Source organism: Mastigoproctus giganteus, chromosome 9 (assembly GCF_048544385.1).
Source record: "Mastigoproctus giganteus isolate SK-2022 chromosome 9, ASM4854438v1, whole genome shotgun sequence".
NCBI classification, from domain to species: Eukaryota; Metazoa; Arthropoda; class Arachnida; order Uropygi; family Thelyphonidae; genus Mastigoproctus; species Mastigoproctus giganteus.
In genome coordinates, this window is record NC_143583.1 from 168361435 (window position 1) to 168649792 (window position 288358).

The following is a 288358-nucleotide window of genomic DNA, read 5'->3' on the forward strand; positions in this document are numbered from 1 at the left end:
TCGATCCTTTTCCTAACAATATTCAAAGTATTGCTTCTAAGTTTAATGAAAAAATATACTTTTATTCTGAAATAAAAAAAAAAATTGTTTAAACTATCAATGAAAGTTAAGAGTTTAAGTTGGCACCATCTAGAGAGTGTTTCTGCAAGTTGATTTATTAATTTTTTATTAACTGACTACTATTCTTAGCAAGACAAGCATGTGATTTTGTGTTTTCTTAAGTTCATAACATTCCTTAGAAAGACAAAATAGAATCACAGCAACCAAATATCTTTTTACCCCCAACACAATGCTTTCAAAACAGTTAAGATTTTTTTTTTCTAACGCTCATTGCTTTCAAAAATGCATTTCAAGGCAAGTAACAAGTTCCATGACATGGCATATTTTAAAGTTAAAAACTGGCTCCATCTAGTGTGTGTTTCTGCAAGTTGATTTATTATTATTTTTGCAATCTGTTTAATCTCAAAAATAACACGGTCACTTTATGATCACATGCTGTATCTCACACATATAAAGGAAATAACTCGTTTCCTTTTCTCACAACCAAAACGGCGACTTTGTTTAAAGTTGATTTATTATTATTATTTTTTATTAACTGGATACTATTGTTAGCAAGACAAGCATACGATTTTTTTTTTTTATTAAGTTCATAACATTCCTTAGAAAGACAAAATAGAATCACAGCAACCAAATATATTTTTTTAACGCCAACACAATTCTTTCAAAACAGTAAAGATTTTTTTTTTTTTTCTAGCACTCACTGCTTTTCAAAAACTGCATTTCAGCTTTTAAAATTGAATTTCAAAGCACCAGCCATTCAAACCATACACTTTAATTACACACTTACAACGTATAGGATGTACAAGAGCGAACTTCGAACACAGAAACCAAAAAGACAAACCAAACGCATCCACAATGCGCATTCACAGACCTTCTGCTTCGCAGAAGGATTGTGAATGTTCCTCGGTTGGTTATGCCTACAGTGCCAATGTCACTTACTGCATACGGATTCCAAAATTCGATATCATCGTCAAGCTCCAAACCAACGTCGTTGTTTGCAGCCTGGAACTGGTCAAGGGAGTATGATGATTGTGTAAGGACCCAGCCTTACAATAAATTATAAAGTTTGTTAAATATTGGAAGAATTAATTGTGGCGTATATAGTTAGTTTCAGACAAGTATCATTTGTTAAGAAACACTGAAATTCGAAGGTTAGTCCAAACACACCCAGTTAGTTAAATCTCGGTTGTATGGAAAAATTCCTTAAGCGAGTCAGTAAAAGCAATCATAATGGACCGAAACAAATCCCACTTAAGACAGGAGCATATACACTATAGAAAGGGCACTGAGTGCGGAAGTGGCCCTATTATAGATTTCACGGTTCGACCTCTAGCAGGTGTGGGCGACTAGAAATGGATATGGGGGTGAGGTCACAAAGAAAGCCTGAAACTCTTAGCTGACCGGAACTTACGTTTAAATTCTAGAAATATCCAGTAATTTCCAGTCTATCGGAAGTTCGATCACACTAGGAAAAAGAAAGCACGCCCACGGAAATGAAGGGAGACGAATAGGATCACGAAGGAAAGGATAGGGAAGTCAACGATTGGCCAGGAAGAAAGCGGTGGGAAATTTGAGAGAAAGGAGAGAAGGGAAGAAAAAATTGATACTGATTATTCGGAGAGGAGTTTTTGTGGTGGAAGCAGTCCTGGAGAGATGGAAGCTGTAGTGGGAGAATTGATTATAAGAATTTATTTTGTGAAAGTATAGAGTCGGAAGTATCGTTCCCTTGAAGAAGTTAATGCAGTCTATGGAGGAAGAATGGTGAAACGCCCTAGAAGCAAATTTCTCGTTTGAGCAGTTGAGTGACTAGTCGACCCGAAAGGTATCCCAGTCCTCGGACGCAACGCAGATGGAAGAAGAAAGGAGATAAGATCCGGTATTATCTTCAGCCGTGCCGTACCCGGTAGAGAAACCCAGGATAGATTACTGTGTTCCCCGGATGAGCAACCTTTCGCTTTCCAGTCCTCACCCCGAACAGATAGGAAGAGAGACCGAGCAGGGAGGAATACCAGACCATTGCGTAAGTGTTAGAATAAGTACTGAGAATATAATTTGTAAAAAAAAAGGGGAACTAATTTAATAATGAAAAGGACTCTAGGAGGACGCTATAAGTTTAAGAGAGAATGTCAAAGTACTAAATATATATACATATATATTTGAACGAGTGTAATACTTAAGGAGTGATAATTTAATTTAGTATAGAGATCAGAGTAATGCAATTTAAGAGTAAGTTAATCTGTAGTAGGAAGTAAAAATTTTGTCCTTGAATTATTGTGAATGTTAAATTGCTGTGAGTATGACTTATTTGGGGTAGAAAATGATTAAACTGGTAAACAATTAAATGAGCATCTAGCCCTAATTGTGAAATAGTGGATTAATTGAACGGAAAGGTAACTAAGTAAATTGGTTGGATATTGTTGACTGGTGACATGTTTGCAAGGAAGGATTCTTGAATGAATATATATGTATTTCCTAATAAGTTGGGAAACGAGCACTTATGAAATTATATTTTGTCTGTTCATTGGCTGATGGTGGTTTATTGACTTACATGGACTGTTAAGGAGCAAAGAGACAGATTGTGCGTTGTGAGGGGTAATAAATGCCCGGACCTACTGAAATCTTTGTAGAGCAACATGAAGAGACACAGTGATATATATATATATATATATGTAGATGTATATAAGTATTAGGATTTAGTAGTTCTTTTGATAACAAGGTTGACTGTAAATTACAAGATATATACACATTTAAAAATTAGTAAAATAACAAGTGTCAAACTAAATACTGTATTCTGTTAAAGGTTATTGTAATTTTCTTATATATAATATGACAATAAAAAACAAATTTGTATATTCTACATTCTTGTGTGTGTGTCTGTCACTTCTAAACTCAGCCAGTCCAGTGGAAGAATACCTTAATATATTAGGGGTCCCCGTGAGTCTGGGAATTTTCTGAAATCAATCAAGTCAGGTGTAAAAGTGGGAGGGGTTAAAATAAGGGGATATAAAAAAAATATAACATAATATAATATAATTGTAGGCCTTCTTTGAGGAATAGGATTTTCAGAAAAAAAAAAAATAGCTTTTTACCCACCCCCACAATTGGCGAGCCAGAGCCAGGATAATTCTTCACGACGGAAGGCTGAGTTCAGAACGACAAAAAAAAATATATATATATATATATGTATATGTAATCCAGTTGCTGAAACTGATAGAAAAAAATTCAGCTGGCGAGCCAGAAAGTGAAAAGTGAAAAAAAGTAAGTAGTTAAAGTGGGTACTGAATTAGAATTTGTGTTTTAGAATTAGGTGAATTAAGTTATAGAATAAGAAAGGTATTGACAACAAATAACGAGTTAATTAGATTAAACCCCAACCTCGAAAGATAAGTCATGGCTACAAGGAGAGCGAACAGCAGTAGGGATAGAGAAAGGGAGGAAAATATCAACGGGCAGGAGACATCAGGAGAAACAATTGTTAGTATAGGGAATGATAATAGGGGCCCAATTAAGTTAAGCAAATTTTTAAAAGTATTTAAAGGGGAACCATCAGAAAATGTGGAACATTTTCTGAGAAAACTGAAAATGATTAAGGAAAAGGAAGAATTAACGGAACTAGAAATAGTCATGATGGCGGAATTCAAACTGGAAGGCAGGGCCCAGACTAGGTATTTAGAGGAAACCCAAGGGATGGAAATAGAAACATTAGACAAATTTGAAAAGATATTAAGGAAGTTATTTTCCCCAAAGATCACGTTCCTAGAAGGAATCGGGATATTAAATAATTATAGTCAAAATAATCGCGAAAGCATTGAGGACTATTACAAAAGATTTTTAACAGTAAAATTAACAACAGAAGTATCGGAAAAAGAAAATAGTGCCTTTGACAAAATCCTGATGGGACAGTTTTTGATGGGGGTCAGGGATAAATATAAGCGAGAAATCCTTAGGAGAAAACCCAATTCATTAGCTGAGGCCATGAAACTAGCCACTGATGAGGAAAAGCTAGACCTCCAAGGTCGGGGGGCTATAAGGGGGGAAATAAATGTATTAGCGACAGAAGAAGAGACAAAACGGAAAGGTAATAAAGAAAGGGAAGGCGAAATTAAGTTAGAAGGGCTAGAAAAACAGATAGCGGGAATGGAAATAAAATTAAATAAATTATTAGAGCAATTAAACACAAAAAAGAATGCACTAGATGAAAATAATAGGCAGGGGGGCGAAAGACCACAAACAGGGCAGAGCACAAGAGGCAAGTACAACAACACAGAGGGGTGGAAGGGGGAAGTCAGAGAAGATAGGCGAAACGGACAGAGGAGGTGTTACATATGTGGGGGCAAGGAACATCTCGCTAGATATTGTCCACACAGGAATAGCCAAAGGGGATACCGCGGAGGTAGTAACTACAGCCAGGAGCAAAACCCTGGGAGGAGTGAACAAGCATTACACATAAACACAGCCAAAAGAAAAAACATATCTTTAGGCGCTGTAAGTGATAACGGAAGGGGGAACGACCTGTTATGTGTAAAGGGAAGCTTAGGAGGGGTACCAGGTAAATTTCTTGTAGACACAGGAGCCTCGAGGTCAATATTAATGTGGGATTACCTCATCAGATACTGCAAAGGGTCAAATAAGGGAGATGTGAGATGTTGCCGCGAATTTCTTGTGAAAGGGGTAGGTGCTGAAGAAATTCACACCAACTATATAGTCAGAGACAAGATAAGATTACAGGGATGTGAAAACATGGTGCCCCATTCATATTTAGTGGCAAATAGAGTAAACAGTCGTCGACATGACGCAATACTAGGCACGGACCTACTAAAGAAATTAAGAGCCAAGGTAGATGTGGGAAATGGCAGCATTAACTTTGGTAGTGATACCCAGGTGAGGCCTAAAGTAGACAGAAGGCAAAATGCTGGCAGCAGAGCCCAGTACGAGCCAGAGCGAGGGGAATCTTCAAAGGGAACGAGTGTGAAAGAATTAGAAGGGTATAAGGCAAACACTGTTAATAAAGTTCTGGTTGCACAAGAAGAATTAAGGGAATTGAAGAAGAACAACAAAACTAATAAGAATAATGAGAGAAAGTGTCGAGAAAGTGGAAGGATGTTACACGTGGGAGTTTTGGAAATGACAGAAAGGGTCAATGGAAATTCTGGAAAGAAAACGTCTCGAAGGGAAGAGACACATGAAGATAGCGAACTTTTAAATAAAGCGGAAGAAAGTGGCGGTGAAAAGAATGGGAATGACCACAAACTAAATGGAACAACAGAAATTAAAAGAATCGAAGGATTGGGGAAATGCAGATCTGAAGCTTCCAATAGGGAAAGGGTCCACAAACTGAAGGAGATAAACAGGATACAGCAGATGTATTTAGGAGCAGTATTCGATGAAAATATAGGATGGGAGTAGTTTAATGAAGCTTAATATACGTTAAGTAATGTCATGTATATAATTGTATATAGAAAATTTAGAAGGAGGGATAGATTGTAGTTAATAAGTAGGCCCTGGAAGAAGGCACGTCCGCCTGAGGACCTGTATAAAATTTATATATATGGGATATAAATTTTTAGGGGGAGAGGGATGCAATGTAAGGACCCAGCCTTACAATAAATTATAAAGTTTGTTAAATATTGGAAGAATTAATTGTGGCGTATATAGTTAGTTTCAGACAAGTATCATTTGTTAAGAAACACTGAAATTCGAAGGTTAGTCCAAACACACCCAGTTAGTTAAATCTCGGTTGTATGGAAAAATTCCTTAAGCGAGTCAGTAAAAGCAATCATAATGGACCGAAACAAATCCCACTTAAGACAGGAGCATATACACTATAGAAAGGGCACTGAGTGCGGAAGTGGCCCTATTATAGATTTCACGGTTCGACCTCTAGCAGGTGTGGGCGACTAGAAATGGATATGGGGGTGAGGTCACAAAGAAAGCCTGAAACTCTTAGCTGACCGGAACTTACGTTTAAATTCTAGAAATATCCAGTAATTTCCAGTCTATCGGAAGTTCGATCACACTAGGAAAAAGAAAGCACGCCCACGGAAATGAAGGGAGACGAATAGGATCACGAAGGAAAGGATAGGGAAGTCAACGATTGGCCAGGAAGAAAGCGGTGGGAAATTTGAGAGAAAGGAGAGAAGGGAAGAAAAAATTGATACTGATTATTCGGAGAGGAGTTTTTGTGGTGGAAGCAGTCCTGGAGAGATGGAAGCTGTAGTGGGAGAATTGATTATAAGAATTTATTTTGTGAAAGTATAGAGTCGGAAGTATCGTTCCCTTGAAGAAGTTAATGCAGTCTATGGAGGAAGAATGGTGAAACGCCCTAGAAGCAAATTTCTCGTTTGAGCAGTTGAGTGACTAGTCGACCCGAAAGGTATCCCAGTCCTCGGACGCAACGCAGATGGAAGAAGAAAGGAGATAAGATCCGGTATTATCTTCAGCCGTGCCGTACCCGGTAGAGAAACCCAGGATAGATTACTGTGTTCCCCGGATGAGCAACCTTTCGCTTTCCAGTCCTCACCCCGAACAGATAGGAAGAGAGACCGAGCAGGGAGGAATACCAGACCATTGCGTAAGTGTTAGAATAAGTACTGAGAATATAATTTGTAAAAAAAAAGGGGAACTAATTTAATAATGAAAAGGACTCTAGGAGGACGCTATAAGTTTAAGAGAGAATGTCAAAGTACTAAATATATATACATATATATTTGAACGAGTGTAATACTTAAGGAGTGATAATTTAATTTAGTATAGAGATCAGAGTAATGCAATTTAAGAGTAAGTTAATCTGTAGTAGGAAGTAAAAATTTTGTCCTTGAATTATTGTGAATGTTAAATTGCTGTGAGTATGACTTATTTGGGGTAGAAAATGATTAAACTGGTAAACAATTAAATGAGCATCTAGCCCTAATTGTGAAATAGTGGATTAATTGAACGGAAAGGTAACTAAGTAAATTGGTTGGATATTGTTGACTGGTGACATGTTTGCAAGGAAGGATTCTTGAATGAATATATATGTATTTCCTAATAAGTTGGGAAACGAGCACTTATGAAATTATATTTTGTCTGTTCATTGGCTGATGGTGGTTTATTGACTTACATGGACTGTTAAGGAGCAAAGAGACAGATTGTGCGTTGTGAGGGGTAATAAATGCCCGGACCTACTGAAATCTTTGTAGAGCAACATGAAGAGACACAGTGATATATATATATATATATATGTAGATGTATATAAGTATTAGGATTTAGTAGTTCTTTTGATAACAAGGTTGACTGTAAATTACAAGATATATACACATTTAAAAATTAGTAAAATAACAAGTGTCAAACTAAATACTGTATTCTGTTAAAGGTTATTGTAATTTTCTTATATATAATATGACAATAAAAAACAAATTTGTATATTCTACATTCTTGTGTGTGTGTCTGTCACTTCTAAACTCAGCCAGTCCAGTGGAAGAATACCTTAATATATTAGGGGTCCCCGTGAGTCTGGGAATTTTCTGAAATCAATCAAGTCAGGTGTTAAAGTGGGAGGGGTTAAAATAAGGGGATATAAAAAAATATAACATAATATAATATAATTGTAGGCCTTCTTTGAGGAATAGGATTTTCAGAAAAAATAAAAAATAGCTTTTTACCCACCCCCACAATTGCCCTGAATATGAACTAGACATACATTTCAAAGCAACAGCATAGTACAAGATGTATGATGACTATTTCAACAAGTTGACTTATTATTTTTGGTCTATTTTGAAATATAACGACTTTACATTATAAAGTAACTTACCAAAATTGAAACTTATTGATTAATGGAAAAAAAAATTAACTTATTTTCTAGTATCTAAGGGAAAAAAAAAGAGACAGACAGACATTATTTTGCCAAATACAAATAGTTGATTTTATTGGTTTAACTTTACAGGCTCGAATAGTAGTAAAAAGATTTAAAATACAAAGAAAAATGCTAAACCTAACTACAGTAGCCTGTTTCTGATGTGAACTCGTCACCGCTTCCATCGCTCAACATGAATGGTTCTGTAGTGGCACCTGACGTTGAAAACACACTGTCACTAGCGGCATACGGATTCCAAAAAATTCGATGTTATCTTCAAGCTCCAAGTCCACGTCGTTATTAGCACCCTGGAACTGAACATAATTTTCAATGAAGTATGAGGATTCATCTGACAAGGTTCTAGAAGTAATAGTCGATGACAGATCGCCATAGTAATCAGTGCTTGAAGCTTCAGACATTGAGCTTTCACTGAACGATACCGGTATTGAGCATTTAACACTTGTAAAATTTAAATCAAGATCACTATTAAATTCATCCTCAAAGTCCTCTGTATGTAAAACGTTTTCAATTTCAGAGGAACCGAGAGAGTTGTTCAAGGCAAAACTTACACTAGCCGATGTACAAGATGTGTGATGATATGCCATTTTTAAAGTTTAAATTGAAATTTAAGCATTGCGGTGTTTTGTGTGCATATTTATAACCGCTCACAGTCAACACGTAGTACAGATACACAATATACAGATACACAATGTCGCAATAAAGCAAAGACTTAAACTAAGATAATTTTTTACAACCTATGGAATGTACATGAGTGAACTTCGAACACTGGAACCCCATAGCCAACCAAGCATCAACAGCCTTCTGCGAAACTGAAGGGCTGCGGGAACGTTTTTTCTGATTTGCACAGACCAGTCAAACCTAACGCGTACGCAGGATTAGATACAAACCATCAGTAACGATGACATTGGGTTCGAACCTCAGAAAATAAAAATAGAGAAATACATAGCGCCAGCTAGGATACGAAATAAGAACTTTCGTTTTGTGTGCGTATTTACAGCCGTCCAAGAGTGAGCTTCGAACGATGAAACCACAACGGCCCAAACGCGACCTTCTGCGAAGCAGAAGGTCTGTGAATGCGCATTGTGGATGCGTTTGGTTTGTCTTTTTGGTTTCTGTGTTCGAAGTTCGCTCTTGTACATCCTATACGTTGTAAGTGTGTAATTAAAGTGTATGGTTTGAATGGCTGGTGCTTTGAAATTCAATTTTAAAAGCTGAAATGCAGTTTTTGAAAAGCAGTGAGTGCTAGAAAAAAAAAAAAAAAATCTTTACTGTTTTGAAAGAATTGTGTTGGCGTTAAAAAAAATATATTTGGTTGCTGTGATTCTATTTTGTCTTTCTAAGGAATGTTATGAACTTAATAAAAAAAAAAAATCGTATGCTTGTCTTGCTAACAATAGTATCCAGTTAATAAAAAATAATAAATCAACTTTAAACAAAGTCGCCGTTTTGGTTGTGAGAAAAGGAAACGAGTTATTTCCTTTATATGTGTGAGATACAGCATGTGATCATAAAGTGACCGTGTTATTTTTGAGATTAAACAGATTGCAAAAATAATAATAAATCAACTTGCAGAAACACACACTAGATGGAGCCAGTTTTTAACTTTAAAATATGCCATGTCATGGAACTTGTTACTTGCCTTGAAATGCATTTTTGAAAGCAATGAGCGTTAGAAAAAAAAAATCTTAACTGTTTTGAAAGCATTGTGTTGGGGGTAAAAAGATATTTGGTTGCTGTGATTCTATTTTGTCTTTCTAAGGAATGTTATGAACTTAAGAAAACACAAAATCACATGCTTGTCTTGCTAAGAATAGTAGTCAGTTAATAAAAAATTAATAAATCAACTTGCAGAAACACTCTCTAGATGGTGCCAACTTAAACTCTTAACTTTCATTGATAGTTTAAACAATTTTTTTTTTTATTTCAGAATAAAAGTATATTTTTTCATTAAACTTAGAAGCAATACTTTGAATATTGTTAGGAAAAGGATCGATATGAATTTTAAAAAATAATGTATACAGAAAAATTCAAAGTTGCAGATAGATGGCACTTTTTGTCACTCTACATTTTGAACAAAGTCTAGGGAGCGGTAGTACAGGCACATGTCGTACAAAGGCTTTGGGAGTGGTAGAGCCGACTTGGGGGTGGTATCTCCTCTAGTTATATATAGTCTTTGTACGTCTTGTGTCTAGCTGTGACCAAACGAAGCCTTTGAATTTGAGTTACCTTTTGCTTTAGCATTCTAAATTTGAACAAAGACTTGGGAGCAACACCTGCGCTAACTATATGCGGTTATATAACCTTTGTACAACACGCCTCTACCTGTTCCTGATACGTCACGAGTTTATGAGCCAGTAACAACACGGTTAGAATCTAAACACATGCTGTTATAGCTCTTAGCCACATTTACAGTTTGGAACTTTCTCAGCGTGGTTGTAAATTTTTACACTGTTGTTGTTTTTCCCTAAAATGCCACTGCATGAAATGTTTGACGAAGTAAGAAAACCGAACGTAACTTTCTACAGACGTCTGAGTCACAGTAGTACAGTTCGTGTTTATTGCCACGAATTCGAGCCACATGTGGCGATCGAGACATCTAATACGCACATGTTGTTATCGAGAAGACAATGGAATGAATTCAAAGACAAAATGGACGGTATCTTGCTTTCCTTAAGAGCTAGATCTAAAGATGAAATCCTACTACATGGACTGCGAATCATTACTGATGGTGGTGTTTGTGATTTCTATTGGAAGCAATTCTCGCTAGCTGCAGAAAGACGAATGACTCTACACCTTTCTGAAATAGAATCGATATATACTAGAATCATAGACATAGATTCTTTTCTTGAACGTCTAGAAGACGAAAAACCTGCATTTCTGTTAATGCAAACAGTTATATTGGAGCATCTTGACTGCGTTAGAGAGCGCATAAAGAATGATGTCTTTATCGACTCCCTCGATGTTTCGTTTAACGATGTTTATGCTTATTTTCTTAGAAATGCTGAACCATCTACAACTGTTAAAATTTTTTCTGCTAAGTGTTTGAAAGAAGGTGTAGCTACGGTGTTCAACCCTTATGCTTTGTACAACGCTGTAGTTTCGATGATCGAAGAACTTCAAACTGCTTACACGACGAAATATACGAAGTATCCGTTCTGATCAAAGCAATGTACACATGTAAGTGTTTGTGTTGAATTTTTTTTGTGATTAGTAACTACATCTGTAAAACTTACCAATAAAACATATCTATTTGAAAAAATATTGTCTGTCTTTTTTCTTAGAAAGTAGAAAATAGGTTTTAATTTTCCATTAATCAATAACCTTTTTTAAAAATTGAGAAGTTACTTTTAGGAAAGAGAAAAAAGACATAAAATGATTTCAAATATAGATTAAAAAAAAATCAAAGTTGCAGATAGAATCTGAATATGGCGCCACCATATCACGAAGACGGTAAATAAATAAATATACACATCAATACATTTTACTTTTCAGTTTTTTTTTTTTTTTTTTCCAAGATAGACTCTAATCATCAGAATACAAATTCAACTTGAAGAGGAACCATCACAAATAGTTATAGGTAAAAATATATACATATATATTTAACCATAAAAAAAAAAAAAAAAAAGCACACATAACATTAAACAAAAACACATAAAATGAAAATACTTAATTTCAGATTTTCAACTTACAGAATGACCTGGTAGATGGAGCCACATCTTGCAAAGCCACGGAAATATATTTTAAACGTCAAAGTCATAGCTATTGGAAAAAATATATATTTAAACATCTTAAATAAAATCTTTAATTTCAGATTTTCAACTTTCAGAATGACCTGGTAGATGGCGCCACAGTTTCTTGGTAGTTATGATGTTATGACAGTCTCAGTGCTTTTGGTAAAAAAAAAAAAAGCAACTTAAAGAAAATACTTAATTTCAGCTTTCAGAATGACACGCTAGATGGCGACACAGTTTCTTGGTTGTTACGATGTCGTGACAATCTCCGTTCAAGAAGTATTGTAGCCCCAAGTATCCGTATGTGGGGAAAAAATATATACTGTATTTAAATAAAATCCTTAATTTCAGATTTTTCAACTTTCAGAATGACTCGCTAGATGGCGACACAGTATCTAGGTCTTCCGATGTCGTGGCATTCTCCGTTCAAGAAGTATTGTGGCCCCAAGTATCCGTATGTGGGGAAAAAAAAAATATATATTTAAATAAAATCCTTAATTTCAGCTTTCAGTTTGCTTCCACAGATGGCGCTACATCTTGCAAAGCCACTGAAATATATTTAAACGGCAAAGTCATAGCTACATAGGGAAAAAAAATATATATATTTAAACACCTTAAATAAAATAAAATCTTTGATTTCAGCTTTCAGAATGACTCGCTAGATGGCGACACTGTTTCGTGGGCTTCTGTTGTCGTGGGCATCGTCGTGCTCGAACTTTTGTGACCCCCAAGTACCCGTATGTGAGAAAAAATATATATTTAAATAAAATCTTTAATTTCAGACTTTTCAGCTTTCAGAATGACTCGCTAGATGGCGGCACTGTTTCGTGGGCTTCTATTGTCGTGGCCATCGTCGTGCTCGAACTTTTGTGACCCCCAAAGTACCCGTATGTGAGAAAAAAAATATATATTTAAATAAAATCTTTAATTTCAGACTTTTCAGCTTCCAGAATGACTCGCTAGATGGCGACACTGTTTCGTGGGCTTCTGTTGTCGTGGGCATCGTCGTGCGCTAAGTGGTGTGGCCCCCAGGTACCCGTATGTCTACAGCGTCCACGTTTTTCCCGCCAAATCCTTTGTCTTGGGAAAGAATGTCTACTGCTCTATTTTCTTGTGTGTGCGTGAGCGAGCTCGGGCTTGTGTATGTGTGGGCGTGCGGGCGCAAACCCACAATCCATTGCGAACACGGTAGCTTGAAAACCAACGCGGCAAAAACAGACGATTTCTACGGCATCAACCGACCAGAAAATCGCCGGTAGACTCAGAGCCGTACTCGGTTTATACCCCCAGACCAATCAGCACATCGGTTCATATCCCCCTCCAATCAGAACAAGGCGAAATACAACTTCCTACGTCACATTCACACCACTCTTAACTATAACAGCTACATTTACACATATTCTTACAACTGAAAGGGTAGCTGTGGGGATAAGCACCGGACCACCAGTAGCAACGACATGGGTTTGAGCCTAGGTAAAGCAAAAATAAAATTTATATATTTAATGCCGAAAATAAGTGGCGCCATCTAGCGGGCGAAATAAGAACTAAAATAATTTTTCCTCCGACTCCGCAACTAAGCCTCGGCGCAACACCTAAGCCTAAACCTTGGCTCGCCTCACCGGCACAAGCTCAAAACCGAAACGGCAAAACAAGCGACCGAGGCGGCAGCACGCACGAAAATTGACGCCAAAATTCTTAGAGCCGTACTCGGTTAGAACCCCAACCTTATACTACTGAATTACCATTTATGGTAACGATTGAAAGAGTGAAGTATGTCAAACGCACAACCTGATGGTAGCCAACACATTTTCTCAAAACCATAAACCTACACGTTCACTAAAGTAGAGTATAAAAGTGTGTGAAATTGATATTCGATTATATCTTTGTTAGAGAAAACAGAGGTACACTCATCACAGATCATGAGAAGTAATTTAACTAGTATATAACGGTTATTGGAATACAGTAAGTTGGTATGACGGCTTTATTGATTTGGATCATGAACATCCTCGATATAATCTATTAGTCTTTGCGATCTGAGAACATGATAGTTGTATTTGAGCAGACTGGAGAGAAAACTGTATTTATTGAAAATCTGTCCAATCACGTGAAAGTATAATTACTTGAAGCTTAAAATACTTTGTTCAATATCCTAACAGGATATCTTCAATATGTGGTTGTGTAATTTTCTTCGTTTTCTCAAGGGTAAGAGGAGACTTATTCCTCTTGAAGTGAAACTTCATTAGGCTCGCCCCAAGTAGCTTCATATGGGAGTAACCTGCGTCCGTGGATTGACAAAAATCGCAACGAAAATGCGACACGAAATGATTCATCACCTCCCACTATTGTACCACTCGGTACTAGGCACGGGCAACGCGGCGCCGTACATACCAGCGACGCATGACGCAATCATTATCCCTACAGCGCTGCCACGGTGTAACTCTCACGCGTGTCGCATTTACGTTTTAAATAGCTATATCTCAGCTTCTAGCAGTCCGATTTTAAAAACCAAAATATTTCTTCCGTCATTCTATACCGTATTTCATAAAAAATTTCGACGAAAAATAATTTATAATTCAGCATGCAGAAGACTAATAGCGAGCGTTATAATGAGTATAGAGTATGTATACGTGCACCACACACAAACAAAAAAAAAAAAAATCTGAGTTACCCTGAGAGAGAGAGAGAGAAGGAAGGAAATTACCAAGAAAGAGAAGAATGACTCAGGACCCTGGGTGTGCCAAGCCCATACTCACCAGATGTGAGCCCCCTGGGGTGAATTTTGTATCCAATGTTCTGAAAATCAACCCCAGGGGCTCACATCTGGGGAGTATGGGCTTGGCACATCCAAGGTCCTGAGCTGGATATCATAATTCTTCTCTTTTTTTTTTTTTTTTTTTTTGGTAGTTGTTGGCGCATCGGCTTCTGTGGCCATAATGCACCTCTCAAGGTTTTTGCAGTACTTTGATCCAAGCCCTAGGCGGGAATCGAATCCGCAACCTTTGGGTTGCCAGGCAGGCACTTTACCCACCCGGCTAGCCCGGCCGGCTCTCTCTCAGGGTAACTCGGGAATTCTTTTGGGCTGGTGCAGCATAAGCACCAGGCTTCCTTGCACCATATGGCTAATAATAATAAACACTGTCCAGATATCGACACAGATTGTGGTACTTTTTTTTTTAATTTTAAGTCTTTCTTCTTTACACATGTTCAAAAGCAAAGCCTTGGTGCAGGCTCCCAGAAACACCAAGCACGACAAACCAGACAGCGTCTTTGAACAGAATTAGGACAGTAGATCATAACAGCCAGGCCTCTTGCCACAGATACTGTTAACGTACCCAAACACTTTCCTCTCAGCGGGTCTAATCGTACTGCCGCCAGAAACAGCAAAATTTTCTTGTTCAGCATGAGAAATATACTTTTACTTCCGGTTTAGCTTTGTTCAACGGACAACAATAATTAACAAACACGTGATAACCACGTAGAACTCAATTCGAGTTTTGTCAACTTGTTTTATTAACTTGTAACTAGTTTCTCTGGAGAGGGCTCCTACTTCCAGATTGATAACTTTTGCATGCATCAACACATGACAGTACAATTATATATAAAATAAAATATTAATGAGGCGCTGGTCGCCTGGGATCCTCCGCGGGTGCGCCTATATATCAATCATATTTTTGATTAATAAATAGAAGAAATCAAACTACATATGGGTACTCACGTGCTAAAAATAAAATTTAAATGTAGCTCTCACCTATGAAACCTCGCCTCCAGCTGAGTTTCCTTATGTTTTTCCATTCCATCTGTAGATTTCATACGCAAGGTATTTTTCTCCATAAAAAGAGAAAAGACATCAGCTACATACGCATAACGTGTTTCAATGGGCACTCCAAATGTTTTGCATCTGAGAAGTTCCAAGCATTATCCATTCAAGAAATCAATTATAATTTCAATCCTGGGAATTGGGAATCGTTGGGCAATATGCCTTTCCAGGATTTTATTCTGTAATTAAAAAAAAAGAAAAGAATTGTAAATAAAAACACTAAAACAGAAAAAAATAAAAATACAGTAACTTACCTTAAATTGCAAATTATAGGAAAACTATAAAACCCAGGCTGTTACAGAAAAATCTGTTTACACAGTATGTAACTTAATTGGGTCCCGGATCTATCCGGAAAAATTCATTAATTTGATCAGTAAGTGGATATCGGAAAAGCCTTTTGCTGCTAGACCTTTGGATCTCTCAACAGAATTAAGCTCCATATAACCGACGATTTCGTATTTACTGATTACACGCATACAGTGGCCGGTGTAATACAAATTATGCCCTCGGGAGTAGAACAATTGGTAGAATCAGTCCTCTCCCCCCCCCCACAAAAAAAAAATTGGTTGGAAAGTATCAGAATTCTAATTCCGTCACAACGTGAGGAATTTTTCTGGGTATTTTTTTTACAAAGTGGTTGTGTTAGTTGGTCTGAGGCGAGGGTAGCATGCAATCACAAAACACATGTAATTTTCAAGCAGCATATACGGCACAATATGGCCTAAGTCGCAGATGCGCCTAAAACCCTACAACAAACGGTCCAAATTATTGTCAGTCACGTTGCCAACACATGAGGTCACAAAAAAGGTCGATATTCAAAATACGCAACAATTCAAAACGCTGAAGGCCCTTGCGGGAAGAACAGCGCCTATAATCACCATTCTCCGACACCGGGTGGAAAAGTCAGAATTTGAATCCTGATCCATTTGAACCCGTCAATGACAAGGATTTTAATGGACCTTTTTCAAAATACAGCTGAGTTGGTGTCTAAGGCGAGAGTTTCTCCCATAAATATGCATTTTTCGTCAGCAAACCAACCGATGAGCGATATCACTAGTTAAAATTGCCTAAAAACTAATTAAAATTTAATCAAACGTAAGGTACGTTTGATTAAATTTTAATTCCAGCACATTGGGCATTCCTCACTTCTTTATCCGTTCTGAAATGATATTTTGGTCACTCAAATATTTTGGTCCAAATATCAATCAATGAAGTTTAGTTTCTAGTAACCTTCAAGGAATCGCTTGCTTTTCTTTCTCTTGTTTATTGCAAAGAATTTCTGATTTCTTCCTGTGTTGGCCCAAAAAAAAAAACCTCGTTTTTTCTCCTCCTATTTAACAATGCCCGATTTCCAGCTTTTCGAAAGTCAAAAGTTCACAGCTCTGTGTAATGTAATTCATGCAAGGCTCGTCGAAAGCACATCAAAAAATTTCAAGAAGGATGTAGAGCTGCTGGAACGAGTACAGAGAAAGGCAACAAGATTAGTGAATGGAACAAAGGGTTGCTCTTACGAAGAAAGGCTTAAGTTTTGCAAATTACAGAGCCTGGAGACTAGGCATCGGCGAGGTGATCTGATAGAGGTGTATAAGGCTTTGAATGGCTTGAGCATGCTCAATGCCGATGGGATTCTTCCTCTTGCTCAGAATAATCACCTGAGAGGGCATAAATTCAAATTGAGGAAGGACGGATGTCGGATAGATGTGCGGAAATTTGCCTTTAGCCAGCGGGCAGTTGGTTTGTGGAATAGACTCCCATCGCTTGTTGTTGAAGTTGATAGCCTAAACAAATTTAAGGCTCAGCTGGACAGGTATTTCGAACGAACGGAGGGGTGAAATGGGAGTAGTGGTTGGTTTTTTTTTTTTTTTTTTTTTTTGGCTCATGCTGAATAAGCTTGCTTTCTTGCATCATATGCCTCTACTAATGCTAATGCTAAAATATTAACCTGATATATTAGAAGCGTTGTTTGATAATGGATGTAGTTTCGTAATTAATAATTAGCTTAAATAACGTTACGATTAAGTCAATTCAGATTTCTTACGAGGAACTCAATTTCGAAACTGGTGCAGGTGGAAATGGCTGGCTACTTCCACTATGGCAACAACAACACACACACACACAAAAAGCCAAGTCATATTTTGAGGGCAAGAAGACAGTCGATAGCATTTATTGAAGGTGAGAATTCTGAGTTTTAATAGGGGAGTTAGTCACATTCTAAAAAAAAAATACTCACACTGTAAACGCCGACAAAGTGTGTGGATTTATGAGACAAAAAAAAATGTTCTTGAGATTATTTTCCCCCTCTGTCATCTAGAATGACTCTCCATCTTGCACTCCTTATTTTTGGCACTGTCCTCATGAAATGTACAAATTTGTAGCCTTTATAAACTTTTTGAAGTCCAATACCTATACCTTCCGTACTGATTTGCTGTGCTAAATTACAACAGATACCCTATTTTTAGTTCAGACTATCAACTCTATTGATAGTTGCTAATCAGTAGAGCTCATGAGATGTAATTTTTGCACAAAATTATAAAATACGCAACATTCTTTAGTCAACGTCTCGCATGGCTATGTCATTCCACATTTAACGTACCCTAACTCAAGAACATCGCAAACGTCACTAAAGATGCGAATTAGATATCTGAAGTAGCAGAAAACGTCATAAAAATTCATACCCTGGTGTACAGAGCATGCCAATACTCATACGAAGGATATAATCATTCTTTTATTTATTTATATATATACGTGTGCAATTTACTTACACACATATAAGTGTGTAAAAAAAAATTAAAATTCTGATTTAAATTAAAAATAATTCAGCAGACTCTGTAAACCCTGCGAGATACGAATATAACGAAACCATTCTCAAGTAGTCATACACCTAGAGAAACAATGAAGAGACAAGTGTGTGTGGAGGGGGGGGTGAATAAAGAATTAGGGTGTATCAAAAGAAATACGTACCCGATAATTTAGAACATATTCAATAAAAGGGAAATACAACAAATTTACAAGCTAATTATTAATATATTAATATATTTACACCGGCGCCTCTTGAGCTACCTGAAACTCATTGCCGTGAAATAGCACACTAATGAGACATATAAATTAAAAAAGAGTTTAATTCATTAAAAATAAATTAAATTGCATTAGATTTACACAACAAGCAGCAGTCTCAGGTAGGGGCCATATCACCCTCAGCCTTATAATCAAAATAATGTTTGTTTGTTTGTTTGTTACATGGTGATTAAAACTTAATGATTTCCTGGAACACAGCTTTACCCCTGTCTCCTTTTTAGAAAATCCAAGGCACAGCTATGGTCTAGTTTATTTATTTAACGTCTTTTTTTTTGTATAATTGAGTGGTCGTATAATTGAGATTTCTGTAAATCTAGTTTCGCAGTGTACTTCACTAGCAATAGCTAATGAAGTACACTGCAAAATTCATTTAACACAGTGGTTATCAACCTTTTTTTGTCCCATGCACCCTTTCACCATATGTCAGAATATCATTCTCCCCTTTCCAAGATTGATGTCATTCCCCTCCTTTCCAAGATTGTCTGACTCAAAAGATGCATTCCAAAAAGATAAAAAAGTGAAATATTTATCTTTATTTTTAATTTAATACGTGACATCCAATAAATCCATTCTGACAACCATATGTAAGAATGTCATTCCGCCCCTTCCCAACTGATGTCATTCCCCTCCTTTCCAAGATTGATGTCATTCCCCCTCCTTTCCAAGATTGATGTCATTCCCCTTCCTTTCCAAGGTTGTCCGACTCAAAAGATGCATTCCAAAAAGATAAAAAAATGAAATATTTATCTTTATTTTTAATTTAATATGTGAGATCCAATAAAGTGATCTCCTGTAGATTATATACAATCTGTAGAATTGTAGTTTGCAGAAAGATCAATATTCAAACAGTTTGAGTCTGTCAATCTGTGGTCCCAGTTCCCCCCTCCCCGAAACCCTAAAATTCCCCCCTGGGAGGAAATTTCCCTCTGGTTGAGAACTCCTGATTTAACATATTTTTAAAACTATCATCTGTTTTAGATTCTTTAATTCTTTAAAATACTCGCTTAATTCATGTAACATTTTTATGATTGTACTGAAGTGTTTAAATTTTGCATCGATTTGCCAACATTTGATTTTTGATAATATATATATATAATACCATATTACGAGAGAAAAATTTTTGTATAAGATTTGATTTTTGTTATTAATGATTTAGCTACGTTTCTATAATCATTATCACGGGAATATCTCTATAGATACTGTATAGAGCATCATATATTTTATCACGATTGAATTCAAAGACTTTTACGGCATCAATTAGACATTTTATGATTTCGCGTTTCACAAATAGGTTTAAGTGTCATTGTTGGAAGTTCCGAATGGTTTGAGCAGGCTCAATGCTGACGGGATACTTCCGCTTGCTCAGATTAAGAACCTGAAGGTACACTAATTCAAATTGAGGAAAGACATTTGTAGAATAGATGTGGGGAAGTTTGCCTTTAGTCAGCGGGTAGTTGATTGCTGGAAAAGACTTCCATCTGTTGTTGTGGAAGTTGATAGCTTAAATAAAATTAAAGGCTGAACTAGACAAACATTTGGAGTGACCAGATGGGTGAAAAGGGAAGAGTTTTTTTTGGCTGATATCTTGGCTGAAGCTTTGCTTTTTTTGGCTGAAGCTTGCTTTCTTGCATCATATGCCTCAACTAATGCTAATGTTGACGCTGAAAAGAAAACGTAAATTTCATGGACAATGCTAAAAAAATCGTGCACAATTGCCTATGAAGGTACTGTGACCAGTGTTTCTGGAAATGTTTTGACCATGTAAAAAAAGCTGGAGTCCAGCTGGATCTCGTGTTAATTTATATAGTAAAATTTAGAGTAGACTAGAACTATGTACACATGAACAAAAGTTGATATTTTAAACATCAACTTTTGTAACATTTAAAATTTTTTTTCATATGTGTATGTAAGTTTCATGTTTTCAGGTGATCCTTGAACGTTAGCCTGGTGCAGTGCACGCCTGGCGCTCTCAAGACGGCTCACCCCTGATTTGAAACACATTTGCATAAGGGCTCTGAAGCCTCCCGAACAGAGCCGCTTTTTGGATTGCAAGGCTTTTTTAAATTTTTATCAATTTTTGCATTTCCCCCTAATTTACATTTCCCAAACAGATGGCGCTGCGATCGATAGGTGTCGCTCTTGGCATTTAATTTAATTACAAGGGTGTAGCTTTTAATTATACTCATTAAATTTTTTTATCAATTTTAATTTCTCAACAGATGGCGCTACGATCGACAGGTGTCGTTCTCCAGGTGGCGCTACCAGTATTTCTTTTGATTACAAGAGTATAGCTTTTAATTAAACTCATAAACATTTTCCTTTTTTTAATCAAAATTGATAAATGTTCCTGGTAGATGGCAGCACTTATCTGTCTTTCAACTTGGAAACATGATTGAGAAAAAAAAAATTGAACTTCATATATCTATTTTGTGGTTATATTCTGTGAAGTGAAATCCTAACTTGGAATAATGCAGTATAGACTTGAGTTTGTTCAACTTCTGCAAGATGAAAGCATCTTGCAGAGGCTATTATATTTGAGGTCCCACAAAAATTCCCTCTTTCACTTTTGCAGTACTGATCTTTGGAAATTTCTTATTTAAGTACGTAATGAAATCCTCTCGAAATTCACCTTACTTGTCGTTTCACAGAACTTTTCATTAGGTAAAGTTTAATGCGGAGAGACGAAAGGAAACCATTAAACCCACTAATGGAACATACTGCACACTACGAGTTCCTGCCTCATATATGCTTCCTGGAGGCAAGTCTAATAGCTGTGTGTGTGTGTGGCTCCTAGACAGTTTTGTTATTTTTGTAGGTAATGCACTGCTTGTTTGATGTTTATTCCCTTTGGTAATATCATGTCCTGTTCCTGATTAGGAACAGGACATGATATTACCAAAGGGAATGTCTTTGTGTGTGCACGATGTAAGGCGTGTGAGGATATCAGACGCCAACTTAGCGTTGTTATGGGCCTATATGAGAGCTTGAAGGTCAGGGTGATACCCTCGAAGGATTTAAATTGAAGGGCCCATCAAGCTCTCAGATGCTCACATCAATGCCAGAGCTTGCACTTGAACATCACACAACACAGTGGCAACCCTTAAAGCAGAATGGGCTGGTCCCAAAGGAACTAGTTATTGTCTGTGACTCTATTGTCAGGGAAACGGGGAAAATATTGTGCAAAAAAGGATAGATGGAACAGGACCAGGGTATATAAGTTAGTTAAGTTTTCTGTTTATACTCCGGGACGACCAAACGATCAGAGGAGTTCGCATGATAGATTGAATACAAGAAACAGCACCGTATTCAGCAGTCACGGGCTTGAACCCCGGTACGTGTACTTAGGCACCCGCGCGCCTGACCACTAGGCTACGGGATCTGTCAGGAGCAAAGGCTGATGACGTTGTAGAGCAGATATCATCTTTTAAGGGCACAATAGGTGATATTGTTGTACACGTTGGCACTAATGATATTAAGAATAGGAGACCGGGAATTATTTAACAAGTACAGGTCAATGTTGAAAAAAAGCCGGGAGTTATGGTTGAATTTCAAAGTGTTTGCAATTCTGCCCAGACACGATAGGAGGGAGTATTTGATGAGAGCCTTGCCTATTAATTCGGCCGTGGAGAGATTGTGCAAGGCTCAAGGGGTAGAATTTTTCTGTCTGGTCTGTACTTGTTAACAGGAGAGACTGCTTCTATAGGGATGGGATAAACTTAAATAGAAAGGGTGCAAGAATGTTTTCTGATGCTATCGAGGCAGAGTTAGATGGTTCGGAAAACTGCTAGAGTGGGGGAATAAAGGGACTAATAGATTAACGGTAGCCACTGGCAGAGGTGAAAGTGATTATTGCACCGCTTCTATTGAGATGAGCAGCAGCCTGGAAAACAAGGTGCAGGGGATTCCAGAGACTGCTGGAAGTCACTGCGGAACAAGTAAATACATGGTTTGTGTTAGGGTAGCTAAGAATATAAACAGGTGCATGTATACTTCGTGTACACCAATGCTAGGAGTTTGGTAAATAAATTTAATGAATTTCAGGTGTTGGTCAAAACTTCAAAGGCAGGTATTGTTAACAACAAAGACCTGGTGTCACACAGATATAAGGAATGCAGAACTGGAATTTGGGGAATACAATGTGTACAGAAAGGATAAACAGGACAGGAAGGGAGGAGGGGTTAAGCTATTGCTTAAGAAACACATAAAATCCAAGGAAGTACAACCAGTCGACATGGCTGGACAGTGCAATTTCGAGTCAGTTTGCTGTGACATAAGCACTGGTAAAGCAAAATTGAGAGTAGGAGTGCTTACAGGCCTGATGACTCTTATGAGTACAATAAACAACTGTACAGAGAAATAGAATGGGCTAGTAAATCAGAGTATCTTATAATGGGGGATTTTAATTTCCCCGATAATGACTGGAATTTGTGTGTTGATCACTCACACTAGCAAGGCTTTTGTGGATTTACTGGATGACTATTTTCTACAGCGGCATGTTTGGAAGGCAACTAGAGGGAGTAATACTCTTGATCTGATTATCAGTTGTGATTCTTCATGCATTAAGAATCTGCAGGTAAAGGAACCACTAGGTGGCAGTGTTCACAGTTCATAGTGTGCTGAAGTGGGATTTACTCAAAGAGGCAACTATCATCAGGGGTCAAAGGAAGAGTTTTTGCTTTCTGAAAAGTGACTACGGTGGTTAATCTTGGAAGCTACTAGGCTTTTCATACCAACTAAGAAATATTGTTCAAGGTTTAGGCCTAAATGGATGTCACATGAACTAATTAGACATGTGGTAGAGAAAAAAAAATGCATGGGATACATAAATATTAACAGGTGACACTGAAGCCTATGATAGATATAAGCAGGTCTGTAACCAAGTCACAAAGGAGGTTAGGTAGGCAAAGGTAGTTTACGAAAAATCTCTGGCAAAGGATGCAAAGAAAAACAGCAAAGAGTTCTTTACTTATGTAAACTCTAGAAGGAAGGGGATGAAATAGATTGGTCCACTGGATATCGATGGTTCAACTGTTCATGATCCTGCTCAGGTGGCTAACAAACTAAACGAATATTTTGCATCGACATTTACAGATAACGAGTTATTCAGGGAGGGGAATGCCGGAGGTGTATTAAACTCCGGCAGTAAGCTAGATAATCTTGTAATAACTGAGAGTAAAATGGAGGAGAAATTGTTGAAGATAAACATAAGAAAGGCACCTGGGTTGGATGGAATCTATCCAGTTATACTAAAGGAGGCGACAAAGGAAGTAAGTAAACCCTTAGCCATAATAATGAGAGCTTCCTTAGGGGAGGTACCCATGGACTGGAGATGTACAAATGGGCCACCCCAATCCGCATGGAGAAGTTAGAAGACAGAGAGGCATCTACCATCAACCTCAGTGAGCGATCAGAGAGAAAACTGGAAAACCAATAACTAAAAACAGTTGGCAAACCATAAGATGGAAGCTTGTTTAGAAGACCTTTATGCCAAACACAATCGAAAGCCTTTGAGATGTCAAGAGATCTCAAAGGTAAACAAGGTAATTACAGACCTGGTTTTTTTTTTTTTTATTTATTTATTATGTAAACCCTAAACACGAGAGGTATTAGAACCTACAGTACTTAGTACCGTACTTGGGTTGGAGGTTGAGAAGACGAAAGAAGATATTTGTTGACATTGGACTTGAATTTCTGTAGACTGTAATTTTCAGGAAATACGTATGAAGGAAGGTTGTTCCAGAAAACGGCAGTTGAATGAATGAACGAGGAAGATGAAAAGTTGGTTCTCTGAGTTTGAAGTTGGACGGTAAATGGATGTTGGCTCGTGGGTTACGTGTTCGGACTGTTTTGAAAGAGAGAGCGGGAATTATAGAAGTCAATTCAGAAGAACAGTGCCCATGGAAGTATCTGTAGAAGAGGCATGCAGCAGAAACAGTACGTTTATGAGACAGCGAGTGGAGAGACTCTGTTAGAGATTAATCATTAATTAACCTAACTACCCTCTTCTCAATGGAATCAAGAAGCCGGAGAGAGGTTTTGGAAGCACCACTCCAGATGTGGGAACAATATTCCATGGCAGGTCGGATTTGTGATTTATACAGAGTGAGCAGCTGTTTGGAAGAAAAGTAACACCGACAGCGAAAGAGAAAACCAAGTTTTTTAGATGCAGAGGAAGCAATATTTGTAATGTGCTTGTGCCCAGAGAGATACATTATTTTGCCTAGAAATCGGAGTGTCACTAAAGATAGGCATAGGAGCAGAAGAATCCTTTTTGCGAGATATAAGACAATACTGAGTTTTAGAAGGGTTGAAATCAACTAAGTTGTCATTTCCCCACTGGAGAATTACCTGAAGATCGGCATTTAAGGAATTGGTAGCAGATTTTCGAGAAGTTGAAGCTGATTGGGCAGGGCAAGTTTTCTCAAAATGGAAAGTAGAATGCAATGTGCTTTCATCGGCAAAACTATGGATAAGATTTCCAGTCAATGGAAGAAGGTCATTAATATACAAGAGGAAAAGAATGGGGGAAAGAACTAAATCTTGGGGACACCGGCATTAGTGGAGAAGTTAGAAGACAGAGAGCCATCTACCATCACCCTCAGTGAGCGATCAGAGAGAAAACTGGATAACCAATTACTAAAAACAGTTGACAAACCATAAGATGGAAGCTTGTTTAGAAGACCTTTATGCCAAACACGATCGAAAGCCTTTGAGATGTCTAGAGCAACTACTTGTGTTTCACTGAACCTTTCCATTGATTTAGTCCATAAATGGGTAACATAAGCCAGAATATCACCAGTGGATCGACACTGACGGAATCCATACTGGCGCTCGTTGATCAGACGAAAGGTTTCTAGGTAGTTTAAAAGTTGGCGATTAATTGATTTCTCCATTACTTTAGAAAGAGTAGAAGTAATTGCAATGGGACGATAATTGGATAGGAGGGATTTGTCACCCTTTTTGGGAACTGGCTGGATATGAGCAAATTTTCAAGCAGAAGGAAAAACACCTTTGGAATAAGAAAGTGAAAAAAGGCGGAAAAAATAGGAGTAAGTTCAGGAGCACAGGTTTTGAGAACAAGTGGAGAAATAACATCGGGACCTGGAGCTTTCTTAGGATCAAGATTCGTCAAAATCCTTCTGACATCCTTTTGAGGGAAGGCCACAGGAGGAATTGAATGGAGCTTGTTGGGAATGGTGGGAGGTGTTTTACCAAGATCATTAATACGTGAGTTGGAAGAAAAAATGGGATGCTAGCAGGTCAGCTTCATCCTTGGCTGAAGTGACAACAGAACCATCTAGTTTGGACAGAGGTGGGAGCAGAGATGGGCAAAAGTTGCGGCCAACAGCGTTTATACTAATGTGCAACAACACCACTGTAACCTGGGCAGTCTTCTCCATAAACAGCGACCATTTTTTCGTGGATTGTTTTGGGTGTTTTCCCTTGCAGAAAGAGGAACCGAATCACTGATCTGTGTTCTACTTTACCCATTTTGACAGTTCACTTCATTCAGAGCTGCAAATAAAAATAATGAATTGTCAGATCGAAACCAATATTTGTGCGATTGATATAGAGATTTCAAGATATTAAACAAAACAAAAAAAATTAATCTTTCTATCACAACTACTTCTAGTGAATACAAATCTTTTTTGAACCCCAACCCCTCGTCGTTGGAGTTGAGGTTCAATGTAGGTTGGCTGAAATGGTATTGAATGGTATAATCAGTCTAATCATGTTCATATAATTGCTCTCATCACGAAATCTGAATTTCTAGAGGAAAAAACCGAAAATAGATTTGAACTTAGCATCCTAAGATCTGTCCTAGTCTACATAATTTTTTTTTTTTTTTTTTTTCAATGATATATAATTGTTGACCTGTAATATTTGATTTACGCGTTGGAAGAATGAAAAATTAGGTTAGAACGTAACGCAGCTGTATTTCTTTTTTGAATATGGAGTAATCGCATATTACGATATTATGTTTTCATGCCTGCGGTCCTTGAATGAGATTACCTTATATTTATAGGTGCTTATGGAAAGGCTGCTATTGTTCGTGTTGTTGATAGTCCAACTACAGAATATTTATAGAATACTGCAATTTATTACAGTCCGATTGATAGTAATAATGGAATAAAAATTATTCTCTATCTGGTTTGCCGTTCGAGTGTGAAAATCCATTTCTGGAAGAAAACAAAATTTACGCCTTTGCTGATTTATCCAACTCCGTTACTTATCCAACTGACTAGGCAGCGTTTAAATATGAATGTGTTAAAAGCTGACTCAAAATAGGCGTTAAAGATACAGAAAAAATAATAATAAATAAGCATTAAAAAAGTACAATTAAACAAAAAAAAAACTGACCAAACATCTGGAAACCCAGAAAAAACTGTTCCAAATTGTGATGTTCCAGTTCTGTTTGAATTAGTACATGGTTTCTTTTTCGTTGTTACAAGCAACAGTGGCAATAACAGACTTTAAAAACATAACAAAGCTTCCAGAATTATTTTTCGGGCATTTTTTGTTTGTCGTTCACGGCTTCATTGTTTCCAGAAAATGTTTTGTTAAGGTTATTATATTTATCGTGAATATGAACTTACTTCATGGTGAGGTAACCTTTCATTAAAAATGTGTACTACTTGGAGTACATAGATCAAAGGGATTACTAAGCCATGATCTATATGTTTAGGTCATCTGCGATAACTGTAGGCGTGCTTATTATAATAAACTTATTCGGAGGGTTGAAAGAAAGTTTCGCAGAATACCCCTTTCAGGTGTGTTTTTAGTTGTTCTCCAAAATTTGTATAACAGTCCTATAATTTTTTATATTTTAATGATTGGATAAGCATAGTTTTATGCTTTAAATTAATCAAATTTAAATCTCGTGCAGATATATCTTAATGTTTGTTTGTTGGGTTTTAGGCGCATCAGCAACTTTGGTCATATTGTACCTAAATAGAGCGTGTGTTCTGTGGCCGATTTGCTATTTGCTGGACAAAAAACCCGAGTTTCTGGGAGAAAAAACCACGCGCTACTCTCATTTGAGACCGACTAACTCAGCCACATTGTGAAAATGACCCGTAAAATTCCCTTGCGTCATTGATGTGATTCAAATTCAGGTCTTTTCCACCCTGTGTGAGAAGGACAGTGAAAATACCAACTGTGCTACCAACGAGGGCTTAGACACACAGTCTTTAGTTAAACCGTCAGTCTTTTCAGGTGCCGCACTGACAAGTGTCTATCAACTTAACAATGAGAAGGTAACAACGCTCGAAGTGACTGTATGAGTACTGGCATATATTACAAATAAATTTCAATATATTTCTCGTCTCGAAGAAGGAACTATTTATTTCGTTTGCAACATCGAAGCTATTCATAGCGACAGCCTCACAATGTGACAGACAAAACGTTAAAAGACTTGTTTCCTTTAGAGTAAACGTTCTTTTGCCATAGCTTATTACTATATAAAAATAGCCTCAAGTATTGGTAACAAAACTATTGGAATAAGTTACATAGCCTCGTAGAGGCAGAGTTTATACAAACGTAAAGGAAAAATTACAAAATATTTGGAATAACCAAATAAAATAGAAAACTTTGGAGACATTTCGTTTATTATTATTTTATAAGCTTTTTCTTCTTTGTATCGGTCTGCCGTTTTATAATTTGTTTTCTTATTAGTAATAAGAAATTACTTATTTAATTAAAAATATTTAATTTCTTATTAATGATTTTTTTTTCTGCATAAGCTAATAATTATATGGAAAATGCATATTATTCCCATTCCCACAGAGAAACCATCCAATGTCGCTTTACATTTAGTCAGACTCACTGCTTCTGCGACTTGGGAGACAACTTATTATAGTGTTTGACAATCTGCTGCGCATAGGTGAACTCCATGAGATCCAATCTTCTGTCATGCCGTAAGATTTTACATTTGTGCCACTTGGTTTGGATAGTGAAGTGGTAAAATTAGTGTTAGCAAGCTCACTTAAGGATTTATGTTTCTATAGCGAAGACACGTTTTGGATTAGAACAGCCGACGCTGACCAGAGGTTGGAAGCATATACGATTTGAGAAAATAGATAAACATTTAGGTATTTTACAATAACCTTCATATTTTTAATCTTCATTAGATCTAACTTCCCTATCCAGAAGCTTTTTTAAAATCTCTTATTAAGGTGTTCTGGATTTTGAAGGTTAGTTTGGAGTTTAAAAATAATCCAAGAACCTTAAACTCCGAAAATAACTATATTTAACAGCTGGCCCTGTGCAAGAATTGGAAGAAAAGAGAGAGAGGGTCTTGGCGCTAGTAAGTTGTTGATGTATTGAGTTTTAATTGAATTCAATCTCATGTTGATGAAGATACGATAATTATTAAAGCCTGCGATGGCAGATGAAACTTTTGCTGCCTTTTCGGTTAGCACTGAGCGGGATTTCAGGTTGGAGGATATAGGTCACGTGAAGAGGACGTCATCAGAAAAGGAGAGAAATCCCAGTTGTTATTTAAAAAGGGTATAAAGATGGCAGAAAAGAACAGGACTGATAATGAATCCTTGAGGGTGTCCTATCACGGAATTCTTAGTTAATGCTTGATTCTCAAATTCAAAACGAAATATTCTCTTTGATAAAATGAGCCTAATGAAGAGAACACGGGATCTTTGATTTTCTAGAAAGATTTGTTCAAGTAGAGAAAGGAGGGATTTAGCGAAAACCGAATCGAATGCAAAGGATATGTCCAGGGCAACAGAATAAAATTATCTCCTAGTTTCAACAGATGTTATGGGGTTTAAGCGCTGTATATTGTATATACTGTCTGTAAATTGCGTGTGGTCTATGATCGATTTGCTGTTTATTGGGCTAAAACCCCCAGGTTCCGGAAAGAGGAAAAAACTGTGCTACCCTCTCCTGAGATCAACTAATGCAGCCACCACGTTGTCAAAAAGGCCCATAAAAGTTGCTCGCGTCATTGATCGTATGCTAATTCAGGTCTTTTCCATCAGTTGTGCTAACAGTTAAGGATGCCAAGAATTAGGGAATCTAGATAAGTTACGATAGGCTGTTTTCTCATTTATAATAGCATGTGTTTGTCTTTTACTGAAGATTTGAGCTGAGAAGTAACGAAATAAAATTTTCTACTAATTTGAGCCAAACTGAAGAGACTAAGATCAATCAAAGGTCAGACCGACTTACTCGGCTGTTTTGTTTTGTTTTTTTTTTAGGCACTGGAATCACGGTATATACTTCAGCCAACAAGACTTCTGCGAACATTCTGTTGATCAAGGCTACGAGGATGTCAATGCAATAAGATCTAGTGATTTTGAGGGCATAACTTGGAAATTGTTGCATTGACATTAGAACAGTTAGGTAATAACTGATTTGTTATTTCAATCAGTTCCTAATAAAGATTATTATTAATAATAAAGTTTATTGATCTTAATAAAGGTCGGCTTATTAATAGAATCATTGTCCCATGGCATTTGGTTGGGTTATTGTTGAGTTTTAGGCGTCTCTGCGACTTAGACTACATTGCGTCGTACATATAATGCTGTAAATTGCGTGTGGTCAATTTGCTTGTTTGCTGGACGAAAATCTGAGTTTCAGGGAGGGGAAACTATGCTACCCTCGCCTGAGACCGACTAACTCAGCCACCTTGTGAAAAAGGCTCATAAAAATTCCTCTCATCATTGTTGGGATTCGAACTCAGGTGTTTTTCACTTGGTGTGGGGAGGATCATTCCAACTTTGCTACTCATAAGTGTCCCATAACAGATCCATCACTGCTTGGTGAGAGGAGGAGAATCTGAGGATGTGATTAACCATTACAACGGTTGTAGGGTGTGGAAGATGCTCGCTTTAGCATGGAGAGCAGCTGAAAAGGTTCTTTTTTCTTAGTATTCTTGTCAATGTAGAACAGTGTGTTCTGCTTCAGCTATTGGAAGAGTTTCCTTTTGTCAATGAAGTCACTGAAAAGTGTTGACTAACGGGTTCAATTTGTAATTGCGATGAGAAAATTGTTTTTCCTTAAAATCAGCTGACAGCTGTTTATTCCACCATGGTTTGGAATGATGTGAAATTACACAAATCTTGGGCATTTGCAGTTTGAATAATGAAACTAATCCATTGCAAAAGCTAACTCGTGGCAGTCAGGAGAAGGGAAATTTCCAAAAATACGTTTCAAATAGAAATTTTTCTACTGGAAAAAAATCTTTTTTGGCCCTCTTGGGCGGTCGTTATGGGTAGACACTGAATGACTTGGAGTCTTAATTTGTTTGCAATTTGAGGGAGCAGACTAAACGTAGGTTGTCAGAGTTAAAATGCAATTGCCACGTGTTTCTTTTGCTCAGTTAAAACTCAACCTCAACAGTCATCCATTTTGGCATCTTACGTTTAACGAATTTGACCACTGGTATAAATATATTTGTAGTCTCGACGATAAATTCCCTCAATATTTCCCATTGCATATTTGCATCTGACATCATAATGTTGTCTCTCCAGATAATTGAGCTCAAGAAATATCTCTTGAAATTGTAGCTCTCGCTTTTACCTTTACAATATTCTAACATTGCTGAATAGACAAATAAAGTTTTGTACTTTATTGCTTTTGACAACACCGATATATCCCCTATAGTTACTTAAAAATGCTTTTCCACGTGGCCTTAGAGTTCTGGTGGATTTTGCATCTATTACAGTTTCGCTTTGTTTAGGGTAATTAGTGGTTGCATACAAACGCTCTCAGAGAGGGCACAAGTACAATTTTATCCCATGCCATTAACCTCAGTTGATGGCGTAACGAGTTTCCGGAAAACTAGCAAGTTTTCCTGAATCAGAAAAACAATTGTCATTGTTTATTTGGTATTTGTAAAATATGACAGTTCAGATTCTATTGCAAATAATGATTTCATGCCCAATACCAATCAATTTGGAATAATTTTTAAATAATTAATTCAGAGGCGAAACTATAAATTCTGGCTCACACACCGTATTGTCGGCCACTTCCTTACGTGATCGTCAGCAATCATACCAAAAAATCATCCGATGTGCTCCCAGACTACTAGTTCCCCCTCCTGCGGCAACTGATCTGTTGGTACGTAGCAGTGCCGGACCAAGGTATTTCGGTGTCCCGGGCAGAATGATTTTTCGGCGCCCTTTACTGAGGATATATACTGTATATATTTTTTGTCTCATTGTTCTTCTGGTTTTGGCGCCCGTTAAAGGATGGCGCCCCGGGTAGGAGGCCTGCTAGCCCGTGCGTTAGTTAGTTAGTTAGTTATCTGTTTGGTTTTTAGGAGCATTAGCAACTAAGGCCATATTGCTCCGAGATATGCGGTGGTCATTCCCTGACCTTTCCGCATCCTCCGTATTTGGTGGTGACGGGCTCGAACCCTGGTCTAATCAAGAAGCGTGTGCTACGCACTGCTGCTCCTTCCCACCTGGCTACGGAGGCGCCCTCCCCGTTTCACCATTAAATTAATTATAATAGGTTTGTTCCAACTACTTTAAGATAAATAAGATTAAATACAGGGAAGATGCTTTTTCCTGTCCTCTTTGAAGTTTTTTTTTTTTTTTTTAATATATTAACAGTAAACCTATCATTTTGCAGAAGACAAGCATACAAGAATCAAAGCAGCAACCAAAAGATGACGGGTATGATGAATACATCTTAAGGTCAAATGGTATAATCTTTAAGAAAGGGAATAACACTGATGATCCTCTTTTACTTCTTCGTGTATTGCTGAAGACAATTGAGGAACGTCTTTTAGATATCTCAAATACGATTGAAGATTTTGCTCGAGAACAGCATCATTTCACGTTAACGGAAATATTTGCTATAATTTTCCCTTTAATCATCGGATTTATGAATCTGCGGCTCTTTAGACAGGTATGTATGATATATGATTAAAATTATTTTATTTTACTGCGCATTACCATAGTTTTAGAATTTTTAAAAATTGCTAAAGTAACGAAGATTATTATATGTATTCTGTTTATACTCCTGCAAGACATGAGTCAGAGGAGTTTACAATTAATCATTTTTATAATGAATACATCGCATTTAGTAATTACATGAGTTCTAACCACGGGCAACTGAACTGAGTGTACTTCTGTAATTTGCGCTAACCACTTAGCTATGTTAGATAGATAAAATAAAGACATATACACGCATATATATAAATCATCGAACAAAATAGATTAGTAATGAAATGTCTAAAATAGAAATTAAATGCAAATAATAAAATAATATATATAATTCGTGAAATACAAATTCATGTGGAATTGGAATTAATGGAGTGTGAAATGGAAAACGGTAATAAATATAATTTCTATACAAATTCATGTAGAAGTTCACTTAATGGAATGCTGAAATACCAAGTACTGTATATTATAATACAAATTCACCTAAGCATTGATCTTATGCATTATAATTGCACCTGTATTTGTAATTTATATGCATGCAGCACCATTTTTCATTTGTAGATATGGAAGCTAACCCAACTAGAAGAAAAATTTACCGGAGAATTGTCTGTTATCCATAGAGAATTCATTAAGGTAAGCGACGTTAATATTTTAATGACTTTAATAAGATTATTACTATTGCTATATCGTTGGTGGCACTACTTATATAAATAGAGGTCAACGGAACAAGATAATGAATTAGCATTTTAAGATATTTTGAGATATTTATCATTACTATTTGTAGTCATGAAATGTTAAACTCACTGCTTTGCAGTTGACCAGCTTTTTTACGTTAAGATTTCTGCGAAGATGCACTCATACTGATAAGTTCATTTTTATTTGTTGTCTTCAGCAGTAGCGGCCACTGGTGGTTTCAGCTGGCACTGCCAAAATTAAAATAATAATAATAAAAATAAATTTTTTTTAAAAATTTCTTTCATTTCTTTAAATATATAAAACATATAGAGGGCTGACCAATCGTTTAATTTCAAGTTTATCGTTGCATGGCAGCGACGAAAAGTGTGTGTTTTTTTATCTTTTCATTGGGAATAAACATTAACAAATATGTGGCACAACTGGAGTCCATCTTGCTCTGGCGCATTTATTCAATCCTCGAATGAAATAAGAGAAAAGTTATTAAGAATTCCTATGCCCATTGTTGGGTTATTTCCTATATTATATCTACCCTACCTGGTCTGCCTCCACGAGGTTATAGTGTTGGCAGCGGTGGGTCCCATTTGGGGCCCAACGGTTAAAAGACCAGATGAACAACGGTACAAAACAAACATTACACAACGGTACAAAACATTACACACCATACAATATCCATACACTTTTAAACCTCTGGCCTCTACAGTGTTCTGTATTACACCACAATTTATACTACGCGGAGATTGGGGAACCCCTGGTGCCGTTAGACCCTAAACACACTATACCCTATGAGAGCCAGCTTTAAAGTGGCACAACCAGGTGATACAAAGGTTGGCAGGTAGGTTAACGACAGTAATCAAGGTATGCTACTGCAACAAAATCTAAAAAAAAATTAGCAGATGGGCTGGGAAATGGCAGTTGAAGTTTAACATTTACAATTCTCCGTATTAACGTACAGGTCGGGGGGGGTCTCATTTTAGGACGTAGATCTGCTGGAAAGAGTGCAGGGAAGGGCAACTAGACTGGTGAAGGGAAGAAAAGGAGTGGTCTTATAAAGAAAGGCTTGAGTTCTGCAAATTGTAGCTGCTGGAGACTAGGCAAGTTGATCTGATTGAGGTGTTTAATGGATTGAGCAAGCTCGATGCTGATGGCACTCTTCTTCCTGTTCAGACCACACATGAGGGGACATAAATTCAAATTGAAGAAGGGTGGCGGCAGGACAGATGTGCCAGCGGGTGGCTGATATTTTTGGAAAAACTTCCATCTGTTGTGGAAGTGGGTAGTTTGAATAAATTCGAACTAGATTAATTATTGGAGGGGACGAGCAAGTTATGTGGAAAGGGTTTTTCCCTTTCTTTTTCGGCTGCTGCTTTAGAAGCTTACTTTCTTACATCATTTGCCACTATTACAGTAACACTACTAATAATACACTGAGCTTTTAGTTGTTGACTTATGAATATCATTACGTTATTCTTCACATTTAGCCAATTATAGCATCAATTTCTTTAAAAACAAGATAAACACAAATCAGTAATAAACAACATACATGTAAATATAAAAATGGTATTTTCTTTTATTTCTTTCAGTATGCTATTGGGATAGTGCCATGGTTCAATAATACTTCATAGCCAACTGCCACTGGCCTTCACTTACTTTGCTTCGTAACTCAGAGTTTCGTTTTTTTTTTCTATTTTTAAACAATAGAACAGATGCTTCAATGGCGAATAAATATAGCAGGTGAAAATGTTATTTGAATACTTTCGTAAATGCATAAAGCGCTCATTGGTTTCACCACTTCCGTCTTTCTGCATGTAACAACTTGTCTCCCATAATGCGCAGATATTCATGAAATTTTATATTTGAGTGTTTTAGAAAGATCGAGTAATATTTTTTTATGAAAACCCCAAACACGTGAGGTATTAGAACCTATAGTACTTGGTACCGTGCTTGGGTTGGAGGTTGAGAAGACGAAAGAAGATATTTGTTGACATTAGACTTGAACTTTAGTAGACTGTGATTTCGAGACATTATTAAAGATCGAGGCATTCTCAAGATGGAATAAATATCATTATGTAATTATTTACCTGCTTTTACATAGGTCACTTAGGAAAAGGCCTTTTGCTTTGGGTTACATAATGTATGAGGATTATTGTTGCATTTGAAAGAGCAGGACTAAAATATTTACAAATTATACAAATATTTAAAATATTTACAAAATACTAAACTATTTACAAATATATAAACTATATCGAGTCCCTTCATCAGCTGACATTACAATGGAACATCAAATGATTCCGGGCTTAATAATGTATTAGACAGTGAAGTATATGCACGAGGTTGGTGAACGTTATGGAAACGATGCAATTATTTACTTGCCCATTTGTAATGACGTAATTGCCCCGCCCTCTTCTCCCATTGGATTGAATAAATATCACTAGGAGGAAAACTTTTTTAATGTATAGAGAGATGTTTACTTGTATACATTAAAAAAGTTTTAAAGCAAACTTTTGCTTTTTTTAAAAAAGCAAAAAAAAAAAAAAAACCGCACCAGAACAAGCTTAGTGCAATGTAGACATGTATGGTACCTTGTAGGACGGCACCTGAACGTCAGTTCAACTCCGCCTTTGTACTCTGTGTTGAGTACAGAACTGTAAAAGGCCAGAAATGTATGTAATGTTACGTTTGTGCAGTATGTGTGTTGTGTTGTTTAGCTGTTTCTGGCCTCTTTGTCACCAGGCAGGCGATCAGCTGGAAATCTGCCCAATGTCCGTCTACACCAGGGGGAGGTGGGCCACAACTACACAAGTACTGTGGCGGACCTCGAATAGCTCGTACTGAATGCCCAAAACGAGTTTGGGATCATTCAAAGAGAAAAAAGGAAAGTAATAATAGTAAAATAAAATAAAATGATAATAAACAAATAAAAATAAATAATTAAGATAACAAAATAAAAACATCCAAAATCCACTGGTTGAGATAAAATAGATCGAACTTGAAATAACAAAAAAAAATATTAAAGTTTATAGTGCAGGATGGAACCGTTGCTGATATACGCCAGTATCGGCAACAGTCCATAGTCATTCATTTCGTTAGTCAGTTTGTCATCAAAAAAGAAGGTCAAAGTTAAGATCTGTGCAAAGGACAAGTTATAACACATCGTTCACAGATTTCAGGGTCAAGAGGAGCCGAAGTCAATTAGATGTCTACGGCAATGGAAAGTCTTCGTGACAGGACAACTTTAAATAAATACATTCTGAAATGGTAGAAGTGGTCCAATGTATTAACCTAGCTCCTTGATTGGATCAGTAAGTGCCTTAGACTGGACCAGAAGTTGAATTGTTCTAGAATCATAAAATACGTTTTATATACAATGGAATATATAATACAGTAGCTAACTCTTAGAAAATAGAACATACTTTATTGTTTAATGGGCTTATATTATATACAAAGCAATAGAACATTTTTTGCTCTTTTTAACTCCAGCTCATTCTTTCTGTACTCATTTATATGATATGATATGCATTGGATCATAGCGTACATCTCTTGCTTTTCACAAATAAAGCAATACCAGCTTTCATTATCTTGTTGTTCTTCCGTAGACTCTCAGAGTTCTAGGACCCTGTTGGTAATTAAGTTTTTTCCTTTAGGCTTTCGCTGTTTGATCTGAAGAGATTCCTTGTAAGGGCTGCTTGTCAGTTCAAGAAGATGCTGAGTGTTCCTCTTTTCTTCATTGCAAAAACAGCAGCAGGTGTCGGAGAAATGTCTTCTTTAGGTGTACGCACATCAAATTTAAGCTTCTTGCTGTCCCACTCAAGTGATATAGGCGTAGATATATTTTGTTGAGACTGCAGTGAGAAACTCGTTCCGCTCTCAGAGGCTTGGGGACTTTGAGCATCAGTGTGAAGACAGCTGCATTCTTGGACAGAATGCAGCAATCTAACAGAAGATTATTCTGTTAGATTGCTGAGTACAACAGGTGGAAAGAAATGGTGATCTTGAAATACATTTCTGTCAACTGGCCAAACTCCTGTTTTGGCAAACCCATTCATGGCAACAGCAACAGAAGCAGCCTTGGAGTAAGCGTCTCCAAAAAATTGACACACAGTATTTGAAATTGCGTACCCATCGGTCTTGACGAGCACGAAGCCACTTCTAAGTTTCAAACATCAATAAATTTCCCGATTCATAATACTATTAGTTTACATTGCTGTAAAACGTAAACACATTTTCCTGAATTATACATTTTTTACGAAGTGTCAGTAGTTAATTGACTGACAACAGTTAAAGAGTATCTTTGAAAATATGTTTCGTTCATTGGACCACCTAGTCAACAAACCATTCTAGTCAACAAAGACCATTCTAGTCAACAAAGCGATATATACGCGACTACCAGACCTGAGACCTGGTAGTCGCGCAGGAGTATAAACAAGAATTTTTTTTACAAGCTCCCATTCTTCCACCTCGCCACAAAAAAAATGTTCTTGTTTATAGTACGGCACAATCACCAGGTCAGTGGAGTTTACAATAAATCATCTATACAAATGTTAATTGTATTTAGTAGTCATTGGCTTGAACCCCGCTCCACTCAAAGAGCATGTGCTACTGCATTCTCGCTCCTGACCATTTGGCTACGTCAGGCCTAAAGAAAGAGACGACACTACAAAGAGGCGACGTACAAATTCTGAGCCTACCCTCCGCCAGATTGCCAAACAGCCTCACATGATGGTTAACAGCCACATTAGCAGTCGTCCTCCAGCGATGGCCGACCTGGCAGTATGGTAGTTTCGCTACTGGCAAAGTAACACATTCGATCATGTCCACATCATTACCCGTGGCTTTAGGAATGTTTCGTTCTCTCCATCACCCGACCTTGGTCCTGGTAACTTTTGGTTATGGGGTTATCTCAAAGTCAGGGAGCATCAAGGACATATCCAATAACGTTGTTACTGATTTGATAGAAAACATCACAGGTAAGTCGCAGGGACGGATTCAGACTATTTTTCTAGGGAATGGGAAACGATATGGCAATGAAGCGATATGATATGGACATATTATTATGTTCGACCATATTTTCAATTTATCGCGATTTTTTTACTAGTCTTCATAAAGTATACACATAGCATGAATAGTTACTGGACACCTTAATATCAATTTAATAATAAAAAGGACATAGCAGTTGTTACAATTCAGTCAGGCTCTGAGGGGAAACGATCTCCACCCACTGAACGGCCACTGGCAGGTCGCTAACATTCCCCTCGGCACACTTTAGGCTGCAGTTGACCATGCCCTTCCAGCGTACAAAGTGTAAAGTATTTAGGATCTAACGGCACCAGGGGTTTCCCCCATCTTTGTGCTGTATGCATTGTTTGCGAAACACAGTACTCTGGGGAGGCCAGAGATTTAAAAAGTATACAGGTATTTTTCTGTAGTTTAATGTCGTGGTGCGTTGTATATTCTGACCTTTTAGCTGTTGAGCCCCTAATGGGACCCACCGTTGCCCACACTTTGCCACGAGGAGGCAGAGGCAGGTCAGGTACCCAGTAGATTATATTTTGTACTGTGGCAGGCCCTGCTACCTAGTTTCCGAAGATTTCAGTGGCAAGGGCCAATTGTACAAAAAAAAAAAAAAAAAATTAGGGGTGTACGCTGTCATTTTAGTTAGAGTGGAGTGAGAATGAAGACTAGGGGAGACAGACAAAAATATGAGGACAATAGAGAAGGCAACCCCACATAGATCAGCGGGGACATGCCCAACCAGGGGCACGCCCCAATACAGGTAAAGAAGGTGGCAGGGAGGGTAGGAGGAAGATGTTTCCCTGCCCAAGGGAAGGAGTAAAGGTACAAAGCAAGTGAGTCGGTATGGATAGCCAGAATGGCGCTGGCAGCAAAGTTGCAGATGTCGTGGTCAAATCAAGTAGGTCAAGTCCAGTTGCCGTTCCTGGGACTGTGTGGTCCCATCCAAGATTGTCAGGTTGGTTTTTGGTCATACATGGGAACGTTGTCCCATCCACGAAGTCCATTCTTGTGGCATTGCTGGGTTGTCTAGGCCATTGTGCTACCCATACATTGGTCAGCGTAGAGTTTTGAGTCTGAGTAGTGCAGTGTTAAGTTATGTTTGTTCAATCAACAGCGGGTGTAAGCAGGGCGGTCGTTTTCGGGAGTTACGAGTTTGCCGCTATGAGGGCCCTTCTTCGTGCAAATAGTGCTTGCACAAACTTCTTAAAGGCCTTGTATTCATCCGCCGTGTCCAGTGGGTGCGATTCCATGTTCATGGCAGACATATTATTTTTGTAATGAGAATGCATCTGATGTCTTGGTAGAGATCGCAGTCAAATATCAGATGATGCCAACCTTTTACTTCTCTACAGATACATAGGGGAACCTGGGTGATCCCAAAGTTAAATAATAATAATAATAAAGGTGAGTTAGGCGTTAAATGTACCATGGCCCGTGAGGAGGTACGTCACGTGGAGTCCTGGGTGGAACCAGGTCGAGGAGCTGGGGTAAAACCTGTCAGCTGTCGGGATGAACTTTTTAGTGATGTCCTCCTTCGTTGAGGCCGTTCATCTGGAAGACTTTTTCCAGTTTTCGGTCGTTGTCCAGATCAAGTGTGAAGTCCAGGAGGGTACGCATGGATCCTTTAGATAGGAGGTAGAACATCCCAGTTCTGATTACTTCGAGGTCGAGCGGAAGAGCCTCCAGCAGGACCTGTAGAGCGTAGGTACTTACCATGCGGCAGGTGCAAGTGACAGTAAGTAGAATGATTCTTTGGATTGTGTCCAGAAGGCATATGTTGGCTACATTGGTGGCTTTGTGGAACCAAACTAAAGAGGCGTAAGTTGTAATTCGAATAAGGGTGGCTTTGTAGTAAAGTGACAGGGTTCGTCTGTTGAGACCCCAGTTCCTTCTGCAGAATCTAGCGACCATTGCCGAGTATTTCCGTATCTTATCTCTGATGCACAGATGCATCAGATGTCTTAGATGCGGTCGGAAAGAGAGAGAGATGGGAGGGCAAGATGACCCCCAGGTATTTAATTTGTGTGGCCAATTTAATAGTTTTGCCTTCAATTTTAATCTGCGGTGGCCTGCAGGGATAAAGGGTTCCTTTGAACAGTATTGATGGTCTTGCTCGGTGAGATCCTGAGGAAATGGGTCGCAGTCCAAGTTTGAAACATGTCGAGTGCCCTACTTGCCATTATATCCAGCTGGGCTCGATAGTTCGCCGCCACAGTAACAATGAGGTCATATGAAAAGGCCTGCAATCTCACTTCTCCCAGGTCAGGCGCCAGGAATTCGTCTAGGATGAGGTTACAAAGGAGTGGCCCCAGGACTGAGCCATGAGGGTACCCCCCTAATAACAGCTTTGGTGAGCTTTCTGTAGGGAGCATTTACTTCTATCTTCCTGTTGGATAGGTATGTTTTGATGACATTGAACAGGTTGATTGGCACACGTGCTTTTCTCAGTCTGGCAAGGATGCTTGGCCACCATATGGTGTTGAATGCCCCTGCGAAGTCTAATTGATATGACCAGAAAGTACTTCTTGTCGGAGCTTTTAGCCGCAAGTAGTAATAGGATGGGGTATGAACGACATTTACTGTGCTGGTCCCTAGGAGGAGGTGGGCCACTACAATTTCGATTTGATGGGAAGATGGTGTTTGGAATAAAAATGTTGTTGTTAGTTTGTTTTTTTCTCTGTAGATGGCGTTAGTGGTAATTTTAGAATATAATTTTCAGATTAATTTTGGACCAGGTCTTGATCTGGGGTTGTTGTGTTAGTTGGGTGTTGACGTTTCCTAACGGCTGTGCGGGTCCCCCGTTAGATTCATGTTATGATGTAGTTTTTGAATGTATCGGCCGTGAATTTTTTGTGAATAGTTTTAACGTTAATTATGTGGCATGTGGACATGTGTTGTCTTACACAAGGCAGCCCCTAAATGTTAGTTTATCTCCGCCATGTTGTTTGTGATGATACATAAGACTCTATACAATGGCCAGAAATGAGTGTAGTGTTATGTTTGCATAATTGTGTGTGTGTGTGTGTGTGTGTGTGTGTGTGTGTGTGTGTGTGTGTGTGTGTGTGTGTGTGTGTGTGTGTGTGTGTGTGTGTGTGTGTGTGTGTGTGTGTGTGTGTGTTGTTTAGCTGTTTCTGGCCGCTTTGCTACCAGGAAGCAGCGATAACCAGGAAGGCTGCTTCCCAGTACCCGTCCACGCCACGAGGAGGCGGGCCCAACTATACACGTACTAAACTAAATGTAATATTTCAAACACCCATAGGAATAAACGCAAGTCCATTGCAGAAAGTGTAATAGCCCCATAAGGGGATAGCAAAAAAAAAAAAAAAATAATGGACAAAATATTATTACGTTTCAAAAAATAAAAAATAAAAATATATATAAATAAAGAAAATAATAATAATAAATTAATTAGATAAAATGTTAAAATAATAATTATTATTAAAAAAAAGAAAAAAAGAGAAAGAAAAAAAAAGTAGCTTTGTTGAGTATAGAAGTCAGCTCAGCAATCCACGTCGTCTGTTGAAAACTTGTGTGGAAAATTCCTGTAGAGCTGAGAAGGCATTTTGATTTTCAATAAGATAACTTTCATTTCCAGGAGAGAAATTATGCACTGTACTAGATAATGTTTGTCTTAAATTTTGGTAAACTGGGCAGAAGAATAAGACATGACTCCAGTCTTCAGAGGCGCCGCAGAAACAGGTATCTGTCGTAGATAGATTGAATTGAAGAAGACGAGTGTTCAAAGAACCGTGACCAGTTAGAATGTATGATGTAACAAGGCTTGGGTAGAATCAAAACTGATTACTTTTTGAAGTAGTGAATTTAATATGAGGTATAAAACATCTGGTCACTGCTCCTTTGGTCGAAGAATTCATCTTGCCATCTTTTATGAAGCTCAGTCTAACATTTCACTTTTTCATTCTTTGGATCGGCAGTGGGATCATAGGACAAATCAGAAAAAGTTAGAGGATATCCTTTACGAATATAGTAAACAAAGCCTTTCTACGTAAGATACAGATCCAGAGGTAACAAGCCTGCGATGGCTTGCAAAAATGCAGTTGAAACTGTTCTACAAGTTCTCAGGAGAGCTAGCAAAAGGTCCGTTGGACACTGTCTAGTTTGGTTCTGTGAAACCATATGCTGGCTGCATATGTAACGATTGGAATAAACACTGTATAGTATAGAATTCTGAGGGTTCCCTTTTTTAAACCCCAGTCCTGCCGAGAGATTTTGAATAACATGGCCGTAAAAGTTTTCACTTTTTTTTTGGAAAGATTCTGGATATGTGATAAGAATGACAATTTTTCATCAAAAATAATACCACGATGCTTATGAGTGGTAACAAGTGGCAGAGATACTCCATTAAACTTGACAAACGGAGGTCTATTATTGCCTAGTTTTCCGTTAAATATCATCATCTTGGTTTTAGATGGTGACACTCTTAATTTATTTTTCAGAATCCAATCCAGGAAGTTATCGAGTACAGAGTTAGCCCGTTGTTCCAATTGGGACCTGGAGTTACCATGTACTAAGTGTAAAGTGTGTGTTTAGGGTCAAGCGGCACCAGGGGTTTCCCCCATCTCCGCGTAGTTTACATTGTGGGTGAACCAGTTGACTGGAAAAGCCAGAGATTTAAAAGTGTATGGACTTTGTATATATTTGATGCCTTGTACCGTTGTTCATCTGGTCATTTAGCCGCCAGACCCCTACTGAGGCCCGACGTTGTCCCACTTTAGCCCCGTGGAGGCAGACCAGGTACTCACTAGTATATAGTTCACTCTGGCAGGTCCTGCCACCTAATTTCCTAAGATTTAAGTGGCTAGGACCTTAAAAAAAAAAAAAAAAAAAATCGCGTACGCGTCGCGGGGAGCGCTAGAAGTCCAAAATGTTGGGCAAAATTAATTTAGATTGGTGATTTTAGATTGTGTGGGGCGTGTTCACGTTGCTATCAGATAGAGTGGGGTGAAGGTTGAAGACTGGGGGGCAAATAGACAGAAATATGGAGCCGAAAGGGAAGGCAACTCCAGTTTACAGTGGGGCATGCCCATGCCCCACCAGAGGGAAGAAATAGGGGAGAAGGGTACAGCAAACTGTCCCCTCCCCACCTGCCAGGAAGAGGTGAGACAGTGAGCCAGACAAGAGAGCTGGCTCAGGTTGCCAATGTGGCCTGTGTGTATGGGTGGGAGCAAACCAGACCGCAGGGTCAGGTCCGCACCATCCAGAAAAACTTGAGGCCCAGCAGAGGCGATCCAATGTTGGATTGGCTGAACAGGTTGTGCAAAATGTCACAGTTGGGAGTCATTCATGGGACTGTTGTCCCATCCGGTAGTCAATGTTCTGGGAAGTGGAGTTTTCTCACTTCTCATAAGAGTTCCAGTTTTGTCTTGCATGAAGGATCAAGCAGTCAAACCTGACATCTGGTTGGGGGTCTCTAAGAAGCTTTGTTTGACACATCTATTCGAAGTTTGCAGGCAGAGGAATGGTCAAGCGTCTAGCATACAGGTTCTGGGCAAACTTGGTGAATGCTATATATGAGGCTTCATCTTCCAGTAAGTAGTGTTCCCGGTTTTTGGGATTAAGGCGCACTTGGATGATTAATTCAACACGAAGATCTTCATAAAATTCGCAGTCATACATCTGGTATCCCCAGGTCTCCACAGAGCCACATGCACACATTGGGTTGTTTTCGAGTCCGAGAAGGTGTAATTTGTGTCGGATCGCTCCATGTCCTGTTAGGAGATACGTGCTGTACAATCCAGGGCAAAGCCATACCGGATACTGTGAGTATATTTGTTGTAGATCGGGGAGGAACCTCCGCATGACTTCCCCTTTTGTGGAGGTCGTCCAGCGCTGCTGCCATATCGATCGCAAATAGATCTGGAGTCTTTTCTTCTCCACTGTCCGATTTGCAGTTGAGTCTGTGGTGTGATCCTGGAAGGTAGTTGGATTTCCGCGTCTAAGCTGCTGTAACATGCCTAGGCGAATCACTTCAAAGATCAAGAGGGAGGGTCCCAGTGAGTACTTGCAGCGCATGAGTAGATACAGTGCGGCACGCTCTGGTGAGGGTTAATAAAATCGGTCGGTGAATGATGTTGAGTAGCCGACGATTTACCGCCGTAGAGGCCTTATGGTGCCAGACACCAGAAGCATATGCAATCGCAGGGATGATGGCTGCTTTGTAAAGTATTGCAAGGGTTCTTCTTTTCAGCCCCCAGTCGCGGCGGGTAATCCTGGCAAGCATGGCAGCATAGTTTTTCATTTTCTTCTGGATGTATTTTAAGTGGGGTGTAAATGATAAATTTCGGTCCAGGATCACTCCTAGGTACTTGAGTTCTGTGGCCAACTTGATCGTTCTGTTGTAGATTTTTATCTGCGGTTGTCTGGTAGGAGTTAGATATCCCTTTAGTAGGATAGATTGGGTTTTGGTGGCAGAGATATTAAGGTGATGAGTTTCGGTCCACTCTCTTAGTGTAGAAAGTGCTGAGTTGGCACTTTCCAGTTGTGCAAGCGTTTCCAGTTGTGCTCTTGAATCAGCAGAGAGGATTAGGGAGAGGTCATCTGCGTATGCGAGCGCTTGCACACCCCCCAGTTCCAGGGAGAGGAACTCATCCAGCACGTAGTTCCAAAGGAAGGGGCCCAGTACAGAGCCCTGAGGGCAGCCCCTGTGTACCTGACGTTCAACCTTGCAGTAGGGAGCCTGCACTAGGACCTTCCTATTGTTCAGGTAGCTCTGAATGCATCCATATAGGTTTGATGGCAGGTTGGCAGCTCTTAGTCTTGCGAGGATGCTCTGCCACCAGAGGGCGTCGAACGCCCCTGCAAAGTCCACAGAGATGAGAAGAAGGTACTTTCGTTGGCAGTTTGACGCGGCATTCATGATATATTCTAATGCATCCAGAGTGGATTTCCCCGTTTTGAATCCGAATTGTTTGTCTGTTGTTAAATTTGCTGCGGTGTAATGTACTTCAAGCCTCTGTCTAAGAAGTTGTTCCAGGACTTTGCTGAGTACAGACAGGAGGGATATAGGTCGGTAGGACTCCGGTATATGTTGCTGCTTTGATGGGTTTTTTATGATTAATTTTATGCTGGCTACCTTCCAGTGCGAGGGGAACCAGCCCTGACGAAGACGGTGGTTATATAAGTCTAACAGCAAGTTCGGGACATACTCGGCCACCTTTTTTACCAGTTCTGGTTCAAGCATGTCCAGTCCTGGGGTTCTTTTGTTTTTTATTTTTTGTATGGCAGTTTGTAAATCTTGCAGAGTGAATGGTTGTTCCACTCGGGCCGATTGGTAGGTTTTGTTGGCGTGGCACAGCTGATGCTGTTGAGGTGTGTTGTCCTCTTCGATGGGTTTGAAGGTGGCATTGAGAATGTTGTTGACGGTGTCGTGCCAGTTTTTTGTCATGGTGCCTTGTGGGGTGATGGTGGAGGGCGTGACCTGTCCTCTTGGTAACTTGTTTGTGGTTATTCTATATATGATGCTCCATGGGTCTGTATTGCCGACTGTGGAAACCAGATGCTCCCAGGACAGTTTCTTCCGCTGCCTGATCATCGCAGTGTAGTTATTCCTGGCCTCCCTGTATTGTTGTCTGAGGGGTTCAACCTCAGGAGGAGGCCAGGACCGTCTGGCTCTTTGGAAGGCACGACTTTTCCTGTTCATATCTCTCCTAAGTAGGTCAAGTTCCTGCGACCACCACGGCACAGCGCCTGGCCGGGGGGCCCTTCTCCGGATCGACTGGTCCGCTGCTTGTAGGATGGCATTAGCATGTACTAAGATAGAGAGATGTATTGTGGGTCTTAATTAGAAGTTGTATTCTGTGATGTTTATTTTAGAGTGGTTATGTTATGGAGAGGGCCGCCGCCGACGCCCCACGTCTGCGTCGCAGACGCGGCATCTTGTTTGTTTGCGGGATGAAAAACTATTTTTTTGTTTGAAAACGTTCGGTCGTACCTGAAAGATAAAAATTCCTTGCTGTTTCCATCTGTTGTTGAGATCTGAAAATAAAATTATCTGCATTCTTAAAGTTTTTCTTTCAAAGGTTGACCTGTTCTTGAAAAGCTGAAACTGTGTGTTATTCAAGCGCCAGTGAATATTTTCTTTACAAAGTTCCTCTGTGGTGAAAGTGAAGACTGTTTGTATCTTGGAAACTTAATCCAAACAATTTAAAAATGTTGGTAGATGACACGTACAAAATCCTTACTTCTGGAGTCCTAATGTTCCTCTAGCGGATCTGACGTCCGTTTGTGTTCATTTTTCGGAAAACTATTTCTCAGTGACTCCAGTTAGTTTTTCCTTAAGATTGTAATTTTGCCGTTTTAGTTGTTAGCAGAAAGAATTAATGTGAAAATTCCCAACGTTAAGTTGGGAATAACGACGTTTTAGCTGTCACAACAACAATAAAAGTGTATATTAAGCGACATCAAGTGTGTTTGCTTAAAGGAGTTTAAGTGAAAATTATCAACGTTAAGGTTGACATTTTAGGTTATTTTCGATGTTACCTCGAAAATAAAACTGTATATTTTAGCATTATCAAGTGCACTTTTTGATTCGTCTTAAATTTCCAAAAAACAAACCAAAACACACATTACGCTTAACCATTTAGTTTTGTCAAGCAATTAAAGTGTGTATGCAAAACCAACATACGCTTCTTAAGTGACCAACAAATAATATTGTTTTTTTCTCAAAAACTTAAAATTACCGATATTAATGTTGACATCTGCTTCTTACTGGCCAGAAAGAAGCAGATCAGCAGTTTAGAAATTAAAAAATATATATTACTTTTCTCTCAGTCAGCAAATAACTGTTTTTTTTTCTAAGTTTCCAAAGTTTGAAAAAAAACCAGATTAAGTTTATTTGTCAAACTCTTTAAACCCAGTTAAATTAGTTATCCTCTTTAGTTGTTAATTTTAAAGTTCTTATCGTTAAAAAGGAACACAGATACTGATAAAATTTACAAAAAAGGATAACTTATTGTTCATACAAATATTATTTTACAAGATAGTAAACAGAATGTAAATGTTACGTTAATATAGTTACTCACCGTTTTTTTCTTGAAAACACTTTACAAGCTAGCAGTAAGCATACAAAAATTATTTGCCAAGCTAGCAAACAGAATGAAAATCCACGTAACTATATTTTTTTAAAATATAGTTAAAATATAGTTATTTTAAAATATAATATACTATATTCTTAGAAGAATGTACATTTTCTGTCCTTTTCACAGTTGAAAGGAAACAGCTCAAATTATCTCGCCGCGAAGTCCTGTCGTTATCTTGCTGGCGGGTTTAGCCATTAGCTGTTCCTGTTGCGTACGTAGAGTAAGCATTTTCTCTAAAGTTGTTCCGTCCGGGAGGGTTGGATCGAGCGGGGGGCCCTCGGGTTGTTTGGCCCCTTCCTCCGAGCAATTTGGCTGGGCACAACTATTGTCCCCGGGATCCTTAGATTCAGTCGCACTTCTTGTCTCCCGGTCACTCTTGAGAACTATAATCTTGTTGCGCCTTTTACACACGTGCTCTGGCTTACCATCATCAGTGTTGTTAGGCGTTACATCAGTGGCCTCAGCAACCTGTTTTTGCTGAGCGAAGTTGTTAAGGAACACAATTTCGGGACTTGCCATTTCCCGGATAATCAAGGAATTTCCGGATTATCGAGGTTAAACGGTGCGGCTAGGAGGAGGTTTCCAAATGGAGTTGTTTGGCACTAACCACAAATCTGTAATACAATTTGGAGCTGAATAGTCCTTCAGCAAAGTTTTGGGCTGACCCCACAAGTCACTTGGGAGAAATGCCCAAGTGAAGAAATGCCCCTGGGAGAACGGGACTATTTTCTTCCAATGTTTTCTGTGGCGAGGAACACAGTGGTGATACTTATTTTATTGTTAGAACAGCAGAAACGAAGTTGTTCTACCGCTATGCAAAGTTTATGGAGGGGGGGGAGAAACAAGAATACATGATTAAGTTCAATAAATAGCACTTTCAGGTCGCAAAATAGTTGGGGGCACTCTTCCAGCTCGGGGGGGGGGCACACATAGGGGAACCCTCCTCAGTCAATAGAAACCTTGCACGTGGCTCAAAGGATTATAACTTCAGCCTCTTCAGTGACCTGTCTGTGGCGGTGTGGTGGCGTGACTCATCAACAAAACCTCCAAATAAGTAACGTACAAGATCTCGAATAAATCTCCCAAATAAAATAAAAAATCGCACCACTGATGAAACTTTAACTTTGAAGACATATTAACGGAGTTAATGAAGGTAGCCATATTGGCGATCCCTGCAGATAAGTGACTTCAAGTTTGTTAGGCCTAACAATAATTAATTGAGGAAAGTAGAGAAATATACTTATCTCTGAATGTACCTTCGATACTAAGCGGACATAGGGGAAACCCTGGATACCGCCAGTAACATACAAAATTACTTTGTACCTTCGATACTGTCTGCGCGGTAGCACAGTGGTATCACCGTCCTTCCCACACCGGGTGGAAAAGGCCCGGGTTCGAATTCCGTCGATGACGCGAGGAACTTCAATGGGCTTTTTTCACTCCGTGGCTGAGTTAGTCGGTCTCAGGCGTAGATAGCAAGGTTTTTTCCCCAAGAAACTGGGATTTTTCGTCCAGCAAACAGACAAATCGACCATAGAACACACGCAATATTAACAGACATAAGACACAGCACGGCAGATGAATTTAATTATTCGAGTGGCCTAAATATAATACTAAAATACTGTACCTTCGATACTGCGCGCTGTTTAACTAAGACTTATGAACATTATTCGCAAACCGCGTATTTCACTGAAAAAGCAAAATTTCAAACAACAGCAAAATTCACCACGAATTGATAACAGCGCTTCCGAAGCGACTTCCCTTTTCCAGTGTACAGTGAACAAAAAATGACCATCATATTGAACATCTCGATTTTCATACCTAGCCGTTCCTTGAAATAAAACTATACTTGATGAACATAGCGCCGATTGTCTCCTGGTAACAATTTTTGGAAGTAATTTTTTTTTTTTTTTTTTCACTTTTCTTCTTCACATGCTTTGGATTGTGTCCATTCTAAATTTAATCTTTCCACCATTAACTGTTTACACCTATATTTAGTTGAAGTGATGCACTGTAGTTATAATCACCCCTATGTGTGACTCTGATCCCTGAATTCATGTTTCTTTCAAAAACATCCAATCTTAATGGGAACGGTTTTGTTATGATATTTTCAAAATAACACATATTTGTAGTATGTGTGTTGACACCACTCGTGTAATTGTTTCTTACTGTCTTTTAGGAAATCACCTACCTAGATCAACGAATGTTTAGAAACGAAAAATGCCTATTGCATAATATGGAATTGCTGCATATGGATGTAAGTATTGCATGTTCTAGATGTCACAAGTAAATTTCACATTATCAAGATTAAAATTCATATCAAGATTAAAATGTTTGTTACTATTAATGCACAGTACAATACAAGAAACAGATTCAAGAAAGACCCGAAGCCAGAGGCGGACTGGCCATAAGACTTAATCAGGAAACCCCTGTGGGCCGGGAGCCGGAGGCCGATGTGATTTTCAATGTTACACTCTGACCTCCGATACATTATAGTTGTTGACTAAAAAATTAAAACTAAATGCACAAAAATCATAATAAGAAAGTAGATTATTAAGTAAATCAAAATAAGAGTAGATAATTACTCTAGTTATTTGTAATCCCCCCCCCAGAATACACTGCCTCACAATATGGCAGTAAACACTAGTAATGAGACCGCTACAATTTTTCCAGTTTAAGAATTTTTAACAGTCCGCCTCTGCCCGAAGTTAATGTTTACATACGCATACATATTCGAAACGAATTCCGAATTAATTTACCAAAAATAAATAAAAATATACTGTATAAAAAAACAAGTAGAAAAACTCATATGTATGATATACACTACCCTCCAGAAAAGTATCTGGAAGAGTCGATTTCACATTGACGTCCCTACCACTCACTTCAGTACCGTGTCACTATGACACAATTCACACTTCTGGGTAGGCTTTCCACGAACGTTAGACTGCAGCGAGTATAGCCACTGCTCTCTGAACAAATATGGGCCTGTACTAAGAGTCTGCCACATTGTAGGAAGTAAGGAATTGTCCAAAATATTAAAGGTAGACTCAGCTTCACGGTTCCCCTCACAATTACCAAAAGTTCTAGGCCGTATATGAGAACCACCACATCATAGCCCCACCATCTTTGAATTTCGTTATTAGCACGATGCGCTCCAAGTAGCAGAAATTCTCCAGGAATCCTTCACACCCAGATCCTTCCATCTGAACGGTAGGATGCATCGAATTTCTTCATTCCATAGAATCCATTCACACTGTTCCACACATGTGTACAGACCGATTACGACGTTCGTAGCACCGTGCAAGGCGTGACCGCTGATTGCAGTTGATGTTTGGCTGATGTGCCGTCACTCTTCCATGAAAACCGAGGCTCTATAATGCGTGTTCATGCGCAACTCACCTGTTGTTGATGCACGCCTTAAACTGGAGCCTGACTGGCAAGGCATCTGCTATAGGAGACCTAATTGAGGTCTATAAGGGGAAAGTAAAATGAATGAAGGCGAATTTCCACTGTTATGAATGACGCTAGAATTGAAGGTCATCAAATCAGATTACAGATTACTTGCTTAAGGCTTTTCTGGAGATTCAAAGGTGAGCTGGATATTTGCTATGTAGTCTCCCAATATTCACTCCCCATGTAGTTGCCTACGTGGGGAGTGAAACTCGTAAGGTTTTTTATTTTCTTTTCAATTTTTTATATTTGTTTTTTATTTATTTTTATTTTCATTTAAGTATTAATTTTTTGGGCTAGTGCAAAATCCTGTGCCTTCCTTGTACTGTCTGGCTAATACAGATTCTTTTTGAAGGTAGAGGTGAATCAAACGAAAACGAGAGAACTATTATTTATTATTTTTTAAACCAATAACTGATATTTATTTTTCAAAAAAGTCTTCCCCATAGTTTAGGCACTTACCCAGCCATACACCAACTTTTTTTATATCCTGCATGTCTGTCTTTTGGTTGCCGTTGGCGTTATTGTCTAGTGCCTTCCTTCACATCGTCCTTGTGGACTCGATGTCCTGTCCGATTATTTTTCCATCTTTCAAAACAATGAAAATTGCTAGCAATATTCATACAAGCACAAGCCCTTGCTGTAAGAAGGATGCATACCATCCAGAAACTACGCTTGTTTTTCTCTGATCGTAGTTTCTTGTCATACTGTGTTGTGCCACGCGTAAACACACACTGTCGCGTAATAGCACAAATGTGGTCTTACACAAATCTACCATCGGTCAAACGGTCCGTTCGGTCTTGTTCTTAATGGCGCGTCCAGGGCTGGATTTACATATAAGCTAAACAAGCTACAGCTTAGGGCTTCACATTACACGGGGCCTCGCTCCATCTTAAAATATCATCTTTTTGGGGTCCGTAGTCTAACGAAGAACCCTTATAATGTCACTCGGTTGTCTATCTGTCACAGCATTGTATCTCTGGTGGAATGACTCAACCTATTGACTTGAAATTTTGCATGGGTTTGTACATCATGTGGGCCAACATAACGCCATATTGATCGTTGTTGACCAAAATTTGTCTGAGAAATGGGGGGTAAATGTGGCGGGAAAATGTTGTCGACAACCTATAGCTATACACCGTTGGAAAGAGCTCAACGAGTAAGTTTAAAATATAATTTTAAAATATTTTTAAAATAAAAAATGGCGGCGCCAGACAGAAAAATGTAATTTTCGTGTCCCCCTCTATTTCTGTCGCTAATGGAACTAAATATTTAAAAATCACATTAGCTATGCGTTATTCTATGCTTATTAAGGGAAACTATTCCGATTGAAATCTATCATTTACTTTTTGTGTTAAAATAAAATAAAACAATTTTTATTGCATTTCGATAGCGTGCTTCTTTGTAATAAGTAACTCTACTTTTGGTGACAATAAGGTTGCTAAATAGTTAGTTAATAATTCTATAAAGATCATTTATAAATTTTGCGATGAGAAGTATTTTTTAACAATTTTCAAAGCTGGAGTTGTCCTGGCAAGGAGTTACTCAGAGAACCAGCGGTTAAGGCGGCGATGGTGGGGAGGCGCCTGCGGAGTTTTCCACGGCTCTCACCTGCCAGTCGCTTCTTCCCCAAGACTTTAATTGCTTTTCCAGGAAGGAGTCGGAGTCGCTTCTCCTACCCTTGTCATTCACAACAACTGAAAAGACTCAAATAGAAAACGTTTTCGTTAGTTCCTCAGTTTTTGGCCAAGCCGGCGTAGTAGAAACTTTTTTTCAGTTATCATAAAGCTCTCTATTTGAGATACTACACTAACGATCATTCGTGACAACGGATCCTTCATCTTGAGTGCCCGGCACTCAATTGTTGGCCGATTTATTTAATATTGGCACAGGTGAACTGTAAAAGAGAAAGGGCCTCATACATGTTATAGTTTAGGGTCACAAGTTTAAATCCGGCCCTGGGCGCGTCGTAGATCAGTCTGAGGATTGCTGCGTACTTTTATGAGGTGACTATTTAATATCTGCAAATGCGTTTCATTTGCAGATATTATAAAATTTGCAGATATCTTCCCAGTGCTTTCAAAAATCTTGAGTTTCTTTGGCCGTGATGATGACTGATGTTTTTTTTTTTTTTTTTTTTTTGTATGCGGCGTCGCTTGCGGTCTTGTTTAAAGTTCCTTTTTTATGTCTCATCATTCACAGTCACTATGCGATTCAAGATTATTTACTTTATCTTCATATCGCATTAGGTGCTGGAAACCAAATCCTCAAACGATATTCATGTTTGTGTGAGCGCATGCGTTCGTGCGTGATATACGAATGAGTAAAGAACAGAGGAAGTTTCAAAGAAATATGCATTTGAAATACTTAAGCAAAAATTATGGAGTACACGTAAGAATATTTAGAAAAATATATAGAAATTTAAATATGGTTGTATACTTACAATTTGGGTGACTTTCTCAAAGGTCAACAGCCACCGAAATTGAAGGGAAAAAGTAACGATATGCTGGTCCTCTTTTCTTTACAGAAACAGAGTCACCTAAATTGTAGGTATACAGAAATCAGTCATTTTATATATTTTCTTATGTCTTCCAAATGCCTGTTTCTTTCAGTTATTCTCTATCCCAGTGGCGAAACTGCCATACCGCCAATGCATGGTGGCTTTCGTTTTTAAAAGACCATGGGAATTTTATTTTATTTTCAATTTTTTATATTTGTCTTTTATTTATTTTTATATATTTTTATTTTTATTTAAGTATTGATTTTATTTTACGGGCTAGTGCAAAATCCTATGCCTTCCTTGTATTGTCTGGCTAATACAGATTCTTTTTGGAGGTATACGTGGTGAATCAAACGAAAATGAGAGAACTATTATTTATTTATTTTAAACCAATAACTGGTATTTATTTTTCAAAAAAAGTCCTCCCCATAGATTAGAGGAAGATTCTTCTCCCAGTAATAAAAAAAAGTGAATATTCTCCAATCCTAAAGAAAATTCTCCGCGAGTTTTACGAACGTAAATCTCACAGAGGGGCCTAGATTGGTAGTTTCGATACTGCTCTACCCCTTACTAATCGTATAGATACATTCTTCTAAATACAGTACTATATTATATTATACTGTAAATCTCATTATGTCTTAGCTTTCAGCAATTGCAACCTCAATGGACTCTGTGTGTGTGTGTGTGTGTGTATAAATACTGTATTCTGTTTATTCTGCGGGACAACCACATGTCAGAAGAGTTCACACTACAGGGGGAATACAAGAAGCAGCACCGTATTAGCACTTACGTGAGCTTGAATCAGGGTCATTCAAAGCACGCGTACTTATGCACCCTTTGACTTGACCACTCGGCTACAGCGGCCTGTATATATAATGAAAATATGAATATAGGGTTGTTAAAAGTCCTTTTTCACTTTTAAAAATGATTAAGATCGTATCGAAAAACTTTTTTGCGTTGTAATAAATGTCGAAGGGTTTTTTTTTTTTTTTTGCTTGTTTTTTTTTTTTTTTTTTTTTTTTTTTGTATAGCGATAAATATAGTTCGAAATTTTATTACCAGTGAGCTAACAATTTGTTCACTCCAATAAAGAAATGAATTTTTGCTTTCGTTATAAAAAGGAATGACTGTGGGATCGGAAAATTCGGGTGTTCTCTTGTCGTGGTCTTATTCGTTGTCATCAAATAAAAGAGTTTGATAAAGCACCTTTAATTAAACTTTATTTGGTGATAATTAGTGGCGTAGCTAGGGGGGAACGGAGGGGATGTCCGCCCGGGCGAAACTTTTTTGGGGCGGCACTTGAGGAGAGACCTGAGTTGAGGAGAGAAATGTTTTTTTCTCTGGACAGAGTGATCCAAGAATTACCACGAGATTTCAACAGCTTCATGTTTTTGCTGAAAAATATGCCTTCCTTACTCCATCGAATCTTTTGAATGATAAATACGAATGTCAACTAAATCATGATCACGATGACATTAATAAAGAAGAGTTCCTCGTTGACTTCAGAGTTTTATTTCTGTTGCTGCTACGCAAGACGAAACAGACGTGGAAGGCCGGTCCCCTTAAACTTTTGCAGTTTATTCTAAAATACAGTCTCGAGAACTCAGTTCTAAATACTGTAATACTACTGCGAATTCTCCTCACAATTGCTGTAAGTGTTGCTAGTCGTGAGAGGAGTTTTTCTAAATTAAAATTGATTAAGAATTACCTAAGATCTACAATGAGTACCTTGCGTTTAAGAAATCTTGCCATACTGTCTATAGAACAGCAACTGAGTGATGAAATAGACTTCGACAATGTCATCGATGATGTTGCTAACAGAAAAGCAAGAAAAATAACATTTTAGAATGTTGGAATAAAAGTTTTACTTCGAAAATAAACAGTGTTTTAATTTATTTTCCTATACGTCGTTTTGACTTTTTGTAGTATTTTTGGTGTGTATTGAGAGGAGCGGCAAACTCAAGGATCGCCCCGGGCGGCGAAAAAGCTCTAGTTACAGTACTGGTTCTTAACTATTAAAAATGGGAGAGAGTTGATGAATTAAGCTGTATTTCCCTTTTTGAGTTAAATTACCTTAGTCATGTTATTATTATTATTATTATTATTATTAATGGCCATATGGTACAAGGAAGCCTGAGGCTTATGCTGCACCAGCCAAAAAAAAAAAATTCCCAAGTTACCCCCTGAGAGAGAGAGAGAGAGAGAGAGAGAGAGAGAGAGAGAGAGAGAGAGAGAGAGAGAGAGAGAGAGAGAGAGAGAGAGAGAGAAGTAGAAAGGAATCACCAAGAAAGAGAAGAATGATGATATCCAGCTCAGGACCCTGGGTTTGCCAAGCCCATACTCACTAGATGTGAGCCCCCGGGGTTAAATGTGCCAAATACCTTTTGGAATTTTCGAGCCATTCTGTTATGAATAAAAACTAGTTTAATAAATAAATGAAGTGAGTGCTAAACTATATGATATTTCAATTTCAGGAAAGGGGTCATAAGAGTCGTTGCTTGATGATCACTGGCAGGAAGAGGAGCCGAAGTAAGGATAGTTCTCCCAATAATAAAAAAAGTGAATATTCTCCAGTCCTAAAGAAAAAAGACAATTGTGATATCTGTCGTAAAACTGAGCATAGAAAGGAGGAGAACGATTCTGATAGTAATTCATATAATATAGATTCTAGGTTAGCAGATCAAACAAGTTCGAAAAACAAAGTATCCCCAGCATCCAACGGTACAGAGTGGAAGAGGAGAAAGAAAAAAAAGATTTCAAAAAAAAAAAGAAGTAAAGATTCTAGGATCCGGAAACCGCCAGTAATGGGCAAGAGTAAGGATGATTCATCAATCAGCGACAAAAGTTATCATTCCTGTATCGTTCCAAAGAAAGGGCACAGTGATGTCTGCCAGAAGACAGATCATTTTAATACCAATGATGAAAGCCCTTCTGACAGCAATGAATACTTACGAGAACACGGAGAAGAGTCTTGGACTATAGATGAAACAGGGTCGCCAGGTAATTCTTTTCATATTATTCTGATATTATTAAAAATAATATAAATTTTATTGTATTATTTTATATAATTCTGATTCTTTATTCACAAACAAATTTCAAGTTAGCCATCTGCTTCCACCTTGACCCTGATGTCTAGATTCATGACAGGGTGTACAAAAAAAAGTATTTTAGACTATTGCAGACTTGTTATCTCCAGTTTCATTGAGCTTGTTACGTTTTAATTTTATTTTATTTCTTTGTTAAAGCCGCGCTTACCCATTTTCATGTGTTATTCTTATCACTTACTTTATATAACCGATTCAAATAAAGCCCTTGACAGTAAACCCCTGTAGCTTGAATGTACCGGGGTGCCCTTACTTTATTGGATGGCAATAATAATGTTATATATGTATGTACAATTTGTTAAAAGCTAATAGTTTTTGTTTACAGACATATAAATATATATTTAAAAAACACTAGTCGATTCTCTGTCTATGTATATCTGAGTGGAACTTTGGGCCATATAGCACTGAAAATCAGGACATGACTTTAAACTTCGAATTTTATCAATGTTAATTAGGAACCACTTACCAGAAAGATGGGTTTACTGATCAATGGCAGTGGCCACCCATTAAATAGGTGGTTATTAGCTAATACTGATTGTGGTATATCGTGAAATAAGTTTCTCTATAAGAAATCGACAGACTGAACTAGAAAGGTACGACCCAATGTTTGGATAAAATAATTACCCATAACAGAAGGGAAAGACAGTAATATATCCGATCAGAAAGCACATGTATTGAAGAAGATTTATTCGTCGGATAACGGACATAAGATAATTCCAATTCAGTCGGGTATAATATAATAGTGGAACAACAGAACACAATGCGATTGTGTTACAGACTGCATGAATGAGTGGAGTATGGTGATCGCCTACGCATTTACCTGGAGTGAGTTAGCAAATGAGAATGTCTATTTATAGGGATTATAAATATCCGTACGTTGCAACTGCTGAGTAGAACAGTCACCTGGTAGTCTAGATGCAGACTTTTCTTGGACCGTTAGATTATTGCTTTCTACGTTATCTTGTTAGAGATATCAGGGGATACAGTATCCTTGACTTGGTCATTACTAATGATACAGCTACTATTAAAAATCTGAGCATTACAGAGCAGCTATCTTCTGTCAGTTGTCATAAAGTTTGTAAAAAAAATTTTATAAAGTTATGCATCCAGGGAAATTTCAACTTTTAAGTGTAAAAGAATTATTTAAATTTTCTTAAGGGGATTATGTTGGCTTTAGAAACATAAGTTCAATTCAATGAGAGAAGCTGAATTTCCGAAGAAATATGCATGAGAAGTGTTCCAGAAAAAAGTTCTAAACGTCCCACCGTTTTGTACTTTCCTAAAGATTTAGCTCAAAGTGGAAACATCTTAGAAATCTGTACAGGGAGAAGAGAAATTCTTATACCGCAATGATCAGGCGGTGCCCCTTGTCTCGACTATGGGCAACACCCAGCTATGGGATATCGTGTATCGTGTAGCCACGAATAAGCTCCCTGGGGGTGAGATCATTCCCTCTGGCCAAACACCACATAGACACATGGCCAAGTCCTGGCAGGTGTCCATCCGTAACATTCTTGATGTCAATTTCAAGCAACTGTGTGCTACACTCTCAGCCGAGCAACTACAGCTAGAAAGTGGCAACACAATATGACTCCACAGATGTTGAAGAGCCGTTTACTGAACAGGAACTATTATCTGCAGCCTGTAGAATTCGAAATAAAAAATCACCTGGCTGCGATCTACTTGAGCCGGAAATGGTAAAGAAAGCAATTGAATATGCACTACAGCTAATCCTTAATCTCTTCAACCACTGCTTGAGCGCTAACAGATTCCCCTCGGATTGGAAGGTCGCCCTTGGCAGGCTCATTCTCAAGAATCTCACCAAACAGCAAGAACTCCCTGATCTGATTCTTACAGACCTATCGCCTGCTGTCCGTCCTCAGCAAGGTGCTGGAGTATCTCACTCGCCAACGAACTGAAATCCACTACAACTCTGCAGAACCAGTTTGGTTTTAAACAAGGCAATTTCACTTTAGACTTGAATTGAAAATATTATGAATCAAGCAAACAATTGCAAATATAACTACTTCCTAGTAATATCTATTGACTTCGCCGGCGCATTCGACGCCTTGTGGTGGCCGAGCGTCCTTGGCCGACTCTGGCAAGCCAAACTACTGGGAAACCTCTACAGATGCAGTAACAATTACCTTGCCAGCAGGAAGATCATTGTAAAAACTTCTTTTGCCAAGTATCGAGGCAAGTTCACCGAGGCTGTCCGCAGGATTCTGTCTTAGGGCCCCTGCTCTGGAACTACGTGCTTGACGAATTTCTGAATATTGATTTGGGAGAGGTTCGCTCTCAGGCCTATGCAGACGACGTCATCCTGATGCTGAGAGCAGAATCCAGGGCGCTCCTGGAAACCCATGCCAATCGAGCCATAACAACCCTACAAGTCTGGGAAAATCACAACAATTGTCCATCTAAAAGGCAAAGACTTGCTAAGCCAAATCAAGTATCTTGGAGTTGTAATAGACAGAGACCTATCCTTCCTTTCCTACCTTACTCATGTTAAGAAGAAAATAACCAACTATACTGCTCTGGTGGCAAGGGTAACCTGGCATTACTGGGGCTGGAAGAAGCGCACCCTGACACTATTTTACAAAGCAATCTTCGTTCCTGCCATAACCTACTCCTCAGGAATCTGGTCCCCCAAGGCACTGATTACTGTAAACCGCCGGCAACTTGATATACAACCCTCCCATCCTATTAACGATAACAAGAGCTTGTAGACCTGTATCTATGCCCTGCAGGTCCTGGCAGGTGTACCACTGGATCTGGAAGTCATCTGCACCAGTGTTCTATATCAACTCTCCAAGGGTAAACCGCAAACTATCCTGGACTTTAGGTCTGATCCGCAAAACAATCACAAGGCAGAGAAGAAACGATGCACGAGAACTCTTCACCAGACAAAGAACTCTTCCTCAACCGCAGGTCCAAACTGGATAGTTTCACCCTCTGGACTCATTTGGGCTTGGCACACCCAGTCTTGAGCTGGATATCATCATTTTTCTCTTTCTTGGCGATTCCCTTCTATTCTCTCTCTCTCTCTCTCTCTCTCTCTCTCTCTCTCTCTCTCTCTCTCTCTCTCTCTCTCTGTCGGGAGGACCACTGGATTTATGACATTTTTAAAGGTAATAATAAACTATAATACTGGCTTCAGAAACATGACAGTTGTTCGATGCTATACCTGTTTTTTGGATGTGTGTCTCTCTCCCTTATACAGTCTACTCTATCGCTCTCTCTCTCTGTCTATGGTAAATTTACTTAATATTAATACTTAATGCTTATATTAATACTTAAATAGATGAGATAAAACATTAATGACCACCTACATAATATGATGTTGGTCCTCCACGTGCAGCCAAAACAGCTCGTACCCGACGAGGCATGGACGCTACAAGATTTCTAAATGTGTCTTGTGGTATCTGGTACCAACATGTAACCAGCAGATCCTTTTACTCCTGCAAGTCCCGTGGTTGAGACGCCGCAGATCGGAGTTGCTGTTCCAACACAAACCACAAATGCTCGATGGGATTGATTTCTGTAGAATTTGGAGGTCAGTGCAATATCTGGAAGTCTTCCTCATGTTCTGTGAACCAGTCTCGAACAATCCGGGAGGTGTGGCATGGCGCGTTATCCTGCTGAAAGACGGCATCGCCAGAGGGGAAGACTGTTGCCATGAAAGGGTGTACCTTGTCAGCAGTGACATTTAGGTAAAGTGTATTTAGAGTCAAATGGTACCAGGGGTTTCCCCCCCCCCATCTCCAGGTAGTTTACTTTGTGTGGTGATACGGTTCGCTGTAAAAGCCAGAGATTTAAAAGTGTAGGGATCTTGAAATGCGTGGTGTCGTGCACCGTTGTTCTTCTGGCCATTTAGCCGTCGGGCCCTACTTTCGCCCCGTGGAGGCAGATCACGTACGCAATAGTTTGCATTTACTCTGGCAAGTCCTGCCACTATTTTCCTGAGATTTCAGTGGCGAGGACCTAAAAAAATTTTTTTTGCGCGTTGTATGTTGATCACATACATGTTTCCCGGTTTGAAGGGATTGCGTTTGAGAATTTAATGGCCGAGGAGCGGGCGAAATAATTTAGAGAAACTAGAATTTCGGTGTGTGTCTTGCACTGGCATACAGATAGAGAGGGGGGACAGACTGAAGACTGTGGGGAATAGCTAGGAAGGACTGGGGTCAATAGTTGTTTGTTTGTTATTTGGTTTTTAGGAGCTTTAGCAACTAAGGCCATATTGCTCCGGGGATATGCGGTGGTAATTCCTGACCTTTCCGCATCCTCCGTATTTGGTGGTCACAGGCTCGAACCCCAGTCTAATCAAGAAGCGTGTGCTACGCACTACTGCGCCTGCCCACCTGGCTACGGAGGCGCCGGGGTCAATAGAGTAGGCCACCCCAGCATGTGTCAGTGGGGCATGCCCATGCCTCACCAGAGAGAAAGATGTGGGGTGGCAGGGGAGGGAGGAAAGTGTGCCCAGCAAGGGAGTCGGCACAGGTCACTGTGTGGCCTGGCAGCTGCATGTCTACTTGAGTCAGGTTCTTGGTTGGGTCAGAGTTTGTCCAATCCGGGTGTAGGTTCCTGTCTGTGGTTGTCACTTGGCAGCAGGACAGACCCCCTTAGTCAGGTCCATAGTTGTGGGTATTTAGTGCAGTCCATGGTTACTTATGTCTCTGTCTGGAGCCATGGTCATTAGTCTTCATTTGTTGGATCCGAGTTTGTCGAGTCCGGGTGTAGGATCCTGTCCGTAGTTGTCACTTAGCACCATCACAGTTCCGTTATTCAGTTCATGGTTACTTAAGTTTATGGGTCGAAGTCTTTAGTTGCTTGATCCTGGTGTTTTTCCCGTCTATGGTTTCTGTTTATAGCAGTGTTACTATTGAAATTGTCCATTCCTATGGTTGAGTTGACAGGTTCCGTTCGTTGTTGTTTCCTGGGACGCAGTCCCTATGTGGGTTGTCTTGATGATGACCGTCCGTGCATCTTATATGATTGTTTGCAAAGTTATATATTGTGGGCCTAGGAATCGCTATTGTGGCTGTGAGGCCGGGAGAGTATGCCTTCTGTCAAAAAGATCTTGTGAAAAGGTTGCCAGTGCTTTGTAGCTGTGATCCTTCTCCGGTAAGTGTTCCTCTTGATTCTCTGGTACACAATGTAATTCCGTAATTAGTCGGCATCGGAGGTCTTCATAAAGCTTGCAGTGGTGCAGTAAATGCTCCCACGTTTCCACTAAGCCCCAATGAGTGAGGGGAGTGTTGCTCATTCCAAATGTCATCAGTTTGAATCTAATGGCACCATGGCCAGTTAGGAGAAGGTACGTGGTCAGCAATCCTGGGGGCGAGCAAGCTTGGCCGGGACAGTTTGGAGGAATTTTCGCGTTATTTACCCTTTTGTTAAATTTTGCCACCATATTTCCCAGCTTTGCTGGAGATGTACAGTTAATCTTCTTTTTTCTATTTTCGGGTCGCTGGCTACATTTAGTGTGAAATTTAGGCAGGTATCCGGTATGCCTCTAGAAAGGCTGTAGAGGAGGAGTTCACTGCGTTTCACTTCCAGGTCCAAGAAGAGGGTACCGGTGAGCACCTGGAGCACATGCGTACTCACTGCGTTGCAAACTCATAAGATAGTCAGCAAGATGTTCCTCTGTATGGTTTCCAGTTAGTTGTGGTGGTTGCTTTCTTGCACCAGACCCCCCGAGGCATAGAGGATGACTGGCAGGAAGACAGTTTCATGAAAAAGAGCAAGGGTTTTCTTCTTTGCGCCCCAGTCCTTGCGGGTATTCTTGCAAATAGTGATGAGTAATTTCTGATTTTGTTTCTGTGATAGTTAAAGTGGAGGGAAATGAAGGATAGGTTTCTATCGAAGCTCTCATAATTATGGCAAAGGGTTTGCTTACTTCCTTTGCTGCCTCCTTTAATATAACTGGATAGAACCCATCCATCCCAGGTGCCTTTCTTGTCTTTATCTTCAACAATTTCTCCTCCACTTTACTCTCAGTTATTACAAGATTTTCTAGCTTACTACCAGAGTTGAATACACCTCTGGCATTCCCCTCGCTGAATAACTCCTCATGTGTGAATGTCGATGCAAAATATTCATTTAGTTTGTTAGCTAGCTGAGCAGGATCATCAACAGTTGACCCATCGATATCAAGTGGACCAATCTGATTCATCCCCTTCCTTCTAGAGTTTACATAAGGAAAGAACTCTTTGCTGTTTTCTTTTGCATCCCTTGCCAAAGATTTCTCGTAATCTGCCTTCGCCTGCCTAACCTCGTTTGTAACTTGGTTACAGATCAACTTGTATCTATCATAGGCTTCTGTGTCACGTGTTAATTTGTATGTATCCCATGCATTTTTCTTTTCTGCCATATGTCTCATTAGTTCATCTGACATCCACTTAGGCCTAAACCTTGAACAATATTTCTTAGTTGGTATGTAAAGCGTAGTAGCTTCCAAGATAAGTTCTTTGAATGCTTCCCATTTTGAATTTGCTGTTGGTAACATCATCAGTTGGTCCCACTGTATAGAATTTAAATACTGTCTCAGTCCATCGTAGTAGTCGCCTTTACGAAAGCAATAACCATTCCCTTTACCCCTAATGGTAGTTTCCTCTTTGAGTAAATCCCACTTCAGCACACTGTGATCACTGCCACCTAGTGGTTCCTTTATCTGCAGATTCTTAATGCATGAAGAATCACTACTGATAATCAGATCAAGAGTATTACTCCCTCTGGTTGCCTCCCGAACATGCTAATGCAGAAAACAATCATATAATAAATCCACAAAAGCTTTGCTAGTGTGTGAGTGACCAACCCACAAATTCCAGTCAATATCTGGGAAATTAAAATCCCTCATTATAAGACTCTCTGATTTACTGGCCCACTCTATTTCCCTGTACAGTTTCTTATTATACTCATCAGAGTCATTAGGCCTATAGCACACTCCTACTCTTAATTTTGATTTCCCAATGCTTATGTCACACCGAACTGACTCGACACTGCACTGTCCAGCGATGTCAACTGGCTACACTTCCTTGGATTTTATATGTTTCTTAACTAATAGCATAACCCCTCCTCCCTTCCTATCCTGTCTATCCTTTCTGTATACATTGTACTCCACAAATTCCAGTTCTGTATTCCTTATATCTGTGCGACACCACGTCTCTGAAATCCCAACAATATCTGCCTTTGATGTTTTGAGCAATACCTCAAATTCATCAATTTTATTTACTAAACTCCTAGCATTGGTGTACACGCAAGTATACATGCACCTGTTCTTTTTCTTAGCTACCTTAACACAACCCATGTGTTTACTTGTACCCCAATGATTCCCAGCAGTCTCTGAAATATCCTGCATCTTATTTTCCAGGCTGCGGCTCATTCCAATAGAAGTAGTGCAAGAATCACTTTCACCTCTGCCAGTAGCTACTGTTAATCTATTAGTCCTTGTATCCCCCCAATCTAGCAGTTTTCCGACCCACATAACACTGCCTCGATAGCATCAGCAAACATTCTTGCACCCTTTCTATTTAAGTGTATCCCATCCCTGTAGAAGCAGTCTCTCCTGTTAACAAGTACAGGAGAGACTGCTTCTACAGGAGAGACTCTCCTGTTAACAAGTACAGTCCAGGCTGAATAAACTTCTACCCATTGAGCCTTGCAGAATCTTTCCAGGGCCGAATTGATCGACAGGGTTCTCATCATATACTCCCTCCTATCGTATCTGGGCAGAATTGCAGACACTTTCAAATTCAACCCTAATTCACGGCTTTTTTTCAACAGTGACCTGTACTTGTTAAGTAATTCCACCGGTCTCCTACTCTCAATATCATTAGTACCAACGTGTACAACTATATCACCTTTTGTGCCCTTAAAAGATGATATCCTCTCTACAACGTCATCAACCTTTGTCCCTGGCAGACATACCTGGTCCTGTTCCACCTATCCTTTTTACAAAGCATATTTCCCGTTTCCCTGACAATAGAGCCACCAGCAACTACTAGTACCTTTGGGACCAGCGCATTCTGCATTGGGGGCCACCGCTGTGTTGCGTGATGACTAAGTGCAAGCTCTGGCATTGGTGTCGGCAGCTGAGAGCTTGATGGGCTCCTCACTTTTAATCCTTCGAGGGCATCCACCCTCTCCTTCAAGCTCTCATATAGGCCCATAACAACGCTGAGTTGTCGCCTGATTTCCTTACACTCCTTGCATGGCGCACACACAAAGACATCCCCTATGGCAGTATCATGTCCAATCACAAGAGTAACACTGATTAACGGAGCTCAGTATCAGTTGTTTTTTTTTACCTTGTCCCGACCCGTGCACGCGCCGTATTTTGCCTGCAGTGCTTCGATTTGCATAATGAATCTCTGGTCATAAGGTTTTGGCTCATCAGTGTATATTATTGATATTCATACTTAATATCAGGTAATTAATATACATTGTATATCAATTATATGTATTCAATATTTGTATATTGAAATACAAGAATATTCTTGACGATACTGACCATGCAGGAAATGTTATTTAAAAAATTGAGTAGTAGGCCTGTATAATTTCACAAAAATATAAAGTCCGCCAATATAGAAAAAGAATAATAAGAAAACAAAGAAAACATCAATATATTTTCTTATTATTCTTTTACTATATATGCGGACTTTGTTTTACTTCTTTAAATAAGTTTTAAATCACATTTCCTATCTGGTCGGTGTTAACAAGAATATTGTTTGCATTTGTTGTAATTTAAATCATACTTGATTTAAAATTATACGTACCAGTAATGAGCCGCATTAAAAACATGCAAAGCCGTTATTAAGTATGAATATTTTAACTAATTTTGAAATATTCATAATATGTTACTTTTCAGTTTTTAACGAAACTCCTGCGTCATCAAAAAAATCATTGAGAGCTTCAACACCAAATCCCGATCACCTTAGTAGCCAAGGATTAAGACCCTCCTGTAGCAGAATATCTTCAGAGGAATTAGAACCAGCAGTTGATGAAAAGAATAGCGTATCTAAGGCCACTGATTCAAGCGGAGTGGAAGTGAATGTGGGCGTTGAGTTTCGTGTTCCAAAATCTCCAAAACGAGCTAAAGCTCAACGAGATATCTATCGTTTAAAAAAAGTGCTTCATTAGCTTCGCTATTTGCAGTTTAAATTACAACGCAGCTATGTGTAAATCGTTGTGCATAGTTAGTCAAATTCTAAATAAAAATTTATTTTTGTGTTAACACTTCATAAATCTCAAGGCACCAAAATTTTCGAAAATCCCCCGCCCCTTTATTTCAGAAGTGTGAAAGATAACAACGACAAGTTCTCTACAGTGAATCAGCAGCCAGGGGAGTTGCATGGATACAATTTCAGTAGCAATCTGTTTTATTTCAAAATATAGGCCTCCGTAGCCATGGTCAGGCAATATAGTAACACACGATCTTTGAGTAGGCTGGCGTTCAAGCCCCTGACTGCTAAATACGGTCGATTATGGTTCTTTTCCATGAATATGAATCGTTTTATTCTGCAGTGGATTGATAATGGCTGCAGTATACCTGTTTTTTTTATTTATATTATTTCAAATTATTACAAACATCTTACTGAAATTGCGTTGTATTCCTATCCACTTTAAGTATAAGAAAATAAAATGAAACAACTTATTTTTCTAAGTTAAAACAGTGAATGAATTCTGGTTGCGCTCCTGATGTAAAGGTACTTCTGAACCAAAAATTCACATTTGATGAAGTGTAATTTGATCTGTTATGAACCTGTTCAGCCCTAACTTGTTCGACGTTAGTTTTGAAGCATTATTTTAAAACAGCGGCATTTCTATCTAGACAAAATCAAAGCTCTACCTTCTTCTGCAATAATTTAACTATGAAGTATTATTTCAAAATATTTACAATTTTCCTATACAGAAATAAAGTGTTGGGTTTCTACGTGAAGCGAGTGTAATTGTTTCGACTTCTCCTCTCCAGCTGTGGTAATTTCGCATAACATAATTATAACAAGTTAGGTAATGTGAAAAGTGCGTTACATTTTAGGTACTTTCCATGGATTTTTTCTTAAATTACTTTTTTTCGGCGATTAATAGAAAAGTAAATTTAACTATCTTCTCATCAGTTAGACTTATCTCTTTCTTTTTATCTCTAAACTTAGCCGTTCAGTTTAATTCCGACTGTATCACTGTTCTCTCCAGAGAAGATTAATAAATATTATAAAGTTATATAGTACTAATGGCAAATGACGCAAGAAAGCAAGCTTATATACCAAAAAAAAAAAAAAAAAAAAAAACCAGTTCAACCATCCATACACTCCAAGAATTTTTCTAGTTCTCCCTTGAATTTATTCAACCAATTCACTTCCACATCAACTACCCGCTGACTGAAGGCAAATTTCCGCACATCTATCCTACAACCAACCATCCTTCCTCAACTTGAATTTATGCCCCTCCTGTATGTAGTCTCAGCAAGTGGAAGAATACCATTAACATTCAGTTTACTCAATCCAATCAAGTATTTAAACACTTCAATCAGATGATCTCCCTGCTGCTGCAATTTGCAGAACTGAAGCCTTTCTAGGTAAGAGCACCCTTTTGTTCCTTTCACCAATCTGGTTGCCCTTCTCTGCTCCCGTTTCAGCAGTTCTACATCCTTCCTAAAGTGAGGCTTCCAGACTTGTATAGAGTACTAAAGATGCGACCTAACCAAAAGGATAATCACCTCTTCATCCCTGCTAGCAAAGTTTCTGTATATTATTGGCAAAACCCCATTACCTCCTTTGCTGCCTCTCTTAATATAACTAGATAGATTCCATCCGTTACAGGTGCCTTTTTTATGTCCATCTTCAACAATTTCTGTCCACTTTCCTTTCAATTATCACAGTCATTTAGCTTATCGTTAGAGTTTGATAAACTTTTGGCATCCCCTACCCTAAAGAATTCCTCTTGTCTGAATGTAGATGCAAAATACTTATTCAATTTTTCCGCAAGCTGAGCAGGTTATCAACAGTTAACCCATCATCAAGTGGCCCAATGTGATTCAAACCCTTTTTTCTAACGTTAATATAAATTTGATAGTATATAGCAGAGCTATGGTGCCAATACGTTTTACGTTGAGATCAATATTTGTAGAAGAATTTACGTCAATATGATACGTAGAACACTTCCGTATGATAATCTGCAGAAATTAAAACCACTAAAAAGATTAACGCAAAATGATTACAGTAAAAAATCAAATGAAAATAATTCAAAAATTAATTAAAATTCAAAAAAACAATTAAAATTAATTTAAATTTTTAAAAATTAAAAAATATATTAAAATTCAAAAAACAATTTAAAATTAATTTAAATTTAAAAAAAATAAAATATTTAAATATATTAAAATTCAAAAAACAATTTAAAATTAATTAAAGTTAAATGTAAATTTTAAAAAAACGATTTTCCTTCCTAAACCAGACAATGCATTTTCGACCTTATGTGTATGTAGTGATCACAGGAATGGAAATTAAGGAGTGTGTGAGCTTGAATCTTAAATAGGGAAATTGTTTGTCCTCATTCATGCTCGTGAAAGGCCGCGATTATTAGTCTTCGCGCATGCGCGCAAAAGACCATGAATCGGAGATTACATATTATAATAATAATTATTATTATTACTATTATTAGTCATATAGTGCAAGGAAGCCTGAGGCTTATGCTGCACTAGCCAAAGGAAAAAAAAAAAAAATTCCCGAGTTACCAAGAGAGAGAGAGAGAGAGAGAGAGAGAGAAGTAGAAAGGAATCACCAAGAAAGAGAAGAATGGTGATATCCAGCTCAGAATCCTGGGTGTGCCAAGCCCAAGCTCACAAGATGTGAGTACCTGGAAGAGTGAAAAGAACCGATAAAAGTTCCACCAACCATTGACGTGATTCGATCCCCCCACCTTGTCCACCCGGTGGGGGAACAACTTCCGTCACTGAGGTCCAGATGCCATTCGTGCCCATGTCATATCAACGAAATTTTATCTTACTCTATCGAGAAATAAAAAAAAAATTAACGAAAATAAAAACTTTTCGGTTTGCTTGTTTTCAAACAGACACACCTCAGTTATTACTTCATTGGCTAGGACACTGCCTCTGCGCAAAACTACACTTTTCGGTACAATAGAACAAACGCCATTAACGCATATACATGGCATTACCAATGCAAATCAGAATGGGAAATCGGAATGGCATCCGATTGTGAGTATGGCATAAAGGAAGCCTGATGTTTAACTTAAAGAGTCGCCAATTTGTTGTTCAGCTAAGTTACAAAGTTTACAGAGTATGAGATAACATTAAAAGAAGAGAAATTCAGGTTATAATATAGTAAAAGTATATGGCCATAACAAAATTTTACCATTAGGAAACTCTGATGGAAACAATCACTCTCCCAACCCCCATTCTGCACAAGTAGCACAGTGGTATTGTCACCGTCCTCCCCACACCGGGTGGAAAAGGCCCGAGTTCGAATCCCGTCGATGACGCGAGGAACTTTAGTAAGCTTTTTTTCACTCAATGGCTGAGTTAGTCGGTCTCAGGCGTAGATAGCATGGTTTTTTCCCTCCAGAAACGGGTTTTTTTCGTCCAACAAACAGGCAAATCGACCAGAGAACACAGGTGACCATAACATCTTAAAAAATATGTCCCCTCCAACACGGGGAAGAAAAGAACTGAGTTTGAGTCCCATCAACGACCCTAGGAATTTCTGTAAGCCTTTTTTCACAACATGGCTGAGTTAGTCGGTCTCAGACGAGGGTAGTGACGTTTTTTGTGTTGGAAACTCTGGTATTTTGTCCAGAACACACCCAATTTACAGACATATTTTATATGGCGCAATATGGTGTAAGTTACTGATGTGCCTAAAAAAACCTAGAAGAACAACAATTATTATTATTAGCCGTATGGTGCAAGGAAGCCTGAGGCTTATGTACCAGCCAAAAAAAAAAAAAAAATTAAATACCCAGAGAGAGAGAGAGAGAGAGAGAGAGAGAAAAGAATGATGATATCCAGCTCAGGACCCTGGGTGTGTAAGCACATACTCACCAGATGTGAGCCCCTGGGATTTGCACGATAAGATCCAAGTTGCCAGGAGGGGAAAAAAAATTCTTTTGATACTGACAAACTGGGCCACTGTGCGAAAAAAAAAAAAAAAAAAAACTTTTGATACTGACAAACTGGGCCACTGTGCGAAAAAAAACTCCCATTAAAGTTCCTCGCGTCATTGGCGGGTTCGAAATCTAAGTCTTTTCCACACGGCATGGGAAGAAGGTAATTATAACCACTCCTTCTGCATGGGCGTGGTTACCGTGAAGCAGGAAAGTCGTACAGAAAAATTCCTCTGTGCGAAACGGCCATTAATTGTACGGAAACTACAAAATTTTGTGCTAACTGCACTCATCGTGATGCGTAGTTGGAGTGTGGTGACAATTTGTGACGTCATACTGATATCTGATTTCTGTATTTCTTAAACCTCCGCTCGAGTTGCTGGTTGTATGAAAGCAGCATGCTTGGCAGGGCAACGACGGGCGTTGTTGGGAATCCGATACGTTGTAGTTCTAGTTATTTCTTATCACTTCATCCGAAAAATATGATACTTTGAGGAGCCTTTGAATATAGTGTTATCATTTTGTAGGAAGTGATAAAATGGATAGTGTTCATTCTTTAATAGCTGAATGAAGTATTTTATTTGTCTCACTGTTCCTCTAAATTTCCAGTTACGTCAAAATGGCGAGTGTTCAAAGAGATCACTGGTCATACATTGTGTTGCAGTGTTTAATTTTAAGTTTATTGTTGTGTAGAAATGGAACATTTGCAGACAGGAATAAGTATTGTAAGTAGCAGAATTTATTAACTGTACGTGGTTTTTTTTTCGCCCCTGTATTTTGGTTGAGTTTTATGGAACGTGGATAAAATACAACTGTTGATTAAAGTAATCGATAGTTATGAACTTCGATGTGGCTATCTGCTACTAATCCCCTGTTATAGTTGTAATTAAACTTGCATAAGGTTGTAAAAGGTCTTTTATAAATCTCAGGATGTAATTTAGGTGCAAAAATAGACAAAAAAGGTCTTATAAATTTGGTTCAAAAACGCTCCATGTTTGAGTTAAAGCTGACGAAAAATGTGTGTAGTATATGATATGTGTGAAGGTTATTTATTTTCCTGTATTCCCTAATCAATAGTTCGTCAGAAATTTTGATAACTGATTATATATTTCTTATTTGTAATGAATTTCGGGTGTAACAACATTGACTGCTTATAATCAGCAACTCAAACAGGAACGTTTTTCGGTCCGCACTTTGTACAATCAGAAGAATGAAAAAATGCACGCTTTTTCACAACTATGGGCATCGTGAATATGGACAAAACGGCATCCCGAAAAAAATATATATATATTTGGGATGCTGTTTTGGTCCACATTTTCATCTAAATTTTTTCCACGCTAAATCTGCCTAATTAAAGTTTATAATATTGGTAAAACTCCAGAACACGGTGCCCCTTTGAAAATCACGTCGAAAAGAAGAGGGGGAAAGCAGTGACGTACGGTTCGTAACTCCGCTCCCCCACTGCGTTCCCCCTCTTCTTCTCGACTGCACATGGCAAATGTCACGCTACATAACAGTATGGCGAAGCTGAAAAACAACGAAATTAACAGCAATAAATAATTATACATAAAAATAATACTGTAGTTTTTTTTTCAAAACGAAACAAACTAATGAGATGCAGTAAACAACCAATTTCCACTAAATAACTCCGAAGTCGAGTAAAAAGGTAACCTAAAAACATAACCATTTTTCACTAAACACAAATGAAAGTTGATGAAAAACATGACTTCCATTATAATATTTTTTTTCGTCCCATGACTGGTTTTTGCTTGAATTCCTCCCGAAGTCGCGTAAAAACTAACCATTTTTCTAAACAAAACTAAAATAATTGTACATAAAAATAACACAGTAATTTTTTTTTCAAAATGAAACAAACTAATGAGATGCAGTAAACGACCAATTTTTACTAAACTCCCGAAGTTGCGTAAAAAGGTAACCTAAAATCCTAACCATTTTTCACTAAACAAATGAAAGTCAATGAAAAATGACACCCATTGTAAATTTTTTTTTTTTTTTTTGTCCAATGACTGGTTTTTGCTTGAATCCCTCCCGAAGTCGCGCAAAAACCTAATCATTTTTTTAAACACAAATGAAAGTCGATTAAAAACATGATGCCTGTTATAATTGTTTCTTGTCCAACGACCAATTTTAGCTTGAATCCCTGCCGAAGTCATAAAAACATAACCTTTTTTCGCTAAACAGAAAAGAAAGTCAATTAACATGTGCAACGAACAATAAAATTACTTTTTGCATAACCTCAAAACAGCAACATAAATTTTTTTTTTTTTTGCACAATACTAGGTTAATATGCAACATTCTCGCTCCCTGGGGACTGAACAAAGGGGGAAAAAAAACAGACAAAGAACCTAAGAAATAAGAATGTGATGGCAACACACGGCAGCAAAAAACAAAGAAACAGTTTACCTGCAGGATGGAATGGGATAATGACAGAGGAACTCAGGACCACGTGGAAAGTAACATTTAACACCAGCAAATGAACAGCAGAGCACCGAACAGAATAGAAACCAGCATTCAAATGAAAGTACAGTATACGCAATGAATTTCGCATTCAGCGCTCCAGTGACGTCTGCCTGAAACGAGGAGGGGGATGCGGTCAGTGGGTGGAGTCACAACCTGTCAATCACTTCTTTCCCAGTTCTGATAGCCAATTACAAAGGTGCACCGCATATTGGAGTATAGTGAATATATTAAATTTAACATGGTTAATAGTGAAAAATAAATGTTTATGTGGAACTCCGGATCATGGGTACCCCTCCGTAGTTCAACAAAGAGACAGGAAGAAAACTGTGATTGGCAGGTGCCACTCACTGCTTTCCATCCCTCTGTCCTTGCTCACATGTGACATGGCAAAGTCACGTGACATCAAATGCCTTGCAGCCTAAATAAAGAAAAAGAGAAATGGCAATACAGAACTAAAATAGGTGAAAATAAATAATTTTTTAACAACTCCATTTTTTATTTGAATTCCTCCAGAAGTCGTGTAAAAATCTAACCTTTTGTCGCTAAACAAAAATGACTTAACTTTATTACAAAGAAAACTCATCATCAGCTCTTGCATGCCAGCTGGTACACTTCACAAATTCCACTGATAAAAGCCATAGTTATGTCACTACTTCAAAAGTGTCTCCGACACCACAAACTCTGCGAGGTAGGAATCGAACTGACCATCAACTGTTCTTGATGGCAGTAGTAGCCATTTATTGTCACTCCAAGAACCCTCTGTTGTGTTACCACCAATTTCAGGATTGCCGAAGTGAAGGGAGTGGTTAACAGCTATCTGCTAAAACTCTTTGTCACCTAGACAATAGTAAAAGGCATCCAGGAATTGGACACTGCACTACTATTGGGTAAAATGGAAGTCTTAACGATGTCTAGGACTTCTTTACTCCAATTTTCAACAGCCTTAAAATGCAAATTTTTAAAAACAAATGAATTTGTTTTAAAAACAAATGAATGAATGAAATTTTGCTTGAATCCCTCCCCAAGTTGCATAAAAACCTAATATTTTTTCATTCTCTACAAGAAGAAATCACAATAAGTTAGCATTTGTGTGATTTTACGAATATTATTGGGTCTCGTTCACTTAAGTTGTCTGTCCAACATGACTAGTATAAATTTTTGAGACAAGTATTCCCATATTGTTTTTTCTACAGCTGTCATCTGATGTTTTATTTTATGGTAAGTTTGGAATTAAATGGGTATTATATATTTTTAATTTTTCAGTGGAATACATTTCCGTAAAAAAAAATAGTGATTCCGAATAATCTGCAAGCAGTTTTCAATTGCATATGTTTTTTCTTGATATTTTATATTGTACATGTGAGGTTAACCTCATTTTGTACACAGTAACGAGAACACTAGGTTTGCTACTTTTAATGCATCTACCATGTAATGTGGAAGCACTTCATCAAAAATTGCCTCAAAATTGTACACAATATTAATATTGTTATTTATTTAAAGCATATGCCATTACCAATGACATGATTTCATCCCTTTTTTTGGGGCCTCAATGTTGACCAAGTACACACCATGGCCTAAATTTACAAGTTTTTTTTATAACTGGTAGAATCTTGCATATTGTGGATGCATCTCATCACTGTACAATTGAGTGGTGAGATGCTTCACTGGTAAGGCACCAAAAGAGGGCTGAAACCATGGTATGGATGATATACTTCTTTGAAGTTCTTTTTGAGTTTTGAAAAGTGCAATACCACAACGCTTATTAGCAAAGCATCTTTCACAATGAGATCAATGCACTGCATTAAGTAGCGATTCTAGTTTTCTCAATTGCTATATACCAAATGAAGTTTTACCCTACTTGTACGATAATATTTTACAGCTTTCAGTGATAGTTGTTGTGGTTAGGCCCAGTGCAAGGGATGCACAAGTGAAGCACTTGCCACAGGCATTGCCTAAAATAGTGCACTGATAGATGCATTACTGCATATATATGCTGAGAGGTGGCAACTGAAGTTTAACATTGACAAATGTAAAGTACTTCATACGGATAGGAGTAACTCCAGAGTCACATATCAACTGTGTGGTACTGCGCTCGCTGTGATATAGAATGAAAAAGACTTGGGGGTAATTGTGCAGTCAGATATGAAGTTTTCTGTGTAGTACAGATAGTCTGCAGGTGTCTCATGGTGAAATATACAGGAATTTTTCTAGCAGGGATAAGGAGGTGATTATTCCCTTGTATAAGGCAGTAGTCATGCCACCCAATAGAGCATCCAACGGACCGCGCCTAGGAAAGCGTGGGCCAAGCAAGTGGAAAATGACTTGAAGAGCCGACGTCTCGACCTTAACCAGGCCAGGACTGACGCCATGGATCGTAAGGTATGGAAGAACATCACAGAGCAAGTCCGAAACCCTGTGGCACCTACAGCAGCATACTGGTTGCGTGGCAAACCGCCTCCCCCAGCTGCCAGCTAAGGACCAAAGAAGAAGTCATGCCACACCTTGATTACTGTATACAGGTCTGGAGGTTTCATTTTAGGAAAGATGTACAGAGAAGGGCAACCAGATTGGTGTGGAACAAAGGGTTACTCTTATGAAGAAAGGCTTAAGTTCTGCAAATTGCAGTGTCTGGAGACTAGGCACCTGCAAGGTGATCTGATTGAGGTGTATAAGGCCTTCAATGGATTGAGTAAGCTCAATCCTGATGGGATTCTTGCTCAGATTAATCACCTGAGTGGACATAAATTCAAATTGAGGAAAGACGGTTGTAGAATAGATGTGCGGAAATTTGCCTTTAGCCAATGGGTGGTTGATTGTTGGAACAAACTTTCATCTGTTGTAGAAGTTGACAGCTTAAATAAATTCAAGGCAGATCTAGAGAAACTTTTGGAGTGCATGGATGGGTGAAATGGGAAGAGGGTTTTTTTTTTTTGGCTGATGCTATATAAGCTTGCTTTCTTGCATCATATGCCTCTACTAATGCTAATAACATAAACCAATGTCACCAATGGACAGATGCTCATGGAATACATATTGACAATCGCTGATCTGATGGAAGGCTAAGATAGCTTGAGAGTTGTAAGATGGATTTCTCCATTAATTTGGAAAGAGTAGAGGTAAGGGCAATGGGGCAATAATTGTATGGGAGGGATTTCTCATACTTTTTAGGAATTGGATAAATATGGATGTTTCCAAGTAGAAATAAAAACACCAATGGAATAAGATGTATAACAGGAAATCAGGAGGAGGTTTGCAAAGAAGTGGAGAAATTCCATGAGTGCCAAGAGCTTTCTCAGCATCTAGAATGTTCAGAATTCTGTGCAGAAAATGAAGCTGGAGATTGATACAAGCCAAGTGCAGTACACTACATCCTTAGCCTCGAACAGTCTTAGCATATTTATTAGAAAACCAAGGTTTAGAGAATGGACATGATTTTAGAGAGGAACATGAATTATAGAATTTTATCCCTACAAGAATAATTTCACCAACACAATATGAAAAAATATTGGGAACAGAAGATTTAAAACATTAATCCAACCAAGGAAAAGAAGAATAAAAAAATTATGCAGGTCATCCCATTTCACATTCTTGTAATGCCAAATGAAATGAAGCTGAAAATAACCATGAGAGAGAAGCTCCATTGAAGAAAAGACCATCACCATGTTGTAATCTGAGTGCCTAGAGTATCACTAATATTGACCATGTATTTTGAAGGGTTGCTGGTAGAAAAAGATCGAGTATTAGATGTTTGGTATTCCTGTAGGTAAATGAGCAAGCTGTGAGGAAATGGATGTATAGCACTCTATCGATTTACTGGGATCAGATTAACCGGGACACTTCAAAACTCCAAATTAAAAAAAAAAAAAAAAAAAATATCAACCAAAAATCATAAAATTCAAGTAATAACTAGAATAGGTATAAACAGATGTTTTGCAAGTCGTAAGGCGTTATAAGTCGTCATTGGGAGATTAATATACCTATTATCTTACAACCCCCACTGTCTTCGCACCTGCCGCTCAAAAAAAAAAAAAAAGGGACCAAATGTGTCACGTTGATTGTTGTATTCCGTTGAACCGCAAAAAGACAAATTTTTTTTTTTGTCAGGGATGCCAATTTTTTTTATAGTAAATATTTAAAAAAAAATTTTTTTTTTGTTTAGAAATCACGAAAATGATGGGTAAATGCAAAGGAGTTGCACCTTCAGTTAAACAAAAACTTGAAATTATTCAAAAGTTTAAAAATGGTGCATCCATTAAATCTTTAATGATGAACAATTATAATGTTGGCGACCAAACCATACGCAACATCGTAAAAAATAAAGGAATGCTATTAGATTTAATATTGACATCGCAGAAAATAAAGGGAAGCATCGTATTGGGCACACGAGTAGTACGTGATAAGTTTTTTCTTTTTTTTTTATTTATTGGCATATTTTTTACTTAGGTTGCTGAACATTTTTCGATACAGTTAGTCCCGACTTACGCAACTTCAGACTTACGTAAATTTTTTTTCACTGAAATTTTTTTTTTTTTTTTTTTTTTAGAATTGTAAAATTTAAAACAAACAAAAAAAAAACATAAAATAAGCAATTGATAACGACGATCACAGAATGCACAAAGATTTCAGTGAAGGGGACACATATTTCAGCATAATAACGTAAAAATCCACAGAATTGCAGTTATCGGTATTTTCACAAATGCAATATGATAAGTTTACTACCGTTTATAATTAGATGCACGAACAGAAAAGCCCAATAACACGGAAAGTGAAAATTGTTTTTATTGTTTTTTGGTAGTGATCTCCAGAAATGTGCTTTAGTAAAATGTGAGTTCGCATGGGGTGATAATAGTGAGTTTTCGCCTTAACCCTGTGAAGTTCTTTACAGAAAATTCATTTTGACCGTTATCGTGGTGCCGACTAAGAGAATAAGTGACAGCGGTACTAGTAAATCTACCAAGAAAAGGAAAGTGATCGATTTCGATCATAAAATTAAACTAATAATCAAGTACTGTGCTGAATTCAGATTTGTCAATAATAAATATAGTAGCAATATGTTATTAGTCATTCTCGAGTTAAACAAAACTCGACGAAGTAAGAAGTCCTGGAACATATCTCTTACGTATGTCGGGGACTTCTGTATTTTTGGATTAACCAGGAAATCGATTATCCGGGATTTGTTTTTTACCATCTATCCCCGAAAATCGAGAGTCTACTGTAATTATGATTGGAACTAAGACCACTCAGTGTTCTCCCCATGACCTATTGAATGGGTGCACCGCCTGGGTAAAATTTAAGCAATTCTCGCAGTACCGTATGGTTAAATGCTCACTGATCTTGATTAATATTAATTCAAACATACTATGCAATCAAGTTCAATGTGACAGGAGCATATAATGTTAAATTATGCAATTAATTTTTGCTCTGGATCACTTAAGTCACATTTATAAATAACAGAAAATTTTATAATATTGTGAAGTATTACACTTCCCACCTGGCTACTTCATAATGCCACCTGGCTGGCAGAATATTTTGGGGAGAACACTGCCACTTATGAAATGAATGAGGAAGTTCTTGGATAAATTCATTCTGCATTACACTTCAAGATAATAGGGGCAGTTTTTCAAACATACCTACATCTCATAGTTTTAAAATTCTTTCATCTATATTTTTTATGACTGTTTAGCCCAGCAGATAATGAACTTAAAAAGAAGTTCTTGCTGTTTTTAATATTTTATCTGTCAGTTTTATTATCCATAGTGCACTCAGTAGATAACATAAGTGGGGGGGGCGACTGGGATAGCCAGGTGGGTAAAGTGCCTGGCTGGTAACCCAAAGGTTGCGGGTTCGATTCCCGCCTTGGGCTTGGATCAAAGTACTGCAAAAACCTTGGGAGGTGCATTATGGCCACAGAAGCCTATGCGCCAACAACTACCAAAAAAAAAAATAAATAAGTGGGGGGGGTTAGAGGAGAGAACATATTGAATTTAACAAAATTTTTGTATACGGCATACCCACACACATCAACAAGAATATACCCAGCTCCTTGATATAACATGGCCTCAACACTGCCCTCCCTATTCAGAATCCCTCCAGTCATTAGCTGGAAGAGTAGACGTTATACAGTCAGTAGCTGATTTTTATATAGTGCAATTTCTTCTAGAGTTACCAACAGGTTGTACAGTAGGCTATCTAGCAGATGCCTGAAAAAACTATTTTAGAGCTGCACCCACAAAATGCAACAAATAGTGGCATTTTGCCAAGATGCCCATCACCCTCAAGAGACATCACCCACTACTTTGATGGACAGATGGGTTGGGGGTTTGCTTTGGAGACTAAATATCGGTTTCAGGCCTCCAATAAATACAGTTTTAGTACTGCATCAGATGAGTCATCTACCACCTAGTACTGCGTGGTGACACAGAGTGACAACATTCCTCTGCGTGATGTGGATGCCTCGCCCCTGCTGACATTGGTTCAGATTTGGATAGTCTCCTTAGATGCAGTGTTTTTACACTTTGCAAGTGACAGTGATACTAGTAAATGCAGTGTTTCTTGGGATATTAACCGTCCCACCTTGAAGGAATAAGCAGGGATGTGGATGTCACAAACAACTGGACTTAATTTAAATTCAGTCCACATGAGTCACAAGTAGGATCTGAATATCGGTTCCATCAGGGTTTGATTCCTAGGTAGCTTGCCCTAACCTGTAGGATTTTGGTGACAAACCTCCAGAATCAAAAGTCCTAAAATGATAACACATGCCAGGAAATCAGGAATTCATCGTGCTGAGTGCTACACTGAGCAAAATGAAGGTCACTTCGGGCAGCTGCTTTGGAAGTTTTTCTGTGAGAGGTTTACTTCTTACTTCTTTTTATATTTTGTAATTTATGATTAATGTTTAATTATTCATATGAGGTGTGACTTTTAAATAATAAGACTGTTGCAATACAATAAATAAAATGAAATATTCCTTACCTTACAAGTTATCCCCTTCAAAATTAATTGCTTTAGGCTTGCACACACATGTTGTTCCATGTGTTTTTTCCAAACACAGAAAGACTTCTGAACATGATCTTCTGTAAGCCATTTTAACACTTTGACTGTTTTCTCCAGAATGTCTTCAGTGGACTAAAAATGGGATCCCTTAAAAGTACACTTTTTTTTCAGTTTAGAGAAGAGATAAATTGCAAGGTGGCTGGCTAGGTCTGACAAGCAGGGTGCATGTTCACACGCAGGGATTTATTATTTGGCCAGAAATTAGCAAACAGAGAGAGCATTGTCTTAATGCTCAGTAGTGGAGAATGAAAAATATCTGGGGTAATTGTGCAGTCAATATTCATATTAGTAATGGCCATATAGTGCAAGGAAGCTTAAGGCTTATGCTGCACCAGCCACCAAAAAAAAAAAAAAAAAAAGGAACAAAATAATAATAAAATAAATGATTAATAAAAGAAAAGGAAATATACAACCCGTGCATTTCCCTCTTCCCGGAGGTACGTATCCAGCTGACCTTTGAATTTCCTCACTGTCTGCCTCAACCACTTATGTAGAAAACTTATTCCAGTAATTTATAACTCGTGCGCACAATCCCTGATGAGCTCCCAGCTGCATTATTCTCGAGGATCAAGCACCTGTTTTTTTCAGTGACTCAAATTCCTCTAACAATGTACCAGATTTTAACTTTAGATTGGTACACTCCATACAATGGTCACAAAGAAAAGAATCTTCGAGTGAGCTATGGTTATCCACTAGGCTGATCTCGGAATACATGCAAATGATGCAAATCACGATTTTGCAAATGATGAAATCATGATTCACCCCAAAATTGCCATTGGCTATTTTTATATGAGTCATAATACCCTCTGACAAAGTGTTCAAGGTGGATCTTGTCACAATCATTGTTAATACTAAATATCACAGAAAGTAGCTTTTAAAGAATTATATTTATAATAGGAAGTATGGGTAATGCAGTGCACACCCTGCATTCACAGCCACAAGCATCTGGTTCTAACCATTGATTGTCCATGCTGTTGCTTGCACTCGTGTCATGCCTTGTTTGCCCTACATGATCACTCCAGGGCATTCTTTGTTTCTTATTAACGTTTGTTTCAGCTGATGAAGAGTCCGTCAGACTTGAAAGCTACTTTTTGTTTTATTTTTAATTTATCCATTCATTTGTTTACCTTAATTTCTATACTGTACCTGTATTTTCTATTAAAGTTACTACCTTGCTTGTACCTGCAATTTTCATTATTATTTCTGTTCCTCCAGTGGAGAACAATATTCATACTTCCTATCTATGGATCCTGGAGCAAGAGACCTATTTAGTTTTATTCATACTGCCTATGGCCCCTGTTACAGAAAACTTTAATCTGCATAGCCCACTACAGACAGCACCTTCGCTTTTTCCACTGTGCAAGTCTCGCTGTATTATTCCGAAAGGTTTTCGCTACAAGGCACCATTCTCTCATGACCAAATGGAACATGCCTGCCTCAACTTTGGCTTAAAGACCCTGTGGATTTGGATAGTTTGGCTGTTTACATCAAAATCTACAAAGCCTTTCATTCAACAGGGCTGTACACACCCTTGAATTTAAAGGTTTGATTTCTTCTTCAACCTTTTCTAGCATCATCCATACTTTATTCTCAGGCAGTCTGTGAGTCTAACTTGTATCGCTCGCGCCAACTAGATAAGTTCAACAACTTACTTCTAGATGCTCACACCACCAGCCACGCACACAGAGGCCCCACATGATCATGCTCGCTTCGTCCCAAATCAAAACGGCAAGTGCTTATCCAACGAACAAGTGGAACTTCTCACTCTAGGGATGATATTTGCCATACTATCTCAGTCTTCCCATCACAAAGCTCGCAATGGGAATAGAGGTGTCTTTAACCCGCCTACCCGAAGAAACTGTCAATGAGATTTGTTTCAAAGCCACTTCAATCTTACATGTTCGTCTGGTTGCTTCTAATCTCATCCACTACCGGCTTACCGCTCTCTCTCTCTCTTAGGAGGGATGACACTGTTGTCATACTGCTGGCCATGCCGGCCAATAAGGGATGTTTCACCGTAGGCCTAGATCGATCTGAACACCAGAGCGAAGCCTTATCCTTCTACATGACACCAGTGTTCATGAACCAGTACATGACCCTCCCCTTGAAGCAGTGAGAGTACAGTGTCAACAGTTTAGTCTATAGCTGGTTGAAATCTAAAAAGATTTCAACCAGCTACGTGTTGGCAACTGGATATTAATTTCCCCAGTTTATGGAGTGCATAAACCAGGCATCCCTTTACGACCAATTGTCTCTTGTTGCAATTCGGCGACATATAAACTTTCGAAATTTGTCGCTGGACTACTAGCGCCCCTTGTAGGTAACACCAACTGTACTCTCAAACAGTGGGGAATTCTTGTGCCTCATCTCTAACCTCATCAACTCTGAAGACTGACCAAGTCATGGCCTTCTTTGACATTTCTTTATTCACATCAATTCCAGTTCAACAAGTCATCACATGTGCAAATGGACAGTAACTCCACTCTGCCCACTAGAACCTCATTATCTGGAGAGGACATTTGCACTGCTCTCACTTATGTTTGGCCGGTGGTGTCATGTTTGGCAACTCCCTCTTTAGATTTATGGCATGGCCATGGGAACCCTGTCAGCTTGGTCACGGCGAATATCACCATAGAAGAACTGGAGGGCCATGCATTCTTAGACCTACCGGTTCCCATTGCCTTCTGGTGGCGGTATGTAGACGATGTCTTTGTCATAATTCCCCGTGGTTCAGAAACCCAACACTTGCAGAGTCTCAACTCTCTATTGCCTTTCGTCCAGTTCACTGTCGAGCTAGAGTCGAACAGCACCCTCTCCTTTCTGGATGTTCTAGTGCGACATGTGGGCTCACACTTAAGAACCTCAGTCTACCGTAAGCCCACGTGTACTGGCCAATTCACCAACTACAAATTGGCATACACCTCCAACCAGCTTCTCAGTAATGCACGTGCCCTATTCACCTGGACCCATTCCAGCTCCATAGACGACAGGTGCGGTGAAGTTTTGAAAGTAAAAACAGATCTAACTATGGCTATCCTGCCTGTGCTCTGGAAAAGTGCAGTCTGCAGGCCCCAGACCCTCCCATAATGAGGACACGAACTCTTTGTTCGAGTTTCTTTGTTCATTTATGTTTATAACTATTTTTGGGTCCTTTGTTGTGTCGACTTTAAGTTACACCCCTTATAACTTTAATTGTATGCTTTTTCATATATATCTTGATGTAATTTTATTTTTCCATGGTATGTACTTTATGCTAGAAACAGAGGACACTATACTGTCATCTTGTCAGCAATTCTGGTGGTTGGTACTTGAAAACAGCACCAGGATTGTGCAATATATGATGATATAATCAACATTATTATTATTATTAGATATATGGCGCAAGGAAGCCTGAGGCTCATGCTGCACCAGCCAAAAAAAAAAAAAAAAAGAAATTCCCGAGTCACACCCTGAGAGAGAGAGAGAGAGAGAGAGAGAGAGAGAGAGAGAGAGAGAGAGAGAGAGTGTAGAAGGGAATCACCAAGAAAGAGAGGAATGATGATATCCAGCTCAGGACCCTGGGTGTGCCAAGCCCATACTCACCAGATGTGGTTCCCTGGGGTATTGTGTATAATAATATTGACTTATTTCTATATATGTATTATTATTATTATTTTTTTCCTATCCTTCCTTTCTTTCTTCTTTCACACTTTTTACTTCTCTTATCTCTACGGGCAACAAGATTAGTGAATGGAACGAAGGGTTGCTCTTACGAAGAAAGGCTTAAGTTTTGCAGATTACAGCATCTGGAGACTAGGCACCTGCGAGGTGATCTGATTGAGGTGTATAAAGCTTTGAATGGTTTGAGCATGCTCACTGCTGATGGGATTCATCCTCTTGCTTAGAATAATCACCTGAGAAGGCATAAATTCAAATTGAGGAAAGACAGTTGTAGGATAGATATGCGGAAGTTCGCCTTTAGCCAGTGGGCAGTTGGTTGGTGGAACAGACTTCCATCTTTTGTTGTGGAAGTTGATAGTCTAAATAAATTTAATGCTGAGCTGGACAGATATTTGGAACGAATGGAGGGGTGAAATGGGAGCGGGTTTTTTTTAGCCGATGCTGCATAAGCTTGCTTTCTTGCATCATGTGCCTCTGCTAATGCTAATAATCAATTTCAGTTTTCTTTTTTCATACTTCTCCTTTTAATCTTTATAATATATATATAAAGTTTGGATATTTGAGCTAAAGTAACTTATAAAAGATGGAGATAGTGGTTAATTTTATAAAAGTTATGGCAAATGTACCTAAGTGCACCAAGGAGCAGCAAAGGATACACAAGTAATTAAGTGCGAGAAAGAGCTGACAGATGGCAGTGTAAAGAACACAAGGTGTCAAAACTAGTATGGAAAGGATAGAAAGAAAGAAGTATTAAGGAATAGATGACAGGGAAAGAATGTTAAAAAACCTAAATGATATATTGAATTATAAGAAATTAAAGGCTGAATTAGAAAGCCAATTTGGAAGGAATGAAGCTGTAAAGGAAAAATAAATTATTAAAATAATTCTGGATAAATAGCAAGCAAGCATCAAATAAAAGGTGGAAAAAATATATCGATGTTATGAAAATTTAAGTACAGTATAAGGAAAATTAAAATATTTAGAATATTTGATGCATGCTGTAAAAGATTGATATGAAATGCAGATACTTTTTCAAGGGACTACACCTGATTATGTATCAATAAACTGCATTTCTATGTCCACGTATAGTTATGGAAGAAAAAAATTAGAGGAAACTCTAAATAGAGTGTAAAAAGGAGGGTAAAAAGAAGTAAATTCTTCCATCAAAATAGGGAGGGTAGTCCAACACACCGTATTCATGACAAAATTAAGGTAAATTAATTAAAGCAATAAAATAGTTAAAAATTAAAATAGATCAATGAGCGTAGACAGTCAAATCTGAAGGAAGGCTAGGTTAGTGAATTAGAACTAATTTTATGTGCAAAAATTAGTATTAGCATTAGTAGAGGCATATGATGCAAGAAAGCAAAAAAAAAAAAACAAAAAAACTTTCCCATTTCACCCATCCATTTCTTCCTTGAATCTATTTAAGCTATCAACTTCTACAATTACAGATTGAAGTTTTTTCCAGCAATCAACTACCCGCTGGCTAGCTGGCTAAAGGTAAATTTGCACACATCTATTCAACAACTGTCTCTCCTCAATTTCAGTTTATGCCTGCTCTGGTTTATAATCTGAGCAAGAGGAAGAATCCCATCACTATTGAGCCTGTTCAATCCATTCAAGGCCTTATACACCTCAATCAATCACCTCGCAGGTGCCTAGTCTCCAGACTGCAATTTGCAGAATCTAGGCTTGTTGCCCTTCTCTGTACTCGTTCTAGCAACTCTACATACTTCCTAAAATGAGGCTTCCAGACCTGTACACAATACTCAAGGTGTGGCCTGACTATTGCCTTATACAAGGGGATAATAACCTCCTTATCCCTGCTAATAAAATTCCTGTATATCATTGACAAGATCCCATGACCTGCTCTGGCAGCCTGCCTGCACTGCTCAGAAAACTTTATATCTGACTGTAAAATTACCCCCAGGTCTCTTGCATTCTCCAGTACTCTGAGTATAACACCACATGGTTGGTACATTTCTCTGGAGTTACTGCTACCCATATGCGGTTCTTTGCATTTGACAATGTTAAACTTCAGTTGCTACTTCTCAGCCTATCTGCCCAACTTTTTTAGATCCTGTTGCAGTAGCACACTCCCATTACTGTCATTAACAACCCTGCCAACTTTTTATCATCTGCAAACTTTGACACTAAGCCTGATACACCTCCATCAATATCATTGATAAATATACAAAACAACGGTGGGCCCAACACTAAACCCCGTGGGACTCCACTAATAACATTAGTCCACGAACGTCCATTGATTACCACTCTCTGTCTTCTCCCACTCAACCGCCCTTTTATCCATTGTAGCAACTTGCCCTTAATGCCATACTGCTCCAATTTGTACAGTAGTCTTCCATGTGCAACAGTATCAAAAGCTTTCCTGAAATCAAACTATATGATATCAACATTGTTTTTTAGATCCAGTTCCTTTGTGATCACATCATAGTATCCAATCAAATTGGTCAGACAGAACTTCCCTTTAACAAACCATGCTCTCTGAATTATTACTGCAGTCTTGTCTAGATGATCCTGCAAAGCTTCTTTAACAAGTGATTCCGTTAATTTTCCTGGAACAGAAGTTAAACTGACCGGTCTGTGGCACCCTTTGTGAATTGGAGATACATTTGCACATCTCCAGTCTGTGGGGACCTCCCCCGAGTCCAGTGATGCTCTCATAATTATGGCTAAGTGTTTGCTTACTTCCTTTGCCACTTCCTTTAATATAACTGGATAGATTCTATCCACACCAGGCGCCTTTCTTATGTTTAGCTTCAATTTCTCCACTTTGCTCTCGGTTATTTCAAAATAATTTAGCTCCCTGTTAGTGTTTAATTATCTTCAGCCCCCCACTTCTAGGTACCTTCATAGCCAGGTGGGCAAGAGCAGTAGTGCGTAGCACACACTTCTTGATTAGACTGGGGTTCGAGCCCGTGACCACCAAATACGGAGGATGCGGAAAGGTCAGGAATGACCACCGCATATCCCCAGAGCAGTATGGCCTTAGTTGCTAATGCTCCTAAAAACCAAATAACAACCCTCCACTTCTGTACATAATTCCTCATGTGTGAATGTAGATGCAGAATACTCATTCAGTTTGTCAGCTATCTGAGGAGGATCATCTTGCAGTTGAACCTAATTGGCACCATTTAAGTATATCTGATATTGTGAATACTGTCACAATGAGTTTCCATAATATTGCACTACCTCGAATAACGAGCACTAACTTATACATCAGTAAACTTGCTTGCAACATGAGGCTGTAGCCCTAAAAGGTTTTCAGAGTGAGTTGGTTTGTTTCATTTAATTGTTTTCATCACGTACTTTAAGTTGTCTAGAATAGTGTTTGCAGAGCTGCATTAAATGCATTTCTGTAAATAAGGTAAGAATTTTTGCTTTATGCTTACATTTAAAGCTTAAGCATCACACCTTGTTTGGATATGACGTAATAGGCTGTTCATATTCTGTGCCTGTTGTTCCTTGTTTTTACACAGGATTTTGTTTTTAAAGTAGCATCAAAACAAATTCATACCATATTCCCAATTCTGGCTGTTTTTTTTTTTGCTAATCTGTACCTTACCAAAGCAAGAAAAATGGATTTGATTGTATCATTTGTTCCACACATTAAAGTTTTCTGCATATCTAACATTAAGAATTTCATTGAAGATTTACTAGCCAGTCTTTTTTTTTTTTTTTTTTACCTTATTGCAAAATGTGAAAGCATCTGGAATTTTTCCCAGACATTAATGGGAGGTAGGGGTAAGTGTAAAGTGTATTGATGTCTAACGGCACCAGGGGTTTCCCCCATCTCCACGTTGCTTTCATTGTAGGTGTACCAGTTCACTGGGAAGGCCAGAGATTTAAAAGTGTGTGGATTTTGTATATGTGTAGTGTTGTGTATCGTTGTTCATATGGCCGTTTAGCCGCTAGACCCCTACTGAGGCCCAACGTTGTCCACATTTGGCCTCGTGGAGGCAGACCAGGTACACAGCAGAATGGAGTTTTACTCTGGCAGGCCCTGCCACCTAGTTTCCTGAGATTTCAGTGACTAGGACCTATAAAAAAAAAAAAAAAAAAAAAGACTCGGTAGAGGTGAGCGCTGGAATTAGAAAAGCCAATTGAGGTGTATGCGGTTTAATTTGGACGAAGTTAAGTTTTTGCAGTTTGTGTGGGTTATACGCTGCCGTATTAGGCAGAGTAGGGGGGGAGACTGAAGGCTGGGGAGAAAAGACCGAAGTATGGGGACGATAGAGAAGGCGACCCCAGGATTTTCAGTGAGGCAAGCCCAAGCCCCACCAGGAGAAGAATCAGGGTTGGCAGGGGTGGAGAGGAGACAAGACTGTCTCCTCCCCACCAGGGGAAAGGGAGTAAAGGTACCAGGCAAGGGAGCCCAGTACAGATTGCCATCAGGCATTGACAGTTGTGAGCACGTGGGGGTCCAAGTGATCTGAACCGAATCTTCTTTGGTTTTCTTTTTCAATGTTGGAGTCAGATCCCAGTCGCAGGGTCATACATGAATCAAGTCCTGTGTCAGGTTGTCTCTAGTTCAGATCTAGGTCTTCCTGGTTGTCAATTCCCTCGTGAACAAGGCTAAATGATGGTCATGTTCGTGGTTGTGGGTTATTTGGTACAGTTTTCTTGTGTATTCCGGTTTTCTCTAGTCTTGGTTTTGGGATTCATCATCAGCTTCTGGGTGCTGTGCATGGTGGTTTGCTATAAGTGCTCGCCTTCTAGCAAAGAGTTTCTGTGCAAAAATGGTAAGGGCTTTGTATGCTTGTTCCGAGTCGAGAAGATGCTGTTTCATGTTCTGCGGGAAGTAGGTGATAGCAGTGGTGAGCCTGCATCGCAGGTCCTCATACTGGTCGCAGTCATACATGAGATGTTGCCATGTTTCCTCGTGGCCACAGAGGCAACGGGGGATCCTCAGTGATTCGGAAGCTAGATAGTTTTGCATTAAATGGCCCGTGCCCTGTGAGCAGAAAGGTGACGTGGAGCACTGGTTGGAACCAACTCGGGAGTTTTGGAAAGACTGTTTACGCTAGGGAGGAACTTCTTGGTGATTTCCTCTTTAGTGGATTCTGTCCACCAATCCTGCCATTCCTGTCGGAGGTGGTTGAGCAGTCTGGTTTTTTCAAGCTTCCTGTGGTTGGCGAGATCCAACGTGAAGTTCAGGATAGTGCACGGTATTTCTTTTGCCATATTATATGTCAGGGCTCATCTGATGATTTCCAAGTCCAGCGGGAGGACTCCGGCCAGAACCTGGAGTGCGTGCGTGCTGACTGTGGAGGCAGCTCGTGTGATTGTCAGAATTATTGACCGCTGGATGCTGTCCAAGGTTCTTCTATTTACCACTGTGGTTACATTTTTGTACCAAACTGGTGAAGCATATGTGATGACGGATGAAGGTAGATTTGTAGTATAGGGACAGGGTCCACTTGCTTAGCCCCCAGTCCCTCTTGGTCACTCTTGCGACCAATGCAGAATATTTCCGTATTTTGTTTAATGTACTTTAGATGGGGCTGAAAAGACAGATTTTTGTCAATGATGATTCCGAGATATTTGATTTCTGTAGCAAGTTTTATTGTGGTGCCTTGGATTTTCACTTGCGGTGGTCTGGCAAGGTCGAGTCTGCCCTTCAGGAGTACCGAGCAGGTCTTACTTGGAGAAATCCGCAGGCAGTGGATTGCAGCCCAGTTTTGCAAAATTCGTATCGCGTGGTTGGCTTTTTCTTCGATCTGCGCTCGTGAGTCAGCAGCAGCAGTTTTTATCAAATCATCGGCGAAGGCCTGGGCGCCGACTTCGTCAATATCAAGGGCCAGGAATTTATCTAAAATCATATTCCATAACAGGGGTTCTAGGACAGAGCCCTGCAGGCACCCCCTGTGCATTTGTCTAGTTAGCTTCCTATACGGTGCATGTACTTCGATCGTTCTCTGTGTTAGATAACTCCTGATTGTGTTATACAGGTTTAGGGGCACTCCAGGAGGTAGGATATATAATATGAGTTCTTTAGTCAGTTGAGTTCTGGAGAGATCTTGCATGGGCAGTGAGGTAGAATTTTTTTTCCCCAGCATGGCCGATGTAAGATGATATGAGGAGAGATGAGATACCCTAAAGTATAAGGAGGTTCACGACTTTTATTTATTTATTTATTTTTTTTTTTTATGCTATTGAGGTAGTGTTAGCTAGGTCAGAAAACTGCTAGTTTTGGAGGGGGGAGAAATACACAGATTAATAGACTATTGGCAACTGTTAATGTAAGCAGTGTGACATTTTTTTTTTTTTTTATGTGAAAACATCTTTGGTGGCACCTACTAAATTTTTCAGACTAAAGTAAAACTGATTGGTAACAAAAATGCGAGATGGGAGTGATACAAATAACGTCACTTCCTAATAAAGCTAACTCAGTCACTAATGTTGATTCAGTAGAATAAGTAGTGGGCACGAGCATAAAACATTACATCGTTCATACTGAATATTTCGGACTTAAGCAAAACCGATTGGTAACAAAAATGTGAGATGGAAAAGATGCAAAGGACATCACTTCCTTAATGACGCTAAATCAGTTACTAACGTTGATTCGGTAGAGTAAGTAGCGGGTGTGAGCATAAAACGTTAGCTCGTTTGTAGCTTCAGTTCTAGCTGTTCGATTTTAAACATTTAAACAGTTTTGATTTTCGTCAAAGAGGTTTTCACATAAAATAAAACATCTTTCTTTTATACAGGGTACACGTGTGGGTTTTTTTTTTTTTTAATCATATGCCTTGCCAAAACGAAAGATGCCTTTATAGGGCTTGCTAGAGTCCTCTTGGGACAACCAATTATATGGATTGTTAGTTACTACCAAGAGCATGCAAACACATTTGATTATACACTTGTGCCAGGAGCTTAGTAAGGAAATTTGAAATATTTCAAGTATTGGGTAATTCATGAAATGTGTTTACCTTTATGACTTAATCAATACTTTAATTATAGGAATCACAGAAAAATTATTAATTTTTGTTATTCCTATAATTGAAAGTGTCTAAGGGATAACAGAGATTTTTCTGTTATCCCTTAATTTGAAAGTGTCTGCAATTCTGCCCTGATACGATAGGAAGAAGTATGTGATTGAGAGCATTGTCAATCAATTTGTTGTAGAGAGACTTGACAGGGATGGGATATACCTAAATGGGGGGGTACATGGATTAATAGATTAACAGCAGCTGCAGGCAGCAGAGTAAGTGATTCTTGCACTGCTTCTGTTGGATCATGCAGTAGCCTGGAAAGTATGATATAGGGAATTTCAAGGCCTGCTTGGGGGTCTTCTGGGAAAAAGCAAATGCATCAATTGTGTTAGGGTAACAGAAAACAGGTCATATATATATATACTTTCATGTACACTAATGCAAGGAGCATAGTAAATAAATTTGAAGTACCGGTTAACATGTTTGCTTCTTCAGTTCATATATGTGTAAAATTGCACTAGGAGTGATGTGCTGCAGTGCACAACAGTGTTCAAAATGTACCATAGCAGTTTGCCATATAAAAATGATTATTCTTAAGTAGTCAACCAGCGAGTGCTGTAAACGCGTAAAGGCATGTGAAATTATTAATAACTACTGAGTGTTGTCACACTGAATAAATATGTATGCAGTAATGCTTAGCATTTGTTTATGGACTTGCCACATGGTTTTATTTGTTTTTTTGCTTGTGATGTTAGTTTATATACACGAATAAACTTTTTCTAAAATTTTAAGATTTGTTCTGCTTTTCAGCTCAGCACAAAAGTAAGTGTTTGCTTCAGCAATGGATTCCAAGCTTAATTTTCAACCATTATGTACAAATTTTTGGAATACTTGAGGATGTTGGAATGTGTGTTTTTTTGTTTTTTTTTTCAATATTCTGAAAATTACAACACAATGAACAAGTTCTCACATTTAGGTGGTAGAAAATGTATTAAATCATCAAATATGGACATTTTTTTTTTTCAGAGACATGGTGTAACTTGGACATAAGTGATGCAGAATTCAATGTGGGACTAAAATGTCTACAGAAATTACAGACAAGGAGAGGGAGCAGTATGAGTGTTTGCCCTTAGTTGATAAGCACATAAAATTGAAGGTAGTGCATTCGGTTGACATAGGTGGCCAGTGCAATATTGAGTTTGTTTGGCGACATAAACACTGGAAAAACAAAAATGAGAGCAGGAGTGTATGTTATAGGACAAATTGATGAGTATGATGAACAGCTATACAGACAAATAGTGGGCCAGTAAATCATTTTGTAATGGGAGATTTTTAATTTACAGTTATTGACTGGGAACTTTTGGGTCTCTACTCAAACATTATCAGAATTAAATATTCTGGATTTATTGGATGACATGTTTCTTACAGCAGCATGTTAGAGAGGCAGCAAGAGAAAGCAATACTCTTGATCTGATTATCAGTAGCAACTCTTCATGCATTAAGAATCATAAGGTAAAAGAAGCAGGTGGCACTCATCACAGTGTATTGATGTGGAATTTATTTAAGGTTGTAACTATTGTCGAGGGCAAAGGGAAGAGCTTTTGTGATGATGATGGTGGTTTCAGACTCTTTAAAATGTATTCAGTGGGACCAACTGATATGCTATTAATAGCAAATTCTAACAGTGAAGCATTCAGGGTAGTAATTTTAGAAGTTACTATGTATTTTTAATACTAAGACTGTTTAAGGTTTAGACCAAAATGGATTTCAGGTGAACTGATGAGACTTGTGACAGAGAAACAATGCACTGGAAGCATATAAATTATAGGTGATACAAAGCCTACAGTAGATGTAAACTAGTCTGCAATCAGGTCACAAAGGAGGTTAGGAAAGCTAAGGGAGATTTTGAGAAGTACTCTTACAAAGAATGCAAAGAAAAGGATCTTTAGTTAGCACTAGAAGGAAGGGGCTGAATCACATTGTGATATGAATGGTTTAACTGTTAATGTTTGTGCTCATGTTGCTGACAAATAGATATTTTGCATCTACATTCACACTTGAGGAATGTTTTTTGAATGGGGAATGCCAGTGAGCTAAACAATTTTGTGATAAGTGAAAGGAAATAGTGGGCATAGTGTTATTTAACATTGTAAAAGAAGTCAATGTGGGTTGTGTGAGTAGTGTGTTGTTTGAATGGCCTCTTCACTACTGGAAGGATTGATTACCAGGAAGAAGCCTCTCAGCATCTGTCAACTGGCATGAGGAGCTGGGCCAGGTAATAGAAAAAAGTAGAAAACTTATTCAAAACATGAGGAGGATAACCGCTTTTAGACAAATCCAACCTGACCTTGACAAACTCAGCTTCCCTGTCAACAGCAGTTTGCACCTCCATAGCCAGGTGGGCAGGAGCAGCAGTGCGTAGCACACGCTTCTTGATTAGACCGGGGTTAGAGCCCGTGACCACCAAATATGGAGGATGCGGAAAGGTCAGGGAATGACAACCGCATATCCCCGGAGCAATATGGCCTTAGCTGCTATTGCTCCTTAAAAAAAACAAAAAAAAACCTGTCAACAACAGATTCACTGTGCAAGTTTGCACGGTTGAACAGCGCTCTAGCTGTACTATGTTAGGTGAGACACGTTTGTGATATATTTGCTGGTCTTCCCCGCAAATATTAGACTTCCCACTAAATGTAAACTGAGTGATTGGATATCTGAACATGAGGGGGGGCCATATGCTGAGCTGATTTTGATGACCCATCCATTGCTGAACATTACTGGGGGTGAGCAGCATTTTAATTGTAACCCCCGATCTAATATTGACATATTGGATTATGTTCAAGACTTGCACCATCTCATATGGTGGGAGGTGCTCCATGTAGCAGCAGTGGGTCCCACCATGGCCGACTGGGCTAGCCGGGTGGGTAAAGCGCCTGCCTGGCAACCCAAAGGTCGCAGGTTCGAATCCCGCCTCGAGCTTTGATCAAAGTACTACAAAAACCTTGGGAGGTGCATTATGGCCACAGAAGCCGATGCGCCAATAACTACCAAAAAAAAAAAAAAAAAACCCCACCATGAATGCTGGGGCCCGCATTCACCCTATTATGGAGGCTGTTTAACACCACGATGAAAGATAGGCGCCTCTGTAGCCAGGTGGGAAGGAGCAGCAGTGCGTAGCACACGCTTCTTGATTAGACCGGGGTTCGAGCCTGTCACCACCAAATACGGAGGATGCGGAAAGGTCAGCGAATGACCACTGCATATCCTGGAGCAATATAGCCTTAGTTACTAGTGCTCCTAAAAACCAAATAACAAACAAACAAACAAGCAGATGATAAGTTTGGAGGGTGGTTAATGCTCCTGTGAATAACACTGTGATGGTAATCAGGGTAATGCTACTGCAACGAGATCTAGATAAATTAGGCAGATGGACTGAGATCAACTGAAGTTTAACATTGATAAATGCAAGTTACTTCATGTGGGTAGTAGTACATACAGATTAACTACTTACTATGTAGTATCACACTCAGAATAGTGAAGAATGAAAATGACCTGCAGTAAAGACCTCCCATTTTTTTTATGAAACCCCAAACATGGGAGGTATTAGAACCTATAGTACTAAGTACCGTGCTTGGGTTGGAGGTTGAGAAGAGGAAAGAAGATATTAGACTTGAACTTCTGTAGACTGTCATTTTCAGGAAATATGTATGAAGGAAGGTTGTTCCAGAAAACGACAGTTGAATGAATAAATGAGGAAGATGAAAAGTTGTTCTGTGAGTTTGAAGTTTGGCAGTAAATGGATGTTGGCTGGTGGCAGCACATGTTCGGACTGTTTTGAAAGAGAGAGCAGAAATTATAGAAACCAATTCAGAAGAACAGTGCCCATGGAAGTATCTGTAGAAAAGGCATGCTGCAGAAACAATATGTCTATGAGACAGCGAGTGGAGAGACTGTTAGAGAAGAGCCATTAATTAACCTAGCCGCCCTCTTCTGAATGGAATCTAGAAGCCTGAGAAAGGTTTTGGGGACACCACCCGAGATGTGGAAACAATGTTCTATGGTAGGGTGGATTTGCAATTTGTACAGAGTAAACAGCTGTTTGAAAGAAAAAAAAGTAACACCAAGAGCGAAAGAGAAAACCAAGTTTTTTAGATGTAGAGGAAGCAATATTTATAATGTGCTTGTGCCAAGGGAGATTAGAAATCAGGGTAATCTCCAAAAGAGATATATCATCTTGTCTAGAAATTGGAGTGTCACCAAAGATAAGCATAGGATTAGAAGACTTAGTTTTAAAGGATTGAAATCAACTAAGTTGTCTTTGCCTCACTGGAGAATTACCTGGAGATTGGCATTTAAGGAATTGGTAGCGGATTTCGAAAAGTTGAAGCTGATTGAGCAGGGGAAGGTTTTCTCAAACTGGAATGCAATGTGCTATCATTGGCAAAACTATGGATAGGATTTCCAGTCATCATCATCACTGTCCTAACACCTACTTGTACTTGCGCTTCCTGAGCAATAAGCTCATCCGCGCTTTATTCCTCTATCCTATCAATTTTAATCTTTTGATCCTTAATCACATCCTCCATATGATAAATCATACATTGAGGATATGTTACCACCTCTGCCTCGAAGAGGCGGATATCGACTATCTAGAGTTCAATTAAACTTTAATCTTCAAAGGCAAACTTCTATAAATTGTGATTCTTGTTCCAGCCAAATTAAAACTCTAAACATTTAAAATTCATCAATATATTTTTGTATTTTATACTTTTTACATTTTCTTTTATACAACTATAAACTCTAAAATCAATATAAAACTCTAAACAATAAAATTCATCAGTATATTTTTGTATTTTATATTTTATCTTTTTTTTTCTCCAACAATTCCTTTTTATACAACTATAAACTATAAGATCAATAAATTCCAATTCCAACTAAATCTCAACTCCATAAAAACACTATTTACATATATACAAACTTTTACAATTGTCTAATCCTGTTTACTTCTCTAGCAAACTCAGCAAAAGCTTCATTCCATTCTCTATTCTTAAACAAGTCACTCCAGGTGTATGATTTGGAGCCAATCTACCTAATTAACATATTCCTCGGTATATCGTATCTTACACACTGCCGTAAATATGCTCTGTATCCTCTACCATCCCACAAATACACGTTTAATTTTCTTCTACACCAAGCTCTACCAGTCTTTTTTATAACCCATGTCCAGTTATTAACATTGTTTGGAACATTCCTTGACCAGACCAAGATGAAATCCCTTTCATAGTTTTCACCCCAGGCAGAAAGGCAAAGGTAAACACGCCCTTTAGCAGAACTGTTCCATCTTTCCTGCCATATACAATCTATATCTTTCTGCAACCTTTTCTTTTCTACTTTCAAATCGTGTCATCCATACCCTCTTCTCTACAATATTTTATTCCCATAAGTTCTCTTATTATTCTTAATCGCATATTCCATTGTCCTTTTAAGTATAATCAGATCCACTGGTTTCTTTCCTTCAATAACTTGCAGAGCATCATTTGAAACGGTTCTGCAGGACCGCATCACCGCCAGAAGGGAAAATCTCTGTGCTGAAATAAGACTTCTTTTAACGTGGCTATTAGTCACTCTATGATCCCAAGCCCCACATGCATAATGTCACAATCGGTAGAAATATACATTTATAGAGGAGGTCTAAGGACTTGCCTTTCACTCCCCATTCTACCCTTGTGACTTTCCTAATTTTTAAATAAATCATCCTCACTTTATCTCTTAATTTCTGCACGTGAGGCAAAAAGGACATCCTTTCATCCACTTAAACTCCTAGGTACTTGACCAAGGGAGCATATGCTATCGTCGTACCAAATATTTTTGCAGTTGGCCGCCTTCTTTCACTGAGCTTCCCTTTGAGCAGAACCATGTGAGTTTTTTTCATTTATATCTCTATTTTATGGACCTCAGCCCATTTCTTCACTTGTACCATAGCCCTCTTAATTCTCTTCTCCAATTCTTTTCTAGACTTTCTCATCACCATTATTAACAGATCATCACCATATGATACCAGTTCACATCCTACCCACTCCTGAACCAATAGCTCATCCAGTACAATATTCCAACTTTAGGGATCTATGATTGAACCTTGTGGAGCACCTCGTTACTTCCTGAGTAACTTTCCCATATTTCGTTACAATTGAAACTTTCCTAGCTTTAAAATAATCTTTTAAAACTCCATAGAACTGCCCAGTACACTTCATTTTTCTCATTCTTGCTAGAAAGATCGGCCACCACATGCACGCAGATGGCTCCTTAAAGTCAAGAAATATACCCAGGATATAATTTTCTGAAGTCTCTTGTGTACATATGACACCATTTTAACCACAGCATCTTCAGTAGATCTGCCCATCTGAAAGCCAAACTGCCTAGGGCTGCTCATTCCACTACTCTCGTAATATCCCTTGAATCTATTCATCAACAGTCTTTCAAAAATCTTTGCAATAATGCCATTGGTCTATATGATCTAGGATCCATCTTCTCTTTTTCTCTATTCTTTAATAATATTTTAATGTATGCCTCCTACCAACAACTAGGAAAGATTTTCTCATTTAAGCACACATTATATAACTCTACCAATTCCTTTCCAAATTTCAAACTAAACTTCTTTATCACTTCGGGTAGCAGTCCATCTCTGCCTCGTGCTTTCTTTGTCTTAACCTTCTCCAATACTATCTTCAATGCTCCCTCCGTAATTAAACTTTCAGTTTCCTGCTCTCCCACATATTCATCATTTAATTTCTTGATTTGTCTTTGTTCTCTACTATCTAAACTTATTTGATCTATAGGAAACAATGAAGAGAGCAAATCACACATGGAGGACTCCCAGTCCCTCGTATTCTGATTTTCTATTTAATAGTGCTATAAACTTAATCAACTTTCATTCTATCAGATAATAATTTGTATGGTAATCCCCATACATTCTTATTCATTTCCCCTTTTACATAGTTTTGCCATGCTTCTCTCTTCTCTTTTTGAATTCTACCAATGTATTCCCATCTTATTTGTTGGTATTGCCTCCTTAAATCCTCCATTTGTTCACTTATTCCTCTTCTCCGTACCCTCTGGAAATTCCTCCTAGCCCTGTTCACTCTCCTCATTTCTGCTAATATCCCATTCCACCAAGGAACAACCCTTTTTAATTTTGTGCTCCTCCACATAGACCTGCAGCAACTTTTATATATAATACTAACTATTTTCTCAGCCCTTTCTCTAGCCAGGCTGCTCTATTTCTTGTCTATTATCTCTAAGTCTTTTTGTAATCTCTTCTTCAAAACACTGCCAGCTCGCAGAACTCGCTGCAAACCTCTTTTCAAACCCTGTATTACATTCTAACCTCCCAGCTCTTATCTCGAAACTGATACATCTATGATTGCTGGTAGTCCAGTCCTCCCTAACCCTCCAACACCATATCTTATTCCACAAGGCTTCTGTAGTTAATGTTAAATCTATATTAGATTCTCCTTGTATAGTACTGAAGGTAGAGGGCTGGCCTAGCTCATTTATAATATTAAGTCTCTGACTTATCAACATTTTCCTCTAATTGATTTCCTATAGTATCAGTCTCGCGACTTCCCCAAGTTGTTGAACTTGCATTTGAATCAATACCAATTACAATTTTCTTTCCTTGTAATACATCTACCACTTTTTCAATATAGTTTAAATAAGACTGAAGTTCATCACGGAACTGGCAGTACACACTTACCAGTTCTGTGATGAACTTCAGTATTTTTCGTCCATCATAGTATCATAGTATTTTTCGTCCATCCGATGACTAAACTGCAATGCATCATTATAGGATCTTTGCTCATTCACTTGCAGTACCTTTAGCTTTTTCATTTCTATTTCTCTCCTATCCGTAATCTAATCTAGTCTTATATTGTTCATAATACTTCTTATATTCACTGAATTCCTTGCTTCTAATTGAATGGCAAAAATCCCTATTTTTTCGCTTACAATTAATACATATAACATTTTCATTTTTCTTTTTACAATCTTTAAAAACATGCCTCTTCTCCACAATGACCACGTGTGGACATTGTGGAGAAGAGGGACATGTTTTTAAAGATTGTAAAAAGGATTTCCAGTCAATGGAAGAAGGTCATTAATATACAAGAGGGAAAGAACTGACCCTTGGGGGACACCAGCATTAGTGGAGAAGTTAGAAGACAGAGAGCCATCTACCATCACCCTCAGTGAGCGATCAGAGAGAAAACTGGATAACCAATTATAAGTACAGTTGGCAAACCATGAGATGGAAGCTTGTTTAAAAGACCTATATGCCTAACACGATCAAAAGCCTTTGAGATGTCAAGAGCAACTGCTTGTGTTTCACTGAACTTTTCCATTGAATTAGTCCATAAATGGGTAACATAAGCCAGAATGTCACCAATGGATCGACACTGACGGAATCCGTACTGGCGATCGTTGATCAGACGGAAGGTTTCCGGGTAGTTTCAGAGTTGGTGGTTAATTGATTACTCCATTACTTTAGAAAGAGTAAAGTAATTGCAATGAGATGATAATTGGATGGGAGGGATTTTCACCCTTTTTAGGAACTGGCTGGATATGAGCAAATTTCCAAGCAGAGGGAAAAATACCTTTGGAATAAGAAAGTGAAAAAAGGCGGCAAAGAATAGGAGTAAGTTCAGGAGCACAGGTTTTGAGAACAAGTGGAGAAATACCTGGTGCTTTCTTAGCATCAATATTCGTCAAAATCCTTTTGACATCCTTTTGACGGAAGACCACAGGAGGCATTGAATAGAGCATGTTGGGAATTGTGGGAGATGTTTTACCAAGATCATTAATACATGAGTTGGAAGAAATATGGGATGCTAACAAGTCAGCTTTATCCTTGGCTGAAGTGACAACAGAACCATCTGTAAGCAGAGATGGGCAAAAGTTGCAGCCAATAGCTTTGGCAAGAGACCAGAATGCTCAGCCACCATTAAGGCAAGACATAGTTAGAAACAAAGTTCTCTGAATAGTGCAGACAGGCTGCCAGGACAGCTTATGGGATTTTGTCATTGATGTACAGAAATTTTGCAAGATATGGAGAAAATGGCTAGGCCACATCTTGAATACTGCATACAAGTCTGGAAGCATCATTTGAGGAAGGATGTGGATCTGTTGGAGTGGATGTAGAGAAGAGCAACAGGATTAGTGAGGGGAAACAAAAGGGTGCTCTTAGCAGGAAAGGTTTGCTTTTCAAATTGCAATATCTGGAGACTAAACAGCTGTAAGGAGACCTGATGGAAGTGTTTAAAGCTCTGAGCAGATTAAGGAAGCCCAGTGCCAATGGAATCCTTGCCTTTACTCAGACAATTCACACAAAAGGGCATAAATCCAAACTGAGTAAGGTTGGTTTCAGGACAGATGTTTGAAAACTTTACTTCAGCCAAGTAATTAAATAATTGTTTGCTGAAACAGTTATCTGGTATTGTAGAAGTGAGTAGTTTGTCTAGTACTTCCTTATTTATTCAGACTGTTAGAGGGGATTGGCAGGAGATATATCAAGTGGTTTTTTTTTTTTTTTTTGTTATATCATTTTCTAATATCAGTATTATTATTATTATTAGGTAAATAATCCATTTTCAAATGACCTGTATATTTACTTATTCTAATTTTATCACCAATATGAAACTTGGTTGGATTCTAATACTTTCTTTCTGTACAGATTTCATAGACTGTCTTCATTTTCATCTTTATTTGCTCCTGTAGGGTTCATTTTAATAGCTCTATGGATTTCTAACTAGCTTGTCTAGCCTATCTGTCCACTTCCTGTTATTATTAGCAATAAAGTATTTCCACATTTTAGTTTTAAAAGCTCTATTAAATTGTTCTGTTGTTTGAGCTTTAGTCTATATTTTCAGAAGTAAACCAATAAATACAATATTTTTAAAATGCACTTGTTTTTTATAAATTGCTTTTTTGATAATTTGTTATTTTTTATAAATTCAGTACCTCTATTTGTTTGAATATTTTGGAATTCATTCTGTCATTCTGTAAATGTAATTGTAAAGCATTTGATATTTCGTTATATATTTTTTTTGAAATTTGATATTTTTTATATATTTTTTTATTAATTGGAAAAGCCCATGCTTATTTAGAAAAAAACCTCTGACTGTCAAAATTTAGTTAGTATTATAGTTAAATGCTTTATATTTTTGCATATCAACTAAGTCTGCTTGAAACTGAACATCTATATGACTAATATAAACTCCTTTTCTTAAATTTTATTTTTACAGCTTTGTTTTGTATATTCATCTTGTTGATGTTAAAATTGTTTTATTTGTTTTACAGGTAGATTTGATTTTATTTGGTATTCTAAATACCAGAATAACCTGTTAGGGTATTATAGTTCTGACTCTTTAAGATATTTTTTATGTACATACACTACAAATACCTTTCATTATGATGTTTGTTCTAGTTTTTGTTTCTTCAACATTATTAGTTTTTGTTTTTAATTTTCACTGTAAGCAGTAAATATTCATAATAGCTATTATGGAATTAAATTTATTAATTCCTAATCCAAATTGTTTTTTAGTTTGAATACATGTTATTATTAATAGTAGAATCTGATGCAAGAAAGCAAGCTTATAATACATCAGCTAAAATAAAAAAAACAAAAACAAAAACCCAATATCATCTGGCCCTCCTCTCTAATTATTTGTCTAGTTCTTTGAGTTTATTCAAACTACCCACTTCCAAAACCACAGATGGAAGTTTGTTCCAACAATCAACCATCTGCTGGCTGAAGACAAACTTCCTTGTATCTATCCTGCAACCACCCTTCCTAAATTTCAGTTTGTGCTCTCTTGTGTTGTCTGAGCAAGAGGACAAATGCCATCCACATTGAGCTTGCTTGATCCATTCAAAGCCATAAAAACCTCATTCAGATCACCTTTCAGGTGCCTAGAATCCAGATGCTGCAATTTTCAGAAGTGGAGTCTTTTTTTTATTTATTTTTATTTTTTGTATGACAACCCTCTTGTTCCTCTCATCAATCTTGTTGCCCTTTTCTGCACCCATTCCAGCAGATCTACGTCTTTCATAAAACGAAGACTCCAGACCTATATGCAGCTGAAGGTGCAGCCTAGCCATTGCCTTGTACAATGGGATAATCACCTCTTTATCCCTGCTTGCAAAGTTCCTGTATATCATTGACAAAACCCTATGACCTGTCCAAGCAGCCTGTCTGCACTGCTCAGAGAACTTCATATTTGACTGCTCAATTATTCCCAGGTCTTTCATTTCCCACTGCTTGAGTGTTAGTACCTTGCATTTGTCAATGTTAAACTTTGACAGTGTTAAACAATGAGAAACTGCCATTTCTCATTCCATCTGCCTAATTTTTTAAAAGTCTTGTTGCAGTAGCTTATCCTGATTACTATCATTAGCTACACTGCCAACCTTTGTATCATCTGGAAAGTTAGACATCAAGCCTAATATAACTTCATCAATATCAATAATAAATATAGAAAACAAAAATGGGCTCAGAACTGAATGATGGGGGACTGTACCAATAACATTAGTTCATGAAGAGCAGTGTCCATTAATAGCTACTCTTCTCCCACTCAGCCATCCCTTTATCCAGAGCAGTAACTTGCCCTTTATGCCACTCTGCTTCAATTTGTACAGCAGTCTTTTATGTGCAACAGTATCAAAAGCATTCCTAAAATCGAAGTATATGAATATCAAAATTATTTTTTGCATACAGTTCCTCTGTGACCACATTGTAATATCCAATCAAATTGGCCAGACAAGATTTCCCCTTAACAAACCTATGCTGTGTCTGAAGTATAACTGCAGTATTTTCCAGATGATCCCACATTACGACTTTAGCCAGTGACTTCATTATTTTCCCTGGAACAGAAGCTAAACTAACAGGTGTGTAATTACTTGCCACCCTTTGATCCCCCTTTGTGAATTGGGGATACATTTGCACCTCTCCTGAATCTAAGGATGTTCTCATGAATTATGGATAGATCCACCCCCCCCAATTGCTTTGTTTATGTTAAGCTTCAACAATTTCTCTTCCACTTTCCTCCCAGTTATCACAAAATCATTTAATTTCCTGTTAGATATTGATTCACTCGGGACTAAACTCCAATCGAGGAGGAGGGGAAGCTTCCAAGGTAAACTTGTGAAAAATTGATTTTATCCCGAGAGTGATTATTAGACTTAACTTCTGTCCTATGTAGAAGTTAATAGTTTGAATAGATGTAAGGATGCAATGATTTTCTTTCTCTTTTTTTTTTTTTTGGGTGAAGCTGTATAAGCTTGTATCATTTGCCACCATTACTACCAACCATTTAAACTACTCTACTGTGCTATTGGGAAGAAGGGAATCTCCTTAGATTTCATTTCATGTGGATTAAGTTAGTGTACTGTTTTTTTATGTTGGTAGCAAAATTTAGGAGCAGCATAGTGTTCGTTATTTTTTTTTTTTAATGAAAATCATTAAAAATCAAAAATATGGATGGTATTAGACATTTTTTACTGTGTACAAGTTCGTTATGAATGGTATGAAGTAGACATAACTTAGCAAGTAGTTCTAAGAGCTTCTGCCATACCAAATGTCAGTGCAGTGGACTGCTTACCTGCATGTGCTTCTTGGATAAACTAGTTCTGATATGTTAGTAAATTAGTATTGAAGATTTTTGTTGATTTAAATTTATGATCATCATTCTAGTTTTTTTTTTTTTTTTTTTTTTTAACAACTCTCTCTCTCTCTCTCTCTCTGTTATAGCATTATTGATGGAGGACTGTGGTATTCTTGACACCTCTGTAATAACATTACTCAGTTATGTTATTAACTTTTTTTTTTTTTTTAATAATTTACTTTTTTTTTATTAATTTTTTAAAATTACATTGAAATTAGTAAGAGTTAAATTAAATGGATATAAAATGCATGCACATTGTACCATTATAGCCTGTTTACACTAAATAACATTAAACTCTGGCATTGCACACATTATTTACACCCATTAAATACAGCCAGTGGAACATAAAGTTCTCACTTCCAAATAATTTAGCAAAATGTTTTGCTTTAATGATTGAGATTGAACCACTCAGCTAGGATAGTTTTGCCCCTTTGAAAGATTCTCATGGACACCAGAATGTTTGGGGTTACATATGCATTTCATTTTGCTACATTTCTTTTCAAATGATTCAATAATATTTTTCTCTTAATTCTGAATTGTGTGAAAATGTATCAAAAATGTGAAAACATTTTTGAGCAGAGGGTAACTATGTATGTAGGTTATGCTAAATGCTTAAGAGTTGACTTTCGGAAAATAAATTCTAGAGATTGTCAATTTCTTAGCATCTTTATATTGAAGCACTGTTTACAGAGAAACCAATTTGTGGTACTATACTAAACAGACTACAAGGAATGGCTTAGCTATATAATGAAAGCCTCTTGTGTGTATATAACATCAATGAGAGCAATGTCCCATTGTCAGCCGTGCCCATAGGTTTTGGTTTCATGGCTTTTTACATAAGGGAGCAGCTTACACTTAACACTTCCTTCACAATTACTGTTCAGTGTAATAAAAAATATCAACATGAACTTTTAAAAGAAAGAGTAGAAATAATTGAATTAAAAATATAGTGATACTCAATGAAGATATTACTTTAATAAACCATTATGCAAGTTATGAAAGTAACTGTGAAAAAGGGGATAAATTCAATGGCAAACACATTTCTGGTCATTTTGAAAATTTGATATTGTAACCAAAGTAAAATGGCATAATTTACATGGATATTTTTCTTAACTGACTTAATTGTAACATTATAGCCAAATTGCACTTTCTAACAACTGTTATTACTAATGTAACTTTAACTGTGTGCAGGGGGTCCTTTATTTTCATTAATCTGCCATTTTCAAGTATATATTTGAGCAAGATTTATATGTGAATTTATATTTTATATATAAATAAAATTTCTCTTTGCAGATCATATCTCAACTCTGTGTGTTCGAGAACGACATCATCCTCTGTACAAAAAAATAGATGGGGCAATACTAACTTCGGAAGGTGAAGACAATCAAGAATGTGTTATTACTTTCCAGACTGATTCCATCCTACAGAGATTTATGTTGAGGTTCGAAAGACTTGCCCTTGATTGCAACGACCACTTGTACATTTTTGATGGAGCACATGCATTTGCAAATTATAAAGTAAGATTTGATAGTAATATAGGTAATTATTGCTCTCTGTTGTTTGTTTCTACCCCTCTCCCTATCCATTATAGGATGCATACCAAAAGAATGAATTACCTTTTTCGTGCATTCAAAAAGCATGTGAATCATTATCTCCTCATTTTTTTTTTTACATTATTTCCCTATTTCTTCATACCCAGTTGCCGCTTTCTACTAAACTACAGGTCCACCATCACAAATTCGGCAGTGTTGGTACCTGTGGGGTGCTGGATTAGTGAGTTTTCCGGATCATTGGTGGTTATTTTAGCACATACAGTTTACCCAACTGCTAACCACCTCCTCCTACCTTTAACACGTTGACTGCCAATCTAGTTTAAAAAAAAATTCCCCAGGGGCCAAAAAATATTTAGCAAATAATTTGATTAGTAATTCTAAGATAAATATTGTAATGTCAGTATTGTTGTTTTTTCGCTTAAGATATTAAGAAAAAAAGTATTTTTTTATGTCGCATATATGTGGCCAACGTGGCCACATATGTTGGTTACTTCATTTCTTGAGAAGCCGTGTTGGCCATGGAAGTACATGTGACGCTATTATGGCATACATATGAAGGTCGTTTGTGATTAGTTTATTGCACGTGCGGCGAGCGCTGCAATAAAAGTAATTACGATAAAATAAACTCTCAAAAATTGCAATAAGTTTGTCAGTATTGTTAGAGATTTTGTGAAAACAAGTTTGTTAGGGCGCTGTATTATCCATCATATTGTGTTGTGTTGTTCCGCAAGTTTGTACAAGTGTGTTGTAAAAAAAAAAAATCTAAAAAGAAATGGCTAAAAGAAAATTACTAAAATAAGAGGAACTGAGAGAAATTGCTGGAATTTACAATTAAGCAGAGTTAAACTTCTCATAGACACCGCTGTCGAGTTTTTTCATAAGTTCAATTTTATCTGTTATGGACAATATACGGTGTTTGTGTTTTACATCACGAGAGGCACTTCCTTTGTGCATTGGAACCATGGCTGGGGCTAAATGTGAGCAGGTTATAATAATAAATGCAGAAAAACAAGTGGGAATGACTTGCCAGTGTTTACGAGTTTGCGCCAACAGCTGATGCTGCAACCAATGACACCAAAACAGTAGTGGCAGGTCAGTGCGCCGACCCGGGAAATTTGAAATTACGTTCATGGAAATTATGTCCGAATTAGCGGTGGAACCGGATTAGTGATGGTCGACCTGTACTGAACTCCATTACCTCGATTAACGCGATTAATTCATCCCGTGAGCGCATTGTGCAAAATTGAAACGCGTTAATCGAATATAATAATCAATAGGAAAAATTATAATTGGTCCTGGACCTTCTGGAATGTCTATAAAGAATTTTAAAAATACCTTTTAATAACTTTTTAACTGTATACAATGTAAAATATAATAAAAATAATTATAGAATTAAATGTTTATTGCATAAAACAGCGGTTCCCAAACTGCGCCGCGAAATATTTTAAATTTTCTCTGGAAGCACAGCAATACTCGACATCTGTCAGACACCGCACGAACTACTAGCTTGAGGTAGCTCACAGTTTCAACATTTCTTATTAAATTGTTTGGACCTAACTACTAAACGGAACTGTTATGTATTTCTTTTGGTCTAGGTGCGTTGTGAAAAAATTACTGAGACACTAAGGGCGCTGTGAACCGAGAAAGTTTGGGAACCTCTGACATAAAATACACAATGAAGAAATGACTGTTGCGGAAATATTTGAACAGTGTTGACTTTCTCTTTTCATCAATCAATTTCCGATAGCCGACAATCTTCTCTGGGTCCTGGCGAAATAAATATCGCAGAGAACCTCACACCTTTTGTTTGAGGTTCTCTGCGATACGAAAGATTTCATCTAGTTCTTTTTCCGTTATCTCCTTCACGGTAACATTTTCATCCGGCTCATTTAAAAATTAGAATTTTTAAATGCAAGTCTGCATTAACTTTATTAGCGGATGGAACACACCGAGGCGGGCAGCAGGCAAATGTTTGTTTATTGCCCGTCCGACGCGCGGTAAGCTTAACACACGATTCAAATCATTTTCAACTATCACATAAAAAAAAAAATCGTGTTAACTGGAAATTTGCATCGTGTAAAGTGAAAAGTGGTATAATTTTTTCAAATAGCGGTAACTGAAACATGCGTTAATCGAACTCGTGTTATGCAAGGCCTGGCTGTATACCTCAGTTTGGAAAATAACATTCCCTGTAGAAAGTCTTTCATCTCTGAAAATAACCACATGTGAGAATATTGGACGATCCTTCAAGTTTCCATATGATGTGAAAAGATTTACCATGACTTTTTGCTCTTTTGAAAATTGCATTATTTGTACCGGTGCAAGAAATGCACTTCAAACAGCTGCCTGAGATATCAGAGACACTAATATCACGCATTGGACCTTATTCACTTCCTGTACGTGTTGACTGTATTTGCTAACAAAAAAATAAATTTTGTCTTTCATCTGTGTATCTGTCTGCTTCCCTCCATATATGTTTAGGCGATCAGAAATAAAAATAAAACCTACTCAGCACCTAGCCAAGTTCATTTGCTTGCGTATGGTAGGCTCTAATTTGAAGTGTTGGAGGGATGAGAAAATTGCTTTTGCTTTGATAACTCAGTTTTTTTTCATCAATTTTACTATATTTAAAATAAATTAACTGTATAAACAAAACTGCAAAAATACATTAGCCTTATGGATACATTATTTCACTACTCAAATTTTAACTTGTATTTTAAGAAAAGTTTTATAACTACAGAGCTATATTTTCTATATAATATTGGTGTAAAAACACCATAGACAACTCTTAAGCAAAAAAACTATGATAGTAGTGTAAAGGGCATCAATTCAACTATAACTCATATTGTGCTCATCCTTCACAATGAATTACCATGTGCTGCACTACCTCGAATAAGTAACGCTTCACTAATAGAGAAGACTATTGTTACTTATTCTCAGTGGGCATCACCACTCAAATGGCACCGTTTCAAGGCTTTGTTGGCCTTTCATCAATGGGTGGGCAGGCAACCTGGTATTGCAAACATGACAAATCCATGAAAGGCCAACAAGCCTTGAAATGGTGCCGTCTGGGTGGGGGGGGTGTGCCCATCGAGAATAAGTAATAATAGTCTTCTCTATTCGTGAAGCATTACTTATTCGAGGTAGTGCAAAACATGGTAACTCGTTGTGAAGGATGAGCACAATATGGGATACAGTTGAATTGATGCCCTTTGCACTACTATCGTAGTTTTTTCCCTTTAAGAGTTGTCTATGGTGTTTTTACACCAATATTATATAGATAATTATAACTCTTAAAAATATGCCCAGTTGCATTTAGTCTTACTTAGAACTATATTTTATACTGTATTAAAAAATAAACTTATACACTCACTTTATTTAAAGTATTCAGCAAGAAGGGCATTCCCCCTTCCCCATCGATTCCCATTCTACAATGCCCTTAGTATGTGATCTATTGCAGATCATTTATTTTCTTCAGTAAATTTGTATTGCATTTACTGTCTTTCAAGCTTCTGTGTAGGTAAGCATGTGTTAATCCCTTCTCTGTTGTGATATTCAATTTACTGGTTTTTTTTTTTTTTTCTTCTAGTGTTTATATCAAGAAAATTATATTTGCATCATTTGAACACATTGTACTAATTTTCAATATTTCTATCAAAAAGTTATGAAATCATCAAATGAAACTGCTTCAGTTACCCAAAACAGAAATTACAGCAATCCAGCTATCACCTGAAACTTATTCATCCTCTGCAGTAGAATTTTTTTTTTTTTTTTTAAATTAAAAATCTAGCTAGCCTGCAGTAAATGGATTTCAACAGCATTCTCATCCTGTGTCTTAGATACATGTCTGTATGACTTCATTGTAATATTTTATTCTGAAAATTCTAATTTTTTGACACCGTATTCTTTGGTATAGTGTTTTGGTGTCAGGGATTTAACAGAAATGGCAATTAATGCTGTTGCAGCAGTTCATTATGAGTTGTAAATGTTTATAAAAAACAACAACTTATTTTGTGTGTGCGTGCACGCCACTATATGATCTAACTTCAACAGCTATTCAGAAAAAAAATTCAGCTGCTATTCAAGTCATGATTTGATGTGTATTGCAAAGAGGATTTTTCCACCGAGAGGATACTTTTTTTGTTACATTCTTATTTCTACCAAAAAGGAAATCATCGATAACAAGATTAATCAGTGTGTGTGTGTGTGTGTGTTGGCAGGAAGTGTGTATTTGCCAACTTCTAATTGGGTTTAGCCATCACTGAAACATTGTGTTGACCTAGTTTTATGGTCCCAAATTACAAAAATATTCAGTTATCAAGAATAGCATTAGTTCAAGTTAACAAAAATTTTAAAGCTTATTTCTGTGGAGGTTTTGACTTTTTTAAATTTGTAAATTAGGCCAGGTTGACAGATTTGTTTAAGATCTAGGTGCCACTTGAAAAAAAAATTAGTTGTAAAGTGTGGGAGGGTTGGGTGTATGGAACAGTCATTAAATAGAATAGCATGAGTTTAAATGATATAATGCTGCTTTGGAAAGCAGCATTATATCATTTAAACTCATGCCATGATATTGGATGGTCTCTTGATTAAAATAAGCTCTGTGAAAATTTAAAAGTTTTTCAATTTTTGTTATTAACCTTAATCTGTATTCAAATCAAACAAGTTAGATATTTTTATACATTCAATTTTTATTTCTTTAATTGAATTTTTTTTTTCTCTGATTAATAGAAGTGAAAAGTAAGTAATTATTTTGTTAATAATAAACTAATAATAAGTAGGTATTTTCACTTCACTGCACATACCATACAACATGATATTCACTCAACTTTTTGTAATACATTATACTAATTTTCTTCTGACTTAATAAAATTTGAAATGCAATACAAGCACCCCTTGTATAACACAGTACTTGTACAACATGGTTTTGCTCTAGCACAATTGATTAATTGCGGCACTCCTCACACAACACGGTACTTATATAACAAGGTTTCATTCTAACACGGTTTGAGAATTGCGGGAAATCTCGCATAACGCTGTATTTTTGAGCTTTTGTGCTGGGAAAACCCTGCTGTTACGTTAGATGTAATTTTCAATGTTTCCATTCCTTTTTGTGAATTCCTGCTGTTGATTTGCTAATTGTTATCGCCTTCATGGTATTTTTCTAAAGTGCATTTCTGGAGGTCACTACTATAAGACAATAAAAACAATTTGCAGTTTCCTGTTTATTGGTCTTTTCTGTTAGTGTAATCAGCTATAAACAGGTAGTAAACTCAATCTTATTCCATCCGCTATAGTGCCAATAGCTGGAATTGTGTGGGTTTTCATGTTAATATGGTGAAATGCATTTCCCTTTCCACGAAATATTCAATCATATAAAAAAAACATAAGTGCTCAGAAACTCATTATTCCGTAACTCACTTGTGTGTATTGTGTTTGTTGCCACTTGGGCGTGTTGTGTTCTTTAATTAAATGAACATACATTATCTGACATATAAGTATCACAGTTTGTAAGGTAAGATGTTTGTTCAGTTATTACTAATTGAGTTACTCCTATTACAAGTAATGTAAAAAAAAAATTTTTTAAAGTCAATTCCTACTTAGGTCAACAAATAAAAATTTTATTTTAGTTACTTTTTATTAAATAATTACAATTAATATAAATATGTATATACATATGACAGAATCACAATATTAAGTGGCGAAATAGAAAGTGAATTTCCTTGCAATTTTCCATTTTCCTTTCTATATATGGTGTTGGACTATTATTTTTATTCACATGTTTCATTTTCCATTTTGTTCCCTCCTTGACTCAGACTAGAACCCAGAATGAAAAAAGAATCTGAAAAAGAAATTTTTTTCCAGCGATCTACACGCTTTGCCACTGACAGTATTTATTCCTAAATTTATATCCTGCTAAATATCTTATATAAGAGAAATTTTTTTCTCCCATATAAAACTAAAATTAATTAATTAAATTTAATTAATGAATTAATATTTGAAAAAACTGTATTAACATCAAGTGTCATCCACTACAAGTTTAAAAAAATGTATTTGAACTTGAGTGGATGAATAACAAAAATTTATCAAAAAATTATTGATTTTCGCAAGAATTGAACTCGCATTCTTCACCTTCATGTGAAAAATACTGAAATCCTTGCATTTTACCGATTGAGCTACTGCCTGTTGATTTCAATTTTATTCCTAAATTTATATAAGAGAAATTTTTTTCTCCCATATAAAACTAAAATTAATTAATTAAATTTAATTAATGAATTAATATTTGAAAAAACTGTATTAACATCAAGTGTCATCCACTACAAGTTTAAAAAAATTTATTTGAACTTGAGTGGATGAATAAAAAGTATTTTATTAATGATTGAAAATTTGAACAAGATATATATATATAGGGAGAGTGTGAACTAATAGTAGGAATTGAAATAAAAATAAAGTTAAAATATTAAGTTACTACTACTATAAAAATTAAGTTTCTAATAGTTATAAAAAAAATGGTGTATTTTTGTTAGTTTTTGGAACATAACCCCCTTTTTGAACTGGTTCTTAGTCCCATATAACATGGTTTTGCCTTACACAAGGTTTTGTAGGAATCAAATTACTGTTATACGAGGGTTACCCGTACATACTCAGATAATAATATGCAGTCAACATTTTTGTAATATTCTTATTTTCTCTTTGATTTTAATAAAAAGTTATAATGTACATTTCACATTTCTGATGGTTAATATAATAAACAAATAATAATTATGCATTATTTAGTAATTTGATTTAAAAAAAAAAAAATTCTTCAAAAAGAAATGATTTAATATGCACACTGCTTAAACCAAGAAAGAAAAATATTTCCAGATTTCTTTTTTTCTGATATTAATGAAATTTGGAATGGCTTAACAAGTTTTTCTGTAAGAGCCAAATACAAAGTTTTGTGAAAATCCATTCACTAGGAGTAGAGTTATTAGATACAGATGGACAGGAATTGTGAAGAATAGGTACTTTATGCATATGTGAATGTGCCTAAAAGACATGATTAAAGTACTGAGTCACTCTCCAAGTTATAAACGCTCGACATACGGCTATCATGCACATAAACAAAGTTCCATAAGATAAACTGATTTTATGAAGGAACAACCTTCAAGTTTTTACCTGTGATGAAATACAAATTAACAAAGTTTGATATAGCAATGTTTGTTTACAATATGCTATGTTATCTTAACATTTCATCAAAAACTATGGGACCAGTCAACTCTTTTGAGCCCTCCCTATTTTTAATTATCAGTGGGTTGTTAATTTTGACTACAAATAGCAAGATACTATGATCCTCTTAACAGAGTTCTTTGTGATAAATTAAGCTACAAAATACAAAGATTTGTGCTTTAATTCTAAAACTATACTTATTATATTAGTTTTAGAAAAGAATGCTACTCTGCTTTGTTTCTCTGCCTTAATGCCTTGGGACACTGTCCTTCTGACAACAGAGTTAACTTAAAGCTATTACTAATATCAATTTTAATGGAATAGCATACTAAGAAACTTAATCCATCATTCATTAAAAACTAAGGCTGATTTCATAACTATTTGGTCCCATCATCAAATAGCTGGGACCATCAAATAGCTTTTAGAATTAAAGCACAAAGATTTGTGCTTTAATTCTAAAACTATACTTATTATATTAGTTTTAGAAAAGAATGCTACTCTGCTTTGTTTCTCTGCCTTAATGCCTTGGGACACTGTCCTTCTGACAACAGAGTTAACTTAAAGCTATTACTAATATCAATTTTAATGGAATAGCATACTAAGAAACTTAATCCATCATTCATTAAAAACTAAGGCTGATTTCATAACTATTTGGTCCCATCATCAAATAGCTGTCACAAGAGGGGCCAGAGTGTTCTCCAGCCAGTAAGATAGAAAAATATAATGCAGAGTAGCATTATTTTCTCAAACTATTGCAATACCTGTGTTGAAACAATAATTTTAGTTCTTTACTAAAGTGTGTTCCCCAGCTAGTAAGACAGAAAAATATAATGCAGAGTAGCATTATTTTCTCAAACTATTTCAATTCCTGTGTTGAAACAGTGCTTCCACTTTTTTTTTTTTTCAACAAAATGCTATACTCAATCAATACAGCCTAATAATATGGGTCATATTATATGAGGTCTGGCAATAAAAAGAACACAAAGTGAAGAAGCTCAAAAATGGTTTTATTTTTATTCAAAAGTAATCACCACATGATTTAATGCACTTATTATACCATTCTAAAAGTTTCTGAAAAGAATCAGCGAAGGTGTCCAAAGAGATGAGGTTCAGTTCACCGGTTTCATTTTTCTTTGTCCTCGACATCCTGAAATCTCTCTCCTTTGAGGGTAGTTTTGACCTTGAAGAAGTTTGGTGGTGCTAGATTGTGAGTAAGGTGGATGGTTGATCTATACAATGCCATGTTATGTCAGAAATGTTTTCATAACAAGTGCAGAATTGGCAGGGTTATGATTGTGTAACAAAGACCAGCTGCCTTTCTCTCTGGGAAATGCACTTCAAACGGTCTTTGAAGCATCATATATAGAACATAGCAATGACTTTCCCTTTTGGTACAAATACCTTGTGAATCACATCCTGTTTGTTGAAAAACATAATCAGCATTGTCTTGATCCTGGATTTTGGTAAATGAAACTTTTTGGGCCTTGTTGATTATTTTGAAGTCCACTGCATGCTCTGGTCCTTCAGCACTCTTGTCCAGTGACAATATAGTTGAGAAAATGAGGATTGTCTTGACAAGGCTGGATGAAGTGTTCTCATAATTGACACTCATTCTGTGAGGGTCAAATGACACTCTCTTGCCACAATTTTCCAAACTTTTGCAACTCTGTTCTCATTTTGAGAGGTTGACAGATGCCCACTTCTTGGGTCATCGCAAACATCCTCACATCTGTCTTTTAGCTGCTTATGCCATTCAAACACACTGGTATGACTTGGTGTTTCATCACCATAAACAGTTATGCAACATCTTTATTAATTTTATGGATTTTGACAAAAATGAAGTGCTTACCAGTAAAATACCGTTAGGTACGTAAACCGGCCAGTTTATGTAAAGAAATAATGAAATTAAGTGAGTTGTTGAGGAAAAAATATTTTTCCCTATGCTTTACTTTGGGAGACTGACACGCTATGCAACATCTTTATTAGTTTTAAGGATTTCGAAAAAAATGAAGTGTATTTCTGTTGCAGATTTTTGCAGTTTAAAGGTTCTTTAAATATTAAAGGTTATTTAAAATTTGATATTTGTTTTTTGCTCCATTGCAAAATTGTTACACAGGTTGCAAGTGGCACACCAGCTTCGTTAGTAATGTTAATGCTACTAATGAAACTGGTTTTTGTAACCCGTAAGCCTACTGGACTATTTCTGCACGACCATCTGCTGGAGGAAGTTTGAACTATATCATACCAGTTTTGTTTATTTTCAAACTCATCAAACATGACCACAACAGCACCAGTCTGGAAACTTTATTGCCACACCTCATACACACAATGCAAGTTACCTTTACAGCATATAAGTTCACTTCTATTTTTTTTATTTTTTTCCCCCTCCTTGAAAACCTATAATTAAACATATTTTCTATATAAGTTGACATCCTTTTTTGCAGTCATCTTTTACTTCTTGCATAATGGGGTATTACAGTAAAATCTGCCACTGTTTACTTTTTAATTCAGTTATTTCTGCTCTTTTAAAAGTTTGCATTGTAATTACAGGTAACCCCCGCTTAACACTGATAATATGTTCTGGAAAAACAGAGTGCTAAGTGAATCCGCGCTAAGCGAACGCCGCATTCCCATAAGGTAACATATGTATTTGTGAATTACGGTTGGTGCCACAGGATATTTCCTAATCAATAATAAACGGTAGTGAAAAGATGTACAAATATCGGTCAAAATATTTAATATTCAAATATTTGTACATATAAAATATTCTGCATTACATATGCATATAATTATGTGGTAACTACTTACGTATCAAAATTAAACTTAAAATTCCAATTAAAATCATGAATTTAATTGATCTAAATTGATTTTAATTGATGAATTTAATCATGAAAAATGTGTCTATTTTGGGTTGAACTTTGGCCCTCTTCCAAATAAACTAAAAGGGGTATTAATTTTAAATCTCTCGCAACGTTACCACCCAACAATAAAGCCAACCGATCCTTTGCCGCTTTGAAATCTGGCATGTTTTTTTTTCTTCTTTACCTGGCATGTTTTTGTCTTCTTTCAATATGAAACTTCTTTTAGGCATTCATTTCCACAAAAGTCCTGCTTCATCTATGTTAAAAATTTGTTGAGAAGTATAACACATAATACCCCTCTTCAATAATTTTAACAAGTTCTTTTTTGAAAGTTTCGGCTCCTTGATCTGCACTTGCGGCTTCTCCCTGGATTTTAAATCTATTCAACCAGCCCTTACCAGGTTTAAATGGTTCCACATTTTTTTTTTTTTTAGGTGAGTTTCCTTCAGAGTGGCTAATCTCTTTCTCTCTCTCTCTCTCTCTTTTTTTTTTTTATAATATTTAACTTAACTGATTTCTGCATTGGATATTATTTTCAATAAAATTAGTTAGTCTTTCCATTTCAATCCTAATAGCCAGCCTAGCCCTAGTTGCTTGCAGTGGAACAGCTATCTTTCCTGCTGCTAAAATTAATTCTTTATTTTTTTATAATTGTTCTTACAGTTAAACTTGCAAGTTCTAAATTATGGCACACATCCGCTTGTCGTTGACCCGAATCGATTGGCTTCAAAACGTCTAATTTAATTTTCAAATTCAGTATTTTTCTTACATTTATTGTCTTCATACTGTGCCCAGACGTTGTTGCTTTTTCATTCTTATCGGCCATTATTAACTCTTTGAAAATGTAACTGTGTTGGTTGCATTAATTACAATACAATATTCGAGTTGTTGTTATTTGGTTTTTAGGAGAATTAGCAACTAAGGCCATATTGCTCCGGGGAGCTGTAGCCTAGTGGTCAGAAGTATTTCAGAAGTCAAGGCATGTGATCACACATGCCTTGAGTGATCGGGGTTCAAGCCCGTGACTGCTGAATATGGTGCTGTTTCTTGTATTCTGTCTATCTTGTGAACTCCTCTGACCATTTGGTCGTCCCGGAGTATGAACAGAAAATTTATTTGTATGCGGTGGTCATTCCCTGACCTTTCCGCATCCTCCGAATTTGGTGGGATCAAGGGCTCGAATCCCGGTCTAATCAAGAAGCGTGTGCTATGCACTGCTGCTCCTGCTCACCTGGCTACAGTGGCGCCCAATGTTCGAGTAAACTGTCCGTTACGCACAATGTCTAATACTGTACTGAGTGATGACTAGACTTTGGATAAATGCATATAACCCAAATATTACAAGCAATATACTTGATCATTTATTAAAATGTTGAACTCGGAACTACGTAACAAGTCACTGTACTGCAATTAAATTAACGTGCGAGAAATTTCACTGAGCGTGTGAAACGTTTTAATGCTGTTTTGGTATTCATTTTCAAGGTATCGACTCCATCAAATGAAACGATATGCCAAAGATGCTATCCGTAAAAGCACGTTATAGTGATCTGTGACAGCGTTATAGTCAGATACAGGTTATAATATAAGAACAGCATTATAGCAAATCAGCATAAAGCAAACCGCGTTATAACGGTGGCCTGCTGTGTACTGCACTGTGTAAAGAAAGTGATAAGTGTATGCAGTACTTCCTTATGTAAAAGCCAAGAAACCAAAATATGCAGGCATAGGTGACAGTCTAACATCACTCCTATATCATCACATATCATTGATTGCATCACACAGCTATTCCTTGTTGCTTTGTTTAGTTCTGTACTGCAAATTTTCTCTGTGAACAACGTTTCAACTTAGAAGCACATTTACTATAAGAAATTCACAATCTTAAGTTTACATTTTGATAACTCAAAGGAAACCTGAAACTATAACTCTCTTCTGAATTTCATTAATTCTTTTTATCTGAAAAAATAAACAATTTTTCAGTTTTAAAATGTGAAACTTTGTTAAAACAAATTTTTAAAATTCTGCTTAAAATAGGATCACAGGGAAGCTTAACAAATACAACTGGAATGAACACTTGAGAAAGTTTGCTGTAATTGTTCAGTTAACCTTAAAAAGAGCAAACTTGCAGTTGTTTATTTTCGATGCAGTGCATATGATAAGGATGTAATTATTAAAGATTTAATAAAGGGGACCCGGAGTTTATAAAAACTAACATCATTAATGATTTATTTTCAAAGCAAATAAATGTTTTGGATAGCATTGGTCTTGAAGTAAGAGCCAGAATACTGCCAACCCCTGTAAAATTAATCAAGATTGCTTTGCCAATCATAATTAAAATGCAGATGTGTGAGATGAATGTCAAGATTGATGGATGTATGATCAGTAGTAAGACAACATTCTTGGCAAACTTGACCATGTTTTATACATATGGTAAAAAGCACTAGTGTGGTTCTACCATTTCTTTCTTTTATCGTATGATGTGAGCAATACATGAAGGAACCAGTTTTTTCCCTGCTTCCTTCATGTATCGTGGCCGTGAGATCCAACCGGATAGTGCGGCACCATCGTGATATCCAAGCCCAAGACAGGATTCGAACCTGCGACCTTTGGGTTGCCAGGTAGACACTTTACCCACCTGGCTAGCCTAGTCGGCGGTTCAACCATTGTTGTGGTGGAAAGATGATTTGTTTGCTGATATGATCCAGTGAATTGTTATAACTTCAAATATTTAATACACTCATAGTAGAAGCTGTACAACTTTATGAATAAATTTGGTAAATTATGAATTTCGTGTGGTGGCCAGATGACTCATTCTGTTTTGAATTGTGGAAACTGAAACCTGTTTCCTTATAGTAGCCGAAATCCTGGCTTCAACTAGAATTTGTAGACAGTAAGTTTTAAACTGAGTTTTTGGAAGTACTAAATTAAATAAAATCATATTTGGAGAACCAGTTCATCATTTGACAGCACCAATCGGAGAACACATTTGTGAACTAAACTGAAATTAATAGATTTGGCAAAAAAAAAAAAAAAAAAAATCATTTCTCAGTATCGGTGAAGATAAAGAAACATAATTTTGCATTGTCAGTTTTGTTGATTTCAGAATGGAACCTAACCAAATGCTAAGAATTGATGTATAGTGGTCCTTGTTTGAGGACCTGACAAGGTGCACAAGGAAGCTTGAAATATAACAAATATCCCAAATCATGCTTGTCCTGTCAGTTTAACAGTTTGCTGAGTGAGAGAAAGTTCAACCATGCAAGAGGAAAAAAAACAATGAACACTGAATTGAATCCCATTTCTTTTAAAGCTTTGGAAATGCTCTTGACAACCAAGTCTAAATAGTAATGCCATTGTTATAAACAAAAATTGATTCAACATTTCTGAAGAGGGCAACGTCAACAATAGTATCTTTTTTGAAGCAAATCATCAGTTGATGTCTAATGAATAATCTAAACAGAAATCTATGGACAAAATATCCAAAGTATGCTAATATCTGAAAGCATATTGCACTCCTAAACAATTCTTTAACTGTATTTTAAAATAAAATGTGTATGTTGTCAGTGGAATTTTAATATCTGGTGCATTATGGACTTTAAAAACTCTTGCTTTTCCAAAGAAAACTTCTTTTTTTTTTTTTAAGAACTCCAGTTTTTAGCCTGTTTTGGTAATAAAAAAAAAACAAAAACAGGGGTCATTCCTTTACTTTTCCCTTATGCATTTACCTGATCTCCAGTTTTTTGAAATTCATAAGTTTGAGCCATGTATGTGTAATAAATTGTATATCTATAACCTAAGCAGTTGTCTTTCATTTATAGCCGAGTGGTCAGAGCGGGAGTGCAGCAGCACACGCTCTTTGAGTTGACCGGGGTTCAAGCCCCCTGACTGCTGAATACGGTCAATCTGCCAACCCGCATTGGACTAGCATGGCAGATTATGGTCCATTTCCCTCAACATGAATTGTTGAGGAGGCTTCCATCCTGCAGTGGGTTGATAATGGCTGCACTTTTTATTTTGGACCTGACATATAAGTTGATATTGAGTTTACAGATTTTTAGTGCTTCTCATTTTGATTTGATATATTTATTCACTGCTTGACACAAGGTTGCTAATTGGGGCTACCTATTGTTTAATGATGGAAACAAATAGTTTCAAAACTGGTCACAATAGTGCCAAAAAGTTTTTAATGAATAATGGATTTGCCTTCTTGGTATATTGTCTGTAAAGAAGTTAGGGGCAAAGGCAGATTACAAGAAATCTTTAACAAAGGATGCAAAGAAAAACAGCAAAGGCTTTACATAAACTCTAGAAGAGGGGATGAATCAGATTGGCCCACTTGATATCGATGGTTTGACTGTTGATGATCCTGCTCAGATAGCTGACAAACTGAATGAGTATTTTGCATCTACATTCACACAAGGAATTCTGCAGAAAAGTGGAGGACAGAAGCTTATGAAACTCTAACAGGGAGATAAATGATTTTGTTATAACTGAGAGCAAAGTGAAGGAGAAATTATTTAAATTAAACATAAGAAAGGCACCTGGGGTGGATGGGATATATCCTGTTATATTAAAGGAGGCTGCAAAGGAAGTAAGCAAACACTTATCCATAATACGAGAGCATTTTTGGACTCAGTGGAGGTCCTTACTGACTGGAGATGTGCAAATGTATCCCAGATTCACAAAGGGAGTTCAAAGGGTGCCACAAGTAATTACAGATGAAGAACTCTTTATTGCATACAAAAGGCACACCCCCGTACACAATACCCTTCACGGCTACAAGCCAGGGGTTAAGACCTGTCAGTTTAACTTCTGTTCCAGGGAAAATAATGAATGAAATCACTGTTTAAAGGAGCATTACAGGATTGTCTAGATAAGACTGCAGTAATAATTCAGAGACAGCATGGGAAGTCTTGTTTGACCAATTTGATTGGATACTATGATGTGGTCACAATGGAACTGGAGGGCACCTCCATAGCCAGGTGGGCAGGAGCAGCAGTGCTTAGCACACACTTCTTGATTAGACCGGGCTTCGAGCCCGTGACCACCAAATACGGAGGATGCAGAAAGGTCAGGGAATGACCACTGCATATCCCCAGAGCAATATGGCCTTAGTTGCTAATGCTCCTAAATAACAATAGTCTCATTTTACGAAGGATATAGAGTTGCTGGAATGAGTAATGAGTACAGAGAAGGGCAACAAGATTGGTGAGGGTAACAAGTAACAAGGGAGTCCTCTTACCAAGAAAGGCTTAAGTTCTGCCAATTGCAGCGGCCAGAGACTAGGCACCTGCAATGTGATCTGATTGAGGTGTATAAGGTGTTGAATAGTTTGAGCAGGCTCAGTGCTGATGGCATTCTTCCTCTTGTTCAAATTATAAACCTCAGGAGGCATAAATTCAAATTGAGGAAAGACAGTTGTAGAATAGATGTGCAGAAATTTTCCTTTAGCTTTTGGATAGTTGATTGCTAGAACAAACTTCCATCTATTATTGTGGAAGTTTATAGCTTATATAAATTCAAGGAAGAACTGAATGAACTTTTGGAGCGAATGGATGGGTGAAATGCGTTTTTTTTTCTTTTTTCGTGGCTGATACTGCTTGCTTCCTTGCATCACATGCCTCTGCTAATGCTAACTTGATTTGGCTATGTGTCATCAAATCTTTTATCACACAGATGTCTAATAGACATAAGAATTCACATGATATCATCCACTGCAGGGAAATTTCTAAAATCAGATTTGTCTGGATGAGATGCTTCTCTCCAAATTTTCTTCCATTTCGGGTGGATTGTTTGAGTTTATCTATCAATTCATTTGTGATGGCCATTTCGTGCACAATAATGTATCCTTTCTGTGAAGGGACTACTGTATTTTTTCCCTTCATCATATGTTTTATTTTTGTCTGTTTAATTTGTGTGTGTAGGTTTTCATCATGGGAATGAGATAGATTTGAAAAAAAAAAAAAGTATTTCAATGAAAAGTGAAAGTACATGGTGAAATAGTTTTTGTATTTGGTAAATTCTCATTGATTCATTAGTTTAAAAAAAAAGAAATAAAAAATTGAAATTTTGTTTGTCACAGTTTTCTTCTTTTCCCCTCACCCGTTTCTCAATTTGACTAACCTTGGGTATCATATCGCTTTGAATGTGTACCAGTTCTTGTGGTTTTATTGGCTTAATATTTAAAAGTTATATTTAGTGTATGTTAAATACATCAACAAAATAATGTACACTTTGGACAAAGTCAGGCAAGAATTAAAATGCTATGGTTACCTGTTAATGTTTGAATGTTATGTGGAATGCATATAACATGCTCAATAATTGAATAATATAACTAGTCATGGAAACTATATTTCAAGATGTTATTAAATTTATCCCCCACTTTGTATAGGCTATCCAAAAAGATGAACTGATAATTACATAATATTTAATGTTTCATTTCTTCTTAGGCTGATCTTTCATGTCGCAGTACACGTGCAGAAGTAGGGTCCATTTTTACACAGAGCAACTTTGTAACTCTTAAATATGAAACAGATCGTTGGAGCCAAGTGGGAAATGGATTTAGAGTGATTATTACTGCCTTTAAAGATTCACGTAAGGCTAATTTTTAATGTTATTTTTAATCTGAGCAATTCAAAAGACATGCAGTCCATACCAATTTTCAGATTCATTTCATTTATTATTATAAATATAATTATAATACAGATTGCAATAAATATTAGTGTTCCCCATTCTGAAATATAAATGCACTCTTTTCACCATCTTCTCTGCTCCTGCTGCTCTTTTCTCTGACGAGACTTGACATTGCATTTGAAAATTTGTTGTTGAAATTTCTGATTTAATATTATTCTTAATTCTTCACAATATGTGAAAGTTGACATTGTATACCACTCTTTTAATTTTTATATTTTGTCTCTTTAACTTCAATGTTCCAAAGATGAAAAATCTTGCGATTACTTGATGTTTGGTCATCAATGTGTATTATGCCTTGGAAAATGTTTTGCTGTAGTATAGTAGTACTATACTACAGCAAAACTACTATAGTAGTAGCAGTGGCCATCCTCTGATGACCAACAGTTTTGTTGCTGTTATATATTAGATTTCAGTCGCTAACTAACTGTGTTTGTAAGAAAAACACAGTTAGTTAGCGACTGAAATCTAATATATAACAGCAACAAAACTGTTGGTCATCAGAGGATGGCCATTGCTACTACTATAGTAGTTAGAATCAAATTTCATAAAGTTATCAGTGAGTATTAATCCTGTGAGCCCATGAAGTTGTCAATGAGGATAAATTAAATTCCATTAATCAATTCGGCACTAGTGTACTATTGGGCATACTTGTTCTACCTACTTAGTGGGTGGAGTGAAAGCGCTATGTGTCACTGTACCCGCTTGATTGGTTTCTTTTTTCTTGCTGTGTTGTGCTATTATATTATTGTTCCATGGATATTTTTGCAGTATTTGATTCATGTGTAAGTTATTTATGATTGTTGTGTTTGTGCATTTATTTCCCTTTTGAATCGAATTGTATATTGTCTGGTTTTTTTTTTTTTTTTCGTATTATCAGATATTTACAAGACAAGAAAATAATTGCATTGGAGAAAAAATGTGGAGGTTGCAATGAGCATTGTGGCACGATTCATGTCAAGTCAAGTCAAAATTAGCTGGTGTGCCTGATGTTTGTAATGCAAAACCTCTCAGTCACTCTATAAGAACAGTTTTTTAGAGGGCTGCAAGATTTTGGCCACCAAATTTCTGTTGCTGATTTATTTTTGGTGTGCAGAACTACCAGTAATAGCTGTTGGAGTTTGTCTCCATCAGTAAATACATGGTGGTTGATTATTATTAGTAAGAGAGATTCTGAAGCTTTGCTACCAATAATAGAAAAAATAGTTGTTGCTGGCAGCATAATAGTTTCAGATGAATGGGCAGCATATTTGGGAATCCCAAATATACCAAACAAAAATTACATGCACGAAACTGTGAACCACTGCTGCAATTTCTGAAATCTCTCTACCGGCTATCACACTAAAATATGGAAAATTATTGGAAAGACTTAAATGGATCTTTAAAAAAATGAGTGGAACAAGTGACGATGTGGAAGGAGCACTTTAGCACTAGCTTCCAAGATGCATATAGTAATGTGCTCTCACATATTGCACAGCAATACTCATGTTAAAAATTCATAAGATAACCCATGCTAATGAGTATTATTGTTGAATATGGTTATTGTTTACTTTTTTCAGTATTTGTTATTTTTAATTTTGAATTAAAAATTAATTGGGATAATCATTAATTAATCATTGTATTTTGTATCATTGTAATCTTAGCGGGTAGTTGATTGCTGTAACAGACTTCCATCTGTTGTTGTGAAAGTTGATAGCTTAAATAAATTTAAGGCTGAACTAGACAAACATTTGGAGTGACCAGTTGAGTGAAATGGGAAGGGTTTTTTTTGGCTGATCCTCTATAAGCTTGCCTTCTTGCATCATATATGCTAATCTTTTATTACCAAATATTTGGTATCATTAGTATCATTGGTTTTTTTTTTTTTTTGTTTACTTAAAAATTATTTCCTACTGTCTATTTGCATATTTCTCTTTGGCATTTGTATTTTTTGTTCATTTATTAAGATACCTTTATTTCCTCTTTTCATTTGGATTTTCTGTTTAATTAAAAATATTGTTTTTTAGTGTCTCTGTGTATTTCTCTTTAGAAATTGTATTTTTTGTTTTCTCGATAAATGTAAATAATTAAAATTGTTCATGTGGATTCTTGTTATGTGTGTTGTGTCCTGTTTATTTTTTAAAATGAATATTAGAATTTAAATTAAAAGTTGCCTGCCAACTACAATAACCTTTAATACACCAGGTAATTATTCATTTCTTCAAAATGCAGCGGCAAAGCACCTAGTGCATTTTCAGTCATGTCACCTTTGCTTTCTTACAAACAGCGAGTGAAGCTACCTGACACTTTTTTAGTCATTGTAGAATGCAGTTACCGAGCAAAGCTACAGCGCCTCCAGTAATGCAAAGAAAGTAAACTGATCAGAACCAGGTTCAACAATGGCTATGCAGGTGTGCCTGATAGAGCATCATTACCTGAAATTGCACCTAGTTGTTAATGAGGTTACACTAAAGTGTTTTAAGGGCTTAAGCCTCAGGCTGCAAAAGAATTACATATTGTACAAGTTTGTGCAAAAGCAGCATATTAGTATGCAGCAAGTCTAAAAAAATCTAAAAACGGCATCGTTTTAGTTATATCTCATATTGTGAATACCTTCACAACAAGTTGCCATGATATTGCACTACTTCAAATAAGTAATGCTTTACCAACAGAGAAGATTATTATTACTTATTCTTGGGGTGCCTCCGTAGCCAGGTGGGCAGGAGCAGCAGTGCGTAGCACACGCTTCTTGATTAGACCGGGGTTCGAGCCCTTTCTGCCTCCACCAAATACGGAGGAGGAGGAGGCAGAAAGGTCAGGGAATGACCACCGCATATCCCCAGAGTAATATGGCCTTAGTTGCTAATGATCCTAAAAAACCAAATAACAAACAAACAACTTATTCTTGGCAGATACCACCACCCACTTGCTGTGAAGGTATTCACAATATGAGATATAACTAAAACGATGCCGTTTTTAGCTTTTTTAGAATTGCTGCATACTAATATGCTGCTTTTGCACAAACTGTACATTGTCTAATGAGGTTACATTAAGGGCTATACAGACGAGCGCTTGAAGCGCGAGTGTAAGCTGGCATCGTGAACACCTCCAAAACAGCAAACTACACGTAGCACTCCTAACGTCAGATCGTTTCAAACTAGATGGGGTCGCTTCTGACATTTCATTGGATATCACCAGGGACTTTTTCTATTCCCAGTTTGAAGATGGATGTTGATCAAGTTGGATGTACAGTCAGTCCTCGTATAGCACGATAGTGTGTGCCTAGAAACCCTCGTGCAATGCAAAATCGTGCAATATAAACAACAGGCCCTATGGGAAAAATAGGGTTATGTGCCGACCACCCAAGATTGAACACACATTTGTAACCAAAACATTACCAAACACAATAAATAATCGTAATAAAATACTTACGTATTTTATTACGTAATAAAATATTGCTAAAGCTTTTGCTTCTATCATAAGCAAACTTGTTTTTTGTTTGATTTTCTATCCAAACAGATGACAGCTATTCCATCTCTTCCAATTCTTTGTGTCTTAATCTAATGGATTTTAATTACACTTTGAGTTGTTCCTGCTTTGAAAGTTGTTTTTATTTTCCTGCATTCTTTGTAATTTTCGGCATTGCCTCATTTAGGTCTGTAGCACATGCAATATCACATGGTCTTTCATTTTGCTCAAAGCGGTTCATAATTTCATATTTTTTCTCTATCGACAGAGGCAGACTGGCATATAAGCCTTACCGGGGAAACCCTGGAGGCCGGTGTGATTTTGGCCATAAACCATAGTATGAGGCCACTATAAATTTTCCCAGGTAAGAATTTTTGACTCAGTCTGCCTCTGTTTATTGATATTGCTTTTCTTTTTCTCTCTGAATCTGCAGTGTCTTCACCAGGACGCTTCCTTTTCACACCTTTTAAGTATTTTACTCATTTTTAGGGAATAAAGCACAATTACAAAACGAGGAGGCACTTGATACACATAAACAAAGCTGCGCGTGTGTAGCAACTGAATAAACAACGCCATAAAGGCAGAGATACACTATTAACACTTCACACTTTACTAAAGCACATTTCTAGGAGTTACTAACATAAAACAATAAAAACAATTTCCAGTTGCGTTTCTACTAGTGGAATCTGTTATCAACTGGTAGTAAACTCGATCTAATTGCATTTGCGATTATACCGATAGCTGGAATTGTGTTGGTTTTTCCGTTATTATGGTGAAATGTGCTTTCCCTTCACTGATATAAAAAACATAAATACATTTTCAGAATCTGTTCTTCATTCCTATCGTGTTGCGTTCGGTTGGGCTGATTCTGCGTTCGACTGCCATTTCTTGTAAACACAAAGGCAAATCGTGTATAAGCGAATTCGGTTCGTGTTATATAAGATATCGTTCCTCTATTTATAAATCGTGTATGATCGAATTTGTGTAGTGTAAACACGTGTTATATGAGGACTGACTGTGCTGCGTATTTATGTAGTGTTGAATGCAAGTAGAAAGAGAAAATGATGATGGTAGATTTTCAAGTAGGCTAAAAAAAAAGTTTTATATTATGTTTGGAAGACACAGGAAGTATCCCAAGAATTTTTTATATTATTTTACAGAATGTCGATACAGAGTTTTGATGAACTTCTAATGTTAATTAGTGGAAAAAATGCAAAATTTGATACCGTGATGTGAAAATCAATACTGATGTTTTCATCTATGCTTTGTGTTGTACCGACAGGCCAACTCCCATTAATTGAAATATTTCTGAAATGTTTTCTTCGTTTGTAAAATTATTTTATTTCTGCCCACTATTCTTATTAGATTAAGGTATTTGTAAGGCTCGTTGTCTTACAGAATTACTTTTGGTAACATAAGGAGTAACTTCCTGTTTGATTTTACCGCACGGGACTTCTCAGAATAAAACACCTATCTTCTTGTCTTTCCACCACTCTACATTATTTTCAGATGGAATATTGACGAGTACTTTCCATCCTTTTGAAGCAGAAAGCATTCTCCAATGTAATGGAGTACTTCTCGTGCAATAAAGGATTGTTTGATTTTACGAATTTTCATGAGAAGACACCAGTTTTGAAGTTTGTAACACAGCTATCAATACAAATATTTTCTTGAAATTTATTTAAAGATCAAATATACATCCAGAAAAGGTGCTGTACCCGATATTGATCCCTAAAAACAATTACAATAAAGCAAACTTTTTTTTCTTTTCTTTTTTTTTTATCAAATGTGCATTGCAGTGTTATCAGTTTTACACCACTTTTTCCTGTTTCAGTGTGGCTTCCAATGGATGGAATTCCTCGATTTTGTGTTAGTAGATGCAATACATTGAAGAAACAAAGCACGATCTTTCTATTTTTCAAAAACAATCCGTTGCAATTCTTTCGGTCATGTTTTTTATATCAAGAAACAGTTGCATGCATTATTTTATTATTATTATTATATTTTTTCCTGTATCACGCTGGCAACGACTTTGCAGCTTACTGTATACTTGCATTGCTTTCACAATACTTTTCAAAAAAAAGAAAGACACCGAAGTTATGTTTGAAACAAAAAGTTTTCAAAATTCGTTTTGGGCACGCGATTCTCATTTGTTGTACTGTTGCAGTGGGTATTCTTTAGCAGTTTTCCGATTACTGTTTTGATCTTATTTAATAATAATAAGGTTCTTTATTAACTTAAATTATGTGCATTCGTGATTCTGTACACAGATAACCCAGAATCTACCAATAAATTGTCTCTGCAATTGAACAAACTTGTATTTTGTTAATTAATGAAACAGTACTAAAATAGAAGTAATATTTACAATAATTATCAAGTTCAGAACTGAGCTCTCTGATTCTTCTCATCATTACATAGTTCATCCCAGTTCGGAAACATTTATTTTCCATCAGTAGAACACTTTGCCTTTATTTCTTTGTTGGAGTAGTCTTTTAATGATGTGTTGTACAAGGGAGGCCTCCTTTCCACCTCATAAATAAACTCCTCTGTGTCAAACATAGGTCTTCCCCAAAGTATAATAAACAAACCAATTAAGGCCAACCATCTTACACCAACCTCCATGCATGGGGTGAAAGTCTCCTCAGGCTATGCAAGTTCCAAGCTATAGGCACTTGTAACATGTCTGAAGGCGTTGGCAGGCATTTTACACCAACTTATGTCGTCCTATGCGGCGTTCAAAGTGCCCGTCTAGTTTGCATGCCTTTATCCTCTGCTTCCTGTAAAACTGGGCATTGGAAGGCTATGCTGCGCTTCAAGCACTCGTCTAGTATAGCCCTAACACTTACAATTTGGGCTGCATGAATTTTGAATTATTCTGTAGTTAATGGATTGCTAATGCTCCTGTGAGAATGTGCTTAAAGAATTTGCATTTGTCTTTTCTCTCTTTAAATTAGATTGGAATTGGATACATCTTTCTTTTTTCAGTTTATTTTGCTTTAAAGAGCAAATGGGGAAAATTTTTTTGGTTTATTCTTGGAGACTAAATTGATGCAAAAATACTTTAAATTTATAGGATTTTGGCCAGCATATAAGTAGAAACATTTAAAAAAATAATAATAATAAAACCTTTATTTAAATAAACTTGTTTTGTAAAATTTTGCCCCTCCCCCTTTTATAAAATGGTTCTTATTCATCTACAGGAACAGGAATAAGGACCCTCTGTTAAACTCAAAAGAAACACATATAGTGAAAGTTGTTAGAATATTATGAAAAGTACTGTACAATGAAACAAAAAACATTAAATGTTTTAATACTGTATTTTACTGCACTTATTATTTTCATGAAGTAGAAGAGCTTGAAATTTTGCAATTTTACATAGTATGAGTGGAAACTTGGACAGTAGCTTAATCAAAGTCTGAAGTGCTCTCGAGTACCCTTGCCTGCCGGAAGTTCATACCATGCCCTAGTGGTGTGTGTGTGTGAACCAGCTGTGAGGCTGGTGAAAGATGATACTGAGGAAAATCCTGGCTCCCTGGCAGTAAAAATAGTTTGACTGATGCGAAAACTGTCAGACTGATGCAGTTTTCTCAACAGTCCTCTGTGAACATAAAATGTGTGTGCGCCGACCGGGCTAGCCGGGTGGGTAAAGTGCCTGCCTGGCAACCCAAAGGTCTCGGGTTCGAATCCCACCTCGGGCTTGGATCAAAGTACTGCAAAAACCTTGGGAGGTGCATTATGACCACAGAAGCCGATGTGCCAACAACCACCAAAAAAAAAAAAAAAAAAAAATCAAATGTGTGTTATTTTCAGCATCTGTTAAAGTGAGGTTTTACTGTACAGTCAGTCCTCGTATAACACGTGTTTACACTACACGAATTTGATCATACACAATTTATAAATAGGGGAACGATATCTTATATAACACGAACTGAATTCGCTTATGCACAATTCACCTTTGTGTTTACAAGAAATGGCAGTCGAATGCAGAATCACCCCAACCGAATGCAACACGATAGGAATGAAGAACAGATTCTGAAAATGTATTTATGTTTTTTATATCAGTGAAGGGGAAACACATTTCACCATAATAACGGAAAAACCAACACAATTCCAGCTATCGGTATAATCGCAAATGCAATTAGATCGAGTTTACTACCAGTTTATAACAGATTCCACTAGCAGGAATGCAACTGGAAATTGTTTTTATTGCTTTATGGTAGTAACCCCTAGAAATGTGCTTTAGTAAAATGTGAGGTGTTGATAGTGTATCTCTGCCTTTACGGTGTTGTTTATTCAGTTACTACACGTGCGCAGCTTTGTTGTATCAAGCGTGCCTCCTCGTTTTGTAATTGTGCTTTATTCCCTAAAAATGAGTAAAATACTTAAAAGGTGTGAAAAGGAAGTGTCCTATTGAAGACACTGCAGATTCAGAGAGAAAAAGAAAAGCAATATCGATAAACAGAGGCGGACTGGGTCAAAAATTCTTACCTGGGAAAATTTATAGTGGCCTCATACTATGGTTTATGGCCAAAATCACACCGACCTCCAGCCCACCGGGGTTTCCCCCGGTAAGGCTTATGGCCAGTCCGCCTCTGTCCATAGAGAAAAAATATGAAATTGTGAAATGCTTTGAGCGAAATGAAAGACCATGTGATATTGCACGTGCTACAGACCTAAATGGGCAACGCCGAGAATTATAAAGAATGCAGAGAAAATAAAAACAGCTTTCATAGCAGGAACAACTCAAAGTGTAATTAAAATCCATTAGATCAAGACACAGAGTTGGAAGGGATGGAATGGCTGTCATCTACTTGGATAGAAAATCAAAAAAAAAAACAAGTTTGCTTACGATAGAAGCAAAAGCATTAACAATATTTTATTATGTAAGTATTTTATTACGATTATTTATTGTGTTTGGTAATGTTTTGGTTACAAATGTGTGTTCAATCTTGGGTGGTTGGTACCTAACCCTATTTTTCCCATAGGGCCTGTTGTTTATATTGCACGATTTTGCATTGCACGAGGGTTTCTAGGAACACAACTATCGTGCTATACGAGGACTGTGACTGTACTTGTTGGTTAAATATATATAACTATAAGATTAACTTGTATACTGCAAACAAAAATGCTTAAGCTTTGGTAGGCAAGCCATAATTTATAGTATAAGTGGGCATGTGGATAGTTTATTAATTCAATTATTGGATTCAATAAAAATACTTCCTGTTAAAAACCACTTTCAACACTTTACAAATATATGGTATACTTCATCTTGGCAGTATTAAGCTTGTAGCCCTATAGGCATCCAGTTACTTGTAACGATATCAAGATATTAGCAGTAAAGCTTCTATAATTAAGAAACTCCTGAAATTCTGTTTATTTAAATTCTTGCGTGAAAGTAAAAGATGGGAAGGAAAGGGTTGGGCAAACATTAAAAAGACATTACTTTCCATTAAAATGCACTACTGCAAAGCATGCCAACTCTAAAATGCTTCTAGGACTTAAAATGAAAAGAGCATAGGCAAGGAGAAAAATTAAGAATAATTCGTATGAGGAGAGGATTAAAAATATGAATAGAGGAACTTTGTGGTGTTCATAAGAATAGAGGAACTTGTCTCCGACCGGTCATAGTGAGACCCACATTATCCAAACACCAGTCCCTTGGAAATTCGATAGTGAGCCTGGCACGCAACTTATGTGTCTGTCTTATAATTTGAATGTAGTTATGGTAAGTACTTCCATTTTGCATAATTTATTGGATTATATTGTTCAGCTACTTCTTTTCTACTAACTGTTTTTAAAAGTCAAAAATAGGTGTGAACATGTCATCTGGGCTTTGCAACAGCTATTTAACTGCTGTTGAAAATAACATGTTTGCATGTCATAGGTCATAGATTAAATTATTCACTAGGTTCACAGACTATATCCTCATAATAAATAACACAGTCACAATTGACAGTCTTCTGATAAATAAAGTGTACCTTGAAATAGAAAGTATTAATAGTTTAAATTTGATCGTTATAAAGCAAGGTCCAGTCCTTGGTACACATGTACAGAAAACTGATTCGTTCTGTCTCCATTATCTTTTTAGTTCACATTGTCTGCGAAGAGTAAAAAAAAAAAAAAAACTGTATTATACACTTAGGTTCTTAATGCAAAGTGGACAATAAAGAATTAGCCCACAAATCACACAGTTTGCTATTATGAGAATAAATTCGTTATTGATAATTTTGGCCGAAATTGTATTGAGTCATGAGAATTCCCTTGTAGAAATTTGTTTAGGGAACTAAACAGTTTAATATATAAATTTAATGAGTACAAATGGATGAAATCTAATATTAAACACTAAAAATAGGGTGATGAACAGCATGCAAACAGTAAGAAGAAATAAAAATTCTTAATTTTAAAATATTAGAAGCTCAAAATAGCTAAAATCTAAATGTCAAATATTATAATATAGTGGATTCCCATTATTTGGGACACTTCAGGATAGTGCATTGTGGCCCGATTAGATGACTGCCTAATTATACGAAGTTTCATGTAAATAGTTAAAAATATAGTGGGGCCCCCCACTTTACGATTGAGTCTCTTTAAGATCAAATCACATTACAATGGACTCACTGTAGTAAACTACGTTCACTATACGATATGTAGTAAGTGCCGGTCATTGTGATTATGTTTTTGAATTGAACTTTAATTATATTAAACAACGATTCTAATAAGTGAAAATAGGAGGAATATAAAATAGGCTATAAAAATAAAGATATATTAAGCACAGATTTACACTTTATTACCTTACCAATTAAAAAATTAAATGATATGGGAAAATTGGAAGAATATTTTCCACAGGTTAGCAAAATAAAAATAAATTTATTTTTATATATGCTTATGTGCTAGCTTAATTAATAAGTACTGTAATATGTACTGTATTTTAAAACAGTAAACGAGATGAGCAGTCAGTAACAAAGAACATGGCATGCACAAATTGCAACTAACATGATACAACCAAGTGAGAACGGAGTAACAAGTTATGAAGCTTAACAAATAGGAATGAAGAGAAGATTCTGAAAACTTTTTTTATATGATTGAAGGGGAAACACATTTCACCATAATAATGTAAAACCTCCAGAATTCCAGGTGTCGGTATTATTGCAAATTCAATAAGATCAAGTTTTTTTTTTTTTTTTTTTTATGTAAACCCCAAACACGAGAGGTACCAGAACCTATAGTACTTAGTAAAGTGCTTGGGTTGGAGGTTGAGAAGATGAAAGAAGATATTTGTTGACACTGGACTTGAACTTCTGTAGACTAATTTTCAGAAAATATGTATGAAGGAAGGTTGTTCCAGAAAACGGCAGTTGAATGAATAAACAAGGAAGATGAAAAGTTGGTTCTGTGAATTTGAAGTTAGACAGTAAATGGATGTTGGCTGGTGGCGGCATGTATTCGGACTGTTTTGAAAGAGAGTGGGAATTATAGAAGCCAATTCAGAAGAACAGTGCCCATGGAAGTATCTGTAGAAGAGGCATGCAGCAGAAACAGTACATCTATGAGACAGCGAGAGGAGAGACTCTGTTAGAGATGAATCATTAATTAACCTATTTGCCCTCTTCTGAATGGAACTAAGAAGCCTGAGAGAGGTTTTGGGGGCACCACCCCAGATGTGGGAACAATATTCCATGGCAGGGTGGATTTGTGATTTATACAGAGTGAGCAACTGTTTGGAAGAAAAGTAATGCCCAGAGCGAGAGAGAAAACCGAGTTTTTTAGATGCAGAGGAAGCAATATTTGTAATGTGCTTGTGGCAAGAGAGATTAGCAGTTAGGGTAATCCCCAAAAGAGATATATCATTTTGCCTAGAAATCGGAGTGTCACTAAAGATAAGCATAGGAGCAGAAGAATCCTTTTTGCGAGATATAAGACAAGACTAAGTTTTAGAAGGGTTGAAATCAACTAAGTTGTCTTTGCCCCACTGGAGAATTACTTGAAGATCAGCATTTAACGAATTGGTAGCAGATTTTCGAGAAGTTGAAGCTGATTGAGCAGGGCAAGGTTTCTCAAAATGGAAAGTAGAATGCAATGTGCTATCATCGGCAAAATTATGGATAGGATTTCCAGTCAATGGAAGAAGGTCATTAATATAGAAGAGGAAAAGAGTGGGGGGAAAGAACTGAACCTTGGGGGACACCGGCATTAGTGAAGAAGTTAGAAGACAGAGAATCATCTACCATCACCCTCAGTGAGCAATCAGAGAGAAAACTGGATAACCAGTTACTAAAAACAGTTGACAAACCATAAGATGGAAGTTTGTTTAGAAGACCTTTATGCCAAGCATGATCAAAAGCCTTTGAGATGTCAAGAGCAACTACCTGTGTTTCACCGAATCTTTCCATTGAATTAGTCCATAAATGAGTAACATAAGCCAGAATATCACCAGTGGATCGACACTGACGGAATCCATACTGGCGATCCTTGATCAGATGGAAGGTTTCTAGGTAGTTTAAGAGTTGGCAGTTAATTGATTTCTCCATTACTTTATAAAGAGTAGAAGTAATTGCAATGGGATGATAATTGGATGAAAGGGATTTGTTACCCTTTTTAGGAACTGGGTGGATTTGAGCAAATTTCCAAGCAGAAGGAAAAACATCTTTGGAATAAGAAAGTGAAAAAGAGGCGTCAAAGAATAGGAGTAAGTTCAGGAGCACAGGTTTTGAGAACAAGTGGAGAAATACCATCGGGACCTGGAGCTTTCTTAGCATCAAGATTCGTCAAAATCCTTCTGACATCCTTTTGGCGGAAGGCCACAGGAGGCATTGAATGGAGCATGTTGGGAATGGTGGGAGGTGTTTTACCAAGATCATTAATACATGAGTTAGAAGAAAAATGGGATGCTAGCAGGTCAGCTTTATCCTTGGCTGAAGTGACAACCAAACCATCTGGTTTGGACAGAGGTGGGAGCAGAGATGGACAAAAGTTGTGGCCAATAGCTTTGGCAAGAGACCAGAATGCTCAGCTACCATTAGGACAAGAAGCAAGTTTTCTACTCTTAGCCTGTTCAAACTCTAGTTTAGACTGATTAATAACTGCTTTACAATTGTTGCGAGCTTTGGTGTAGGCAGAAAATGAAACTGAAGAATTAGAAACAAGCCAATTACGATATGCAATATTCTTCTCTTGAACAGCCTTAACACATTTATTGGAAAACCAAGGTTTAGATAAAGGATGAGATATTAAAGTGGAGTGTGGAATAAAGGATTCCATTCCTGCAAAAATAATTTCACTGACATGATCTAAGCAAATATTGACATCAGAAGTTTTACAACAGTAATCCGACCAAGGAAAAGAAGAAAAGAAATCTCGCAGGTCATCCCATTTTGCATTCTTGTAATGCCAAACAACATGAGGTTGTGAATAGCCATGAGATAAAGGCTCCATTGGAGAAGAGACAATCACCAAGTTGTGATCTGAAGTGCTTAAAGGACCTCTCACTTCGACCGTGTACTTAGAAGGGTTGTTTGTGAGTTTACTATCCATTTATAATATATTGCACTAACAGAAAAGCCCAGTAAACCGGAAACTGCCGGTTGTTTTTGTTTTATGGTTGTGACCTCAGAAATCTTACCGGACCATGTGGTATTGTCGGAGACATTTTTGAATTTGAAAGTGTCTGCAAGACACGATAGGAGGGAGTATATAATGAGAGCCTTGTCGATCAATTCGGCCCTGGAAAGATTGTGCAAGACTCAAGGGGTAGAATTTTTTTCAGCCTGGACTGTACTTGTTAACAGGAGAGATTGCTTCTACAGGGATGGGATACACTTAAATAGAAAGGGTGCAAGAATATTTGCTGATGCTATCGAGGCAGTGTTAGGTGGGTCGGAAAACTGCTAGCTTGGGGGGGAGACAAAGACCAATAGATTGACAGTAGCCACTGGCAGAGGTGAAAGAGATTCTTGCACTGCTTCTATTAGAATGAGCAGAAGCCTGAAAAACAAGATGCATGGTATTTCAGAGACTGCTGGGAGCCATTGCGGTACAAGTAAACACATGGGTTGTGTTAGGGTAGCTAAGAATAGAAACAGGTGCAGGTATACTTGCGTGTACACCAATGCTAGGAGTTTAGTAAATAAATTTGATGAATTTGAGGTATTGCTCAAAACATCGAAGGCAGATATTGTTGGGATATCAGAGACGTGGTGTCACACAGATATAAGGGATGCAGAACTGCAGTTTGGGGAGTACAACGTCTACAGAAAGGATAGACAGGATAGGAAGGGAGGAGGGGTTATGCTATCAGTTAAGAAACACATAAAAACCAAGGAAGTGAAGCCAGTCGACATCGCTGGACAGTGCAGTGTGGAGTCAGTTTGGTGTGACATAAACATTGGGAGATCAAAATTGAGAGTAGGAGTGTGCTATAGGCCTAATGACTCTGATGAGTATAATAAGGAACTGTACAGGGAAATAGAGTGGGCCAGTAAATCAGAGTGTCTTATAATGGGAGATTTTAATTTCCCAGATATTGACTGGAATTTGGGGGCTGGTTACTCACACACCACTAGCAGGACTTTTGTGGATTTATTGGATGATTGTTTTCTTCATCAGCATGTTCGGGAGGCAACTAGAGGGAGTGATACTCTTGATTTGATTATCAGCAGTGATTCTTCATGCATTAAGAATCTGCAGATAAATGAACCACTAGGTGGCAGTGATCACAGTGTGCTGAAGTGGGATTTACTCAAAGAGGTAACTACCATTAGGGGTAGAGGGAAGGGTTATTGCTTCCGTAAAGGCGACTACGATGAACTGAGACAGTATTTAAATTCTATACAGTGGGACCAACTGATGATGTTACCAACAGCAAATTCAAAATGGGAAGCATTCAAAGAACTTATCTTGGAAGCTACTAGGCTTTACATACCAACTAAGAAATATTGTTCAAGGTTTAGGCCAAAATGGATGTCAGATGAACTAATGAGGCATATGGCAGAGAAGAAAAATGCATGGGATACATACAAATTAACACATGACACAGAAGCCTACGATAGATACAAGTTGATATGCAACCAAGTTACAAAGGAGGTTAGGCAGGCGAAGGCAGATTACGAGAAATCCTTGGCAAGGGATGCAAAGAAAAACAGCAAAGAGTTCTTTACTTATGTAAACTCTAGAAGGAAGGGGATGAATCAGATTGGTCCACTTGATATTGATGGGTCAAGTGTTGATGATCCTGCTCAGGTAGCTAACAAACTAAATGAATATTTTGCATCGACATTCACACATGAGGAGTTATTCAGCGAGGGGAATGACAGAGGTGTATTCAACTCTAGCAGTAAGCTACAGAATCTTGAAATAACTGGGAGTAAAGTGGAGGAGAAACTGTTGAAGATAAACACAAGAAAGGCACCTGGGGTGGATGGGATCTATCCAGTTATATTAAAGGAGGCAGCAAAGGAAGTAAGCAAACCCTTAGCCATAATTATGAGAGCTTCCTTGGACTCAGGGGAGGTACCCATAGACTGGAAATGTGCAAATGTGACCCCAATTCACAAAGGAGGATCAAAGGCTGACACAAGTAATTATAGACCTGTGAGCTTAACTTCTGTTCCAGGAAAATTAATCAAGGCACTGGTTAAAGAAGCACTGCAGGATCATTTAGACAAGACTTCAGTTATAGCTCAGACACAGCATGGTTTTGTTAAGGGGAGGTCTTGCCTGACCAACTTGATCGGACACTATGATGCAGTCACAAAAGAACTGGATGCAGGGAATAACTTTGATATTATATACTTGGATCTTAGAAAGGCTTTTGATACTGTTGCACATGGAAGACTGCTACACAAATTGGAGCAGTGTGACATTGGAGGCAAATTGCTGCTATGGATAAAGGGGTGGTTGAGGGGGAGAAGACAGAGAGTGGTAATCAATGGACACTGCTCATCGTGGACTGATGTTATTAGTGGAGTCCCTCAGGGCTCAGTGTTGGGTCCATTATTGTTTTCTGTATTTATAAATGATATTGATGATGGTATATCGGGCTTAATGTCCAAGTTTGCAGACTATACAAAGGTTGGCAGGGTTGTCAAGGACACTACTGACACTATGCTGCTGCAACAGGATCTGGAAAGGTTGAGCAGATGGGCTGAGAGGTGGCAAATGAAGTTTAACATTGACAAATGTAAAGTACTACACATGGGAAACAGCAACCCCAGAGCATCGTATCAACTCTGGTACTACACTGACAGTGGTAGAGAATGAAAGGGACTTGGGGGTGGTTGTGCAGGCAGATATGAAGTTCTCTGAGCAGTGCAGACGGGCTGCAAGAGTAGCTCATGGAGTATTGTCAATGATATACAGGAAGTTTTCCAGCAGGGATAAGGAGGTGATTATTCCATTGTATAAGGCGATGGTCAGGCCACACCTAGAGTACTGTATACAGGTCTGGAGGCCTCATTTCAAGAAGGATGTAGAGCTGCTGGAACGAGTACAGAGAAGGGCAACAAGATTAGTGAATGGAACAAAGGGGTGCTCTTATGAAGAAAGGCTTAAGTTTTGCAAATTACAGTGTCTGGAGACTAGGCACCAGCGAGGTGATCTGATAGAGGTGTATAAAGCCTTGAATGGTTTAAGCATGCTCAATGCTGATGGGATTCTTCCTCTAGCTCAGAAAAATCACCTGAGAGGGCATAAATTCAAATTGAGGAAAGACAGATGTAGGATAGACGTGCGGAAATTTGCCTTTAGCCAGCGGGTGGTTGGTTGGTGGAACAGACTTCCATCCCTTGTGGTGGAGGTTGATAGCCTAAATAAGTTTAAGGCTCAGCTGGACAGGTATTTTGAACGAACAGAGGGGTGAAGTGGAAGTGGGTTTTTTTTTTTTTTTTTTTTGGCTGATGCTGCATAAGCTTGCTTTCTTGCATCAAATGCCTGTGCTAATGCTAATTCAGATAAATGTAGGGTAATCTCAGTCTCCTGCTCCGATTAAACAGCAAGTTGTCCCAATTAAGTGAAGAAAACCATGGTAATTTTGTCGATTGGGTTCTGTTCTTTAAGATTTTGCCCAAATAAATGACTGCCCCAATTAACCAGTTGTCCAAATAACCGGAATCCACTGTATATACAGAAAAGCCATAGAGGAAAATGGCTGAAGTGAAAGATGACACAAATCTGAGAGTAAACAAGTTGTATGAAAGAAGAGTGGGAAGCTGAGACAAAATATAATACAGTAAAGTAACAATGCCAGGAACAAAATAAAAATGGTAATGGCTCTAAAATATTGACTCTAAAATTTGCCAAAATAAAATTTTGCCTGCTACAAATGATGTCAAGACTACATAAACATCAGAGAAAGCCGAGATCTAAACCGATTACCAGAGACCATTCAAACAAGTAATAAATATTACTTGTTTGAATGGTCTCAGTTTTTGGTTCTAGTCATAATGGCATTACTTTCCTTTTGACCTAGAAAAAAAGCTGCAACTTGTTTAAACAAGTAACATTGATGCTTGGTTGTCTGATTTTTTGAAGTATTGCTATATGTCATTTAGGAATCCAGCTGCTATTCTGAGGAGAATAGATTTATGACTGAGTCTTCATTTTTTTCTCTTTTGTTGTTGAATCAACCAGTGCAGATTATTATAGTGATATTTTGTAGTTTAGATCTTGGCTTCCTTCAATGTTTACATAGCGTTGAACTTCCATCTGATGCTATGGAAGCGATAAGTTTGAATAAATTTAAGAGAAACTAGACATTAATAGAGGGGTTGGACAGGTGATGTGAGTTGTTTTTTTTTTTTTTTATTTGTCTGATGTAATATAAGCTTGCTTTCTTGCATTGTTTGCCACTAATAATATCTGAGAACTGACAGTGTCTGATAGTCTTGACATCACTAATAGCCAACAGAACCATTTATTTTGTAACTTTTATATCTAGCCACAATTTTTTTTTTTTTTTTTTTTTTTTTGCTAAGTAATTTTTATTCTCAGTAATTTACTGTCATTCTTCTTCTTTGTCTTCGCCTTTTCCCACATTATATCGGGTCGGCATTCAATGTTCCCAATTCACACTTTACATCCCCTTCTCCTCTAGTTGGATTAACTTCTTAACCTGAACACATCTATTGGTTTTGGCATAGTTTTTATGACCGGATGCCCTTCCTGACGTCAACCCTCACCATTTATCCGGGCTTGGGATTTAAGCTGCCGATCTACTAAACCTGCCGCAGCCATATAAATGGAGTAGCTCTTATTCGGTGATGAAGCTTCCTTGTGATGTCACAATTTAATAATTTTACACAATTTATGCCGAATTTCTAGTCACCACTGAACAAGCAGGTGGCACTGCTGTAGTTCTTTTATCTCCTGGAAACATCCAAATGGCTGACTCGGTAGAATCACTGTGACCTTGAAAATACCAATAATGTATAACTCAGCAACACGTGAGTATTTTTAAATACAATTTGGTATCCTGAAAACTTCTACATCAAAGCTATCAGGTAGCACAACTATTCTATTAAGAATTCCCAGAGACTGATTATAGTTCCTTAAAAATTTAATGACCTTGAAATTTCCTATGTTTTCCTATGTCCGAACATAATAATGATAGCCATTTTAAAAAAGTTCACAGTCCGAAAAATAAAACCACCTTTAGGTCCCAAATCTTAACCTATCACTCACCCACACTTATTTTATCTAAAATATAACTTCTTTTTGAGCAACACTCCCGAAAACCTTCTTTATTAATTAATTTTAATAGCGCACTAATTTAGCTAGCATGCAGCTGGTGCCGCCAGCACGTAAAGTAATGACAGTAATTTACTGTCATTACTTTACGAAATTCTTTTTTTGTGCTTCTTGCATTCATAGAGCTTTATATGGATTTGTCAATTTTCTTTTCACTTTTGCCATACTCCTCAATAGTTGTATATATTATATTATATTTTATTTGACTTTTAAGAGTTTAGCCATTTTCAGCCCCTACTGTTTATATGCTGTTCCATTCTGATCTACCCTATTTTTTACTGATTAATTATATATTCAACAGACTAGTTGTCTCATTTCCATTTTTGACCAGGACACTGCCTACTTAGTATATTACTTATTAGGCGTGATCGGATGTCTGAGGAAGCAAATTGATGCCCCAGCACAAATTCAGTTTAGGTGGTCTCGTCACTCATTTGATGCTATGTTAGATGACATACTTCTAAATCCAGCCCCAGAAATACATCAACCATGCTTTTTTTCTTAAGCAGGTGGACTTAACTGATGAATAAAGTGTAAGAGATACAAGAAATATTTTCTCTATGAAAGATAGATGGCATTGTTGGGTATGTCTACTAGGTGTGGCAATTAATGATATAACAATCATTGGCTGGTAATGGTACTAGTGATTGCATGCTAATGTATGTAGGCATTAATTATTTAAATGAATAAATGACTTAAACTGATTAAACAAGATTGGTGAGGGGAATGAAGGGATCCTCTTACCAAGAGAGGCTTAATTTCTGCAAATTGCAGTGGCTGGAGACTAGGCACTTGTGCGGTGATCTGATCGAGGTGTATAAGGCCTTGGATGGGTTGAGCACGCTGAATTCTGATGGGATCCTTCCACTTGTTCAGATTACGAACCTAAGGGGGCATAAATTCAAATTAAGAAAGGACAGATGTAGTATAGATGTGCGGAAATTTGCCTTTAGCCAGCGGGTGGTTAATTGCTGGAACAAACTTCCATCTGTCGTGGAAGTTGATAGGTTGAATAAATTTGAGGAGGAACTGGACAGGCATTTGGAGGGAATGGTGTGTTTTTTTTTTTTTTGGCTGATGCTGCGTAAGCTCATACACTTGCTTTCTTGCATCACATGCCGCCACCACCACTACTTCTACTACTACTATTGGTTATGAAATGTAAGGTCATTTTAAAATAAGTGTCTCAGTAGTGTCACAAAATATTCTTATATATGAAATTCTATCCAGGAATGACAGGAGGGATTTCACATTAAAAGCTTCATGGGGGGGGATTTCAGCATGGCTGGCCTTAATTAGTAGACAAATTATTTTGTAAAAGACAGTATTCACTTAAACAGAGGAGGTGCAAATGGGTTTGCTAATGCCATTGAAGAGGCATTAGCAAAAACTGCTAGTTTAGGGAGTTGGGAAGCCTACAGAGAGATCAACTCTAGTCTGTAGCACAGGACAAAATTACACCTGAACCCTCACTGAATGCTTTTGCAACTATTAATTACCCTAAACACTGAAAGGGAAATTGTAATGGATGCAAAATCCAATAACAGTGTGAAGGGTGATATCAGAGTTATAAAAAGTAATTAAGTACAAAACTTAATTGGTCTATACGTTAAGACCAGGGGTGGTCTTAATGAATTCGAGCTTGTGATCAAGCTCAAATTCAGATTAAATAAATTTGGGCTTGTGATCAAGCTCAAATTCAGATTATAGTAAAATCTTGTTAATACACACTCTGTTTATACAAAGTACTCGTTTATGTGAAGCACATACCATTCCCCTGCGAAAGGATAGGCTTTTCTGTGTAAATATATTCATTTATTACAAAATTTTGTTAATATGTATTACAAAGCTCGTTTTCACCCTGTGAGAAATAAATATTGTTATTTTGTATGTGTAATACAAATCTTGACACAGCTATCCAATTTTTTCCCCTATTGTTGCCTCTGGTCATCCAGTTCCTTGCTTCCCTTTGTTTACTTTTGTGTAAACAAAACCTGTTTATGGTAGATACAATGCAAGTGCACTCTGAAAAACATCTTTCTGAAGGATGAGCTGTTAAATTAACAAAAGAATAATAACAGTTTTTCTAAGTTGTTCACATATACTCCCCTACTCTCTATCGGATTAATGTCAGTTGTAATTGTTACTCCAATTTAAAGTCTTTTGCTACAGTATACAGCAATATATTTTTTGTGCCATTTTAACTGAGCTGATGTCTTTTTTAGAACTTAGGTCTTTAAATTAATTTTAAGTTTGTTTATATTAAATCTTGTCTAGCAGTATTATGGTAGAAAAGCATAAATGAGGGGAATTAAACTAAAAATTATACAAGAGGCTGATAGGATGGAACAAAGCGAAATGGACATTGTGAAGGAATACAACATCCCTTGTAGTAGTAATTTCGATCTACTAGATAGAGATCCAGAATCTGAGGGAATCTTGTTCAAGAAGATAATGACAAATGCTGCAAATTCAATTTTTGGATGGGCCCAAAGGAAAGCCAAACAGCAATGGATGACAAGCAAGATACTAGATCTAATGGAGTTCAGGAAAAAACTTTAAGAGCAAAGATGTAGAAAAATATAAGATGTATGACAGTTTGATTAAAATGGAAATAAGGAAGACAAAACAGACATGGTAAAAGAATTGAATATCTGCAAAATGAGCATAGGGAACATCCAGTCCACAAGGAAGTGAAGGAACTATGCAACATCAAGAAAGACAGTGTAAGAGACCACATTCTGGATAAAAATAACAAGGAAATTGTGGACAAGCAACTGAAAAAGGATAGATTACAAGAACATCTGAGGGAACTATACTGTGAAGAAGACAGACAATTAGGAAATGACAACACCCAAACAGAAGGTGAACATAAAGACTTTCTGATGGAAGAACTGGAGCAAGCGATTAAGTCCTTGAACAATAATAAAGCAACCGGCATTGATAACATCCCAGCCAAAGTGCTCAAATACCTCCGAATAAGAGGAAAACAACAGCACCTCAATATTTTCCTAATATCCTCAATGGATTTTGAGGTAATTTCAGTAATATCCTCAAATTATCCCTTGATGTTCTGAGATCCATCTTTATTCCCATACCCAAAAAAGGCAAGAGCAGCAAAATGTGCAGACCTCTGCACAATAAGCCTCATAAGCCATTCAATGAAAGTCCTCTTGACGATGATTCTACGCAGAATTGAAGGAAAGATTCAAGAACAAATTAGAAAAGATCAGATGGTTTTTAAAAAGGTAATTGGCACAAGAGAAGCAATATTTGATCTGAATATACTGGAGACAGCCGTTGAACACCAGCAGAACCCATTTGTCTGCTTCATTGACTTAACAAAGCATTTGATTGCTTGAAACATGATATCCTCTTCCAGCTCTAGAACAATCTAAACATCAACTCCAAGGTACTAAGGATACTATGGTTACTGTACCTTGAGTAAGAAGCGGCAATCACTGTAGAGGGAGAAAACACAGACTGGGTACAAATCCAGAAAGGAGTGAGGCAAGGATGTCTCCTATGCTGTACAGTCTCTATGCTGAAACCATTATAGATCTAATACAAAATTCTAAAGAAGGAATTACTGTTAATGGTTCAGTTATCGGTAATCGGCAAACAGATAGGCATTAACAGTTAATGCCAAAACGACTAAAACTATGGTCATAAGCAAAAACACCCTGCCTGGAATCACAATACGCTGTGGCAACTCCATCAAACGAGTGAGTAGCTTTAAATATCTAGGGAAGATCTTTACGAATAATAATGACCAGGGCACAGAAATTAGAAGCAGAATTGGTATGGCAAAAGAGGTATTTAAGATTCTTAAGAACTTCCTCTGTGACACGAAACTGGATTTTCGGTAAAGATATTGAATGGCCAAATGCTATGCATGCAACACTCTTATGTGGATGTGAGACCTGGGTCATGCGGATGGCAGAAATCAGGAAACTGAAAGCCTTAGAGATGTGGGCATTCCGAAGAATGCTCAAAATTCCGTGGACAGAGGGTAAGGACCACAAGGACGCTACTAACTACAATTGCAAAGACTGCCTACCTTGGGGCGCCTCCGTAGCCAGGTGGGAAGGAGCAGCAGTGTGTAGCACACGCTTCTTGATTAGACCGGGGTTTGAGCCCGTCACCACCAAATACGGAGGATGCGGAAAGGTTAAGGAATGACCACCGCATATCCTGGAGCAATATGGCCTTAGTTGCTAATGCTCCTAAAAACCAAACAACAACAACAACTGCCTACCTTGGGCATATTATAAGAGGTTCACAATATGACCTGCAGATACTAATCCTGCAAGAAAAGGTTAAAGGCAAAAGAGCAAAAGGAAGACGAAGAAAAACGTGGCTTGATAACATCGAAGAATGGACAGGGGGGTCTTAAAACACAAGAACTATTTCAGAAAGCAAGAGATAGAGTTGGCTGGAAAATGTTGGTCACCAATGTTCAAATTGAACACAGAATCTGAATAAGAAGACTGAAAAACTGGGGTAAAAAAAAAAAAAAAAAAAAAAATGTGAAGTGCGTGACACTGGCTGGAGCAGCGATAAAAAACAAAACAGGAAACGAATTCGTGGTAGTAGTAGTAGTGGCATGTGATGCAAGAAAACAAGTGTATAAGCTTATGCAGCATCAGCCAAAAAAAAAAAAAAAATCACACCATTCCCTCCAAATGCCTGTCCAGTTCCTCCTTAAATTTATTCAACCTATCAACTTCCACAAAGACAGATGGAAGTTTGTTCCAGCAATTAACCACCCGCTGGCTAAAGGCAAATTTCCGCACATCTATTTTACATCTGTCTTTTCTTAATTTGAATTTATGCCCCCTTAGGTTCGTAATCTGAACAAGTGGAAGGATCCCATCAGAATTCAGCGTGCTCAACCCATTCAAGGCCTTATACACCTCAATCAGATCACCGCGCAAGTGCCTAGTCTCCAGACGAATGTGATAGCAACATTGACGAATGGAGGAATTTGAAGGAGCATATGGATTTTGTTGGCGAATTTGAAGAGTTTGTGAAGGTGGATGATGAAGTTGCTATCACTACAATGCCAACATCAGAAGAGCTGCTGAGCACCAAGCAAAATGATGATGTTTTGTTGACAGTGACAGCAAAAGTGAAGCAGCAGCGCACGCATGCGCACACACCCATCTAAAAAGATGCTCAAAGTGCATTGAGCATAATAGAAAATGTGTTGGTCTACAGTAACATTGATAAAGAAACTATTGCATTTGATAATGTCTGTGCTATAATTAAAAACGTATATAGGACAAAAACTGCAAACAAAATTGGATTCTGTCTTTAAATTGGATTCATTTATTAAAAAGTTAATGGTTTATATGTCTCCTTTTTATTAAGATTGTAATTCTTTTTACCGTGAAACTAAAATATTGTGTAAACTAAGATTATTTTGCATGAAGCATGGGACCTACATTTAAGATTCACTATTGAACGAGTTAGTGCCTTTGCACCATGTTTTGTTCATAGTGTACTGTCAAAGTCAATAATTGGCATCATTTTAATTGTATCTTATATTGTGAATACCTTCACAAGTGGCCATGGTATTGTACTGCTTTGAATAAGTAATGCTTTACCAGTGGAGAAGACTAATGTTACTTATTTTCAGCGGATACCACCACCCAGATGGTGTTGTTTCGCAGCTGATTGGCTTCTCATTGGTGGTTGGGCAAGTACACTGTTCTCCACTTGAAGTGTTGCGTATTCAAAGCAGTGCAATACCTCGACCACTCATTGTGAAGGTATTCACAATATGAGATACAATTAAAACAATGCCAGTTATCAACTTTGACAGTTCACTATGAAAAAAAACATGGTGCAATGGCACTCACCTACTCAATTGTGAATCTTAAGTGTAGGTCCCATGCTTCATGCAAAATAATCACCTTAGTTTATGCTATTACACACCATCGGGCATCTCTCATATTGTGGAGTTATACTTCATAACTGGATTGTCACTATTGCAACACCAGAAAAACTGCCCATCCACTGATGAGAAGTCAATCAGCTTTGAAAAGGTGGCGATATCTGCTGAGAATAAGTAACATTAGTCTTCTCCACTGGTGAAGCATTACTTATTTGAAGGGCGCCTCCGCAGCCAGGTGGGAAGGAGCAGCAGTGCATAGCGCATGCTTCTTGATTAGACCGGGGTTCGAGCCCGTCACCACCAAATACGGAGTATGCGGAAAGGTCAAGGAATGACCACCGCATATCCCGGAGCAATATGGCCTTAGTTGCTAATGCTCCTAAAAACCAAATAACAACAACAACAACTTATTTGAAGCAGTGCATACCTTGGCCACTCATGAATGTATTTACAATATGATATACAATTAAAATGAATTCCAATATCGACTTTGACAATTCACTATGAACAAAACATGCTGAAATTGCACTAGCCCTTTCAATAATAAAATATTGTATATATCAAAATATTTGCTGTACAATATTTTCATTTCCATTAATTTCTTTTCTCTTAGTTTATCTTACAAGTAAAATAAAATCTTTAAGAAATGTGTTATTCCTATTACTGTATTGTTAGGCTTTTGCTTTTATTATTTTTTTATTTTATTATTTTATTTTATTAATTTAAATTAATTTATTTTTTCATTTATTTTTGATATTATTATTATTACATACATAGTATGTACCAAAAAAAAAACAAAAAAAAAATTAATTTTGACCCTTTTGGGGGACCTCATTACTACAAACTTTGTTATTACAAAACGTGAAAATTTAGGTTCCTTGAACATTGTATTATTGAGATTTGACTATAAATGGAGGTGCCAAGAATGTTCCCTGAGTCAGATCAAGATGATGTGTATGTTGGGTATGTGTGGTGCAAAATGACTCGCAGTAAAGAGAAGTTGTTAGTGGGATATGTTACAGTCCAATGATCCTGAGAAATATGACAGTACAGGCAACCCCCATATAACACGATACTTCTACAACATGGCTTCGCTCTAACACAATCAATAAATTGTGGCAATCCTCGCACAACACGGTACTTATATAACGTGGTTAGAGAATTTCAGTAAACCCCGCATAACATGGTATTTTTGAGCTTTTGTGCAAGGGAAACCTTGCTATTATGTTGGATGTCATTTTTCAACATTTCCACTCTTTTTTAATCCTCACTGTTGACTCGCTAGTCAAAAAAAAAAAAATATTGAGAAATCCATGTGTTTTATTTTGTTGGGAAATTCTCATGTTACGTTCTGTGCTATTGAACTTGTGGAAAAATCTAGATTTCAAAGTTTTATTACTATTGGATAGCACACCAGGCCATCTAAAAGATTTGAGTCATCCAAACATTGAAGTTATGTTCCTACTGCCACAGTTGTACTGGGTTAATGCAACTTCTTTCATTCAGCCGTTAGATCAAGGCATCCACCTTTAAAGCTAATTACTTCAGAAAATCATTACAATGGATTTTGGAAAAAAATTGATTCTGAATCTATTGAAGTAATGGAGGCATGGAAACATTTCTCAGTTGTGGACTTATCAGAATCATAGCTTTATCAAACCATCAACATTAAATGCGTGTGGAAAAATGTATGGTCAGAGTCAGTTCATTCAGGAAATATGATTGAACAGGCAGAAAACGGAATCAGTGCTATAGTAGAACTTGCTACGTCGATAGGAGGGGAAGGTTTTGATGATATTAATACTGAAGCCCTCATGGGTAGCACAGTTGATAGAATCACCCTCCTCCCCTCCCCACATCAGCTGGAAGAGACCATAGTTTGAATCCCGTCGATGAACGGAGGAATTTTTATGGGTCTTTTTCACAACATGGCTGAGTTAACTGAGCGAGGGTAAATGGTTTTTTCTCCTGGAAACTGGTTTTTCATCCAGCAAAACAGAAAATTGACCTCAGGACACACGCAATTTATAGACAATAAAAACAGAGTAACGTGACCTTAGTCGCCGATGCTCATAAAAAAATAAAAAAAGATATGATTACTGAAGACGTTCAAGAATTACTGGTAGAAAAAGAAGCCAGCGTAGCGGATTTGGTGGAAATGGCATCTGAGGTAAAATCAAATCAATTTAGACAATGATATTGCAGATAAACACTAAACTTCAAAATTTTACACTAAAAAGCATAGGGGAAGACAAAGTTAGCCGAGCAATTAGAATCTTATTTTTTGAATGTAGATTCTTAAACGAAAGGAGCCCAAAGTTCAAAAGGGAGCTTCAAAAATGCTTAGTTCCATATGATGAAATTCACAAAGATTTATCAAGCAAAAGCAAACAAAACTAGATTACTGATTTTCTAAAGAGATCAGAATAAATAAATAAATTTTCTGTTTATACTCCGGGACGACCAAATGGTCAGAGGAGTTCACAAGATACACAGAATACGAGAAACAGCAACGTATTTAGCAGTTATGGGCTTGAACCCCCTGTCACTCAAGGCACGTGTACTTATGCACCCGCGCAATCTAGAATGGTGTATTGTTGTTAGTTTTGTTAACATTTTGTTAACAAAATGTTAACAAAAACATTTTTGTTAACATTTTGGAACATAACCCTCCACTTTTTGTACTTTTTTTTTTAGTCCCGTATAATGTGGTTTTCCAACACGACATTTTACAGGAACCTAATAACCACATTATAGGAGGGTTACCTGTACTCTCTTTTGGCATATTGAATTGGCTAGTAAGTACAATTGTCCCTTTATGACCCACTTCAACCTAGCTCTTATAGACTGGAATACATGGACTGGATATACATAAGATGGTAATAGTTTTTGAACAAACTGGAGAACTGTAAAGTGTTTTAATGTCCTAGATATGGTTTTAACAAAGAATCCTAAATGTTATCAAAACTTGACAATGGTGGGGGGGGAACCAATATCAGGCAGTGATGACACTATCATAAAATGGTTTGATCTAAAGCAGCCTTATGTGTTTAAAGGTAAAGGCAACATCTTTGATTTTGAGAGAGAGAGAGAGAGAGAGAGAGATTTCATAGGCTTGATTAAGTGAACAAATTGCTATATGCTGTTGGGTACAAATATGCTATGGAAAACATTCAAGGGATTTACCCTCGGAACCATTAATGTATTCGCACCATTGGTCAGGATATATAAACATAAGATGCCAAATGGGTGACAGGTGAGGTTAAGAGTTTAATTAAACAAACAAGCATGGGACATTTCTAGTTGTGATTCTAATTAGTATATGCATTATAAGATAATTATGTGACAAAAACCACTGATGGGATAAGATGGGCAAAAGCTGATTGAGCAAGCGGTAGCAAGATGAGTTGAGAATAGGATAAGGATTTCTTCTTATATGTGAATACAAAAGTCAAGAGTAAATCCAATAGGTCCCTTAATTGGTTGAAGTACTATAGAAAGTCCAAAAGTAATGGCAGATTAGTTGACCAAATACTGCCTCCTATGCTGATTTTCAAATGCAAAACAATGCCAAAAGAAGACATTCCTTGAGGAGTGGCTGTCCATGTTCATGACAAGGGTTGGATGGATCAGGATGGGATGAAGATCTGGTTTGAGAAAGTTTGGAGCAGGAGACCAGGTGGGCTCTTATGCAAACCTGCCCTATTGGTGCTTGATCAGTTCAGGGCATACATAACAAAAAACACAAAGAAGATTGCTGCAGAGCAAGAAACAAAACACTTGCAGTCATACCTGGAGGCTTGACATCCCAGCTCCAACCATTTGATGTGAGCATTAACAAACCCTTCAAAGCTGCCATGAGAGATGAATGGAACCAATGGATGAAGTTTTCTGGGGACAGTTTGAACATCAGCAGGAAGAGTGAAGAAACCAACTATAGGAGAAGTTTGTACCTCGGTGAAAAGATCCTGGGATAATATCCAGATTGAGATCGTTGTCAATTCATTTAAGAAGTGTGGCATTTCAAATGCCATAGATGGAACTGAGGATGAGGCAATATATGAAGACAGTGATTTGTCATCAGACACAGATGAGGACAAGCTAATGGATGGGAGTTTTTAACAGTGATGAGGAGTTGTAGGAATTTTATGATGAATAAAACTTGAGTTCAATAACTTTATGTAATACATTTTTTTTTCAAATTTCGGGCCCCAAAATTAAGGTGCATCTTATACATGGGGAAATACGGTATTTTGTAAAAAAAATTTCTTACTAAATAAATGTCAAATTAACAATAAGAAAAAAATTGAAGAATACCGTCAAAGTGTCAAACCTTGACCGTTTTTGAGAATAAAATGTTGCAAAATATATAGTTTTCCTTCAATCACTGAAATAAAGGATTTTCTAACAAAGATTGGCATGAATTTTTGTAGAATATTACAGAAAGTTGAGAAATAGAAAGCACCTTTTTTAAATACAAAGATTTATATATAAATTTTTTAGCTTAGGTGAAGTGCTTGCGAGCACCTATTTTAGGATTCGTCATGAGCACAATTTATTTTTTAAAGAGTGCAATGGTGCTTTCGAGCACCAGGTTAGAACCCCTGCATTAGACAGTTGGTAAACAAGTTGTAAAAACTTGATAAACAGGATTTTCAACTTAGTAGTTGCATCCTATCCCCTGACAGGGCCAGCAGAAAAATATTTAATCTTGGTGATTTGCTGGTTGGGGATTAGTAGTTGATTGATTCTTTTTGTACCTTCCTAATAAGTGTCTTTAGTCTTGTATTTGCAACTCTGCTGTTTTTTTTATAATCCATTTATATTGTTCACTTAATGGAAGGTAAGTGGCCCTGAGAGAGAAGATTATAACACTTGTTATTATGTCTTGCCAAGTACAAAATAAAGTAATATAAGTGATATAGTCTGCTTTTCATCCCAATAGCATGTTTTTCACTGTCCAAAAGCAACTCAAAAGTTCACCACTTGCCTATTTGAGGATTTTCATGGAAAATAAAAATTCTGGTAAAGTTTTTGGCTATGAATAGGAAATCAGCTAACCACAGTGTATTTGCATTCCAGGAAAGTGTCATAAAAGTACCCTACATAACCAAGAAAACATCAGAGCATTATTCTGACGGGTAATATATTGTAGTGTACATCATGGCAATAAAACGGATGCTTTAACAGGAGATGGGGGGGGGTGCCATAGATGGTCACATTTTACAATTTTATGAAGGGGGCTGACATGGTTGGACAAGTTGGGCTAAGTATGATATCAGCTGGAGTGCTATATATTTATCCCTGGTGATTTTTTTTTCCCAGATGAATTTAGAAGGTATTAGTTTGCAGGTGGTAATATGTGAAGACAGCTATTCACAAGAAAAATTAAAAATGATAGTCATTAAAAAAGGTACACAGCAGTGTATTGCAATTATTTTTTCTGTTTCAGTCATGTAGAATTTTCTTATAGTGAATGTTACAGGAACCTTGGAAAAATGGACATGAATGATTTCATGTTACTATTATGTGTTTATAATATTTGTCACATACACAGGCATACTTAATAGAAATTATTATTATTATTATTTTTTTTTTCATTGATATAATTTAATTTAAAAGCATTGCTTGTAAATATTGGCTTAATTTGTTGTGTTTGAGTAATGCTGAAGTGTTCTGCACTTAATGCCTCCACAAAATTAAACTTGGCGGAGATTAAATGTTCCTATTTTGCTATTATCATTTTCCTTAAAATAACTGTAATTAATAAACTTTTTTTTTTTACTTCATTAAAACAGTATTTTTAATGACAAAAAACACATTTGCAAAATTTTCAATTATTATTAAAAATGTAGAAATGAAATTAATAAGCATTACAATCTACTGGAAAAGGTCAAGCATTAGTAAAATAAAACCGCAATACAAAAAAAAAAACACCAAATACTTTTTTTCAAATATAATGCAACCTAGATATAACGCAAGTGTCAGCGAACAACTTTAATACTTTATCAGCAAAGAGCATTATAGCCAAAAAAAGTTTACCATCCCCCCCCAGTATTTTTTTAAAATATACTTTTACTAATGTTCTGTGAGTATACAGACTAAAATACATAAAGTATTCAAGGTTATATCATTCCCTTTACATTTTACTAATACACAATTCTGTTTATGGAGTTGCATTTTAAGCATCCATTGTAAAACAGTCATATAATGTAGTTTGCTGGAACTGATGACAGCACTTTTCTTTTAAAAACAATTCTTAATAGTGGTCAGATGCAATAAATGAAGATATTCACTATAACTCTGACATTCTAACCATGCCATCACCTCATTAATGTTTTCAAGTACTTCATCATTAATTTATAGTGCTTTTTCTTTGCTAGTCAATTGCATTATTTTCTGAATCTCTCAATGTTATTGGCCTTCTGTTTGTCATTTATCTTCCCACTGTTCACAGAGGCTGCGATTTCTTCCTTGCTCAGGTAATATGTAACTGTAGCTACCATATCCATCTCAATACAAGCAGTCAGGTCACTTTTTCTAAGACTACCACCAAGTACATTATAAGCATCCTTGTTCTGAAATGCTGCTAATTAAAGGTTATTATTAGCAATCTTGTCTTTTCCAATTTTTTTTTCCAGCTGTTTTTTTTGCTGTAGACAGTATACTTTCTCCCATGCTAATCCAATATTCTATGCAATGTCTTTCAGTGTTAATGTTTTCAGAAATTCTAGAACTTGAATTTCTGAATTCACAACACCAGAAAGTAGCCCACCATGATAGCAGGCTTTTGAAGGCTTGAATAATGCCTTGATCCATGTGTTGAATTAGTGCAGTTGTGTTCCTTGGCAGAAACTCAATTCTGATCTTGCCATTTTTCGATTTCAGAATATTAGCCAAAGGATGAGCTGGGCAGTGATCCAACAGTATCAGAGCCTTCAAGTTTTTTTGGAAAGCAAGTAGCATTTCGCCAATGGTACAAATTTACTTTCAAATTATGAAATAAAAATATCACTCGTCACCCAAGCGGTGGAGCTATTTTCATAAATCACAGGTAGAGGTTTCGTGTTGATGTGCTTAAAATGCCAGAGACTTTGAATTTTACTGATGCACAATGGCTTTAGCTTGTAACTTTGTCTTGTTTGCACACAGTAACACAGTAATTCTTTCTTTGTTAGGTGCCTTTTTAGTATCCAGTTTTTTGTTTGGGAGAAGTTGATAGTACAGTGATGTTTTGTCACAGTTGTTCAGCTGTTTATCTGTGAATTTACCTACTTGAATCACATCACACAGAAATTCAGGAAGTTCTTCTATTGCTGTAACGTCACCAAATGCAGATTTGCCTATGAGACTAACCTGGGATATCCCATGACAAGCAGGTGCCAAGCGATTTTGTGATCAAGTGTCTTTGCCAGTGAATTGCGCTCTCTTGAATAAGTAAAATCGTCTTCTTTATTTACAGCGTTACACTAACAATCAATTAAATAAGCTTCAGTAAAGAAATTACTTTACTTGAACAGGAGGAAAATTAACCTTCTTTCTTTTTTTCCCCCTTTTTTTTTTCTTTGCATATTACTACTAACCCACTACCGCTTGGTCACAAAGGTGGCACTGCTCCTGCCTCCACGTGGCGGGGCTGGTAACCTGGAGGGGAAAAGATCTCCCTTCCAGGGCGAAATGGAGCAAGAAGTCCATAAAACCCAGAAAAACACTGGGTACACAGAAGAAACTCTTACAAGGCAAGAACAAGAGGAGTCTGGTTCTGTCGCAGCAAAACGTCAAAAGACTGACGTAGGCAGAATCCGAACCCCAACCTTTTTAATTATACATTCAACTCAAGAACAACCAGTTGGAAAACTCTCCCCTTTCCTAGTGCAAAAAAGCCTAGAAAGCATAATAGGTACTCCCAAGACAGTTCGTCGGTTAAGATCTGGAGACCTACTGGTTGAAGTTGTCACTGCCAGACAATCTGAACAACTACAAAAATTACAATCCTTTGGTGGAATTTTGGTCAGCGTTTCACCGCACGTTTCCTTGAACACGTCAAAAGGTGTCATCACTGAGTGGGACCTCCTCAATTTGTCAGATGAAGAACTCAAACAAGAATTACGAGAAGAAGGAGTCATCAATGTAAGGCGAATTCTCACGAAGAAGGATAATGTACTAGTTCCTACCCAGAATATAATCCTTACTTTTGATAATCCTAAACCACCAACATTGATCAAAGCCGGTTACCTTAACTGCCGAGTTAAACCATATATACCAAATCCATTACGCTGCTATAAGTGCCAGAAATTTGGGCACTCACAGACGGTCTGCAGAGGAGCAGCTGCCTGTGCCACATGTGGATCCACTGAACATTCTACAAATGACTGCACTAACACAACTCCAAACTGCATTAACTGTAAAGAAGCCCATCCGGCGTATTCGAAGGAGTGTCCCCTTTGGAAACGCGAAAAACAGATACAGCGATACAAAACTGAACATAATGTAACCTACCAAGAAGCTAAAAAATCCTTACCAGTTCCAAATACTAACAAGCCAAGTTATGCCCAAATAACCAAAAATCACGTATCAATTGCTACCCAAACAGAGGTAACCATACCACCAACAAAGTCACTAGCTGAATGGGCAAAGTCAATTTTGTCTTCAGTGCCAACACCCCAAACAAAAAGCAAACAAAGCAAAGCAATAAATACGCCGATCACAATACAACCAGATGCCACTCAACAGCAAAATACTACAGTGTCTACCACTCCCGACTCAAACCAAACAGACTACATGGATTCAGAAGGTAATTCAAACCAAGATGGACAGATATTAGAACTGTTTACTGAAGAGGAGATGGATACAGCGAAACCTTATTTCCCAAAGAAGGGAAAAGGTAAACTTGAGCGATCTAAACCTTCTGCACCTCGAAAACAAATCGAGGGCTCCACTAAACCAAAATAATGCTTACTTTCTTACAATGGAACTGCAGAGGCTATCGCAGTAATTTGGCTGACATCCGAGATCTCCTTTCGCAGTATGATCCTATTGCCTTCTGTCTACAAGAAACCAATCTAACACCAAATATAATTGTTTCCCTTCAGAAATACATAATACATCGGCAAGATTGTGTTGCCCACAATCTGAACAACGTTGCACATGGAGGAGTAGCGCTGATCATCAACTCCCAGATACCCTCAAAAGCAATCCCACTAAAGACAAATCTTGAAGCAGTTGCTGCACGAATCAATGTCAACTTTGATTTAACCATAGTCTCATTATACTTACCACCTAACCAAAACATAAGCTACGCTGAATTAGAAGAACTAGTGATCCAGCTTCCCAAACCCTACTGTATCCTAGGAGACCTGAACAGTCACCATCCGCTATGGGGAAACCACAACCTGGACAAGCGTGGAAAAACTATCGAAAAATTACTTGATCAACACAATCTGATAACTCTCAATAATGGAGCTCACACTTATACGCATCTTCCTACAGGATCTACATCAGCTATTGATGTCTCTTTATGCTCAGCAACCATATACCCTCTGTTCGGATGGACTATTCACAGCAACCCACTGGGCAGTGATCATTACCCTGTGATATGCCGCATTGATACAAGCGTTCCCCATATTTTTTACCGAACTCCAAAATGGATATTCTCCAAAGCTGAATGGGATATGTACAAGCAGCTAGCTACACTAGAAGAAAAACAAGTACAACAAACACCCATAAACTTGGCAGTAGAACATATATCTAACAAAATACTGCAAGCAGCGGACAAAGCAATTCCGAAACGATCCACTAAAATATCGGCCCGCTCTAAAGTGTGGTGGAATAATGAATGTAGTGCCGCAAAAAAAGAGAAGAACAGAGCATGGAACATCTTCAGAAAGTTCCCAACAACAGAAAACCTCATCTGCTTTAAAAGGGCAAGGGCAAAAGCAAAACGAGTTAGACAGACCAGCAAAAGGGAAGCATGGAGGCGTTTCGCTTCCACAATTACAAAAACGACAAAAACCCAAACAGTTTGGGCTAAAATACAGCGTATGTATGCAAAACATCCAAGTGTCAACTGTCCCATGCTCAATGTAAATGGCTCTGATATTTCAAAACCAGAGGAAATTGCAAACGCTCTAGGTAGATCTTTCAAGGAAATATCAGCTGTGACATCATACTCGCCACAATTCCAGACACTCAAAGCACAAGCTGAAAAACACTCAATTAATTTTGAATCAACATCCAGTGCTGCATACAATCTCCCTTTCACAATGTCAGAATTACATCATGCTCTAGCCTCCACTAAACTCAGTGCAGCAGGTCCAGATGGAATACATTACATAATGATAGCAAAACTCACTGAATCTGCACTCAAGACACTATTATTGCTCTTCAACAGAATATTCAAAGAAAACATTTTCCCTGACAAATGGCGGCATGCTTATGTTTTGGCTTTTCCAAAACCTGGAAAAGATTCTTCAAATCCGCAGCATTATCGACCTATTGCACTCACCAGCTGTCTATGCAAGGTAATGGAAAAAATGATCAACGCTCGGCTATCCTGGTTTCTAGGTCGAAATAACCTTATGAATCCAGTGCAGTGTGGCTTTCGTGAAGGTAGATCCACTCTTGACCTTTTGATTAAGACAGAAATAAATATCCGTGACGCCTTCGTACGCAAAGAACATCTTGCGATGGTCCTATTTGACATTGAAAAAGCGTTTGATACTGCTTGGAGATACGGTATAATGCGAAATCTGTACGATCTGGGATTACGCGGACACCTACCACAGTTTATAAGAAACTTCCTACAACACCGCTCATTTCTAGTTCGATTTCACAACCACTTATCTTCAAAGTTCATACAGGAAGAAGGAGTGCCACAAGGATCAGTGCTAAGTGCTACCCTCTTTAATATAAAAATGAATTCAATAACACAGGACCTGCCACAAACAATATCCACTACCCTGTATGCCGATGACTTTAGTATCGCCTGCCATTCTCCTAATATGCGAATGGTAGAGAGACAGCTGCAATGTGCAATCAACAAAATAGCAAAATGGGCCCAAAACAATGGTTTTCACCTGTCAAACCAAAAGACTGTCGGTATACACTTTTGCAGGAAGCGTAACCTACACCCACACCCAGAACTTCGACTAGAAAATCAAATCAGTTGTCCCTAGTGTCCGCTTTCTTGGTGTGATACTTGACCAAAAGCTCACCTTCCTGGAACATATAAAAACACTCAGGATCACCTGTCTTAAAAAGCTAAATGTCTTAAGAGTTCTATCAGGCACAACATGGGGAGCTGACCGATACACACTATTACAGTTGTACCATGCGCTAATACGTTCACGTCTAGACTATGGTTCTGCAGTTTATAGCTCTGCTAGACAAAGTGCTTTACGCTGGCTTGATCCTGTGCACCATAGTGCTCTACGTCTTGCACTGGGGGCGTACGGAACATCACCTGTCCATAGCCTATATGCTGAAGCACATGAAACCTCCCTGCAGCTACGCAGACAAATGCTTCTATTACAATATGCAGTAAAACTCAAAGGGCATCCAAACCACCCCACTTGGAACGGACTTTTCTACCCTAAATGGATAAACCTATACCGAGCCTATCCATCAATAAATCCACCAACTGGGATACGTCTTTGCTCATTGCAGGCCGATTGGCAAATCGACTTTAGTAAGATACAGCCCACTGCCTCTCATACAGTCCCACCTTGGACATACTATATACCACCGTGTGACTTTTCATTGACAGCCTGGGGAAAACACACCTTATCCCAACAGAATGTACTGCAAATGTACGCCGCACTGAGAACCCAGCACGGCCAGTACACACCAATTTACACAGACGGGTCTAAAACTAACAATCATGTTGGCGCAGCAGCAGTATTTCCCAACACAACTATATCCAAGAAACTCCCTGCAGAATGTAGCAGCTATACTGCAGAACTTTGTGCTATCCACATAGCCTTAAACTATGCACTCTCAAAAACCATATTGCACAGTGTTGTATATACAGACTCCATTAGTGCTATCCAAGCCATACAACGCAATACAAAAAATGATAACCCCTTACTTAGACAGATCTGGAATACTCTGACTAAGTTAAACCAGAAGAAACAACAAGTTCTGTTATGTTGGATCCCTGGTCATGCTGGAATTTCTGGAAATGAACAGGCCGACCTAGCTGCCAAAACTGCTACCGACCCTATAGCCCAAGCCTTTACTACACCTGCATCTGACTACAAGTACATTATAAAGAAACAATGTATGGAACAATGGCAACGCATCTGGCAGAGTCAGGCCAATAACAAATTACTCGGCATTAAAAAAGATCTCAAACCATGGAAGTCTAGTATTCGTGAGAACCGTCATGAAGAAGTTGTATTAGCCCGATTACGAATAGGTCACACACACCTGACACATCTCTATCTACTTACAGCTGCTGATCCACCACGTTGCACAAACTGCAAAGCCCAACTTACAGTCCAACACATACTCATTGACTGCCCGATTTATAAAAATGAGCGTCAAACTCTATTTGCCTATTTTTCAGCAACGAATCCTCCGAGCATTGCCCATCTTTTAGCAGATACGCCACATGTAGACAAAATCTTCACTTTCCTTAAAGAGATAGAACTATATAGCACACTGTAAACGTTAACTGCAATAATAAAAAAAAAAAAAAAAAAAACTTTACCAGAGTTAGGCGCATTATGGCCATGTTGCTCTTGCGCCGTAAAGCCCACACTCAAACAAACAAACAAACCCATGACAAGCCTTCCATCTCCAAAAAAAACCACCCTTGAGAAGTTTTAAATGTGTTACCTCCACCAAGTAGCTTATGAAATTCAAGTTCCTGTGCTTTCAGAACTACACATTTATTGGTAGTCCTTCACTACACTTCTGTAGAAACCACTTGTATAAGCATTGGTCCACATCACTGTTTTCACATAGTCTAGTTTTCTTTCTTTGGAGGCTTGCTTCATCTTCTACGGAGTCTATGAATGAATGTAGTTTTTCTTTCACTTTCATCCAACTGCAGATTGTTGCTTCTGTAATTCCACATTTGCAAAATATACTGCCTTTTATTTCACCACTCAACTCTTTTGATAATCTTTAAATTTTCTTCAGCTGTATAATTTTTTTCTTTTAGTGGTCATTGATTCAGGCCTACTGATTTAGTAATTTTGCTGTAATTTATTTCTGATACCCTAGAATTTACCATGTTTTTAGAAAACTAAATCAAAAGCAAACTGTATGGCCTATCATAGTTCCTAAGTGAAGTCAAGTGATTTCTCCATTATTCACTTGTCAGGTCATATATTTTAGCTCTTGGCAGTGTTTGCTTAGTGTATCCTCCAATCAAAGAAAGGATGTCATGTGCTGTTATTTACAAAAATTTACTTTGTAACTAATGTAATGCATTTGATGAATGGTAGCCGTATTCCCCTCTAGGCAGCTGTTGTAATTAGCATTCTATTTACTTACTCTTTCATTGCATCTCTAGATGAGGGGAGAAACTAGGTGTCTACAGTAATCAGTCTCTTGAGTCCTGTTGTTTCTAAAAATTATAAACATTGAATACTGAATATATTGACGTGAATATATAACTAATTTTCCCTCTGGTTAATATGGTAGTAGTATATACAATAGATTTATAAATATATATACAGTATTCAGTTTTTCCAGTTTCCAATATGGAATTGCTAGTTGTTTGAACACCTTTTTTTTTTTTATAATTCGTTTTGGGGGATATGATTATACCCATGGTATATCCGAAACCACAGTATGAAGAGGCACGTTATATCGATGTTGCACTGTATTAAAGTTAAAATCTGGGCCTGTTGGGGACAGGATATCACTCGTGTTACAAAAGGTGGGGGCATACTACTGCTGGGTTTAGAGGATGTGAAGTTAAATAATTTGTATTGCCATATGGCTCCAGTTTGTACAGCTGTCTTTCTTGTGGAACTATCAAAATCTTTACTGAAACTTAAAATGTATGATGTCAAAATTTTTTGCATCAATTTCCTTTGTTACTGAGTCATAGTAGCTAATCAGATTTGTCAGATGGGATCCCCCAACAAACCCATGCTGGGATTTCTGTATAATTCTGCTCTTGGTAAGATGATCCTGCAATACTTCTTCAAACTGCTGACTCCATTATTTTACCTGGAAAAGAAGTCTGTAATTGCTCACATCACCCTTTGATCCTCCTTTGTGAACAGGAGAAACATTTGTACAACTGCAGTCTACAGAAACCTCCCCAGAATCCAAGGATGCTCTCATGAATTATGGCCACGGGTAGATTCAGAATATTTATTTAGCTTGTTAGCAACTTCAACAGTATCATCAGTGATTAGGTGATTAATATCTAGTGGGATAATGTTTCATTTTTTTCTTCTAGTGTTAACATAAGCAAAGAATTCTTTGCTGTTTTTCTTTGGAGGATTTCTCATAATCTGCCTTAGTTTACCTTATGTAATCTCCCCTCCCCCCACTGGAGTGGGGGGAGGGGGAGATTAATTGCAAATTGCAGTTAAGTAACAAATAACAATTGCATAAGTAACCAATTGCAGGCTTGTTTGTACTTGCAGTAGGATTCCTTGTCCCAACTAAGTTATTTCATCCCACACATTTTTTTCTCTCTACTGCTTTTCACATCGGTTCATCTGACATCTGTTTAGGTCTAAACCTTGTTAGATGCTCTTGGTGGTTAATCTACTATTGACAATAAATTAGCTGTTAATCTTAGTATAATCATACATTTAAACAAGAATGCTTGCAATTGCAACTATCCTCCAGATATGTCAGTTCTTTTTCAGTTTAAGTCTTCAGTATTGATAAACAAAGATTTAAAGTTTCTATTTAAACTTTTGTTTTGCTTGCCACTTTTTAGGTTTGGCTATCAGAATTGAGTATCCAGTTATAACGAGATTATTATTAGTAGTGGTGGCAAATGATGCAAGGAAGCTTATACAGCATGCGGGGGGAGTGAACACTTCCCATTTTCACCTGTCCATCCCTTCTAATAGTTTATCTAGTTTTTCCTGGAATTTATTCAAACTACCCACCTCCACAATGCCAGGTGGGAGTTTGTTCCAACAATTACACCACCCTCTGATTGAAGGCAAATTTCTGCACATCCAATCTGCAACCATTCTTTTTCGGTTTGAATTTATGCTCTCTTGTGTGTAGTCTGAGTAAAAGGAAAGAGTCCATAAGCATTGAGCTTGCTCAGTTCATTCAAGGCTCTAAATGGGATCATGTCAATTAGCTGCAAAGCAATTCGTTGTATGACAGTTTGCTTATGCAACAGTTCGGTATATGAGACAATTTGGTAAATGACATTTTGCTCTGTGACAGTTTGGTGAGGGACATTTTTCTCTATGTGACAATTTGGTGAAAGATATTTGGTGGCTGTGTTAATTCGGTGAGTATGATGATTGCGTGACTTCTTTGGGAGAATTTGGTGAATGGTAAAGCAAGACAGAAAGCTTGTAGCATGTTGTGCAGTAAATGGTGAACAAAGTGAACTTTAGTAACTTTGCTTTCCTGTCGTTTTTTCTGAATTTGCAATCTGCTAGAATAGTACAGGCTCCATCAGCCTCAAAAAAAAAAAAAAAAAAAAATAGCAGCCTGATAACTTTTTTTCCCTCCTGTGTCAGTCAATAAATTTCTTGCAATTTCTCAACCCACAAATCCATGTTGCTAAAATACAACAGGCTTCAGAGTTCTCTGAAGAAAAAGAAATCTGCCTCCATTAACTTTCCTTTTCTGTGGTTTCTGTGTAAATGAGTTTCTCCTGTCTTCACAAACCTCAGCCAATCCATGTTACTAAAACAGCATATGGCTTTAACAACTTTCACAGTGATAACCTTCATTTCTGGTGCTTTCATTTGGTTTCTGTGCATGTAATTTTCTTATAGCTTTCCAACCCTCAACCAATTCATGCTCCTGGAAAAGCATAGGATTCAACTGAGAAGGTAAATTTAAAAAGAAAAAAAATTGATAAATAATCTTATATCAATTAAAATGGTTAAAATGTGGATGCATTCATGCTGAAATAGGCATATACTCACTTTCCAACATGCCTGTGAAAAGGATTGGCATGAATCATTTATACTAAATAAATAGTGGCGCACTATAGCTATAGTTGCCAATGCACCTAATAAATCCCTAAACCAACAACAAAATAAATAGATAAAAAATATATTATTTTCTTTTTTCTAAATTTTGCATTCCTCCTAAGTTGCCAAAGTTTCTTTTGTTTCCTAAATCTTTTATTTAATCGATTGTTAAATTCTGATCTCTGTGTGGTAGGTACACTGAATTGTCCTAGCCACCAAATTGTCATATGCCAAAATTCTCACATACAGCGAAATGTAATTTATCAAATATTCTCATACAGCGAATTGTCATGCACTGAACTGTCATATAACAAATTGATGTGGACCTGTCTTAAACGCCTCAATCAGTTCCCCTTGTAGGTGCCTAGTCTTCAGATTAAATTCCTCGTGTAAATGTAGATGCAAAATAACCATAGTCTTTCTGCAATCTTAGCAGGATCGTCAGTGGTTCCCAAACTACTGAGATCTATGGACCCTTCAAAAATCAAAAAAAAAAAAAGTTTGCAGATCCCTAATATATATGCATATATACTGTGTTGACACTTTATTGGATACACCTACCTAGTAGTGTGTTGAGCCTCCTTTAGCCTTCAAAACAGCCTAAATTCGTCTAGGCATGAATTGAACAAGATGCTGAAAACGTTATGCAGGAATGGAGTACTGTGCAGACATGATCAGGAATTGTTCCAGGAACATGACAATGACTTATCTCAAACAGCCCTTTCCAGCTCATCCCAAAGATATTCATTAGGTTTGAGATCTGGGACTGAGCGGGCCACTGCAGCAAAGATAAGTCATTGTCATGTTCCTGGAACAATTCCATAGTGATTCGGGCTTTGTGCACCGCCGCATTATCCTGCTGGAAGTAACCATCTGACCGAGGATAAACTGTCAACATGAACGGATGCACTTAATCAGCAACAATGTTTAGGTACGATGTGGCATTCAGACGTGAATCTATGGGTATCAATGGACCTAGCATGTGCCAAGAAAACATTTCCCACACCATAACACTGCTCCCACCACCCTGCACAGTAGTCGTCAGACACGGCGGGTCCATGGATTCACGTTGTTTTCGCCAAATTCTGAGCCTTCCATCAACACGATGCACCAGGAACTTCAACTCGTCAGACCAAGCAACTGTTTTCCAATCCTCGATAGTCCAGTGCTGGTGTTGCTGTGCTCGCAGGAGGTTTGCTCTCTTGTTCTTCATTGATAACAAAGGTACACGATGTGGCCGTCAGCTGTTGTAGCCCACTTGTGACAAAGTGCGACTAGTGGTCCATTACTATATTTTGTTCTGCACACCAAGATTGTATTCTGACGTGATGTGCAACATTGTGGCCCATCTGTTTCCTTGCACAGTTCTAGCCATCCTTCTCTGACCTAATCAAATCACTCATCAACAAGCGATTTTCTTCCACTGGAGTGCTGTTGAGAGGATGTTTTCTGTTCGTTGCACTATTCTCGATACACCCTTGAAAGTGGTGCATGAAAAGTTCAGTACAACTGCCATTTCAGAGATGCTTTGTCCAGCATGTCCTCCACCTACTACCATGCCACATTTGAAGTACGTTAGATCACTCCTTTTCCCCATTCTGTTGTTCTGCTGCATTTATATCCACAACTGCGGTCGTGTGACTTGCAATATTGTGGGACAAACCATCTGTGTGCACAGAAGGGGTGTATCTAATAAAGTGGCAGCACAGTGTGTGTGTGTGTGTGTGTTTGTAATAAAATATGAAAAGGAAGATAATGTTGATTATGGATCAAGGACACTGCATCAGCAAAACATACCCTACAGCCATAATGTGTATATATATAAATATATCGTATGTAGAAAGTGTGAAGAAGAAGATTTTTGTTTAAACCTGTTGAATCTACGGTATACACCAGAAGTGAACTCGATTAAATGGATGAGAAATGTAGGAATGTAGCGATATATATGGTAGGATGAGGCGATCAGGTAAGATATGAAAAAGAGTGAGACAGATAGTTGAGAAGAAATTAAAAATAAAAATAAGAAATGAAAAGGCGAACAAAATAAGATTACATTGCAGTGTTTTTCACAATTTCAGTGTCTTCATCAGAGGCAATCCACTGAAATTATTAGCATTAGCTGTGTGGTGGCAAGGAAGCCTGAGGCTTATGCTGCACCAGCAAAAAAAAAAAAAAAAAAAAAACAAAAATCTGAATTACCGAGAGAGAGTGTGTCAGAAGCAGAAAGGAATCACCAAGAAAGAGAAGAATGATGATATCCAGCTCAGGACCCTAGGTGTGCCAAGCCCAGATGTGAGCCCCTGGGGTTAAATATGAGAAAGATGGTGATGTTCATGCTTCTGCTTCTGACATGTTCTGTATGCTATGGTACACGTGTTCTGTAGACGCGTGTTGAGAACAAAATTTCGAAATTTTGCGGCAAAAATAAGGTCTAATAAATTGTGCCAGTAAATGTAATTATATTACGTAGGGCATACAAATCATGGATGACCTTACAGAAGCAAGTAAAAAGAATTGAAAAACTAAAGTAATAATATCGGAAGGTAGGAATAGGCAAGAAGAAAGGGACTTACCGTAATCTTGTAAGACTGAAACTGTCCAAGATGGTAGCGTGCCAGTATATTTATGTGTAGGTATGCTAGCGGTTCCTAGTGTTAGAAAATGGTGTGAAAAAAGAAAAAAAAAAAATTTTTTTTTATGGTATGGTGTCTGTATAAATTGAAATGCAATATGTGGTGATGAACGCTGTTAAATACATGGTGCTCAAACTGCCCAGGATTTGGCTTCTGATGAAGACACTGAAATTGTGAAAAACACTGCAATGTAATCTTATTTTGGTCATCTTTTCATTTCTTATTTTTATTTTTAATTTCTTGCCAACTATCTGTCTTTCTCTTTTTCATATCTTACCTGATCACCTCATCCTACCATATATCACTACATTCCTCATCCATTTAATCGAGTTCACTTCTGGTATATACTGTAGATTCAATAGGTTTAAACAAAAATCTCTTCTTCTTCGCACTTTCTACATACGATATATTTATATGTATAAGGCAATGGTTAGGCCACACCTAGAGTACTGTATACAGGTCTGGAGGCCTCATTTCAAGAAGGATGTAGAGCTGCTGGAACGAGTACAGAGAAGGGCAACAAGATTAGTGAATGGAACAAAGGGGTGCTCTTACGAAGAAAGGCTTAAGTTTTGCAAATTACAGTGTCTGGAGACTAGGCACCAGCGAGGTGATCTGATAGAGGTGTATAAAGCCTTGAATGGTTTGAGCATGCTCAATGCTGATGGGATTCTTCCTCTAGCTCAGAAAAATCACCTGAGAGGGCATAAATTCAAATTGAGGAAAGACAGATGTAGGATAGACGTGCGGAAATTTGCCTTTAGCCAGCGGGTGGTTGGTTGGTGGAACAGACTTCCATCCCTTGTTAGTGGAGGTTGATAGCCTAAATAAGTTTAAGGCTCAGCTGGACAGGTATTTTGAACGAACAGAGGGGTGAAGTGGAAGTGGGTTTTTTTTTTTTTTTTTTTTTTTGGCTGATGCTGCATAAGCTTGCTTTCTTGCATCAAATGCCTCTACTAATGCTAATGCTAATATGTTTCTCTGTGTGTATGAGCACTGAGTTTAGTCGCCTCCGTGGGCAGGAGCAGCAGTGCGTAGCACACTCTTCTTGATTAGACCGGGGTTTGAGCCCATGACCACCAAATACGGAGGATGCGGAAAGTTCAGGGAATGACCACTGCATATCCCTGAGCAATATGGCCTAAAGTTGCTAATGTTCCTAAAAAAAAAAAAAAAAAAAAAAATATAACAGCACTGAGTTTTCTGAAAAGAAAATTCAAAGTTTTATGCTTAAAACAACTGAACTTTATTCTTATTTTTATATAAATGTATAACAGTAACTTTATCACCAATTTGCTATACAAGAACAAATAATTTGACCAGTTCGAGGGTCCATTTTGCTATCCCCTGGAACTGGTCTATGGACCCCCAGGGGTCCGCAGACCCCAGTTTGGGAAACACTGATCAACAGCTAGTCGATTCATATCTGTGGACCACTGATTCAACTCTTTCCTTCAATTCCTTACAGACATTAACAAGTCTTTGCTACAGTTATTTGCCAGAGACTTCTCATAATCTGCCCTAGATCTAATCTTTTTTTTTTTTTTTTTTTTTTGAGAACCCCAAACACGAGAGGTATTAGAACCTATAGTACTTAGTACCGTGCTTGGGTTGGAGGTTGAGAAGATGAAAGAAGATATTTGTTGACATTGGACTTGAACTTCTGTAGATTGTAATTTTCAGGAAATACGTATGAAGGAAGGTTGTTCCAGAAAACGGCAGTTGAATGAATAAATGAGGAAGATGAAAAGTTGGTTCTGTGGGTTTGAAGTTGGACAGTAAATGGATGTTGGCTGGTGGCGGCACGTGTTCGGACTGTTTTGAAAGAGAGAGCGGAAATTATAGAAGCCAATTCAGAAGAACAGTGCCCATGGAAGTATCTGTAGAAGGGCATGCAGCAGAAACAGTACGTCTATGAGAAAGCAAGTGGAGAGACTCTGTTAGTGACGAATCATTAATTAACCTAACTGCTCTCTTCTGAATGGAATCAAGAAGCCTGAGAGAGGTTTTGGGGGCACCACCCCAGATGTGGGAACAATATTCCATGGCAGGGCGGATTTGCGATTTATACAGAGTGAGCAGCTGTTTCGAAGAAAAGTAACGCCGAGAGCGAAAGAGAAAACCAAGTTTTTTAGATGCAGAGGAAGCAATATTTGTAATGTGCTTGTGCCAAGAGAGATTAGAAGTCAGGGTAATCCCCAAAAGAGATATATCATTTTGCCTAGAAATCGGAGTGTCACTAAAGATAAGCATAGGAGCAGAAGAATCCTTTTTGCGAGATATAAGACAAGACTGAATTTTAGAAGGGTTGAAATCAACTAAGTTGTCTTTGCCCCACTGGAGAATTACCTGAAGATCGGCATTTAAGGAATTGGCAACAGATTTTCGAGAACTTGAAGCTGATTGAGCAGGACAAGGTTTCTCAAAATGGAAAGTTGAATGCAATGTGCTATCATCGGCAAAACTATGGATAGGATTTCCAGTCAATGGAAGAAGGTCATTGATATACAAGAGGAAAAGAGTGGGGGAAAGAACTGAACCTTGGGGGACACCGGCATTAGTGGAGAAGTTAGAAGACAGAGAGCCATCTGCCATCACCCTCAGTGAGCGATCAGAGAGAAAACTGGTTAACCAATTACTAAAAACAGTTGGCAAACCATAAGATGGACGCTTGTTTAGAAGACCTTTATGCCAAACACGATCAAAAGCCTTTGAGATGTCAAGAGCAACTACTTGTGTTTCACCGAACCTTTCCATTGAATTAGTCCATAAATGGGTAACATAAGCCAGAATATCACCAGTGGATCGACACTGACGGAATCCATACTGGCGATCGTTGATCAGACGGAAGGTTTCTAGGTAGTTTAAGAGTTGGCGGTTAATTGATTTCTCCATTACTTTAGAAAGAGTAGAAGTAATTACAATGGGACGATAATTGGATGGGAGGGATTTGTCACCCTTTTTAGGAACTGGCTGGATATGAGCAAATTTCCAAGCAGAAGGAAAATCACACCTTTGGAATAAGAAAGTGAAAAAAGGCGGCAAAGAATAGGAGTAAGTTCAGGAGCACAGGTTTTGAGAACAAGTGGAGAAATACCATCCGGACCTGGAGCTTTCTTAACATCAAGATTCATCAAAATCCTTCTGATATCCTTTTGACGGAAGACCACAGGAGGCATTGAATGGAGCATGTTAGGAATGGTGGGAGGTGTTTTACCAAGATCATTAATACATGAGCTGGAAGAAAAATGGGATGCTAGCAGGTCAGCTTTATCCTTGGCTGAAGTGACAACAGAACCATCTGGTTTGGACAGAGGTGGGCAAAAGTTGCGGCCAATAGCTTTGTCAAGAGACCAGAATGCTCAGCTACCATTAGGGCAAGAAGCAAGTTTTCTACTCTTAGCCTGTTCAAACTCTAGTTTGGACTGATTAATAACTGCTTTACAATTGTTGCGAGCTTTGGTGTAGGCAGAAAATGAAACTGAAGAATTAGAAACAAGCCAATTATGATATGGAACATTCTTCTCTTGGACAGCCTTAGCACATTTATTGGAAAACCAAGATTTAGATAAAGGACGAGATTTTAAAGTGGAGTGTGGGATAAAGGATTCCATTCCTGCAAGAATAATTTCACTGACACGATCTGAGCAAACGTTGACATCAGAAGTTTTGAAACAGTAATCAGACCAAGGAAAAGAAGAAAAGAAGTCTCGCAGGTCATCCCATTTTGCATTCTTGTAATGCCAAACAATACGAGGTTGGGAATAGCCATGAGATAAAGGTTCCATTGGAGAAGAGACAATCACCAAGTTGTGATCTGAAGTGCCTAAAGGACCTCTCACTTCGACCTTGTACTTAGAAGGGTTGTTTGTGAGAAAAAGATCAAGCATATTGGCTGTATGATTAGGATTGTCCGGTATTCTTGTAGGAAAATGAACAATCTGTGCTAGGTCATTAGTAATTGCAAAAGCCTCAGCATCTCGACCTGCTTGGTCGGTGTGACTAGAAAATGGAAGCCAGCTGGAGTTGTGAACGTTAAAATCACCAAGGAAAATTACCTCACTGTTAGGAAAGTTAGACTGGAGAAAGTCAAGTTGCAAAGAGAGGAAGTCAAAGAGCTCCAAGTGATTAGTGGAGTTGGGAGAACGGTAGAGACAACAGATGAATTTGACACAATGAGGTAGAGAGATTTTAAGCCAGAGAAGATCAAAGAGAGGAGATTCCAAATTGCCAAGTCTCTGACAGGGAATATCAGAACGGACATATGCACAAGTACCACCTTTGAGGCGAAAGGAATCATACAGCAAATAATTTGGACATCTGAGATGAGTAGTAGTTGAATCAACTGATAACTGAGATTCAGTCAGAAAAAGTACATGGGGTTTGGAAGACTGCAAGTGGAAATGGACATCGTTGAGATTGGAATTAAGACCACGTATATTTGTGAAATGAATCAGGAAGTCCTTGGGAGGTTTAGATCTTTTCGCAGATAAGCTTGCTCTATTATTTTGACAATTCATGGTGTATTCAATAGTAAGAAAAAGTGGGTGGGACATGCTGTATGAAGTAATGAAATTTTTGGATATGGCGTACATGTGGTAAGAATATACCCAGATCCTTGACATAACGTGGCCTCGACAATGCTCCTCGCACACACACTGCTCGGACTCCCTCCAGTCACTATCTGGCAGAGTAGAGGTAGCAAGATTATACACTAGCTGATCCGGAAGCCTCCTAGAGAGTTACCAATAGGTTTGGTCCGGTGTACTATCTAGCGGCCGGCCCGCGAACACCGTTTTAGAGCTGTACCCTCGAAATGTAAGGAATATTGGATCTCGCCACGACAGTCATCATAACCTCAAAAATCATCAATCATACTGCATGATGGAAGAGATAGGGAAGGGTTGGCCGGAACTTAGCTCTAGAGACTAAACATGGGTTCCACCACTTCAAGCCTCCAATAAGCAAAGTGGTGGTATTTCACCGGTTGATGGGAGTCATCTACCACCTAGTACTGCCTGGTAACATAGAGGGGCGGCGTTCCTCCATGTGGTGTGGGCGCCACACCTCGACCACTGCTTACGTTGGTTCACACCTGGGTGGTCACCCACCATGTACTTGTGCATGGAGGTTATACCCAGGATTACTAACAGTCCCACCATCGTGAAGGTGCAAGCAGAGGATTTGGCTGTCATAGACCGTCCGGACTTCACCGATATTGGGTCCACTTGACTTAAGTGTCACCCGAATATCAGTTCCATCAGCGTTTTAGACTCCCAGGCAGCAAGAACAGCTTGTCTGGCATATCTGAGAGAATGTCTGTGACAACCTCAAGGACCAAAATCTTGCTTTGTGACTTAATTGCAGACTAGTTTGTCCACTGTAGGCATCTCTATCATGTGATAATTTGTATATATTCCTGCATTTTTCTTCATTGCCACAAGTCTTGTCAGTTGATCTGATATTCATTTAAGTTTATGCCTTGAGCCGTAACACTTGTTGGTATAAGAAGCCTAATGGCTGCTATGATAATATTCCTAAATGCTTCTCATTTCGAATTTGCTGTTCGTAACTTTATCAGTTGGTCCCATTGCATAAAATTCAATAACTGTTTGAGATTACTGCAGTCATCTTTACAAAAGTAAAAGCTCTTTCCCTTGCCTTTGACAGTATTTGCATCTTTAATTAAATCTCATTGTGATGACTGCCACCTAGTGGGTCTTTTTATCTGCAGATTCTTGATGAAAGATGGGTCGCTGCTAATAATCAGATGAAGAGTATTGCTTTCTCTTGTCACTCTAACATGCTTGTTTGGGGAACAATCATGTAATAAATCCACAAATTGAAACTGTGTGATTGACTATCCCACAGGGTCTAGTCAATATCTGGAAAGTTATAAAGTCCCCCATTATAAGACATTCTGATTTGCTGGTTCACTCTGTTAGGCCTATAACATACTTCTACTTCCATTTTTCCTTTTCTAGTGCTTACATCACACCAATCTGGCTCGACATTGCACTTGCCATCCATGTCCACTGGATGTGCTGCCTTAGATTTTATGTGCTTCTTAACTAAGAGCAATAACCCCTCCTCCTGTCTTGCCCTCTTTGTCCCTTCTGTACACATGTACTACTCCCCGTATTCAAATTCTAAATCCCTTATATCTTAGTGACACTGTCTGATATCCCCACAATGTCTGCATTTGATGATTTAGCTGAATCGTACTAACAAACAAATCAAGTTGATCTCCTGCGTACAACTAGGTACAAAGGCATTTGAAATATTAAAGTCAGTGGATTCCAATTGTTCGATGCAGATAACTTGAAGCCAGTGGGATCACAGTGAGCCAATCGGGGAAAACTTTGAGGCCCCCCATGTGTCAAAATGAAATATCAGTGAATGCTTATCCAAGTCAGCCTTTGTTTATCTTCCCCCGACCACTTGGATGCATTGCACCTTGAACTGCAAGTCTGGCCTTACAAGCCTTGCTCTGGCCCTTTCTATCCTCTGTGGTGGTTTTAATATGCCAATTCCAGTGGGCCTTTCCACCAATTTCCAATCAAAGCTGGGACCCTGCTCCAGCACTCCAGAATCAACTTATCTTCTCAGTTAAATTCCTAAGACCACAATTTTCGTGCAGCACCTGATAACTTAAGACTGGAAATGCCTACATAATATGTCCATTGAAGATGCAACATAATCTTTCAGAGCAGTTATGAACAGTGCTATTGCTGGTGCCTCTAAGAGAGTCAGAATTTCAGATAAAACCAAGAATTGGTTCTATAATCTCACCAAAACGACATTTATTCAAAAGCAGAAGTCCTACTGAAGATGGCTGAAGTCCAGATCTTGCATTGACCATGAGATATATAAAAGAGAAGAGCAAAATTTCCCAATTTCAAAAAAGGCTGCACACTGCTGCCAACTTCTTTCAAGAGTTAAACAATCTCACAGAATACTTCCATGGCATAGAAACCAATCTGACACAGACAGAAAGCTCTTCAAAGACTGGAAAATTTTTTCTTTCATTGAGAAAGATGAACAGTGTTTCCCCTCCCTACCTAATGGAACACTTGAACCCTCAACCACGATGAACAACATTGTGATCTCAAAGCACTAAGTAATAAATATGATAAAAGGTCTACCCAACAAAGCAACAGTGGGACCAGACAGCTTCCCACTGTTCACAATTAAAATCTGTTTTGTATATATTGCTGATGTCTTGCTGCACATCTTATCAAAAAAATTCACATATCAAAACTAGATCTGTCCCATTGATTTGGCAAACTTATATCACTAAACCCATTCCTAAATCTAATCATCTAAAATTACCTAAAGATTTCCACCCAATTTCTATTGGATGCAATTACTAAAGGTATGCAAAAGCCTCATTCATCCTGCAATTGTCAACCATTGCTTCTCTAATTGGCCTCGTCATCTGCATACAATTATTCAGCACAGATCTAAACTGTCTTCAGAATAGAGAACTATAAGTAACAAATTGTAGATTGATGCAATTTTTTTCTATATCCGAGCTTTCTTCGATAACATGTCTGTTCTCACCCTACTTTTAGCATTTTTAGTATTAGTTGAGGCATATGATGCAAGAAAGCAAGCCTATAGAGCATTGGCCAGGAAAAAAAAAAACTTCCCATTTCACCCATCCTGTCACTCCAAATGTTTGTCTAGTTCAGCCTTAAATTTATTTAGGCCATCAACTTCCGCAACAACAACAGATGGAAATCTGTTCCAGCAGTCAACCTACCTGCTGGCTAAAGGCAAACTTGTGCACATCTATTCTACAACTGTCTTTCCTCAATTTGAATCTTTGCCCCCCCCCTCAGGTTATTAATCTGAGCAAGCAGAAGGATCCCATCAACATTGAACCTCCTCAAACCATTCAAGGCCTTGTACACCTCAATCAGATTACAGCACAGGTGCCTAGTCTCCAGATGCTGCAACTTGCAGAATTTAACCTCTCTTGATGAGAGAACTCCTTTGTTCCTCTCACCAATCTTATTGCCCTTCTCTGTAATTGTTCTAGCAACTCTTCATCCTTCCTAAAATGAGGCCTCCAGACCTGTATGCAGTACTCAAGGTGTGGCCTGACCATTGCCTTATACAAAGGTATAATCACCTCCTTGTCTCCGCTAGCAAAATTCCCATATACCATTGACAAGACTTCATGACTTGCTCTGGCAGCTCGTCTGTACTGCTCAGAGAACTTCATATCTGACTACACAATCACCCTGAGGTCTTTTTTATTCCCCACCTCCCTGAGCGTAGTACCACACAATTGGTACGTTTCTCTTGGGTTACTGCTACCCATATACAGTACTTTGCATTTGTTAATATTAAACTTCAGTTGCCATTTCTCAGCCCATGTACATAAAATTTCTAGATCCTGTTGCAGTAGCGTACTGTCTTTATTATCATTAACAACCCTGTCAACCTTTGTATCATCTAAAAACTTGGACATTAAGCCTGATATACCTTCATCAATATCATTAATAAATACACAAAACAACAATGGGCCCAGTACCGATCCCTGTGCGACTGATAACGTTAGTCGAGGTAGAGCAGTGTCCATTTATTACCACTCTCTGCCGTCTCCCACTCAACCATCCCTTTGTCCATTGCAGCAACTTGCCCTTAATGCCATACCCCTCCAATTTATACAGCAATCTTCCATGTGCAACAGTATCAAAAGCTTTCCTGAAATCCAAGTATATATCAGAATTATTTTTTGCATCCAGTTCCTTTGTCACCACATTGTAGTATCCAATCAAATTGGTCAGAAAAGACTTCCCCTTAACAAACCCATGCTGTGTCTGAACTATTACTGCAGTCTTGTCTAGTGATTCTGCATCACTTCTTTAACTAATGGCTCCATTATTTTCCCCAGAACAGAAGTTAAAATAACAGGTCTATAATTATTTGGATCACCCTTTGAACCCCCCCCCCTTTGTGAATTTGGGATACATTTGCACATCTCCAGTCTATGGGGACCTCCCCTGAATCTAAGGATGCTCTCATAATTATGGCTAAGGGTTTGCTTACTTCCCTCGCTGCCTCCTTCAATATAACTGGATAGATCCCATCTGCCCGAGGTGCCTTTTTTGAGTTTAACTGCAATAATTTCTCCTCCACTTTGCTCTCCGTTATTACAAAATCATTTAGCTCCATGTTAGAGTTTAGTAAACTTCTGTCCTCCCCTTCATTACAGAACTCCTCATGTTTGAATGTACAGTAGAACCTCACTAAATGGTCTCCCTCTGTAATTGGTCACCTTTGGAGGACCAGTTTTTTTTTTTTTTTTTTTTCCCAGAATTGTTTTGATATCTTTTTGATTCCCAAATTTAATGCATATTTGTGATAGAGTAGGAAGCAGGCGGGAAAGAAAATAACAGGGAACAAAGTCATTACCGTGTTCCTCAGAACTCAATTGAAAGATACTGATTCAAACACATATCCCAGTAAAACCGTCCTTCCCCGAATAGTAAACAGAAAACAAGGGTGATCATTTACTAGCTGGCTGTTTAGAGCTAATTCATAGAAGTTCTTCCGCCGACCGGGCTAGCCGAGTGGGTAAAGTACCTGCCCGGCAACCCAAAGGTCGCGGGTTCGATTCCCGCCTCGGGCTTGGATCAAAGTACTGCAAAAACCTTGGGAGGTGCAATATGGCCACAGAAGCTGATGCGCCAACAACTACCAAATCAAAAAAAAAAAAAAAAAAAAAAGTTCTTCCTTCCTTCCACTGTGACTTAGTTTTTAGTCCGTATGTATTCTATTAGAGCTGCTCGCGGTCACCTAATCCTTCTTAATTTCAAGTTTCTAAGTGTGTTAGTGTCTTAAGTCATGTCTGCTAAACGTACTCATGAAAGTCTGGTTTTGCCGAAAAAATATGAAATTTTACGTCTTCACAAAGGTGAAAGTGCATCAAAATTCTCGGAAATATATGCTGTCCCATGTACCACAATTAATAATATAAAAAAGAATGGGGTCAAAATATGAAGAATTTATGTGCAAAACAGAGTAAATGTTTCGAAAAGAAAAAGGCTGACTACAGCGACACTTGACAAATTGGACGAAGCCATGTTTATATGGTTCGCACAGCAGCGCTCCCAAGGGATTCCATTAAGTGGACCAATTATCATCAAAAAGACACTCCAAATGAATCAAAAGTTGAACAGTGACCCAAATTTTAAAGCAAGTCAAGGTTGGCTCTATAGGTTTAAGGAGCGGCACGGTATTCGTCAACTACGGATTGAAGGAGAGAAGATGAGTGCTAACAGTGAAATCCTAGTGTGTTATCATGAAAAACTAAGTGGCCGTATTAGTGATCTTGGATTGTGCGCAGAACAGGTGTATAATTGTGACGAGTCAGGATTATACTGGAAAGTCCTTCCTCAAAAAACACTGGCATCTGGGTCAGAATCTTCAACCCCAGAATTTAAGGTAAGGAAAGAGCGTTTAACAATTCTTGTTTGTTCCAATGCTAGTGGGGCCCACAAAATGACATTAGCAGTAATCAGCAAGGCAAAAAAACCACGTGCTTTTAAGAACATGAATTATAATTTACTGCCTGTAAAATATTATGCCCAAAATAATGCCTGGATGAACAAAGAAATTTTTAAGCAATGGTTTACAGAAGAATTTTGTCCCCAAGTTCTTTCTTGCCTTAAAACAAAAAACCTCCCAGGAAAAGCCCTTTTGATAATGGACAATGCTCCTGCCTATCCCCTTGACGATTTAGAAGAATTTTCATCCCATAACATTCATTACATATTTCTTCCAGCTAATACAACTAGCCTATTACAGCCAATGGATCAGGGCATTATAGAGAGTTTTAAGAGGTGGTATAGAAAATTATTTTTAAAAAACTTGGCACTATGTGAAAACGATTTAGAGGTAGAACAGTTCTGTAAGGAATATACTATAAAGGATGCTATCTATAACATAGCTGATGCTTGGCAAAGTGTTCCTGAAAAGACGCTAAAATCTGCCTGGAATAAGCTCTGGCCATCTCAAGCAGTACAACCTGACTCTGCAGAACAAGAAGATTCTGGTCTCACACCACCAGTTTTAATAGAAATTTGCAGATCCTTGCCAATATTTAAAAACTTAAATGCAGACAATGTCAAAAATTGGTGCGATATAGACACAACGGATGTATGTTATGAAATTTTTACGGATGATGAAATTGTCTCCTGTTTCTGCAGGATCTACTGAAGTAGTAGATGAAGAAGACAACAGGCCCACAAAATCTACCATTTCCCATAAGGAAGCCAGTCAATAATCAATTGGTATGAATGCCAAGAAGAAGCAGAAATGCCAAAAATAATTTTACTACGACAAATTTATAACTTGGCTACTGAAACACACCGACAATACCAAAAACAAACAAAAATAACAGATTTTTTTTTAAACAGATAAATTATGTATGTAAAACTTCAATTACTGTAATATAAATAAGTTTTTTTTTTTTTATTAAGTTAAAAGTGTTCTTAAACATACATGTATGTAACTTTTTTAAATTACTGTATATGTATTAAAATTTAATCTAAATAAATAATTCCTTGTTTTTTACGGTTACAAATCGACTTTTTATTTACTCCCTCACTAAATGGTCTATTTCACTAATTGGTCACCCCTCTGTCCCGAAGGTAGGCAAGCCTTTGTTTGCCCACCCTCCTTCGTGACTTGATTACTGACTAGCTTATATCTGTCAGCTTCTGTGTTACGTGATCATTTATATGCATCCCATGCATTTTTCTTCTTTGCCATGAGCCTCATTATTTCATTTGACATTAATTTAGGCCTAAATCTTGAACAATATTTCTTAGTTGGTATGAAAAGCCTAGTAGCTTCCGGATTAATTCTTTGAAGGCTTCCCATTTAGAATTTACTGTTTTAACATAATCAGTTTGAAGGCTTCCCATTTAGAATTTATTTTTAACATAATCAGTTGATCCCACTGTATAGAATTTAAAACTGCCTGAGACCACTGTAGTCACCTTTATGAAAACAAAAACCCTTCCCTTTACCCTTGATATTGTTACATCTTTTAGTAAATTCCACATCAGTAGATTATGATCACTGTCACTTAGTGGTTCCTTTATCTGCAAATTCCTAATGCCCGAGTCATCATTGCTGATAATCAGATCAAGAGTATTACTCCCTCTGGTTGCTTCTCGAACATATTGCTGTAGAAAACAGTTCTCCTATAAATCCACAAAAGTCTTGCTAGTGTGCGAGTGACCAACCCACAAGTTCCAGTCAAATCTGGAAAGTTAAAATCCCTCATTACAAGACATTCTGATTTACTGGCCCACTCTATTTCTCAACAATTTTTATTCAACAATATTTTAAAATTTCTGGTTCTCTACTCCATATCCTTACTTCTTTTCCCTACCTACCTGGCCTTGGTCTTTCTTGGGATGAGAACCTCATTTTTCAGGAGCATTTCTGCCAAACTAGAAACAAAATGTGGCATTTTGGGCACTGGCAGTAGTTAACAGGCTGCCACAATTTGTCCCTAATATGCCATTGTATTACAAAATATTACAGATGTGACTTGACTCCTTGGATTCTTCTCATCCTTTAAAAAAAAAATAAAGTCACTATTGAAATTTCTGAGCAAAAGAGTTGATGTTCTTAACATATATGAAATTGTCCCAAATCCTGTCACAGAAGCACACATCTGTTTCCCCTTAAGGATGAAAGTCTAACTTTGCATGCCAACACAAACAAGGCAAGCAAACACCTAAAATATTTTAGTGAACTTGAAATTGACCTATATAAAGTAACTGAAAATAAGACACATAAAAAACACTCCAGGAGAACCTTTATTGCAGCCTTGTGTAGCAAGAAAGAACCAACTGTGTATTCTCACTTAACAAGGAACCAAAGACATTCACTTTGCATTTCTAGAACTCTCCTATCTAAAGTCCAAATTATCCAACTTTACATTTGTCCTTGGTATTCTTAACCATAGACTTCTTACAATCTACTTTCCCATTTCACCTATCCATTTGCTCCAAAATTTTGTCCATTTCTTCCTTGAATCTATTCAAGCTATCAACTTCGACGACAGATGAAGTTTGCTCCAGCAATCAACCACCTGCTGGCTAAAGGCAAATTTCTGAACATCTACTCCACAACTATCTTTCGTCTGTTTGAATTTATGTCCCCTCAGGTGTGTAATCTGAGCAAGAGGAAGAATCCCATCAGCATTGACCTTGCTCAAACTGTTCGAGGCCTTATACATCTTAATCAAATAAACGCGCAGTTGTCTAATCTCGAGATGCTGCAATTTGCAGAACTTAAGCCTTCTTGGTAGGAGGAAACCCTTTGTTCCCCTTACCAATCTCATTACCCTTCTCTGTACTTGTTTCCAGCAGCTCTATATCCTTCCAAAAATGAGGCCTCCAGATTTGTATGCAGTACTCAAGGTGTGGTCTGACCATTGCCTCATACAAAGGGTTCTTCTTCTTCCAGTCACATAGCTCCCTGAGGAGCTGTTGTGGCCACCAACAAATTCCTCCAACTGCATCGATCGTGTGCTTTACAAGCAGCATCGCAGTGTCATGCCCAGAAGTTCACTGATCCCATCCTTCCACCTAGTTGCAGGTCTTTCTTTGCATCTCTTCCCCTCGGTTTTCCCTTTCATTATATTCTTCAACAGAAACTTTTCCCTTTTTACTATATGACCAAAAAACTTTTCTTTTGTTGATGCTATGAAGAAAAATTTTAAGCCTGCCAATTTTATTCAATACCCACTCATTTGTTCTTCGACCCAAGTAAGAAATGCACTGTATTCTCCTGTAACACCACATTTCAAATGCCTCAATTTTCTTCCTGTCAACTATTTTCAGATTCCATCCTTCACATCCATAAGTGGGAACTGGAAAAATTAATGAATCAGTGATTCTCAGTTTCATCTTTAGGGGCAGATCATGATCTCTCCATAATTTTATCAGATCAGCGACCAATGTTTTAGCAATTGCCTGTCGTCTCTTTACATCGTTTGAGCACTCACTATTTTTATTTATTCTTGACCCTAAGTAATCAAATTTATCAACTTCTTCGATATCTTGCCCATTAACCTTCACTTTACTGGAATCGAGATTATCACCAATCACCATAGTTTTAGTTTTACATGCATTCAGAAACAATCCTTTTTTTCTTACTTGCTTCACATACCCTCCTCAGAGTTTCTTTAAGATGATCCTTAGAATTACAAATTAGCACAGTATCATCTGCATAAGAAGGTTGTTTATCTTCAGTCCTCTAATTTTGATGCCAGTCTCTAAATCTTCCAAAGCTTCACATATGATATCTTTGGCATAAAGATTAAAAAGGTGAGGTGACAAAATACAGCCCTGAATCAGTGATTCTCAGTTTCCTTACACCGTTACCTATTGTGAAATTTCCCTGCCTTACACCGTTACCTATTGTGAAAAAATCCATGTTTACTACGTTCGTTCTCACAGTTCCTTCCTGTTCTTGGTACAGTAGCTTAATCAGCTGAATCATGTGGATTGGGAAACCCATAATAATCATCATTTCCCAAAGTTTCTCATGTTGATCACAATCAAATGCTTTTGCATAATCTATAAAACACAAAACGACTGGAACATTGAATTCTTTGCATTTTTAAATAATCAGTCGTAGGCTTAAGATCTGATCTCTGGTTCCTCTACCCCTTCTGAAACCTGCTTGCTCTTCTGGCGTTTCAAGTTTTCTTGAGATTCTGTTCAATATGATTTTAAGAAGAATCTTGCTAGTGTGATTAATTAGGCTAATAGTCCTGTAATTTGAGCAAATTTTCAGATCTCCTTTTTTTAGTAAGGGGATGAAAATTGATTTCTTCCAATCTGATGGCCACCATTCTATTTCCCAGTTTTTTACAATCATTTTATGAAAAAACTCTGTGTCCTTCTCACCTGTGGCTTTAATCAATTCCAGGTGACTTGCCGCACATTAGTTCTCTGATGGCTTTTTCGACTTCTTCCTTCAGTGGAATTGGTTCATGATCACACTCTTGAAAAGCAGGTGGCAGATCATTAGTGCCAGCAGGTGCTTGGAAGAGCTGCTTGCAGTATTCTTTCCTCCTTCCTTTTATTGTGTTCTCCTCTGCTAAAATTTCCCTTTTGGAGTCCTTAATTACATTAAGTTTTGGTCGGAACATTTGTCTTCAGGACTTAATTACATCATACATTAATGTCATTAACAACCCTGCCAACCTTTGTATCATCGAAGTTTACAGATGATACAAAGGTTGGCAGGGTTGTTAATGACAGTAATGGCAGTGTGCTACTGCAACAGGATCTAGATAATTTGGGCAGATGGGCTAATAAGTGGCAACTGAAGTTTAACCTTGACAAATGCAAAGTACTGCATATGGGTAGAAGTAACCCCAGAGAAACGTACCAACTGTGTGGTACTACACTTAAGGTGGTAGAAAATGAAAAGGAGTAATTGTGCAGGCAGATATGAAGTTTTCTGAGCAATGCAGATAGGCTGCCAGGGCAGGTCATGCGGTTTTGTCAATGATATATAGGAATTTTGCTAGCAGGGAAAAGGAGGTGATTATCCCTCTGTATAAGGCAATGGTCAGGCCACGCCTTGAGTACTGCGTACAGGTCTGGAGGCCTCATTTTAGGAAGGATGTAGATTTACTAGAGCGTGTACAGAGAAGGGCAACAAGATTGGTGAGGGGAATGAAGGGATCCTCTTACCAAGAGAGACTTAAGTTCTGCGAATTGCAGTGGCTGGAGACTAGGCACCTGCGCGGTGATCTGATTGAGGTGTATAAGGCCTTGAATGGGTTGAGCACGCTGAATTCTGATGGGATCCTTCCACTTGTTCAGATTACGAACCTAAGGGCCATAAATTCAAATTAAGAAAAGACAGATGTAGAATAGAAGTGTGGAAATTTGCCTTTAGCCAGCGGGTGGTTAATTGCTGGAACAAACTTCCATCTGTCGTTGTGGAAGTTGATAGGTTGAATAAATTTAAGTAGGAACTGGACAGGCATTTGGAGAGAATGGTGTGTTTTTTTTTTTTTTTTTTTTTGGCTAATGCTGCATAAGCTCATACACTTGCTTTCATGCATCACATGCAACTACTACTACATCTTTTTAGTGTTGTTTCGTTTGTTGTGGTATTCGATTTCTTTACACTTTCGATTGATATAATCCTGTTTGTCCTGGCTTAAACAGCGCTTGATGACCTTTGCTTAGTTCCTGATACTCTTCGTTTCCTTGTACACCTTGGGCTTTTGCAGTTCTTCTCTGTTCAATAAGTTTAAAAGTGGCTTCTGTAATCCAAGGCTTCATGATCTTTGACCTTTCTCTAATGTGTCTATTTGCTGAATTCCTTAATAATGCTTTTTGTATTTTCCCACATTTCCTCAGGCAGCATATCGTCATCTAGTTCTAATAGAGCTTGAAAACAATTGCCGGTTTCAAGCATATAATCATTTGGAATAATTTCTACATCCAATTGTCTAGGGAAAACCTTATTCACGATCTTTTTCAGCTTCAGCTTGAGGGCAATGTGGAGTAGATGATGATCACTGTCACAATCTGCTCCAGGAAGTATTTTTTCTGTGATTACACTGGAATGCCACCTTTGCTGCATAAGAATATAATCAATCTGATACCTTGTTTTATGATCAGGAGATTTCCATGTGTAGAGCCTTCTTGGGTGCTGCTGAAAGCAGGTGTTACATATGATAAGACTGTTCAGATGACAAAATTCATTCCTGTATATCATTGACAAGACCCTATGAACTGCTCCGGAAGCCTATCTGCACTGCTCAGAAAACTTCATATCTGACTGCACAACTACCCGCCTCCCTCCAGCCCCAATTCCTTTTCATTCTCCACTATCCTCAGTAGTACCACACAGTTGGTACGTTATTTTGGAGTTACTGCTACTCATATGCAGTACTTTGTATTTATCAATGTTAAACTTCAGTTGCCACCTCTCAGCCTATCTGCCCAACTTTTCACAATCCTGTTGCAGCTGCATACTGTCATTAACTACCTTGCCAACCTTCATATCATCTACATATGTCCGTTCCGATATTCCCTGTCAGATACTTGGTATGGAATCTCCTCTTTTCAATCTTTTCTGCTTTAAAATCTCTCTATCTCATTCAGCCAAATTCATCTGTTGTCCCTACCCTTCTACCAACTCCACTAATCACTTGGAGTTCATCGACTTCCTCTTTTAGCAATTTGACTTTCTCCAGTACAACTTTCCTAACAGTGAGGTAATTTTCCTTGGTGATGTTAATGTTCACAACTCCAGCTGGCTTCCATTCTCTAGTCACACCGACCCAGCGGGTCGAGATGCTGAGCCTTTTGCGATTACTAATAACCTTCCACAGATTGTTCGTTTACCTACAAGAATACCAGACAATCCTAACCATACAGTCAACACGCTTGATCTTTTTCTCACAAACGACCCTTCTAAGTACACAGTCAAAGTGAGTGGTCCTTTAGGCACCTCAGGTCACAACTTGGTGATTGTCTCTTCTCCAATGGAGCCATTATCTCATGGCTATTCCCAACCTCGTGCTGTTTGGCATTACAAGAATGCAAAATGCGATGACCTGTGAGATTTCTTTTCCTTGGTCAGATTACCGTTTCAAAACTTCTGTTGTCAGTGTTTGTTCAGATCGTGTCAGTGAAATTATTCTTGTAGGAATGGAATCCTTTATTCCACACTCCACTTTAAAATCTCATCCTTTATCTAAACCTTGGATTTCCAATAAATGTGCTGAGGCTGTTCAAGAGAAGAATGTTGAAGAGAACAATTGTAAAGCGGTTATTAATCAGTCCAAACTAGATTTTGAACAGGCTAAGAGTAGAAAACTTGCTTCTTGCCCTAATGGTAGCCAAGCATTCTGGTCTCTTGCCAAAGCTATTGGCTGCAACTTTTGCCCATCTCTGCTCCCACATCTGTCAAAACCAGATGGTTCTATTGTCACTTCAGCCAAGGATAAAGCTGCCCTGCTAGCATCCCATTTTTCTTCCAACTCATGTATTAATGATCTTTGTAAAACACCTCCCACCATTCCCAACACGCTCCATTCAATTCCTCCTGTGGCCTTCCGCCAAAAGGATGTCAGAAGGATTTTGACGAATCTTGATGCTAAGAAAGCTCCAGGTCCTGATGGTACTCCACTTGTTCTCAAAAACTGTGCTCCTGAAAACTGTGCTTATTCCAAAGGTGTTTTTCATTCTGCTTGGAAATTTGCTCGTATCCAGCCAGTTCCTAAAAAGGGTGCCAAATCCCTCCCATCCAATTATCGTCCCATTGCAATTACTTCTACTCTTTCTAAAGTAATGGAGAAATCAATTAACCACAAACTCTTAAACTACCTAGAAACCTTCCATCTGATTAATGATCGCCAGTATGAATTCCATCAGTGTCGATCCACTTGTGATATTCTGGCTTTTGTTACCCATTTATGGACATATTCAATGGAAAAGTTCGGTGGAACACAAGCAGTTGCTCTTGACATCTCAAAGGCATAAAGGTCTTCCAAACAAGCTTCCATCTTATGGTTTGACAACTGTTTTTTGTAATTGGTTATACAATTTTCTCTCTGATCACGCACTGAGGGTGATGGTAGATGGCTGGCTGTCTTCTAACTTCTCCACTAATGCTGGTATCCCCCAAGGTTTAGTTCTTTTCCTCTTGTATATTAATGACCTTCTTCCATTGACTAGAAATCCTATCCATAGTTTTGCCAATGATAGCACATTGCATTCCACTTTCCATTTTGAGAAACCTTACCCTGCTCAATCAGCTTCAACTTCTCTAATATCCGCTACCAATTCCCTAAATGGTGATCTCCAGGTAATTCTCCAGTGGGCAAAGACAACTTATTTGATTTCAATCCTTTTAAAACTCAGTCTTGTCTTATATCTCGTAAAAAGGATTCTTCTGCCCCTGGCGCACCATAGCCGTAGTTGCTAGTGCGCCAAAAAATCCAAACAAACCTTCTGCCCCTATGCTTGTCTTTGGTGACCCTCTGATTTCTAGGCAAAATGAAATATCTCTTTTGGGGATTACCCTGGCTTCTAATCTCTCTTGGCACAAGCACACTGCAAATATTGCTTCCTCTGCATCTAAAAAACTTGGTTTTCTCTATCGCTCTTGGAGGTACTTTTCTTCCAAACAGCTCTTCACTCTGTACAAATTGCAAATCCGCCCTACCATGGAATATTGTTCCCACATCTGGGGTGGTGCCCCCAAAACCTCTCTCAGGTTTCTAGATTCCATTCAGACGAGGACAGTTAGGTTAATTAATGACTCCTCTCTAACAGTCTCTCTCCGCCTGCTGTCTCATAGATGTACGTTTCTGTTGCATGCCTTTTCTACAGATACTTTCATTAGCACTGTTCTTCTGAATTGGCTTCTATAATTCCCACTCTTTCTTTCAAAACAGTCCGAACACGTGCCGCCACCAGCCAACTTCCATTTACTGTCCAACTTCAAACTCACAGAACCAACTTTTCATCTTCCTTGTTTATTCATTTAACTGCCGTTTTCTGGAACAACCTTCCTTCATGCATTATTTCCTGAAAATTACACTCTACAAAAGTTCAACCCAAGCACGGTACTAAGTACTATAGGTTCTAATACCTCTCGTGTTTGGGGTTTTCATAAAAATAAAAAAAAAAAAAAAAAAGTGTACATACAAAATTATTATATATATATATATATATATATATATATTATTTCCCCCCCCCCCCCAATGTATTTACTGTGAAAAACTCTGTGTATGATAAATGAATCTGAAATAGTGGTCAAGTTGTCAAATGCAGGTGTTGTAGGAATATCAGAGACATGGTGTCACCCAGATATAAGAGATGCTGAATTTGAATATGGGGAGTACAGTGTGTACAGAAATGACAGACAGGAGATATGGAGGTGTGTTGTGCTCTTAGTTAAGAAGCACATGTCTAAGGCAATGCATCCAGTTGACATGGGTGGCCAGTGCAATGTTGAGTCAGTTTGATGTAACATAATCGCTGGGAAAACAAAATGGAGAGTAGTGTGATATAGGCCTAATGACTATGACGAGCATAACGAACAACTGAACAGACACAGAATGGGCCATTAAACCAGACTGTCTTATGATGAAGGATTTTAATTTTTCAGGTTATTGACTGGAACTTGTGGGTTGGTTACTCACATAATAAGATCACTTTATTGGATCATTTTCTACAGAAGCAGCATGTTAGGTAGTGACAGACAGTAGTGGCCTTGATCTGATTATCAGGAACTCTTCATGCATTAATAATCTTCATATAAAACCAATAGGCAATCATAGTGTATTGATGTGAGATTTACCTAAAGATGTAACTAATGTAAAGAGCAAAGGGAAGGGTGTTTGTAAAGGTTTCAGACTATGCTTGAAATCGATTCTGCAGAACCAACTGATATTACCAACAGCAAATTTTAAATGGAGAGCATTTCTGGGAAGTAATTGTAGAAATTACTTGACTTTTTATACCAACTTAGAGATACTATTTTAGACCTAAATCAATGTCAAATGAACTGATGAGACTTATGGCAGAGAAAATTGCATGGGATGCATATAAATTATTGGGTGATAACAGAAGTCTAAATTTGCAGTTGAGTCACAAAAGGAGGTTAGGCAAGCTGAGGCAGATTACAAGAAGTCTCTGCCAAAAAAAAAAAAAATACAAATGAAGCAGCAAAGACTTTACCTATGTAACAAAACACTAGGAGGAAGGGGATGTATCACATTTGGGTCACTAGATATGAATGGTTTAACCGTTGCTAATTCTGCTCAGGGTGCTGACTACCTGAATAAGTATTTTGCATCTACATTCCCATGAGAATTTTTTAGGAATGAAGATAATGTTTATCAAATTCTAAGAGAGATCTAAACAGTTATTTGATAACTGAGAGGAAAGTTGAAGAGAAATTGTTATATTGATCTGGGGATGGCTGTGTCGGCTTATCACCTGATTTTATTAGAATATGAGCAAGTGTCTGTAAACAAAAGAAAAAAAAAAGAGAGAAAGAAATCACATACACACCTGAGTATTTGTGTGCACCAATTTGTACACAATAGGCGCAGCATTTGTCAAGGACACCATGTTTATAAAAAAATTGACCATGGGTCAGAAAAATTACTTCTAGAGGGATATAGATGACTAATATTAATTTATTGTTGCTTTTGATTTCATTTTTGATGTATCATTGTTGGTTTGAGGTGTTCGATTTGGATTAAAGGTTTTGTTTGGTATTTGGTTGACTGTTGTTACAGTTGATCAAGTGGAATTCTTATTTTAATTTTGACTGTTGTTTCAGTTGATCAAGTGGAATTCTTATTTTAATTTTTAAAATCTTTTTTTAGTACTCTTGTTCAGCTAGCATAGCTAGCTTGACACATCAAATTAGTAACTCTTACACACTCCCAAATAATTGCTGATATAACATGGTATATCTGAATGCACCAGAACTTTGGTTCTGCATATCGCTGTTGTTATTCTCCACAATATTAAAAAAATGATTTTAAACATTTAAAGATTAATTACTATATTTAATAACCACACAACATGAAATTAATAATATAGTTTATTAAGCTTATAGCACAAACCATTATACATTTAATTAAGATGATATTTCAGGCATCTTACTGATACCCATAAGATGCCCAAAATGTCACCTTAAGTGTATATAGTGGTTTGGGCTATAAGTTTAATAAACTCTTATTAATTTCACATGGTATAAGAGTGGTAATTAATCTTAATGGAAAACAACCCCGTAACATCCTTCTCTAACTATATTTGAACCTTTATCATTACATCAGTGTACGATATTATTGATTACATTTGCAGATTTACTGTCAACTTTTATTTGCAACTTGGTTCACAATATATTGTTCTCTTGATTTTTGGAAATTCAGTCAAGCACAGGAAGGTGGTGGAAGCAAATCTATCTCTCAGATTCCTTAATTTTTTAAAAATAATTTAAAACAAAGTATATATGAATAACTTAGACTTTTGTTCTTAAAGTTTTATTTAAAATGTATTTTACAAGTTTTAACGATAGTTTTGCTGTGTGTGCTTAAAAGATATTCCATTGGATCTGTCTTCTTTGGGCATTTATGTGCTTATTAAAACAATAGCTGTTTTGATGATTTTTAATCCTGGTTTAATGTTAATTTATAAAAAATAAATAATTCCCCCCCCCCCCATATATCACTGTACTGTCAAGACAATGAATACATTAAGAAGTGCCAGTTTTATATCAGTTGCTGCTTTCATTGCATTCATTTCCATGGTATCATGGGGGGGACCCACAATGATAGTTGATGTGGAAAAAATTGGGCATCATGAAATTTTGTTTTTTTATTTGAAACTGCTATATTTGATTACACATACTATAAATGTAAATAATTATTATATTTACAGTATTATTATTTTTTCTTCCCTTTTCTGATAAAAATGTCAGTTTGCATTATTAATACCTTAAGTTTGGAGTAGGAAGGGGAAAATGTCTAGCTGCCACTAATGTTTATACACCATCTACCAAAAGAACACCTTTCTGATTGCAGTAAGCTTGTGTTATAACTGAGAAATATGTCGAATATTTTGGGACATAAAGGTAATCAGTTAGCCAGAAATTTGTTTCATGTTTGTATGCCAGACAATGAGATGGAGTTAAGTTTCATTGTGGAGTATGCAGATGTCATTTGGTGTGCGCGCGCACACACACACACACACACACACACACACACACACACCCCAAATGACATCTGCATGTCACTTCCCAGTGAAACTTGATATTCCTCAGAAAATATTCAGTATTCCTGAGAAAAGTAGCACACACACTCTCGTATGTGCTATTTTAATCAGGAATTAAATGGTTTGACATGCTGGAGAAATGTAAGTTCAGGTGTGACATAGTTGTGTCACACCTGAACGTAGTTTTGTCTTGAACCCAAGACATAACTACGTAGCTGTAGAAATACTATCTGATGAGTTGATGCACTCAAGATGACTGGTTTCCTTAATTTTGTCATACACCTTAGAGCATCTGAGTTTGGCGCTGTGTGTGGAACAGACAAACCTGTGTGTCAGTGACACAGAAATGCATGCTATGAATTTTCACAAAACAGTTGTAGAGCACAAGCCTTTCATAGAAAAAACAATTGCACAAGGTCAGTTGGCATTATACCAGCCACTGGAATGTGTGAATCAGTGGAAGTAAGTCTTGTGTAGTGATGAGTCATGCTACATGCTATTCCAATCTGATGTGTGTTTTGGGTGGAGGACACCTAGAAAACCCTCATTAATTGAGTGGACTGTCCAGACTAAATTTGGGAGGAGGAAGTGTCAGTCAGTGAGTGTTTGTTTTATGGACTAGGACTATTGGTCACAGTGCGTGGGATCACAAATGCTGTATCTTATTTTAACATTCTCGATATGCGTGCTCTGCACAGGTACAATTTTATGTAAGTGACCTTTACACCTCCCAACAGAAATGCTCCATGTCACCTGGAGTCTGATTTGAAGAGAACAGCATCAGAACTTTGGAATGGCCAGTACAGTGGTGCTTCCGTAGCCAGGTGGGCAGGAGCAGCAGTGCATAGCACACGCTTCTTGATTAGACCGCGGTTCGAGCCCGTGACCACCAAATACGGAGGATGCGGAAAGGTTAGGGAATCTAACCTTTCCGCAATCTGATTACCGCATATCCCCGGAGCAATATGGCCTTAGTTGCTAATGCTCCTAAAAACAAATAAACAACAAACAAGCCAGTACAGTCCCAACTTCAGCATCACTGAGATTAATTAGAATGCAGAATTAGGACAAGGCTCTTTTTGTTATCAAAGCTCATGAATGCTTTAAAGGAGTGATGTGGAATATTATCAGCATCTACCAAAAATTAGCAAAAAAATCTCCCATAAGGCAGTTAATCTCCCATGGAAGCAGTTAATACAACCAAAAGTGAGCCAACATACTATTAATTTATTTGAGTAATACACATTTTGTTTATAATTACTAGTGGTCCTTTACTTTTGGCAGGATAAATTCAGTTCAAATTAAAATTATTTAAATTATTATTTTAACAGCACTAGAGCTTCTTACTCACATCTGAAGTCTGTTGTGTAGTTGTCTCTAAAAGTGTGCTTTCTTGTTGTGCAGGCCGAAAAACTTGGAATAACTCTTGGGAGGCCACTCCCTCCACCTGAGGTCAGCTAAATACAACCTCAGTTGAAGTGGACTATAGAAATTCCTTCAGTTAACCAATAGGAGCCTAAATCGCTATCTGCCACCTTAAAATGAGTGCAGTTAGTGATCTGTTGTAACAGCTAAGCTGCCATGGAGGATAGTAAGATATTTAGCTCTTTCATTTTTCAATTCATCCATCTTAGCTTTCTTGTGTTTGCATGGTCACTTAGGCAAAAGTTTAGAATTTTGTAAATCATTTATGTACGAAGATTACTGAGACATACATTTCTTTTAACTTTTAGAAAATTCTGATTGTCAGCTTTGTTCACTGTGCTTGTTCAATATGGTTAATAATTAGCCTGCAATAAAAAATATGTGTAGTTTATTATTGTAATAAGAATTGTGTTCTGAATTCAAATTCATATGGTTATGAAAAGTACTTGTCTTAAGATGTTTTCCTACTTAAGATTTCATTTTATTTTTTTACCTCAAAACTATCTCATCAAGTTTCACAGTATACCTACACAGTACCTTCTGGTGTATAAGGTGACATTTGAAGTGCTTAAAAATCTTCTAAAATTAAGGTTGACATATACTGAGTAAAAACCCTAAACTTGAATTAATGGCACTTGCTTAGAGGTAGAAAGACATGAATTAATAACATTATTTTTACAATTTATTACATGTATATTTTTTCTGAAAATATAAATTGCTTCTCACCTCTTAATCTGAGAATTTGTAAATTAGTTTCATCAGAAAAACTTTGTGGAACTGGTCAAAGTTATGTTTTTGGGTGGACTTTTGAGATTGGCAATTTCTTGTAGCAAATGTATTTCCTTATGCAGGTATTGTTTACGGAGAAACTAATTTGCAGTACCGTACTAAACAGGTAACAAGGAATGTGTCAGTTACATAAAGCCTCTCATGTACACATATAACATCAATATTTGTAGAAGAATAAGAGAAGGTTATCTCAATATGATACGTAGAATGCTTCCATATGATACTCTTCAGAAATTAAAATTTCTTAATTTTAAATCATTTCGCATTAAAAAATTAATGCAAAATGATTACAGTAAAAGATCAATTGAAATCAATTCAAAAATCAATTTAAAAATTAAATAAAATTAATTTACAAAGTTTAAATTGTTAAAACGATTTTCCTTCCTGAAGCTGACAGTGCTTTTAGACCACATGTAGTGATCACAGGAATGGAAATTTTTTTTTTTTTTTTTTATGTGAACCCCAAACACGAGAGGTATTAGAACCTATAGTACTTAGTACCGTGCTTGGCTTTGAGGTTAAGAAGACGAAAGAAGATATTTGTTGACATTGAACTTGAACTTCTGTAGATTGTAATTTTCAGGAAATACATATGAAGGAAGGTTGTTCCAGAAAATGGCAGTTCAATGAATAAATGAGGAAGATGAAAAGTTGGTTCTGTGGGTTTGAAGTTGGACAGTAAATGGATGTTGGCTGGTGGCGGCACGTGTTCGGACTGTTTTGAAAGAGAGAGCAGGAATTATAGAAGCCAATTCAGAAGAACAGTGCCCATGGAAGTATCTGTAGAAGAGGCAGGCAGCAGAAACAGTGCGTCAATGAGAAAGCGAGTAGAGAGACTCTGTTAGAGATGAATCATTAATTAACCTAACTGCCCTCTTCTGAATGGAATCAAGAAGCCTGAGAGAGGTTTTGGGGCATGGAATATTGTTCCCACACCCCAGATGTGGGAACAATATTCCATGGTAGGGCGAATTCGTGATTTATACAGAGTGAGCAGCTGTTTGGAAGAAAAGTAACGCCGAGAGCGAAAGAGAAAACCAAGTTTTTTAGATGCAGAGGAAGCAATATTTGTAATGTGCTTGTGCCAAGAGAGATTAGAAGTCAGGGTAATCCCCAAAAGAGATATATCATTTTGCCTAGAAATTGGAGTGTCACTAAAGATAAGCATAGGAGTAGAAGAATCCTTTTTGCGAGATATAAGACAAGACTGAGTTTTAGAAGGGTTGAAATCAACTAAGTTGTCTTTGCCCCACTGGAGAATTACCTGAAGATCGGCATTATTTTGTCCTTGCACATGCACGTGAAAGGCAGCGATTATTTGTCTTCGTGCATGCCACAAACAAAAGACCACGAATCGGAGATTAGATATGGATGGTGAACATTAATAGAATTCTCGTGTAATTTAATTTTGATGGTTTCTGCAATTAATAGTCGCATATAATTATGTTGGACATTAAGTATTTTGGTCTCGTTAAATAAAAATGTATGGTTTTCATTAATGGCATGAAAGGCTAATTCTGACACTGCTGAACAAAAAGCACAAACTTAGGATGTGTGCTTTTTACTCGAATATTCAGTGGAAATCTCATAGATCCTTGGTATGACGAGTCACAATCACTGCAAGAAATGTTGTTTACCAAGTCATTTATTTGTGTCGCGAAAGAGGAAAGGACTGACCGATTGTTCAGTATAGCATGTAATTTCCGTATTACAACCTTAAATTTGGTATATTTAAAGATTCTATTACGCTACTTGTGCCACTGTTCAACATATGGGGAAGAAATAAAGTATTTTTTGATGTTGCTATTGTTGGTTGGTTTTTTTGTGTAGTTTTTTTGTATCCTATTCTTGTACCCTAATTCGGTTTATTGTAGCAAGGGGGTAACCCCTGTTTAAGAATCTGCTGGTTAATTCTGAGTCTAAAGTAGATTCCGTTGTTGAATATTTATAGGCATTGAGAAACTGATTTGAGATAATAGATCTTTTGTGGGTGAACGGGTGATGACTGTTATAATTTAGAACCATACTGGTGTTTGTTGGTTTATGATAGATGTTAAATTGGATTTTATTTGCCTCCGGAGTAAGAGGGAATTTAGAAAATTTTATGACTTAGTATCCATATTTTCCCTTTCCAATGTAAAATTGAGTCTAGAATGAATATTATTAAAAGAATGTAAAATGTCTTGAACAGTGGTATTATCAGTAATAACCAGAACATCGTCTAAATACCTCCCGTAGTATGTGATATGGGGTAGAAAATGCATCAATTGTATATGCTCAATCGTTGAGAGACAGACCTCCGACTTTAAGCTGCTAAGACTCAATGCCATTGGCAAGCAAAAAATTTGTTTGTATACTTTGTCTCAAAAGGTGATATAGTTGACTTCAACTAAAAGTTTAAGTGAAAAATTTCCTTAATAGGAAGCTTTGTATAATTAATCAGTATTGAGTTATTATTTAACATATAACCAAAGAATATGTAATGTGTATTAATGTTGACATTTGTATATTACAAAGTAACATCCAGTGAGAATAAATTATCATTATTGCTGTGTCTACAATCCTTAGGTTATTAAATAATGTATTGTAGTTTTATTATGAACCGGTTTTTTAGGTAGCTTGCAAGGTGGTAAATTATAATTTAATTCTTTAGATAAATTGAAATTTGGTCCTGCAATAGCTGATATGAGGAAAGATTTTTAACCTGTTGATATGTCGGTACATTGCACCTTGGGCAAGTGGGTGTTCGAGCACTAGCTAAAACTTTCTTTCTGATTCTGTGTTAGCACATTGTACGTATGTGGGTGGGCCAGCAACGAACTGGTATGCACTTGATCCGCAGATCACACGCATGTGTTTGAACTCGTATGAACCTGTCTTTATACTCGCGATAATGTATTAAATTTGTTAATGTGTCTGTTTTTTATTTCTATGTCATGTGCTTCACATCACAAATCTATGGAGGTCTTCAATATAGACCAATCGTTTGGATGTAGATAATTTTTTAATTTGTCGCGAAGTTTCCTAACCTGGGAAAGGTATTTTTGTTTATTAGAATACTGAGATTTTAAGGCAGGTTTAACTATATTATGTGATGTGGCAAGTGCTAGTTGCCTTATGCCTGAAATTTTTTGATTTAAATCGACCCTGGCAAATTTCAGAATGATGTTGCTTTGATGCCAATATTTTAGGAAAGAAATATGTTAAATTTGGGCCGAGTATCTTAGTGTTAATCTAATGTAATTATGCAACAAGGTGTTCAAAAAATTTCCCATAATTGTGTGTGTGTTGATAGGTTATGCCTGGAGAGAAAGGAAGTGAATGAAATTGTCAACAAGAATTTAAAATATGAATTTGATGGTATATAACAGAGCTATGATGTTCAGTGCGTTCTACGTTGATATCAATATTTGTAGAAGAATAAGAGAAGTTTACCTCAATATGATACGGAGAATACTTCCGTATGATTCTCTCCAGAAATTAAAAGGAAAAAAAAACTAACGCGAAATGATTACAGTAAAAAATCAATCAAAAACAATACAAAAATTAATGAAATTTAAAAAGCAATTAAAAAATTAAATAAAATTAATTAAAAAAAGTTTAATGTAAAACGTAAATCTTAAATAGAGATTATTTCGCAAGTTGCATTTTATGTTAATTTTTTATTTGGTTTAATTTCTGGAGAGTATCATATGGAAGTGTTCTACGTATCATTGAGGTAAACTTCTCTTATCCTTCTACAAATAATGATATTAATGTAGAATGTATTGAGCATCATGGCTCTGTTATATACTAAAAAATATATAACATCAATAAGAGTGTCATTGCCTGCAAATTTTGGTTTCATGACAGTGTAGGGCTTACTGCATGTGTTTGCTACTTTCTTTATAGTTTGCTATGCAGTATAATAAAATATAATAGTGTAATGTTAAAAGAATGAGCAGAAATAGTTGAATTTGAAATCAGACTAATTCTTTATACAGATTTTACTCTAATACATCACTGTGTGAGATATTGACAGATAACTTGATGGGCGGGCATATTTGCATGATTTCTGGCAGCAGTTGTATCATAATGTAATAGGATTCCATATTTCTTTGCTTCCTTGGTTGGGCTGCAAGCTTTTGCTTCCTACAGTTAGTATTTTTATTTTATTTTTTCATCATGTAGTTTTAATATTTGTTTTTTCTCCGGGTTTCAGTATGCAGCAGTTTTTCAAAATTAAATGTCATCATACATGCTATGATGGCATTTAATTTTGTTTTGTTGTTAGTGGATTATACTGTTTAATTTAAATCTTTAGTAAAAAATGTTCATCTTGTGGTTTAAAAAAAGCCATTATGGCAGAATTTTTCACCCAACTTTAACTGAAAGAAGTATTGTTTGCTAGTTGAGCCTAAACAGCCATTGATTTTTCTCTTTCTAGCTGTTGGATGCCGAGAATTTCGCTGTCTAAACAGCTTTTGCATATCACAGGATTTAATATGTGATGGTGTTAATCACTGTGGAGATAATAGTGATGAAACCAGTCATGCCCTCTGTATTGGTAAGAATACCTCTTTTAAATATTAAGTATATTTTGAATACTTCTTTTAAATATTAAGTATATTCAAAACATTTCTGGAAATATAATAAAACTAGAGAGAGAGAGAAGTACATGTTTAGTGTACTTATCTGGAAGTAAGAGTTATTATATGTTTAAGTTGATGAGCAGCTACAAGTCAAAAGTTCTTTCAAGTGTGCAGAGTGTTGCATTGCATTATGGTTTTCTTATTAGAAATAAATATTACTGCAACTGATGAAATGGTAAAATAAAACTTTATTGAAAGTATATAGTAAGAATTAAGAAATAAAAATATAATATAAGAAGAAAATATACATAAGTTATTAAAATACTCTATATAAACAAATAAATACCAAAATAAATATACTGAAAGTGATGAAAATATAAAGAGTAAGAGCGTTAAAACAAATATATACCAAGTAGCTTTTGGAGCGATGTACCCCTTTATCAACTTAGACAAGAAGGTATGACACGCGTTATTAAACCCTGCAGAGGTGTAACATTGGTGAAAACCAAACTAATGCCTGATTGGAGACAGTAAAATAAAAAAAGGGAAGGGGGAAGAAAGGGAAAAGAAGAAACAAACATCAGCCAACAGACTGCAGAGGTAGGATGACACATTGGCCCTGTTACCAGCTTGCCATTTCTCATGTTGCAAAATGACTGCATCAATAATAGGGTGTATACAGGTCCCACAATTGTGATTAATGTTGGAACCTGCCACAGCTGTATGGAGCACTTCTAACCAGCAACGATGATGAGCATCGTGTACACGGTTCAAAATTTCAGCATTATAATGGATTACAGCTCACACCAATAATGTTTTGGAATAGCAGAGCGCGCAAAATTAGCCTGACAAATAGCCCTCATGCTCCAGAATAAGATTACAATGTCTCTGCTCAGATTCTCCAGTGAAACAAACTCCACAATCTGGACAACTAATCCAATAGACTGAATCTGCTAGTTGCAGCAAGGGAATGATCATCCAGAAACAATTTACTGCAACTTCTTGCGTGGGAGCTGAACACAACCGATATGGTAGATACAAAAATAAATGGTATTGAAAGTAGGAAATCTAAAGTAAAAAATATTCAGTTATCTGAATGAAAAGTTTGATTCAAGAAAGAAATATTACATTAGATAAGACTACTATTTGTTTCAGGAATGTAATTTCATTCAAGTGTTAACTGTTAATGAACAATAAACTGGGCTGTTGTGTATAGAGAAAATTGAAAAGCATTGAATTGTTTTTGAAAAGAGAATAACATATAGAAAGACACAAACTGTACCTATGTTTTCTCTTTCTATAATACCAAAACAAAGTAACAACATGAAAAATAAGAGAGTGGGGGAAGACAGTCACTATTTGTGAATACAAGAAATATAGGTGATGTAGATAGATCTGATGATTACTGTGTTGGTTATTTATCCATAGGAACAATTTGGTATTCAGATGTGCTCCGAGACATCAAGTTTGCAAGATTTTGAAAGTTTTAAGAAAAACCACACACACACACACACACGCTGGACGACCTCCACAAAAGGGGAAGTCACGCAGAGGTTCCTCCCCGATCTACAACAAATATACCCACAGTATCCGGTATGGCTTTGCCCTGGATTGTACAGCACATATCTCCTAACAGGACATGGAGCGATTCGCCACAAATTACACCTTCTCGGACTCGAAAACAACCCAATGTGTGCATGTGACTCTGTGGAGACCTGGGGACACCAGATGTATGACTGCGAATTTTATGAAGATCTTCGTGTTGAATTAATCATCCAAGTGCACCTTAATCCCAAAAACCGGGAACACTACTTACTGGAAGATGAAGCCTCATATATAGCATTCACCAAGTTTGCCCAGAACCTGTATGCTAGACGCTTGACCATTCCTCTGCCTGCAAACTTCGAATAGATGTGTCAAACAAAGCTTCTCAGAGACCCCCAACCAGATGTCATGTTTTACTGCTTGATCCTTCGTGCAAGGCAAAACTGGAACTCTTATCAGAAGTGACAAAACTCCACTTCCCAGAACATTGACTAACGGACGGGACAACAGTCCCACGAATGACTCCCAACTGTGACATTTTGCACAACCTATTCAGCCAAACCAACATTGGATTGCCTCTGCTGGGCCTCAAGTTTTTCTGGATGGTGTGGACCTGACCCTACGGTCTGGTTTGCTCCCACTCATGCACACAGGCCACATTGGCAACCTGAGCCAGCTCCCTTGTTTGGCTCACTGTCTTACCTGTTCCTGGCAGAGCGGGGAGGGGACAGTTTGCTGTCCCCTTCTCCCCTATTTCTTCCCTCTGGTGGGGCATGGGCATGCCCCACTGTAAACCGGAGTTGCCTTCCTTTCGGCTCCATATTTCTGTCTATCTCCCCCCCCCCCCCCAGTCTTCAGCCTTCACCCCACTCTATCTGACAGCAACGTGAACATGCCCCAGACAATCTAAAATCGCCAATCTAAATAAATTTTGCCCAACATTTTGGACTTCTAGCGCTCCCCGCGACGCGTACGCGATTTTTTTATTTTTTATTTTATTTTTTTATTTTTTAGGTCCTAGCCACTGAAATCTCAGGAAATTAGGTGGCAGGACCTGCCAGAGTGAACTATATACTAGTGAGTACCTGGTCTGCCTCCACGGGGCGAAAGTGGGACGTCGGCCTCAGTAGGGGTCTGGCGGCTAAATGACCAGATGAACAACGGTACAAGGTATCACACATATACAAAGTCCATACACTTTTGAATCTCTGGCTTTTCCAGTCAACTGGTTCACCCACAATGTAAACTACGTGGAGATGGGGGAAACCCCTGGTGCCGCTTGACCCTAAACACACTTTACACTTTACTTTACACTTTACATACACACAACACAATTAAATTTAATATGTCTAAAAAGGTTTTAAAATGTTTCAACCTGCTGTTTTATATATTAACTCATGCATATCAAAAATAAGTTTTGAACATTTCAGGTAGTCAATTTTTTGGAATTTAGAGCTGGACTGCATGGAGAAGACAGTGAAATAATACTAGACAGCAATGGGTTAAAGAAGGCTCAGTATTTAAAGTGTTAAATATTCATATAAAAAAAATTGCATAATGAGACTCCTGGTTAGAAGCATAAACAAAAATTTTTTTATAGGAAGATCAGTTTTAATGTACGAGATGCTACCCAAAATTTCCTGAAATTTAATTTAAAATAAATTAGACATGCCTTGGGTCTTATTCGCCACCTTTTAAGCATTCCCCTTGAGAGTGTAAACACTGATCCCAGAGCTTCTCCCATGATTTGAATGCATCCTGAAAGTCCTTCTTCGTCATAGTGTTTAGCACTGCTTGCTATTCAGCTTATTTTGGATATCCTCTATGGAGTCAGATTTTTGACCCTTCAGCTTGTTTTCCATTCTTGGGAAGAGGAAGAAGTTGCAGGAGAGTAAGTCTGGCGAATAAGGGGGGGTTGGGGACGATTGTCACGTTGTTGGATGCCAAAAACTGCGCCACAGCAAGAGATGTGTGGGCCAGTGCATTGTCATGATGAAGGACCCAGTTCTTTGTGTGTCACTTCTCCTCCTGGCAGCTTCCCTTAACCGCCTCAGGATGTTGCAGTAGAACTTTGCATTGACAGTCTGGCCAGGAAGGACAAATTCCTTATGGATAATCCCATCAATGTCCTAAAAAACAGATCAGCATGGACCTTCACATTGCTCCTCACTTGTCGGGCTTTCTTCGGTCGGAGAAAAAATGGGCTCTTCCACTGGGATGATTGTTGCTTGGTTTCTGGATTATACCCAACTCTTGTCACCTGTGAAGACCGTAGAAAGGAAGTTTTGATCACTCATGGCCTATTCTTGAAGATCTAACTTCCATGCGATACTGCTTTTGGTCTTCACTCAGTAATTATGTCACGAACTTGGCCTCAATCCTTCTCATGTTCAACTCATCTGACAAAATCCACTGACTCGTGCCGTACGATAGTCCTACAATTCCACAAATGTTGTGGATCGTCTGCCTGCGGTATCATGGATCACCACCCGAACTTTTGCGACATTTTCCGGTGTGGTGCTCGATGATGATGGACACCCAGAGCGATCGTAGTCATCAACTGACATTCAACCATTTTTAAAACGGTTGAATGTTAAACACTTCCACCTAGCAGTTCTTTTATCTGCATATTTTTAATGCATGAAGAATCACTGCTGATAATCAGATTGAGCATTGCTCTCTTGTTGCTTCTCTAACATGCTACTGTAGAAAAGTCATCCAGTAACTTCACAAAAGTCTTGCTAACATGTGATTGATCAACCCCCCCTAAAGTTCCAGTCAATATCTGGAAAGTTAAAATCCCCCATTATAAGACATTTTGATTTACTGGCCCACTCTTTCTCTGTACAGTTGTTCATTCTACCCATCAGTCATTTGGCCTGTAACACATTCCTACTCTCATTTTTGTTTTCTCAGTGCTGTTTCACACCAAACTAAATTAACATTGCACTGATCACCCATGCAAACTGCCTGTTTTAGATTCTGTGCTTCTTAACTGATTGGTATCAATTTCCCCCATCTGTATCCTGTCCTGACTGTCCTTTTTGTATATGTTGTACTCCCCATATTCAAACTCTGCATCCCTTATATCTGAGTGACAACTTGTTTCCGATATCCCTACAATCTCTTCGTTTGGAGTGTGTACACCAATGCTCCTATCATTGGTGTACATGCAAGTATACATGCACCTGTTCTTGCTCTTAGTTACCCCAACACTTTAAATTCAATGGAAAAGTTTGGTGAAACATAAGCAGTCGCTCTTGACATTTCAAAGGCTTTTGATCGTGTTTGGCATAAAAGTCTTCTAAATAAGCTTTTATCTTTTGCTTTTCCAACTGATTTTTGTAATTGGATATCCAGTTTTCTCTCTGATCGATCATTGTGGGTGATGGTAGTCTTCTAACTTCTCCACTAATGCTGGTGTCCCCCAAGGTTCAGTTCTTACTCCCACTCTTTTCCTCTTGTGCATTAATGACCTTCTTCCATTGACTGGAAACCCTTTCCATAGGTTTTTTTTTTTTTTTTTTGCTGATGATAGCACATTGCATTCCACCTTCCAGTTCAAGAAATCTTGTCCTGCTCAAACAGCTTCAATTCCTTAAATGCTGATCTCCAGGTAATTCTCCATTGGGGGCAAAGATGACCTAGTCGATTTCAATCCTTCTGAAATTCAGTTCTATCTTATATCTTGTCAAAAGGATTCTTCTGGTTCTATGCTTATCTTCAATGACACTCCGATTTGTAGGCAAGATCATATATCTCAATTGGGGATTACCCTGACTTCTTATCTCTCTTGGCATGACTATACTACAAATATTGCTCCTTCTACATCTAAAAAACTGGGTTTTCTCTTTTGTTCTCAGGGTTACTTTTCTTCCAAACAGCTGTTCACTCTGTAAAAATCGCAAATCTGCCCTACCATGGTATACTGTTCCCACATCTGGGACTGTGCCCCAAAGCCTCTCTCAGGCTTTCAGATTTCGTTCAAAAGAGGGCAGTTAGGTTAATTAATGACTCATCCCTAACAGACTCTCCACTCTGTCTTGTAGGTGTTCTGTTTCTGCTGCATGCCTTTTCTATAGATACTTCCTTGGTTGATACACGTGCTGCAGCTCCAAATTCAAACTCAGAGAACCAACCTTTCTTCTTCCTCATTTATTCACTCAACTTCCGTTTTCTGGAACAACCTTCCTTCATACATATTTCCAGAAAATTGCAATCTAAAGAAGTTCAAGTCTAATGACAACAAATATCTTCTTTCATCTTCACAACACCCAACCCATGCACAGTACTAGGTACTATAGATTCTAATACCTCTCATGTTTGGGAGTATTCATTAAAAAAAAAAATATGTATATATCCCACAGCAGACCTTGAAATCCTAAATTCTTTGGTTTCCGTGCTGCTGCATGTTCCAATGGAAGCAGTGTAAGAGTCTTTTACTTCTGCCTGCAGCTATTGGTCTGTGTATCTTCTTAAACTAGCAGTTAGGTGCATATAAATTCCATTGAATTTATATGCACCTAACACTGTACTATTAGCATTAGCAAATATTCTTGCTCCATTTCTATTTGTATCACATTACTGTAGAAGCAGTCTCCTGTTAGCAAGTACAGACTATGTTGAGAAATGTTGTGCCCTGTGAGCTTTGCACAATCTCTCCATGGCCAATTTGATTGACAAGGCTCTCATCGTGTACTCCCTTCTACTGTGTTTGGGCAGAATTGCAAGACACTTTCAAATTTAACCATAACTCGTGACTTTTTCCCAATATTGCTTTGTACTTGTTAAGTAAATCCTCACATCTCGTACTCTTAATGTCATTAGTGCCAATGTGCACAGCAATATCACTATTTGTGCCCTTAAATGTTGATATCCACTCTACAACATAAAAAAAACAATGTTTTTTTATGTTGTAGAACATAAAAAACATAAATAAACATAAGTCTTAAACATAAATAAGATACATAAAAAAAAAAGCAAAAAAAAACATCATCATCATCAACTTTTTCTCCTAGTGGACAAATTCCCTGGTCTTATTCAACCTATACTTTTTGCACAATATATTTCCCATTTCTCTGATGTCAGAGTCACTGACAGTAGCTACCTCTTGTGGGAATAGTGCATTTTGCCTTGGGAGTTGCCACTCTCTTTCTTGAATTGCAATCTCTAGCACTGAGGTGGGCAGCTGAGAGCTTGATGGGGGCCCAACTTAATTCCTTAGGGGCATCCACCTTGTTCTTCAAGCTCTCATAAATTCCCATTAGAACACTGAGTTGATAGACACTCTTTACATCGAACATTGGTATCAATACACAAAGACATCTTTGCTGTATCATGTCACATTCTAGATAGATCTGGAAACATCAGACAAGTAGTACATTTTGTGAGGCTATGATTCGGAGGATAGCTGGCCCTCCTGTGTTCTCTCCAGTGCCACAGCACTCCACTAGTTTGAGCTCTTTGGGTTGCTGCTCTGGTCTAAGACATGACTTACATTCAGTTTAATTGAGTATACTACACTAAACTATTATAACATAACTTATTTGTAATAACAATAATACCATGAACCGGTTATGTAGCATTATTACCTGTTAAGTTTACGTTATTGAATATATGTATTACGATATATTGACAAGTGCAAAGTACTGCATATGGGTAGTAACCCCAGAGAAATGTATCAACTGCGTGGTACTACACTCAAGGAGGTGGAGAATGAAAAAGACCTGGTGGTAATTGTGCAGTCTCATATGAAGTTTTCTGAGCAGTGCAGATAGGCTACCAGAGCTGTTCGTGGGGTATTGCCAATGATATACAGGAATTTTGCTAGCAGGGATAAGGAGGTGGTTATCCCTTTGTATAAGGCAATGGTCAGGCCACACCTTGAGTACTGTATAAAGGTCTGGAGGCTTCATTTTAGGAAGGATCTAGAGTTACTAGAACAAGTACAGAGAAGGGCAACAAGACTCGTGAGGGGAACAAAGGAGAAAGGCGTGTTCTTACGAAGGAAGGCTTAAGTTCTGCAAATTGCAGTGTCTAGAGCAGTGGTTCTCAAGAGTTTTTTTTTCTGGTGGCCGCAAAAATGGCCACTCGACTTAGCTGGTGGCAGCACAATTCATTTTTTATTAAGACATTCATTTTACTGAGAAAAATGATAGTTAGATGGAATTTATATGCATATAAAATAGTAATAGTAATAAGAAGTAATTTAAGATTCTATCCTGAGAGTTTGCTGAGAAACATATATATTTTTGAGTTTTGTAGAACAATATCATGTAAAATTGTAACTACTGTAATACTTTGCTATTAAACTGCAGATATAAAAATAAATTAAAAAATATTGGATAGGTGGCATTTAAATTTCTAAATTTTTTTCCCATATGTAACCGAATTATATGAAGAAAGAATATATAGAACTTTTATTATTAATTGTGCTGGTACTCTGGATGAACAGTCATGTCTCATACTGTTGAATATCACTTTTATAAAAATCCATATATTTTATTGTATATAAATAAATTTTTTAATGTTGGAATTTAATAAATAAAAAATATATATTTATGAAAATGTCTGGTGGCCACACAGAAATCTCTTGGTGGCCGCATTTGAGAACCACTGGTCTAGAGACTAGGCACCTGCGAGGTGATCTAATTGAGCTGTATAAGGCCTTGAATGGTTTTGAGCAGGCATCAATGCTGATGGGATACATCAGAGGTTCCCAAACTTTCTCGATTCACGGCACCCTTAGTGTCCCAGTAATTTTTTCCTGGTGCCCCTAGACCAATTCTCTCTCTCTCTCTCTCTCTGTGCATGTGCTTGCATGCGTGTGTAATATTAAAAAAAATATGTTATATGATAGTTATTATAATAATATGCATGGTTTTGTTAAGGGGAAGTCTTGCCTGACCAATTTGATTGGATACTATGATGCAGTCACAAAAGAACTGGATGAAGGGAATAACTTTGATATTATATACTTGGATCTTAGAAAGTCTTTTGATACTGCTGCACATGGAAGACTGCTACACAAATTGGAGCAGTGTGGCATTGAAGGCAAATTGCTGCTATGGATAAAGGGGTGGTTGAGGGGGAGCAGACAGAGAGTGGTAATCAATGGACACTGCCCATCGTGGACTAATGTTATTAGTGGAGTCCCTCAGGGTTCAGTGTTTCATTATTGTTTTCTGTATTTATAAATAATATTGATGATGGTATATCATGTGGCTATCCTGTAGTATCAGTACACAACAAATACCTTTTTTTTCCTGGCTGATGCCTGAAAAAAAAAAAAAAAACTCTTCACCACATCCTTTATTATAAAGGGAGTGGTGAAGAAACTCTTATTCTCAATAACTAAACATTAATAGTGAAATTTCCAATCACAATTCGGTACTTAATTTTTCAAAATGTTAATTTGCAAAAAGACATGAAATTGAATTAAAAATGTGAATTTATGATTTACTAATAGAAGAGTATGAAGGAAGAACAAGATTATGTACTGAAAAATTTTTAAAAGAATTATATCAGTAATATACTCTTAATTTTATTTCATCTTGAATTTGCATTACAATGTAAATTAATTTGTCTTCCTTATAATTATCTTTTTCATATTTATTTATCTAGATGAAAGTTCCACAAGTCAGATTCTAGGATTAGGGATAAGTGTTTTTGTAGCCATTATTGTCAGCATTTTTGCGGTATGTTCATTGTGTGTGGTGGGAATTGCCATATGTATTTGCCGAAGGGATCGCCATCAAGATCTACAGCCTCCAGCACAGCATGCATCACATCCTTTAACAACTGGACATCCACCTTATCCCAGTAAGCGTGTAATGCCACCTTTCTTTTTCTCATCTGTTTTTAACCTTTTCCTGTTTTTTTTTTTTTTTTTTCCCCGTTTTATTCAAAAATAGTTTATTTAGGAAACAGTTTGAAAACTTATGCAAAAACAAAAGTTTGCGCATTCAGTTGAAGTAATGGAGAATGTGTAGAATTATTTTGTAAATTTTGTGGAATGGTTTCAATGACCAATAATATTTAAGAAAATCCAGAAGGCAGACTAATTCTCTTTTTTCAGTCAGTTAAAATAAAGAATAAAGCACTTCTACTTGCATGGAACTGAATATCTGCTTATTTCCAAGTTGTAATCAGGCATTTTGTGATAATACCTGCCACTTCTTCAGTGATTACTGTTTTTGCTGGTCTCGAGTGCAGAGTGATATTAGTGACCACAGTGCCTTTCTATGGCGATTATCTTTCACTCGCATCCATAAATATGGTTCTGAGTTTCACAAGTCTGTTAACTCATGTATCTGAATTAAATAAGGCTAATCATGTTCTCTCCTAGAAAGGGAAGTCTGCTTTATTTAACCCTTCTTAATTTTTTTTTTTTGTTTGTTTAAACTTTCTCTCTTTTATTCATTTGGATCACTGGATGGCACCTCTTGCCTCTGTGTGGTGAGGCTGGTAACCTAGGAGAAAAAGAATTTCCTAGCGCCAGAAAAGAGCATAATGTGAATAACTCTCACTATAAATTCTCTAGGTTGCCAGACAGATGCATCCATACAATTAAAGAAAAAAGTATGATCACTGCGGTAATGGCAAATGTCAGAAAACTTCACTGAAACCTATTCATTTCTAACTTTCTCAATCATTCACTGCAATAGTGAAAATCTAATTAGCAAACTCTCTCTTCTCTCCATTTAGATTTCAAAAGGAATTAGAAAGCATAGCCAGATCTCCAAGATCTGTTTAAAAAAAAAAAAAAAAAAAACTTGGCTCAGGAGACCCAATTCCTCATTGACAGCTCATTGACTGCTCCAACACTAAACATTTTGCATGACTCTTGAATATTAACTTTTTGTTTGCAAGATTACTAGTAACAGTGATGTTGCACAAAACACCTCCAGTGGAATGACCTTGGATAGGCATCTATTAGATGTGCCTGAAAAGATCTTGAAAGAGTTTAAAAGGTGTAATTTAGGTCATGAGAATCTCCACTAGAAAGTTGGCTTTCATTAAGGCTTGGTATGCAGTTGTTTTTATCCATTTAGTCACAGCGACTTTTGGAGACTTTGTGAAAATCTCCAAAAAATCTACTACTACTACCCACATATCTTGTGGGTAGTAGTAGTAGTAGTAGTGGCATGTGATGCAAGAAAGCAAGTGTATGAGCTTATGCAGCATCAGCCAAAAAAAAAAAAAAAAAAAATCACACCATCCACTCCAAATGCCTGTCCAGTTTCTCCTTAAATTTATTCAACCTATCAACTTCCACAACGACAGATGGAAGTTTGTTCCAGCAATTAACTACCCGCTGGCTAAAGGCAAATTTCCGCACATCTATTCTACATCTGTCTTTTCTTAATTTGAATTTATGCCCCCTTATGTTCGTAATTTGAACAAGTGGAAGGATCCCTTCATTCCCCTCACCAATCTTGTTGCCCTTCTCTGTACACGCTCAAGTAAATCTACATCCTTCCTAAAATGAGGCCTCCAGACCTGTACGCAGTACTCAAGGCGTGGCCTGACCATTGCCTTATACAGAGGGATAATCACCTCCTTTTCCCTGCTAGCAAAATTCCTGTATATTATTGACAAAACCCCATGACCTGCCCTGGCAGCCTGTCTGCATTGCTCAGAAAACTTCATATCTGACTGCACAATTACTCCCAGGTCTTTTTCATTTTCTACCATCTTAAGTGTAGTACCACACAGTTGGTACGTTTCTCTGGGGTTACTTCTACCCATATGCAGTACTTTGCATTTGTCAAGGTTAAACTTCAGTTGCCACTTCTTAGCCCATCTGCCCAAATTATCTAGATCCTGTTGCAGTAGCACACTGCCATTACTGTCATTAACAACCCTGCCAACGTTTGTATCATCTGCAAACGTCGACATTAAGCCTGATATACCTTCATCAATATCATTGATAAATATACAAAACAACAGTGGACCTAATACCGAACCCTGTGGGACTCCACTAATAACATTAGTCCAAGAAGAGCACCACCCATTGATTACCACCCTCTGTCTTCTCCCACGTAACCATCCTTTTATCCATTGTAGCAACTTACCATTAATACCATTCTGCTCCAATTTGTACAATAGTCTTCCATGCGCAACAGTGTCAAAAGCTTTCCTGAAATCCAAATATATGATATCAAAATTATTTTTTGAATCCAGTTCCTTTGTAACCACATCATAATATCCTATCAAATTTGTCAGACAAGACTTTCCCTTAACAAACCCATGCTGTGTCTGAATTATTGCTGCAGTCTTGTCTAGATGATCCTGCAATGCATCTTTAACCAGTGACTCCATTATTTTACCCGGAACAGAAGTTAAACTAACTGGTCTGTAATTACTCGTGTCACCCTTCGATCCCCCTTTGTGAATTGGGGATACATTTGCACATCTTCAGGGTGAGCTGCCTCCATGCTGTCCGGTCTTCAACAGCTTCTTTCAAGTCCTTCATTCTCATGGCAGTGTCACTGTTGATGGTGTCAAGCCAGTGTGCTCTTTGCTGATCTCTTCCCTTTATTCCACTGACCTTTCCTAGCATTATCGATTTTTTCCAATGAGTTGGATTGCATTATGTGACAGAAAAAGGTCAATCGTAGCTTAGTGATCTTGGTTTCTAGTGATGTTTCTGACTTGATGCGATCCAAAACCACTCTGTTCATAACTTTCGCTGTCCATAGTATGCATAGCAGTTTTTTCTCCAGCACGAGAGTTCAAAAATGTCAAGTTTTCTTCTGTCCGCTTTTTTCATTGTCCAGGTTTCACACCTGTAAGCTGTTATGGGAAACATTATAGCATAAACCATTGTAATCTTTGTTGTAAGCCTGACATCTTTGTCTTTCCAGATCTTTTCCATGCTCATCATTGCACTACAGACGAGTGAAATTCTTCTTTTAATTTCAGGGCCAGTCAATCTTAGATCCAAGAAACATGAAATCCCGGATAGATTCAACTTCTTCATTGTTAATTTTAAGCTGCAGTCCCACTTTCTCACTCTCATCTTTAACCATTAAAATCAATTGCATTAGATCTTCCACATTTTTTGCAAGCAGAGTTGTAAATCTGCATATCTTAAATTATTGATGTTTCTGCTGCCGATGTTCACTCCAATTTTTGACTCATCCAGGTATACTTTTCTCATAACTGATTCTGTAAAAAAATTAAATAGAAATGGAATAAGATACAGCCCTGTCACACACCTTTTCTGATTTTAAACCAGTCTGTTCTGACAGTTGCTTCTTGGTTGATGTACATTGATCTTATTAGCTTAACGAAGTGTGGTAGTACCCCCAGTTCTATCAAAGAATTTGACAATTTTTCATGTTCAAGACAATCAAATGCTTTGGTATAGTTGATGAAGCACATGTATACATCTTTCTGAAATTCATGGGCTTTTTTCATGATCCAATGGATGTTTGCGATGTGATCATGAGTGCCTTTACCTTTGCGGAAACCAGCTTGAACATCAGGTGGCTCTGTTTCTGTGATTCTATACAATCATGTTTGAATGATTTTCAATAGAATCTTGCTTGCATGTGATCGCAAGGCTACTGTGCAGTAGTCGAGCAATTTTGGGTGTCTCCCTTCTTCAGGATTGGAGAAGGTGCCTTTCTTATGTTTAACTTCAACAATTTCTCCTCCACTTTGCTCTCAGTTATTACAAGATCATTAAGCACCCTTCTACAATTTGATGATTAGACCGGGGTTCTCAAGTGTGGCCACCAAGACATTTCTGTGCGGCCGCCAGACAATTTTCATAAATATCAATTTTTTATTTATTAAATTTCAACATTAAAAAAAATAAATAAAATATCATATGGACTTTTATAAAAGCAATATTCAATGGTATGAGACACAATTGTTCATCCACATACCAGCATTTAATAAATGCACTAGATTATGTTATGTGCGGAATTGTGCAGCCACAATTGTGCGGCTAAATCTCGTGGTCATTTTTGCGGCCACCAGGGAAAAAAAAAAAAAAAAAAACCTCTTGAAAACCACTGATCTAGAAGTAAAAGAACAATGCTTCTTGTGCAACAATTTCTGAATACTTTTCTGTAACTTTCTAACTCTATATAATTCTCTTTCTGGTGCAGTTGAAAATATGTCAGCTATCACAAATTCAATAAAAGGAACTTCTGAAAGAGATTTCAAAGAAGCTTCACAATTATATAACTCATAGAAAATGTATAAGAATCCAAAGGCATTATTTTGAAAATTTTTACATGTAATTAGTTGGAGTATTATCTGTTTAGATAAAAAATCTAATTCCAAAACTTTTTGCTCCTTGTTTGTAAACAGTGAATATACACACGAGGAAAGCCATTATTCCTTTCTTCCATGACAATTATTATTATTTTTTTCTTAAGAATTCAGTTTTATTTTCTTGGTTGATTAAAGTACTTTATCAGCTATCCTTGGTGCTAGTGTTTAATGGAAGGTTCTTGAACAACTGCATTTCATTTGTTTATATATAATATTATGGGTAATTAATAATCAACGTAAGTTATAATTGATTTAATTTTGTATGTTTGTTGTCATAGTTACAAATGATGCATTGCAATGGTTTACAATTACTATGTAGAGTTTTGCCCAAGTTTCTGGTGTAAATGGTGGCAATAATGGCTCAGCTTTATTTTTATTTAAGCTTGATCAAAGCTTCTGTTATGAAACATAAAAAGTTTCCTGTAATCTTCAACTTTTATGGAATTACATATTTCCTTTAACCTAAAAACATAAATTTTGAGTATTTTTGTATGGTGTTAAAAAGCACACACTGGTATATTTTATGTTTATTCATAATTCATCCCAGTTGTTTCAATATTATTGTCTCTTCAGGTGGACTAATATGAACCCCGCCCCCACACAACCCCAGTCAGTGAAGCACTTTGAACCATAAAATGAGAGATGAAAAGTTCTAATCAAAAGTAAACTTTGAAAACTTCATGCACTATCTAGATAAATATTTTTAAATTATTAGAAAAAAAATTGAATAAACTGATAAAACAGATAATTATTTTGGTGTGTGCTCTCACACGCACCTCTCTCTCTCTCTCATGGGCGAGCACACGCTTCTTGATTAGACCGGGGGTTCGAGCCCGTCACCACCAAATACGGAGGATGCGGAAAAGTCAAGGGAATGACCACCGCATATCCCGGAGCAATATGGCCTTAGTTGCTAATGCTCCTAAAAACCAAATAACAAACAAACAGCTACAATTTGATAACATTCTGGCATTTTCAAACCTTAATAACTCCTCATGTGTGAATGTAGATGCAAAATACTCATTCAGTTTGTTTGCTATCTGAGCAGGATCATCAACAGTCGAACCATTGATATCAAGTGGACCAATCAGATTCATCCCCTTCCTTTTAGTGTTTATATAAGTAAAGAAATCCCTTGTGACTTGATTACAGACTAGATTATATCTGCCATAGGCTTCTGTGTCACCGGATAATTTATATGCATCCCATGCATTTTTCTTCTCTGTCACGAGTCTCATTAGTTCATTTGATAACCATTTAGGCCTAAACTTTGAACAATATTTCTTAAGAGGTATGAAACTTTTAGTAGCTTCCACGATTAATTCCTTGAATGCTTCTCGCTTAGAATTTGCTGTTGGTAACATCATCAGTTGATCCCACTGTATAGAATTTAAAAACTGTTACCGAAGCAAAAACCCTTTCCTTTACCCCTGATGGTAATTATATAAGTAAATCCCACGTTAGTACACTGTGATCAATGCCACCTAGTGGTTCCTTTATCTGCAAATTCTTAATACACGAATGATCACTGCTGATAACCAGATCAAGAGTATTACCCTCTCTGGTTGCCTCTCGAGCATGCTGCTGCAGAAAACAATCATCCAATGTGTTGAAGAGTACTTAAGTCAATTTCTTTGTTAGCCCTATTTCTAGATGACAAGATGGGAAAAAGTAATGCACTTCTTTCTTTCTTAGGGCATATTTTAATAGTTCAATTTTTTAATTTCTTTTACTGTTTACCTTAATGAATCCACTTCCTGAACTTTATGGAGGTGAGCATTATAAGCTCTTGCTAAAATTTTGATGAAAACTCAATTATACTATAAGCTTTGCTAAAATAATATAAGTGTCAATAGAAAACATTTGTACTACATTGAAGAAATTTCTTGCAATTGTACCATGCTGTAGTGCATAGGTGTCAAACTCCAATAGGAACGTGGGTCACTAAACTTTATATGAGGATCAGTGTGGGCTGCATATTGACTTGACTTGAAAACGCATTGGTTTTCAATATTTATATGTATTAATATTTATTTATTAACACATACGTGTATACAAATCAGATAGGAACTATAGATAAAAAGAAACATATAAGAGATTCAAAATCACTACAAAAGATATCACAACAAAAACATTCAAAATTAATTTATTGTTTGTTAGAAACTTGGCATCTTTTGCGAGAAACTTTTATCAATATCGGGTATAAGCTTTTGTGATAATAGAGTTTTCAGTATAGATGATAAATGTTCACTTGTTAATCTTGCCCTATATGAAGTTTTAATTACCTTCAGGAGTGAAAATAATTGCCTGCAAAGGTATGTGCTACCAAACATGACTAAGATTCAACACAATGTCTTGGAAAGTAAGAATAAAAGATAACATGCTGTGAGGGGAACAGCAGTCGGAGAAGGGGAAGTGCTGCCTCGCCTACTTAAAAGGCATGCGTAAACCAAGATCAAAAGAGAATTTTATGATTTTTAGTTTTAAAATGAAATATTATCAGCGTTTTATTTTATTGTATTTTTATTATTTTGGCAAATATTTCCCAATTAAATATTAATCTGATTTGGGCTGTGCTTGGGAGTGTTGTGGGCCGCATGCAGCCTGTTGGCTGCGTGTTTGACACCTCTGTTCTAGTGAATCTGTTCCCCAACTATGTTATATTGCATACAGATGAGAAAAAAAAAATGGCACCTGTTTTGGAATAGCTGAAGTTCCCCCAAATGTCACATTGGCCTGTCATTTGCCATATAAATTCAGTATCTTTTCTGCTGAACTGATAACAATTCAGAGGTGGTCCTGAAATATAATAAGTCCTCTGACGTAATTTTTCTCATATTTTAACTGCACTCCAAGCCATGAAAAATACCATAAACATCATCCACCCTGTTTTAAAGAGGATAGCCACCTTGAATATTTTAACTGAACTTTGGAGAAGCACATACTTCTGTTTAACCCCAGTACATATGAAACTTCCAGGCAGTGGATTGGCCAAGAGTACTGCAAAATCAACTGCCTCATCTGATGACAAGTAGAAAGTTTCACACCAAGGCTATAAATCGATAATGTGGAGAAACTACAAGTTGCAATTAATCTGGCAAAGTCAGCATAACAACAAGCTTCAAAGTATCGCACCAACCTTCAGATCAAATTGCCAACAGGAGGCAATATCAGCTTATCTGATATTGCCTCCTGTCATCACCGTGGCATGATAAGTCAGATATATCTTCATTGAATGCACGAAATATGGAAGAGAATGCCAAAATCTCTTCATTACAGCCCCAAATATAATCCCACTCACAGGTACGATGAGGTATATAGTAATCACTTTTGTCTAAAAATAATTACTATATGAAATGTGACAGTTTCAAGAATAATTTTGCTTCTGTCAAAGTGGCCGCACTGTAAACCGTGATGTCCTCCCACTGTGTAGCCTGAAACCCCCTATACCTGCATGCAAAGGGTAAATGTCAGTCGTTTCAGTCATTGTACAAGTTGGTTCATGTAAAGACTTGTTTCAGTTCCATGTTACGTGAAAAATGGAATGCAATTTAGAGCAAAGAGTTGTGATAAAACTTTTGGTGAAAAGTGGCGAATCATCAACTGATATTTATGAAAAGTTCACCAGAGTTTATGGGAATGATACCATGTCGAAACTCCGTATTTTCAATTGGACAAAACAGTTTCGAGAAGGACACGAATCTGTCGAAGGTGCTGAGCATTCAGGGCGTCCTTCCACGACTCGATGTGATGGAAACATTGTTCGTGTGCGTGATCTTATTCAAAGCGATAGGCAGTTAATCACAAGAATGATTGTCGAAAAACTAAACATCAGGAAAGGTTAGATTAATTTTGACTGAAAATTTGTTGATGAGGAAAGTGTGTGCAAAGCTGATACTGTAAAACCTCTCATGAGCAGAAAGAAATTCGGTTGCAGCATTCCCAGGAGATGTTGGAAAGCATTGAAGGTGTTCCAGATTTGCTTTCTTGTGTGATTACAGGGGATGAAAGCATAGAACCCCGAAACAAAAAAGCAAAGTCAACAATGGAAGGGAGCTTCCTCAAGAATATCAAAGTCAAAAGTAAAAACCATGTTAATTTGCTTTTTTCATCGAAAAGGAATCGTCCACAACGAGTTTGTTCCACCTAATGAAACTGTCAATCGACAGTTTTACCTTCAAGTTTTGGAAAGGCTTTGCAAGCAAGTCAACCAGGTACGACCTGAAATTGCTTTGTCGTGGATTTTGCATTGTAACAATGTTCCTGCACATTCCGCCATTGTAGTGAAACAGTTTTTAACTTCAAAATCGATCACAACATTGCAGCACCCTATGTATTTGCCTGATTTGTCTCCTTGTGACTTCTTTTTATTTCCTTGTCTAAAAGGAGTCATGAAAGGAACACATTTTCAGTCAGTTTCTGAAATTCAGAGCGGTTCAATGTGGGTGTTAAAACAGATACCAGAAATGTTACGATCGATGGATCCTACGCCGGAATGCGTGTGTACAATCTGAAGGGGACTACTTTGAAGGCAATGGGCTCACATCTATATAATTTTCAAAATAAAATTTTTAAATGAATTATTCTCAACTTTATTGTCACACTTCATATACTGCCTCCTTTATCTGTAAAATCAAAACTAAGTTTCTGATGCTAGAGTTACAAGTTTACTCCCCCCCCCCCCCAACTGGATAACTTACTACCTGCCACAGATGCTGATTGGAGGGGGGGGGAGACAACCCTCAAACAAGCTAACATTGCTACCTTGCCATTGCAAAGAACAGATGACCAAAGAGTAATTAATTTTTTCTGGAAACCAGAATTTAATATCTACAAGATTACATCTCAAAGACCCCGTCAAGTTCCTTAACTTAACTCCTACATAATCCGTAATACTGCTTTACGAAACTTCTGCTAACCATCAAACACAATAGCAAAATCACTTCTGTTAAATTTTTGGTTATTCTGTTCTTTGTAATGGCAAAGTAGCAGTGACAGAAATCATTAAAGAAGTAGTATTAGGAACCGAGCATTATTTCCATCTGTTATATAAGCCTGGGAAAAAGCTGATTTAGCTCGAATATAGATTGAAGTGCTTTGTTCCTTCTTTTAATTTGTTTGCATTACCTATACATTATTTGTTTCAAATAACTTCTAAGATGTTTTCGTCGACTTATTTTATAATGATATAATTAAGGAAATAGGAACTCTCTCACTCTCAAAATTTGCACCCTTTCCGTGAGTACTTGTGTGGCCTTTTGTTATCTTGTGCACAGAAAGACTTGAAATAGGTGTAGAAACTACCAGCAGCTTCATACCACTGGAAAAAACTTCTTTAACCCAATGATGGCTGCAATTGGTATGTGGCAATTAAAAGTAAGAAAAACCATCAAAGTGATACAGATATGAATTTTAGTATTCATTCAGCATATTTTTGACTTTTGATGTGCCCCTGAGTTTTTTGAAATTTGAGAAGTTTGTTCATGAAAAAAAAAAAAAAAAAAACAAATTCTGATTATTAGGCCTTCTGTGTACACTGTGTGCATAAGATGGTTCATGTAATAATAGATAGGCTTAAGCATTCCAGTTTTTGTAGTAAAAATGGACATCATGGGTTGGAAAAATTGCATTCTAGAAGAATGCGATGTCTACTATTAATTAATTAATTAATTTATTTATTTATTTTGCTTTTGATTTCATATCTTACATTATTGTTTCAGTTTGAAGTGTGTTAGTTCATTATTTTCTGGTGGATAACATTATTTGGATTACAAGTTTTTGGTTGACTGTTGTTAGTGGACTTTACTCTGTGCAGCTGATCATTTATTTATCATCACCCAGAGCAGTGATAGAATTTTTTTGTTTGATACCTTAATATTCCTATAGCAACCACACAAATTTTGGTTTTGATGTGACAATTCATTTTTTTTTCTTTGCAGTGCTGAATGAGGTGTCACAGTGGATAAAGTGGAATACAGATCAGTGATTCAGTTCCTTTCTGCAAGGGAAATGCCTAAAACAATCAACAAAGAAATGGCCACTGTTTATGGAGAAGACTGCCCAAGTTAGTGTTCTTGCACATTGGTATAAACAATTCAAATGTGGAAGAGCCTCAGTGCATGATGGAGAAATCCCAGGATGCCCAGCAACTGCTGTAACAGAAGAGAACGTCGCAAAAATTGAGGCATTAATGTTGGAAGGTTGCTGTATTATCATCAAAGACCTAGTTGCAGAGCTCCGAATTAGTGTAGGGTCTGTAGAGAACATCATTCATCAACACTTGCATATGAGTGAAATGTCTGCTAGACAGGTTCCTAGACTTTTAACCCTCAGAAGAAGGAAAGAGCACAATGCACACATGAAAATTTGTCAATGTGTCAGGAAAAGCAAGAGCAGTTTTTTTTTTTCATGGGTAGTCACCTTAGATGAAACTTGGATCTATCACTATGATCCTGAAACTAAACAAATGTCAAAACAATATAAGCATGTAGAATCACCACTCCAAAAAAGGGCCGACTGGGCTAGCCAAGTGTGTAAAGTGCCTGCCTGGCAACCCAAAGGTCGTGGGTTCGAATCCCGCTTCGGGCTTGGATCAGTGTAAAATGCAAAAAAAAACCTTTGGGAGGTGCATTATGGCCACAGAAGCCGATGTGCCAACAACTAACAAAAAAAAAAAAAAAAAAACTCCCAAAAAGGCAAAGGTGCAACTAGTGCTGGCAAGGTGAGCTGTCAGTGTTTCGGGATCAGCATGGTGTAATACTAACAGATTACCTTCAGAAGGGCTGTACTGTGACGGTGAATCCTTATAAAGCTGTATGCTGCTATAAAAGAAAAATTATGGAGCAAGCTGTCAAAAGATGTGTGCCTGCTCTGCAATAATGCCCCTGTGCATTCCTTGCATTCTGCAGTGAGTTGTGCGCACAAATGTGGTTTTTTGAAATATTGGGGAGTGGAGAAATGATAAGGAGTTGGACTTCTGTAAATTAATTGGTACAGTGGCCTTAGAGAACAATTTGAAAAGAGCTACTGATGCTGTGGAAGGTTAAGGATCTAGGAGTGGACGGTATTATTTTATATACTAAAAAAGACTGCAATGATCCCTTGACTGGAGAACTTAAGACTGGCGAGTTTGCCCTTAGTAGTGGATAAGGTCAGTTTATGGTTAAGGATATGATACGGGACCATTTCTCTAGGAATAATGGATCACATTATGATCACATCATAATGGATCCTTAATGGATCACAACAGTTTCATTAAGGGAGTCTTGCTTGACCAATTTAGTTAATTTTTATGACAAAATCAAAAGCAGTTGGATGCAATAAATGATCTCAACATTACCATGACTTCAGTACAGTTTTAAATAGTTCCCCATGAAAGACTATTACATAAAGTAGAGCAAATTGGAATTAGTGTTATGATCCTTCTTTGAATTGTGGCTGGCTAAAAGAAACAAGACAGAGCAGTGGATATTAGTAAATGGATAAATGGATGGATGAGTTTAACAATTGTGAAGTCATTTAGGGTTCAGTTTTGGGGAAACCTATATCTAATCTTCTGGGGAAACCTCTTATATCTAATCTTCCTTTGTCATCAACAATTATAGGGGAAGTTGTTAAAGTTTGCTGGTGATTTAAAGGTAGAAAGAGTGGTTAATGGCTCGAACGACACATTGTATCAAAATGTATATCATATCTGGTGAATACATTCACATTGATAATTCTGAGAGAGATATATTTATTTATTATTATCTTCTTTTTTTTTTTTTTTTTTTTTTTGTGTGTGTGTATGCAAAATGCACAAAGTGCACCTGCCATCCACCTATTCATCTACCTTAATATCCTCCTTGTTCTATATTTTTGTAATGAAACATGTACATTTTTATGGCTTCTGTAATGGTACCTTTAATATTGTTCAACAATTCACTTGTATTTATCATCCCCATACTGTCTTTCCTGATTGAGGCCATGTAACACCTTAAACTAGGGATAATATGTATAACTACTTCCCTCCTAACCTCTTTGTCCTGCCACCTCACCACCATTGTTCTAGTTTAAAAAATTATAAAAGAAATACATGATTTACATGATCAGAAAATTTGAATTTGAAAAGAACTTGTTTAAAGCTACATCCTGCTCATTACAATGACATGAAAAAGAAAAGTGAAGCAAAGAAAAAATTGCCAACAAAAAAAAAAAAAAAAAAAAAGTTGGGAAGCCTTCTTGCTTTCGTAGTCTCGTTTCTCCTAGGTAGATAGCCTACCCAGTTAAGAACTGTTCTAGACTGTCATGGTTCCCTTTCTTGGAATTGAAACTCCTTGCTGTTATCTTAAACAATACAGGCATTGTTTGTCATCTCTCATACCCTCACCAAAGTTTCCTGTCCTAATAAGCCTGAAAAGATGGTTTTTTTTAAATTTACCAACTATCTAGATTTCAGGTGATGGATTCATTTTATTGGCAAGCAACATTCCAAACATTTCTACAACTTAAGTATTTTTGTATTATTTACGACCCTAACACTTCCCTTAAGGTTATTTAATTTGTTGTCTTGCTGTTAGCTTCCCATTCATTTGCTTTTTTGCTATCCTCCACACAGTCTTCCAGTGTCAGAGGACTTTTGTTTGCATGTGTGCAAGTGCTGATTGATTCATATCACCAATAAAATTGATTATGTTCTTGTTTATACTGTGACATGACCACCAGGTCAGTGGAGTTTACAATAAGTCATCAATACAAACATTAATCATACTTAGCAGTCACAGGCTTGAACCCCAGGCCACTCAAAGAGCACGTGCTATTGTACTTATATTGATGAGAGGGTGCTTTATCTGTGGTGGTGTAAGTTTTAGACAGCTTGGAACTTGATATTTGTGATAGTTTTTTGCTTTACAAATGTTGCAATTTGTAGTAAAGGAATGGTTTTAAGCAGAGCTTATTTATGCAGATTTGTTTATTTTTGAAATTATCTATATATACATTAAATGCAGTTGGCCATTACTACCACAACGAATATTGCAGAGCATTTAAGAAGTGATGAGAATTTCTAAACAGGAACAGGATAAGTATAATTCTTGAATATTTTCTTTTGTGGAATTCTGTAGATGCATAATCAATAATGTTTAAATTTATATAATATTATATGCATGTACATGTTAATGTAAAAGCCCAAAATCTGGTAAATACTAGGATTTACAAGTTTTTATTGGTAAGGGTCTGAAATATCAATACGTCTCACTTTATTTCCAATTTTATTGTTCTGATACTGCAAGTTCCTTTTGATAAAAGGATGATGCATGTTTTGAATCCCTGTACTCCAGACAGAGACATATCTTACAAATCCTCTTAAGCTTTGGATACTATATCCTCAAAAGATTGTTAGCAACAGTGCTAAAAGGAAAGTAGTGATAATTTTCTGTTTTGCTTTTTTGATTTTTAAACAAGGGCATGGGGGGTGTATTTGCTGTCTCACAAGGTTGTTAGGGTAACTTATTCACTAATATATAGTACTTCAGTCATAATGGAAAAGAATTTCCAAATGTGATTATAAAGCTATCTTTTAATAACATCAATTGCTGAATATCAGGATTTAGTGTATTGAGGCAGTAACAGTGTGAATAAAGTGAAATATGTTGATATTTCAGACTTTTACCAAATTGCTTTAGTAAAAGTGTGAATTTTGGACATCAATGTAAATTGGTAAATTCTAGAATTTGCTCTGTTTCAGGCTTTTACAGTAACATATGTTGAAATAGCATTGAATAGTGTTGTACTATTACTGTTATTATTGTACTAACATATCACATAATTTTACTGTATAGTTTTGTAGGACTAATTTAAAATTTAAGCAGCGAAGTATATGCCTCGAGCAGGGAGAATACCTTGGCCCAGAGGTGGTGAGCACTGCTGCTGGCAGTGTTCACCATTAGACTGTAGCTAGAATTAATGTCACAGGAGGTGTGCAGAGCAAGGGAAGGGGATTAAGCAAAATTTAGCATTTCATTGGATGAATTTTATGTATGTAATCAAGGGAGGAGAGGGCTTCAATTTCAAAAAAAAGGGGACTATAATGGATTAAGATATATTTTGGGTTCTAACTGGAGAGACAGCTATAAGCTGCCTGTTAAGACTTTGTTATGGGAAGTATTCACTGATTCATCCTGGAAGCTAGTGGAGAAGTTTTTGTACCAGAAAGTTTCCCAAGTGGATGACCAGTGAGGTTGATTTTTTTAATTGAGCAAAAGAAAAAGGCATGTTATGGTTACAGGCTATTGCAAGATACTGATTTATGTGAGTATCATAAGTATAGTATATAATAAAACCACTAGGGTAAGACTGGCTAAAGCTAAGTACAAGAAATCACTAGCAAAGAGAGCTTAAATGGAGACAGTTCTTTTCATATGTGAATGCAGAAAGAAAGAGTCAGTAAGATTGATCCCTTATTTGATCAAACTGAAAAAGTCATAGAAAGCCCAGCTGAAGTGGTGAATGAGTTCAATAGGTACAGCAATACCTCGCACGGTGTGGCTTCAGTCAGTGCGGGATTCACTATAGTGTGGTTTATCATCTGTGACTGCGATTGATTATCAGTTAATTTTGTTCTTCCTCATTACTGTTTGTATTTATTATTTTTCTTACTAATCATGCATAATTATTTCTAATATAAAAAATCCTTATAATACCCACGTGTCATTATTTACCCCATTGAAACTATTCCCTCTTTAGTGCTGATTCAGTCATTGCGGTAGTTTTTTCCCACCACATTAACTGCACTGTGTGAGGTATTCCTGTACTTTGAAATGATCTTTACAGTTGAAAGACCATTTGAATTACAAGGGATTAGTGATAGGGAGTTTGACTACTATAAATTAAGTGATAAATCAGTCTGTAAGAAGAGTATATGAAGGAAAAATTACTGATGCTGGTGAAGGTAAGGCACCATAGTATAATGGGATAGGTGATATACATCCCATTACACTAAAAATGCACGTGAGGGCATCATCCCATTGAGGATACTAATGAGATCATCATTAGACTCTGGAGAGGAAGAGAGAGAGAGAGAGATCCCCTGGATTTGAGGAGTGCTAATGTCTCCTCCAGGTGGTGTGGAAGACATAGATATGGGTATATATGGATATCTATAAACCAGTAGGTTTTACTACAGTGGTGAGTAAGATTGTGGGGATCTCTGAATAAGGATGCAAAACAGGGCCATCTTGATAGAAATGGTATCTTGAGTGGATTGCATCATTAGTTTGTGAAGGGACATCTTGTTAATTATTACGATAAAGTCATAAAATAGTTAGATGCAAGAGAATTTTGACATTTACCTTGACTTAATAAAGCTTTTAGTAACGTTTCCCACGAAGGCTATTATATAAACTGTTGCAGTTTGGGATTAATGGCAAGATTCTTTGTTGAATCAAGGGCTGACTAAAAGATAGGAGACAGTTATAAATGGACATACCTCATGATATTCTGTGTAGCAAGTGGAGTCCCTCAGGATCAGTGTTTGTGCTACTTCTGTTTACCTTCCTTAGTGACATTAACAAGGGAGTTCAGTAGAAGTTGTCAGTTTGCAGACAACTTTAAAATTAGGAAGAATTTAACATTTTGACCATTTTACATTTTGTTTCTAAATGTAAGGTTTTGCACCTTAGGGAACAGAAAAAATTCAGTAATTTACAAGCTAGAGGAGTAAAGTTAAAAGTGGTCCAGGATGATAAAGACTTGGGGTTTTTATTAGGTCAAATATAAAATTTCCTGTGCACTGTAAACAGGTGGTTAGGAAGGCACATAGTGTCCTGTTTATGATATGTATAGGACCTTAACTAATTGGGAAAAGAATGTCACTTTTGTATAAGAAGATGGTGAGGCCGCATTTAGAATATTGAGGTCAAGTCCGGAGGCCTAATATGCAAAAAGGCAGATCTTCTAGAAAGGGTTCAGAGAAGGGCAAACAGTTAGTAAGGGTTGCTAATTGATCTCTATATGAAGAATGGCCTAGACAGTGTGGACTTTTACACACCTTGACAATTAGACATCTTAGGGGAAGACCTGATGGAGATATATAAGACCCTGAAGGAATTGGTAAAATGAATGCTGTAGGTTTATTTTCACTGGCAGAAGAGTAAAGAAAACAAAATTCTGGGGAGTAATAGAAGGAAGTTGATCATTGGAATGAATTCCTTTCATTGAGGTCGATAGTTCCAAAAATGCCTATCCAGTTAAAAGCTGGAACTGGATGGGCATTTTTGGCAAAAGGGAAGGTATGAATTCTTTTTCTCACCCCCACCCCCTTTTGTGGATGTGAGAAGCCTGCTTTCTTTCACCATTTGGTGATTATAATATTAACACAAGCAGATATATGCATTTTCTTGCATTATTTACTAATGCTAGAAAGCATAGTAATTAATTTGAAGTTTGGCTAAGGTCATCGGATGCCGACTTAGTAGATAAAACAGAAGCATGATGTTACTGGGGAGATGAAGAATTTGAATACAGTGATTATAATGTGTACAGGAAGGACAGACATGACAGGAGGTTCAGGATGAAAAAGACTTAGGTGTTTTGATTCATTTTTGGTTAAGAAGAAATGATTATAAAACAGTGCAACTATTAGACATAGGCCAGTGTGTGTTGAGTCAGTCTGGTGTGACATAAACACTGGAAAAACAATGATAAGAATAGGAGTCTTATTATATAGGATAAATGACTGCAAAGAGTATAGTGAACAACTATATAGGTGTTGGGGAGGTGGGCAACATTTTTGGGCAGTGGGCTTAGTGAAATTACTTTGAAGTAAATTTGGGCCATTTTAGACTGTACTAAAATTTTTAAGATCCTCCTAATTTAATGGTGCTCATAAAATAAAGTTACATACTTTATTTGCATGTATAATAAATCTTGTGATGAACCTTTTTTTATAATAATAAAAAGTATATTTTCTCTTCCCTTTGGTTTATTAAAAATAGATCATGTAGAGCAGCGTTTCCCAAACTGTTCCGCAGTACACTAGTGTTCAGTGAGATGTGAACAAGTGTTCCGTGAAAAATCATAATTAATAATTAAAAAAAATTAATTAATTAATAAATTTTGCATATTTATAGCATATGTCACTTTTGTATCATTATAATATTTAACATAATTTTTTTCCGGTATTAATATACTGGCATAGACGACTAATAATCAAATAGACTGCGGAACACTTAATTTTGGCAGGTTTGCATAGAGTAGTATGCATAGAGGTAATGACACCTACGAAAAAGTAGCAATGTGGTGATCTAGTATGCCATTCATAGTAGTAGTAGTAGTGGCATGTGATGCAAGAAAGCAAGTGTATGAGCTTATGCAGCATCAGCCAAAAAAAAAAAAAAAAAAAAATCACACCATTCTCTCCAAATGCCTGTCCAGTTCCTCCTTAAATTTATTTAACCTATCAACTTCGATAACGACAGATGGAAGTTTGTTCCAGCAATTAACCACCCGCTGGCTAAAGGCAAATTTCCGCACATCTATTCTACATCTCTCTCTCTTTTCTTAATTTGAATTTATGCCCCCTTAGGTTCATAATCTGAACAAGTGGAAGGATCCCATCAGAATTCAGCGTGCTCAACCCATTCAAGGCCTTATACACCTCAATCAGATTACCGCGCAGGTGCCTAGTCTCCAGCCACTGCAATTTGCAAAACTTAAGCCTCTCTTAGTAAGAGGATCCCTTCATTCCCCTCACCAATCTTGTTGCCCTTCTCTGTACACGCTCAAGCAAATCTACATCCTTCCTAAAATGAGGCCTCCAAACCTGTACACAGTACTCAAGGCGTGGCCTGACCATCTTATACAGAGGGACAATCACCTCCTTCTCCCTGCTAGCAAAATTTCTATATATCATTGACAAAACCCTGTGACCTGCCCTGGCAGCCTGTCTGCATTGCTCAGAAAACTTCATATCTGACTGCACAATTACTCCCAGATCTTTTTCATTTTCTACCACCTTAAGTGTAGTACCACACAGTTGGTACGTTTCTCTGGGGTTACTTCTACCCATATGCAGTACTTTGCATTTGTTAAGGTTAAACTTCAGTTGCCACTTCTTAGCCCATCTGCCCAAATTATCTAGATCCTGTTGCAGTAGCACACTGCCATTACTGTCATTAACAACCCTGCCAACGTTTGTATCATCTGCAAACGTCGACATTAAGCCTGATATACCTTCATCAATATCATTGATAAATATACAAAACAACAGTGGACCAAACCCGAACCCTGTGGGACTCCACTAATAACATTAGTCCATGAAGAGCAGCACCCATTAATTACCACCCTCTGTCTTCTCCCACTCAATCATCCTTTTATCCATTGTAGCAACTTACCCTTAATACCATTCTACTCCAATTTGTACAATAGTTTTCCATGCGCAACAGTGTCAAAAAGCTTTACTGAAATCCAAATATATGATATCAAAATTATTTTTTGCATCTAGTTCCTTTGTAACCACATCATAATATACTATCAAATTTGTCAGACAAGACTTTCTCTTAACAAATCCATGCTGTGTCTGAATTATTGCTGCAGTCTTGTCTAGATGATCCTGCAATGCATCTTTAACCAGTGACTCCATTATTTTACCCGGAACAGAAACTGGTCTGTAATTACTCGTGTCACCCTTCGATCCCCCTTTGTGAATTGGGGATACATTTGGACATCTCCAGTCTGTGGGGACCTCCCCCTGACTCCAAGGATGCTCTCATAATTATGGCTAAGGATTTGCTTAGTTGCTTTGCCGCCTCCTTTAATATAACTGGATAGATCCCATCCACCCCAGGTGTCTTTCTTATGTTTAACTTCAACAATTTCTCCTCCACTTTGCTCTCAGTTATTACAAAATCATTAAGCACCCTGCTACAATTTGATAAACTTCTTCCATTTTCAAACCTTAATAACTCCTCATGTGTGAATGTAGATGCAAAATACTCATTCAGTTTGTTTGCTATCTGAGCAGGATCATCAAAGCCAAACCATCAATATCCAGTGGACCAATCAGATTCATCCCCTTCCTTTTAGAGTTTATATAAGTAAAGAAATTCTTGCTGTTTTTCTTAGCATCTTTTGCCAAAGATTTCTTGTAATCTGCCTTCGCCTGCCTAACCTCCTTTGTGACCTGATTACAGACTAGCTTATATCTGCCATAGGCTTCTGAGTCGCTTGATAATTTATATGCATCCCATGCATTTTTCTTCTCTGTCATGAGTCTCATTAGTTCATTTGATAACCATTTAGGCCTAAACCTAGAACAATATTTCTTAATAGGTATGAAACTTTTAGTAGCATCCACGATTAATTCCTTGAATGCTTCCCACTTAGTTGGTAACATCGTCAGTTGATCCCACTGTACAGAATTTAAAAACTGTCCGAGACCACTGTACTCACCTCTACGGAAGTAAAAACCCTTTCCTTTACCCCTGATGGTAATTATATCTTTAAGTAAATCCCACATCAGTACACTGTGATCACTGCCACCTAGTGGTTCCTTTATCTGAAAATTCTTAATACACGAATGATCACTGCTGATAACCAGATCAAGAGTATTATCATCTCTGATTGCCTCTCAAACATGCTGCTACAGAAAACAATCATCTGATAAATCCACAAAATCTTACTAATATGTGAGTGACCAACCCACAAGTTCCAGTCAATATCTGGGAAGTTAAAATTCCCCATTATAAGAAATTCTGATTTACTAGCCCACTCTATTTCTCTGTACAATTGTTTATTGTACTCATTCAAGTCATTACGCCTATAACACACTCCTACTCTTATTTTTGCTTTCGCAGTGCTTATGTCACACCAAACTGACTCAACAGTGCACTGTTCATCTATATCAACTGGATGCACTTCTTTTGATTTTATGTTTTTCTTAATTAACAGCATAACACCTCCTCCCTTCCTATCCTGTCTATCCTTTCTGTACACATTGTACTCCCCAAATTCCAGTTCTGCATTCCTTATATCTGTGTGACACCACATCTCTGCTATCTCAAAAATATCTGCCTTTGATGTCTTGACCAACACTTCAAATTCATCAAATTTATTTACTATACTTCTAGCATTGGTATACATTCAAGTATACATGTTCCTATTCTTATTATTAGTTACCCTAATACATCCCATATACCCACCTGTTTCACGATGATTGCTATCAGTCTCTGAAACCCCCAGCACCCCTCGCTCCAGGTCGCTACTTATTCTAATAGAAGTTATGCAAGAATCACCTTCACCTCTGCTTGTGGCTACTTTTAACCTTTTAGTCTGTGAATCCCCCCAAGCTTGCAGTTTTCCGACCCACCTAACACTGCCTCGATAGCATCAGCAAATATTCTTGCACCCTTTCTATTTAAGTGTATCCCGTCCCTGTAGAAGCAGTCTCTCCTGTTAACAAGCACAGTCCAGGCTGAAAAAAATTTTACCCCTTGAGCCTTGCACATTTCCTCCAGGGCTGAATTGATTGAGAAGACTCTCATCATGTACTCTTTCCTATCATGTCTGGGCAGAATTGCAGACACTTTCAAATTTAACCTAATTTACGATTTTTTTTGCAACATTGACCTGTACTTGTTAAGTAAATCTGCACATCTCCTACTCTTAATGTCATTGGTGCCGACATGTATAACAATATCACCTTTTGTGCCCCTAAAAGATGACGTATGCTTTACAATGTCATCCAGGCTAAATCGCATACGATTTAGCCTGGAGTACACATGTTGAATGAGAGGAGGAAGCGAACCGATATTATAACTAAACTCTCTTCCTTATATAATTTTTTTTTTATATTTATTAGTATTTCGAAATATTATTATTAAAATATGTGACCATGGATTTGTTGTTGAAAAAAAGGAACTTTAAAACGAGAAGCAAACTACTTCTAGTAGTGCAACTGCGGTTGATGAAAACGAACACGATATTGTCACACTTCAAAGTGAGGATGAACAGTTGCAGCCTTTTGTATGCCAAAAATCTGAAGCGAAAAAACAGGAACCAACTAATAAAAGATCAAAACGAAAGTATGATGACAGTTATTTGAACTTTGGCTTTACATGTGTTGGAAATAAAGATGCTCCTGATGCACAGTGCCTCGTATGTAATACAATATTAGCAAACAGTTCTTTGGCTCCTGCTAAAATTGTGTTTCATGAAGTGTTCCGTGAATATATTGTTAGATGAAAAATGTTCCGTGACTAAAAAAGTTTGGGAAACGCTGATGTACGGTATGCTAAAAGTAATCTTCTTATTAAAACAAAATAAATACTAAAAGTTTTACTTACATTGATTGCTCTATTTAACAATATTTAATACAGGCAAGTTATTAATAATATAATTATAATTATTTATATTTGATATCTAATATGATCTTTGCAGTGAGTTCCTTCGATCATTGCATATCTTTGACCTGTTAGTAGCTAGTATTTAAGAAACTAATTTCTTAATTAATGTTTGTTAATTCAGAGCAGTATTTTGACTTTGTATGTTTCATTGTAGAAAGTAACTACTCACATTTGCAGGTTCTTCCAAATGATGTTTTTGAATATGAAATTAAGTTTGAGAATGCTTTATTTTAAAGCACATTAATAAGATTAATACAAAGAAAATTCATTAAATTTTGCCTTAATGTCTGGTCATTTTTATTTATTTATTTTTTTAATTTCAAGCAGCTCAAATCTACAGATCTTTTAAAATTTTTGTATAATTGTTGATATACAATTTGCCACTATAATTTGAGTGTTGGAAAATTATACAAATTGCCCCATATCAGATTGATTTAGCCATATGATTATTTATTTTTGAAAGGTTGTACATGTCCACATAGTTAAATCACATCATGGGCTTGCTTCTGTATTTTCATATTAAGATCGGATTTGCTAACCCATTCTCACCACCAAGCTATGGAACAGGAGTTTTTTTTCATTTCAATGTATATTTTCACTTCTTCCCTGAGATCGTAAAATTATTTTAACATTGTTGTCATAGAAAGCCATCTTAGATCATGATAATACAGGGTGTTCACAAACATTAATAGAATAGAGTACATAATAAAAATCTGAAGCCACTTTCAGATGATAGAGGATATCTTTAGTTTATTAAGTTTTTATTCAGCTGGAAAATTGTGTGCTGCAGTAGATGGCAGTATAATTGGAAAACTTGAATCATGGCAGAATTTGTGCCTTTTGCACAATGAGTTGTTGCAAAGCATATGGACTTTTCATTTGAGAAGCTACTATTACAGGCATCATGTATCTGGACCTGTTACAGAATTTCCTTATGCTTATATCTACAAGATGATAATAATAGTAACTTGATTTTCAGCCACATTATTGCAAATAAGTTCATGCATATATTGAACACAAATTTTTCCTGGAAAGTGGATTGGAAGAGACAGACTGATTTTGTGGCTCCCTTATCCCCTGATCTAGCTCCTTTAAATTTTACTCTCTGGGAATTCATAAAAGACCGGGTTTATGCTCCATTCTATGTGAGCAACCATTATGGAACTTAAACATTGCATTTGTTAAGTAATCAGCTGCATCGACAAGGATATATTGTGCTGAATATGGGGGGAATTGGATTATAGGTGGTTACTCCAGTGTAACTGAATGTGTCCATGTCGAACACCTCTAATTAAAACTTGAAGATATCTTCTGTCACCTGGATGTGGGTTCTGGTTTGTATCATATTCCTCATTCCCACAATTACATGTTAATTTCATGGAGGTTCGCAGACACACAGATGTTAGATCAGTATATTCATTGATTTGCCATTCAGTGATGATTTTGATCTAATAAAATTGATACATTTCGTGAAGATAGGTATAAAATATAATTAGATTTTACTGATTTAGAATGTAAATTTTGATGATGTATTATGCAGTGAAATACGAAGATCTCAGCAGTCTTTTTCACCCATTTCTCTTTTCAACAAAAAAACAAACAACAAAACAGCACCTTTATTTTTCCCATTCATTGACAATGAACCATTTGTAGATAATCCTTTTAACTGATTATAATCAAGACTGTATTCTTTTGGGACTTCTTTTAATTTTTGAAAAATATTTTCACCAGTTATAGTTTTCATTGGCTCAATGATAACATTTCTAAAAGAATTATTAAATTTTCAAACAAAAATAAATAATTGAGCAGTGTCGTGCGTGGTCGCTTTTGTCAAATGCTACCGAATAGTTTCAAACTTATAAATTCTTGAATTTAATGCTGCTTGAACATTTTGGGACATTTCATTAATATGTGATATTTTTCTTTTGAGAAACTGATATTCTCAAAAAGGTTCTTCTTTACTGGTCATAAAATGTCAATTTCAGAAATATATTCATCAATAAACTTGCTGTCTGAGTACACTTTTGATTTTTTATATATTTTAGAACCTATAGTGAAACTTAGTTTAAAATACTTTCTTAGTCCTTTTTTACCTTTCATAAGTCATGTTTACTGACTGGTGAGACTTCTTTATGTTTTGGATTCTGTCTGTTCTTATTTATCCTATAAATTTGTCATATTTTGAATGTTTTGTCTTATGTCTTTTGAGATTATATTTTTTATACATGGTTATTACTTCAGAGCCAACTAAACATAGTTTATCTTTATATTCTATTAAAAAATGATTGTCCATTTCTGTTAATTCTTTTTTTTACCCAAAGTCTCCCTTTCTTACTTTGTTGGGTGCACACTGGCAAAGAAGGACACTTGTGGCTTGGTCATACGTGAAGTGTTACTTGTTTTCATGCAAGTACAGCTGTTAAGTACAGTAAGTAAAAAATGCAAGCAAAGATGCAGCCCAATTACTAGTTGCAAAATGCACTAAAAAATGGTAAAAATATGCAATAAATATATTTGATAGTATAAACCAGAGCTATGATGCTCAATGCGTATAAATAAATATATGAAAATATGCACTATTTGCTGCTATATGTATTTACATTTATTTCAACAGCTTATCGTAATTAATTGAATTACAATTTCGTATGGGATGTTTTGATTAATACAATATTTTTTCAAAGATCATTGTAAAACTTGATTGAATTGAAACTTATTGAAGGGATATTGCTGCTTGCCAAGGTGAGAGAGAGATCCTTTGAAGAGTCTCTTTTCTCTTGAGGTACATGGCTTAGTTAAAAGTGACTGATCTGGAAATTTTAACTTGCTTTTGTTTTTTTTTTTTGACCACATTGTGCAATATTAGTTTCATATGTTGTGGTCAGCCTTGAATCCCCCCACACACACTTGAAATGTTCTTTTCACAAATAACACAAAAAAAGCAGATTTGAATTTTGAATGGAAGCTCTTTTGCCTCTTGGTACCTTTTTTATAGCAAAACATAAACTGTTATGTACATTCTAAAAGTACATACTTGAATGATTGTTATTCATTCAAAATATAATTAAATTCAAAAATAGCAAAAGCTTAAATTTCCAATCACCTTTGATAGATCTGCAATTGTTATGGTTTGAATAATAAGAGATTGGCTAACTTTAAGGTGATTGGTTTATTAAAAAATTAAGGGGATGAATAAGTGGTAATTACGATGGAAACGAGATTAAAATATGTGCAAGGAAGTAGAAGTGCACTAACTCCGTCCTTGGCTGTCGTGAATTTGATTAGAGTTGAAATTCTAAATAGTGAATAAGCCAATAGTCGTAACAGTGGACTTTCGTTAAAACGTCTTCAGTTGGCAAGTTAAGTGAAAGGGAATGCGTACTGTATTTAAGAAGAATTGTGTAAACCCGTGATGCACAAAGTGCATCACGGGTTTACACAATTACACCAATTTGAGATTCCCGCTTGTGGGAATCTCAAATTGGTGAGATTCCAAACCGGAGAAAGATTGAAGGGGAGTTTCGCATTTAAAATGTTTAGATGGGAGTGGTGACGGAACCATTCTATAATGAGGGCTTCGTATTGCAAGATTTTGTAATTGTTTTTTAATTTTAATATGGTGATAGCCGAATCAGCTGGGGGGGGGGGTATGGTTGTTGGAGCGTATGTGTAAAGTAAGTTCAGTGCCGGATTGTCCTGTTCTGAAGCTATTGTAGTGATAATAAGCTCTTGTATTAGATGACTGGGTTGAACCGAATTTGGTTGTAGTACTGCCAATGTAACAGGCGTTACAATTTTGTTGACATTTAATCAAGTAAATAATATTATTCGTTTCGTTCAAACAAAACTTGAACATCATCCAGACAAATGGCGTATTTTACATCAAACTAACTCCGTAATTAATTCAGAACTCCCCCTTCAATCCAATATAACCAAACAACAGCTCAACAATATACATAAATGAAGTAATACCTCTGACATTATTATCCAAAAAGCAGACAAAGGAGAAGCAATAGTAATTTTAGATAAAGCTACTTACATAGAGAAAATGGAACAAATCCTCGCAGATCAAGACACTTATATAATTAATAATTCTTATAATATATCTAAACTAAAAAATAAGCTTGACATTATTCTTAGGAAACTTAGGGCTAACAAAGAAATTACACTACATACTTTACAGCAGATTGGTATACGAAATAATATTCTCCCCCATATGTTTGGAATCGCCAAACTACATAAACCAGGCCACCCTCTAAGACCGATAATCTCTTTCAGTAAATCCGCCTTCGCAAACTTATCTTCCTTTCTAGCTAAAATCATATACCCCCTTACCAGGTTTTCTAAATTTAAAATCAGTAACGCCAACCAAGCGTTTGAGAAAATTAATACTACAATAATCACTGACGATGACATTTTAGCATCCTTCAATGTTGTATCACTATACACCAATGTACATATTCCTTTTGCCTTACAAGCCCTACGTGAATACTTAACCACCAACAATACTCTTATCAACCGTACCTCCCTTTCTATAAACAATATTTTAGAACTCACCTCTTTACTATTAGACGCCAGACATTTTAGATTTCATAATCAGATTTTTCAACAAACATTCAGTTTACCAATGGGCTTAGGCATTTCCACTTCCCCCTGTCTGAAATTTACTTAGCTACAGTTGAAAATCAGAGCCTACAACCTTATCCTTCCGAGTTAAAGCTATACATGCGATATGCCGATGATATACTCATAATGGGAAATAAACTATAATTGATAACCTTTTCACAAAATTTAATTCAATTCACGACAGACTAAAATACACACTCGAAATAGAAACTAATAAACAAATTAACTTCCTCAATCTCACCATATACAAAACAGGTACTAAACTAGGAACTAAGATTTTTAGAAAACATACACATACAGGGAAATTCCTACACTTTACATCACACCACCCTCTTAACGTAAAAAAGTCTGTTCTCTATAACCAAATCCACAATGCCATTAAATACAGTACCTCACAAGAGGACTTATCCAAAGAGTTATAATACCTTACAAAAAAATTCATAGCCAGAAACTACCTACAACACTTAATTCAACACACTATTTCCATCGTAAGAAATAATATTAATAACCCTATAAAACGCATTACAAATAGCAAAACACACCCCTCGTTCTCCCTTGCCATAGTAATCTTGCAGGACAATTTTGGCAAATATTTGCAGGCACGGACATTACACTTATTTTTTCTACCTACAATAAACTTGGATCACTTTTCAATAAATATAAAGAAACACATAAATATCCAACAAATGAAATGAATAATATTATTTACTTAATTAAATGTCAACAAAATTGTAACGCCTGTTACATTGGCAGTACTACAACCAAATTCGGTTCAACCCAGTCATCTAATACAAGAGCTTAGCATTAGCATTAGTAGAGGCATTTGATGCAAGAAAGCAAGCTTATGCAGCATCAGCCAAAAAAAAAAACCCACTTCCACTTCACCCCTCTGTTCGTTCCAAATACCTGTCCAGCTGAGCCTTAAACTTATTTAGGCTATCAACCTCCACCACAAGGGATGGAAGTCTGTTCCACCAACCAACCACCCGCTGGCTAAAGGCAAATTTCCTCACGTCTATCCTACATCTGTCTTTCCTCAATTTGAATTTATGCCCTCTCAGGTGATTTTTCTGAGCTAGAGGAAGAATCCCATCAGCATTGAGCATGCTTAAACCATTCAAGGCTTTATACACCTCTATCAGATCACCTTGCTGGTGCCTAGTCTCCAGACACTGTAATTTGCAAAACTTAAGCCTTTCTTCGTAAGAGCACCCCTTTGTTCCATTCACTAATCTTGTTGCCCTTCTCTGTACTCGTTCCAGCAGGTCTACATCCTGCTTGAAATGAGGCCTCCAGACCTGTATACAGTACTCTAGGTGTGGCCTGACCATTGCCTTATACAATGGAATAATCACCTCCTTATCCCTACTGGAAAAATTCCTGTATATCATTGACAATACTCCATGAGCTACTCTTGCAGCCCGTCTGCACTGCTCAGAGAACTTCATAAGTGCCTGCACAACCACCCCCAAGTCCCTTTCATTCTCTACCACTGTCAGTGTAGTACCACAGAGTTGATACGTTGCTCTGGGGTTGCTGTTTCCCATGTGTAGTACTTTACATTTGTCAATGTTAAACTTCATTTGCCACCTCTCAGCCCATCTGCTCAACCTTTCCAGATCCTGTTGCAGCAGCATAGTGTCAGTAGTGTCCTTGACAACCCTGCCAACCTTTGTATCATCTGCAAACTTGGACATTAAGCTTGATATACCATCATCAATATCATTTATAAATACAGAAAACAATAATGGACCCAACACTGAGCCCTGAGGGACTCCACTAATAACATTAGTCCACGATGAGCAGTGTCCATTGATTAACATTCTCTGTCTTCTCCCCCTCAACCACCCCTTTATCCATAGCAGCAATTTGCCTCCAATGTCACACTGCTCCAATTTGTGTAGCACTCTTCCATGTGCAACAGTATCAAAAGCCTTTCTAAGATCCAAGTATATAATATCAAAGTTATTCCCTGCATCCAGTTCTTTTGTGACTGCATCATAATATCCAATCAAGTTGGTCAGGCAAGACTTCCCCTTAACAAAACCATGCTGTGTCTGAGCTATAACTGAAGTCTTGTCTAAATGATCCTGCAGTGCTTCTTTAACCAGTGCCTTGATTAATTTTCCTGGAACAGAAGTTAAGCTCACAGGTCTATAATTACTTGTGTCAGCCTTTGATCCTCCTTTGTGAATTGGGGTCACATTTGCACATTTCCAGTCTATGGGTACCTCCCCTGAGTCCAAGGAAGCTCTCATAATTATGGCTAAGGGTTTGCTTACTTCCTTTGATGCCTCCTTTAATATAACTGGATAGATCCCATCCACCCCGGGTGCCTTTCTTGTGTTTATCTTCAACAGTTTCTCCTCCACTTTACTCCCAGTTATTTCAAGATTCTGTAGCTTACTGCTAGAGTTGAATACACCTCTGGCATTCCCCTTGCTGAATAACTCCTCATGTGTGAATGTCGATGCAAAATATTCATTTAGTTTGTTAGCTACCTGAGCAGGATCATCAACAGTTGACCCATCAATATCAAGTGGACCAATCTGATTCCTCCCCTTCCTTCTAGAGTTAACATAAGTAAAGAACTCTTTGCTGTTTTTCTTTGCATCCCTTGCCACGGATTTCTCGTAATCTGCCTTTGCCTGCCTAACCTCCTTTGTAACTTGGTTGCATATCAACTTGTATCTATCATAGGCTTCTGTGTCATGTGTTAATTTGTAAGTATCCCATGCATTTTTCTTCTCTGTCATATGCCTCATTAGTTAATCTGACATCCATTTTGGCCTAAACCTTGAACAATATTTCTTAGTTGGTATGTAAAGCCTAGTAGCTTCTAAGATAAGTTCTTTGAATGCTTCCCATTTTGAATTTGCTGTTGGTAACATCATCAGTTGGTCCCACTGTATAGAATTTAAATACTGTCTCAGTCCATCGTAGTCGCCTTTACGGAAGCAATAACCCTTCCCTTTACCCCTAATGGTAGTTACCTCTTTGAGTAAATCCCACTTCAGCACACTGTGATCACTGCCACCTAGTGGTTCGTTTATCTGCAGATTCTTAATGCATGAAGAATCACTGCTGATAATCAAATCAAGAGTATTACTCCCTCTAGTTGCCTCCCGAACATGCTGATGTAGAAAACAATCATCCAATAAATCCACAAAAGCCCTGCTAGTGTGTGAGTAACCAGCCCCCCAAATTCCAGTCAATATCTGGGAAATTAAAATCTCCCATTATAAGACTCTCTGATTTACTGGCCCACTCTATTTCCCTGTACAGTTCCTTATTATACTCATCAGAGTCATTAGGCCTATAGCACACTCCTACTCTCAATTTTGATCTCCCAATGCTTATGTCACACCAAACTGACTCAACACTGCACTGTCCGGCGATGTCGACTGGCTTCACTTCCTTGGTTTTTATGTGTTTCTTAACTAATCGCATAACCCCTCCTCCCTTCCTATCCTGTCTATCCTTTCTGTAGACGTTGTACTCCCCAAATTGCAGTTCTGCATCCCTTATATCTGTGTGACACCACGTCTCTGATATCCCAACAATATCTGCCTTTGATGTTTTGAGCAATACCTCAAATTCATCAAATTTATTTACTAAACTCCTAGCATTGGTGTACACGCAAGTATACCTGCACCTGTTTCTATTCTTAGCTACCCTAACACAACCCATGTGTTTACTTGTACCGCAATGGCTCCCAGCAGTCTCTGAAATAACACACTATTTCCATCGTAAGAAATAATATTAATAACCCTATAAAACGCATTACAAATAGCAAAACACACCCCTCGTTCTCCCTTGCCATAGTAATCTTGCAGGACAATTTTGGCAAATATTTGCAGGCACGGACATTACACTTATTTTTTCTACCTACAATAAACTTGGATCACTTTTCAATAAATATAAAGAAACACATAAATATCCAACAAACGAAATGAATAATATTATTTACTTAATTAAATGTCAACAAAATTGTAACGCCTGTTACATTGGCAGTACTACAACCAAATTCGGTTCAACCCAGTCATCTAATACAAGAGCTTATTATCACTACAATAGCTTCAGAACAGGACAATCCAGCACTGAACTTACTTTACACGTACGCTCCAACAACCATATCCCCCTAGTTGATTCAGCTATCACCATATCAAAATTACAAAACAATTACAAAATCTTACAATACGAAACCCTCATTATAGAATGGTTCCGTCACCACTCCCATCTAAACATTTTAAATGCGAAACGCCCCTTCAATCTTTCTCCAGTTTGGAATCTCACCAATTTGAGATTCCCGCAAGCGGCAAAGTGCATCACAGGTTTACACAATTCTTCTTAAATGCAGTACGTGTTCCCTTTCACTTAACTTGCCAACTGAAGACGTTTTAATGAAAGTCCACCATTAACGACTATTGGTTTATTCACTATTTAGAATTTAAACTCTAATTAACTTCACGACAACCAAGGACGGAGTTAGTGTATTTCTACTTCCCTGCGCATATTTTAATCTCGTTTCCATCGTAATTACCACTTATTCATCCCCTTAATTTTTTAATAAATCAATCACCTTAAAGTTAGCCAATCTCTTATTATTCAAACCATTACAATTGCAGATCGATCAAAGGTGAGTACTGGAAATTTAAGCTTTTGCTATTTTTGAATTTAGTCCAATAAAACAGTACTTTAAGACATACTATAACTTCTAAATGTCATTCAAAATATGTACTTTCATCTAATGTCATTGATGAAATGAGAATTAAAGCAAAATTAAAACAAGCCTGTTGACATGTTTTCCTATGATATTGTGATGTTTTCAGTGATTAAAATCATGGTTTTTGAGTTTAATGTCTGGAAAAACTGATCAAATTAATGAAATATTCAGTGTCGCTAGTAATGTTCCTATTTTGTGTATTTATATATAGTAATGATTAATATGGCCACAAATTGCAAATGCATATTATTTAATGTTGTCTATTCATAAATAATTGATTTGGCACCAATGGGCTGTTTTATGAACATCCATCTATGTGTGTGGCCTAGGTACAATATTTAAACAGGCCAGAGCTTACCTGAGGTGGGTGCTGTGGTTGTCCACCTGTTTTATGAATATTTATTTGTTGGTGTGGCCTAGATACAATATTTAAGCAGGCCAGATTTTACCTGAGGGGAGGGTGCAGTGGTTGTCCACCTGATAACAGAGTTATCAGGTGCACAACCACTAGTAGTAGGCAAGCAAATTAGAATGTCTTGTCACTGGTAATATTTAACTTTCCAGATATAGAGAACATTTATCCAGCCAATCAAGGAATGTTCTGTAACTGTTTCAGCTGCCAAACACGAGTTCCAGTTGATATCTGGAAAGTTGAAATTTCTGGTATTGCAGTACACACTTTAGATAAAAAGCACTTCTCCAGTAGAGAAGTGTGTTGTACTTTTGTATGAAAGTATCTCCACAATATGAGAGTGATGTCTTTGTGACAAACCTTAGACAACAAGAGAACAAAATATTCTTGATCTGTTTATCAGCAGTAATTTATTTGCTATTAAGAATCTTAAAGTTAAGGAACCTTTATGTGGCATTGATCATAATATATTGTTGTGATTCACAGATATCACTCTATCAAGGATAAAGGGAACTGATTTTGTTTTTGCAAATGTGATTATGATGGGCTTGGACATCTTTTTTCACAACTGGATTCAGTAGACATTAAACTAATGTTGCTTAAAAGTGTAAATGTCAAATGTAAAACATTCAGAGAGGTAAGTCACAGATGCCAACAATCATTTTATACTATCTAAGCAATATTGTTCATTAGACTATGTCAGATGAAAACTGATGAGCTTAGTGGCAAAGAAGAAATGTGCATGGGATGATTATAAATTTTCACGGGATGCAGTCTTAACAGTAAGTATAAAATAGTCTATAATCATGTTACTTGGGATTTAGGCAACCTGAGGCAGATTGAGAAGTCTTTGGCTAAGAATAGAAAGAAAAGTAGCGAGGAATTATTTTGATATGTTAATACTTTCATTCCACTGGATATAAATGCTAGCTATTAATGATCCTGTACAGATTGCTAATAAACTTAAATAATTTGCATTTACATTCAAAAATGAAGTTTTTAGTGACAGGATTAGCAGGTCTTGCTATGATTAGCAAGGCCTGCTAATCATTTAACTCCCGATCATCAGATCGGGAGTTAAATGATTTTGTAATAATGGAAACGAAGGCAAAAGAGAAAATACTGTAGCTAGAACTGAACAGGGCACTTGGGGCTGATGAAATCCACGCAGTTATATTAAAAGAAGCTGCAGAAGTAGTTAAGCCATTTGCCATAATAACTAGAGCATCCTTAGATTCAGGAGAAGTTCCTACAGATGTGCATATTTATCTCATATTCACAAGTGTAGTTCAAAGAGTCCAGTTGGTGAAAACAGACCTATAGGTTTGATTCCTCTGCTAGGGAAATGGACAGTAATTAAACAAGTGCAAGAGCATCTTGATAGGAGTGGAACATAGGGCAATCATAGCATGGATTTTGTTAAAGGTAGATCATGGCCGACCAGACTGATTAACTCCTTATGAGGTCATCACAGAGGAACTGGATGCAAAGAATGATTTTTACATCATAAATTAGATTTCAGTAAAGCCTTTGATACTGTGCCATATGTATGATTGTTGTTTAAATTGGTGCAGTATGGCACAGAGGCAAATTACTACTTAGATAAAGGAATGGTTAATTAGGTAGTAGCAGTATAAATGGCCACTCCTCCTCATGGCCTATGATGAGTGTAGTACCACAAGGTTCAGTGTTGGGCCCCTTACTGTTTTTAATATTTATTAATGATATTAGATGTAAGTAGTTCTAGTTTGTTGTCTAAGTTTTATGATGATACAAAGGTGGGCACAGTAATCGTAGTATGCTACTTCTATAAGATATAGATAAATTAAGTAGATGGGCTGAAAGTGGCAAATGAGATTTAACATTGATAAATGCAGTTACTGAATTTGAGTAACAGTAATCCCAGAATAGCATGCCATTTGCATTGAGCATCAAAAATGCAATGGTATACGTGGATAATTGCACTTTTGATGGCAAATAATATGTTTAATGTAATTTTTGAACTAATTATCTGATCTAATCACAATCATGTGACCAGCACAATGAAAAAATTTAATACAAATATTATAAAACAAAGGAATCGCCAAAATACCAGTAAATAAAATTTAGCAGAAATTTGTGGTGAAGACATCCTCCATATCAAATTTTTTGCAAAAAAAAAACCCCTTGAACTGAGGACTGATAGAAATGAAAAGTAATTGTTTTTACCTTACTGCACATATTTCTCAACATAATATTTGCATGTATTTTAATGTACTTCACTTAATCTTATTATATATATTTTTAAAAAAATTTAAATAAAACATTTTATGGACCTTCTGTGATTTAAAAATATAAATGAATAGTAATTATGTACCTTGCAGTCTAATATGCAATCAGCATTTTTGAAATGTACGTTATTTCTTCCTGGATTTTAATTAAAATTGAAATAAAACACTTCATTGATCTTTTGTGCATTTCACTGATCTTCTGTGACTAAGTGAACAGTAATTCATTATTTACATATTTAACAAACATTATAGTATATTATAGATTAGGGCAAAAGCCTCAGGTTTGTATGTAGCTGTGAGCAAACTAGGTTTGCTATGAATTCAACACCGGGGTTCGAGCCCTTGAGGTACCAAATACAGAGGATGCGGAAAGGTCAGGGAATGACCGCCGCATATCGCTGGAGCAATATGGCTTTAGTTGCTAATGCTCCTAAAAACCAAATAACAACAATGAATTCAACAATCTCATTGTGGAAGTACCTTCATCTTGAATTGCCTGGGTACTACACTATCCACTTTAAATAAAAGGTACTGTGCCATTGGAAAAGTATATTGCAATTTATTTAAAATGCATGCTATTATGCTATTGCCCAAACCATGCATGCATATTTACCCACCAGTCTTCTTGGTGGGTAAGTAAGTAGCATTGTAAGTGAAGACATGACTCAGTGGCGAGAAATATCTACAATGTGTGAGATGCTAGATGATGTATGTTTCAAAATCATATAAATATTTAGGGGTAAAAAGCCTCGAGCTACAACAGTAATATAATATTATATTACAGGTTAGGGAAAAAACTTCCGGTTTGTATATAGCTGTGAACAAACTAGATTTTCAATGAATGCATCGATCTCAGCTTGGAGGCGACTTCTTTACAGGTTTCTTTGGTATTATGTTATACATTTTAAATAAAAAGCACTGCTCTAGCGAAGTATATTGCACTCTCGGTGTGAAGGTACCACCCCAATGAGATTGATGCATTTGTGACAAACCTAGTTTTCTCATAGCTGCATATAACCCTGAAGCTTTTGTCCCAAATATTTATGATCTTAATCTTATTAATAGCAAAGTGTTATTAACTATTTAAAATTCAACAGTTTGTTCAAAACAATACCATTTTAACATGTGCAGTGGTTAAACTGATAACTTATTTTCTGCACATCCTCATATTACCCTCATTACTACAGTTAACATGCTGTGACAGACAGAATTTTCAGCACTTCAGCAAATAATAATACTATGTAAATGCAAATTAATGAAACAAGTTGTCAAGGACATAAAAAATAAAAACTCTTGCTAGGAAAGACATGAATTTTGTAAATTGCAAACTAGGCAACTACAAGATCAGTTGTGATATATAAAGGCTTGAAATGGACTCTGATTACAGTCAGTGTAATTTGAATATTTTTGCTTCTTTGATTTTTCTTTTTTTATTTAGATATTTTATATATTTGTATTTGCTATTGTGCATTCCTTATTCACACTTAATGGGCAACATTTCTTTTTATTTTTTTACTTATAGCAACACCTGGATACAACGAGCCACCAGAACAGCTTGGGGAGAAACCACCACCCTACCCAGGAAACATGTATACACCCCCTGGAATTGCTTACAATGTGCCCCACGAAGGCCTCTACTACCCTACAAAGTGAGAACTGGCAGGTTTAATAGTATGAACATATTTTGTACTATCAGAAAATTTGAGATTGTAAATGATTTGCAAATTTAATTATTGGGCATCTGAACTGAGGGAACAAATTTGGCTTTAGACTGAGTGAGTGAGTGAGTGAGCGAGCTCTTAACACTGAAGCCAATCTGGGGATGCAACCAGTATTAATTTTGCAAGTTTGTATTGTAGCACTGCTTGCAGCAGGATGCACAAGATTGATACTTAGTGTTTCACTGCCTGTGATAATGTATGATAATGTGAAGTGATGTTTGCCTCTATTGTAACCTCCGGGAAACTTCTTTTGGCCGTGTGAGCAGTCATGCACACCGATGTCAGCACGATTCCTAAGTATAATGTGCTCCTGTTTGATTATAATTTTTAATGTTTTCCCTGAGATAGCCCTCTGAAAATATCAGATATTCTTTTATATTCGTAGGTTGTTCAATGATTTACTATGAATATTTTTAATCATAAATTGTGCAATAAATGTAAGTTAGCCTATGAAGTATAGCCAATTTTTTCTTTTTTGAAAGTTTATATTTGTAGTATGATAGTTTTGTACTCCAAACCCATTGATTTATACTCGTGTATAAAGTGTAGATATTACTCTTATCCAATGTTTTCTCGCTGTTAACATAACTGTTTGTGAGTATGAAATTGCTCTGTGCATGGTGTATGTGTGTGTGCGTGCGTGCACACGCATGTGTGTTATTGTGCATTTGTCAAATAAATAGAATTTTAGAAAGTTTTGTTTTTTATATTACGTACAGGTATCCAGAAATATTCATCTTATCAGGATACGTGGTTACCTTATGCTACCTCCATCTGGCTATTACTTAGGCATAATAAACAAATAAACTAAGTGGGTTTTAGTAGTTGTGCTACATAGAATTGTCTCACGACCATCTTCTTATTTTTAACTTTTATTTTTGTAAGTACACCAGTTTTGTATAGTTAGAATCACACTAATTATTTTTGTGTGATTTATTTGATATATTCTTTTATTATAAATTTTATATAGTTGTTTTGATAAATTGTTTTTGTTTTTGTAAAATTTTGTTTTAAATATACAGAGTAAGTATTTCTATATTTCTCTTATTGCAATATCTATAGGAGATAGATGAATAGATGTGTGTATGTATATATATAATACGCAAATGTGCAGTACTGATTAATTCCAGTACTGTTTTTAATCATCTCTGATTGCCAAAATGAATAAGACATATTTTGAAATATCAATTGACTTTTGCTGTCTTAATTGAAGCAACCTTCTTTTGAAAGTTTTTTTTTTATACCAAAGAAGATATTTTGATAATCAAAGAAAAGCTTCTTTCATTCATTATGTGCTATCAGACTAATAATGTGTGATAATTATGCATTGGAAACCTATTATAAATTGTGCTGGGGTCAGTGGTCTTTCAGTAATGTTATTTTTGTCTATTGGGAGTGGGAGTAAACATGTATACAGGGTATTCAAAAAAGTCACCACCAAATTGTTAGAGTAGTGTCTATGATTAACGAGGAAAAAAGTTCTAATGAACATATGGTTGCAAATGCTTCCATCTGAAGTTATCACAGATTAAATATAAATGAATGTAATTTATTGGCAGTAATGTTGCAAATAAGAAAAAAATCCATTTTAAGAACATTTTATTGATAAAAATAATACTGCAATAGATGTTCAAAATGTAGTCCATTTGTTGTAATACATGCTTCAGCATATCTTATTAGTGATGCTTGCATAGAAAATGCATAGCACATTTGCAAAAATTCCTGCATATTTTGTATATCATTGCCTGCAGTAACTATTCTATTCCATAACTCCTTCCTGCTGTTTACTTCAGTGATGTAGACAAGATTTTTTTAAGTGACCCCATGCATAAAAATCTAGTGAAGTGATATCAGGAGAATACAGCAGTCCAGATATTGACCACCACGACCAATCCAATGATTTGAATATTGTTATTTAAAAAGTTTGTGATTTGCTGTGTAAAATGTGTACGAGCACCACCATGCATAAACCACAGTGGAAGGGATACAGTTTCTATGTAAAATGTTTCACACAGTGGAATTCCCTTTACCTATTCGTAAATCAATTCTTTGCATGCTGATGTTCGAGTCATTGCAAGAGAATGACCCAAATATCATCAGACCCTTAACATTGTATGCTAAGCACTTCTTCATCTAAATTGTCTTGGGTTCTTCCAGAATCCCTTCCTGTTTGCAGTGTACCAGTTTCTTGCAGATGTCTGTGGACAGCTTCATATGTACTTTGATATGGAATACACCATTGAGGAAATAGTCTCATGCACAAACATACAACTTTCCATGAATTACCATGTGCCAGCCTGTAAATTAAATGCATATCTGCATACTCTTCAGATATGCTTCAAATAAAATCAAGTAGCTAACCAAAAATATGACAAAACACAAATAACAATGAACAAAACTTCTGACTCGTTCAAGTACTGTATGCATACTAGCTACCTTAGAGTGTGTCAAAAGGTTGGGAACAGCAGTCAGCGGCGAGAAGTTGGGGTAAACAGTCATTATTGTGATGTTATTACATCATACCAAGGCACAGTATCAAGAAGGCTAGTGTATTTCAAATTTACTTTACTGGTAACCTTTATTCTATGATAACTTCTGATGGAAGCATTTATGAACATATGTTCATTGGAACTTTTTTTTCTCATTTTTAATCATAGAAACTGCCCTATTAATTTGTTGGCGACTTTTTTTTTAACACCCCTGTGTGTATTTATATGTATTTACTGATTGTGGTACTGACTTGGAATTGAAATATAGATATTCATGTTATAAGAACCAGATGCATGCATAAAAACTACCTGGTGATTTCATTGTTGGCATCTTTCATATTGGAAAAATTTATGCAAATTAGTTTTTTGCTATTTCTTATATAAAACTTTTCCAACTACTGAATGACATTTCTAGATTTCTTCTGTTCTATATGAAGTAATCTGTTGGTTCCCAGCCTTTCTGCATAAATGAGCCACACTGAATGGATATACAGGGTGATTCAGGAGGAATAGTAAATATTTTGGGAGATTATAGTATCGATTATTCTGAGTAAAAAAGTTTATATAAACATGTGTCCAATTCTCAATGGATACAGACAGTTGTTTGAAACTGGCATGCACAAAGCCATTATGAGAGGAATTAAAGAATGATAAATGACTTATTGTTTGTATTTATTGACTTTTTGAATGATACAAAACACAGATACAGTCAATCCTCTTATAACACGTGTTTACATTACACGAATTCGATCATACACGATTTATAAATAGGGGAACGATATCTTATATAACACAAACCGAATTCGCTTATGCACGATTCGCCTTTGTGTTTACAAGAAAGCGGAATCACCCCAACTGAACACAACACAATAGGAATGAAGAACAGATTCTGAAAATGTATTTATGTGTTTTATATCAGTGAAGGGGAAACACATTTCACCATAATAACGTAAAAACCAACACAATTCCAGCTATCAGTATAATCGCAAATGCAATTAGATCGAGTGTACTACCAGTTTATAACAGATTCCACTAGCAGAAACGCAACTGGAAATTGTTTTTATTGTTTTATGGTAGTAACCCCTAGAAATGTGCTTTAGTAAAATGTGAGGTGTTAATAGCGTATCTCTGCCTTTACGGTGTTGTTTATTCAGTTGCTACACGCGCGCAGCTTTGTTTATGTGTATCAAGTGTGCCTCCTTGTTTTGTAATTGTGCTTTATTCCCTAAAAATGAGTAAAATATTTAAAAGGTGTGAAAAGGAAGCGTCCTGGTGAAGACACTACAGATTCAGAGAGAAAAAGAAAAGCAATATCGATAAACAGAGGCGGACTGGGTCAAAAATTCTTCCCCGGGAAAATTTATAGTGGCCTCATACTATGGTTTATGGCCAAAATCACACTGGCCTCCGGCCCACCGGGGTTTCCCCGGTAAGGCTTATGGCCAGTCCACCTCTGTCGATAGAGAAAAAATATGAAATTGTGAAACGCTTTGAGCAAAATGAAAGACCATGTGATATTGCCGTTCTACAGACCTAAATGAGGCAATGCCGAGAATTACAAAGAATGCAGAGAAAATAAAAACAACTTTCATAGCAGGAACAACTCAGTGTAATTAAAATCCATTAGATTAAGACACAAAGAATTGGAAGAGATGCAACGGCTGTCAATTGTTTGGATAGAAAATCAAACAAAAAACAAGTTTGCTTACGATAGAAGCAAAAGCATTAGCAATATTTTATTACGTAATAGTCTTAATAAAATACGTATTTTATTACGATTATTTATTGTGTTTGGTAATGTTTTGGTTACAAATGTATGTTCAATCTTGGGTGGTCGACACCTAACCCTATTTTTCCCATAGGGCCTATTGTTTATATTGCATGATTTTGCATTGCACGAGGATTTCTAGGAACACAACTATCGTGCTATACGAGGACTGACTGTATTTGACAAATTTTTTACAATTCACAATAAATGTTGGAAAATTCTACCACCAAACTCAATGCACTTTGCAACTCTTGTGGTAATATGATGTGTCTGAGATCATCTTGGCATTCCTTTATCAGGGTAGCAGTATCCAAAATGCAAGTGAGCAATTTGTCTCTTGTATTCACCTTTTCTTTGTATACTGCTCTTTTCATCCATCCCCACCTGTGCCCACCAAATACGGAGGATGCGGAAAGGTCAGAGAATGACCACCACATATCCCCGGAGCAATATGGCCTTAGTTGCTAATGCTCCTAAAAACCAGATAACAATAAAAAAACATCTATCCCCACAAACAAAAATCTAATGGAGTGAGGTCTTGGAGACCTTGGTGGCCAATGAACGAGACCACTGCAGCCGATCCATCATTCAGGGAAAGTTCGATTTAGCTATTGTATCATCAGATGGGTATAATGTGCAAGAGCTCTGTCATGTTGAAAGTATATACCAATCTTTGTAGCCAAGGGAACATCCTCCAATAGTAGTGGAAATTTGTTTTAGCAGAAATTTTAGGTAAATGGGCCCTGTAAGATGATTTTTTTAACACAACAGGCCCAATCAACTGATTGTCGATGATACTGCACCACACGTTTACAGAGAAGTGATGTTGAAAATTTGTTTCTACAGTGGCGTGTGGATTTTCATCTGACCATCTATGAGTGTTGTTGATACCGTCACGGGTGAAAGTAGCTTCATTGCTGAACAGTATTAATGGAATTAATCAGCAATTAGCATTTACCCACTGACAAAATTGCAATCATCTACTGGTTGAAAGTGTTGCACCCACTGTATGTGAAATGGATACAAGCTGTGCTCACGTAATGTTTGCCATACTCTTGTCTGTGGAACACCGATATGTGTAGAAATTCTTTGTGTGCTAATAGTAGGACTGTGTGCTGCTGACTGAAGAATGTGTTCTATTTCTTCCACATTTTGTTCATTTGCACGTTCAGAAGAAATATGAGTGCTGGGACTCTATCAGTCTCACAATTTGGCGTAAACACTAATAAATGCTCTTGAATCCAGTATTCTGCAGTTAGGAAATCATCGACGATATTTTCTACAAGCAGCAGTAGCACTTCCACCATAAAAACCGTAGACAAACACCATATCGTCATATTCAGCATTCGTGAAGATGTGCGCTATTCTTAACAACACTTCTAACACCAAACAATGTCAGGTTATAACTGCTTCTTGGTGATATCTGATTCGGGGAGCTATGCATGCCAGTTTCAAACTGTTGTATCTTCGTATCCATTGAGAATTGGACACATGTTTATATGAACTTTTTTACTCAGAATAATCGATACTATAACATCCAAAATATTTATTATTCCTCCTGAATCACCCTGCATATAGAGAAAATGAAAATGTGCATATATGTAATTGCTAACCTAATTGTCAAGCCAATAGAATTTATTAAGTGAAATATTATGCTTTATTGTAAGAATTTAAATCAGTACACCTTATAGGAATTTCTCAAATTTTGAACTGTGTAGTTTTGCATAAAAAAAAATACTGCTGATGTTAATTTTACATAAGCTAAACATATTTTAAAATATTTTCTTGGTAGTCTGTGGTGTAAATTAAGTTGGAAATTTAATGTCCATAATCTGCATTTAAAAATTCCTTCTTTCAAGAAATTAGTCCAGTCGTAACCCTCCTGAGAGGGAGGGAGGGGAGTTGACTGATTTCTTTCACACAAACAATAGTCTATAAAAGTATTTTAGAGCCATTAGAAAATGTCAGGGGAGGAGCACCGTTTAAAGGAAAAAAAATATATAAAATAAATGTATACATTTTGACTCATTTTTGAAAATTTGGAATAGTCATTTTTAATGAGTAAAAATCAAAAATGAAACAGTGCTAAATACCATATTGTGGTAAGATTTGTTTGATCATGCACACCACAACACACTGGAGAGTGTATAGCACTCCACTGCTATCCACCACAATTTTTTTAATACTTTGTCTTCCTGCATTAATGGCATATCTATTTTAGGTGATGTGCACTGATTTTTATTCATGCATAGCATGGAACCAATTATCAACACAGCTTTTATATCCTATTTTTATTTTTTAGCAGTATTTATTTCTTTTCTTTTTTACAAACCTATGTCATGTACATTCACACATTCATTTTACCAATCTCGATGTTACATAAAAAATTTGGTCTTTATTAATTTTTTTGCGTTATGACTATGAAAACCCCTTTCCTGAGGTTTTCCACTTTGATCCCCACCAACCAGCACTGACATGAAATTGTAAAAATAAGTTTGGGGTAATGCTGATAGTGTGGATGTTCACACCACAAACTTAACAAAAACAAAAAAAAAAACACACATACCTGGTAGCTTCTCAGAAGTGTGGAAAACATAGTATCAGTTTTAGCCAAAAAAAAAAACCCTGTGTGCATGTGTAGAATCAGCTTTTTTTCCTGATGGTATTTGTTTGTAGCCATTAAGAAGAGACACATTCAGTGGTCATCAATGTCACTTCCGAGGAAATTTTGTTTGATTGTTGCAATGTGCATAAGTTTATTTGGAATAATAGTATAAATTCCTGGAGTATTAAAGCTGTTAATACAGAGAAACTTTAAACAGCAGAAATTATTGATATGTACCATCTGATATTGATAGTAAAGTTAAATTTTAAGTTAAATTTTAGGTTGCTCAAACCTTTTTGATTTTTGATTACTAATATCATGATTCTGCTGCTAGTGCTTAGGAAGCCTTCAGTATAATGTAAAGGATAGAATAGATTAGATTATTATAAGTTTTATTTGGTTAGCTTATGTGAGCTTCTGACATAGCAGTTTCTTTAATTTTTAAGAGAGAGCCTGATGAGCTGTCTTGAATGTTACTATTGTGTTTAAAAAATAGGAGTCAAGATGAACTCAAGGAAACCTGGGGAGGGAGAGGAATATAAAGTGTTTAATTGGTAGAGTGTGCAGTGTAAAATTAAATTTGCAGTTCACTTGATGCCCATAATCTGTAGTTAAATAAAGAATTCCTTCTTTCAAGAAATAAGTTATAATTCCCCCTCCTCCTCTCAAGAGGAAAGGGGGAGGGGTTTTGACCACTACTTGTTGAATACTCTGAAATTTTATAAGAAATTTTTTATACTTATAAGTTGTATAAAATTTTATTTTGGAGTGTTTTGTTAAGCCTTGAAATTTTTCATTTTTTTAATTATGTATTTTTAATATCCAAAATCTTTTGAGTTTTGTGCTCTTTAGGATGTAAGTAGGAACAGCTTGAATCTATATTACAAGGCATATTATAATGGGTTTCCATTGTATTGAATATTGGAAACATGAAACTATTATTCAACTGATATGCTTTCGTATTATGAAAAATGTTATAATTTTATACAAAATATCTGGGGATATTAATTTCTGCAAATAGAATATAACATAATTAGAAAAAATAGGTTTTTGTTTAGATTGGTTGCTGCATATTTTTTTTTATTTTTTTATTTTTTGTTTTTGTTTAGGAAGAGTATAGGCAGGGTTTGTTTAGCACACATCGTGGCAGTGCCATAAAATAGCATATTGAAATAAAAGAAATTCATGTAATATTCTCATATGTTATGATTTTGGAAACTTGCTCTTTGATGAATTGCCTTAGCACTATTTTAATAGTACTACATCCTTTGTCATTCATTAATAGTAGAATATTTGCAACTATTTTCAAATGGTAATAAGGTTAATTGCTTTGCTCATTTCAAATTGTTATAAATTGATATGAACTTAAATGTTTTCCTTAGTGATTTAAAAATCACTTCATAAGATTTCATGTAAAATGTCATGTGCTACTTTTATACATTCTTATACCCTATAATACTCTCTAAACCTACAATTATAGGTTTAGAGAGTATTATATAGCGTATATTATATAGATTATAATTTGCATTTTGTGTTACAGTTCTTAAAGAACATTGTTTTAGTTGCCCAATCATGAAACTGAGCATAATGTTTTTATATAATTTTATTGAGGAAATGTTGCTTCAGCATCTTATTTTTGTTAGTTTACTGGATATTAACATTGAAATACGTGCATAATTAGTATTTAAAATACTTTGCATACCTTACAACCAATTTTATGCAGTATTCTAATCTCAATTGATGTTTGCAGAATTACTAATTTTCTTTGTGATAGGTCCTCCTTATTGAATTATTTCATTTCATATTACAGTTTTACTGTAATTTAATGGACCATATGGGGGTTAAAGCCTGTCCACTAAAATTCACTTGTCTGTTAAACTCAAAACAAATTTAAGTTTAACAGACAAGTGAATATTTTCCAAAGTTGATAGAATGTTATGAAAAGTTGTGAAATAAACAAAATAAATAAATAAAATTATATGTTGTGAAATGAAAAGTATCTTATGGAAAGTGAAATTTTGCCATGTTATATAATGGTAGTAAAAACAGACTGAAGGATCTCTAAAGTAGCATTGCTGGAGGAATGACATATACCAATGTCTGGTGTACTCAGCAGGTTGATGGAAGGTGACGATGAGGAACTCATGCTCCCTTGCATGAATTTTGTAGAGTGCAAGGACACCTGAATTTGGTTTTGTTTAGTTTCGTCAATGGTAGAAACTGTGAATGCAACTTAGGTACAGCATTCAAGAAAACAAAAATTCTTCGTATGGTATTTGTTTGATTATCTAATGCTGTATTGATAAACAAAAATGCAAAGCCATCTTCGTTATTAACTGTGAGTTAAATTTGTTCTATTATTAATTAAAAATTAAAATATTTTAACTGATGGTAAATACTATCAGACTGAGGCAATTAGGTCACTGGGACACATACAGACAAACAACCTGGTTCAATAGATGCTATCCATCATTTCTGGAGTCCATTGAGCATTTACTGTATTATGAATACAGACTTACCATTTGTTTGGGTTCTAAGTTAGTGCCTGAGCTATCCTCCCCATTTCATTTTTGTGTATTGAATATAATCAGAGAGTATATTAAAAATAAGAGATCATAGGTTAAAAAGTTAATGAATCAGAGGCAAAGCACTGTGGTTAAGAAAACTGTTTAATCAGCTACAGAATAAATTGGTTATCCTGTGAATGTATTAGTATTTCATCCAGCAGCTGATCAAATGGTTCTTCATTAACCATGTAGCATTTGTTTTCTTTTTCTTTCCCATTTAAATCTTATGTATTTGAAAAACCAATGCTCATGACTTCTGTCCCATATATCTAGGAAAAGAAGACATTATATTTTACTTTATATGTTTTAGTTGTAGCAGATTTTTAATTATTTATGTCTTAAATAGTTTATTTTTTTTTTAAATGAGAGGAAGTTCCTTTAAATTATATAGTAATTGTCTGTTTAACAGTCAAACTACAACCATGTTGAATAATTTTTACTCGGCATGGTTGTAGTTTGACAAAACATCAAATTTAATAATTTTTTTGTGTTAACATTTTATAATTCTGTTCTGTAAAGGATGTTAGTAATTCCAGTCATGTCTAAATAATATTGTAGCCTGATTAGGAAATAATTTCTTGAATATCAACAAGAAAAAAATATTTGTTTACGACTTATTATATTTGTTATATTTGCTTGATAGTCCATATTCTGTACTTATTGTGTGAGTAGTGAAATAATATTTTAAGATTTTTACTTGAAATTTTAAGCCTACTAATTTTAATTTAATTCAATTTTATTTGATTCTGATGTACTTTCCATATGTAGCCAAGTAATCAGCATGACTGTACAGTTGTATTGGTAATCCCCTCCTTTAATCTGGGGATGCATTCCTGGCAACTCTGTGCTAAGCAAACTTCTTTGTTCAGTGAGGCTAATTGTTTTTTTTTTTTTATTATTATTATTATTATTTTTAATTACCCTGGAAAACACTTATTTCAAAAAATTTAAACTAAAACTATATTACCACTGTATTTTATTTTTATTTACTACTAAAGAAAAAAAAATGACAGACAGTATGACAAAGTTAAATATATTCCATGCATTTTTTAAAAAATATGTATGCCCATATGCCTAAGAAATAGGCAAATACTTATGGGATTCTGTGAGGCCCTGTGTTAAAAAGTGAATCTAGGATGATGGACCCCCGCTTGGCTTTTTTTATTTTGCTTATTATGCAGTATTTTTCTATAGCACTTAAATAGTTGCAATTTCACTTTACACTTGTGCAAAGTCATTGGCATACTTCTGCAACAAATTCATACATTGATTGTATAGTGAAAGTGCCTTTTGTATGACTTTGCAAGTCAAAACCCTCACTAGCTCAGACCAATGTTTTTTTCAAAAACAATATGGGGATCTAATTTGTGTAGTTCATCATTGGTAAGCGATTCACCATGGGAGGTTAGCATCTCTTCTGCTTCATCCAAACTGACTCCCTCAATCTTTGCTGTAGTTGCCATATAGTTATCTTTAATTGTATTGGATAGCATGTCTTCCTATTCAAAGGAGTCCTGGGCAACTTCCTACAGAGAGACTTCACCTCATCAATGTTACAGATTGCCTTCATTATGTGGAAATTTTTCCTACCACCCCCACATGCTTTATCTTGGTCATCAGTAAAGTTTTACAAAACTAAATACTGATGACATCTTTACTCTTTGCCAATTGACATATATAAGGGGATGTAAATTTAAATTTATAGGATGGTTGTAGAATAAATGTGCAGAAATTATCATTTGACCAGTGAGTAAATTGATTGGAATAAACTTCTCATTTCCGCAACATTTAGTTGTGGAAGTGGGTAGTTTGAATAAATTTAAAGATTTGTAAAATATTAAATGGGAAAATTATATATATATATATATATATATATATAGAAATAGATATAGTATATAATACCAGTGAATTAAAACGTGTGTGTGTGTGTTTATTTTTGATGTGAAAACATCTTTGGCGGCACCTACTAAATTTTTTGGACTGAAGTAAAAGCAGTTTTCACAAAAATGTGACACGCAAATAACACATTACCTCACTTCCTAAATGATGCTGAGTCACTAACGTTTATTCGGTAGAGTAAGTAGCACACTGAAGTAATGTGGTGACGGAAATGATGCATTTCCGTAAAGGTTACTAAAATAATCAGCATGCGTTTCTTTTAAGTATTTTGATTTGTATATATTGATTACAAAATAAAAGAGCTTTTTTATTGTAAATATTTTATTGATCATTCACAAATTTCCATAATTTCAGCTTGAAGACAAGATACAATGGATTTATGATAACTAAAGTAAGGGACATATACTTGGAATTGCAACATATCTAAACATCTCTGGAAAACGGCATCAATTGCGGTACCCGATATTGTAGTTGAAATTGAGGGATTAGTATTGAGAGTTAGATCGAATGTTTCTTGCAGGAAAGTAATTATTGGTTTAGTTTCTTCCAATGCAAAGTTAACGTTGAAATCTCTGCTCATGATCATGGGTATGCAATATGCCGCTCATAATCGTGGCTATGCCGGTGTGAGTACAACAGCAAAATGAAATGAATGAAGTCATAATATCCTGTGTATCACTATTAGGAGAAATATAGACAACTGGTGTATCACTTGGCCATTGGGTAACAAGTACTCTGCTGTAAATATATTGCCAATGGGCAAAATTGCACACTCATTGCTGCCTTCATCTTTATTTTCTTAGGTTTAGCTTGCGCAATACTCTTGACAATACTCTGCATTTGACTTTGGTCGTTGAACACTTAGCTATAGCAGTGTGGCATTCAGTCCCTTTCACTAATCAAACTATTGATGTGAAAACATCTATAGCAGCACCTAACAATGGAATATAAAGAAAATGCAGATTGTAACAATACAAATACTTGTATTTGTATACAAATACAAGTACTTGTAATCAAATAGTTGTATTATTGCAATCATACTATTCAACAAATAGTTACAATAAAATTGGTAATTAGGCTATTGGCTTGGATTTTGCTAATCGCTTCCAAGCCCAGGATGTTTTGACATAAAATAAAACATCTTTCATGCATAAAAGGTACACATGCTGCTTTTTTTCCCCTTTTTTTTTTTTTTTTTTGCTGTTTTTGTAAAAGCTTCACTTCCTTGCATTGTTTTGCCAATACTAAAACAATGCATTGCATAGTTAATGAAATTAGATCACTGCCTTCTGTGTGTAACATACATTAAGTTATTTAACCATGTTTGATGAGATGTGACAAAGCTGCATCATGTTTGAATACATATTCTGCTTTAGATAGTTTCAAAGGCAAAAAAGTCAACTTATTCAGAATATCTTAGGGTCAAAAATGCTTTGAAATAATTGTGGTCACCACAAAGTTCTTAAGTCTTCATCGTTGACTTTGCAGTTGCCTCTTACTTAAACTAGTCTTACGCTTTCTCATTCATTACTTCTGAATAATGAATATTTTAGACTATTTATCTCAGAATACTTAATGTAATGAAATAATAAAAAATGCAAAAAGCTGTAAAGTACAGACTAATTAACAATGAAGCAGAAGCAGACCTCATTTGTTATCCCCCCCCCCGTATTACATGTGTAAGGGCTATACTAGACGAGCACTTAAAGTGCTGCACTGAAAATGCCTTTGAACGGCCAGTTTTACAAGATGCAAAGGGAAAAGCCATGCAAACTAGATGGGCATTACAAGTGCTGCGTTGGACGATGTTAGCTGGTGTTCAATGCCTGCTAATGCCATTGGAGGCATTGAAAATGCCAGTGACTTGACATTTATATCACCTGTGGAGAAATTCTCCCTGTAAGCCTTCATTCGTTTGTTTGTTATTCTTTGGGGATGATGATGATTAACGCAGAAGTTTATTTGTGAGGTGGAAAGGGTGCTGCTTTGTACAACTGCATTAAAAGACTACTCCAACAAAGAAATAAAGGCAAAGTGTTGGATAGAAATTGGAAAAGAAATGTTTCCAAACTGGGATGAACTATGTAATGATGAGAACAATCAGAAAGCTAAGTTCTGTGAACCTCATATTTATATATTATTTCTATTTTAGTACTGTTTCATTAGTTAAGGAAATGCAAGTTTGTTCACTTGTATAGACAATTTATTATTAGATTCCTCTGGTTATCTGTGTACAGAATCATGATTGTATATAATTTAAGTTAATAAAGAACCTTATTATTATTAAATAAGATCAAAACTGTAATCGGAAAACTGCTGAAGAATATCCAGTTTAACAGTATAACTAAAGTCGGCATTAACAAAAAAGAATCATGTGCGGTCTCTTTCTTCTTCCAAAATGAATTTTGAACTTTTTGTTTCAAGCATAACTTTCTGTATCTGAAATAATTTTATTGACATCTGTCTCTCTTTTTTTTTTTTTTTTTTTTTGAAAAGTATAGTGAAAGCAATGAAATAAAGCAGTAAGCCACAACGTATATACAGTGCCATTGCGAGCCTGATACAGAAAAAGAAAAAAAAAAATTTACACAACTGTTTCTTGCCATAAGAAACATAACTGAAAGAATTGCAATGAATTGTTTTTGAAAAACAAAAATCAAGGAAATTCATCTATTGGAAGCCACACTGGAAATGGGAAAACGTGATGTAAAACTGTTAATACTACAATTCGCATTTGATAAAAGAAAAGGTTGCTTTATTGTAAATGTTTTTATGGAACAATATCAGTACAGTATGTTTTCTGGATGTATATTTGATCTAACAATTTCAAGAAAATATTTCTATTGATAGCTGCATTATAAACTTCAAAAACTGATGTCGAAGGAACTTTGCACGAACATTCTTAAAATCAAACAGTAGTAATCCTTTATGCACGGATAGTAATATATTACAGTGTAGGTAGTGGAGAATGTTTTCTGCTTCAAATAGATGAAAAGTATTTGTCAGTATTCCATCTGGAAATAATGTCAACTGGTGTGAAGACAGTAACAATATGTGTTTTATTCTGAGTAGTCCCTTGTGATACAATCAAACAGGAAGTTACCCTTTATGTTTCCAAAAGTAATTCATTAGGGTAGGGGAATGTAAACTGTTCTCTCTCTGCTTCGTTTTCTCTTTCTACTCGCAATCATAGTATACATAAATGCGCAATACATCCAACTTGAACAACATCCATCTTGAAACTGAGAATAGAAAAAGTGAGCCACTGGTGGTATCCAATGCAACGTTAGAAATGCACCTTCTAGTTTGAAATATCTGACGTTAGGAATGATATGTGTAGGTTGCTGTTTTGGAGACATTTGCACTGCCAGCTGATGCCAATGCTTTAAGCACTAGTCTAGCACAGCCCTAAAAGAACAACTTAAAAACCAGCCATGATAACATTAATTTTCAGCAATTTTGTATAGTATTCTTTTGGTCTCATTGGCAGGGACAGTAGTCCATCAGGGTTCACCTTTAAGCCATGTGACTGCACAGTGGTTTTGAAATTGCCACGCACTAAATTTTTTGAGCATGCACTGCATTTAGGGATGTAGCTGAACATCCAGTTCCTAGCCTGCCAGGGATGCTTTCTCATGAAGGGTTTACATATTTCTGTTGCTGGAATATAAATTATGCTTTGTATCCATTAGGAACCATATGTGCAGGAAAACACTAAAGAATCACAACACAAAACAATTCAAAGAAATTATATTTTGTGGGAAAATAATTTATTTGAATAAATGTTACCTTTCACTCACCAATAAGAGATTGCATTGTCTTAATATCAGTAAAGGATGTATGGAAGGTGTATAAATTATTATTTTCTGAATTTTCATTCTGTAGTTTATGAAGTTTGTCACAACTGTCGAGAATGGTTTTTGTAAAGCTAATCTTATATTTGTAACATATACGTTAATCTAATAGTTATAATTATCTCTTATGAAACTGTTATTTGTCTAATTCATGTGTAAAACTTACATGTAATTATTATATTAATGATTATAATGGCATATTTTTGGTGCCAATCAGCTACACAACAGTGTAAGGTATGCATGCAAAGTGATATTCATTCTGTGCACTGAGGAAAAATAAATTAGAGAGATCTATGTTTGGCCATCCATATTGGTGAAGTAGGCAGTGGTCTAGACCAACACGTAATCTCAACCTGCATCTGTGGTTTGTAGAGGGGGAGAAGAAGGACAAGACACAGATTGCATGATTTGCCCAAGGTACCACATGAGTCTGCTAGTTCAGGGCTGCTTTTGCTTATTGGCAACCTGAAATCTATTCTTTGGGGTTTTTGCAAGAGGGCAGGAGAGGACATTGCATAGTTTGCCTAGGGTGCCAGTCTGCTAGCTCAAGGCTGCTTTTGCCTGTTGACAAACTTTGTGGCTGCTAATGTCAAAATCACCGTGATTTACTATCAAGGACTCCTTTTGCTATTTGTTTTTTCTCTATGGATCCCATGTTTTTTAAAGATTTTTTTTGTCCATCAAACTGTCTTAACTAGTAATTTTCCATTTTTTTCTCATTTTTTGCTAACAGATAAAGTACATAAAATAAAAAGATCAAATAAATAAAACAATAAGATATGAACTGAAAGAGTGAGACATTGCTATTTTATAAGCTTTTAATGAATCAAGTAATTCAAAAAAGAGGAAAAAAAGTGAAAATCTTACACAGATAATTTGTACAATTGATAATTGAGTTTACTATATTGAAATTAGATCACAGATTAGGAGCAATTGACCTAATGCTTCATGTAAGAAGCAGTGATGGCAAGGAAACTTTTAGTTCTCTGAAGTGCTAATTTTGTTCAAGAAAGCAAGCTGACAATCTTGTGACTTTCTAAAGAAATTCCCTGTGCAATAAATGAATTACAGAATGCAAGCATATACCTTCATTATAAAACTATGTATTGTATGTTACTCTGTTCACTTCAAAATGTGAGAGCAGTAGTAATTTTTATTACCCTCAGATGCCATCTCCATACTACATGTCAGAATTGGTGGGGGGGAGATAACGTAAATTGCAGGTGTCTGCTCAGATGCCATCTCCATACTGCATGTCAGAATTGGTGGGGGAGATAATGTAAATTGCAGGTGTCTGCTCAGATGCTAGATTTGTTCAAGTTTCTCGTAATTTCTGCTTATACTATTATTTAGCACTTGCCTGAAGAATTAGGACCAGCTATATGCTAATGTGAAACAGCAAACCAGGCTCTGTCGTGTAGTTAACTGTGAAAACTGGGGATTTTTGAATTTTCGCATTCTGTCCTCGGGATGCACTTAGATAAACAAACCTTCCTCTATACATATAAAAATGTACGCTGTTCTGAATTAAAATTGGTAACCACTGACATACTTTTCCTTCTTTCTGGTGCCCCTAAAGTTCATGCATTACTTGAATAGCATGAAGCTAATACAGTTTAACTAAGAAACACCTGATTAATATTTATGCTTAAAAACTGAGCTTGGAAGAAAGGAGTTTATATGTACTATTTCCTTTTGGGAACTTTATGCTGGAACTAATTTACATCTTTACAAAGAAATTATTTTGGAACTAATTTCCTCCCCCCCCCATTCTTTTGCTGGTCATCATTTGGAACACTAATTATACACTTCTCTTATGTGTAGCATTCCAAGCCATTGCAAACCCCCTTCCCCCAACCCTTTAACAACTATATGAATTGTAGATAACTACATTTGGGAGAAAAAAATTGCTGAACTTGCCATTTGGGAGAAAAAAATAGATAATAGAGGGATATTAAATGGGCACTACTTGTTAATCATATGCTAGCATTAGCATTAGTAGAGGCATAGATGCAAGAAAGCAAGCTTATGCAGCATCAGCTAAAAAAAAACAAAAAAAACTCCCATTTCACCCCTCCATTTGTTCCAAATGTGCTTGTCCAGTGCAGCCTTAAATTTATTTAGGCTATCAACTTCCACGGCAAGGGATGGAAGTCTGTTCCACCAACCAACCACCCGCTGGCTAAAGGCAAATTTCCGCACGTCCATCCTACATCTGTCTTTCCTCAATTTGAATTTATGCCCTCTCAGGTGATTATTCTGAGCAAGAGGAAGAATCCCATCAGCATTGAGCATGCTCAAACCATTCAAGGCTTTATACACCTCAATCAGATCACCTTGCAGGTACCTAGTCTCCAGATACTGTAATCTGCAAAACTTTAAGCCTTTCTTCGTTAAGAGCAACCCTTCGTTCCATTCACCAATTTTGTTGCCCTTCTCTGTACTTGTTCCAGCAGCTCTACATCCTTCTTAAAATGAAGCCTCCAGACCGTACACAGTACTCTAGGTATGGTCTGACCATTGCCTTATACAACGGGATAATCACCTCCCTGTCCCTGCTAGCAAAATTCCTATATATCATTGACAGGACTCCATGACCTGTCCTGGCAGCCCACCTGCACTGCTCAACAAACTTCATATTTGACTGCACAATTACCCCCCAGGTCTTTGTCACTTCCAACTTCCCTGAGTGTAGTACCACACAGTTGGTATGTTTCTCTTGTACTACCCACATGCAGTACTTTGCATTTGTCAATGTTAAACTTCAGTTGCCATTTCTCAAACTTATCTAGATCCAGTTGGAGTAGCATACTGTCTTTACTGTCGTTAGCAACCCTGCCAAACTTTGATATCATCTGCAAACTTGGACATTAATCATAATATACCTTCATCAATATCACTGATGAATACACAAAACAACAAGGGGCCTCAGCACTGAACCCTGGGGGATTCCACTAATAACATTTGTCCACGAAGAGCAATGTCAATTGATTGACACTCTCTGTTGTCTCCTACTCAAGCATCTCTTTATCTATTGTAGCAACTTGCCCTTAATGCCATACCTCTCCAATTTGTACAGCAGTCTTCCATGTGCAACAGTATCAAAAGCTTTCCTGAAATCCAAGTATATGATATCAAAATTATTTTGACATTCAGTTTCTTTGTGACCACATCATAGTATCCAGTCAAATTGGTCAGACAAGCCCTCTCTTCAACAAACCCATGCTGTGTCTGAATTATTGCTGCAGTCTTGTCTAGCTGATCCTGCAATGCTTCTTTATCCAGTGACTCCATTATTTTCTCCGGAATATAAGTTAAACTAACAGGTCTGTAGTTACTTATGTCACCTTTTGAACCCCTCTTTGTGAATTGTTGATACATTTGCACATCTCCAGTCCATGGGGACCTCCTTGAGTCCAAGAAAGCTCTCATAATTATGGCTAAGGGTATGCTTACTTCCTTTGCTGTCTCCTTTAATATAACTGGATAGCTAGCCGGGTGGGTAAAGTGCCTGCCTGGCAACCCAAAGGTCGCAGGTTCGATTCCTGCCTCGGGCTTGGATCAAAGTACTGCAAAAACCTTGGGAGGTGCATTATGGCCACAGAAGCCTATGCGCCAACAACTACCAAAAACAATAAAATAATAAAATAACTGGATAGATCCTGTCCACCCCAGGTGCCTTCCTTATTTTTAATTTCAACAATTTTTCCTCCACTTTGCTCTCAGTTATTACAAAACCACTTAGCACCCTTAAACTTCTGGCATTCCCCTCATTGAATAACCCCTCGTGTGCGAATTGTAGATGCAAAATATTCATTCAGTTTATCAGCTACCTGAGCATGATCATCAATAGTCAACCCATCTATGTTAAGTGGTCCAATCTGATTCATCCCTTTCCTTCTAGAGTTTACATAAGTAAAGAACTCTTTGCTGTTTTTCTTTGCATCCTTTGCCAAAGATTTCTTGTAATCTGCCCAATTTCTTCGCCTGCCCAACCTCCTTTGTAACCTGATTACAGACAGCTTATATCTGCCGTAGGCTTCTGTGTCACATTTTTATGCATCCCATACATTTTTCTTGTCTGCCACGAGCCTCAAGGCCTGAACAGTATTTCTTAGTTGGAATGAAAAGCCTAGTAGCTTCCAAGATTAAGTCCCTGAAGGCTCCCCATTTAGAATTCAACATTGGTAACATCATCATAGCCGAGTGGTCAAGAGCAGGAGTGCAGTAGCACATGCTCTTTGATTAGAATGGGGTTCAAACCCCTGACTGCTAAATACGGTCGATCTGCCAACCCGCACTGGACCAGCATGGCACATTATGGTTCATTTCCCTCAGCATGAATTGTTGAGGAGGCTTCCATCCTGCAGTGGGTTGATAATGGCTGAAGTTTAACTTTTTTTTTTTTTTTTATCATAATCAGTTGATCTCACTGTACAGAATTTAAAAACTATCTGACACCCCTGTAGTCACCTTTACGAAAGTAAAAGCCCTTCCCTTTAGCCTTGATGGTAGTTACATCTTTAATTAATTCCCATATGTGTACATAGTGATCACTGTCACCTAGTGGTTCCTTTATCAGCAAATCCTTAATGCATGAATAATCACTGCTGATAATCAGATCAAGAGTATTACTCCCTCTGGTTGCCTCTTTAACATTCTACTGTAGAAAAGAGTCATCCAAAAAAGTCTTGCTAGTGTGCAAGTGACCAACCCACAAGTTTCAGTCAATATCTGGAAAGTTAAAATCCCCCATTATAAGACATTCTGATTCACTGGCCCACTCTATTTCTCTGCACAATTGCTCATTATACTCATCAGATTCATTAGGCCTATAACACGCACCTACTCCCATTTTTCCTTTCCCAGTGCTTATACATCCTTCCTAAAATGAGGCCGATGTGTCACACCAAACAAACCCAACATTGCATTGTTCACCAACATCAATTGGATGCACTTCCTTAGATTTTTTGCATTTCTTAACTAACAGCATAACCCCTCCTTTCTTCCTGTCCTGTCAATCCTTTCTGTACACATTGTACTCCCAAAATTCCAATTCTGCACTGCTTATGTCTGTGTGACACCACATCTCTGATATCCCAACAATATCTGCCTTTGATGTCTTGACTATCACTTCACGCTCATCAAATTTATTAACTGTACTCCTAGTATTGGTGTACATGCAAGTATACATGCGTCTGTTTCTACTCTTAGTTACCCTAACACAGCCAATCTATTTATTTGTTCCACTATGACTCCCAGCAGTCCTGGAAATCTTCATTGCCTTGCTTTCCATGCTGCTGCTCATTCTAATAGAAGCAGTGCAAGAATCACTTTTGCCTCTCCTTGCGGCCACTGTTAACCTTTTAGTCTGTGTATCCATCCAAGCTAGTAGTTTTCCGACCCGCCTAACACTGCCTCAATAGCATCAGCAAATATTCTTGCACCCTTTCTATTTACGTGTATCCGATCCCAGTAGAAGCACTCTCTCCTGTCAACAAGCACAGACCGGCTGAAAAAAATTCTACCCCTTGAGCCTTACATAATCTCTCCAAGGCCGAATTGTTCGACAAGGCTGTCATCGTATACTCCCTCCTATCGTGTCTGGGCAGAATTGCAGACACTTTCGCATTCAACCCTAACTCAACATTGACCTGTACTTGTTGAGTAAATCAAAGATCTCTTACTCTTAATGTCATTAGTTTCAATGTATATGCCACACCTTTTGTGCCCTTAAAAGATGATATCTGTTGAAAACTAAGAACATTCATAGAGAGTACTTACTTTTGAGCTGAGCTGTATATCAGAACAAAACTCAGTTTTATCAAACGTTTGTCATATTTGTAAATTAACCTCAACACAAGCAAAAAAAAAAGTCTACCAAGCTTTAAAAAAAAACAAACCGCCCAATAACATTGCCGCTAATTTTCTCAGAGTCCAATCATTGTGTTAACAAAATCAAGCAGTTTATTTCACATGCCGTTAGTTTTACGGCACTTGTATACTGACCAAAGAATGACCACCTGTGTGTTATGTCCTGTAATACTTATATGCATTACAGCACAGAATTTGTAGTATACTTTTTTAATGCTTATATGCATTAGATGGGCCGACCGGGCTAGCCAGGTGGGTAAAGTGCCTGCCTGGCAACCCAAAGGTCGCGGGTTCGAATCCCGCCTCAGGCTTGGATCAAAGTACTGCAAAAACCTTGGGAGGTGCACTATGGCCACAGAAGCCGATGCGCCAACAACTACCAAAAAAAAAAAAAAAAAAAAAGCATTAGATGGAGCAATCAAGTTAAAGAGAGAAAAAGTTGATTGTGTACTTACATTTCAGATTTTATATAGAATATGAAACTCAGTAAACTGCAGCATATTATTAGAAAATGTATGGAAAATTTTCAGCTTTGTGCCAAAACTATGGGCATGATTATATTTAACTGCATTAAACAAAAGCGACAAAGGATGTTTCTGAATTCCCATTAAAACTGAATAGAAACAAGATAAACTACGACTCATCTTATCACTTTTAAATTCTTCCTTAAGTACAGCTTCCATGTGGTGCAAAGGAAACCTTACCGCCATTTTCAGTGTACATTTCCAATGTCTGCTGGAAATTGGAAATCAACAAAATGAGTGTTGTTTTGTTGATTACCTCCTGCTGAGGTGGGAATGTGTATATGTGAATGACAACATACAAAATATAGTATGCTTGTGTACTGATTTTAATTTGAAATATATGTGTGGTCAAAGCCAGATATTTATTGATAGCTTTTTTTTTTTTTTTTTTCATTTTCCCGAAAAAATTTGTCACTTATTTTCCTTTCATGCTGTAAAAAACAAGCATTATATCCATTGTTACTGAACAAGACAAAACTATTTAGGCTCGAAAGAAAATTTTTAAAATATTAAACACTGAGAAACTGCATCTGCATCTGCATTTCCAAGCCATGTGCTTAGCCAACCTTGAAATTGCGATTGACAGTTTTAGCAGTTTGGTTTGACTGCTATGGTGGGATAATTATCTTCTCCTCCCCACACTTAATCATGATGAAGTAAAATATAAGGATGTGGTCTGATGCAGAAATGTAAAGATTTCAGTTCTGAAATTTAGTGGCTTAATTGAATTTCTGGACTTACTTTGAAGCTAAAGAATTGGCTGATTTTGTAGATCCAATGTCAGAGCAACCAAGTTCAGAAATCCACAAGTTATGCACACTATGAAACAGCACAAACAAAGAAATATTTTCTATGAAAAAGTAAACAGATCAAAGGTGTAAAAAAAATGGAGAGAAGCCAATGAATGATTATAGCAACAGTACCAAAACACAGAAATTAGTCTACTGTAGTTCCCAAAAAGTGTTGCATTATTACAATCATTAAAATCAGTAAAAACAAAAAAATTTATCTGGTATTTTATGAATTTCAATTTGTTGAATTGCATATTTAAATTTTATCTGTTCTATGATTTCTATATTCTAATCATATTTTTCTGAATTGTAGCAAATTTTTTTATAATAAATTGGAATTTTTTTTCTTAATACTGAATTTTGACTTCACATTTTTCCACAAAAGGATTTTGCAACATTGAATGCTTTGCAGCATGAAAATTTTAAAAATAACAAAAGGGAAAAAATAAAGGAAATTATTTTTAGACTAAAAGGACAAAAATGAAACAAAAGAAAAAATATATAATTATTATATATGATATTTTTCTGTTTAAAACTAAACTGTATTCGTAAAACTGCTGCAATCACATAATTCTGCACTTATCTATGTGAAGGCACACCAAAACACTGTCTAAAAAGAAAGTAGTGATCCAGTGAAAGCATTCACTGAGCCACTAAGTTATAAATGTTTTTGCACCTCAACTGATGGCCCAACCAAACTCTGACACATGCCAGGGCTCCTGCATGTGCTTGGAAATACTATTGAACATGCATCTATACATTGCAAACTCATAATGTATAGATGTGTGTATTGAACATGCATCTATACATTGAGTTTGCAGGCTGATGCTGAATGGTTAGAATCACAGTGCATGTTTGATTTAACCATGGTTTGAGCCCATGATTGCTAAATACAATTAAAGAGAGTTTATTTTCAAAATGAGTAGTTTTTGACTTCTGATTTATACAATCACTGGAGTATAAACAGAACACACATTATTGTGTGATCCATGTTGTCAACAAATAATATTTTGCTTGATAGCAAATTATAGTAGGAGTATTGACCATTTTTTCAAGATATCCTGAAAAAGTCGCTGTGGTTTCCCTTGATCTTTTGGTTTTTTCCTCTAGTGGGGGAGCTGCATCCACCCATAGGTCAGTGGATATGAGGTTTTCTAAGCTTGTTTCCAGTAGAAGTTGCACCAGCTTTTTAAGCAGGATACCTTGCCACTTTGCTTCCCTGGATGGGTCCATGTTTCTGATTATTTATTTATGAAGTTTTTCTGATTTTTACTTAAAATTTTGACTTTGCAAGTAGCAGTTGGCAGCTATCCCTTCAGCATGGTATAACAGTTTTTTTTTTATTTCATAAAAATCATTATGGTAAAGAAATTTTTTTATTATAACCTTGTCAAGTGATCATCAGCAGAAAGTAAATTATCAGTATGGTTTCATTTGTAATGTCATAGCTGAGTTAATATTTGGGTGTTGTTTTAGTGACAAGAGTTTTAATACAATGTTGGAATTTTTATTTATTTATTTATTTGTACTAGACAGTCCAAGCCAGATTTCCTGGCATCCCCACCAAGTAAATGTGCTAATATCTCTGTTATAATTTTTTAGTGTACTAGTATATAATGCTGAGGTATGATTTCAGCAATGCAAACTGAAACAGCTGGCTCATGAACTTATCTCTGTTGCTGTGCCATAATATTTCTCAAACAACTGAACAATATGAGCAGTCTAGAGTTGGCAACAATAATTTACTCAGGACTTTCACTTTATCTTAGTTAGATGCACTGTCAGAATATCTTTTTGTGCAAAGGTATTTGTGTGTAAAAAAAGATGTAAGGAATCATAAGTTACTAAGTGACTGTTTAGAGATTTATCTTTTTAAGTTTTTTTTTAGTTTCTGAGAGTTTCACTTAGTGTGAAAAATGAATAACAAGCAAAAAAAAAAAAAAAAAACAGATAATTAATCATGAAAACAACAGAATTGATGCCAAATGAACAATCCAGAATAGATTACAAGTATGCACGTGTTGAAAGGAATCATCCCAGTTATGTGAGAATGTATCAGCAAGTTTTATATTTATTGCCATGACTGTTTTGCAGGGTAGTAAGCAAATCAAGCAGGGTTTGGAGTTCCTAGTATATAAGTTTTAAGTGAGCCATAAAGAATAAATTGGAAAAATAACAAAACCATGTGAGCCAAGCATAGAAATGTTTCATATGGGGGGGGGGGGAAGAATCTGTACTTTTTGAAGCTGGTTTCAACTACACTTTGGCTTTCTTATCTTTGGATAATATGTATTCCAGTTTGTCAGTCAAATCATTAGTCCTTGCCTTAATAATTTATTGCCATTTGCAATACCATAACCTTTAAAATGATAAATGAATTTGGGGAATCCCCAGTGAATAAAACTACTGATTTCATTTAAGCAAGAAATATATACAGTGGTACCTCGGTTTGGTATGCGTTGTTTGGTATACGTCCAAACAGGACGCATACCAAACAACTTTTTCCTATAAGAAATAAAGGGAAAATGATTAATCTGTTCCCATGAAAAGAAATCCTATTGTTATTGGCATATTATACATTGCTGGGGTTGTATAAAATAATTTAAATACTGCTTAATACTAAAATACATAAATACAAAAGCAATTAGATGAAATAAATGAAAATTTAACAAACTTTAATTTTCTCTTTTCCCTACTTGGACCTGGTTGAGGATCACCAGGTTTGACGTTAACTAAAATTCTGTTCAAAGAACTTTGCTTCTACCTTCTCCTCAGGATGTTTCAGAAATGTGACATTGTCTGGTCATTCCAGGAAATGCTATTACGGCTTTGTTGGGGTGGTACTTCTCTGCAAAGTTTTTGACATCCATCCATTTGGCAAAGATTTCCTTGATTAATGAAGTAGAGGCTTCCTCTATCTCCTCCTCCTTCTCTAAGCCTGAAGAGTGTATCCATCTTAGTCTTGTGCTCCTCCTCCTCCTCAAGTTCCTGCAGCTCCTCAGTGGTCAGCTCTTCCCTGTGCTCCTCCACATCATCACTCACATCCAGACCCATGGACCTGCCCAGAGAGACAATATCCTCCACTATAGGCACAGCCTCAAAGTCCCTTTCAGTCACTGCTTCTGGCCACAAATTCCTCCAAGCAGAGTTCATTGTTCTGTAGGAAACTTCCTGCCAGGCGTTGTCAATGAGAGATATGCAATGGACGATAGTAAAGTGATCTTTCCAAAACTCTTTCAGGGTTAATTCTGTGTCAGAGGTCACTCAAAGCACCTCCGGAATAGTGCTTTAGTGTAGAGTTTCTTGAAATTACTGATGACCTACTGGTCCATGGGCTGAATGAGAGGAGTCGTATTGGGGGGGAAGGAACTTTACAGTGATGAAGTCAAACTCTGCAGCACATAGTCCTGCAAGCTTGGAGGGTGAACTGGAGCATTGTCCATTATGAGGAGGGCCTTCAGAGGCAGGTTTTTCTCTAAATAAATTTTTACACTTGGCCCAAACATAACATTAAACCACTCGCTGAAATATTCTTTGGTTACCCAAGCCTTGCTGTTTGACCTCCACATGACAGGTAACTGAGTTTTCTGCACATTATGTTTCTTAAAGGATCTTGGGTTTTCAGAGTGGTAGATCAGTAGAGGCTTCAGTTTGCAATTCCCACTTGCATTGCCATAGACAAGAGAGTCAGTCTGTCCTTCATTGGCTTGTGCCCTGGCAATGCCTTCTCCTCTTGTGTAATATAGGTCCTGTTAGGCATTTTCTTCCAAAACAGGCCTGTTTCATCACAATTAAAAACTTGTTGGGGAACAAAATCCTCAGCCTCCACAAATTTCCCAAACTCTGTAACAAAATCATTGGCGGCATCTTTATCAGCACTGGCTCCCTCTCCATGCCTCACAACACTGTGAATGCCAGTCCTCTTCTTAAAATTATCAAACCAGCCATGGCTGGCTTTAAACACTTCACTTTCTTGGCTCGTTCCTGCCTTGTTTTTCAAAAGATCGGCATGCGTCAGTTTTGCCTTTTCGTAAATCATTGCCTCTGATACGCTATTGCCAGCACACTGTTTTTCTGTTATCCAGATCAAAAGCAATTTCTCAACATGCTCTAATGTCCCTGATCTTTGTTTGGTAATCGATTTCACCCCCTTCGCAACGTTAGCAGATTTAATAACGTCTTTGTTTTTCCCAATCATAGATACCGTCATTCTCGGCATACAGTATGCAGCAGCCAAGTCCCGGATACGCATGCCACCTTCATACTTTTCAACAATCTCTTTTTTCACCTCCATGGTGATCCTAACCATTTTCTTCGTTGCTTGGCTCTTCTCATTAACTTTCTTAGAACTCATGGTTCATGAATTTACAAAAAATTTACGCGAAAAAACACAAAATCACGGCCGCCTCCGTAGCCAGGTGGGCAGGAGCAGCAGTGCGTAGCCACGCTTCTTGATTAGACCGGGGTTCGAACCCGTGACCACCAAATACGGAAAGGTCAGGGAATGACCACTGCATATCCCCGGAGCAATATGGCCTTAGTTGCTAATGCTCCTAAAAACCAAAAAATAAAAAAAAATAATAATAACAAAATCACGCGAAAATTCACAGAGAGTTATAGCGCGGGCTGTTCACTGAATGGTAGAAACTGTTGTACTGACGCTAATGGGCAGAGATACCTGATCTTACCCCCTCTCCAAAAACCGAATTCAGTCAATCGAGGACATAAGTGCGCACCGTGCACACGTACGTCCTAGGTCGGTTTTATTCGGAAAGCCGAGTGGGGATGGGCGCGCGTACTTTGCTAGCATCTGTCCTTGGTCAGCTTTTATTCGGTTTTTGGAGAGGGGGTAAGATCTGGTATCTCTGAGTCGTGGCTTTGTCTTGAGAGAGGTAAACAAGGGTAGAAAGGTAGTGCGTGGTGTCGTGATTCATTTTGATGCACGCGAGTCGTATTCCAAACAAAGGTGTACCAAGCAAAATTTTTTGCGTCCAAACAGGACGTATATCAAGTTGGACTTATTCCAAAGCGGACATATACTGAGGTACCACTGTATACTGCTCATAATAATTAAATTTTATTCTGTATATCAAATAAAATAATGAATCCTACAACTTTTTTTTTTTTTTTTTTTTGCTTGCATGATTTGTTGTTGTCAGCGTGCCTCTCAGTCGACGGGCAAAGATCCAATCACTTCATCCTATCATGATTCAGACATGCTGTATTCTAACTTAACTTGGTTAATCTTATTTAAAAGTTGAAATATCTGCAAACGGGTTATATTAAAATTATTAACTCAAGAACCAGAAAATAAAACTGAAACGTTCATTTCAATAAGCTACCTGTTCTTTCTGTGATGTTTATTTGGTACATTGGTACATAAAAAGAAAGTTTCTTAAATGAGAAATTGAGGTATAATGTAAAAACTTTCCCCAAAGTGAGATGTAAGATAGTTCTGTTTTATAATTAATTTATTTTAAACATGTTTGAAGTATTCATATCCTGAATGAAAATCTTCATTAAGGAATTATGACCAAAGAAATATAAACATCCCATTTGCAATATTAGATGACATTTTTACTTTTGCTTTTATATAAATTTAGTATTCTTAAGATGACTGATTAGTAATAATATCCAGTTGAAATGTTGATTTTTCACTTGAGCTTTATTTTGAAAAAAATAAAAAAAAATATTTCAAACAGAGCAAGTGCTACTTGTCAACAAAGAAGTTATCCCGAATCCAAAAGCTTCTTTTCGTGAACAGGTTAAGAAGGTTTGAGACAAACCCCCAACTCAGTGACTTATTTTAATAAAAGTGCTTGAAAATTACTAATTGAATCCTTTTCATTTATTGCAGAAATGTACGAATTGGTCATATGTATTTAAGCGTAATTGAGTGAAAAGCTATTTGAGAATCAGGATTTTATTTAAAATTTTAAAATATTTAGTTTTTTTTTTACTAAGTCATGATTGGTTGATAAATCAATTTTCTATACAAGGATAGAAATGCAGAATTGTTGAAGTCTGCCATACTCCTGGTCCAGTGGGAGAGGGAGATGAAAGGAAATTGATGAGTGCCAACTAGTAGCATATATAATTTTTATGGTAGAATCAGTAAGTCAAAGAAAGATTTTATTTTACTGAATTCTATCACACACTTTCACCTAAAAATACTTATCACTTTAAGCAGTTCCAATTTCAATTAAAATAATATATTTAAAAAATATATATTTTAACAGATTGTAAAAGATATTCTTTGAGTGATGTGGTGTCTAGATAAACTGTTATTTTAACATAAATACTAAAGCCTGCATTGTTTATTTCTGGTTTGGAAATATGTACATAATAGGAGTTTAATGTTTTGTGGTATTTTCTTACCACTTTTCGGTGACTGCAAAGACAGTAACTGAGGGTTATTATGTAATTCTTAAATTTCTAAAAATATTTAGTAAATCAAATTCAGATCTAATTCGAAGAATTTTGTTTTAAGGTTAATTTTATATAAGACTATAATGCATTAAGGGCTTATGCCTACAAGTATGAAGAATGGTGTTGTTTCTTCATCTCACAAAGTTGGGAGTAATTGTAGACAACTAAATTCTTGTCTGGTGCGACAGTCTGTAATGATATTTAGATTTTGTTGCTGCATTGCCTTTAAAATCCAGCTTTGCACAGATAAGTTGTGGGAAATGGAAGAAGTTTGAGCACTGCATGTTTAGACACTTGTGAATATTCTTGAAGACTACACTAGAAATCAACCAGAGGAAGCTCACTGAATTTCTTTCAAGCTAGTATCAGATGTAATATCTATGAAATGCTCATAATTTTGTACATACATGCCGTCCAGTTTGAAACAGGAAGCCTGCTGCACCAGCCAAAAAAATGAAAAAATAATCCAGAGGTACTCAGAGAGAGAGAGAGAGAGTAGAAAGGAAGAGAGATAGTAGAAATTGCCAAGAAAGAGAAGCATTAGCAACAGCTATTTATGATAATATATATTATCAAGTATGCCAGTTTCTGCAGCCAAGGTGTATTTACCAAATAACTACACCTTGAAAGTTAAAATGGGTGCTCAATAAAAGAATGAATAAATTTCCAAGCAAAGTTCATAAACTCTAACAACTTTTCACTGTAGAAAGCCGCCTTATTTCTGCATGAAGTAGCAGTGTTGTGTTCACTGCCTGTTTTTTTGCAGTGAAGACACACTAGGCCACTTAATATCAAAGTGTTTAAGTAATTTAAACACTGCTATTAAGTGGCCTACATTTAATTTGGTTCTCTATCTTTACATCATCATCCAACACAGTTTTTATGTCTCTTTCCATCGTTTTGTTGATGGAGCACACAGTAACTACTCGAACAAGATGGCAGCAACTCTTTGATATGTGCCAGCCATTTTTCCTGTCATTGCTCTGGCCTCATCAGTGCACACATCAGCACACTTTTCTCACCTGATTTCATGGTCTATCATATTTATGACATTAAACATTTCTTCTCCAGCCATGTGGCATTTAGGCGCCTCCGTAGCCAGGTGGGAAGGAGCAACAGTGCGTAGCACACGCTTCTTGATTAGACCGGGGTTCGAGCCCGTCACCACCAAATACGGGGGATGTGGAAAGGTCAGGGAATGACTACCGCATATCTCCGGAGCAATATGGCCTTAGTTGCTAATGCTCCTAAAAAAAAAAAAAACCAAACAACAACATGCGGCATTCAAGAGATTCACAGAGCAGTAAATCTTCCTTGATTTTGTTCTGGAACTAGTAACATACAAATACAATACAAGCAATACTGCTAGTCCTGAGACATCTCTTGATTTATCATGTTGCAACAAAAAAGAAAAGCTTGATTTAAGTTGTGACACCAATTGTTTTTCTATATCTGCTGACAGATCTTGTGTGCAACGTTTAGCAGTTTTATTGGATAAATGAATGTTCCGTTTCTTTTTTGACTGTTCACCAAGCACAAAGTTGCCATTTCCACTGCACATGGCTTAATTAGGGTTTCTGCAATTGTATGGGCTTCTCCTGCAAGTGCAATATGGTAACTTATCCTGTAGGAGGCCTCGGTAACATTTTTTGAACTTTTCACCATAAGGTTCTGACAGTTTGTTAATGCCTCAAGCTTACGCTTGAAAAAAAAAAACTAATCTTTGTCCTTATATTCAGGGTGATTAGTATCACGAAGTCTATGAAGTTTGGCAGGTAACATAGAACTGGTTGATAACACTTTGTTGCACAAGACGCAATGGGCAAGTTCATCACCTGCATACGTAAACCCCAGAGACAAATAGGAATCATTGTACTTCCATTTTTTACTACTTTCTGCAGTTCTGGTTCTGCCGATACTGGATGGCAATGCAAAACATTTGAGATCCATATACAACGTTAGTAAGTACTACTACTTATTGTAGTAGTACAATAAGTAGTAGTACTTACTACTACTTATTGTAGTAGTACTTGATTGTTTATTTAAATTATCTCTTTTTAGGCTCTGATCCATGATAAATAAAAACAGATTGACAGATTTGACTGACACTACTATAGCTAGTAAAAATAATCACTTCCTTGTAATTACGTGCTTCCTTGTAAGCAATGCATGATTTCATCTTAATGTGTTAACTTGATATTCTAATGATCATGCAAAATAAACATATCGCAATTATTTTTAACAAAATATTATTACTTTAATTTAAAAAATAAGTAAAATTCAAAGTAGTCATTATAGAAATTTTTCCACGGATCCCTGAGAATTGTTTACAGATCCCAAGGATCTGCGGAGCACAGTTTGGGAACCACTGCCTTAGATCACATCCACCAAACCTAAGTGATCTTTTGTGATGGTAATATTGCAGAGATAGCTGGTAAGTGCTTGCTTATTTATTTATTATATAAAATTAACCTAAACCAAATTCAGCAGAATTAGATCTGAGTTTGATTTACAAAAATGTTTTAGAAATTTAATTGTCATAGAAATCCTTAGTGCAGTCACTTAAGAAGTGGTAAGTAAATAGCACGAAACATTTGACTCTATTATGTATATATATTTCCAAATCAGAAATAAACATAATTAAATCAACATAGGATCGAGTGCTTTCTTATCATCTGATACGGTCATAAAACGTTTGGTTATCTGTATTGCCGGAAGCTTTGTTGTTTAGTTTCATGTCTAAAACTTTTGTTCTGATATACGTCTATGTTGGGGGAAGACACTGGATTGATCTATCATTAGTTTTGTCATGATGTAATGCATTTTGTGGGGGGGATGATAAATGGTACTGATTATTTTGTTACTTTAACTTGGCAAGGATAATGCCCCCAGTTGTTGTGGCAAATGCAGCAGCAGAGCACCTGATAGGTTCCAATTTTTTAAAATAATTATTTTTAAAGTTTTTTTTAATTCTGATTCAACATTACTAATATTTCATCATTACTTAATGGATTTCAGTATTTTTTGTAACTTTCTTTTTTAATCAAAAAATATAAACATGAATCTATTACTCTTTCATTTTGCAGTTTAAAAGACTGTTAAGCATCCAAAATTTCAAATGTGCAGATGTGCATGTATTTCTGCTTATGTGTATAAATAGTTTTACAAAATTAAAAAAATATATAATATATTGCAGGAGTGGCCAACTTAATTTGTGATGCAATCTACTTTTTTCCTTCAAAATGTGCCGCGATCTACCATCTCAAAAATTTCATTGCACAAGGTGCACAAATCGAGCGATGACTATATTTAAAATTTGTTGGCCATCCCTGATATATTGGATACTATTATTTATTTCCATTTTCAAATTTGGGCTGTGAAGCATACAGAATTTGAATGTTACTAACTCTCAACTCCAATTGAAAATCACCTGTGTTTATTATTCAAAAACAACGAATCTTTCAAAAACACTTCGTATAAGACTTGATATGTATATGAGTTCTTTACTATAGACAGCTATCTGTAGGAAAGAACTTCACACATAGCAGAACAAAAAAAAAATTGTAGTAAAGAACCATGCTCATAGCAGAACAAACTTTGCCTTCAAATGGTTTCATTAAAAGGGTAATCTCCCATTTAACTACAGTCTAAAAACAAAACTTGAACTATGAATAAAAACATAATTCCAAACTTTGTAGCTTCAATGCACAATTATAAGAGTGGTTGCACTGTTATAACACTACTTTCAAATAAATTTCATCTCCAAAAGGTTAAAAACATATATATTTTATACTCTGTTACTTCCATTATCAGATTTATTTCAAGTTTGGCTTGCTTTCACATTGTGCCAAATTTGAAATGTATATCTCACTCCACATCTTTATTGAATATTGCTTTGTATTCTTGTTTTTATTCATGCAAAAACAATAGCAAACCATCGGTAGAGGAAAAGTAAGCAACTTTGAACTGTAAAAAAAAAAAAAAATGGTTAAGATAGAAAAAAATTTCAAATTTTTAATCATTGATTAATCCAGAGGTTCCCAAACTTTCTCGGTTCACGGCACCCTTAGTGTCCCAGTAATTTTTTGGCTCCCCTGGGCCAAAAGAAATACCATAACAGTGGTTTTCGACCTTTTAATCCGATTCTCTGTGTATATATATATATTAAAAAAAAAATGTTATATGATAGTTATAATAATATAATTATAAACAAAATTACAATTCATAATACAAATTATGTATACTTATATAATAATTTTATTCTTTATATAGAGGTACTAAATAAACATCAATTATATATCACCACAAAATTAAAAAGATACGGTTCACCTTTTTATAATGAAATAAATATACAAATAAAAAATAATAAGTTTAAGTAACTTACACCCAAATTACATGGCACCTCTGGAATGTTGTTGCAGCAACCCGGTTGAAAATCACTGGATTAACCATTAATGCAGGAAAATTATTTTGGAGAGACACCTATCAGGCACTTAACTCCCAGTTCTAAAATCTCATTTTCATTCGTTTTTTTTATTAGCATTTCAGGTGCAAAATAATGGACTGACAATAAGCAGATAAATATTTGGATAGCAATGATCTAATGATAATTTCAGTATGCTTTTCACTTAAAATTATTTTAAAATCTATATTGCTTTTCTTCAGTACTAAATTCTTTTTATCATATTTCTGTTTTTGTTGAATTTTATCTCATTTGGTATGACTCAGAAAGTGTATTGTCAACAGAGAATGCTATGTTAATTATGATTTCGTTTTTAATTTGTGGCATCACATGTTATAAACCACATGATACTGCAAAAATATGCTAATATTTTTGTAGTTTCTCTCTTGAATTCCTGCATGGCTGTCCTGGAATACAAACAACTTATTTATCCATGTTATTCTTGTCATTTATTATACTATGGGATGTCAATTATCTAAACTAATAATGGACATTTATGTATATATCATATGCATAAATGCCTGTGAGTTTATTTTGTATCATTTCAAATATTTCAACAAAGCAGATTGCTTCATTTTCTTTCAAAACTGATGTAACTTTTGAAATACCACACAAGTAGGTAATTTGCAGTTCCTGTTTTGCTGTAATTTATGACATAGGAAAATATTGATGTTCAGAATTTTTGATCCAAGAAGTTAGTGTTTGATCAGAAATTTTATTCTTGTGGTAAATTTCACTCGGTATTTTGAACAAGAATAACTGCTTTTATTCTCATTTGCTTGTATTAAAAAATGAAGTGTGAAGTGTATTAACCAAAACCTTTTGTCCTGTGTAGTGCATATATACTTGTGGTTGAATGAACTGCGTAACATGTTATGCAGTTCATTCAACCACAGAACTTGAGAACATCCATGTTATTGCCTATTATCAGTGACAAAACTGAAGAAAGTTGTTAATTATTACCAGTTAGGCAATTTAATAATGCAGTAAGAAAATCAATAATTTGAAGCTTTGAACAAATTTATTACTTAAAATGGTCAGTTCTCCATTTTAGATAATCAACATCACTGCAATTGCAAAACTAATTGGTTAGAGTAATCCACATTTTGTCAGGGAAATTTTTCTAATTATTGTAGTTAGTATTTAGCACATTATCACAGACTAAAGAGGCAGATAAGTTTCTTCAGAGAACAATTGATCATGATCAGTTTATAACAGTTCAAATGATGTTAAATTAGTACTGCTAAAAGTGAAGTGTTAATTTTCTTATTTTTGACCCTTTCAGCAATATATATGTTTTCAAAGTGTTGAGAGCAAACAAATAAATGTCTGTATATACATTTTTGAAGGTGTTTTCGAAGTATCTGTTAATGTACTAAAATTGGATTAAAACCTTCTAGTATGTGCTGTCATCTCTTAACTGCATTTTTAACTAATATTAACCGGTTTTAATGGGAGCACAATATAGCTTTGAAAACTGGAGGAAGAGAGAATGCACTTATTAGCCTCAGTTGTCTGATTTTGGATGAAAATTGTGTTCACATCCAGAAGTTGAGGAATTGAACAAGGTGACAAATAAATAGAAGTATATAATATCGTGAAAAGGAGATGGCACGGGTGAATACACAAAAATCACAAATACTGAGAATTCCATTGCCATGCTGCATTTTATCCTACAGTCTGATTAGGCTCTGGAAAATGAACACATAACTACATACTATTTTTTGTTTACAGCTACTGTTTCCTTTTCATAAATAGGATATAGAGGATATTATTGCTTAAAAAAAAAAATGGAGTGCTTACGGTTTTTTTTCTTTGTTTAATTCTATTAAAATGCAAACAGATCAGCGCCAATAGAGGAGAGCATTCCCCATGGTTATATTTGATTTCTGACAGTTACACTCTTATGTTGAGCAATCGTGTAAAAATAAGAAAAAATAAAATTTAAATACAAAGTTTTAATTTTTATAAATCTTCAAAATTACATGAATAAATCCACAGCCCTAAGGCCACACATGCTTGATGAACTTGCTGCTGAAAGGGTTTGTCTAGTTCAGACAAGGTATTTAGTGTGTAATTAAATGTAATAGGTATATATTGCTAAGCTATTTAGAAGAGCTCACTAGGCATTCATTATTTTTTTTTTTTTTTTCTCTCTTGTACTGTGCAAAGGTTTTGGGTCTGGTTACCCTTTGGTAGCTATCATTGTGCCTTGAATTTTTTTACTTTCCATTAGATCCTTATTAGAGCTGCACCACAATTCCTAATAGCAAAACTGAATAATTTTAGTTTTTCAATCTCTCTCTTTTGGGCGGTGACTATTTCAACATTATTAGTCTTATTTAGAGAGCTATGCCTAGCTGATGTTCACAGTACTCAAAACATAAAGGTAGCTGAAAACAGTGTATTGATATGGTAGGTGGTGGCATTGTTATAAATAAGCTAACTGCTCCAAGAATGGATCTAATTTTTTATACCATTTCAGTGGTTGACATTCCTGATATATGATTCAGTTGGTTGCAACATCCTTTCAGATTGGGCTTATTCCTCTGTTAGTCTTGAAGGGAGATTCTTAAGTGCCATAAACAATACACCATAACTTCAAGTATTAGGCGCCTCCATAGCCGGGTTGGGCAGGAGCAGCAGTGCATAACACACGCTTCTTGATTAGACTGGGGTTCGAGCCCATGACCACCAAATACGGAGGATGTGGAAAGGTCAAGGAATGACCACCGCATATCCCAGAGCAATATGGCCTTGGTTACTAATGCTCCTAAAAAAACCAAAATAACTTCAAGTATTAGACTAAAACAGCTTAAAACCTTTTGACTATATGCACAGTGCATTTGCTATGGTTCAGAAATATTAATTTATATTGCTCTATGTTGCACTTGTCTAGCTCTTTAACAGCGAGTTCACATTCTTCTGTTTCTGCTATTGACTGTTGATTTTGGACACTCGTTTATTTTTTCTGGTGCAGAAAGCACAAAGCAATATGTGCTTTCTGGTGCTAGCCATGCTTACCTTGTTGATTTTTGGGTACTCTAGTCATTGGAATACTGTGTTTTATGTCCCTCCCCTCTTTCCCCATGATATGGACTCGGTAATGGTATAATAGTAAAATGCCCTTCTTAAAATATCGATTTTTTTATTTCTCCACAGCACTGTTTTGGAATCTGAGATTATGATTTTCTAAAACTGTTTTAGCTGTCGATTTACTTTATCTCATATTCTTAATTCACCTTTGGTATTTCTTTGTTAAGTCTTTTAAGAATCACAAAGCTACTTCAAAAATAATGTATTAGATGATAAAAGTATTTGGGCATTTAGTGTACATTAAAAAAAAAAAAAAGAAAGAAAAAATTTTAAAAAATGTCTTTATTTCATGAGTTTTTTCAAAAGGTTGCTATATATTATATTGTTTAATAATCTGAAGTAATTTCAAATATACTAATACATTACATCCATATTTGATATGTTTTTATATAGGCACTGTATGTTTAATATGGAAATTATCACTAGCTAAAGTGTATAATAAAAACACTGCGTGTGCGTGGAGAGCTTATATACTTGAACCTAATAGCACGTATTAGTTCTGCGTAGCCCTCAGAACAGCTTCAAATCACTGAGGCACGGACTCTACAAGCATTCCACAGGCCATGCAGACTGCTGCATCTTGCAGTTACCTTAGCATAGTTGTCCTGTGGAAGATTCCTGCTCTAATCCCGAAGATGATCAGTCAGTGCGAGATTGTGACTGAGCAAGCCAAAGAGGTATGTTGGTCACCCTTGTGCTGCACCTGGACAATCCTTTTGATAAATCCTGTTCATAGTAACTATTACCAGATGGATAATTTCTGAGCGTAAATGATACACATGGTCAGCAACAATGTTCAAGTAGGTTGTGGCACTGAACTGGTATCAGGAGACCTAACCTCATTTTCATTAGTTATACCTTTGCCTGTAGTGTTGATACTTGGTATAATGGGTATATTGATTTATGCAGCTGTTGTTATACCCTGATCTTGTCAGCAGCTTGAAACATCTGGAATTCATCAGACCAGATGACCTTTTTGCACTTATCAAATGTTCAGTGTGCCCCATGTACACAGAATTATGCAATTTCTACTGTGTTTTAGACAGTATAATTGTTTTTCCCTGCGTTGTCCTCTCACATCCACAAGCTGCCTCTACAGGACTCATGTTTTCTATTAGTTGGACCATTTCTCTCAACTTGGACTACTTAGAGGCTAGGGGAGGTGAATAGGTGTCCAAAAATATGCCATTTTATATTTTTGTTTCATCTGTTTGTCCCCAACAAGCCTTTTCAGAACTGAATTTTGAAAGCAAAATTGGAAAGGAGGAGAATACACAAAAAGATTATGAACTCCTGCTCTACATATTGTTGTGCATGAACAACAGGGGCGTGTGTCCATGACACTTGTATTAACATATCTGGTACAGACTCTCATACCATGCAGTTGACCCATTCAGAACTCTATCACTCTGTATCTGGCATGGATATACACAATATGTCCATGCCAGATACAGAGGGATAGAGTTGGCTGATCTGTCTCTGACAAATTGCTTTGGATGATGGAGTCTGATAAAACTACCCGCTAAATTGGCCAGTGTGTGTGGCCTAGCACAATTCAATGAACTTTTGACTATATTTCTGAATCCAGTTTTGGACTCCGCCATAATATCAATAAAACTATAATAACTTTCCAGTATTGGTTGCTATGCAGTTCAATATTGGAAAATGGCCTGACAGTATACATATATTGTACATTTTCGTTATTTAGTTCACATTAATATAATTGCATGATGTTTCAGTGTTTTTATTATACAACTTAGGGTGTGGTTGTAATGCATGTGATTTCAGGCAAATTTCTCACCACATGAAATATGGCATGTATACTAGTCACACTGGAAGTGAGTTTATTCAGTGAATTTCTTGATAGCTGTAGTCTTTTATACTAGTTTGTTTCAGATTGTCGAATGAAGGACAGTGAAACTGACTGACATGAAGGATGTACTGAGTGGCCTAGTAAATGTTGTTGAGCCACCAATAAAAGTGAACCTTGACCTCTCAATAATAGCAAACAGTTGCTTACAGTGCTTCCACTCCAGGTTTAAGAAGTGTTGCCAGACTTCACCTGAAATCACATGCAGTGTGACCTCAGTTTTAGTTTGGTATTAACAATCCATGTTGTGCCTTTCACACAACAAATGGAATTTCTATTATCTTTTAACATAAACTTGATTTTGTATTGCTTATCCCTCTGTGCACAGTTAGGGGGTGAGGAATATTTCTAAGTAGTTTATGGAAAATATAATCATAGGTTAGCTTATTGTGAGTTGTACTAACCTTTCATAATTTTTAGCTTTTTTTTTTTTTATCAAATTTTGTAATCTTAGAAATGTCTTGCCATGATGTTATTGTGACTGCTAGCACTTTAAGCAGATGCTTGGTACTTCTGATGTTGTCTTTTGTCTTTATTATACAAGAGGTAGTTCTTTTACCACTGCTTTAATTATATGACCTCTGCACAGTAGGGGTGAGTGACTGACAGTTATTAAATATGCACTCGGTAGTTTTATATCCCATTATATCATTAAGTTTTATTTTATATTTCATTAGAAAATATTTTAGATATTTGTGAGTAAATTTTAGGCCATCTGAATAATAATGAAGCATGTGTATATTTAAAAATTGAAAGAGTTATTTTACATTGGAGTAGCAGTACTCGTTATTTCTGTTATGACAGCAAAGATTGTGACTTTCCTCATAGAATTGAGGCTAATAATGTGAATATGTTAATTTTGTACGTTTTTTAAATGCACAATATATTCAATAATACATTTCCATGTATATAGCTTTATTTGGATACCATTTGTATTTCTTAAAATAAGGCCATTAAATATTTGCTTAGTATTTCATTGTTTTCTTTAATTTCACCTGAAAAATAGTAAAAACAGCCTATATGTGGACTTAAATTTAAATTTGTTTTTCATAGCATTAGCTGTATCCTATCCTAGAAACACAAACTGTTATCATTTCTGTTGTGTAAACTTAATTTGGTATTGATTTAATAACAATTAAAATATATATCACTAAATAAAGACTGTACTGTCTCTCTCTTTTGTTTTCCCTTTTTTTTTTTTTTTTTTTGGGCTGAACTGTCGATTCACCATCATCAGCCATTTTCAATCCACTGCAGGATGAAGGCCTCTCCAGCAACTTTCCAGTTCCTTTTGTTTTGAGCACTGGCCATCCATTTACTACCCACAAACTCATGAATTTCATCTATCCATCTCTGCCTTTGTCTTCCAGGTTTTCTTCTAGCTCCTCTTGGGTACCATTCTGTTATTTTCTTAGTACATCTGTCAGCATGTCTTCGAGCTATGTGTCCTGCCCAAGACAGACCATTTTAGTTCTTTAGTTTTGATAAGAATGTCCTTTTCTTGAGTTTGCTGCCTAATCCATGTGTTTCTCTTCTTATCTAACAGTCTGATTCCCAATATAATTCGTTCCATTCTTCGCTGTGTAGTTCTCAGCTTCTCTTCCATTCTTTTTTGGTGAGTGCCCAAGTTTCACTTCCATAAGTCATGGTGGGGAGTACACATTGGTTCATTATTTTACGTTTTAGACAAACTGGGATATTGCTCTTCAGTATGTGACTATATTTCCTGAATGCTATCCATCCAAAATTTATTCTTCTCTTGACTTTCAGCCATTTATCATTATTACAGCTAATAACTTGTCCCAGATAAGTATATGGCTCCACCTTTTCAATTACTGCTCCTTCAATCATTATTTCCCTTTCTGTGGCATACTTGTTCATCATTACTTTTGTTTTAGTCATATTCATCTTTAGTCCAAAATCCTTACTAACTGTGCATAACTGATTAAGATTTTCCTCTAATTCTTTGGGATCGTGGCTTATGACCACAATGTCATCTGCAAATCGTAAATGGTTTAGGTACTCTCCTTTCTGCGACCAGTCTAATCTTCTGAAAGATTCCTCAAGGGCAGCAGTAAACAGCTTCGGAGATATTGTGTCTCCTTGTCGAACTCCTTTCTCAGTTTTAAATTTGCTACTGTCTTTGTCTAGTCTAATAAAGCAGGAAGCATTCTCATATATTTTCTTAAAAATCCTAATATGTGGGGTATCTATGCCTTGTCTTTCCAGTGCCCGAAACATTGCTGTATGGAGTCAAATGCCTTTTCATAATCCACAAATGCCAGGCATAATGGTGTTTTATATTCATTTGCTTTCTCCATTAGCTGTGATATTACGTGAAGGTGATCCATAGTTGAGAATCCTGTCCCAAAGCCAGCTTGCCCTTTTGGTTGATTCTCATCAAGTATTCTTTCTAATCTGTTAGTAATGACCCTTGTGAACAACTTGTAGATTTGGGATAACAAGCTAATTGGTCTATAATTTCCAATTTCTGATTTATCTCCTTTCTTATGCAGCAAAACTATGGTTGCATTATTCCACTGCTTAGGCGTCACACCTTTTCTAATGCACTTTGTTGAAGAGCCTTGCCAGTTTTTGTGTTATGTCTCTTCCTCCCATTTTTAACAACTCTACAGTAACTTCATCTTCCCTCAATGCATGTTCTACCTCATCAGGAAGAATATCGGTTATGTCGTATGTGTTGCTAATTTGCAATCCATCTTCCCCACTGCTGGCATCATTCCCTCGCTCCCTGTATAATTTTCTATAGTAGTCTTCTGCTATTTGAATTATGCCTTCTCTGCTGTTTATAAGTTCATCACTATTCTTCAGTTTTTGTATCAATCATCTTTCTGTATTACTGCTCATGGCTGCTGATTTAAATCCTTTGTTTACCCTTAATGCTTGTTCTACTTTTCTTGTGTTAAACCTTCTTATGCCTCCTCTGAGTCTCTTTCTAATGGCTTTGCTTAACTCAGTATACTCAATTTTCTCCTTGTCAGTGTTTATCTTGCTCTTCATTTTTTGCCTTCGGTTCATCATAAGTGTTTCTTGACTAATTTTTTCTTCTTTGGATTTCTTTTTTCCTATAGGTTTCTTGGGCTTTATCACTTTCAGAAAGTTGTAATATTCCTCGTCGATATCTTGGTCCTGACCAGTCTACAGAAGCTCAAACTTGTTCTTAAGTTCCAGTACATACTGCTTTTTCTCATCTTCTGTTATCTCAAAGACCTTTGTATTATTTACTCGAGTCAGTTTTTTCCTTTCCTTTATCTATATCAAGTGTACATTGTTTTCTGCAGCAGCATGTTCGAGAGGCAACCAGAGAGAGTAATACTCTTGATCTGGTTATCAGCAGTGATCATTTGTGTATTAAGAATTTGCAGATAAAGGAACCACTAGGTGGCAGTGATCACAGTGTACTGAATGTGATTTACTTAAAGATTTAATTACCATCAGGGTTAAAGGAAAGGGTTTTTTCTTCCGTAAAGGTGAGTACAGTGGTCTCAGAAAGATTTTATACTCTGTACAGTGGGATCAACTGACGATGTTACCAACAGTAAATTCTAAGTGGGAACCATTCAAGGAATTAATTGTGGATGCTACTAAAAGTTTCATACCTATTGAGAAATATTGTTCAAGGTTTAGGCCTAAATGGTTATCTAATTGAACTAATGAGACTCGTAACAGAGAAGAAAAATGCATGGGTTGCATATAAATTATCAAGCGACTCAGAAGCCTATGGCAGATATAAGCTAGTCTGTAATCAGGTCACAAAGGAGGTTAGGCAGGCGAAGGCAGATTACAAGAAATCCTTGGCAAAAGATGCTAAGAAAAACAGCAAGGATTTCTTTACTTATATAAACTTTAAAAGGAAGGGGATGAATCTGATTAGTCCACTTGACATCGATGGTTCGACTGTTGATGATCCTGCTCAGATAGCAAACAAACTGAATGAGTATTTTGCATCTACATTCACACATGAGGAATTATTAAGTTTTGAAATTGTAGCAGGATATTTAATGATTTTGTAATAACAGAGCAAAGTGGAGGAGAAATTGTTGAAGTTAAACATAAGAAAAGCACCTGGGGTGGATGGGATCTATCCAGTTATATTAAAGGAGGCAGCAAAACAACTAAGCAAACCCTTAGCCATAATTATGAGAGCATCCTTGGACTCAGGGGAGGTTCCCACGGACTGGAGATGTGCAAATGTATACCAATTCACAAAGGGGGAGTCGAAGGGTGACACGAGTAATTACAGACCAGTCAGTTTAATTTCTGTTCCAGGTAAAATAATGGAGTCACTCGTTAAAGATGCATTGCAAGATCATCTAGACAAGCCTGCAGCAATAATTCAGACACAACATGGGTTTGTTAAGGGAAAGTCTTGTCTGACAAATTTGATAGGATATTATGATGTGGTTACAAAGGAACTGGATGCAAAAAATAATTTTGATATCATATATTTGGATTTCAGGAAAGCTTTTGATACTGTTGTGCATGGAAGACTATTGTACAAATTGGAACAGAATGGTATTAAGGGTAAGTTGCTACAATGGATAAAAGGATGGTTAAGTGGGAGAAGACAGAGGGTGGTAATCAATGGGTGCTGCTCTGTGAAACTCCACTAATGTTATTAGTGGAGTTCCACACCGAACCCTGTGGGACTCCACTAATGTTATTAGTGGAGTCCCACAGGGTTCGGTGTTGGGGCCAATGTTGTTTTGTATATTTATCAATGATATTGATGAAAGTATATCAGGCTTAATGTCGAAGTTTGCAGATGATACAAAGGTTGGCAGGGTTGTTAATAACAGTAATGGCAGTGTGCAACTGCAACAGGATCTAGATAATTTGGGCAGATGGGCTAAGAAGTGGCAACTGAAGTTTAACCTTGACAAATGCAAAGTACTGCATATGGGTAGAAGTAACCCTAGAGAAACATACCAACTGTGGTACTACTCTTAAGGTGGTAGAAAATGAAAAAGACCTGGGAGTAATTGTGCAGTCAGATATGAAGTTTTCTGAGCAATGCAGACAGGCTGCCAGGGCAGGTCATGGGGGTTTTTGTCAATCATATATAGGAATTTTGCTAGCAGGGAAAAGGAGGTGATTATCCCTCTGTATAAGGCAATGGTCAGACCACGCATTGAGTACTGTATACAGGTCTGGAGGCCTCATTTTAGGAAGGATGTAGATTTGCTTGAGTGTGTACAGAGAAGGGCAACAAGATTGGTGAGAGGAATGAAGGGAACCTCCTACCAAGAGAGGCTTAAGTTCTGCAAATTGCAGTGGCTGGAGACTAGGCACCTGTGCGGTGATCTGATTGAGGTGTATGAGGCCTTGAATGGGTTGAGCACGCTGAATTCTGATGGGATCCTTCCACTTGTTCAGATTACGAACCTAAGGGGCATAAATTCAAATTAAGAAAGGACAGATGTAGAATAGATATGCGGAAATTTCCTTTAGCCAGCGGGTGGTTAATTGCTGGAACAAACTTCCATCTGTCGTTGTGGAAGTTGATAGGCTGAATAAATTTAAGGAGGAACTGGACAGGCATTTGGAGGGAATGGTGTGGTTTTTTTTTTTTTTTTTTGGCTGATGCTGCATAAGCTCATACCCTTGCTTTCTTGCATCACATGCCACTACTACTACTACTACATCTTACCATTCTGTGATCACTTCCAACATTTACCTTATTAAGGACGGTAACATCATTCACAATATATCTTCCGTTAGTGAGGATGAAGTTGATTTCATTAGTTGTTAATCCATTTGGACTCTTCCATGTCCACTTTCTGTTCACCCTTTTCTTGAAAAAAGTGTTCATTACTGACAATCCTTGAGATTCTGCAAATTCCACAAGTCTTTTGCCTCTTTCATTTCTTTCACCAATTCCAAAATTTCCTATAGTTCCCCTTTTTGAGCTGTTTTGTTTTTTTCCAACCTTAGAATTGAAGTCCCCCATAATAATAGTGTAGTGAGTTTTCTGCTCATCTAGAAGACTCTCAATTTCAGTGTACATTTCTTCAACCTCTTCATCATCATGGCTCGATGTTGGCGCATAAATCATTATAAGTCACTCAAGATTTCTAAGAGGTACAAGCTAAAGGTTATAGCTTGTACCTCTTAGAAATCTTGAGTCTTGACACCCTTGGTGATGTACTTTTGAATTCCAAAATGTTGTTTTTTAAATCTTTATGGACCCAACTCCACCTTCACTCCTTTCACTGTTTCCATTGGTGTACAGCAGATTTCCACTTGATAAACTTATAAGCGATTCATTTCTTCTTGTTTCAGCCAAACCGACGATATTCCAATTCACATTTTCTAATTCCTTTTCCAGCTCTAATATCCTGTCTTCACCGATGAGTGATCTTACGTTGTAACAGGCCAAGTTTTAGTTTCCGTGCATGGCAGCCTTGTTGTACCCAGAGATTCTTAGCACCCTCTGCTTCCACTCTGATTCTCTCGCTGCCGTAAGAGGGGAAGTGAAAGCCGCTGATGACTGAGGGCCATTTGTTTTGTCGTGCTGTCATATGCTGGAGGGTTTGGTCTTTTCCTCTTCACGCTGACCAGGTGTCTTGAAGAGAACCACTTTACATGTTCGTTGCCACCTAAGTGACGTAACAGGGCTTACCATTGAGAAGGTGTGTGCATGAGTGGATTTTAGGGAGGCAAGCCAACCAGACTTCTCCTAAATCTTCTGTAATAGAAAGATACTGGATCCATCAGTGTTTTAGACTGAGTGTCTGATAACACACAGGATACCTGTTCCCCTCTAGGCCCCTGTTGATTGGCTCGGCTCAATTGCTGTCGGCATAACCTTGAGGGTTACTTGCATTCTCACATGCATTGATTATTAATGAGGATAATTTCACTGTGTTTGATCTGAATTGCTAAATGAAGCCAAATGGTAATATCACAATGTACTGATTCATATGTTTAATAGCTGAATGGATGTTTCTAAATGAATCATACAATTTTAAATTTAATTATTTCTTAAACATTAAATGCAAATTAGCTAAAGTAGAAGGAATAAAGTTATGCAAGAAAATAAATTTGAGGTGATTAAAGTATTTATGAATGCTATTGAAAATAATGAAGTTAGGAAGAAAAGAAAAATTAAAAATGCTTATTATAAAGAAGAAATGTACTGACATTAAAGTATATAATCAAACTTGGATAATCAAGTAATTATAAAATAAGTTGACCTAACCCAGCATACCAGTGGGTAAGATTTAAAGTATTACCTTGCATACGGATTTTTTTTAAAAAGATTTTTTTTTAAAAACAACTATTGTACTAACTACCAATGTTTACCAGCAGGAAAGCATTTTCTCAAATATCTTTCAATAAAGTTAAATTTTCAAAAATATTTTACTGAACTAAATGTATGAGTAATAAAGGTCAAAAATAAATTCCAATTTAATGTTCAATGGTTAGCTTATTTAATCAGTAAATTACCTTCTTGCTGACAATTGTTTTTTTATTTGTATCTTTCATTGATACCATGTCATTTGTTTTTTTTTGTCAAAAGAATCAAGGAATAGTTAAAAGAAGGGGAGAACCTATGTCTGGATTTGATCACGTATACATATAACTCTTTATCCATTACACTACTGTTTAAGTTATTGCTGTATTTATAATATCCTGATTCACACTGTTGGTGATTTTCACAAATGCATCATATGTTTAATAGTTGAATAGTTTACTGGTAAACTTAATTTTGTATTTTAAAAGTAACTCGTAATTTTGGTTAATATCAAACTCTATTCTGTGATGATATTTCTTCAGAATTTCAGAGTCTGAAATTGTGAAGTTTATATTCAGACTGAAATTCTGAAATTTATATTCAGGCTGTTCAATTTATATATGATCTATCCTTGTAGATGTACAACTTGAGGCCAATATATATTCAAGAATGTTTTTGATAATGTTTTTGATATAGTATATTCATATAGTACAGAATCACTTAGACAACATGTTTAGGATCACGAGGGTTGCTAGATACTAGGTTTTCTCGAGTGCCTAAAATATACTAAAAATACAATGAAAGAACATGTTACTTGTTCTGCTTTAAAGTGAAGGAATGGTGAGTTGGTAAACATCAGTTACATGGCATCTGAGGTGAAAATCATCAGATTATCTGGAGGAAGCCAGGGGTAGCTGTAGAGACACAATTTTTGAGAAGATTGAGGCTCAGCTGTAGATCTTGCAGAGGTTTGTTTAGAGGCATTTTGGTGAAACACATTTTAAGTTGCTTTAAATGTTTTGGTCTTTTAGTAAAAGGTCCAGATTTAATGACTTACCATGCTGCGGTGAACTTCCTTTATGTTCAATATGATGAATCAATAGCTCTAACCTCACTGTGTGATTTTAGTCTCTCTTGGGTCATCCACTTGTCAACTGACAACTGGGGTCAATCAGACAGTCATTACTGATAACTGTCAAAAATCAAACGTGAAAAACTTACTAGTTTTTTCTTTTACCTATATTAGATAACCTAAAATTAATCAATACCACTGCATTTACTAAATGCTTAATTAAAACGTACTAGTTACCATATTTTAGGGTAACCTAATCTTATTTAATAAGGTCAGGTAGTTAAAGGTCTTAACTTCCTTATGATACAATCAAAGCTCTTTATTATAGACCCTCTTTTTAATATCACAGCACATGACTGCGTGGTAGGTTCCACCTGATTTCTCATAAACTTAATGCTATATTACAATTGTTATAATGACCTTGAAAGAAGTAAAAATTCTCTATAATGAATTTCCACCACTCTTATCTAATTTAACGCTTCTTTTATTACAAATATTTTCATATAAAAATGAAAATTCTAATTTATTGAAGCTAATGGACTTGCAGGCTGATTATGAGGCATCACTCATAAGTGTAATGAAATCAGCTAGGTTATTTCATTATACAGTATATATAGACTGTATGTTTATTGATTTGCTTCCTACAAAGCGAGTAGCCCTTTGCCAATTGCACAAAATTTAACAGTTTACAATACAAGCTGTAGATGGTGTGCATTCTAAGACTGACATTGCTAAAAAAAAAATTGACATATCTAAGAGTTCACCATTTTGAAAGATTGAAACCATTACAGAAATCTGATGCACCAGATAAGATCAGAGCATAAAAGAAAGTATCTAGAGCTTGAAAAGATACTTTTAATGGCTAACAATGATGCATGCAAAAAAAAAAAAATGTTCACATTGATAGCAATCTTCTATTTGGTAGCTTAAGTTTAAACTTTACTTAACTAAAGTTCTATTAAAAGTTTAATTTCTGTAATAGTTTGTTAATTTAAATTTTCTCAAGTATTCGAAAAGCTACAGCTTAATATTCAAATAGCCTTTGTTATTGATATTTTGGCAGGAACTTCGTAACTCTCCTTCAGTAGCTTAAATTTAATTTCACTAGTGGTTGAAGTTTTGTTAATAGTTTCATTTCTGTTATATTTAGTATGTTTTTATTCTATAAAATTAAAATTTTACTTTAATAATGGTTACTACAAGATCCACTTACAATACAAAGTCCAAGAATATTGTGACCCAAACAGAGAAATTCCTGTGGGCATTTCCACTCTGAGTCATGAGTTCATTTGTATAGTCTGTAGTATGTATTCTAAGGTTGGTCTAATGGACAATCCTAGCTCAACTGATGATTCTCTGCTTTGCCCTCTACGTAAGGAGTGTACTGATCTCAGATTAGAACTTCGTGTATTACGAGAAGAATTTAAATCTGAAGAAACGTGTGCTTGCCCTGGAAATAATTGTAATAGGGAGCTCGTGAGGGACTTGAGTATCTCGTGACCAGTGAGCGAAGTGATGCACTCCCAGTTTGGGTCCCGATAAGGATAGTCAAATGCATACTGCTCTGATTGAAGGTGATCTAGTTTTATTGGGAGGCTCTATTTTCTGGGAAACGGGTAATTTTTTTTTGTAATAATGATAGGTGGACCAGAACAGGGGATTTGCTGTCAGCAACAATTGATTATGTCACCATCAGATTTTAAGGAGGGTAAAGAGAACATTATCATGTGGGGACTAACATGACCTGACACCATTTGTTGGATAAATATAGGACCATGCTGTTAAAATGCCGCACATTAGGTCAGAATGTGCATGTGTCTGCAATTCTGCCCAGATATGATAGGAGGGTTTATATTCTTTGTTGTGGATTAACTCAAGACTCAGAGGCGGATTTAACGGCGGGCGCACCGGGCGCGCGCCCTGGGCCCCGACTTCTTAAGGGCCCACGCAAAACCCCAACAAATGAGTTGAACATATTAGTTCAACTATTAGTTCAAAACTTTGTGATTATTATTATGCTATTATTAATTATATTATACATATATTATATTCAAATTTTATTGGAAATAAACATTAATAGTCATAATATTTTTATTTATTTTAAAAAATGGTTAACATGTATTTTTATTTTCCCTGTCTCTCTCTTCTTTTTAAGGGGCCCAATATTTTCTTCTGCGCCCGGGGCCTCAACCGACCTTAATCCGCTCCTGTCAAGACTTGAGGGAATCTGCAAGACTCTGGGAAGGGGGTATTTTTATCAGCATTGCCCACATGTAGATAGAAGGAATCTATTTTGTAGAGATGGTATTCATTTGAACAAGGGTGGCACAATGATTTATGTCAGTACTGATGGTTTGGAGAAACTACTAGTAAGGTGAGAGAAGGGTAATATAGATCTGCATTTATCTGATCATATGAGTCAAAGTAATGCTTGCACTCACCTCAAGAATTCTTGTTTGTTGCCACAACAGCTGATATTAGCATTAGTAGAGGCATATGATGCAAGAAAACAAGCTTATGCAGCATCAACCAGAAAAAAAAAAAAAAAACACTTCCACTTCATTCGAAATACCTGTCCAGCTGAGCCTTAAATTTATTTAGGCTATCAACTTCCACAACAAGGGATGGAAGTCTGTTCCACCAACCAACTACCCGCTGGCTAAAGGCAAATTTCCACATATCTATCCTACATCTGTCTTTCCTCAATTTGAATTTATGCCCTCTCAGGTGATTATTCTGAGCAAGAGGAAGAATCCCATCGGCATTGAGCATACTGAAACCATTCAAGGCTTTATACACCTCTATCAGATCACCTCACCAGTGTCTAGTCTCCAGACACTGTAATTTGCAAAACTTAAGCCTTTCTTCATAAGAGCAACCCTTTATTCCATTCACTAATCTTGTTGCCCTTCTCTGTACTTGTTCCAGCAGCTCTACACCCATTTTGAAATGAGGCCTCCAGACCTGTATACAGTACTCAAGGTGTGGCCTGACCATTGCCTTATATAAGGGAATAATCACCTCCTTATCCCTGCTAGAAAAATTCCTGTATATCATTGACAAGACACCATGAGCTACCCTTGCAGCCCGTCTGCACTGCTCAGAAAACTTCATATCTGCCTGCACAATTACCCCTAGGTCCTTTTCATTCTCTACCACTGTTAGTGTAGTACCACAGATTGAAATGTTGCTCTGGGGTTACTGTTTCCCATATGTAGTATGTTACATTTGTCAATGTTAAACTTCATCTGGCACCTCTCAGCCCATCTGCTCAACCTTTCCAGATCCTGTTGCAGCAGCAGCATAGTGTTAGTATTGTCCTTAACAACACTGCCAACCTTTGTATCATCTGCAAACTTGGACATTAAGCTGATATACCATCATCAATATCATTTATAAATACAGAAAACAACAATGGACCCAACACTGAACCCTGAGGGACTCCACTAATAACATTAGACCATGATGAGCAGTGTCCATTGATTACCACTCTCTGTCTTCTCCCCCTCAACCATCCCTTTTTCCATAGCAGCAATTTGCCTCCAATGCTACACTGCTCCAATTTATGCAGCAGACTTCCATGTGCAACAGTATCAAAAGCCTTTCTAAGATCCAAATATATAATATCAAAGTTATTCCCTGCATCCAGTTCTTTTGTGACTGCATCATAGTATCCAATCAAATTGGTCAGGCAAGACTTCCCCTTAACAAAACCATGCTGTGTCCGAGCTATAACTGAAGTCTTGTCTAGATGATCCTGCAGTGCTTCTTTAATCAGTG

The 288358-nt window shown here is 36.9% G+C and overlaps 1 protein-coding gene across 2 annotated transcripts; it reads left to right on the forward strand.

Annotated features, from left to right (window-relative positions):
- Positions 1 to 69653: 69653 nt before the first annotated feature.
- Positions 69654 to 238440, forward strand: LOC150080878 (neuropilin and tolloid-like protein 2). Of its 2 annotated transcripts, XM_090381189.1 has the most exons (6): positions 69654 to 70150; positions 103585 to 103808; positions 120361 to 120505; positions 192910 to 193029; positions 202223 to 202420; positions 237822 to 238433. In XM_090381189.1, the coding sequence occupies exons 1-6, from the start codon at positions 70045 to 70047 to the stop codon at positions 237950 to 237952; spliced, it is 924 nt and encodes a 307-aa protein (XP_090237315.1). In that variant the 5' UTR covers positions 69654 to 70044; the 3' UTR covers positions 237953 to 238433. The 2 variants fall into 2 exon arrangements, with proteins under 2 accessions (XP_090237315.1, XP_090237316.1); XM_090381190.1 differs by lacking the exon at positions 202223 to 202420 and having other exon boundaries at positions 237822 to 238440.
- The last annotated feature ends 49918 nt before the right edge of the window (positions 238441 to 288358 follow it).

Coding starts and splice junctions, on each gene's coding strand:
- LOC150080878 (XM_090381189.1), top strand. CDS start 70,045: ATGGCGAGTGTTCAAAGAGATCACTGGTCATACATTGTGTTGCAGTGT. Junction 103,809..120,360: donor ATGCATTTGCAAATTATAAA/GTAAGATTTGAT, acceptor ATTTCTTCTTAG/GCTGATCTTTCATGTCGCAG. Junction 202,421..237,821: donor TGGACATCCACCTTATCCCA/GTAAGCGTGTAA, acceptor TTTTACTTATAG/CAACACCTGGATACAACGAG.